The sequence below is a fragment of the Myotis daubentonii genome, chromosome 17 (genome assembly GCF_963259705.1).
Source record: "Myotis daubentonii chromosome 17, mMyoDau2.1, whole genome shotgun sequence".
Classification (NCBI taxonomy): domain Eukaryota; kingdom Metazoa; phylum Chordata; class Mammalia; order Chiroptera; family Vespertilionidae; genus Myotis; species Myotis daubentonii.
Window position 1 is genome coordinate 1,219,431 of NC_081856.1, and position 285,126 is coordinate 1,504,556.

Below are 285,126 nucleotides of genomic sequence, written 5' to 3' on the forward strand. Positions count from 1 at the left end.
CCGAGCTACAATAACCCCTCTGCTCCAAGTAAGAAGTGAGAATGCACTTATAAAGAAACCTATAATAGGCCCTGGCCAGTGTGGCTCAGTTGGTTGGAGTGTCTTCCTTACACTAAAAGGTGGCGGCTGGGTTCCTGGTCAGGGCACATGCCCAGGCTGTGGGCTCCATGCTGGGCTGGGGCATGTACAGGAGGCAACTGATTGATGTTTCTTTCTCTCCCTCCCTTCCTTTCTCTAAATATCAATTAAGAGTTAATTTTAAAAATATCAAGTAAGTGCTTTTAAAAAACTATTATAAATGCACAAAAGAAGACCATGGACATACTGGAAGTTGAAACTCCCTCAGAACTTGGTCGAGCAGTAACGAACTAGAAGGCTGTAACGAAGAGCAGGTGTGAGCCAATGGGTGACATGGGTGAGAACACGGTCAGAGACCTACCTTTGCCATCTGGCATCCGACCAAGATACGTTCCCCAGCTCAATGAATAGATCACTCTACATCACTTAAATTGTTACAGAGAATGAAGAGGTTTTCACTCTTTTTTTTTTTTTATGAAGCCAGTGTAATTTACAATATAACCACACAAAAATCAGTATCTCCTAAATATTAGTACTAGTCACTAGCTGTTGGAATGGAGCAGCCTCATCACAGTCCTACTAAAATAAGACCTATTATTCATAGAAATAAACCCAAAAGCCCAGCCAGCATGGCTCAGTGGTTGAACATCAACCTAGGAACTAAGAGGTCAGGGTTCAATTCCCGGTCCGGGCACATGCCTAGGTTGTGTGCTCGATCCCCAGTGTGGGGCATGCAGGAGGCAGCCAATCAATAATTCTCTCTCATCATTGATGTGTCTATATCTCTCTCCCTCACCCTTCTTCTCTGAAATCAATGAAAATACATTAAAAAAAGAGAAAGAACCCTAAAAAGAACCATAAAAACCCCCTCTGAAGGAAACTATAACATTTACTGACAGGCATAAAAAAGCTTCTAAATAAAATTTCATAAAACTTTCTAAATACCAGGTGGGAGCACTCATTACTGTGAAGATGCTGGTTTTTCCCAGTATCACCATCAATTCACTGCACTTCCCATTGAATTCCCCTGGAACTAATGGGCTGGGATATAGTGATGGGATGGGATGTACCCACGTGATTGTCAGTTTCATGAAGAAGAAGAAGTTCATGAGGGGGATGACCAAGACATTTTGAAAGAGAAACGTAAGGTGGGTTTGCTCTACTGGGTTACGAGATTTGTTAAAGCTACAGTTATTTAACAAGATGCCATTGCTGGAGGAATAGGCAAAATAGGCACACACACACACACACACACACACACACACACGACAAAATAAGATCCAAATCTATAAGTATATAAGGGCTCTACTACAATCAGTGTGGCATGTCCAGCGTGGGGGAAGGGATGAGTAAGTATATGAATACTTTGGCGTAGCTAGGTAAACAATTGGAAAAATAGCCTCCGACTTGTACAAGTCCAGATATATTCTTTTTTTAATTTTAAATAAATTTATTATTCATTTTAAAGTTCTTTTTAACAGATTTATTACAATCGAACAAAGAAGTATATTATTTTTAATGTTGAAGAAAAAGACAAGAACATTTTTCTTGGGTGTAAGAAATAAAAAAAAAACTATAAAGTTATATAACTATATATTATTTTAAGCTTTTTAAGGCAAAAACACTATGAACAAAATTAGAAGGTAATTAAACAGAAACACATCACAATGTATACAAATGACAACTAATGTTCATAGTAGAAACCCTCCAGTATTATATTTCCTAGTGTTATGTTATATTGCATTTTCATAATATATACTACTCTAATAGAAAAGGAGGCAGAAATAAAACACATGCAACTTACAAAATAAGAAAACCTAATAATGAGCCAAGATACTCAACGTGGAAAGGGTAGGCGGGTTGATACATGAGTTGAGAAAACTGGATCACTACAGGCAGGAAAATGAGATTGGAACCTCACGCACTCACACACGTTAGCCCAGAGTGATTGAAGATTAAAGACTTCCACAGGCCTGAAACCTTAAGCTCCTGGAAGAAAATAAGGAAAAGGCTCTTTGCCATTGGTCTCCACGTTGCTATTATGGACCAAAAACACAAGCTACAGAATCAAAATCAACACATCAAACTACAAGCTTCCCGAGCTGCTCAGCGTCACGACCCACCCGGGAGCACAAATCAAACCACAGTGAGAGGCCGCCTCACGTGTCAGAGCACCTGTAGCAATGCATCAGCAAACCACAAGTGCGGTGAGGATGTGGGGAAGGGCACCGTCTGCCCTGGGGGTGGGCTGTCCATGGGTGCAACCACTCTTGGAGACAGTATGAGGCTCCTCGGGAAACTGAAAATACGAATGACCATGTGGCCCGGCCATTCCACTCCCGGGTGCCTTTCCAAAGGAGATGAAAGCAGGATCTCTAAGAGATGTGCGCACCTCTCTGTTCATTGCAGCGTGATTTATAAAAGCCACGATATAGAGACCCCACGCGCGAAGGCATGGAGATGGGGCGTGCACATGAAGTGCAATCTTATTCAGCCATGAAAAGGAAGGAGCCCCTCCATTTGCGACACAGATGGCTTGAGGCATCATGCTAAGTGAACTAGCCAGACAGGGCCTGACAAACACTGAATAACATCATTGACATGTAGCACCTGGAAGAACTGACCTCACAGGTGGGGTACAATGGGGGCCTCCCTGGAGGGGGTTGGGGAATTGGGCAGCTGCTACTGAAGGGCACAGGCTTCCCACTAGTCGAGGACTAAGTCCTGGAGGTTAACACACAGCACGGTGAGCAGTCGGCAGTGCTCTATCATGCTCTTTGGCGTTGCTAAGAGACAGACCTAAGCATCTTCCAGAGAAGCAATGGCAACCACTGGAGCAACAGAGACCTGACCTAACAGGTCGGAGCCACTGCAACGTGCACATGTATCCAATCACACCTGGGATGCAACTTACACAGCGCCATGTGTCAATCATGTCTTAACAAGAAAAGTTATTTTAAAGGATGGAAGGAAGTACACTAAAACATTAACAGTAAATAGCTTCATAAGGTGAGATTTAAATATTTCTGTTTCATATTTACCATGATTTGCATTACCAGAAAAATATTTTCCATTTTGAAACAAAAATGAATAAGAAATACCAAATTTTACTAGAAGAGTCATTCTGATTCACATTTTTTTTCCTAATTGTCTTTCCAATGAAATTACTGTTCTCGCAAGTATTTATGTCAGCCATGAGCAGCGGTGAATAAGGGAGTTAATTTTTAGAGCATATGAATAAAGTTGTGATTTAAAGAGAAGCACATTTTTGGTGCTGGATCCACAATAAAGGTGAGTTTTGATGGTTTTGAGAAAAAACTTATACTAAGAAAGCTCCATCTATAGCAACAAAGTATTTGAAATTTCTGCCAAAGAGATCAACATAAATAGAAAAAAGGAGTGGCTACATTTTCCTTCACCTATGACGGTTAATGTGGAAGAACAATCACCATAAGGCAGGCTGATTGGAATGGCAGGCTTTGCAACCAGCTTAGGCAGTGCCACCCCTTTGGCCTGCTCTCCAGGGGGCGTTCGGAAGCACCGGGAGGGACTCTCCTTCCAGCCACCAAAAGGAGCTGGTGCGCTATGCTATTTCATCCAAAGTCATCCATTAGCTTTCAGGAAAGAGTACATTTGTGCCAGGAGAATCTATTTCCTTTGTGTGTCTGCTCAGACAAACTAACAAGAAAATGCTGTAACATTTTCATTTATAGTAAAACTAGAGGCCCAGTGCACAAAAATTTGTGCACTCGGGGGGGGAGGGGTCCCTCAGCCTGGCCTGTGCCCTCTCACAGTCTGGGACCCCTCGGGAGATAATGACCTGGTGGCAGAGGGCAGGCCCAATCCCTAGGTGCAGCCCCTGGTCGGGCTCAGAGCAGGGCCGATTGGGGAGCTGGGGCGCCACCCCCTGTCATGCAGAGCAGGGCGGATCGGGAGATTGTGATGCCACCCTCAGTCACACTCAGGGCAGGCCGATTGGGGGGTTGGGGCGCTGCCCCCTGTCACGCACAGAGCAGGGCCCATCAGGGGGGTTGTGGCTCCATACCCTGTCATGCACAGAGCAGGGTCAATCAGGGGGTTGGGGAGCTCCCCCCTGTCACGCACAGAGCAGTGCCGATCAGGGGGTTGAGGAGCTCCCCACTGTCACTCACAGAGTAGGGCCGATAGAGGAGTTGGGGCACTGCCCCCTGTCACACACAGAGCAGGGCGGATCAGTGGGTTGGGGCGCTGCACCCTGTCACACTCAGGGCAGGGCCGATGGGGAGGTTATGGCTCTACCCCGTCACACACAGAGCAGGGCCCATGGGGGGCAGTTGTGGCACCGCCATCTATCACCCACAGAGGAGGGCCGATCAGGGGGTTGGGGCGCTGCCACTGTCACACTCAGGGCAGGGCCAATGGGGAGGTTATGGCTCTACCCCGTCACACACAGAGCAGGGCCCGTGAGGCGGGGGGGTTGGGGGGGGCGCTGCACCCTGTCACACACAGAGCCGCAGGGCGATCAGGGGGTTGGGGAGCTCCCCCCTATCAGGCACAGAGTAGGGCTGATCAGGGGGTTGGGGTGCCTTCCCCTGTCACGAACAGAGCAGGGTGGATAGGGAGGTTGTTGCCCCGCCCCCTGTCACACACAGAGCCACAGGGCAATCAGGGGGTTTGGGCACTGCCCCCTGTCACGCTTATCCCGGTGCCAGGAGGCCTCTCAGCTCCGCTGATCCTGGTGCTGGGAGGCATATTACCCTTTTACTTTATAGGATAGAGGCCTGGTGCACGGGTGGGGGCCTGCGGGTTTGTCCTGAAGGGTGTCCTGAATCGGGTGGGGGTCCCCACTGGGGTGCCTGGCCAGCCTGGGTGATAGGTTGATGGCTGTTTGCAGCTGGTCACACACCCTTCGGGGTGGGGCTCCCCACTGGGGTGCCTGGCCAGTCTGGGTGAGGGGCTGAGGGCTGTTTTCAGGCTGGCGGGTGACTGAAGCTCCAAACCGCTCCTTTTTTTCTTTCTCTTTTTTTATTCTGGGCCAGCTTTAGCTCTGAGGCTTGGCTCCAGCTCTTAGGTCTCTGCTGCTGAAAGCAGGTATCTGGTTTGTTTGGGTTCTATAATCGAAACACTGTTTCAACTCCAGCTCTGAGATCCCGGCTGGCTGAAAGCAGGTTTCTGGGGTTTTGTTTAGCTTCTATATTTTTAACCATGTTTCAAACTGCAAGCTCAGAGGCTAGCAGCAGCAGGCAGGGAACGTTGGAGTCCTCCGTCACTGAAGCAAGCAAGCCTCATGTTTGCTTCAAGCTGCCTGGCTGCTGGCCACCATATTGGCTGGCAGTTAATTTGCATATTGCCCTGATTAGCCAATGGGAAGGGTAGCAGAGGTACGGCTAATTACCATGTTTCTCTTTTATTAGATCGGATCTTACTACCACCACAAAAACACAGGTACATTTTTCATAAACAAAGGCTCGCATATAACACGTTAGTCTGTATAGAAGGTAAGTTCATATATAAGGTAAGTTAGTCTGTGTATGAGGTAAGTTTACATATAAGGTAAGTTAGTCTGTGTATGAGGTAAGTTCATATATAAGGTAAGTTAATCTGTGTATGAGGTAAGTTACATATAAGGTAAGTTAATCTGTGTATGAGGTAAGTTTACATATAAGGTAAGTTAATCTGTGTATGAGGTAAGTTCATATATAAGGTAAGTTAGTCTGTGTATGGGGTAAGTTACATATAAGTTAGTCTGTGTATGGGGTAAGTTTACATATAAGGTAAGTCAGTCTGTGTATGGGGTAAGTTTACATATAAGGTAAGTCAGTCTGGGTATAAGGTAAGTTACATATAAAGTAAGTCAGTCTGTGTATGAGGTAAGTTTACATATAAGGTAAGTTAGTCTGTGTATGGGGTAAGTTTACATATAAGGTAAGTCAGTCTGTGTATGGGGTAAGTTTACATATAAGGTAAGTCAGTCTGGGTATAAGGTAAGTTACATATAAAGTAAGTCAGTCTGTGTATGAGGTAAGTTCATATATAAGGTAAGTTAGTCTGTGTATGGGGTAAGTTACATATAAGTTAGTCTGTGTATGGGGTAAGTTTACATATAAGGTAAGTCAGTCTGTGTATGGGGTAAGTTTACATATAAGGTAAGTTAGTCTGTGTATGGGGTAAGTTTACATATAAGGTAAGTCAGTCTGTGTATGGGGTAAGTTTACATATAAGGTAAGTTAGTCTGTGTATGGGGTAAGTTTACATATAAGGTAAGTCAGTCTGTGTATGGGGTAAGTTTACATATAAGGTAAGTTAGTCTGTGTATGGGGTAAGTTTACATATAAGGTAAGTCAGTCTGGGTATAAGGTAAGTTACATATAAAGTAAGTCAGTCTGTGTATGAGGTAAGTTACATATAAGGTAAGTTAATCTGTGTATGAGGTAAGTTTACATATAAGGTAAGTTAATCTGTGTATGGGGTAAGTTTACATATAAGGTAAGTCAGTCTGTGTATAAGGTAAGTTACATATAAAGTAAGTCAGTCTGTGTATGAGGTAAGTTACATATAAGGTAAGTTAATCTGTGTATAAGGTAAGTTACATATAAGGTAAGTTAATCTGTGTACGAGGTAAGTTTACATATAAGGTAGGTCAGTCTGTGTATGAGGTAAGTCCGTGAAATCAAATGAACCAGCCAACCAGTGACTGTTGGATGGTCACGCCCGCAGTGTAAGCGCTTTCTCCGCTGCAAACACGGTCGCCCCGGGCAGCACGGTCCGCAGCAGGAGTAACACGCACAGGGCGGGCACTTCACAGCTGAGGAGGAACAAGGCACCTTTTCTGTCGGAGAACAGTGTGGGCAGCCGCCATGTGGGCCGCGGGCCTGCGGCTCCCCTGGGGCCCCCGATCTGAAACAGCAAAGGCCCACCCCTCCCTTGAATTAGCCAATCGGGAGAGACTGTGCGCCTGAGCTCCAATCAAGAGCAAGGGACAGGTCACGTGTGTCAGGGGTTATAAAGGGCCCCCCCTCCCCCTGTTCCCAGACCAGGTGCACACCCTTCTGCTGGAAGCAAAGATGCTGGCCTGCCGCCTGGCTCCCGAGGATTTTTCTAAGAAAATTAAGATAGCTGTTGTTTTACCCCAAAGTCACCATCACTTGGAGGGGAAGGAGGAGAGAAGGTAAGCGGCTGGCTTGCCTTGCCAGGTTGTCCCTGGGGTTGGTGAGCACCCCAGGAGTAAGGGGGGCCCTCCTCACCCTCATTCCTCCGGGTCCGGGTTGCACCCCTCGCGCCCTCGCGTCCCACTGGCTCCACAGGCAATGGAACCTGAGCGGGTGCCCCAGCAGGAAGTCCGAGGCTGGAGAAGTGACTGCTAAGCGGCCTCCATGGGGAGGGCCCACGCCTGTAGGAGAGAAGGCACACAGGCAAACACGGTGCAAGAGCCTGTCCCACCAAGTCGTTTCTCTCGGCAGCTGGTGACTGAGTTACGGACATGAGCAGCCTCGGCTCATGAGGGGGAGCTGCACAAGGACTGGGAGCACTTCCAACCGTCGCCTCTTTCCTAAGCAGTCGGGGGAGACACTCCAGTTGTAACGTCTGTGCGTTCCTTTCTCCTGCAGAGCACGAACAGGGGGAGGAGACCTGAATTCTCCTTACAAGCCAGAGCTCGTGTTACTGAAGGTCACTGAGTGCTGGAATAGGGCGGAGAAAGGTCGAAACAGACAGACGCGAGCTTCCAGGGAACCGAACGCATGTCTCCTGGGAGGGTCAGTGAGGGCCCGCGGGCCGCCATCCCCATAAACCTGAGAGGCCCTGGTTCACGTCACACATTAAAAGATGGACCTTTCTTACCCCTTCAATTTATAGGCAAGGAAGTACACAAGCTTTTAAAGTAAAATCCACAGCAATGAAACTGGGAAAATATATGGAAAACTGCAAAATATACTTATTTAATGGCAAAATCCTGTAAGGAGAAACATAAAGGTATTTTAATATGTCAGACAAATAACAAGAAAACAGTGCTTTCACTACAAAAATGAAAAACTAAGAAAATAAGGAAGGAGCTTTGAATCAAAGTTCTATATACACATAAAGTTCATGCTGTTACAACAAGACAACAGGCTCAAATGGAGTGGCTTATGCTAAGCTCCATGTCACCAAACCAAAAATAATTAAGGTTCATTTTCCCCGGACACACCGGGCCAGCATCCTGAGGCCGCTGCCAGGGACCCGCCGCCCCTGGCCCGAAGCCACTTGCCACAACCACGGCTCTTTCCCCTGTGTGACCTCCATCCCGTCCGTGCGGCCTCTTGCCTGTGAAAATCTTCCACTGTGCACAGAGCCTCCCGTCTGCCCTGTGCAAATGGACTTTTGCTCAAATAAACTCTTAAAATATGTAATATGCCTCAGTTCTCTTCTAATAGTTCTGGTATCAGAAGAGGAACCGGAGATCCGAAGCCTGTGGGTGGGGACCTATGGCCGGTCCCTCTCAGACCCGGCCTCGCTGCTTTCCTGTCCTGAGCTTTCGGACTATCTGATCAGTTCTTTTCCCAGATGAGCCCCAAACCAGCAGTCAAACTGAGGCCAGAAACCAGAACCGACTGGGGTGCAGGTGTGTTGACGTAAGAAACGTCCATGCCTGTAGAGAATTTTTATGAGTTTGCTTGAGCCAAACCGACTGCATTGCCAGGAGCAAGATCTCAGATGCTCCAGAGAACCGCGGTTTGCATGTGAGACTGGAGGGAGCCGGCCAGGCCTGTGCTCGGGCCCTAGCAGGGGCCTGAGGGGCCTGTCCAAGGCGTATTAACCTGTGAGCCACGCCAGGCATGGCTGCAGGAGGAGATGAGCCTCTTAGGAGAGAAGTGTGTGCCTGGCCTGCCTGCCCACCTTGACCTGTCCAAGTAGGAATCGGATCAGATTGCCCTGGGAGGGGCGTTTCCACAGGACCCCTTTCTCACCCACAGCTGGGTCTGACTTAGAAACCGGATCCAACCTAGAAGCAGGACCAGGCTGGGTCAGGCAGATCCTACCTAGAAACCCGACTGGGTGTGGGGTGGGAATGGGTTCAGCGTGAGGCCTCGGGTGAGTAACATTTTGTTTGAAGGCTGAATAAGCAGATTCGCCTCCTCAAGGATAATCCTGAAACACAGCCCCCAATCCAGGAACCCTGGACATATGAGACCCTGGAAATCTATGGGGGGAACAGTGACGTCTTAGGAGTTAGGAAGGAGACAGGCATCCCTGCGCCTGCCTTTGAAGGCCCTGATCTGGCCTCGCCAGTCGCCTCAGGAAGGAAAATCCAGAGGCTCCAGGCCTCTCCCAGCACCTAAGACGGGACTCGAATCCCATGCTGAGTCCAGTACTGGGACAAAACATTCATGATGGGGAGCAACCCATTATTAAACCCCAGACAAGGACAGACGGTAGGAAAACCCTGAGCAGAGGGGGAGCTTGACCAATGGGCTGCAAAGGGCTGGCCCACACTTAGAATGTTCAACATGCCACTACTCCTATACATGTATGCACACATGTGGGTCTGTGTACATGCGGATTCAGGTGGATATATGAACATTTGCATTCACAATACCCGTGTGGGGGACGGGGGCCTTTCAGAGTACGCTGGATGTTCAGGGCCACTCTGAGCGAGGACACAGCGATTGTACTGTGCACATGCACAGGCTGCCTTTCTACAACCCGAAGACTGAGGTCACTACTCGGCAAGAAGCCTCTTTAGTCTGAGTTGGTATAAAGTGTGTTACTGACCAGCCGGTGCGAGGCTGCTTGGTGTGGCTCCCATGTTTGCTACTGTATTATCAATGGCTACTATGTTTGTACAGCTTCTTTATAAGGCTACTTTGAAGAACTGTCTTGTCTAATAGCTCCTTAGTAGCAATGGCTACTTGGGCGGCAATAAAATCTCCCGTATATGCCTATGACTGCTCATATCTTCTTCGTCCAGTACCAGGTGTCCATGAAGGCCTCGTGCCTGGCATAGAAGGGCCTGAGCTCCCAGTGTGTGCATGCACTTTAAACAGTAGATAAACCCCCTTCCCTCTAAATCCACCACAGACAATCCCCCCGAGTCCCGCCTTTCACGTGATTGGGACACTTTATTAACCAGCCTGGACTTCCGTCACCTCACCTCGGCCTGCGTAACACATCACTAACAATTATACAAGGCTTGCAGTGCGATTACAAAGGGATGTGGAAGAAATCAAGTCTCTTAACCATTGGCAAATAAACAAAGAGACTTCCAGGGAGAGTCTGCAAATGCAGAGAGGAACATTCCCCTTGTTCTGCTGTGTCTCTCAGTTTGCAATGTTTGATAGCTGCAAAGAGCAATGCTTTCTCCTTCACTATTTACACTTCACGCCACTCCTGTTAATGAAAGTGACACTTGGGAAACAGCCGCATGGCTGGCTGGCATGAGTCCACTCGGCTGGGCGCCTCCACGCTGGGGGACAGGCCTGCAGCGGCAGCGCAGATTCTGCTCTGCTACCAGCTTCCTGGCTGAGCACTGGGGCCAATGACGGGCTGGTGAACCTCTTTGGTGAGTGAGATGCCAGTCATACCACGTGTTTGCTTTTGAATCGCTTTCAATCGACTTCCCTCCATAGCAGAAGCATTTGGAAGGACGCAATTCAGAACCACATTTATTTCGGGGCTGCTGGGACTTGCTCCCTGGCTCCACCGGTTCCTGAAGTGAGTATTTTCTCAGGGGTGATCAGGACCACAGGGATTCGACAAGTACCAGTGGAATCAGAGTAAACACATGTGGGCAAACATTCGCTTCCCTAGCTGAGATCCAAATGCTCTCAAACAGCGCCAAGCGCTTCTGCTTTAAGTTAAAAGCACATTTATTTCACATGAAGGCCACTGCCCTCTTTTTTCCTGAGAATCACTCAGAATCCACAGCAATTGTATCAGGCTAAATATTAGGGCCATTTGTATGAATGGCTGGTCATGGAGTTCTCAGTATGCTGAGCACATGTGAACATGCCAAGGACACAGCCATCCGGGCTCCTGGAGCCCCTGGACAGGCCCTGCCCGCTGTCCCTGCAGGGACTGGGGTCGCTGAGGGCCTCAGGCCACTGGAGGGGCTGTCCTGGGCAGGGCGTCCTGTCCTCCTCCACAGCCACCCAAGACCGCATTTCTGGTTGGTTTCACTTCCACTCTTTTTCTCAACTTTTGGAATCAAATTTTCTATCCATTGGTTTTCTCAGGTAACTTGTTAATAAATGGCAGGAGGACAGGAGGTGCAGAGGGCGTGTTCAGCGCCCAGGAACCCACACCTAGAGGCGTCCATGGCAGCAGAGAAGTCCCAGAAAGCCAGCTCTCCCCCAGAGGCTCCACACAAGGGCTGCCCGCCACACAGGACTTCCAGACAGTCATCACCAACTGCCCTCCCCGTGCCAGCAGAGGGGGGCCTGCTTCCCACCTGTCCTGGGGCAGTGCCCACTGGGGGTGTTGGGGGCACTGGGAAGGCAGGCCTTCCTCCCTCCTGGGAGCCGCCACACAGCCCAGTGTCAGGGCAGGACTCAGTCGCACCACCTGGTACCCAGGACCCAGGGCGCCTGTGGCACAGCGGCCTCTATTCCCTGGCGGCCCCGCCCCTCCGGGCCTCACCCCCACGCCCACCTCTCTCCAGGTAAATCTCAGGAGGCACGTGCAGGCCACCCCGCGCCAGCCCTGCCGCCTCTGCCTAGGAGACCCCCTGCCGACACCCCCATCCCTAACCCCTTCACCCCCCACCATCACCAGCCCCAAACCCACCTTCTCCCCACTTTGCCCAGGTAACTCCTCCCGCCTGCCTGCCCCCTAGACAGGACCCTCCCAGGCCCCCACTGCAGTGGCAGAATCCCTAGCTTCTGTGTCTCTTACTAAAGGATAAATCGCTTGCATGAGAGAGCTTGCGGTTTAGCATTAAATCCCCACTAACTGTTGGAAAATTGTTGTCAAATAAAAACGTTATTAACAAATACCAGACCGCTATTTGCCTCTCAGCTTCGTTATCTTCCACGGAAAACCGTTTCCAGCTGCACGAGCGGCCCAGGCTGCAACAGGATTTGCTTGATGGGAAATCGCTTTAAGTGCGACTTCGTCAGCACAAGGATATTTTATAAAGTGAAAATGGCTTAGGTCTATATGTGCTTGCCCATATACTCAGTGCCTATTTACAGCAAATCTCTGTTCACTTCATTTTCAGACAACGCTCACCTTTGCTAAGATGGGCGCTGTGGCTCGCCAGGGAATCGCATCCCCACGGCACCAGCTCCAGCCCCTGAGCACAGCCTCGCACTCTCCCCTGCGCTCAGCACACTGCTCGCTGCTCCTCACGTCGTCTCTGGGCACATACATGACGTTTTCAGGGAAAAACAATTAAAATAGCATTTTCCTAGATGAAATAAGAGTCTGGTGTTAAATCTCTCCGTCTGCTTTAGCCTGGACTAAAGCTCTAATATTCCAAAAAACAACAGACCCCGACCTTCAAATCCCCGATTCTGGAGCCGCTCTCACGGCTCTGCTTCCAGAAGAGGCGCTGAGCCGTTTGTCCTGTGACGGGAGCTACTCTGTGTTTGCTGTTGCTTTATTTCTTACTATCTGCTCTCACCCTCACTTTCGTGGGGGCCTTAAAATAGTCCCTCCTTCCTCTTCCATGAAAGCATTTGCCCAGGAGGGGCCTTGATCCTGTGTCATGGCTGATCGGAAGGGGCATCGAATCACGGAGGCCGTGCTCAGCTGTCAAGCACCCCAGACCCTCTCGTCACCCACAGGCCTCACCCTCGCAGGCGGTTCGTGCTGGCGATGCTGGGATGCAGGAGTCTCGGTCCAGCTAACAAATCATGGCCCAGGAGTGGAAATTAGCCACGGCCACCAGGACTGGCGCACCAATAAATTCATGGAATTTGGAGCCACCCGCGGCTTGGGGCAGTTCCCTGTCAGTGATAACAGGTCAGGGTTCGGTGCATCTCAGGGTACAGAGGTTGGTTCTGACTGACCATCGGCTCTGCTCGCCTGAAGAGATGCTTGATATAAGGGCACTGAGCACTAGCATGGACCTCGCTAGCTCCCTCCCAGGCACTTGTCCTGTGACTCCCTTTTGATTTCACAGCCCCGTGAGGTGGGTGTTACCACTGTACACGTTTTTAGGGCTGCTCTTGACCAAGGTCACAACGTTAACCAACAGCAACCGTGGGCTTGAACAGGTCTCGCTTGCTGCAAAGCCTGTGCGTCCGTGGCTCCTGTCGGAGGCCCTGTTCTCGCTGAGTGACTCACAGAAGGGCAGTAACATGAGTTAATTTTTGGTCAATAAACTCCTCAGACACTCAAAAAACTGACATGTATGTATGCCACTCAGCAACAGAGGGGAAGTGCATATGGACCTGTTACCGCATGGCTGACCCTCGAGAAACTGAGCTTCGCACGGACAGAAGCAGAGGGTGGCTGTCCTGGAGGCGGAGTGTGAGGAGCGGTTTACAACCGGCAGCTTGTGATAAAATCGGCGCTGAGGGGAAGGTTCTACAACTGTATTCTGGCAGCACATACGTTTATAAAAGTCACTGAATCGTGCACTAACAATGCGTAAACTTCTTGCCATGTTTTAACAAAGCTGTTACAAAGCACGAAACACACAGGGTTCCTCAACCGTGGCTGCATATTTGAGCCCCCTGGGGACTTCTAAGAAATGCTCATGTCTGGGGCACACGATCCAATATTCGGGTTTAATACTCTCGGGATCTGGACATCAGGAGTTTTTTAAAGTTTCCCAGGTGACTCAGATGTGTGAGCATGGTTGAGAACTACTGCAACGGACATTTGTGCTGCCTTGGCCGTGGTGTGCTGACCTCACTGCTCCCACCCCCTGCTAACGGAGTCAGCAAGCCCCTGGCCACTCACTGTCCCCAGCACGGTGCGGGCCACTGGAGCACAAACAAGGAGGACACCAAATCCACCGCCATGGAGGATGGACCAGGCACAGAGACAACCCAATGGCCACAGTCCTGGGAGCAGTTCCCTAACAGCAAGTGCCAGGCTGGTGGAAGCACAAATACAAACGAATGGCCAGTTCAGAGCAACAAAAGAAAAGGTCAAGAAAGGCTTAAGAGAGTGAATCTTAATCCTGGGAGATTAGAAGGAGAGGACATAGCAGAGAAAATACACAACGCAAACCATATGGGAGGAAAAGCAAGTGATTCAGAACAAATGAAAAATGGGGACAGAAAAGAGAACGTTGAGAGACAGACCTATGAGGAGGGGAGTGAAGCTCAGGGTCTCGGAGGCCACGTGGACGGCGACATGGTCAGTGTGTCCCACGTGGACGGCGACAGGGTCCGTGTGTCCGTGAGCGGGACCCATGCAGCACCGACTGCGGATGTTCCTGCCGGCCAAGAGGGGACAACAAGAACCAAGTTCGCTCACACACCTGTCAGAATGGCTGTCGACAAATCAGCAAATGACAAGGGCAGGTAAAGGCCTGGGGCGGGGTGTATTCTGGAGAGGTCAGTGGGGGAATGGGGAGAACATCGGTAATACTTTCCACAATAAAGATAAAAAACAGGAAAACTTATGAAAGATAAGAAACCATAGTTTGCAGACACCAGAGATCAGGCAACAAAACGCGGGAATCCCAAGATGGAGACTAGGGGGTGGGGTGACTAGGAGGTGGGGTGACTAGGGGGTGGGGTGACTAGGAGGTGGGGTGACTAGGGGGTGGGGTGACTCAGAGGTGGGGTGACTAGGAGGTGGGGTGACTAGGAGGTGAGGTGACTAGAAGGTGGGGTGACTAGGAGGTGGGGTTACTAGGGGGTGGGGTGACTAGGAGGTGGGGTGACTAGGAGGTGAAGTGACTAGGAGGAGGGGTGACTAGGGGGTGGGGTGACTGCTGGAGAGGCCCTGTGAGGTGAGGGGCAGAGAGACCCATGGAACACAGCAGGGCCTGAGCACAGCCGCACCCAACAGCTGCACCACACAGCTACACGCCACAGCTACACCCCACAGCTGCATCCCACAGCCACACCCGAAAGCCGCACCCCACAGCTACACCCCACAGCTGCACCCCACAGCTGCACCACACAGTCACACGCCACAGCTGCACCCCACAGCCGCACCCCACAGCTGCACCACACAGCCACATGCCACAGCCGCACCCCACAGCCACACCCCACAGCTGCACCACACAGTCACACGCCACAACTGCACCACACAGCCGCACCCCACAGCTGCACCACACAGTCACACGCCACAGCTGCACCCCACAGCCGCACCCCAAAGCAACACCGCACAGCCACACCCCGCAGCCGCATCCCACAGCCGCACCCCACAGCCAGTAACTGGCAGGTCCGAGAACCGGCCAATGAGGATGCTGAAGCTATGGATCTACATGTTAAGTGGAGACCCTGAAGGTATAAAAAGACTCCCACTGAGTGGTTAGGCACAAAAACTGCAGCAAATGAGATGAAGACACATGGATGCGATAGCACTAGATTGGAGGTGGCAGGGGAGGCAATGGCAAACTTGCACACAGCAATAAACTACACACAAGGAAACCGTTTTAAAATAGACAGAATGTCAGTGGGCGGTGGGACAACTCCCAGTGATGAATACACATGTCGAGTTTCCAAGGGGGTTGGGGGGATGAAGAAATAATAATAAAAATTTCAAAAAAAAACCGCCCTGCAAATCCAAGGAGGAAAATAAAATCTAAGCACAAGAAACAAAGCAAATCATACCGAGGCACATCACAATCAAACGATGAGAAAACATAAAAGAGCCTGGGGGGCGTTGGGGGGACTGACAGGTAGAGAAACAAAGATGCAGCGTATCCCTCATCAGAACAAGGCGAGCGAAGGACAGTGGCGCCACGTGTCTGTGAGCACCGGAGCAGGTGCACGGCCGGAAGAGCTAGGCAGAGAAGAGTATTTTCAACATCTAGGTCTTCCTACGCTACAAAATAAGGTTTATACATAAAAATTAACTCCAACAGGATCATAGACCCAAGTATGAAATCTAAAACTATAAAACTTCTAGAAGAAGGCATAACAGAAAATATTTATGACCTCACATTAGGCAAAGGTTTCTGAGCAACACCACCAACATCTATCAATATAAAAGGCTTGTTGACTCGCACATGCGTGATACATACACTAGTAAAGCTCTCGCTGGCACCAATCATACACATGTGTTTCCATCCATCATTGTTGACCATGAATTTGGTTGACACTTCTGTTATAGAGAAAGGGGGGAATAGCAATATTAAAATATTTCTTCTCATTAATTTCCTTTCAATGTGCACAAATCCATGCACCCAGGCACCAGTAACCTATAAAAGAAAATAATGCTGTTGTGATCTTCAAAAGACAGTATTAAGGGAGACTGGGAGGGCCGGTGCGGGGAAGGGGGTATCTCTAATACCTTCAACAGAAAGATAAGTCTAAAAACAGAGAAAACTCCTGCCGAACCAGTATGGCTCAGTGGATAGAGCGTCAGCCTGCTTACTGAAGGGTCCCAGGTTCGATTCCGGTCAAGGGCATGTACCTTGGCTGCGGGCACATCCAGGTAGGGGGCGTGCAAGAGACAACTGATCGATCTCTCTCATCGATGTTTCTGGCTCTCTATCCCTCTCCCTTCTTCTCTGTAAAAAATCAAAAAAACATTTGAAAAAAAATAAAATAAGAGAAAACTCCTGATGACTGCTGAGCTGGGCCATGAGTCCATTCCAGCCTCAAACTTGACTGAAACATCAGCTTGTGTTGAGCCAGCTGGGTGTGGACGGGCTGGGTGTGGTCTGACTGGGTGTGGACTGGCTGGGTGTGGACGGGCTGGGTGTGGTCTGGCTGGGTGTGGATGGGCTGGGTGTGGTCTGGCTGGGTGTGGTCTGGCTGGGTGTGGACGGGCTGGGTGTGGACGGGCTGGGTGTGGACGGGCTGGGTGTGGTCTGGCTGGGTGTGGACGGGCTGGGTGTGGTCTGGCTGGGTGTGGTCTGGCTGGGTGTGGAAGGGCTGGGTGTGGACGGGCTGGGTGTGGTCTGGCTGGGTGTGGACGGGCTGGGTGTGGTCTGGCTGAGTGTGGACTGGCTGGGTGTGGACGGGCTGGGTGTGGTCTGGCTGGGTGTGGTCTGGCTGGGTGTGGACGAGCTGGGTGTGGATGGGCTGGGTGTGGTCTGGCTGGGTGTGGACGGGCTGGGTGTGGTCTGGCTGGGTGTGGTCTGGCTGAGTGTGGACTGGCTGGGTGTGTCTGGCTGGGTGTGGTCTCGCTGTGTGTGGACGGGCTGGGTGTGGACGGGCTGGGTGTGGTCTGGCTGGGTTAGGTCTGGCTGGGTGTGGACGGGCTGGATGTGGACTGGCTGGGTGTGTCTGGCTGGGTGTGGACGGGCTGGATGTGGACTGGCTGGGTGTGGACGGGCTGGGTGTGGACGGGCTGGGTGTGTCTGGCTGGGTGTGGACGGGCTGGATGTGGACTGGCTGGGTGTGGACGGGCTGGGTGTGGACGGGCTGGGTGTGGTCTGGCTGGGTGTGGACGGGCTGGGTGTGTCTGGCTGGGTGTGGATGTGCTGGGTGTGGTCTGGCTGGGTGTGGATGGGCTGGATGTGGACTGGCTGGGTGTGGACGGGCTGGGTGTGTCTGGCTGGGTGTGTCTGGCTGGGTGTGGATGTGCTGGGTGTGGTCTGGCTGGGTGTGGATGGGCTGGGTGTGGACGGGCTGGGTGTGGACGGGCTGGGTGTGTCTGGCTGGGTGTGGATGTGCTGGGTGTGTCTGGCTGGGTGTGTCTGGCTGGGTGTGGATGTGCTGGGTGTGGTCTGGCTGGGTGTGGATGGGCTGGGTGTGGATGGGCTGGGTGTGTCTGGCTGGGTGTGGTCTGGCTGGTTGTGGTCTGGCTGGGTGTGGACGGGCTGGGTGTGAACGGCCTGGTGGACCGTCCTCTCTCTGGGTCCTCAGCCTTTGGTCTTGGGCTTCTATTCCATGGGCTCTGCTGGCACTTCAGCCTCCCCGTCGACCTCGGGACTCTCCTCCTCACAGTCTCAGGACCAGTTCTTTGCTGCTGATCTCTCTCTACAGAGGAACAGCTTGTTGGTCTGTTTCTGATTAATTCAAGAGGTTTAAGTCTAAAAATATATATAGTAGTGCAAAACGTGTGTGTGTGTGTGTGTGTGTGTGTGTGTGTGTGTTTAATGACAGTAGTAAGAGAGTAAGTAGACACGCCACAAACTAAGGAAATTATTTGCAAATCCATGGCTTGGAGCACTGAATAGCCATTAACCAAAGTGTGAATAAAGGGTTGAGGGGAGGTGGCTTAACTGAGGGTTGAATTCGGTGGACTTAATGTCCCAGAGCATTTGCAACCACACTCCACAGCCAGTCCCTTTAGGCGTACATTTGCTGGGACTGATCGATTATGCTTTCCCTCATGAGCTTCTCCCCCCGCCCCTCCGCTTGTCCTTTCTCCCTTCCTATGGTAAGTTACAAATGCAGAGCATCATTTTGAGACGAGGCAATGCACTGACAGTTCAGATCGGTAATTAAAAATCCATACGTCTTTGTGTTTAACAGCTCATTTTTTAAAATGTGTGCTGACCATGCACTGTGCCCGGCGCTCATGGAGCAATGAAGGGCAGACAAACTGGCTCCGTCCTCGGGGAACGTAGAATCTGGGGGGAAGAGATGCTCCCAGCTGGACTGGAGGGTGTCCGGACGGGTTGCACAGGGATCGCTTAGGAAGGGCTCCTGGAAAAGTGATGTTTCATTGTATTCCCATGGGATGGTCTGGAGTCCGTCTGGCTACAAGAGGGTATGGAGAAGCTTCCAGAAGATGGAGAAGGTGTGCAAACGCTGGAGAAAAGGGGTCAGTAGAGATCGGGCACAGAATACAACAGGCCACAGGCAGGAAAGAGGGCTCAGAGCACAGTCAGACACCAGACCTGTGACTTTGACCCTTGAACTGTACATACTCATTTCACTGATTAATTAGCTTTCCATTTTCAATTTCCCATTACTTTTTTAAAGGCTAATTTTTAAATTCATTGCATGTATTGATGAGAAATTTCCACCTTGCATAGTTTTAAATTTTACAAAAGTCTATTGGGGGGGGGGGGGAAGTACAATTAGAAAGTCAGAGATATTAACATATAATGGCTCTCGTCTAGTAAGGTATTAATTCTAATTAAAATCAAGCTGTGACAAATTTCCTGCCAGTTATGAGGCAAATTTAGTGCCTGAATATAGTCCCTGTTTTCTGGGCCTTTAAAAGCACTTTATAGTCCCAGCCAGTGTTCCCAGTGGTTAGAACAGTGATGGCAAACCTATGACATGCGTGTCAGAGGTGACACGCAAACTCATTTTTTTGGTTAATTTTTCTTTGTTAAATGGCATTTAAATATCCTATCTAATAAAAGAGAAACAGGGTAATTAGCTGTACATCCGCTACCCTTCCCATTGGCTAATCAGGGTGATATGCAAATTAACTGCCAGCCAAGATGGCGGATGGCGGCCAGGCAGCTTGAAGCTAACATGAGGCTTGCTTGCTTCAGTGATGGAGGAAACCAACGTTCCCTGCCTGCCTTGCTGGCCTCTGAGCTTGCAGTTTGAAACTTTGTTACAAATATAGAAGCTAAACAAAACCCCAGAAACCTGCTTTCAGCCAGCCAGGATCTCAGAGTTGGAGTTGATACAGTGTTTTTTTATTATAGAACCCAAACAAACCAGATACCTGCTTTCAGCAGCAGAGGTCTCAGAGCTGGAGCCAGAGCTAAAGCTGGCCCAGAATAAAAAAGAAAAAGAAAAAAAGGAGCAGTTGGGAGCTTCAGTCACCCACCAGCCTGAAAACAGCCCTCAGCCCCTCACCCAGACTGGCCAGACACCCCAATGGGGACCCCCACCCTGAAGGGTGTGTGACCAGCTGCAAACAGCCATCATCCCCTCACCCAGGCTGGCCAGGCACCCCAGTGTCGACCCCCACCCTGATCCAGGACACCCTTCATGCCGGGAGCCGGTCCATCCTTGCTGTTTCAAGGGCCTGGCATATATGGAATACTGTTCTTAATATGTTTGCTCACCTTCTTGGCGCTGTGTTTTAACCAAGGTCACCTCTCCGAGAAAGGTTGTTTCCCCAGGTAGGGATTTTCCCCTGAAGTTAGGGAGGGAATAAAACCTTTTAACTAAGTGCCAGGCGGGTAGTTAATCAATTTAACTACAAACAATCATGCTTAAGCTACATAATCTTTACTCCCTGGAATGGAGATAAGAAACGCCCTAACCTTTGTAATAGAGATTGACAGGATTAAAATGAACTGGTATAAATACAGATGTAACAAGACAGCAAGACAGAGGGCTTGGAAGACAGGACCAAGAGAGACAGAGCCTAGGCACAGAGCCTACACAGAACGTTCTCTAGGGACAGAAGAACTTCGCTGGCGAGAGCATGCCGGAGGATCCTGGACAGGGACTGGCCTCGGAGCCTGGAGGCGGAGCCTGGCGAGAGAGCATGGCAGGGGATCCTGGACTGAACCTGACTGCGGAGATTGGCAGGAGAGCCTGACTAGAACCTGGTGACCGAACCTGGCTGGAGATCTCAGACAGAACCTGGCTGGAGAACCTAGCGAGGGAACATGGCTACTGAACCTGACTGGAGAACCTGAACAGAACCTCTCTGGAGATCGAGACCAGAACTTGGCTGGAGATCCTGGCTAGGCTGCTGATCAACTGAACGCTGTCTCCGTGTCATTCCTTCTTCGCCGACTCCGTCCACACCTTTGGGGACCCCTGGACCCGCTGGGGCTCGACCCCGGCACCTTCAGGGCAAACCAGCCGGCCCCCACCCGTGCACCAGGCCTCTATTCTATATAGTAAAAGGGTAATATGCCTCCCAGCACCGGGATCAGCAGAGCCGCGAGGTCTCCCGGCACCGGGATAAGCGTGACAGGGTGCAGTGCCCAAACCCCCTGATCGCCCTGTGGCTCTGTGTGTGACAGGGGGCGAGGCCACAACCTCCCTATCCGCCCTGCTCTTTTCGTGACGGGGAAGGTACCCCAACCCCCTGATCAGCCCTGCTCTGTGCCTGATAGGGGTGAGCTCCCTAACCCCCTGATCGCCCTGCGACTCTGTGTGTAACAGGCTGCGGCACCCCAACCCCCTGATCGGCCCTGCTCTGTGTGTGACAGGGTGCGGCGCCCCCAACACCCCCCCCCCCACAGGCCCTGCTCTGTGTGTGACAGAGTAGAGCCATAACCTCCCCATCGGCCCTGCCCTGAGTGTGAGAGTGGCAGCGCCCCAACCCCCTGGTCAGCCCTGCTCTGTGGGTCATAGAGGGCAGTGCCCCAACCCTCCCCCCCCATGGGCCCTGCTCTGTGTATGACGGGGTAGAGCCATAACCTCCCCATCGGCCCTGCTCTGTGTGTGACAGGGGGCGGTGCCCCAACTCCCCTATCGGCCCTACTCTGTGAGTGACAGGGGGGAGCTCCCCAACCTCCTGATGGGCCCTGCTCTGTGCGTGACAGGGTCCAGAGCCCCAACCCCCCGATGGGCCCTGCTCTGTGCGTGACAGGAGGTGGAGCCACAACCTCCCCATCGACCCTGCCTTGAGTGTGACGGGGGCGGTGCCCCAACCCCCCAATTGGCCCTACCCTGAGCGTGACTGAGGGTGGCATCGCAACCTCCCAATCCGCACTGCTCTGTGCATGACAGGGGGCGGCGCCCCAACTCCCCAATCAGCCCTGCTCTGAGCCCGACCAGGGGCTGCACCTAGGGATTGGGCCTGCCCTCTGCCACCCGGGAGCAGGCCTAAGCCAGCAGGTCGTTATCTCCTGAGGGGTCCCAGACTGCGAGAGGGCACAGGCCAGGCTGAGGGACCCCCCATCTCCCCCGAGTGCACAAATTTTTGTGCACCGGGCCTCTAGTATAAAATATCAAAAATAAGTCTTTGTTTTACTATGGTTGCAAATATCAAAAAATTTCTATATATGACACGGCACCAGAGTTAAGTTAGGGTTTTTCAAAATGCTGACATGCCGAGCTCAAAAGGTTCGCCATCACTGGCTTAGAACATCATACTGTGCACGAAAGGGTCTCGGGTTTGATTCCCAGTTCGGCCATGTTCCCAGGTTTCAGGTTCAATCCCCAGTCAGGGCTCATACAGTAGGCAACCAATCAGTGTCTCTCTCTCTCTCTCTCTCTCTCTCTCTCTCTCTCTCTCTCCCTCTTCCTTTCTCTCTCTCTAGAATCAATGGGAAAAAAAATCCTAGGGTAAGGATTGAAAAATAGTAAAAATAGCCCTAGCTGGTTTGACTCAGTGACTAGAGCGTCGGCCCATGGACTGAAGGGTTGAGGGTTCAATTCCTGGTCAAGGGCACGTACCTCGGTTGCAGGCTTCATCCCTGGCCACTGTCTGGTACAAATGGGAGGCAACCAATCTCTGTTTCTCTCTCTGTCTCCTCCCTCCCTTCCACTCTCTCTAAAAATCAATGGAAAAAAGATCCTCAGGTGAGGGAAAATTTTAAAAAGTAAAAATAAATAAAACGACTTTATAAATAACTGCATAATCCAGTTGCGAGGCCGGACAGAGAAGCTCGGGCTGCGGGAGTTCCTGCACAGACAGGGCTGTGTCTCCTGAGGGGGGCCCGGCGGCCGCCTGGTGGGCAGCCCTCCAACAGGGAACCTGGAGGCAGGAGCAGGCGCACTTCCCCACAAAGAGAACACGCACCTCTGAGTGAGAGCTGGTGCTGTGGGGACGGTGTTGGAGATGGGGACGGATACATCCTGCAAATCTTTCGGTTCCAGGCCGAGAGGTTTAAATCCTAATCTTCATGGGAACGCTACTTGCTGACATTTTTTGAAGGGAAACAGCCATTTCCATTGGGTAAAAATGCCGTTGATTTAAGATCCATGACTGCAGGACACGTGTTGTAAGATGCGGCATCCCCGGATCAGAGACAGTAACAGGAGAAAGCCACGGATCGGGTAAGAATGAGGGAGCGTTATGGAAGCAGGAGCCTGATGCCTTTTACTATCTGCTCTAAATAAAAAGGCTCATTTTTATATCCTTTTCTCTCCACAAATCAGAGGCCTCTATGTCTTTAAAAAAGTGAAAGCACAGTTAGTGTAAATGGAAATATCTGTAGCTGTGTTTCCTAGCGTCTGTAACTAGGAGGTGAACGCATGGGTTTAATGAGGCCAAGGACGTGAGAATCGGCCTGGCGGGTGGTCGGTCACCAAGAACACCAGTTCTGCTCAAACACAGTCTGGATGGCTGTTCTGCAGATGCAGACAAACACTTCGAACAAAACCACCAGACCACCGAAGACGTGGGAAGGCTCCCAGAAGTTACCGTGAGATGCCCCCTCGTCACAGCTGGGCAAGGCGTCCACTCGGCGTCCTCTGCTGCTGAGCCTCGTCCCCAGGTGGCCCGATGACACCCTGTGCTCAGCCAGTGCTTGTGAGCCAGTGAACGAGGGTTCGGGGGACAATCGTGCCACCCAGGCAGCCTCTGTGTGGGAGAGCTGGGGTCTGTGAAATCACTCACGGTGCACTGGGGCCTTCCACATGAGGGCCTTGCAAATACTTGAGGCAGCTTCTCAAGTCAATTGTCTCTATTTCATTCCATGATTTGGCACATATCTTTATTTCCAAAACTCCCTACTGTCCCGTGTCCGGGCTGCATTTGGTCAGCCCTAAGACCTATGGCACCCAGGATGAAACAGAATTATTCCCCACTGTTGCCTACCCAGCCAGAGTGGACTCTGTGACTACATCTTTCCAAGCCCTTCCCAGCTCTTGAAAATTACATCAAATGGCAAGAGGATGCTGACAAGGCCACACAGGGGGGTACCACACACCCCTCCCCGAGGCTTAATTCGTCTGTGAAGGAACCTCTGTGAGCGGCTAGATGTGGAGAGATTCGTGACATTTCCCACTCCCTCCCTCGGACCCGGACCGCAGGAGACGATTCCTGGGAGCGGCCCTTTCTGAACGGAGGCTCAGTGAGCACTCGGGAACCTGGGAAGGTCGTCTCCCACTTTGCGTGGTGCATTGAACCGCAGTGGCCCGGGTGTGAGTGTGAATGCAGACATGGTAACTCAGTACCTGAAATGGAAAATGCAGTTTCATTGCCCCAGAGATTTCTTTTTTTTAATCCTCACCTGAGGATATTTTTTCATTGATTTTTAGGGAGAGTGGAAGAGAGAGGGAAAGACAGAGAGAAACACTAATGTGAGAGAAACACATGAGCCCTGACCAAGACCCAAGCTAGAGAGGATTCTGCAACTGAGGTATGTGCCCTTGACTGGAATCACACCTGGAACTCACTGGTCTTCAGGCCGATGCTCTACCCACTGAGCAAACTGGCTAGAGCAGATTTTTTTTTTTTTCAGATAAGTTGCTTCTACTTTTATTACAATATTGGATCATTAACTCATTCACCTTAATGTTGGGTAATGAGGCCCTCAAAGCAAGTGATACGAATGCTTTGCTTGCAATGCTTTATTTAGAAACTCCAATTTTATGGAAAAATCTTTCTCACTATTAAAAGTATTTGCAGTTCTTTGAGAAACTTTCTAGAACGCTTAGACTCCCATGCAATTAAGACCCCACTGTGATTCAGAACCAAAGGATTGGAGGACAGTGGTGAAGTGTTTCTCAAGTTATTTAAAATGTGTCGTTATAAATTAGAATTTATTCTAGAAATGGCTGAAAATAGTCTGAAAAGAGATAGTTTTCAGATAACAGTCTGGGACACAGAATAATAATAGTTTCAAGAAAAAATTTTTTGCCTGGCCAGCATGGCTCAGTGGTTGAGCCCTCGACCTATGAACCAGGAGGTCATGGTTTGATTCCCATTTGGGGCACATGCCCAGGTTGCAGGCTCGATTCTCCAGTGGGGGGCGTGCAGGAGGCAGCCGATCAATGATTCTCTCTCATCATTGATGTTTCTATCTCTCTCTTCCTCTCCCTTCCTCTCTGAAATCAATAAAACATATTTTTTAAAAAGAAAGAAAATCTACACTAATAAAAGAGAAAAATGGTAATTGGCGTACGACGATACCCTTTTCATTGGCTAATCAGGGCTATATGCAAATTAACTGCCAACTAAGATTGGCAGTTAACTGCCAACAAGATGGAGGTTAATTTGCATATGTAGGCACGATGCAGGGAGGCGAAAGGGAAAGCAGGAAGAAGCCCCCTGCCACTGAAGCCGCCTTTGCCCTGCCCCCCAGCCATGATCGGAGAATCAGGTGCCTTTTCCGCCCTGGCCAGTGATAGCAGGAAGTAGGGGTGGAGCCAGCGATGGGAGCTGGGCACGGTCGAAGCTGGCAGTCCAAGGACCTAGGGGCCCCTTGCCTGGGCCTAAAGCGAAGCCCACGATTGCGGGACCGCTGCAGCTGTGGGTCCCCGCTGCCCGGGCCGAACGCCTCAGCCAGAGGCATCCTGCAGGGGCAGGGGCAGAGCCCGCGCGATCGCGGCGCCCCCCCGCTGCCACTGCAGGTCCCCGCTGCCCGGGCCGGATGCCTAGGCCAGAGGCGTCAGGCTTAGGCAAGGGGCCGATCCTGTGATTGGAGGGTGATGGGGGTCAACGCCTGAGGGCTCCCAGTATGTGAGAGGGGGCAGGCTAGGCTGAGGGACACGCCCCCCGGCCCCCCCCCACACTCAGTGCACGAATTTCGTGCACCAGGCCCCTAGTAATTCTATAAAATGATATTTCTTTTATTAAAAATATATGATAAAAATTCTATCTTAAACTAAAAAGTAAACTTGAAGAATTAATAGTGAATGTAAATTAAGGGGAAAATAATGATCTATTGTTTTACCCATTAGCTTATAGAAAGTTTGAAAGGCAATAGCGTCCATAGCTGATGAGAATAAGTCATCGTCAGACTTGGTCATTTGAGACAGATTAGAGATAATCACCTGGAAATGTGTATTAAATGTAAAATATTCATAGATCTGAATAACAATACTGCTTTTGTATCTAAGGTACATGCATCAAGCTGTCTGTTGCAGCATTATTCATCACAGTAAAAACTATAGAGAACTTAAATGTCTGTAATATGGTTAAACGATGAAAAGTATTATTTGACTGTAGAAAGAAGCATAAAATAGATGTTAATGTTAGTACTGGAGCGGTGACCTGGGATTAAAAATAAAAAGTTACAAAGTAATATAAAGACTATAGTATTTTTTCTGCAAAACCAAATAACAACATGTGTCACACACATATGTCATGGTGTGTCTGCAGGAGCATGAAGCCTTTGACACTGATTCCCGACGTGAAGGCACCATGTGACTAACAGCAGCTGTCCCTCCCTCCCCAGGAGCCGCTCCAGGTGGACATGAAGAGAAGGGAAGAGAGCTTGCTGCTTGCACACATCTCCCCAACGCCCCCGTGTCACCGCCTGGACAGGCAACATGGAAGCTCTGAAGCAGCCTCAGAGACTTGGTATGGAAAAGTGATGAGTTTTCATATGCGTCTTTTTCTGATTTTAAAAAGCTACCACATAATATTTTTGGATCTTAATACGAAACTCTAAAAAAAGTCATGGTGGATCTGCTTAGGAGCCACTGTGTGTGAGGTGGGGGTGAGGGCAGGAAGGAATTGGTGTAATTGCCAAGAAGAATAGGGTGTCGTTCCCTTCCCAGCGGTTTGCCATGGTCCCTCTCTGGCCCTTCTGGCTCCACTACACCCGAGTCCAGGCACAGCTCGCTGTGAGCACGGGGAGGGCCAGCTGCTCCGCCAGGGGTCCCCTGTCCGCACGTCCTCAGCCTGGTTCCAAGGGTGACCTTAGCATTGGCTTCCAAGTCCACATGCGCCATTTCCCACCCAAAGGCCCTGCCGTGAGTGAGTGCAGCACAGGCCTTCAGAGAGTTCTTTTCCAGGAGCTGCGTGAACACTTCTCCTCAAAGCCAACAGCCACCAGGGAGAGCGCTTGCTCTCAGAGCCAGTCAGTGGTTCCAGCCTCAGCACCCTGCACGCAGACCGAGCAGGAGGTGTGTGTCAGCTCCCATCCTGTCCGATGTCCTGCTGGGTGGTCTGGCCGTCATCCTCATGGGTCTAAGCATTTAGCAAGCACGGGCCAGGCCTCTGCTTCATTGTTTTCAGTGTCTAGCAGACTGCTTGGCATAATCAGTACTAATAAATGTTCATTGCATGACTGAAAACGTAAATAATGGAGCATTTGATGACTACCTATTTAGTACAAGAACACAGTTTATCTACTTCTTGAGTAAAACAAGAATAAAAGTATTGCTCTGCATCACAGCTTGGAGACTAAACGTGAGCCTCAGAAGGTAACTGAAGTGCGAGTGATCTGTGTGTGTAGTGCGAGTCTCATGGAGAGAGAAGGCTGTTGCGAGGTTGGTGAGAGACCAGCTGTGAACTGACAGGTCTCTGAGAGAAGTACCGCCCGCCCACGGCTGGGAGAGGCCCGTCTCAGGAGCGCAGGGCTGAGGGTGCTCAGACTCAGTCACCAGGACAAAAGCAGAGCTGGGTGAGTGCACTTTATGGCTGTGCTCACTACATTTGGGTTTTCTCTTGTGCCTCCACTTTGATTTTGTTCCACTGTAATCATAAGGCACATCCTCAGTGGACCTCAAAAGATTAAAAACCAAATACTACTTTAGAAGTAGTTATGTAAAGAAGAAATCATCTGAATATATCATTTGTTACATTAAAATACACAACATGTATTTCCCAACTCTGATGGTAACTTCCAGTTAGTTTCTCGAAAGCTCTTTAACAGGGATGCTCAGCTCTGGGAGGGGGGCGGTGCCTGTGCTCAGCTCTGATGGGCCTCGGCTGGTCACTGGCCCGCAGGCATGGTGCTTGGACCAGATGCTTGCTCTTTGCTTTCCTTTCTTTTTCCAAACTCAAGGAGGTAGGCCGGAGTCTCTCCAAGATCACTCCCTTCTCTAACATGTTAAGATTTTGTCATTTAATTCTATTTCTTTCCAATTATAATTCTACTTCGAGCATAAAATAAAACCACCATAATCCTGCTATCGGGTCAGCACAGCTTGCTCATGTAAACCAGCTTAAGAGAGTCGTAGGACGGCCTCGCGGTCACAGCATAGAGTGGGCGCCATATCAACAACTCCATTGTGCTCGCTAATCACATCAATCTAATGGCTGCCAAGCTCTCACCTGAATGCTCACATGAACACTCAGATGTCCACGCGCCCATTCGCCGAGGGCGTCAGCTTTCCTCCTCCACCGGAACGTGGAAACCTGTGCGCGTCCGTGATTTTACTGTAATTCTCAGGAATGAGATGCTTTCCGCACCAGGCGAATGTGGGGGATGAGTGCGAACCCCCTGGCCTGCTGCTTCCCGGGTGGGCTGATGGACCGCCCGCCACCCGGCGAGGCTGTGGGATGATGGGCGGGGCGGCGCGGGGCTGCTGTGGGCTGGGCTATGGGGCGGACGGTGTGGCTGTGGGCGGGGCCGGGGCGGGGCCGGGGCGGGGGCGGGGGGCGGGGGATAAAGGCTGGAGCCCGCGCGGACCGAGCGCGAGCTGAGCGGACTGAGCAGCACCGCGGACAGCGCCCGGCCCGCGGCTCCGTGCGCACAGATCACTGGTCCGGACACTCACTCCGCTGCGCGATGGCAGAGTCCCACCTGCAGTCGCCCCTCATCTCGGCCTCGCAGTTTTTCGAGATCTGGCTTCACTTCGACGCTGACGGTGACTATCTCCTCTCCTACCTCTATCGCCCCCGTCCGTCCCTCCCCCCAGCCTCCTATCCCATCCCCCCCCCCAGCTTCCTTTCTTTACTTCTCCCTCCTCCCGCTCCCCAAGCTTACCTCCAGCCTGGCGTAACTGCGAACTTGGAAGTTTAGATACTGCGTCTACGTTATTCTGAACCGTAAACGTATTTCTCTCCAAGAAAGTGGGGCGCGGGGGTTGGGGAACACTGCTCCTCAAAGGTCCCGTGGCCATGCTCAGCACCCCCACACGGGCAACCCGGGTCCTGGTGGGAGGGAACCTCTGGGGTGGCCAGAAAGACACTTGCCCGGGACACTGTCTGAGCCTGGCGTCTCTGTCTTGCAGGGAGCGGGTACCTGGAAGGCAAGGAGCTGCAGAGCCTGGTCCGGGAGCTCCAGCAGGCGCGGAAGAAGGCGGGGCTGGTAGGTGGAGTTCAAAGGAGGAAAATACAGATGTTCCACATTCGCATCCAGGGCCAGCGGGGCCCAGGTTTCTAGGGCGTGTGAATTCTAGTGACTGAGGAAGGGGAGAAGAGGGCCTTTCCGAATTGTGCCGGGTGAAGAGGAGAGACAGACAGACAGAGGGAGAGAGAGGGAGAGACAGAGAAACATAGATAGAGATAGGGAGAGATACTGAGAGGCACGGAGAGAGAGAGAGACAGAATCGGAGAGAGAAAGAGAGTCCCTAACGGGAAAATCCGTGCAGACTGAAACCGGAGGGTTGAAGTCCAGCTTCTATGCTTGCACCGCCTTCTGGTGCCTAAGAGGCAAGTGTGCGTGCGAGCCCTGCGGTCTGCGCCCGGGACTGGGTTGGGTTAGGTAACTCCCGACTCCCCTCCAACTGCGTGAGCAGCGGGTGCACAGCCAGGCTGCCCCGCCGCGGCCAGGGGCAGACCTGCAGATAAGGTTCTTTTTCTATTGCCAGTTACGGTTGAGATGGGGCTGTGGTTGGAGAGATCGCAAAATGACCGCCCTCCCCGGGGAAAGTGGAACAAGTTGCAACATGATAATGAGCAAAAATTTAGCAAGAAAGGTGTTCATTTCTGCCCAAAGGGAGAAACCCAAAAGTCAGAAATGTAAAAAGTAAAGAAATTTTAACAATTCAATGTTTTTAAAGTGATGCTCTGATGGTAAGCAATTAATGGCATTTTGAAAATAGCTGTAATTGTAATTTAATCCACTAGTTAATTGAACAGTTCTTACGAATTCTGAATGCCCTCCTTTGGTCATGCTGTTAAGAATATATGTTGTCAGCATGAAAACAAAGTGCCCACCTTTAAATCGCAGACGAGATGACTGTATAAAGGAAAATAGGTTAAGAATTTTACTCATCTATTGGGATTTATGGAAGACTGCATTTCAGAAGCAGTGCTGGGTGGGCTGTTAGCTATACTCTGGCTATTTGACTACCACTAGAAAGAGATTATGTATGCAAGGTGGGGCAAAAGTAGGCTTACAGTTGTTTGTATGAAAAATAACACAATAATTAATATGTAATATAAGAATAAACTCTGTGTTCTGTGTACTCATGGCTATAAACCTACTTTTGCCTCACCCTGTATATATATTTGGAGGAAAATATAGGTGTGTGTGACTCTTAGCAGATCACCACCTCTAGCATTGAGTTATATATAATTTAAAAATTACATATGTATGTATAACTTACTAATACAGTTACATTTTGTTCTATGTGTGATACACATCTATGTTCAACATGTTCAAAAAGAATCCCAGAGGACTCTAAAATGCAATGCATTGACAGAATCAACTTAAAGCCAGACAACATGCTGGGGATTGTCTCACCCTGATTTAGACTATATAACCTGTATAACTGAATGGGATTAAGTAAAATAGAAACTGTTTTACATTCTTTCTCTCCCCCTCCTTACACATTACCATGAAAATAAATTTATGCAATACTATCATTACAGCTCTATGTATCTTTTACTAATAAAGCAAAAACAAGTCTCTTCATCATTCAAAATATATATTTAAAATATTTGCTTAGAAAAAATCTTACTTGTTAAAAAATTTCAAATTGAAACCTTGTAAGATGCTTCCAGCAAATAAATGAATATATTTTAATTTTTCTAGAAGTAATTTTAAAATTGAGATTTATTTTCATCTTAGAAATTCAAATATTTAGAAACCATACATTTCTTCAGATTTTTTTTCCTCTTCCCATTTTAATATTTGTACTTTTTTATAAATACTGACTTTATGTTAGAGGTTTGGAGGTTTTAGAGCATAATTTTCTTTTTCTATTGCCTAGGCTCCAATTTTAGAATCCTGGAAACTTTATTGTTAGATTATAACCCAACAACACCAAGTCTGAACAGACACAGGGTGATAGCAAGGTGCTTGGTCCCTTGATCATTGACTCTTTTTTCTAAGATGATTTTAAGATTTAAGAGCAAATGCTTTGTTCTCTGTGTACTCTAAGAATGTACATTCGAATGGATAGTCCCACCACGGTCACTCTCACTTTTTTAAAAATATATTTTTATTGATTTCAGAAAGGAAGGGGGAGAGAGAGGGAGAGAGAGAGAGAGAGAGAGAGAGAGAGAGAGAGAGAGAGAAACATCAATGATGAGAGCGAATCATTGATCGGCTGCCTCCTGCACACCCCACACTGGGGATTGAGCAGGCCAGCCAGGCATGTGCCCTGACCGGGATCAACCCCTGACCTCCTGGGTTCATAGGTCGACCCTCAATGAGCCATGCTGACCGGGCCACTCTCATTTTCTTACAGTTGTTGCTATAGTAAATTTAATAAATACAAGTTTAAATTAATCCGTACAGGAGTTTTTGTTTTAAATATGCTTTTATTTATTTTTAGAGAGAGAGGAAGGGAGAGGGATAGAAAGATAGAAACATGGATGAGAGAATCAAGCACAGCCCGGGCATGTGCCCTGCCAGGAATCCATCCAGTGACCTCCTGGTTCATGGGTCACTGCTCAGCCACTGAGCCACATGACTGGGCTAGAAGAGTTGTTTGTTTGTTTGCTTGCTTTTTTGTTGTTGTTTTTTAATATATTTTATTGGGTTTTTCTTACAGAGAGGAAGGGAGAGGGATAGAGAGTTAGAAACATCGATGAGAAAGACACATCGATCAGCTGCTTCCTGCACGCCCCCCACTGGGGATGTGCCTGCAACCAAGGTACATGCCCTTGACCGGAATCGAACCTGGGACCCTTCAGTCCGCAGGCCGATGCTCTATCCACTGAGCCAAACCGGTCAGGGCATGTTTGTTTGTTTTTAAGACTACATTATAATTAAATTGCTTAATTACTATCTGCTTCTTCAGTTCTACCAACAATATTTACTTTGGTTCAGAAAGGATTTTGTAAACTTGTAGTCATGATATTCAGCCTCAAAATAGCCCTTAGACTATACTAACTGGTCCATCCCTAGAGCAAACGGCTGCCTCTTTCTAGTTATGACAAAAACTGAGACCTTAATTTGTTTTGCAAGAACATAGAATGTGCAACAGGCCGTGGCGACTTCAGCAGGGCTGTTTCCAAAGGCTACATTCAACTTCCTGAATACTAGCCAGGCATCATAGTGCCTGGATCTCCCTCCTGTCAACAGGGAAGAGACTGTAAGCAATAGGACAGATTGGGGGAAGCCACGCAATGGGTGCATTCAGCACGTCACGCACACATGTCTTATTGAACTGAAGCTCATTTAGTTCAGAAAAAATGGAGACAAGGAAGCACTGGGAGGCGGGACCCAGGACCAGTGGCTTAAAATCAGATCATCAGCATCTGTCTCTAGTGAAAGTACAAGTCAGTTCTTATCTGACACATATTTTTCTGATGTTTAATTTTTTTACTTATTTAATCAATGGATGCCACATTCCTGCTTTGCTTAACTGAAAACATGTAGAATACCTCCCAGGGGCAAGCTGGTGCCGCACTAGGAGAGACTCTCCTCTGAAGCACGTGTAAAGAGATCATTATCTTTAATTCAGGAAAGCTCATCAACTCAACAATGCTGATGACATTTTAAAGGATAGTATATTCCCAAAACTAATAATAGAAGAAAAATCATAGCAATCGATTCAGAAATGATCATGATAATTATAACTCCTTCATTGAAAACCAGCATATACTGTTTATCCATTGTCTTTAATTTTCATGAGAATAGTTAATCAGTATGAGTAGTTCTAAATGGTTCCAATCCCAGTTTTCCTTTGCAATAAGTTATTAACACCATCACAAGCATGACTGGGTTTGGGTTTTATTCTCACAAACTTTTTACTTGCTTTTATATAATTTCAGGAGCTATCATCTGAGATGAAAGCTTTTGTGGAGCAGTACGGGCAGAAGGATGATGGAAAAATAGGAATTGTAGAGGTAAGAGCCGTGATTTCCAGATACAGTTTGAATAAATGGCCTTCATGTTGTAGCCATATCCAACTCAGATATGATATGGCAAGACCCTTTAGGGAGGCTTATGTTGCCTAAGTATCAGGTTATCTTCTGTTCAGAAATATAAAATAAAAAATTGGAGTCCTCAGCCTACATTTAGATGAGACACTGGGACCAGGGCCAGGGAAGGGATCTGCCCACACAGGCCAAGTCCCCGACGTCCGGGCTCACTCCCAACCAGTGAGTGTACCTGCCTCACTCGGTGTGACACCTGCCATGTGCATGGCCGCGGGCGTTTCTTACCATTCAGCACTGTTAAATATAAAGTCCCTGCAATGGTGTCAAAGCCACAGCCTGGTTTCTGAGGTTCTATTTTGAGCTGGCAGCGGGCGTGTTAAGCTCTGTTAGAGGTCCCTGGAAGTTCAAAACATGGTGCCAGATCTTAACTTTTGATGATGACTTCTGTCTCTGAACCAAGGAGGCAAAACCGTCCCACATCAGTGCTCTGTGCCCCTCACTCAGTCTCCCAGAGGCTGGTGCCTCAGCGGCTCCGTAAACCTCCTCACCTGTTTCTGTCTCTATTTCCATGAGAGAAAGCGCATGCACAGCCTTCAGAAAGCTCATAAGCTCCTTTTTTAAAAGACGCTACATCACAAGGGTCCTTCTGTTCTTTATGTCATGTCCTTAGTCGACTGGACTGTGACATCCTGAATGTTACAACGTTTAGTCATAATTTACCTTTGATTCTGAGAACTAACCTGGTTTTCAAGTAATTGATCTCACAGGACAGCTACGTGTCAGTGTGGAATACATTTCCTTTTAAACCGCTAGTACAGATCGAGTTACAGAGGACGTACTATTATTATCTTTGTAATTAAAGCATTTCCCTGGAGTCTGCACTCCCCTCTGCCACATGTAACGCATTGCCATCTGAAGAGATGGGTGTATAGCAGCAGGGCTTGCGACTGAGAACGAGGACAGCGGTGCAGGGGGCGTGGTGCCCACGCAGAGGCCTGCTGGTCAGCGAGGCCGAGGCAGAGGGAGGGAGGGAGGCTCCTGCGATGCTTTAGGAGGCTCAGGGGGTCCCACACGTGGGATTTTTGCGAGATGAGACCCTTGGGGAAAAACTAGCCAAAATCCTCATTTTCATGATGAGGAGACTGAAGCCAAAAAGGTTGAATGATGCATGCAAGTGCCCACAGGAGTGATACACCCTGGATCTGGCTCTGAGTTCCAGCCCCGGCTCAGGAGTGGGGGTGCTGACAGGTGGGGAGGGAGGAGCCGCCGGGAGGTTCCTGTGAATGTGAGTTCTGCCCAGGGTGTCCGTCGGTGCAGAGGGAAAGGAGAGGTTCTGATCATCACTGGGAAAGAGACTGGGAAGCGGCCGGAGGAGTGAGGAGCCGGCAGGACAAGGTGCCCTCTCCTGTCACAGGAAAGGGGCAGTAAATCAAGTCCATCCCTACTGGTTCCCACCCTGACACAAGTGGCACCTGCTAAGAAACCCGACATATAACATGGGGCACAACACAGACCTCCCAGCCGTGAGGGAAGGAACCCGCATGGGCCCGAAGTAGCATGCACCCGCCCACGCGCCACCTGCCGCCCGGTGGTCACAGGGAAAGGCTGGCTTTGCCTAAATGCTATGCCCACTTCAGAGGTGACTAAGCCTAATCCGAGTAAACCAAACGCCATCAGGCCCCGTCCGCTCTCAGACTGTGGGGCTGTAACTGGAACGTGGGTGGGAAAGATCTGAGACACATCTTCCATCCCCACGAAGGTGACCCCCCCCCCCCAACAGCGTGGCTTTGACACCTGGACACACAGACGCAGTTCCATGATCGAGAGATTGTTAACATGAAGTCAGAACAGGGGAATTGGATTCCCAGGTAATTTAACACACACCATGGCAGTCAAGGGTGCTCTAAGTTGGACTGAGAGGGAGGACTGGATTGCAGAGAAGGCTGGTTCGAATAAAGAGGGAGACAATGACTCAGGAGACGATGGAAATTCTCCTCGGAGCTCCCCTGGCGGGAGAGGCGGTCCCCGAGCTTGCGCCTGACCCTGGTCATGAGCGGAACCGCCCGCTCTGCCCCTCGCTGCGTCTGTCTGTCCAGGTCACTGCGTCCACTGCAGAGATAGATCTAAAAGCTATTTTAGTCTCATAACTGCAGCAGCCTCTGAGGGAAGCCGGCCTCTCTAGCCGTCCCCTCCCTCCACAGCGGGGAGCGGGCTCAGGCCCGGGATGCGATGTTCCGGCAGCTGCTCTTTCATCGAGACCTTGGGGGAGTGACGGACAGTGAACTATGATCTGAAACTGCACTCTGGATCGAATTTTTAAATGGTTTATTAGGAGAACTTTTTGACTGAGGTTTTAATTAAGGGTGATGATGGTAAGGGACCAGGGTCTTAAAATCGAGAAAGTCAGGCTGTCCAACTTCTGATCTGGCTCAAGCTAAAAGCTGCGTCCACGCAGCCCATCTGTCCAGAGCCCCTTCTCCTTGGCTGTGAACAGGGGTGACGTCTCAGTAGCAACATCAAATGTGACACATGTGCCAAGCACAGAGGTAAACTCTGGCGCACTGCGAGCCTCATAAATACAGCAGCCACTGTTATTCCCAACAGAAAGGACTCGCTGGGCACCCAGCAACCCCGCTGAGGGCCCCCCTCCCCCACTTCCTACACAGCTCGTCATGTTCAAATTCAACCAGACCTCAGTGCAGGGTGATGGTTTGCCTCCCATTTCCTGGACGCACCCTCGCTGCCTAGGAGTCATCCCTCTGGTTCCCAAATGAAATCAAAGGCTCCAGGATTGCCGAGGGGTCAGCACAGGGCTGTCTTTGGCGTTGGGCTGCCAGTCGCTGGCAGTCTCCCTCGGTGCTGCCCCTGGGAGCGCCCTCCTCCTGGTACCGCTCTCTCGCCCTGTTCACCTCCTGCTTTGACTCGCCCGCCCCCTGGAGGCTTCCTAGGGGACTGAGTCCCCAGCCCCAGCTCATGCTCACAGCATAGCCCGGGGTCACAGCAAGAATCTGGGCAACTGCAACCACACAGCAAAGGCTGGGCTGGGCGGGCCCGCGGGCTCCCTGGGAAGCAGGCCTGCCCGGAGCGGCGAGGAGGTTTGTTGCAGAGCTCTCGGGGTCCGTTCCTATCAAAGGGGAGGACAGAGCAGGACTGGGCAGAGGGACCTGGGCTGTGACAGCCCCGAGACGCAGCAGGCCCACCGTCACTCGGGCTGGGAAGACCCTGCCCAGGTGTCCCCCGTGTTGAGTGAGAGGACTGAGCTTTGCAGGTCCACATCCTTGGGGACACAGCTCCTTCAGCCCAGGTCGCCTCCCGGACCTGCCAGCTGAGGCCACAGCAGCCCCGGCTCCTGAAAGCAGGTCTGAGGGTGCCTCAGCGCCCCACCCCTCGGGAGGGTCTGCCCAGGAGCAGGCTTCACTCTTCGGGTCAGGTTGGCTGCAGGCGCTGGGCCAGGAAACTGTGAGGCCCAGCCCACGTGCCCCAGGGGTGTGCACACCAGTGGGCAGTGGGGCAGGTGTGAGAGGTTCCTCCGCTCAGCAACAGGCCCTCCTCACAGGTAAATCTGTGTGGCCACAGCTACCCCCTCCCTCTCCCTCCCTCCACGTGTCCACCTCTTCTCCGGCACACGGAGTGTTTTGGAGCTAGAGGACGAGGAAATGACCAGTCATCTTGGGACAGGCAGCAGGACACTTCCCTGGTCAGCAGGGACCTAGTGGACCTACCCTGCAGTGTGGCCGGCACTCGGGAGCCGTGAGACTCAGGGCCACACACAAGGCGGCACCTGGGGGAGGTGCTGCATCCCAGGCACAGTGCCCATGCTACCCACACAGTGCCTCTCTCTCTCTCTCTCTCTCTCTCTCTCTCTCTCTCTCTCTCTCTCTTTCTCTCTCTCTCTCTTTGTTAATCCTCACCTGAAGGTATTTTTCCATTGATTTTTAGAGAGAGTGGCAGGGAGGGAGGGAGAGAGAAAAACATCAATGTGGGAGAGACACATCCATTATCCATTGGCTGTCTCCTGGTTTGAGCCTGCAACCAAAGTACATGCCCGTGATCAGAATCGAACCCAGGACCTGTTACCAGGAAACCCCCGGGTGGGCTCGGGCTGCCTGTGGCAGTAACGAAGGCCGGGTTGAATCACGTAAGGCGTTTACTGAGCAGGCCAGCCAGCCAAGAAGACAGGGCGCTTACAAGCATCAAATCCTGCCTCCCAGCAGGTGCCAGGGGCAGGGTTATAAAGGGGAAGGGACTGGGGTGAGGCTGGGAACAGAGTGCAGCTACGCGCAGCCCTGGGGGTCCACAGACATCAGCTATAGTCCTTGTCGTCAGGCGATGAGATGATGTGGATGAGATGATGTTTTCACTCCTGGTGGGTCAGCCTGACCATGCTTATCGGGTCTGCTTCTGGATTCACAGCTGAGTCACCTCCTCCATTGCTTTGCACAGGCCTTGGAAAGGAAACTTAAGAAAAACGTAACCCCTCTTCACATATAAGAAACTTAACCCCTGTTCACATAGGTGTATGTGATCTAAGATTTAAAATGATATGATTATTTTCCAGATGAATTCGGGTGCTCTATCAGATTATAGGTCCCCTATCAGACCCTTCGGTCCGCAGGCCGACACTTTATCCACTGAGCCAAACTGGCCAGAGCCCTTCTTCTCTCTTAATGGCTGGTGTATCTCATTACCTTCTACATGTTTACAATGTCTGACGGCTGTAAAATAGGATGGTGCTGTTTTCAGTTTAACATAACAGTTCAGTGAAATTAAAAGATGGAATATGTTGCACGTAGACATTTTTAAAAATTAATTAAAACGAGTAGGACGAAATGGAATGGGCAAAGAAATTTACACTAAAATGAGTGATTTTGCCATCTCTGTGTTTGACTTTCCAGAGATCTCTGAACTTCATGCGAGATATATGAATTTTAATTTTTGAAGCAAAGATTGTTAAAATTTTCCTAACTTTACCCTTGGTCATTGCTTACTAGCTTTTTCTTTTCTTTTATTTTTTTTTTGTTTAATGTTTTTATGTACTTAGTGGATTTTGATAAGTAGAATTTAAGAAAAATTATGCTTTTCTGTTCAAAACAACACACAATAATTATGAAAATCTAAGCAATATAGAAAACAATGGTGAAGATAGTAAAAACAAATTATTCACTATAAATCACATTAAGTGGATATTTTTATGAAGTAAAATTATCAGCCAGTGCACAGTCTACGTCAGGCACATAGGGGCTGAGCGTCTGGGGGACAGAGGCCAATAATAATATCTGCCCTCAGGGCGGACAGGCTCTGGGCGTCCACCCACACCTCGCAGCGTCTCTGACAAGCCCAGCCAGCGGGCGCAGGGAGGGCCCTGGCTGTCCCTGACTCCTAAGTGAACGCCATGTTAATGCGCAGCCACCTCGTGACCGTCGTTCAGGGTCAATAAGCAGCTGTTTCCTGGCTGAGCCACACTAACATCCTTAGGGACTTCGGTCCGTCCCCGGTTTCAATCCTGGTGCCCGGCCTCTAAACCATGTTCCAATTTGAGACAGGATTTCAAAGGCCTGAACCCGGCGAGTTAGAGGGCATGTTATGCGGCATAGAGAAGCTGAGGTTACTTGCTTGCCAGGTAGAATGATACCAATTATGTTAAATTTTAAAATTTCAGTGGATCTAAAAGGATGAAATTTGTTAAAAGTGTGAGAGTCTTTTCAATAGTTTGGTAGAACCTTGGACCACATGCTGACCTGAAGGTTCCTCCGGAGCCCGGTTCCTGGTGATTTTGGACGGGGCTTCCCACATGGTGGGAAGGAGGTGAGGTGCATTCCTGTGCGCAATGCAGCCTCCTCCCCACCACCCCCGCCCCCCACCCCAGGCCCGGCACCCACTGCACGCAGGCACCCAGCTCTATTTCGGCGCCTCTCAGTGGTAAGGATGGAAGTGGCCGGAGGCCCTGGGACCACAGCTAATTAGCAACCGAGCAGGAATAGAACCGGCTGTGCTCGGCCATCAATCCACCTCCCTCCTGGCCCCAGAGATGGATCATGTTCACCCTGGAATGGGAGCTGAAGCCCCCTTTAATTTTTTCCAAAAGAAAAAGCATTTAAGTTTTGAAATGAGATCTAAGGAAAAATGTCACAGCGTCATGAAAGGGAAATTACAAAATAAGTCCAAGAGCCGTCTTCCAGCAGAGGATATCCACGGCAGTCCTTGGTGACCACCACTAAGAGGGGCTGTCTTCTCACCTCATTCCAGAGCCTTCCAATTGTGGTGGGCTCATCTTCCTTCTCTGCCTTGAGGACCAGCTTCTTCCAAGCCTCCATTCCTCACATCACTCTCCTGCCTCTTCCCTGCAGTGCACGCTCTCGCCCTGCCTCTTCCCTGCAGTGCACGCTCTCGCCCTGCCTCTTCCCTGCAGTGCACGACCTCGCCCTGCCTCTTCCCTGCAGTGCACACCTCGCCCTGCCTCTTCCCTGCAGTGCACGCCCTCGCCCTGCTTCTTCCCTGCAGTGCACGCTCTCGCCCTGCCTCTTCCCTGCAGTGCACGCCCTCGCCCTGCCTCTTCCCTGCAGTGCACGCCCTCGCCCTGCCTCTTCCCTGCAGTGCACGCTCTCGCCCTGCCTCTTCCCTGCAGTGCACGCTCTCGCCCTGCCTCTTCCCTGCAGTGCACGCTCTCGCCCTGCCTCTTCCCTGCAGTGCACGCTCTCGCCCTGCCTCTTCCCTGCAGTGCACGCTCTCAGCCTGCCTCTTCACTACAGTGCACGCCCTCGCCCTGCCTCTTCCCTGCAGTGCACGCCCTCGCCATGCCTCTTCCCTGCAGTGCACGCCCTCGCCCTGCCTCTTCCTTGCAGTGCACGCCCTCGCCCTGCCTCTTCCCTGCAGTGCACACCCTCGCCATGCCTCTTCCCTGCTGTGTACGCCCTCGCCCTGCCTCTTCCTTGCAGTGCACGCCCTCACCCTGCCTCTTCCTTGCAGTGCACACTCTCGCCCCGCCTCTTCCCTGCAGTGCACGCTCTCGCCCTGCCTCTTCCCTGCAGTGCACGCGCTCGCCCTGACTCTTCCCCGCAGTGCACGCCCTCGCCCTGCCTCTTCCCTGCAGTGCACAACCTCGCTCCGCCTCTTCCCAGCAGTGCACGCCCTCGTCCCGCCTCTTCCCTGCAGTGCACGCCTTCCCCATGCCTCTTCCCTGCAGTGCATGCCCTCTCCCTGCCTCTTCCCTATAGTGCATGCCCACGCCCGTGTCCTGTGCCAGAGAGGAGCTATGAGGCAGATGGAGATCAGGCGCAGTCTCCAGCTGAGGGGTGATTCCCTGGTCAGAGGACAGTCCAGGGGATAACAGTGGCTCTCCAGGAACCAAATAGCAGGAAGGGAAAGGCGGTTCCAGGTGATGGTTCTCCTGGTTTTCTAGGCAGTGAAACTGCCCCAGTTAGCGTGTTCAAGGAAAGTGGAGAGGCAGCAAGTGCTAGCTTGCTGTTGGCTCCTCACCCTCTGCATCTCTTGCAGCTGGCGCACGTGCTGCCCACAGAAGAGAACTTCCTGCTTCTGTTCAGGTGCCAGCAGCTGAAGTCCTGTGAGGAGTTCATGAAGGTGAGAGCAGCTGCCGGGCAGTCCCCATGCGCTTGGAGCGGGAGGAGCTGTCTAACCTGTGGTTTCCTTCTCCTCACAGACATGGAGAAAGTACGACACTGACCACAGTGGCTTCATAGAGACCGAGGAGCTGAAGGTAAGCAAGGACTCACCTGAGTTTTTTCCTTTCAAATGCAGTTATGAACTATGTAGCTTTTTTAAAACCTCCCACAAAAGAAGCTAACATTGAGCAAGGGCACATTATCACCTGCATTTCCACACTGTTGATGAAGAACCAGCTCAAAGAAGAGACCTAAAGCATTTCCGTTCAGCAAAGCCAGGAACTAGCATTTTCTGTGTGGACACGAATTATGCTATGACATAGATAAATATAATGAGCTAGAGGCCTGATGCATGAAGATTCATGCAAGAATGGCCTTCCTTCCCCTGGCTGCCAGCACCTCCTTCGCTCCGGCCTGGAGCCGCCTTTCCGCCTTCCCACGCTGGCCAGAGCCCAGAGCTAGTGTGGAACACCTGGGATGATGCAAGCGTCCTGCCCTGCCCCTGGCCACTAGGCACCTGCATATGCAAATTAACCCACCATCTTTGTTGGGTTAATTTGCATACTCACTCCTGATTGGCTGGTGGCCATAGCAAAGGTACGGTCAATTTGCATCTTTCTCTTTTATTAGTGTAGATACTCGGCCTTTTCACTGAAATGTGATAGTTTATACATTAAACATCTATATAAATAGATTTCTCTTTCAAGAGAAAGATGTTAACAATTATTGGACACAGACTATCTGCCAGGTACGTTACCTACTACCATGTCCAGTGTCTGGGTGAGCTCGGGGGTCTTTTTATCCCCGTGAGGAGAAGGTGGGAGGTAGAGTGAGGTCCTCAGGGCCTCACAGAAATCAGATGCAGGGCCTGGGGGTGGACCCAGCTCATCGGCCTCTGGCTAGGACCTTCCACACACCCATTCCTCTTGACAGCAAAGCCCTCAGCTGTACCCCATGTCTAGCTGGTCAGGCTGCTCAGAAATGAGCCATGAAGTGAGCATGTCTGCCCCTCGCACAGGCTGTGGGGGGCTGGTGAGGCACAGGGGCAGGAGGGATGGCCAGGAGCCCCAAACTGCCCTCCTCTGGACAGACTTTCCATCACTCTGCTGGTGCCCACGTCCACATGAGGACAGGAACAGCGCCTTCCTCTCAGGTCATTGTGAGCGCAGGCGAGATGTTGCACACGGAAGACTGGAATGCAAGGCGCAGCAGCTCTGTCCTTCATAGCCCCCCAGCTGACTGGCCTTTCAGAACACGGACCACCTTTCCTTCGACCCCAAGCCTCCCAGCAGGAGGCCGCTTCCAGGATCTGCAGCGTGTGGCTCAGGGAAGCACACGTGTTTACGAGCCTGCGCGGTGGTGGGCACGGGAGGAGGTGTTTGCACATGGAATCCCCCGGAGCTTTTCCGAGCAGATGCTATTGTGCCCATTCTTCAGAGAAACTGACGTTCAGGGATGTTGGAAAATTTCACATTTTCACAGCTGCCAGGGGAAAGAGCCAGGTGTGTGTGGTGATGCCGCGACGTTGTCCCGGAACTGCGAGCAGGACGTGCTCCCGGTCATGCTGGACATGGAGGGAGTCGCACCGTCTTATTTAATGTCATCTTTTAAAAGGTTTTAAAATTAAGTTGATTGGTCAACATGATCCTGTAGGTCCAGGTGCGGGCTCGATGATGCCCAATCTGTATATTGCACTATGCGCCCGTCACCCAATCTAATCTTCTCCTGTCGCCATATGTGAGGACCCTGGAGAGGGGTCTGGCTGCTGCCAAGTCACTAAGACATATCCGACCAGTGCCTCTGGGAAATGTGAACATTTTTAAGTGAAATCACAAGAAACAATGTCGTGGTTCAGCAATGTAGAGGCCGCAAGGTGACAGCTAAGCTATTGTGTTTTTATCCCATTGAACGAAAAAAATTCTTTTGAAAATTACTTCAGGTTCATTTCCAACCTCAAAATACCCTAAAGGCCTCCTTCTTTGCTCTAAATCTTCTTCTCAGGAAGAGACGCTGAGTAGAGCTGTCCTCTCGGGGCACCTCGGAGATCAGCTGGCATCCTTCTATCGGCTCTTTCCAGAAGCTAATTTAAGACTGTAATCGAGTGAAGCGCACTTGCTCTAGGGGCGCGGAGCCTGTCCCGCGCTGGCTCCGGGCTATTTTTGTGACCATCATTTTTGTCTCTGGTGAGGACTTTTAACCCAATTAATCTCTGACAAAAGCCTTCTAAGGCTCAAAATAAAATTCACCCCTACCAGATAACTTTGAAGTTTCCATCTTCGCTCGGATTGGAGTGGAATGTTGGAAGTGGAAATACTTCATCAGCCCCCAGTCTCCTGTGAAAGAAGAGAGCACGGGACACAAGCGGGCGCGCGGCAGAGCCAGACCCCCTCCCACTCCACGCGCAGACCCCCGTCCCGGCAGCCCCGCCTTTCCCAAGGAGATGGGGGGAGCCAGCAGCACTAGCCCAGCACCAAAGGCTGGGATTTGCTCACCCAGCGCCGCTGTCGTTTCTATGGGAACTCCTGTAAAGTTTTACCTGTTTAAAGGCATTGACGCTACTCCTCACCTCTGCCTGTGACACGGACAGTCACCTCTACCGCCCTCCCTGCACCCCTCTGTGTCCATGCGATCACGTGTCCTCGGGGATGAGACGCATCGGGGTGCCCCCCTGCAGTAGGAAGTCGGCCCGCGAGCCGCCCCCCCTGACGCTCACGGCCAGCCCTGGGAAGGAGCTTCGTGCTGGCCATCAGGGCGCCCTGACCTCACCCATAGGCTCTCCCCCGAGGCGAGGCCCGGAGCGGCCGTGTTCCCGCTGAGTGGCGTGAGCGTGGGTGCGGGCGCCTAGAAACGCGTCCACTGAGCTGGCTGGCTCACGAGGCTTGGCTCAGATCCCTGCGCATACACAGTCCAGGTACTCCTTTCCCTGAAACCCTAAAAGCGAGCGCCCGCCGCGCAGCCCGGAGAGGGGTGCGGGCGGGTTCCAGGGCCTGCGGCTCCCCTCGCTCCCCCCACAGCCCCCTCGGGGGCACGCTTCCTCCGCCGCTTACTGACGCAGGTGTCTGTCTGTCCTCACAGAACTTCCTGAAGGACTTGCTGGAGAAGGCGAACAAGGCGGTGGACGACGCCAAGCTGGCCGAGTACACAGACCTAATGGTGAGCCGCCCAGGGCTGAGCCGGGCCGTCCCGGCTGCGGTGCGAGCAGTGACGTGGCCTCGCTCACTGCCCCCCTGGCCCGGCCTCGCGGCTGTGCCACAGGCTCCAACAGGCGAATCTCTTCTCGTGCAGTTGCCAATTTTGTCTCAAAAGATCACTTGTTTTTCTTAAAAGGCAGTGTATTGCATCGCTAAATTCTGTAACTCAGATATACGTAAGTCACTTTATAGATATAAACATTATGTCACTAACTGTCATTCATTATAGAAGTTCTGACTCAATGTTCGTCCTGACTCAGGAAAGCATAGCTTTTGTTGGTTCAGAGATAGCTTATAGCCGCCTTACTCATTAGAGACTACGGTAAAAGTGGTATTTCTGCCTCTGCCTTTTGATTTTTCTTATTCTGGAGCCTCATCTTGGGTGAGGAAATCCAAACACACCTTTATTCTAATGTAGTGGGGAACAGTATCAGCGAGACCTACGGTCAAATGCTGAAAATGGAGCTAAGAACACTGCTTGACACACAGGCACTTGGTGTTTAGGAATGAGTGCCAAATACATTTATGAAGCCCAGAGAGAAGCATCCCTCCTGCGAGGCTGCCTAGCTTCAGGTGGGTGAGTGGGCTCACGCTGACTCCTCAGGACCCCGGCACTTTTCCTAAACTGCTTCAGCTGTGGGCAGCACTGTTCTAATCGTTTACTTCTGAGAGTTTAAAGTTTTATTATTCAGTCAGCATGAGTTTGTGAGGTCGCGGTGAACGCTTACCGCGTGGATGTAAGTAAATAACCCATGCAACATAAGTGCGTGTTATAAACTCGTGTTATGGTAGACGGGTTAGGAAGTTAGCCTCTTCAGGTACCCTGCGAACCTTGTAAAGGGTCTGATTATGTTTGACGTCACTGAGGTCGGCGCTCAGCCTGCCAGCCTACTTTCACGAGGGGAAATACCTCCAGAACGTAGCTGTCGCCGTATTCACTGCACAGTGTATTTATTACAAAGGGGGACTAATATCTAGTTTCAAAACAAACCATTCTCACGGTGTCCTCCTTGCACCGCACCTGTCGAAGCTCAGCACGTAACTGTGTCACGGAGGGCCGCCCGGCACCCACCTCCGGGAAAGGGCAGCAGCCTACGTTCACCAGCTGTCCCGTGTGCCGACCTTACGGGATCTCTATTTAGGGTAAAGGCTCCTCTCCAGGTAGAGCTGTGAGCGGCCTTTTACAGCCACTCAAATGGGAGTCTGCCCATCTGATTAAATGTCATAAACCAGTTCTAGTCGGAGAAGCAAATTAATCAAGAACTAATTAACATTTAAATGTATTTGTGGGAAATATTTCCCTGTGGGCACTAATCCATGTGACCTGGTGTCCAGGGCTTGGTGCTGATTTTAGTGCGACAATATCAGATCTTATGGCCAATGAATTATAAAGTGTGTCAGCATCAGACCCCGGACACATCTGCCTCCCCCCAGACACACCTTCCTTCTGTCCTCTGTCACATTCCTTTATGAACAAAAATAATGCACTTCTCCACATATGTAGCGTACGTGTTTGACCTACTTCATACACAGCTCTTCCATCTGCTGTTGCACAGCAGCGTTCCTACCTGCCCCGTGCGGTGCGCAGGGCTTCCAGGTGTGTCTGCGGTGTGGGGTGTGTGCATGCCGTGGGCAGGCTGGGCTTTACAGCGTACCCAGCACGCAAAGGAAATGAAAACAGTTCCAATTACTCAAAACTTCTGTCCTCCAAGGGTTATAGCGTCTGCCTGTTGCCGCTGGGTGTCCCCCGTTATGCTCCTGAGAGAAAAGCAAGCATTTCTTCTCACACCACGGCGTGGAGTCCGGGTGTGCCCCTCTGCAGACAGCCCTCGCACGTCCGAGACACCTGTGCACCTCTGTGCGAGGGAATCATGGCGGCTTCCAGGAGTGTAGGGAGCCCGCTGCGGCTTGACTGCTCTCAGTTGTTCTGAGGAGACACTTTGGCAATTGTACAAGTTACAGAACTGAAACCCTGCACCAATAGTTTAATAAATGCTACTTTCTACACCTTTGCTGTCTGTATAAGCAATTCCTAACTCAAACTACTTTAAGTTGAATTTCCTTGTCCTTCACACAATAAACCATTATTCAACGGCTACAATAATGACTTTTTGTCTTTCAGCTGAAATTATTTGATTCAAATAATGACGGGAAGCTGGAGTTAACCGAGATGGCCCGGTGAGTTAGGGGCTACGCAAATACTAACAGAAGCTGATCCTTACCCAAAATGCTAATCCAGTAACGTCATGTTTTTCTCTCACAAGGCTACTACCAGTGCAGGAGAATTTTCTTCTTAAATTTCAGGTATTTCTCTTTTTCTCTACCATAGATGGTATTTTCCTTGAACAGTTACAATGTGGGAGATCGCTGAGGGGAACTCCGTAAAGCTTACCAGCAGCATTCTGACCTTCGCTCCTTCTCTACCCTCCAGGGCGTCAAAATGTGTGGGAAAGAGTTCAATAAAGCTTTCGAGTTGTATGACCAGGTAAAGTCCGTTCTTATCGACGGTTCTTCAGAATTTGGAAAATGCTGAGGGGAAACCCCCAGGCTCCAGGCTCCAGGCTCCTGTGAAAAGCAACATGAACTATTAGAGTCACCCAGCTGTCTCCTCACCCAGGAAATGTATCGTGGTGTGTCCCAAATTCGGCAAATCTTGACACAAATCCCACACTCTAACTGAACTGCTATGAGGCTTTGACTAAGATACCAGAGTCCTCTGAGCCTCAGTTTCCTCACGTGTAAACAAAAACAGTCCCGCCTGTTCTGCAGGCGGGGAGGGGAGGGGCGGGACGGGGACTGATCTGGATGAAAATTCCAGCAGTTTCCTCCACCCAGTGAAAGGCTCTGCCGTGTGTGAGTGTGTGTGTGTGTGTGTGTGTGTCTGTGTGTGTGTCTGTGTGTGAAAGGCTGTTTGCAAGGTCACTGGTTAACCTCCTTTATTTGCTCTAAAGTCTCTACCCCTGGACCAAACCAGTGTGACACCAGGCGGTCACATGGCTTCCTCAGGCCTCCATGTCCCACTCCTATGAGCACGTCGGTGACCAGTTACCTCCACAGGAGGTGATGTGACATGAAGTGAAGTGTTAGATGTGAGGCTCTTTGAAACGTGCGTGTTACAAATGTAAGGTGTGGAATGAGAGGCGACTCTGGAGCAGTCAGACATGGCGGGGCCCGAGGGGGTCAGGGTGCTCCCGGGACGGGGGCCTGAGCAGGTCCTCCGTGTGTGTTGCCGCATTGCCTTGTGTCGGAGACCTGCTCTGCTTCTCCTCCCTCAGGACGGCAATGGCTACATCGATGAACACGAGCTCGACGCTCTGCTGCGGGACCTGTGCGAGAAGAACAAGCAGGTAACTCCTTCCCCGCTCTGGCTTCCCAGGCGGGTGCACGGGGCCATCCGGAGCAGCCACACCCATGTCTGAACTCCAAACATTTAGGGAGGGCAGGAGTAGCTTTCAGTTCTTAACCTGACTTGGCAACTGGGATCAATGTATTTTTATTTATTTTGTTGTTTATTAATCCTCACCTGAGGAGATTTTTCCATTGATTTTTAGAGAGAGTGGAAGGGAGGGGGACAGGGAGGAGAGAGAGACATTGATGTGACAGAGACACATCGACTGGTAGCCTCCCACTCGTACCCTGCCGGGGGCTGGGCATCAAACAGGCAACCTTGACTGGGAATCAAACCCATGACCCTTCAGTCTGCAGGCCAACATTCTAACCACCGAGCACACCAGCCAGGGCTGGGATCAATAGATGTTACAATCACCTGTGATTACCCAGCTCCTCTCTGGGACCTATGTAAGGACCACCCCTACACACCCTCTCCCCTGGCCACGCTGACTCCCTCCCACATTAACCAGGCGCATGCCCTCTGTGCTCTGTGTAGGACCTGGACATTAACAACATCCCCAACTACAAGAAGAGCATCATGGCCTTGTCTGATGGGGGGAAGCTGTACCGGACGGACCTCGCCCTCATTCTCTCTGCTGGGGACAACTAGAGCGTAGCCCGGCCACTCATAGCGGTACACCTTACCTAAAAACTCCTGCGCGCGCTCTAAGGGCGTGTCTGCGTTCCTGTCATAGCTGTACATCTAACTGCCTACGACCACTGTCCCGGTGTGTGCACAATCCTTCCGCTTGTTTCTATCTGCTTGTAATGTACAGTTTTTGTAACCACAGGACTGAAAAGGGGATTGTCTATGCTTAAGCCGGTCAACACCCATTAAACATAACCTGACACATTCCTGCTTTTGTACATGGAGTTGGACAGCATTTCCCTAAAAAATTCACCAGGATTAATCTCTACAACTTTAGTCTCTGATGTGTTAATGCAAGTTTTTCACTGAAGCATTCTTAATTCAGACAATCACAGGTCAATCCCACAAAATCGTTCGAAGCTGTATCTGCAGTTGCTAGAAGGACTGTGCGTTCGCATCTAGAATACTCACGTGTCCATCTGTAGTCAGTTAACGGGCCGGGAGCAGGATGTAGTCCGTGAGCCGCACGTCTCCTGCTTGACCTCACCACGTGCTGGTCAGGAGATTTGGTGACAAGACCGTGCCCGGCGGATGCCACACTGTGTCCGATCCATGTGCGTCTCCCACACGCGCGTGTCGGAGGACGGCCTCAGCCCACTTTCTAAACGGTTTGCACGTGTTGGGGATGACAGTTATTCTAGAAAATGCTGTTTAATGTCGTGTCCTGTCCCCTCCGATTAAATCCCACATGCCGAGCAGCCTGGTGTCTAGTTTGCGTCCTTCCTGGACCTTCTTCCCATGCAGAACTTCTCACTCGGGTGGAGTCTCTGCTGCCTCCCAGCGGCCCCTGTTCTCTCTCTCCTTTCCCGACACCATGAGTCCCAGCTCAGCCCTGGCCGGCGGCAGAGGCACAGGGCGCGTGTATCCCGTGACTTCGTCTTCCATGCTGAGATGAGCATTCGAAATAATTGTCTTTCTGTCTGCAAATAGTTTCAAGTGAGTTGAAATAACCCATGAAGAGAAATGCTGTGGGACCCGTCTGGTCATAGGGAGAGGCGAGCACAGCCTGGCCGCACAGGCCGCTCTTGCCGCGGGCGCCGCTGCACCCCCGGGCCCACTTCGGGGTCTGTCCTGAACTCAGCGCCAACTTTCTCAGTGAACAGAAATCACAGCAGAGAGTGTCCCTTCCCCGCACGAATGGAGTGAGGACCTGTGCCCAGGAATGGAATTTCTGGGCCAGGCGGGCGGGCTGCATGCTGAGGGTGGTGCTGAGGGTGGTGCTGAGGGTGGACAGAGGAGAGGGAGTGAGGCCCCTGCATCTGTGTGGAAACCTCATCCCGGGTCAGCAGGTGGGGACGCAGGCGCTCAGACAGCAAATGTCACCTGCGACCCGGAGCTGCCCAACTCACAGAAGGAATACACACTTAGGAGTACACATTTAAGGGGTACACACTTAGCGGTACACAGTTAGGAATACACACTTAGGAATACGAACCTTAGGAATACGAACCTTAGGAATACGCACTTTAGGAATAACAATTTGGAAATGTACAGCAAGAGTCCTTAAAAGCTTTATAACCTTTGATTAATAATATTACTTCAGGAATCCATCGTGAGGAAACAATTCCAAATTTTAAAAATGTTTTATACCCAAGGAGTTCTTCATTGGTGTATATATTACACCAAAAAATAAAATAACCTAATTCCAAAAATAAAGTATGATAAATACAAGCAATGAAAGCCCTGGCTGGGTGCTTAGTGTATTGGAGCGTCATCCCACACACCAAAAGCTGTGGGTTCAACTCCGGGTCAGGCACATACCTAGGTCGCATGCAGGTTTGATTCCTGTTGGGCAGGTACAGGAAGCAACCAATGTTTCTCTCACATGGATGTTTCTCTAAAATCCAATAAAAAATGCAACCTCGAGTGAGGCTTAAAATATATATATATATATATATACTAGGGGCCCGGTGCACGAAATTCGTGCACTGGGTGTGTGTGTGGGGGGGGGAGTGTCCCTCAGCCCAGCCTGCCCCCTCTCACATACTGGGAGCCCTCAGGCATTGACCCCCATCACCCTCCAATCGCAGGATTGGCCCCTTGCCCAGGCCTGACGCCTCTGGCCTAGGCAACCGGCCCAGGCAGCGGGGACCCACAGCTGCAGTGGCCCCGCGATCGTGGGCTTCACTTTAGGCCCAGGCAAGGGGCCCCTAGCTCCTGGGACTGCCAGCTTCAACCGTGCCCAGCTCCCATCGCTGGCTCCACCCCTACTTCCTGCTATCACTGGCCAGGGCGGAAAAGGCACCTGATTCTCCGATCATGGCTGGGGGGCAGGGCAAAGGCGGCCCCAGGGCCGCCTTTGCCCTGCCCCCCAGCTCTTAGCTCCTCCCTGGGTTTCCGATCACTGTCAGTGGCAGGGGGCTTCTTCCTGCTTTCCCTTTCGCCTCCCTGCATTGTGCCTACATATGCAAATTAACCGCCATCTTGTTGACAGTTAACTGCCAATCTTGGCAGTTAATTTGCATATAGCCCTGATTAGCCAATGAAAAGGGTATCGTCGTACGCCAATTACCATTTTTCTCTTTTATTAGTGTTGATATATATATATATATATATATATATATATATATATATATAAAACAGTGAAATATGAAAAAACAGTATTTATGAAAAAAACAGGATGTTTTATCATGCAATCTCAATTTTTTTTAAAAGGGAGCGATTATGAAAACATTGGGGGAAAGCAGTATTTATAAAGTTATAAAGCTGTGAACACAGTATTAATTTAACAAAAATATGGATATAGTTGCACTGGTAGAAGTAGTGGGAGGAGGCACAGAAGGAGGCACAGCTCCGAGCTGAGATGGTTTCCGCCAGGAGACCTGCAGAGCGGGCACCCAGGAGGCCTTGCCTGTCAGTTAGACAAATGATAACTTTCATATCAGTAAGAATTCAATGAAAAGGCCGAGGCTGAAAGCGTGTCTGAAAGGACTGACAGAGCCCTCTTTGGGAGTGAGTTCTCGCCCTGCCTATGGTTGTGTATTCTCACCTTGTCCATGCTAACCAGTCTCAGGAGGTCAGAACGTGCGCCGTGGAGGCGGCACCTCGATGGTGAGAGGAGGGAAGGGGCGCCCAGGGCCAGAGCTGGTGCAGGGATGGCGAGCCCCTTCTCCTCAGGAGAGCACACCGGGCTGCGGACATGCCTCACCTGCAGGCAGCATGCCCACAGGCTCGGTGACACCCTCCCCTCAGAGGAACTGCAGCGGGAAGCGGGGCCTCCCGGGAGCTGGGCCAAGGGGACAGGCAGCTGCTGAGCGTGACTGAGCCATTCCTAGGAAAGCAAAACAGTCCTTTTAAAACATAAGCTCGAAATTATAGCAGTAGAGACTTGAGGCTGTGGCTTTCTTATTATTTGATTCTCAGGATGACAAATCCATCAAGGCAAATACGAACTTAAATAAAATGATACACAAGGACGCTTCTAAGCGCTGAGTGTCTTCCTACAGAGAATCTGGTTTCTTCGGAGGCGGGGCGGAGAGCGGCCTCCCGGGTCCCCATCTCTGAACTCTGGAGGAGATGAGTCGCCTCCCCGCACAGCGCCCCTGGGGGTGTGTTCATCGTCCACCAGAACTTACTCTTCAGGGGCGTCTATCCTGGCGGCCAGTGAGTTCTCAGGGCAAAGGCTGCAGATTAGTCACACCGAACAGAAAGCCGGTGGCAAAGGGATGTGTTCGAATGAATACTGAGTGACCCAAAGAAGACTCACAGGCCCCATGGAAAGGCAACAAGCAGAAGGCAGAGTCCATTAGGTCCCCCCGACCTCGACTGTCTTCCTCTCAGGCCCCATCCCTACAGGCGCGATTTACCACGCCAGCCCCGGCCTCTCCCCGTGCCTCTGCCACTGCCTCGCACTTTCACCTCTGTCAAAGCCTTCACTCACTCCCCCCTTTTTCATGTTTAAAATAATTTTGAAGGAACCAGACCCCATCTCATGAATCTTGAATATACAATGCCTACCTACCACTGGCCCGGTACACGGCACACACTCAGTGAATGTTTGTTAATTAACAATTTATTAGACTGGAAAATATTCAAAAGAGTATCAGCAGTTTGTGTCATTTCCACGGTAACCCAGAGGAAGGCCAGGGTGTCTCAGGAGCCTTTTGTCTTCCTGATCAGCTCTTCCATGGTGTCCCACTGCTCCTTGGTGACCTGACACAGAAAAGAAAGGGCGGTTTAACGTGGTCCTCGCATGTGAGAGCTCAGCATCCCAGCTGCTAATAGCATATTATATTCACAAAATGGCATTACCTTCTGCAGGCTGTTGAATTCTCCGGAGATAAATACTTCCTCCCCACCATCAAATCTAATGACCTGAAAATAAAAAATAAAAACTCTGAAACCAACTCCTTTCTCAAGTTTCTGAATCATTAGCCACTTTCTCATCCTTAGGTCTCTCAATCAAATGCCAAATTTTAAAGACAGACTTGATTAAACCTAAATTGATTTATTTTCTTTAGAATCTTCTTTCCACCATCTCTACAATTTCAAATTGTACCCAATATTAAAGGCACGTCTACCAGAGTCATTTTTATTTAATAAAATGAATTTATCAATAAATTGATTCCATAGGCTAAGCAATGTATATTAATACTTGATATTATTTAAAGCTAAGTAACGATTCCAGCCACATTCGTGTTCAGGATCATTAGGATCGGTTCCACAGTGTGCCTCCCTCCGCCTGCCCTTCCCAACATGAGGAGGCCTCCGTGCTTACAGCCCCATTGATCCAGGAAGCGTAGTCGCTGCACAGGAAGGCGGCAAGGTTGGCCAGCTCCTCCACAGTCCCCAGCCGGCCACAGGGAATCCTGTTCACCATCTCCTTCTCAAACGCTCCGGTCGGGTCCAGGCGGCTGAAGGCACCCTTGGCGATAAAGGAAATCATCAGGGTGCATTTTTTAATTGCCACGCCTCTCCCACTGAAGGAACAAATTGGCATGAAGTGGCATGTTACTAGGGCTACCTGTTCGTGCCTTAGGCTTTGTAACAACAGATAATTTTGCCAAATTCTTCCACAATAACTTTAGTTCAAAAGAGATCATTTTGTCTCATATTGACCTAAAAAAAATCACCTGAGAGCGTAACCTTTTTAACCTGTTTCCTCAGCTGTAAAATCAGGACGCGAGCCCAGGTGGGGCCGGGGCCCCTGGCGCATGGCTTGGCAAACACAGAAAACGCCTCAAATAGCACATATTTAAGAGGACACTCCTTTTCTTCTCCTTCCTTCTCAGTAAGAGGAAAGAAGAAAACAAGTGTGCAGGGATATGAACCAGTAGACCCAGAGAGAGGTCCATCGCCACAGCCCCTGCCCGGGATGCCGAGGAGCAGACGGGCGATTGCTGCCCCGGAGCCTGGAGGGGATCCGTCCTCGGTGACAGGCTGCTCCCGGGAGCCGCCACCACCCGGGCAGGGGTGACGCACCCGGGACACAGAGGGCGCCGGCCCAGCCCCGCTCCACCGCACTCACTCGGGAGTTTCTGTTCTGTGGTTTCCTCTTTAAAAGCACATGCTTGTGATTCGCACCTCACTACAAACACTGGCAGATGCTTCTGGATCTTTCTCAGCTTCCTCGGCACCTTTGCACAAAGCAGGCGCTCAATCAATGCTGAGTAAATAGTAAAATGCAGAGGTCCTTCCTGGGTGGAGACCCTGGTGGAAGCTCCGTGAGGAGAGGACTGAGCACAGGGCCACCTGGGCACGTGCTTGGAGATAAGCTTTCGAGTTTCCAAACGAGCTATTCAATGACACTGCGCGCACTCGGGCGGTTGGTCTGCGCGTTTTCCATCCTTGAAACTGCCAAGTACCCAACACAGCCATTTATTTCCGTGTTAACATTTAACACCCGAACCACCTACAACCCAAAGACTCAGCATCATCTCCTGGAACAAGGTACCGAGCTTCACCTCAGTCTCCAAGCTACATCCAGACCGTGCTGAAGTCCCTGCTTTCCGCGGGAGCCGGTGTGAGGGCGCCGCACCGGGTCGTGAGGGAGCGTGTTAGCCAGAGGGGCGCACCGGCGGCGCGCAGTGAGTTTGGGGAGTAAACAGGCCCAGACGAGGGTCAGAGCAGCGCTCCCCAGAGCGCGCCAGGCCTCCAGGTAATCCCCACAGCACCTCGCAATCCCCTTATTCTTTTAAACAGCAGTCAAAGTCAGACTCTTTAAAACAAAGTAAAAATTAAGAACTATAAGATGGAGCAGAGCATCGAAGCAAATCAGACAAAATGCCACAACTGATGGCATGAAAGCTCCCAGCATATGAGACACTGAGTCGCGGGCGGCCTGCCTCCTGCCGTCTCTCCGCCTGGAGAGTGCGAACCCCTCCCCGACCAGCTCGGGACGCAGGCCTCCCCGAAGGGCCCCCACGCCGTCAGCACAGACCCCGGTGTCACCCTCACACTCACAGGTGACAAGCAGACCCACCTTGGTCTTTATGGGCCCTGGTTGAATCACGTTGAATCGCATCCCATATCTACCCCACTCCGCTGCAAGAGACCTGAAAATTACAACAAACAACACAACATTTAGACGCCATGTTGAAAATAACAATACCCACGCTCAGGGCCTGCAGAGACTGCCCTGTGCGGAGGCCGAGGGAAAGGCCCGCCCCGCTGCAGAGCTCCCACCTCCCCCGCCCAGCGCCACGCCCAGCGCCCAGCGCTCAGCGCCACGCCCAGCGCCCAGCGCCATGCCCAGCGCCACGCCCCGAGCCCAGCGCCACGCCCAGCGCCCAGCGCCACGCCCAGCGCCACGCCCCGAGCCCAGCGCCACACCCAGCGCCCAGCGCCACACCCAGCGCCACGCCCAGCGCCCAGCGCCCAGCGCCACGCCCAGTGCCACGCCCCGAGCCCAGCGCCACACCCAGCGCCCAGCGCCACGCCCAGCGCCCAGCGCCCAGCGCCACGCCCAGCGCTCAGCGCCACACCCAGCGCCCAGCGCCCAGCGCCACGCCCCGAGCCCAGCGCCGGCAGAAGCCTTGGGCGGAGGGGCCTCGCTCTGGGCTCAGTCCTGCGTGGACAGGGTAGTGCATGCTCCACGGGAGGAGGGAGAGGTTCGAGGACTTGGCCTAGCGGCCGAGCGGCGCAGGTGACTCACTTGTTCAGGGCTTCCACCCCGGCCTTGGCGGAAGCGCTGGGCACCACGAAGCCCGACCCGCTCTCCGCGTAGATGGTGGTGATGGCGAGAAATGCGGCTCCTGGAATGGAGAGGACAGTTAGCAGCTACATCCGCAGGCTCTCACCGCGTCTCTCTGGGCGTGTCTCCTCGGCAAGGGCATCAAAAGCAAAACTAACCATGGGGGACTGCATCGAACTGCACCGTCGGCACAGCAAAGGAAACCGTGAGCAAGACGAAAAGACAGCCGCTGAGCGGAGCAGATATTCATTCCCAGAGGACATGTCGAATGGGGGGTTAATATCCAAAACATATAGAGAACTCATATAACTTAACCCCCAAACCAGCGACCCAATTAACAAATAGGCAGAGACCTTTGTCCAAGGAGGACACAGATAGCCAACAGACACATGAACAATGCTCAGTGTCAGGACCATCCAGGAAATGCAAATTGAAGGCACAAGGAGGCACCGCCTCACACCTGCGGAATGGCGATTACCAACAACCAGGCAAGCGCTGGCGGGCGCGGGGAAAGGGGGACCTCGTGCACGTTCCGTTGGTGGGAATGCAGACTGGTGCAGCCACTTTGGAAAACAGTATGGAGGCGCCTCAAAAAATTAAAAATAGAACTCCCATGTGACCCAGTGACTCCCATTCTAGGAATATATCTGAAGAAAATGAACACACTAATTCGAAAAGACAAACACCCCTGTGTTCATGCAGTGCTATTGATCACAGCCGATGTGGAAGCCATCTAAGTGGACAGACACCTGGCTAAGGAAGCCGTGGCACATAGAGACAATGGAGTATTAATCAGAATAAAAAGAATAAAATCTTACCATCTGCAACACTATGGATGGCCTAGAGCAGCAGTTTTCAACCTTTTTCATCTCATGGCACACAAACTAATTACTAAAATTCTACAACACAGCAAAAAATATATTACATTTTTGCTGGTCTGACAAAAAAAGGTATGATTTTGATTAATTCACACAGGATGGCTACTGCTGTGCTGGCTGTTGTCACTGTTTTATCGGACATCCTAAGCCTTAGGGGAAAGAAGCCAGTGCTGACCACAGTCAGGCAGTCACGTTGGAAAGCCCTCGCGGCACACGGGCTGGACGTCCTGGCCTAGTCACTGGTCGTATGCGGAGTGAAATAAGTCAGACAGAGAGATGAATGCCATGTGTTTCCCTGTGCCTGCGGCGGCTACGAGCAAAACAACAAACCAACAGAACCGGGACAGACTCACAGACACACGGCCAGACTGCGGGCGGAGGCTGGGGGCCGGGTGGGAAGGAGCGGGTTGGAAGAACAGCTCGGCAGGCCAGGGCAGGCATAGGCGTGTGTGTGCTGCGCAGGGCACACGTCGGCGACACCGCGATAACCATGGACAGTGCCGGCAGGTAGCAGACTTATGGAGGTGAGATTGTAAGGTTTAGCTCCTTTCTTTTGATCTAGGGATCAAACATTCAGTATTTATCCTGCCCATGTCCTTTGCGACTAATTCTTAAATAACACCCCATATTAGTCTGTCAGTCTCCCTCATTGCACGTTCTCTCAGCTCTTTAATAAAATGAGGTATTCTTTTTCTCACTGCTGACTGCTATTCACACTTGACCAGGATAGCCTAGCGATGGTACTTTCTATGTCCCTCCCCAAAGAAGCCGTGCCCTCGCTGGCCGTGCCGGGCGTCTTCAGGAGCTTCCTGTCTCTTGCTTGTTGAGTATTGTTAATTTTGCTTAGAAACCTACTTTTGCCACATCCCCAATGCTGCCCGGCCCCGCTCAGGCCATAGTCCTTGGCCCTCAGGCATGCCTCCCCAAGTCCCGCCTGCCAGCTGTGCCCTCCAGCTGCCAGCGCCCTCGCCTCCCGCCCTCCTCGGCCCAACCACCTCGATGCTTCTGCTCACGGGTCACCAGCCTGCTGCTCTCGCGGGACCCCGGGGTCCCACACTTTGACATGTTCAGGCGCCACCGCACCCGCGTTCCTGACCCCGTGCGCTGAGCTCCACAGGCCGTGGAGACAGGCCGTGAACCCCGCGGCCACAGAAGCTATGACCGACAGGAATCTTGGAAGAGTAAAAACGGGCTTCCATCCTTTGAAAAGTCTTAGCGAATATATTTTTAATGAAGCCCATAGAATTTTAATCCAATGTGAGGAATAAAAATAGATCCGAGTCTGTTTTTAAATGAGACATTAATGAGAGAAGAAAGGAGAGTCAGAGAGAAGGCAGGCTCACCGGGTGGCTGAATTGTAAGAGAGACAGTGAGACAAGAAACACAGTGATGAGAGACGGAGACGGGGAGAAACCGAGAACAGAGAAGAGGGCCGCGGGGGGGGGGGGGGGGGGTGAGTGAGATGTGGAGAAGGTCCGATGGAGGGAGAAGAGGCCCAGAGACCAAGGTTCTGGGGCAGAAGGGACAGCGAGGGCTCAGCCAGGTGCTGTCTCCCATCCCCATCACCCATCCTTTCTGAAAAATAAAGTAAAACATAAAAATCACTCCAACTCCAACCTAGATCACATCCCCTTTGTGTGGGGGAATGGGTGGCCTGGGTTTGAATTTCAGTGACGGCTGGAGAACATGCAGGAGTTCTCAGCGTGTACATACACACACTCACACACACACACATGCACACACACAGACTTGTGCACACACACAGGCAGCTGAGGCCTCTCCAGCACCTGCTGTCTGTCCCCACACCCCTCCCCAAACTAAACGCAAATGTCTTCCTAGTAGCCCCTGTAAACCGACAGCCCTCAGCCTTCCATGGCTGTCCTCACCCGCCCACTCACCACGCAGAACCCTCATCTGCCCAGTATGGCCTGATCTTCTAATGTCCTGAATTATCCCGCATCCATCCGTCCACGTGCAAGAAGAAACCAGCCTCCAGTGGTCCCCTCCTCTTGGCCACCCCCATTCCCCTGCCGGGTTGCGATAACCTTCCCAACCATCCCTCCCTCATGAGGCACTTTCGAGAGAGCCTAAGGAAATAACCGTCCGAATCAACACCAATTCCCCTGGCAACGTGCCAGTTACACCCAGCGTGCCTCCCCCGCTCCCCCGCTCTCCCTCCCGGCTCCGACCACCTCTGAAAACCCAGCTCAGCCAGACCGTCATGGGGGAGAGCTGGCCACTCCCATGGACCAGTGCTCCTGGCAGGGACCCAGCTCACCCCCACACAGGGAGGACCCTCCGTGAGACAGCCTGTCCCGGGGTGGGCTCTGCCCTGACTTCTGTCCACCCCGGCTGCCCACCAGCCCACGCACGGCGGCTGGGGACGGAAAGGCGCACAGTCCCACCTCGCTGAGCCTTAATGAGCTGCTTCCCCACTTCCAGGGTGACAAAGGCCGTGCCGTTCAGGACTATGTCCGTGATGGTCCTCCAGGCGTTGGGGGACAGTCTCTCCGTGGGAGAAATGAAGTTGCCCGCTGCATTGTTTATCACAACCTAGCAGAGGAGCAAGGCAGTCAGATGAGGAGGGTCATCACCCCTGAAGCGTGTTAACCCGACGAACACAGTAAGACCACAGTCTGCTAGGAACACCGAGACTTGAGCCTGTGAAAACCTCCTGTCATTTTCCAAATTTCTGAATCCTACTTCTCCCCTCAAAACCAGGGTGCAGCCTGTTATTGAGGACATAAATAGAGGTGAACACCTACCATGTGACTACTTTATTTCAAGGGATCTCAGTTACAATATCTTTAATTTCAGCTTCACTCACCCAGAGGCACTCCTGCTGCTGACCTGTGTCTCCTCTGCCTGTGCAGGCCCTGCCTCGCTCCCGGGCAGTCGGCACCATTGCTGTCTCTAACCTAAGAGCCTCCTCGGGAGCGGGGGGCGCCCACCCCTTACCTTCACCCCCACCCCCCGCAGCCTGAGAGCCCGCCCACGTGAACCGAGACGCCTGGGCCCGTGGGCTCCTTGTTTGTATTATTCTCCACGACAGACACGACAAGGTCATGAGGCAGCCAAGAGCCCTGTAAGCTACACTGAGCTCCGGCCCTGGGCTCTGGGCGGCCATCCGACGAATAGCATAGCGGGGGGTGCGGTTTGCTCTGCGGACCGCCCGAAGGCCTGCAGCGGCGGTTCTGATCCGGCCTGTTTAAGCGGCGCCGGCCACTCGGAGGCACCGCGGCGCTGCGCACCTCATCGCAGGGGTCGGCGGGCGCACCCGCACCCACGGGGACCCCCGCACCCACGGGCGCATCGCCACGCTCACGTCAGGGAGGCCCGCCACGCTGATCAGCTCCGACACGGCGCTGCGGACCATGTCAGGGTCCCGCACATCACACTGCACCGCCCGAACCTGCGAAGTAACAGACAAAGGAAGCCGCGTTGCTCTGATGCCTGAAGCCAGACCGCGCGCAGGTTAGTTACGGAGACTCCTGAGTCGCGCTGAACAACCCGCTCCCATGTACCTCATTTCCAGTTTGAGAAGAAATGTGCTCTGCAGTGGCTCTCAAAACATCAATCTTCCTAAAAACAAGCACACGGTATCCTTTGCATGAGTTCTAAAATGATGTCACATATTTTTTCTTTTTAATTCCACAAATTAGAACACAAAGACAGTCTATAGCTTAAGGGATGCATTTTTGAGAATATACAAAAGCTACAAATAAATCAGTTTGAATGAATGCATTTTTCTAAAAGTCTGACTCAAACAAATTTACATACTAATGTATTGAATTACATTTAAACCAGTTATTTTACATCTGCTCATAGGTTTAAGATTTTTTCCTTAATTACAATCATTTATATCGGTTCCCAAGGCTGCTTTAGAAAGAAAACACATCCATGTAAATGTGAGCCTACACCACCCTCTAGACTAGATTCTGTGAGAGTAGATTTCAGACCAAACGGATGCACATAGTGCACTGTGTGCATTCAGGACCTCATACTCTTGAAAGCAAGATAAAAAGTAACCGTGAGTGTCGATTATTGTGGGGAAGCACGGGGTTTGGAATGTCTGTAAGGAGGATTCTCCAAAAGGTCAGGGCCTCCGGGGGGAGTTGGCTGAAGGCGGCTGCCCGGCCTTGACTTTTCCAAACAAGTCTGGCCCCGGGTGTTTGCTGGAATCGGTGTGCTTAGTCTTCAGACGTCCTCGCTTAAAGGACACGGCAGACGCGTGTCTTCTCAAGGATGCTCACCCGGCTGATCGTATCTAACAGTTCATTTTAGTTCAAGCTGTTGCTACAAGAAAAGCCTAAGGAGGCAGGCAAATGGAGCTGTCTGGTTCCTTTAGCCAGGCAGTCCCGTAGCCCTCCCTTTCACAGAAATGTGTGTCAGAATAATAAACATCCATCGCTCAGGGTCTGCTGGTCAGCCCCGGCAGGTTATGGAGTGTTACAAAAAAGGGTTTGCCACACTTAAAAATATTACAGCATAAACAAAAACAAAAACGGTCTGGCCAATTTGCATTCATCAAAGGCAATTCCTTTGGCCCTTGTAAATTGCACAGCAGCTGTAATCACACTGTGACTACCTCCTCCCAATGTCTGCACTGTTCAAAACAGAAGAGGGGAGGTTTTGCCCATCTCTCAAGCTCTAGACTTACAGTTGGAGCAACCAGGGCAGACCTCTGAGAAACTCCTTCCACGTGGCCTCACCCTTCCCACAACCACGGGTGTATGAAATATCATCCCTCTGATAGGACACGAAGGACTATACCCATCATCCCCGCACACAGCTGCCCTCTGAAGCAGTAACTACAATCACTCCCACGAGAGCAAAGCAGCCTCGACGTGGTACTTTTCAGCTTCACCTCCATGTCCAAAAAAGTTCCCTCCCTGTGGCTGGGAAATGCACTAATCAGCTGCTCCAGGATCCATCATTACTTCAAGCTATAACAGGCTTCCCAAGGAGACGGACTTAATAACAGAGCGGACGTGTCACAGCAGGTAAGATGCAAAACAAACAACTCTGGCAGACTGTTGCCATCCTGAGGCTCAGGAGCGGCTGCCTCAGGCACCTCCCGGCGACTCACCTGCTGGCTATCACACAGCGGGCCCCCAGGCTGGAGAGGATCGTGGTCATCCCGCGGCCAAGGCCAGTGCCTCCCCCGGTGATAAAGGCCACTTTCCCCTGAAAACTGTTAGGTGGCAGCATCGCTTTTTGAAGGGGTGGAAAGAATTTAGACTGAAAAGTGTCACTGCTTTGATATAATATTTTCGTTCCATAACTGAAAAACTAAGAGAAAAAAATGAATTGATATTTGCATAAGAGGTGAACTTCAAAACACAAACTCTTTAATATTATGCAAATTCTTGGATTAACACAACTCCCTGCTAGCATGTTGGCATTGTATTTAATCAATTTTTACTCTTTCCTATCGGAATGTTTAGTGACATAGAGGCCTGGTTAAAAGCTCGGGCTCTGGAGCGAGACAACGTAGCACAGGCCTTTCTCCCCAGCAGAACGGCCGTCAGCAAGCGATGGAACTTCTCTGCGCCTCAGCTTCTTCTACAAACGGAGACAATAACAGAACCTTCCCCACAGCATGCTTCTGTGGGTTTCATGAGTTGATGTAAGTAAAATGCCTACAACACTGTTTAGCACACACTAAGCACTCTATAAATGCTAGCTTTATTATTGGTGGGTGTTTTACTTAAATTTATCTTTAAAAAGCTAACATAAAGCATATATGTCTTTTAACAAAAATATTTTGGATAAAGATCACATACTGCCTTTGAATCACTGAAGACAATCATAAAAAGTTCTTTATAAGGTTTATTAAGTCAAATGCCTCTTCCGATGTAGCCTTCTGGATGATAAATTTAGATAAAGTATTTCTGTTATATTTATTTTATCTTTTTTTAAATATGCTTTTATTGATTTTAGAGAGAGAGGAAGAGAGAAATGGAAAAATCAATGATTGGCTGCCTCCTGCGCACCCCCCACTAGTGATCAAGCCTGCAACCTGGGCATGTGTTCTGACTGGGAATTGAAATGGGTACATTTTGGTGCATGAGACGATACTCCAACCAAGTCACACTGGCCAGGGCTCTGCTATATTTAAAATGGGAGGGTGGGGAGGACCAAAACATTTTGAACTAAAAAATATTTACATTGCCCTCTCTTATAGTTTACAGCTCACACTCTCACATTACTTGGGGAAACCACTGCCATCTGCTCACATCTATATCTATAAAAGCCTAAACAACCGTTAACAGCTGAATGACCAGAACAACCAGTTGACCAGTCGCTATGACAGCACACTGACCACCAGGGGGCAGACACTCAACACAGTCTATTCCTTCCGTGCCAGGCCCGGCGACCATCATCTTTGGGGTCTGGGCTGGGACGGGGAACCAGAGGTGGGTGGTGGCAGACACGGCCCCTTTCCCGGGGGGCCGAGGGCTGGCTCCCTCCTAGGGGCTGGTGGCAGCCAACCTCCTGTACCCTGGCCCTCCCCCTGGCTGGCAAACCCCAATCAGCCCGGCCCTGATCGGCCCTGATTGCCGGCCAAACCTAGGGACCACACCTGTGCACGAATTCGTGCACTGGCCTCTCGTTTAATTATAAAGACAAACTTTAATTGTTGAGCAAATAACAAACAATAAAGAGGCAACACTCTTAGGTGCTTCCCATGTGTCAGAATTAGATATCAAACTGACCAACCTTCCCCACCCATGAAGCCGGCAGTGCTTTTACCCCATTGCACAGGAGGGGCCCGGATGCAGAAGGAAGATTCCAACATGGTGGATGCAATCGCCTGTGAGCCACCTCTCTCCACTCATTGAGCTCCTACTGAGCTCAGTAATCACGCCAAAGGCATGTGATAGTCCCCATAAGTATAATTTGATTTTATTGTCAGGGAAAAAAATTATTAAAAGACAAAATTTGAAGAGTATAAAATAATTGGTGAAGATACATTTGCAACTCTGGTTTCTTTCCTTTGGCTTCATGTATTGTTTTTTTGTTTGTTTGTTTGTTTTTTGTCAGAGCATGAAATCCATGCAGCCCACAGTAATCCTTCTCCACCTAAGTGGCAGGGGGACTGAGGCTGCCACGGCCTCAGCGCTATTCCATTAGGATGATGAATTGGGAAATTTCCACGAGTAGGCTGATGAGTTTGTCATTACCAAGTGATAATGAAAAAATGGGTTCTCATTTCCCACAGGCTCTACTTATTTAGTGTTGATTTGTATGGGTAATTTGATGTGGTACTATATGAAAGATAAATTAAACAAAATATTAGCATACAAACTTGCTTTTTTATTTATTTTAAAAGATTTCTCAATTTCCTAATGTGCAGGTTAAAGGTTATTAAGATAAAAATAATCACATTTGATAAAAATAATTCCTGCCCAGCTGGCGTAGTTCAGTGGTTGACCTATGAACCAGCAGGTCACGGTTCGATTCCCAGTCAGGGCTACTGGCCCTGACTCCCTTTCCCCACCGGGAAAAGTGAAGAAACTGACATGCTACTTTAATCCACATGACCTGATCATTCTCAGCATATATGCTGCTGAGTATTAAATTCAAGCCATCTGTCTGCTTCAAAGCAAGTTGATTTCAACATTAAGATTCAAAGAAATGAACAGACCTCACTGGATCTTGTATCTAATCTCCTCTTCCTACAGAGAAGGATCCTGAATAAACTGAAACAGCATGTTGGCTATTTCACTTGAGTCTTAAAAAGTGAATACAAAGTAGTCTTTTATGGGTTTTCAAATTTCACTGTGGTTTTTCTGGATATAAGTTGTTTTTGAAAATGGAAAGACCACCTTTCCTATCAAGATTGATCTTTAAATCTCTAAAATTCTTAACCCAAGTCTTCCAATTTTGGCAATACAAATTTATATTTTAGTTAAAAGTTCTGAAATCTCTCCAAAACAAGGTTAGCCATCACCTGCCTCCCCACCCACACTCATCTCTCACCTACATCCTGTAAACCACACCCCCTTCCCCACCCTCCATCAGCGCCTGGGAGAGCAACCCTGCTTCTCACCCTCAGAGTGCGATCCTAAGAGTCTTGTCGGTCTCTTCCCTACAGGATGAAGGCTGAGACCAGTGAGATTTATTCCTAAGTTCCTTAAGTATTTTGGCTTGTATAGAATGCCTAGAATAAACACTATAATATAGGCACATTGATGACTCTAGACCACATGTCTTTTCTTAGGCCTGCCTGTGTTTTTAAAAATTTAAGCCAATATTTCAAAACTGGGAAAATTCAGATAAAACTCAGCTGTTCCAACAGTGAAGTCTACCTTAACCTGGCTGAGACCACCCGCCCACCCCACCTCCCACCCGGCAGAGAGACCTGGGCCCTAGGGGCCTCCACGGTACAGGGCCTCTGAGACCTGAGACAGGTGAGGTGACTCCTTGTCTAAGTAAAACCCAAGAGACCAATACAGGAAAGAAGAGGAGAATCATGGTGTAATTTTACACCATAGAAAAGTTTCTGAAGTTTCATATAAAAACATTTCTGTAAACATCAGTTTAATGTTTTAGGTACATTAAGAAAATCCAGTTTCAAGTCTGTAAAAACCACATGATCACAGACCCTCGTAAAGCTGTGGATCTAAGTCAATATTTAAATAATGCTTGGCTTAGCTATTTCCTCATTGTTATTTACTGCTCGAGGCCCAATGCATGAAATTCGTGCACTCAGGGGGATCCCTCAGCCTGGCCTGCACCCTCTCACAGTCCAGGAGCCCTCAGGGGATGTCTGACTGACATCCCATAGGGAGCAGGCCTAAGCCATCAATCAGACATCCTTAGCACTGCGGTGGAGGCAGGCTCCTGCCGCTGCTACGCTTGCCAGCCATGAGCTGGCTTCTGGCTGGGCAGCGCTCCCCCTGTGAGAGCACACTGACTACCAAGGGGCAGCTCCTGCATTGAGCATCTGCCCCCTGGTGGTCAGTGTACACCATAGCAATCAGTTGTTCCACTGTTCGGTCAATTTGCATATTAGCCTTTTATTATATACAACTAGAGGCCCAATGCATGAAATTCAAAGGTATTGAGCCTAAACCAGCAGTCAGACATCCCTCTCATAATCCGGGACCACTGGCTCTTAACCACTTGCCTGCCTGCCTGCCTGATTGCCCCTAACCGCTTCTGCCTGCCAGCCTGAGCACCCCCTAACCACTCCCCTGCCGACCCAATTGCCCCCAACTGCCCTCCCCTGCCGGCCCGATCGTCCATAACTGACCTCCCCTGCTGTGACCCACCACCTCTGCCGGGACCTGCCTCCTCCATGCTGCACGGAGCTGAAGGACCCCCAGGCCTCATGGCGTGGAGCGGCCACCAGGCCCTGCCTCTGCTGTGAGAGTGGCCATCTTGTGTCAGCCATCTTGTGACGATGTTGTGTGCGAGGGCCACCTAGGCTTTTGTTAGTATAGATTGCCTGGGCCTCCACATTAACATCCCTTTCCTCAAAAACATAAAAGTCCTCCAAAATTAAAAATACACAAATTAGCCCTGTCCTGTGTGGCTCAGTGGGATGGGCATTGTCCATGCATGAAAACGTGGCCAGTTGGATTCCTGGTCAGGCCACATGCCCGGGTTGTGGAGTATATCCCCAATAGGGGATGTGCAGGAGGCAGCCAATAGATGTTTCACTCTCACATCCATGTTTCTCTCTCCCTTCCTCTCTCTAAAAATCAATAAAAATATATTTTAAAAAATTTAACTCATTAGCATGACATTCGAGCTGTTGGACAACATGGCCTCAGTCCTCTCCACCAGGTCCCAGGTAGGGAAGTAATCTGTGCTCCCCACCCCCTCGGCACCCTGACCCTCGCCAAGCACGGTCACCTCCGGCCTTTGCTCCTCCTTTCTTTTCAGCCTCAACCTCTCACTTTCTTTCTCAACCAGCAAGTCAGCCTTCAAAGCCAAGCAAAGTGTCAGGAGCTCTGTTGATTCTTTAAAACTGGTGCCTCTTTGAAAATGGGTCACATGGCCCCCTCCCTGCACCAGGGTGAAGGCTCTGCCCTGGACTCTGCCAAGGAAGGCGGACGGGTCTCATTCCCTCTGGGCTGGGTCTCTGGCACCAAAGATCGGGCCTCTTTCAGCACATGCTTGTTTGTTCACTTGTGACACGGATGGCCAGGCTCCAACGCCAGCGGAGCTGGGGGAGAGCAGAGAAGCCAGTCTTACGCAGCCATGCAGTCCAAACTAGCTCTGTCCCCTGGTTTCAACACGTTAAAGTAGTTCTTTCCATTGATTTTAAATAACGGCATCTTGAAATTAGTTTACATCTAAGGGAAAAAATCCAATCTATTGATATGAGTATTAAGAAGTCATTTGCATATAGAAAAACTAGGCTAAGAGCTTTAAAAGATAGTCGACACAAAGAAAATACATACAAGCACACTTATAGCTAAATACTCACATTTAAGCACAAGAAGACTCACATTTAAGCACAAGAAGATACCTTTTTCTCTTACGATTATTGAGGTTCAAGATTTTATAATACATGATACAATAAACAGCTTATTAAAGTCACTCTTATAACCTGTTAATATAAATTGGGACAATTTCTTCAGCGGCCAATTGACAACATTTATCAAAATGTTAATTATAAATACCCTTCGAGCCAGCAGCTCCAGGACTGGGGATTTTTCTTACAGATATACTCACTCATTTGGGGGAGAAAGAAGCAATGTTCAAAGTGACAGGCCAGGGAGGACATTGGCTCAGGCGGACTAGAAAGTCCCGAACGAGGCAGTGGCCCAGCCTCATTGCATGGAACAGCCTGCGGTCACCCTATTTGACTCAACAGGAGGCAGCCGCACGGAGGGCGAGACAGCAGGCCACCGATCACAAGGGCGCCTGCATCCCTCAGCCTCCGCCCCTTGTGGCTTTGGCGCATAAAATTCCACCCCAAGGACAGCAGAGGCTGATCCCAGCCTTCCCTGGTTGTGGCTCCATCCCCCCCCCCTCTCCCCCCCCACCCTTCCCTCTAACAAACTCTCTCTTGCTCACTGCGTCCGCCTAATTCCTTGAGTGACTCCAATCTTACACAGATATCCATTAAGATAAAAATAAAATTAAAATAGCTATTCTATTTATAATCACATCAAAAAGAACAAAATACTAATATATTTAATAAAAGCAGTGTAAGACTTGTAAAGATACCTGTGTTCATGGATTGAAAATGATCTACAGATTCCATTTCTATCGAAATCCCAGTGGGCTTTTGCAAAAGTTGACACTCTTATCCTAAAATTCATTACTGTTATTATTTTTTAGGGACTCCGATATACAGGGGGCTCAAAGTAGCCCAACATATTCATTAAAGCATCGCTTATAACAGGAAAGGCTAAAAAACAAATCTGCATTTCCATAGGGAATATAATTAATCCGGGCTCAGCCATATAACCAAATCCGGTGCATCTATTAAAAGCTAGGACTCACATTAATGTAAACATTGTTACATATATATTGTTTACACAATCACTCAACAATTACTTGTTGAGGAAATTCTGTTAAGGAACATGTTCCATTTGTGTGATTTTTAACGAGGGTCTCTTCATACACATGTTGATTTATGCACAGAAGTTGCTGGAAGGACCATAAGAAACCAGCCCTCGGCACCCTGACCCTCGCCAAGCACGGTCACATCCCGCCTTTACTCCTCCTTTCTTTTCAGCCTCAACCTCTCCCTTTCTTTCTCAACCGGCGGAGTCAGCCTTCAAAAGGAAGCAAAGTGTCAGAAGCTCTGTTGACACTTTAAAACTGGTGCCTCTTTAAAAATGGGTTGAAAATAAAATAAAATAAAAATGGGTCACATGACGCCCTCCCTACACCAGGGTGAAGGCTCCGCCCTGGACTCCAGGAAGACAGACCCACTGGGGCTCGTGGCAGGGTCTCCCAGGGGCGGGCTTACAGGATGGCCACTGCTGATGCTTGTGTGCTGATGAGTGCTGGATATGCTCATTCACTTTTCGTTTAAAAGTTAACAAGCCCTGGCCGGGGGTGTGGCTCGGTTGGTTGGGCATCATGCCTGCACGGAAAGGTCGCTGGTTCCACTTCAGGTCGGGCACAGGCAGGGGTTGTGGGCTCCATCCCCAGGAGGGGGCGTGCAGGAGGCAGCCGATTGTTTCACTCTCGCATTGTTGTTTCTCTCTCTCTAAAAATCAATAAAACTATTTTTTTTATGTTAAAAAAAAATCTGCCCTATCTGGTTTGGCTTAGTGGATAGAACATCGGCCTCCAGACTGAAGGATCTCAGGTTCGATTCTGGTCAAGGGCACTTACCTTGGTTGCAGGCCCTGGTCAGGGTGAGTGCAGGAGGCAACCAATTAATGTGTTTCTCTCACATAGATGTTTCACTCTGTGTCTCCCTCCCCTTCCCACTCTCTCTAAAAATCAATGGAACAATATCCTTGGGTGAGGATTAACAAAACAAAACAAAAAGCTTTAAAAAATCAAATCACATATGCAAGTTCACAATAGAGGAAGGGTAGGGGAAAACTGGCCTAGAGGCAGTGTGATGGTAAGGACCAGGACCTGTTTGAAGTGTAAGTACTCTCTATTCCACAACTAAGTGTGAGCTATGTTTATAAGACAATGGAATATTACCATATCCATTTTTAACGTTTCTAACTACCTGTTGGTTTAGGTCAAAATAAATATTTTTCAGATCAAATTTACCCCGACTGATATTCCCATAAGTGAACTTGGCCTTAAATGTCACATAAAAATGGCAGCTTGGTAAAGACTGGACAACCTTATTTCTCAAAGGATGACTCTGGGAAAATGCATATCTTTGCATTCTCAAAGCAACTCATACAATCCACACACAGTGAGCCTCCAGTCACCACCTCCCGATGAACTCTGTCCAGCTGCTAGAAGGCAGTCTGTGCCATGCGTGCATTCTGTTCACTGCCCAGACCACTGTGGACGGGTCACAGGTGGAAGGGGCCGCTAGAGGAGACCTGCTGATGCTCCACTGCACCGAGGCAGAGGACAGCCCTGCCGAAGGAGGGACACCCCCCACTAATGCCGACAGTGTGTAAACATTACAAAATGAAGGAGCCCAAACTCCCCCGCTCCGGCTCCCCACCAGCCACGTAGGCTCCAGGTCTGTGCTGAGGTCTGCGCTCCTCCACTGGCTCCGTAACTTAGGGGCTGCCCAGATGTGCTAAGCGTCTGCAGGACACAGACCTCTTGCCACAGCAACACAAAGGCCCAGCCGAGCAAATCTAAAAGGCAGTGAACTGGCCCCTGGCCCCAGTGCGGAGGCTGGGCTATGCAGCTGCTGCCAGTAGCAAGGCTGGACTTACATTGCTGAGTAATAACACATCTTACAGCAACGAACGGGAGGCCTGGGGACAGTAGTCGCCCTGTGTGCAGGGGATACTGGCCGTTTTTGTGAGTTATCTGTCTGCAGTTAGATGTGCACCGAGAAGATACTTGGCCGATCCTCCACAATCCAGGGAGATGGGGTCAGAGAGGAATTTGCAGGCAGTTTGAAATTTTCAGCTGGAGTCTCACTCCTTCCGACCTTTCATTCAGATCATCTCTTATTTATCCCTGTCCCATGAGCCAAAACTAACATGACTCTTTTTCGTTAGTCATGTTAGTTAGAAACAGAACTCCTGCTCTGGAAGGGGTTTATTTTGACTTGGGAATGGGCTTATTCAAAAACGCAGCAGCGAACAAACCAGGTGAGATCCTTGCCTCCGGGCGGCTTTTATTCTGGAATTTTTAACTGTATAAAGAAAGACTTCTTAGGCTTTCCAGAGAGAAGAGAAGCACAGATAAGGGGGCAAATCCAGCCGGCCTTACACTTCTCCCAACAACATTCAGTATCAGAAGACAATGAACCGATGTTTCGTTCTAAGAGGAAAATAAATGTGCTACATCCAAGCCGAGTGACGCCCGGACACCCTGCAGTCGGGTATCTGGGATGACAGTCACCCAAGGTCACCATAACACCTTATTGTTGTTGTTTTTTAAAATTTCTTTAACTGTAACACCTGAATTCATATTGACCAGGTATCATTTTCATAAAAATAGTAAAGTTATTACTTTTACGAAAGCAAAAGAAAAAGATGCATCACAGATACCAAAGAGTGAACTGACAAAGGAAGAATGGCAAATTAAAAAGAAAAGTGAACTTGAGCTTACTGCACGAGATGGAGGCTGGCACTTCCTACTCAACTCCAGTTTATTTTTCTGACTGATCTTCCTCTTACACAAATTGATTTTAAGGTGCACTCATGGGTCAGCATCCCTAGTTTAAAACAATAGACGGGGCTCAATGACAGGAGGTACCTTTTTCAACACCAAAGAATGCTCAACACTTAGTAGGCACTTAATTAGCATTTCCTGATACACAAGTGGATAAATGAATGTTTTCGTCAATACAACTGAGAGCAGGATTTTAATTCAATTTTTTAAAATCTTTGTCCCCAGGGCCAGGCACAGAGCCAGTTCTGAAAGTTTGTTTTGTAGCTAACCACACAATTTAACACAGCACCTCTTTTTCTTTTTTTAAAAATCCTCACCCAAGGATATTTTTCCATTGATTTTTAGAGAGAATGGAAAGACAGAGAGAAATATTGATGTGAGAGAAACACATCAATTGCTCGCCTCCTGCAGGCACTCTGACCAGGGACTGGGCCTGGGCTGGGAGGAGCCTGTGACCCGGAACACGCCCTCGTCCAGAATCGAACCCAGGACCCTTTAGTCCACAGGCCGACACTCTATCCACTGAGCAAAACCGGCTAGGGCAGCACAGTACTTCTTAAATAGGATGTGTAACAAAAGAAACATTTCTCTTGGTTCTTGGTAACAAAAGTATTCAAATGAGGGGTTTCAAGCTGTATTTGCACACACATACAATTCCAGCTTCACTGATGTGGACTTGTCTTCTCCCAGGAATTCAAACGGAGGGACCCACCACCCATCGCAACAGGGTTTCTTGCCTCCAGACCCCCATTCTCAACATTTTTCTTAAGTAAAGGAATTTCAGAATTGTCAGACTGCAGTTAGTTTTTAAAGGGCTTCATTTTCTCCCTCAGCCTGCACTGCCTAATGGTGTCAGAGAGCTGGGGTGCAGCGTGTGGGAGCTATTACCACACACACCCCCACCACCCCCACCCCCCGTGGTGTTGGAGACTTTCCACCAGAGGGCTGCTGGAGGACTGACATGAGAAGGAATCAGAAACCATTAATTAGCGTCTCTGATAACGACCTATAACCTAAATCTTCACAGGAAGAGGAACCGGTATCAGCAAAGCCACAGCCCTGAGCAGATCTTTTACAAAGAAAGCTGTGTCACTTGGGAGACTCATCAGACCGTTTCGTGTGTTCTCCTTACTTGGGATTTGTCCTTTTCCAAGAAAGAACACCAGGGTGCCCCGTTCTATCCAACTGTCAGAAGTGCTCCCACTGGCAGGTTATTTTTTGTGCCTCTTGGGTTGGTTGAGTCAGAGTTTTGTTTAGTTGGGGGAGGGGCTATCGGACATTCTCCTTTCTCGGTTCCATCCCTCCGCCCCTCCGCCCCTGCCGCCCTTCCGGCGCGCTGTCTGCAGGCCGAGGTCCTGGGTGCACCGTGCGCGCTGCCCAGCACCGCGTCCGACAGCGGGGTGCTGATCTTTTTCCCCTCTTTTTATGTGAATTTGTTTGTATTAATGTTTTTTAATTATTGATTTCAGAGAGGAAGGGAGAGGGAAAGAGAAATAGAAACATCAATGATGAGAGAGAATCATTGATTGGCTGCCTCCTGCACGTCCCCCACTGGGGACCAAGCCCGAAACCCAGGCATGTGCCCTTGACCGGAATCGAACCTGGATCCCTTCAGTCCACAGTCCACTGGGCCAAACCAGCGAGGGCTGCACTAATGTTCAGTCGCACAGAAACACAAGATGGAGTTTCCCTCTTAAGAAAGGGCCTGCTCCGGCCAGTGACCCGCCGCGTGCGCTCGGTCCCCTTGTCCCAGTTGGCACACGCCTGGGAACGGGACGACCCTGAGAACCGCGGCGGGCCCATACTCCTCGCGCCAGGACCCCCGTCCCCGCCCCGGGCCCCGGACGCCGCCCCAAGGCAGGCACAAGCAGGGTGCTCGCGGGGACCCCCCGAGCCGCCCCCTCCAGCGCCGCCTTACCCGCCGAGGACCGCGACCTCGAGCAAAGGAAACCCGACCCAGCAGCGCCATGGCAGGAGCAGGACGCTTAGGGAAACGCGGCCGGGAGCTGGGCAGTGAACGTGGGCGTGGCCTGAGTCGGGGGCGTGGCTGGGACCGGGGTCGGGGTCGAGGTCGGGGCGTCGCGGAGACCCGGGCGGGGGCTAAGTGGCTTGTCTGAGACCGGGGGCGGGGCCAGGGGGCGTGTCTGAGACCGGGGGCGGGGCAAGGAGCGTGTCTGAGACAGGGGGCGGGGCAAGGAGCGTGTCTGAGACCGGGGGCGGGGCCAGGGGCGTGTCTGAGGCAGGGGCTGGGCCAGGGGCGTGTCTGAGACCGGGGGCGGGGGCGTGTCTGAGACCGGGACGGGGTCAGGGGCGTGTCTGAGGCCGGGGGCGGAGTCGGGGGCGTGTCTGAGGGCGGGGCAGGGCTTGCGCGGTGGAGGAGGCGGGGCGGGGCTGAGCCGGAAGGTGCTGGCCGAGCTGGGGCCTGGTGGACTAGGCTGCGGATGCCCGGCGCCTCCCCGCTCGCCTGAGCAGGTGCTGCGGGGCTGGGCGCTCCGCGGTCCTTCGCTCTCTGTAGTTGTCCTGGGTGCGGTGCGGGCGGCCTGGCGGTGTCCTCCTAGGGTGCTGTGACGACGTCACCCTTAGGCTCGGGGGCATGGCCGGAACCCCAATCAGGTTGGATCCACAGTGTATTGGAGGCTGTGGTGAGCATGTATATCCTCCAGAAAAGTAACAAGAAAACCCCTACAAATTGTTCTGGTCCACAAAATCAGTGAAATTTAGGGATTCTGAAGCCTGGGGCACACTTTTTTGTTTTCTATTTTTAAAAGATTTGCTAATTCTTGCTCATATTTTCTTTAAAAATATTCACTGTCATATTTAGATCTACTATCCATACGGAGTTTTTTTTTTGTATGTTTGTGAAATATAGGGCCTGTCTTCATATCTTCTGTACTGTTAACCAATACCCCCTAATCATTATTGAAAAACAAAACCACACAACACAAGGCCTTCGCACCATTGCTCTGTATTGTTACTTTTGAAAATTAAATTACTTTATACATGTGGATGTTTTTTGGGTCTTTCTATAGTAACCCATTTGCCTATTGTCTATCCTTGTGCCAATAGAACACAGAGTTAACTATAACTTTCCAATACATTTTGTTACATTACAGAATACTTTTGAAAGCCAGAACTTCTATGATCACAAGTGTGCTTTAGGGCAGTGGTCCCCAACCGGTGGTCCACGGATCACAGGTGGTCTGTGAGGTCCTAAAGGTTGGCGACCGCTACTCTAGGGTGCAGGATGTGGGGTGCAGGATGTGGAATGGATGGGCACAGGAGGGTGGTGAAGGATTAGGGACTCCTGGATTGGGAGCAGAGCCTACAACAGTTAGGTCCAAGTGGAAGTGGAAAGAATTCAGCTCCTGATTAGATGAAAGTGTAACATTATGAAACAGAGGTTGGGAGAGGTTGATTTGAACTTGGAGAAGAATAAAAATAATAAGTTAACGGGTGAAATCCTTATCTTTACCATAATCATCATTACCATCATTAGGATCCATACAAAGGAATGACTGCAATTTAAGAAACTGCATACCCATGGAATATGTAAGTGGTGTTAGGGTTTGGGGGCCGGTAATGTGGACTATGAAAGAATTCACAACTGCAATAAGAGACAGATGCAGAGAGGAAGTTTATTTTTACTTTCCCCAAGGAAAAGGGCCCGCGCATTGCTAATCATAAAAGGGCAAAGAACAAAAGCAGCTCCCCTTTTAACGCCTTGGCTGCTGTTGCCAGGTGACAAGGAAGCGGGTGGGGCCGAAGTTGGACATCAGGGCGCTGGTAGTTTGTTCTTCAGGAGACAACCAAGGCAGATGTCCTAGGGAGATGTCTTTATCAGTATCTCCACCCAAGCCTGTAAAAGATGCTTAGAGTAAAAGTTAGGAAGAGTTCAAAAGAGGCTTGTTTGAAGAGGAGGGGGAAGGAAACTTTCTACTAATTAGAAACTTGTTGGTGTGAATTACCCGAGTTGTAAAAAACAAAACAAAACACACACACACCCAAAAAAACAGCAGAGAGGAGGTGTATGCAAGAATGTAGTCTTGAGCGTAACTTTTCTTGTCTTCCAATTAGAACAGAGGGGCTGTTTGAGTCAGAGGAGCTAACATGTTGGGGTTTAATTACCAGGAGCTTCCCATAAATTGTGGAAGGCCTTTTTTCTATTCTACTCAGTGATTAGTATGTTAGTGTCTTTAAGTATGAAGTTTCCTTATGTTGCTTTGTAGTTAATTATAAAGCTATTTCCCTTTACAACCAGAAAAATGCAGATAACCTAATATTGGCGAACACACGTCCCTAGAGACTGCGCCACCCCCTCCCGGCCACCAGGTGGCGATCGGGCGCCGCCGCCTCCTCCTGCGCAGGCGCAGTCCGCGAGCAGGCACGTCTCGGAGCCCGCCAGTTCGCAGGCGCCGGGGCCGCGCCTGTCTGGCAGCTGAGGCTGCGCAGCCGCACGTCGCCCGACACTGAGGCCGGATTCATGTGGAAGCTGCTCCCCGACGCGGGCTCGGCCCGAGGTGAGGCGGCAGGGAGGTGACCGAGGGCCGACTTCCCAGGGCCGGGCCGGGGGCAGAGGGTCTGAGGGGCGCTTCCGGCTTGACCCCGCCCCTGTCGTCACCTTCCAGCGACGGCGGGAGGCTGTGCTTTTCGGACGCGGGGCGGGGCGTCTTGGGGGGCGGGGCGCCTTGGGGGCGGGGCGTCGGGCGCTGGGCGGGGCGTCGGGCGCTGGGCGGGGCGTCTTGAGGGGGGCGGGGAGCGGGCTGGTCGCTTGTCTCGGACCCAGGTCCTCGCAGCCCTCGGTGCGGCGCAGCCCGCAGGTTCCCAGTTGGCCCGGCCGCCCCGGGGACAGCGGGCTCAGCGGGGTGGCGGCGGGTCCGGCGTTTAGGGACCGCAGGCGCTCGCTGTGGGAAGCGGAGGTGACGGGACGCTGTCTGTTCGGAACACCCAGGACGCGGTTGTGCTGTGCGCGCCGGGCGGTGGGGAGGGGCACCTGGCGGGACCGGGCACCTGCGGGGACTGGCACCTGCGGGGACGGGCACCTGCGGGACCGGGCACCTGGCGGGATGGGCACCTGCGGGGACTGGCACCTGCGGGGACGGGCACCTGCGGGACCGGGCACCTGGCGGGACCGGGCACCTGCGGGGACTGGCACCTGCGGGGACGGGCACCTGCGGGACCGGGCACCTGGCGGGATGGGCACCTGGGGGAGGGGCACTTGGAGGGGCGGGCACCTGCGGGACCGGGCACCTGGCGGGACGGGCACCTGGGGGAGGGGCACTTGGAGGGGCGGGCACCTGGGGGGACAGGGAACCAGGGGAAGGGCACCTGAGGGGCGGGCACAGGGAACTGGGGGACGGGCACCTGCGGGGGCGGGCACGGGGGGGGGGGGGCGGCTGTGCTCCCTGTGCGCTGCTCCTGCTCGCTCCTGTGTCACCTGCGTTTCATCGGCTGCCTCCGAGTTCCCGCGGACCTCAGGTTTCTCGCAGCCGTGTTTCCCCTTTTCCCAGGGGCTGTGGGGCCCGTCCATCCATCGCGGTCTCAGCGGAGCACATTGGCCGCGAACCGCGTGGTCGGCGGGGGAACCGCGTGTTGGAGCCGCTGCGGGACGATTGTCGCGTTACATTTCGTCGGGAACGTGGTCGAGCGTTGGCGCGGCTCAGTGTGGTTTCCCGGCTAGTCAGCCTTCTGCGCCCTTCAGCGGGACTTTACAGGAAAAATACGTTTCCTTTAGGAGCCATTGTTACCATTTAAATAGCAAAATGGAGCTCTGTCATCGAAATAGCGCCTTCCCCTGTACTTGGCGCGCGTGCCTCAGTGTCCGCTGTCTCCTAGGCCCGCGCCGCCTGCTGACCGGCGTGGACTACGTGGTGGGCAGGAAGGGCTGCGACATCCTCCTGGAGAAGGACCCGTCCGTCAGCCGCAGCCACGCCGTGCTCGCCGCCCGCTTCCCCGCGACCAGCCCGGTGCGTTCCAGGCCCCGCTGCTCGGGCTCCGGGGGGTCGGGTCCCAGTGCCTCGCCGGGTGTGGAGGGTCAGCACCTTCTCCTTCCTCAGCTGTTAGTGTTGTTCTTTCATGTTTTATTCATTTTACAGAGAGGAAGGGAGAAGGGGGGAGAGAGAAACCCCGGTGAGCGAGGAGCGTGGCCCACTGCCGCCGACGCCGTGACGCCGGCCGCCCCGGGCCTGGGGAATAGAACCGGGACCTCTTGGTGCAGGGAGGCCCAACCAACCGGGCCACGCCCGCCGGGGGTAGATTTTTTGATTTTAAATTAAATCCATTCTGGCGGCAGTACCAGTGGTATTTGTTTATTTTGATGTTTGAGTTAGTTATTTAGAAACTCAGGAAATAGAACATCTTTATATTTATCTACTTCAGCATTCATTGAGTCTCACTGTGCCTGGCCCGGGGTGGAGCAGTGGCTGCCCTGAGCTGGAGGGTGGTGCAGCCCTGTGAACACGGGCGTTTCCCGGCAAGGAGGGTTCGCGGGGTCCTGTTATTCGGGAAAATAGCCGCTGCTCATGCCCCGCAGCTCCTTTGAATGGCTTTGAGTTGGGCTGGTGGGTTGTTTCAGTTACAACCTTGGGTGATAAAAGTGCTAAGCATATATATAAACAGTTGTGCTTATGCTGGTGGTTCAGAAAGAAAAACCATTATTTTTAGCAAACACTGCATATCAGCAAGTACTGCATCTATTCAGTGATATTTAGGTTTTATGTGTCTATTCTTTTTTGTTATCCTCACCGGAGGATATTTTTTCCATTGATTTTTAGAGAGAGTGGAAGGGAAGGAGGGAGGTAAAGGAGGGAGAGGTGGCAGGGAGAGGTCAGTGTGAGAGAGACACTTCCATTGGTTGCCTCCCACATGCCCCTGATGGGGCCAGGGCCGGCCGGGCCGGGGCTCGAACCTGCAACCCTTCAATTCCAGGCCTGATGCTCTGTCCACTGAGCCACACCAGCCAGGGCTGTCTGTATTCTTATAGGTATAGAAAAACGTTATTGTTCAATAGTGACTGAGTTGTAAAACACTAACTTATTTGATTCTTTTTTCAGAGTCAACCACATGAAACCCCTGTATTGACAATAAAAGACAATTCTAAGTACGGTACCTTTGTTAATGAGGAAAAAATGCAGAATGGCCTTTCTCAGACTTTGCAGACAGGGGACAGAATTACTTTTGGGGTGTTTGAAAGTAAATTCAGGTAAGAATTTTTTAAGTTGATATGAAGTGGAGTGCTTTATTTTGCATGAATCAGATTCTAAAGGACACAGCAGTTTTTTCTTGATTGCAACTTCAGATATAGGTAACAGTGATTTTATTAGTTAGAAATCTTAGTAATACAAAAAAATTAAAAAAGCACTTGTTTAAAGCTCTGTACCTATCACAATTTGTGACTCGTTTTCACTTACAGAGTGGAGTACGAGCCTCTGGTCGCGTGCTCTTCTTGTTTAGATGTCGCTGGGAAAAATGCTTTGAATCAAGCTGTCCTGCAGCTGGGAGGACTCACTGTGAACAACTGGACCGAAGAGTGCACCCACCTGGTCATGATGTCAGTGAAGGTCACCATTAAGGTAGGTCGAATGCCTTGTTGTTATGCTGAAGTGCGTTTTGTGAATTTAAGCTTACCCACTCTACACAGTTGTTTTTAAAGTCATTTACTTTAAACCCATCGGAATTGTTAGTTGTAGATTTATATATGCCAACCCCATGCCTTTGTATAACATTTATGTCAGATTGGCCTTTTGGTAATTTATTTATTATATGGGACAACAGAAGCACCTAAAATTGTATTTCACTTTTGGATTTGGATTTTAAACAACTATTTATGTCATCTGTTCACCAAGAAGTTTGTACAGTGTAAGGCTAGTGTTTTCAGCCTGAGAGCGACCGCCAGTCTTCACAATTAGCATCTCCCACCTCCTCATCCAGTTGTCTTCCTCCAGGTCTCTCGTCTCAGGCTCTTTTATTTGGTTTAGGGTCCTAATCACAAATACTTGTTAAGTCCTTGTAGTTTAATATTGCCCTAATGGATCTCACAATGAAGATATGTTTGGTATGTACTTTTAGAAGATGCTGAAAGTATTCATGAAAACAGTGATGTATTTTGATATGTTTTCAGGTTTTGCATCTTCATCAGATTTGGTTATGTCCAAACTAACTGAAGAAAGACATTGGGAGGGGACTCATCTCCCTTCATTTATTTATTGTTTTTACTGATTTTTAGAGAGAAAAGGAGAGAGAGAGAGAAGCATCTATGCGAGAGTGAAACTGCTTTCCGTACCCCCCACTGGGGATGGAGCCCACAGCCTGGGCATGTGCCCTGACCAGGAATCATACCAGCAACCTTTTGGGGCACAGGACAGCACCCAGTCAGCTGAGCCCCACCGGCCAGGGTGCTCATGTCCTTGTAAACGGGCTGGTCGTGGATGTGCAGGATTGCTTTAGGTTAATATCCTTAGTGAAAACCAACAAATATTTAGATTCCTTCTTTAGATGATAGAAAAATCTTTTTTCTTTTTTTTTTTTTGGTGTCTGTAACCAAATTTATCCCCCAGCAGAGGGGACCAGGGCCCATGAGTCACAGTGTTTCTATGGCAGCCTTTTGGGCCAGTGTGAAAAACCTTTTAATATATAATTAATTAAGCTGGAATGTGTGCCTTATAGCCACCCAGGGTCCTAGAGAAGGGCTCGCTGCTCAGATTGAACCTCAGGTCAGACTTGTATCTTGGGATTATCTCTGACCAAGGATCACGTCATCTTTGCAAGTTTATGACATTGATTTATAAATTAAGCCGAGTACTAACTTACGTTAGTACACCCACAGATACGAGATTCATAAATCAGAATGTCCACTGTTAGTTTACAGTAGGGATGCACCCTCACAACGATCAGAATATGTCTGTGTGGACTCTTCGGATATCAAGGTATCTGAGAAACAAGAGGGAACCATGCCCTTGCTTGCTGGGTATGAAGTGGGAGCTGAGGCTGTGACAGTCCTGGGAACTGTCACCATTCACCAGAGCACATGCCAGTCCAGTGATGCATCCGACACCGTGGGTAGCTCTTGACACTAGCGTCCTGGATCGCCACCAACAGAGGCTAGTAGAGCCCACCTTCTCAATATCTCTGATCAGTCATGTGCCAAAAAAGAAAACCTTGGCCTTACTTTTTTTTGGTAACATTTCCAGAAGTACAGACAGGTAGCTTATGTTTTTAAAATCATTGAGTGTTAGAACAAAATAAATCTTAAAGAACATTCAGTTCAGTTTTTATAGGGATTTGTAAATTAAGCAATGACTGAACTGACTTCTACTTTATAGATTATGGTTTCTTTATAGAGCAATGAGGGGAAAAGGATAGAATAGCCACTTTGTAGTCTGTAACTTAAAACTCTCATTTGAAATGAGCTAGCGGGGTGTGTGCTCACATGTGCTTTCTTCTTAGACAATATGTGCCCTCATTTGTGGACGTCCAATCGTAAAGCCGGAGTATTTTACTGAATTTCTTAAAGCAGTCCAGTCTGAGACACAGCTTCCCCAGGCTGAAAGGTATTTGTGCCTTTAAATAAAATGAAGCATGGCATATGAAATATGATAGCACTATTTTTACTTAAGTTAATCTCTCTTTATTGACTGTTTCAGGATGTAAGGTTATAGTTCAGTTTTATTAGTGAAGATTTTTTGTTCGTATGTAAAGAAAGGATCCCTGAATTCTTTTTTGGTTGTTGTTTATCTTGGTGAAACAAACGTTATGTGTGTGCTAATCTTTAAAGAAAAGCACTGAAGGCCAGTGAACAGCGAGGGGCCATGCGCAGAGCGCGTGTGCCGGTGCCAGGTGTCCTCGCTCGACGCTCCCTGGACGGTGTGGTGCAGTCACAGCCCTGGCCTGGAGCGCCTTTCTCCTGGGACTAGCACCTGTCCTGCTGAGGATTTGGGTGTTTAACTGTTGGGTACTTTAAGTAATAGTATATACAGAGTCTGAGCACATAGCCTGGCATCGTGATAGGGGCTTGCTGAAGGAAATGTTGCTCATCACAGTATCTGCGGAGACTGCTTTATTTATTTATTTAGATACTTTGCAGAATTTGTGAACCCCCAGGCTAAATGGTTTGGTATTACAGTGTTTGAAGTGATGTAAACTGGTTGAAGAGGAAGTTGGGGTTTTTAGATTGCGTGATGAAAATGCTGTGCTAAAATGGTGGGTGTGTAGTCGTCTTAGCACAAGGGCAGCTGCTTAAAATATGTGTCAGGAGATTATAGTCTAAATCAGTGGTTCTCAACCTTCTGGCCTTTAAATACAGTTCCTCATGTTGTGACCCAGCCATAAAATGATTTTCGTTGCTGCTTCATAACTGTAATGTTGCTACTGTTATGAATCGTAATATAAATATCTGATATGCAGGACGGTCTTAGGCGACCCCTGTGAAAGGGTCGTTCGACCGCCAAAGGGGTCGCAACCCACAGGTTGAGAACCGCTGGTCTAAATGAAATAATAGATTGACTGCCTTGATAAACTCATCTCATAAGACAACTTTGAAGGGTTAAAAAATCTAAAATATGACTCAAGTTTATTATCTTATTACTAATTTTTAAATATTACTCGCTAGTTATAAGGTATTTTGCCCAGTTCAGGGTTTTTAGGGACTGTTTATACCTGATAATATATATCTGCTTTTAAAAGTAACTGAAAATTTTTCCTTTTTGTTTTTAATTTTCATTTGGAAGGTTTCTTGTATTTTACAATCTGGTTTAGCAGATAATGTAATGTTTCAGGACCCTGAAAAGAGGTTCTCATATTTTCAAACAGACGATTCTTCACCTGTTTTGAGTGCTAGACCCTGTGAAGACATGCAACTTCACTTACCCTCAACTAGCACAGCGTTCAACAGAATCACCTTGTCCTCCAAGCCTATCTGTGAACCTCCTTAGGGGAGTTGATAAATCCTATAAATCTTCACTAATGAAACTGAGCTATAACCTTACACCCCGTAGGTTCGCACAGATTAAACTGTTGTGGAGTCTAGATCCCTTGGGAGTGGAGGTGCCTGTGAGGCCTCTGCCACTGAGAATGCGTCCGAAGTCAGAGATCCTAGAGTTGGTCATTGATTCCTACGATTCTTGGGTATTTTTGACTTTAGGTTCGACATAATTTTTTTTCTGACTTCAGTTTATGACTTTATTAACTTAGATGCCTAAAATAAAACATTTCTGCTGTAACTCCTGATTCATTGTTAACCAGAAAAGACTATTGCATTAGCCCTTGTTTGATGATGACAATCAGTAATCAAATTGTTAATGTTATTTTAAAATGCATATTTTTCCCTTAATCGGTTCCCACACCTACTGGCATCCATTTGATGTTGTTAAAGACTTATCTGACTCTGTACTCAACTATTAAACAGAAAAAGGGTGACATTGGGAAGTAGGATGGGTTTCCAAAGGGATATGAAATATATTGTTGTGGCTTTTTATTACACAACTATCTTCTCTCTTAGCTCTGGGAAAAGATCCTCACTAGTCCCGGGTTTGAATTCGGAAGGTGCACGGCAGTGCTCTTACCTCACAAAGGACCGTCCTTTTTGGTGCAGCTGTGCCTGCCTCTCTGCACTGCTATCAGAGACGGGAAGACAGAGTCTAAGTTTCCTGCACCCAACCTGGTGATGCCAGCTTTTTCATCAGTGCCACACCCTTGATTATGGTGGCTTTACAGTGAGCCTTGGATTCAGGGAGTGTCAGTGCTCTTAATGTTTCCTCAGCATTGTTGGCTATGCTGGATCTTTTGCCTCTTTACATAAACTTTAGAGTCGTCAGTATCCACAAAAGAACTTGCTGGTAGTTTTATTGGGGTTGCATTGATTTATAGATCAAGTTGCGATGCACTAACAGCTTGACAATGTTGAGCCCTCATTATCCATGGACATTAGTCATTTTTGCTAGAAGGTAGAGGTAAGCTGAAAGGCTGGTCACTTATGATTAGCTGCAGCAAAATATCTGAGTATGTAGAAAGTTGAAACTGGACTGATGAGAGGCTGAAGGATTATGTGTTGATTTTTCCTCTCTTTTCTTCTTTTCCCCCATGCCCATGGACGATTAGATGTGTTTATAGCATTTAGAAATTTTATTTATTTTTTTTCCTTTTTCTCTTAAATTAAATTTTTATTGTTCAGATTATTACATTTGTTCCTCTTCCCCTCACCCCCGCAACTCCCCTCCACCCAGTTCCCACCCCACCCTCTGCCCTTACTCCCTACCCACTGTCCTCATCCATAGGTGCACGATTTTTGTCCAGTCTCTTCCCGCATCCCCCCCACCCCTTCCCCCCCCCCAAGAATAGTCAGTCCATTCCCTTTCTATGCCCCTGATTCTATTATAATCACCAGTTCATTCTGTTCATCAGATTATGTATTCCCTTGATTTTTAGATTCACTTGTTGATAGATGTGTATTTGTTGTTCATAATTTGTATCTTTACCTTTTTCTTCTTCTTCCTCTTCTTAAAGGATACCTTTCAGCATTTCATATTATACTGGTTTGGTGGTGATGAACTCCTTTAGCTTTTTCTTATCTGTGAAGCTCTTTATCTGACCTTCAATTCTGAATGATACTTTGCTGGGTAAAGTAATCTTGGTTGTAGGTTCTTGTTCTTCATCACTTTGACTATTTCTTGCTGCTCCCTTCTGGCCTGCATAATTCCTGTTGAGAAATCAGCTGACAGTCGTATGGGTATTCCCTTGTAGGTAACTGACTGTCTTTCTCTTGCTGCTTTTAAGATTCTCTCTTTGTCCTTTGCTCTTGGCATTTTAATGATGATGTGTCTTGGTGTGGTCCTCTTTGGATTCCTTTTGTTTGGGGTTCTCTGCACATCCTGAACTTGTAAGTCTATTTCTTTCACCAGGTAGGGGAAGTTTTCTGTCATTATTTCTTCAACTAGATTTTCAATATCTTGCTCTCTTTCTTCTTCTGGCACCCCTATAATTCGGATGTTGGTACGCTTGAAGCTGTCCCAGAGGCTCCTTACACCATCTTCATATTTTTGGATTCTTTTTTCATTTTGCTTTTCCAGTTGGGTGTTTTTTGCTTCTTCATATTTCAAATCTTTGACTTGATTCTTGCGATCCTCTGGTCTGCTGTTGGGAGTCTGTATAATATTCTTTATTGCAGTCAGTGCATGCTTAATTTCTAGTTGGTCCTTTACCACAACATTGAGGGTCTCACTAGATTTCTTGAGGGTCTCACTACATTTATTGGCGGTCTCACCAGTCTTTTCGAGGGCCTTACTAAATTTATCGGCGGCTTCTAGACAGTTCTTGAGAGACCTTAAAAGTGTGGTTTTAAGGTCTCTATATCCAGCAGTTTGCTTTCCTCCATTTCTGTCATTTGTGTCCTGTTTCTTTGTCTCCGCATTTTTTATGCTTTCTTGGTGCACCCCCTTGTGGTTTTTGTGCACAGTTGTGTTGTAGTTAAGCCTTGATTGTTGTAGGTAACACTGCGGGGGATATTTGACCTCCAGGCCAATTGGTTGTGAGAATCAGCTGTGTCTGCAGTGGGAGAACTTCTGTCCTGATCTCTAGGGAGGTGCTAATCTAGCCTCAGCCTGAGGCTATCCAGCAAATGTCTGCGTGCAAGGCTTGGGCAGGGTGGGTTCCAGGGGATCAACAGGGCGGGCGGAGCGAGCAGTTATGGCTGCTCTCAGTCCTGCCTTCAGAAGCAGTCTCAGTGTCCCAGCAATTGCTGCAAGTACCTCGGAGAGAGAGCTGCCCTTGAGTTCAGACCGATGCCAGACAGTCCTGCTTCTCCTGTTTGAGTCTGGGTCCCCAGAGACTCGCCCAGAACTGGAGCTCAGAGCCTGAGACTCCCTCCCGATTGAAAAAGACAACCACGCCCTCAGCCGCCAGCCCATTCCCATGCACCTCCGCACCTTAGTATTTTACTTCCGCACCGCACCTCCTCTGAGTCTCGGTGTGCTTTTCTTTCCTTCTAGTTGTAGAATTTCCCCTCAGCCAGCCTTCCTGTGGTTCTGGGTGATGTCTGTTCCATCTTTTAGTTGTATTTTTGAAGTGGTTGTGCGAGGCAGCAATCTCCGGTGTTTACCTATGCCGCCATCTTGGTTTCTCACAGAAATTTTATTTAACCTGAACAGTAATATAAGTCTTAATTTCCTGTGCTTCTCCAAAGGGATCCATAACAAAACATTTATAGAAGTTCACAGAATGGAGTCCAGACACCGTCCCCAAGCAAGCACATGGCAGTGGGATTTGATGGTCGCACCATTTGTAATTTGTGTAACTTAGGTTCTATATACATTTAATTGTATCTTGTTATGATTTTCTACCCTTAGATTATTTTTAGAGAAATCATTTAGATACCTTTAATCATTTTGTCCCAGATAAAAACTTTTTAAAAATCCTATCTAATAAAAAACAAAAAGCGTAATTGACCGTACCTTCGCTATGCTTCCCATTGGCTAATCAGGGTGATATGCAAATTAACCGCCAACCAAGATGGCGGCCAGCAGCCATGCAGCTGAAGCAAGCAGGAGGCTTGCTTCCTCCAGTGATGGAGGAAGCCAAGGTTCTCCGCCTGGCGCAGCCGGGCTCTGAGCTCCAGTCTAAGCAACCAAGTTTCAATTATAGAAGCTAAACAAACCTGATACCTGCTTTCAGCCGGCTGTGGCCTCAGAGCTGGAGCCAGCTTTCAGCTCCAGTGACGGCAACAAAGTTTCAGTTATAGAAGGTAAATAAATCCCAGAATAAAAGAAAAAGAAAAAAAGGAGAGGTTGGGAGCTTCAGTCACCGGCGAGCCTGAAAACGGCCCTCAGCCCCTCACCCAGGCTGGCCAGGCACCCAAGCAGGACCCCCACCCTGATCCGGGACACCCTTCAGGGCAAACCAGCTGGCCCCCACCCATGCATCAGACCTCTATCCTATATAGTAAAAGGGTAATATGCAAACTGGCCCTAATAGCAGAAAGACTGGGAATGACTGGTCACTATGACACACACTGACCACCAGGGGGCAGATGCACAATGCAGGAGCTGCCCTCTGGTGGTCAGTGTGCTCCCACATGGGGGAGCTCTGCTCAGCCACAAGCCAGGCTGATGGCTGCCAGTACAGCGGTGGTGGTGGGAGCCTCTCCCGCCTCCTCAGCAGCGCTAAGGATGTCTGACTGCAGCTTAGGTCTGCTCCCCGCTTTCAAGTGGACATCTCCCGAGGGCTGCTGGGCTGCCAGAGGGATGTCTGATTTCCAGCTTAGGCCCAATCCCCCGGGGAGCAGGCCTAAGCCAGCAGGTGGTCATCCCCCAACGGGTCCCAGACTGCGAGAAGGCGCAGGCCAGGCTGAGGGACCCCCCCCTCCCTGAGTGCACAAATTTTTGTGCACCGGGCCTCTAGTAATATAATAATATAATAGTATTATGGAAACCAAACCTTTCTAGTGTCTAGAGAGCTATTCCATTTACAAATTTAGTGGCATGATACAGAGTAGTTTATAATTAGAATATGCTTTAATTTTATTTTATTTTTTTACAGTTTTTACCCACCAATTGATGAGCCAGCCATTGGAAGTAAAAATATTGATCTGTCAGGACGGCAAGAAAGAAAACAGATCTTCAAAGGGAAAACATTTGTATTTCTGAATGCCAAGCAGGTAATGTTTTAAGCTAAATGTTCCTAAAGAAAACATTATACGCGAGGACAGATTAGTAGTGTTCCCAGTGCATTTTCTTTTGAGATTATGTGCAGAAGTGTGACATCGAGTACAAAACTGCCCAGGCACCAGCCCATGTTCATGTATGTGATTATAATGTTCCTTAATATCTGTCAGTTGGCCTATTAATTAAGTTTATACAAATATGTAAGTTGGGGGTAAGGGGAACTGGTTTAAGTTCTAACTTGTGGGTTTTTAAACAGGTGTTGAATGTCTTCCATGTGTTGAAGTGGGGTCCAGGGTTTCTGTCACAGGGGAACCCCGCCCATCGGCTGCAGGCAGTAAGGGGTCCAGGGTTTCTGTCGCACGGGGAACCCCGCCCGTGGGCTGCAGGCAGCGTGGGGTCCAGGGTTTCTGTCGCAGGGGGAACCCACCCGTGGGCTGCAGGCAGCGTGCTGTGCCAGGGCCGAGGTGCCTGTGGACCAGGGGTTTCTCAGAATGGAGGTGCAGATGGTCCTCTCAGGAAGCAGGACCAATTGTACATCAATTCTGTCCTTTCGCTTCCAAATCAAGTTCTTACAAGGTCTAGAACACACTCAGAATTCATTGTGGCTATTGTATTACTTTTTATTTTTTCCATTTTTAGCATAAGAAATTAAGTTCAGCAGTTGTTTTTGGAGGAGGGGATGCTAGGTTGATAGCAGAAGAAAATGAAGAAGAAGAGAGTTTCTTTTCGGCTCCAGGAACTTGTGTTGTTGATGTAGGAATGACAAATTCGCAGCCCTTAATTTCTGACTCTCAGAAAAAATGGATTCACTCAATTATGGATATGCTCCAAAGGTACTTTGTTATTTGTTAGTAAAAATATATGCAAGCAGGCAGTTTTATATGTGTGAGTTTTGGTGCACTCTACATAAAAACGGAAAAGTATATACAATAATTATCGCAAAGATTTTATTATAGACTAGAGGCCCGGTGCACGAATTTGTGCACGGGTGGGAGTCCCTCGGCCTGGCTGGCGATTGGGGCCATCTCGCTCAGTCCAGGGGCAGGGACTGTGGGAGGTTGGCAGGCCATGGGAGGTTGGCTGTGGGAGTGTACTGACCACCAGGGGACAGCTCCTTCATTGAATGTCTGCCCCCTGGTGGTCAGTGCACATCATAGCAACCCGTCATAACAGTCGCTTAGGCTTTTATATATATAGATGGTACTTGTATTTGGTTTAAGAAATATTTTTCTATTCATAGATCAGATTACTTACCTATATTTTTTATTAGTATTTTGATATTTTGTTTGGAAATTTGTTTTTAATCTACCCGGAATGGATTCTGTTTATACCTAAGCTCCACACGCAGGGGAGCAGTTTGTCCTTACCTTCCTCCGCGCATCAACACACCCTCATGTCCAGCACCGCCTACACCTCGTGTCCACCAGGCCAGGCTCTTGCTCTGCTCTGCCTCAGAAGCACCCTGGCTGTTCTTGGCTCTTCACTGTTCCACGGACATTTTAGAATCAGCTTTTCACAGATCTTGTTGGGCATTTGATTAGGAATTTTATTGAAACCACAAATCAATTTGGGGAGAATTAACAGTATTTATAATTTCTCTGTAGAGATCTTAAATACCATTTATTAGGTCTTCCTAGATATTACATATATTCTGGTAGATATTATACCTGTGGTAGGTGAAATACAAGTATATGATATTTCTTTAATTATATTTTCTAATTGTTTACTGTTGATGGATAGAAATTCAACTCAAAATTTAGACACTGTTCTATCCCAGCACCTTGCTGGACTCCCGTTGTATTTCTAATCATCTATAGTCATTTTTTGTATAAACCATATCTGTAAATAATGACATTTCTATCTTTTTTTTTAATCCTTATGTCTCTGATACCTTCCTCTCCCTGTCTCTCTCTGTGTACCTTCTGGGGCCTCCAAGTGTGTGTACAGGAGGGCTGCTGCATATCTCACCATTGGCTTGAATGGGTGTTGCCATATATCTCACCATTGGCTTGAATGGAAGCTGCCACTGTTTCCCTCCTAGGATGATATAATGTCTGTATAGCACTGTTAATTATATGTGCGTTAAAAATGTTTTTATTTTATATGGTCAATTGTTATAACTAATTCTTATAGTATATTTATAGTTTCAAAATCAGTAGGGTAATAAAATGTTAATTTTGGATTGCCACTTGTATACAATACTTTATAAAACCTTTTTTTTAGTATATACTATTATAATACTATTATAATCGCACTTACAGTAAAACTCTACGTTAATCCAGTCAGTACATTTAAAAAACAAATGTTAAAGCATCCAAAAAAGGCCTTTTAAACTACTGCAGCCACTTAAAATATCTTGCAATGAGTATTAAAAGTTTTGTAGTTCTTAAAATTTGAGGTACAGTTTCTATAACATATTAAATTGTTTTTGTTTTATAAACTCAGTATTATCCACATTACATAATAACAGAAGATAGGTTCACCCTAAGATTCTTTAACATGTAAATTTGATAAGATGATTTGACTTACTGAACTTTAAATCATAGCACACATCAGCCTATCCATAGTTCTTTGTACTTCTCTCCTTCCTTCCCATTCTCCTTACTGCTTTCTCTCTTTTCTGTTTTCTCTTAGGATTTCAGTAATCATAGGTTTGCTTATAAAAGTCTTTTTTATTGCTTCATCTGGGTGTTACTGTTTTCTTCTTATTCTGAAAGTTATAGAATTTAGAACTGAAGGATCTGTATTCTTTACTCTAGACCAGTGGTCAGCAAACTGTGGCTCTTTGGCCCCTTGAGTGTGGCTCTTCCACAAAATACCATGTGCGGTGCGCATGTACAGTGCGATTGAAACTTCATGGCCCATGCGCAGAAGTCGGTATTTTGTGGAAGAGCCTGAACATTCAAGGGGCCAAAGAGCCGCATGTGGCTCGCGAGCCGCAGTTTCCGACCACTGCTCTAGACCTTTACAATGGAAATACCTGAGTTAGTAAACATGGTGGACTTGCCCGGGGTGGCCAGCTCAGTGCGGGAGCCAGCCTCTTGTATGTAGTTCTCTCCAAGCTGGGCCTCTTGGGGGAGGGAGAGTTTCAGTTTGACATCATCTTAATAAATTTGTTAGTTGGAATATATTATCATACTTAAATCATTTTATTCTAATAGGCAGGGTCTTAGACCTATTCCTGAAGCAGAAATTGGATTGGCAGTAATCTTCATGACGACAGAGAATTACTGTGACCCTCAGGGCCAGCCCAGTCCAGGTAATTCAAGCATCGTTTTTATTGACTCTTCAGCAAGTTTGTTTATTATGTAATTGATGGTAGGCTGTATACACATTCCTAGGTACTTACCCGGAGTGACCACTTCCAATGTCTTTTAAAACTCACCTTCCCCATTTAATCACTTATCCATTTAAAAAATATATATGTCAGCTGCATACTGAGCACTATTCTAAGTGCTGAAGACACAGGATGAATAAAGTGAACAAGTTCCCTGTTATTGTGACATTATATTCTGAAGGTCGGGATTCAGGCTCTTCTGATAAGTCCTGTGCAGACCAAGCACAAGGACAAGCTGACCCTGGGGAGTGGCAGTGCCTGGGAGGGCTGTGGGTGGCGGTCAGGGTCTCGCTGAGGATGCAGCACTGGGGTGCCAGGCGTCTGTGTGGTGAGGGGAGGCCACACGGGCAGATCTGGGGGCGGAATGCCAGGGAAGAGGACCTGAGCACCATCGCTCTGTGCAGAGTATGGATTTCGAGGTCCAGGGTGGGTGGGGATCCGAGGGGTAGCCCTGTGGCAGCAGGTGGGAGCCGGGCCAGGGGCTGTGTGGCAGCTGGAGAAGCGGAAGACCAGTCAGGGTACATTGTGGGAACAGCCTGTAGTTCTTGGCGTGAGTCCCTGGTGGCTTGTGCCATTTCTGGGGCGAAGGGGGCATGCGTAGCTCAGTGCTGACTGTCCGAGGCAGCAGCCCTGCCCCATTGTGAGTTACCACACAGTCCCTACTTTTCTTAAAAATAAGCTGTTGCCATTACGATGATACATTCATTCTTTTCTGCTTGCTTTGGACCCTCCATGTGTTTGTGTGTATTCCCGAGGAGCTCTCTTTTCTTTGTAATTAGAAGCATTACTTCTTGTATGTACTTATAGTCTGACTGACAGTTTCAGAAGACAGCCTTTGGGGGGGTGGGGCGCAAGGGAGAATGCATGTCTTCTTCCCTCTCCTTTCTCTCCTCCTTCTATAGTCACTCATTTACTTATTCAAAAAGTGTTTATTGAACAGGTGCTAACCACCTGTAATTGTTGTAAACACGTGGAGTAAAGTGGCAAGCACATCCCTGCCCTTCTCCTGTCTTTGCAAGGAGCACATTGTAAATAACCTTATTGTTGACAAACATGTTATTCTGGGCATTCGGTTCCATCTATAAATGTTTCTTTTAGTGATTATATAAGCATCCGTAATTATTCTTTTTTGCAAACTTCTGTGCTAGGAAAATGAGGTTTGGGGACGGGCGTGTTGGAGGACGTGCCTGTGAGCGTCCGCGGCGGCCACGTGCAGAGGGGCGGGGTGTTCGCACGCGGGGCTGGGGGTCAGTGCCACCCTATCAGACACGGGGTCGCGAGGAGCTGGCAGTGGTCATCTAGCTTACAGCTTAGTAAATGCCACTGAAGAGCCTTTTCAGTTGGCACTTCCATCCCGTCACCTATTTCTGTTCACTGCGTCCCACGCTGCTCAGGGCTGGGGGCAGAGGAGCCAGCAGACCCTCCCTGCCCCAGGTCTAACGGGAAAGCGCAGGGAGCGTGCAGGGCGCGGAGGCAGCAGACACGCCGCCTGCAGGACAGCGCTGGCTGTGCTCCATGCGCTTCCTCAGTGCTGTCCAGGTATCAGTTCCTTTTGCCCTCAGAACGGCTCTTGAGGAAAGTGATAATTCCCCATTTCATAGATGAGGAACGTCTGGCACAGGTCACTGCTGCAGGGCCCACCGCTGGGGCGAGTGCGTTACAGTTAACAGACGCTGGGCGGAGGGCCCCCCTCAGTGCGGGGGTTCCGGGGATCAGGTGAGCAGCCCGAGAGTTACCCTGCTGTCCTAGCAACTGAGATAATGGTCATCGTGGTAGTCAAAAAAAATGTCTAAAACTGTGTTCTTTTCAAATAGTATATATCTTCTAAAAATAAAACTTACGTGGACTTTGATTTGTGTAGATAGTAGGGTGGATACACTTTCTGTGGGGAAGAAATGTAATTTTTTGTTGTTGACTTAAAGCATTATTTGAATTAGAATTTAAGTTGGCCCTAACCAGTTTGGCTCAGTGGATAGAGCATCGGCCTGCAGACTGAGGGGTCCCAGGTTCGATTCCGGTCAAGGGCATGTACCTTGGTTGCGGACACGTCCCCAGTAGGGGGTGTGCAGGAGGCAGCTGATCGATGTTTCTCTCTCATCGATGTTTATAACTCTCTATCCCTCTCCCTTCCTCTCTGTAAAAAGTCAATAAAATATATTTTAAAAAAGAATTTAAGTTGATTATTTTTATTTAGGTTGCTAATTTATCATGAAGGATGTGATGTAGCACTACGATGATTTAGTGTAGACAAGCTCCTCACAGATTCCGACAGGCTGTTGATGGGCCATTTCATCAAGTATCTGTTGTCGCCACTGACTGGAGACAGTGTGCTGTCAACCTGCCTGCTTCCCTCAGCACGACCAGGGGAACGTGGTGAGCGGCCAGCAGCTGTGTTCCTTCTTTCACGTGTGTGATTACAGGATCCAGGACAGCGACCTCAGGGCCGAGCCAAGGCTTGTCCGTCAAAGAGGAGATCATGCCCAGTGCCCCCGGGAACACTGTGACCTGCATGGCCGACACAGCCTCAGAGCAAGCAGACACGTGGTAATGCTTCCCTGTCTCATCTGAGTAGTAAACACACGGTTTCATTCTAAATAATCCATAGGAGCTGTTCATACTGAAAGATACCACGTTTCAGTACTCAGACCAGGTGCAACTTTTTAAAGAGAAACTGTGTTTTGAAAATCATTTGAATGACAGCTTACTTGTTTTTCTGTGAAATAAGAACGACAAAGGCCATATATATTCATTCATCCATGCAGTGTGTGTGTGTGTGTGTGTGTGTGTGTGTGTGTGATGTATATATTTTTCTGGCATCAAGAGCTGAGTTCTGTTGTAGAGATTCCACCACATCAGTTCCTCTCAAGTGCTCTGAACGCCCTATTATGATACCAGAGTAATAGGAGATTTGTCTTTTTGTGGTTTTCCATTTTTTATTAATTTTTTTGCATGGAAGTAATTTTAAAATTTTAAACCAAGCAAAAATTACGTAGGCTTCTCCCCACATTTAGTTCATAGGAGGACACGGCGGGGAGGGGGTGTGCGCTGCAGGGTGAGAGAGGGGCCGGCCATCCTGGGGTGTCAATGGCACAGGAGAGTAGAGCAGGCTGACCGGCTGGGTGTGAAGCTAGTGCTACCTGAAGGCCTTTGTTTCTGGTGAACATGGCTGTAAGTTGATTGCCTGGCATGCTTTTCTTTTGCTACAGCATGGATCTGAGTGAAAGGCCAAAAGAAATCAAAGTCTCCAGAATGGAACAGAAACTCAGAGTGCCTTCACCAGAGACATTCCCTGGGAAGGAACCCCCCAAAAGGAGCTCTGAGCGCACTTCTGTGGGACCAAGTGCTCCCGTCAGGGCGGAGACGCCCAGCTATCGGCTCTCCCCAGTGAAGCTCCCCGGTGTCAGCAGAGGTGGAGGTGGGGCTTCCCAGCAGCTGCAGACCGACTCCATCCAAAACCACGTCCAGCCTGACCCCAGGAAGAGGTCCGCTCCCCTCACCCCGTCTGAGAAACTGCTGTGGGTCCGGAGTGGGCTCCCATCTGTGCCAGCTCGTCCTGGACTGCCCCTCCCTGTGCTCTGGCCGACTCACCTCGCCTTTTCCTTCTGCTCCCAGCCATCTCTGCTCTTGGCTGCACTTGCCCTCCCGCCTGCGGTCCCTGCTGACTCCCTCCCAGCAGTGCTCTCTGCTTCTACCGCCTTGCCTGTCTTCCAGGTCCTCTGTATTCAAGAGCCCCATCCCTTCCTTCAATCTTCCCTCTACGCGGTTCTTCCTCTCGCTGCGAAGAAACCTCTCAGAAAAGGAGATGGTGTCCTTGCTCCCGTTTCTGTCTGAGGCACAGTTCATCCTGATGTGATGTCCTTCAAAGTGGCCACGGACACATCGCAGTCATGGCTGTTGCTGGCATGCAGCCGCTGAGCCCTCTGCTCACGCCTTTCTCCCTTGTGGCCGCGGTCTGTCCGGCTCTTTCCCTCTCTCACTGGCAGCCTTTGCCTCCTCTTGGTGGCGTTTTTCTTCCTTTCACTGCTTTTTATCCTCTGTGTAATCTACCTGCAGGTTCCATGATGCTCTTACAGATGCTCAGTGCATTTGGCCCTACCCATCCTTTAAGCTTCACTTTTCCACAGGCATTTCCTGCTGTTTTCCCAAATGATAGTCCTGAAAACTCTCTCCCCTGTGACTGAATTTGTCCTTTTTTTGGTAGTTCAAACTTTGTCAAAATCTTTGACGCTTTCTTCTCTGCCCCCCTCCCCCAAACCAGTCCTTTGGTTCTTATTTTCAGTCTGGGTGTGTTGCTAGCTCTCCGGCTCAAACTCTGTTATTATAGAAACCTCTTGGTCCAGCATGCGGAGGTGAGATTAGAGTGACTGAAAGGTCACCTGGCCGTTCAGTCCAAGGGGGTGCCCCCCCACTCCTGGAGCGCAGGGACTGAGCTCACGTGGCACTTGTCGGGTTGTCTGTAAAAGTTCTAGATAAGCTCCTCGACTCCTCATTAGCCCGTCAGGGTCTATTCCCGCGGTGCGGTCTCCCTGCCCACAGGCTCCCTAGGTTGCAAGGTAAGCTGTTGCTTCCTGGCAACAAGGCCCTTGTATTTTTCTGTTCTTTTCTCCACATGGATTTGTGAATTGCGGCTACTTCAGCAAAGCTAGAGCTCGCCTCATCATTTTAGCCACAGGGTGGGTCAGTCCTCTCAAAGCAGTAGAGTATATATGGATTATGTACTGTTTTCTGATGTCTCTTCTTATTTCCAGTGATATTGTTATTAATAAAACCCAAAATATTGTGGATTAAATGTGAAAGGGGTGAAAATTGCCACAGACTATTAAATTACTTAGCTGTGCTCATTGTCTGTTTTTATTTTTTTCTCTTCTTTTTTTAAATCTAAGGGAAAGGGATGAAGAAAATCAAGAAATGTCTTCATTGAAGTCAGCAAGAATGGAAATGTCTTGTTCTCTCATGGAACAAACCGAGCCTGCCTCCCCCTCGCTGTGGGCAAGCAGCGGGCAGCCTGCTCCCCAGAGGGGGCCCGCGCAGGAGCCAGGCGGCCTCTTCACAGGCACAGAGTCCAAGGCCACTTCGAAAACTCCTGCCAGTAAATCTCTTCCTACAGAAAAACTAAGATCAGAAAAAAGGAAAATTGATGATTTAGCCATAGAAAATGAAGTACTAGAAGAGTTACTCCGGGACACACAGCACGAGATGGACATGGAGGTGAAGGTGCTGGAACAAGAGGGAGCCGTCCGAAGGAGAAAGGTGCCAAGGCTGGACGTAGAAGCAGACGGCTCTTTTCACGATGGGACAGCGCCAGAGAGTGACGACATATCTGTAAGTAACACTTTTTAATGAAAAATATTGCAAATGGAAGCTTAGAATGTTAAAAAGTGTTCACTTTTGATATGTGTATTGACAGTATGAGCATCCGTTATGTTTCCTTGAAAACAATTACTATCTTCAGCACCTGTATTAAGTATAAGAATTTGTGGTTGTAAGGTAGATGTTAAAAATACAGTGGCTCTGCCGGTATATAATAAATGACAGCAAATAAAACTGTTATTCATGATTATTTAATAGATTTCTAGGAAGTACTTTTATATCAGACATTTGGCCATGAATATAAGTATAGGAGATGCCTTAATAGAGGAAATGAAGACAGGAAGATAAAGAAAGTTAGTGAAAAGAGTATCTACTAAATACATTTTTTCTTTTACTTTTATTTAATTGTTTATTTATTTTTAAAATTTATCTTTATTGTTGAAAGTATTACAGATGTCCCTTTTTTCCCCCAATTGACCCCCTCCACCCTGTGCCCACCCCTCCCATGCCCTCACCACACTATTGTCTGTGTCCATGGGCTGTGAATCTATAATAATAATCTATAATAATAAAAGCATAATATGCTAATTAGACCAGATGTCCTTCCAGATGACCTTCTGGACAAAGCCGCGGTGGCGGGGGGGCCAAGCCCTTTGCACGAATTTCTTGCATCAGGCCTCTAGTATATGCGTAAATTCCCCAGTTAATCTCTCCCACCCCCACCCCCACCTGCCTTTCTTCTGAGATTTGTCTGTGTGTTCCCTGCTTCTATGTCTCTAGGTCTGTTTTGTTCATCAATTTATTTTCTTCATTACATTCCACATGAGTGAGATCATGTGATACTTATTTTTCTCTGACTCAGTTATTTCTCTCAGCAAAATACTCTCCAGGTCCATTCATGCTGTATCAGAGGGTAAGAGATCTTTTTTTTTATTTACTGCTGCATAGTATTCCATGGTGCAAATGTACCACAGCTTTTTTATCCAGTTGTCTACTGATGGGCACTTGGGCTGTTTCCAGACATTAGCTATTGTAAATCGTGCTACTTAACATATTCTATCTGTTTGGTGTTTGGGGTCTCTTAGGATATAGTCCTAGAAGTGGGGTCATTGGGTCAAATGGGAATTCCATTTTAAATTTTTTTAAAAAATATATATTTTATTGATTTTTTACAGAGAGGAAGGGAGAGAGATAGAGAGTTAGAAACATCGATGAGAGAGAAACATCGATCAGCTGCCTCCTGCACATTTCCTGCTGGGGATGTGCTCGCAACCCTGGTACATGCCCTTGACCGGAATCGAACCTGGGACCCTTCAGTCCGCAAGCTGATGCTCTATCCACTGAGCCAAACCGGTTTCGGCCATTTTTAATTTTTTAAGGAAACTCCATACTGTTCTCCACAGTGGCTGCACCAGTCTGCATTCCCACCAGCAGTGCACTAGGGTTCCCTCTTCTCCACATCCTCACCAGCACTTCTCATTTGTTAATTGGTGATGATAGCCATTCTGACAGGTGTGAGGTGATACCTTATTGTCATTTTAATTTGCATCTCTCGGATGATCAGTGACTTTGAGCATGTTTTCATATGTCTCTTGGCCTTCTGTATGTCCACTTTGGAGAAGTGTCTCTTTAGGTCCTTTGCCCATTTTTTAATTGGATTGTTTGTCTTCCTTTTGTTAAGTTGTCTGAGTTCCTTATATATTTTGGAGATTAACCCTTTATCAGGTGTATCATTGCCAAATATGTTCTCCCATACAGTGGGCTCCTTTTTCATTTTGCTGATGGTTTCTTTTGCTGTGCAGAAGCTTTTTATTTTGATGTAGTCCCATTTGATTATTTTCTCCTTAGTTTCCTTTGCCCTGGGAGATGTATTTGCAAACATTGCTACATGAGATGTCTGAGATTTGACTGCCTATGGTTTCTCCTAAGGTTTTTATGGTTCCCCGACTTAGATTTAAGTCTTTTATCGATTTTGAGTTTATTTTTGTCTATGGTATAAGTTGGTGGTCTAGTTTCATATTTTTATAATGTATCTGTCCAGTTTTCCCAACACCATTTATTGAAGAGACTATCTACACTCCATTGTTGCTCTTGCCTCCTCTGTCAAATATTAATTGAGGGTTATTGGTTGGGTCGATTTCTGGGGTCTCTGTTCTGTTCCATTGCTCTATATACCTGTTCTTGTGCCAGTAACAGGCTGTGTTGAGTACAGTAGCTTTGTAGTATAGCTTGAAATCTGGTAATGTGATTTCTCCTATTTTGTTCTTTTTCATGATTGCTGTGGCTATTCAGGTTTTATTTTGTTGTTGTTCCATATACATTTTTGGAGTGTTCTAGATCTGTGAAGTATGCTGTTGGTATTTAATGGGATTGCATTGAATCTGTTGATTGCTTGGGTATTATGGACATTTTAATGATGGTAATCCTACCAATCTACATCCAGCTTCTCCAGCTTGTTAAAATATAGTTGTTCATAGTATTTTTTTAAATTAAATCCTTATTCTTCAGATTATTACAGTTGTTCCTCTTTTTTCCCCCCATAGCTCCCCTCCACCCAGTTCCCACCCCACCTTTTGCCCTTACCCCTGCCACTGTCCTCATCCATAGGTGTATGATTTTTGTCCAGTCTCTTCCCGCACCCCCCACATCCCTTCCCCACTGAGAATTTTCCATTCCCTTTCTATGTCCCTGATTCTATTATATTCACCAGTTTATTCTGTTCACCAAATTATTTATCTTCTTAAAGGATACCTTTCAGCATTTCATATAATACTGGTTTGGTGGTGATGAACTTCTTTAGCTTTTCCTTATCTGTGAAGCTCTTTATTTGACCTTCAATTCTGAATGATAGCTTTGCTGGATAAAGTAATCTTCATTGTAGGTTCTTGCTATTCATCATTTTGAATATTTCTTGCCACTCCCTTCTGGCCTGCATAGTTTCTGTTGAGAAATCAGCTGACAGTCATATGGGTACTCCCTTGTAGGTAACTAACTGTTTTTCTCTTGCTGCTTTTAAGATTCTCTCTTTGTCTTTTGCTCTTGGCATTTTAATGATGATGTGTCTTGGTGTGGTCCTCTTTGGATTCCTTTTGTTTGGGGTTCTCTGCACATCCTGGACTTGTAAGTCTATTTCTTTCACCAGGTAGGGGAAGTTTTCTGTCATTATTTCTTCAACTAGGTTTTCAATATCTTGCTCTCTTTCTTCCTCTGGCACTCCTATAATTCGTATGTTGGTACGCTTGAAGCTGTCCCAGAGGCTTCTTACACTATCTTCATATTTTTGGATTCTTTTTTCTTTTTGTTTTTCCGGTTGGGCTTTTTTTGCTTTTTCATATTTCAAATCTTTGACTGGATTCTTGGGATCCTCTAGTCTGCTGTTGGGTCTCTGTATAATATTTTTATTTCAGTCAGTGTATGCTTAATTCCTAGTTGGTCCTTTTTCAAATCCTCAAGGGTCTCACTAAATTTATCGGCGGTTTCTAGAAAATTCTTGAAAAACCTTATAACCGTGGTTTTGAACTCTATATCCAATAGTTTGCTTTCCTCCATTTCTGCCATTTGTGACCTCTTTCTTTGGCTCCACATTTTGGCTGCTTCCCTGTGTTGATAGAGTGGCTTTGTGTGCTAGGTGTCCTATAGGGCCCAGTGGCTCAGCCTCCCCAATTACCTGAGGTGGACACTCTTGGTGCACCCCTTTGTGGGCTTTGTGCACAGTCTTGTTGTAGTTAAGCCTTGATTGTTGTAGATATCACTGAGAGGAATTGACCTCCAGGCCAGTTGGCTGTGAGAATCAGCTGTGGTTATAGTGGGAGAACTTCTGTGCTGGAGACACCCTTCTGGGGCAAGACTTGATTCAGTGGGGCTTTAGTGCTCACTGAGTCTGCCCCCTGAGTGTGTCCCTTATGGATCTGAGGAGTTGTAATCTGGATGGTCCACTCTGACCACTGGGTACAGTGGCTCTTGGATCTAAGGAGGTATTAATTTAGCCTCTGCCTGAGGCTACCCAGTAGGAGCTATGGAGAGATCTGCAGATTCCTCTTTGTTTGGGGTTTGGAGGTGCCCAGATGAGGCCCAGCTGTGAAGCAATGCAAGCTGCTGTGGGGCCTTGGGCCTTCTTTTGGATGTTCTGGATCTCTCTGACCCAGCTGCAGTTTATTAGGTAATTTTAGATTGCAAAGGGCCAGGGCATTCATATGCAAAAGCCTCCGTGCACAGCAGGGTCTCAGGGAATCAACAGGGCGGAGCAAACAGCTATAGCTGATCCTCAGCCCTGCCCTAAGAGGACCCAGGTCTCACTGTTCTGTGATAATCGCTGCAAGCACCTCTGAGAGAACGCCGCCCTCGAGTTCCGCTCACTGCCAGACAGTCCAGTTTCTCCCCGTATGAGTCTGGGTCCCCAGAGACTCTCCCAGAACTGGAGTTCAGAGCAGTCGGGGGCTTGAGTCTCCCTCCCGATTGAAAAAGACAACCGCTTCCTCAGTTCCAGCCCTTTCCACGTGCGCCTCCGTACCTCTGCACTTTACTTCCGCACCTCCTCTGAGTCTCAGTGTGCTTTTCTCTTTCCTTCTAGTTGTAGAATTTCCACTCGGCCAGCCTTCCTGTCGTTCTGGATGATGTCCGTTTTGTCTTTTAGTTGTTTTTTTGAAGTGGTTAGGTGAGGCAGCAATTTCTAGTGTTTACCTATGCCGCCATCTTGGTTTTCTGTCCGTTCATGGTATTTTTTACAATCCTTTGTATTTCTGTGGGGACAGTGGTTACCTCTTGCCTTCGTTTCTGATTTTGTTTATTTGGGTCCTCTCTGTTTCTTGATGAGTCTGGCTAATGGTTCATCAGTATTATTTATCTTTTCAAAGAATCAGCTCTTGGTTTCATTGATCTTTTGTATTGTTATTTTGTTTATTTATTTAGTCTCTATGTCATTTATTTCCACTCTGATTATTTCCAGGTCTATATTCCCTACTTTAGTTTTATTTCTAGTCTGGCCCTAGGAGGAGGTGCATAAAGGTCTGCCTATTTGGTTGCCATTTTCTCAACTCTAAATACATATTTGGGATAAAACATGTATAACATCACTAGGAATTATTTTTCATTTTGATCTTTAAAGTCCTATCCTATTTTCATGCATGTTGATAATTGTCTTCCTACTTTGGTCTAAGAAAAGTCTTCATATTCCTCCCTATTTTATGCATCAGTAAGTAGACAAGTTAGCACATTAGGTGAGATCACAGACCTCATGAAATCAAAATTTAATATTCTCCTCCCCCACCGAGGTCTGTTAGCTCCAGCCTCATTCATGGCCATGTGTGGTCATCCCCTCCTATAAATGGCTACAGGGTGAGGACACAACTTAGTAAAAGGATAAGGCATAAGAGATTTGGAGGTACAGTGGTTGTTGAGAATCTGGTGTGTATCCAGCACTATATAAATGAATGACTACTATTGAAGGAAAAAAGTATGTCTTATTTAACCTATATATTGGCATCTTCACGTGAGGGAAAGAACCCTTATTATGTACTTCTTAGGAGTAAACTGCAGATGCCCTGTGTGGAGTAGACTGCAGCTACAAGAAGCACCTGGTGAGCTTTTTATTTTTATTTTTATTTTTAAAATATATTTTTATTGACAGGAAGGGAAAGGGGGAGAGAGATGGAAACACCAATGATGAGGGAGAATCACTGATTGGCTGTCTCCTACATGCCGCTGGGGATCAAGCCCGCAACCCAGTCATATGCCCTTGATCAGAATCGAACCTGGGATCCTTCAGTCTGCAGGCTGAGGCTCTGTCCACTGAGCCAAACCGGCCAGGGCCTGTGAGCTTTTTAACTGGCTCCCAGACCAGAGCCTCAGGGGCCCTGATGCAGGACGGCCAGTTTCTCCCAGAAAAAGTCCCCTCACTGTATGAGGTAGGATTCCTCTGTGGTCTTTAAATATTCTAAAATAGTGGCTTAAGTAAGACGTGGTTGTTCTTTTTTGTGCCGCGCCAGCACAGCCAAGGGTGACCCTGAGTGTGGGCGGTGAAGGATTGAGAAAAGACAGACAAGAGAATGAAAGCTGGGTCTTGGTGGGATGCTGCTTCTTTGATGGAGAGACAGCGCCACGGACTACAAGCCGTGTCTTTATTTTATAGCCAGATGCCACGAGGCAAAGTAAGGGCGTGGTCAAGATGTTGACAACATTCTCGTGGGTTTCGATCCTACTCAATTACATGCACCTGAACTCTATCAAGCCCACATCACTCAGACACATGGGGCCACGTGTTCGGACCCTGAGTTCAAGCTCACAACCATAGCTGTTGTCTATAATTGTGCTGGGAGGGCTCTGCCCTCCAAGCTGGGACTTGCATGTGGCCATGAGAGGACTGTGCCCTCTCCTCAGTCCGAGGCTTGAACCCGTCCAAACGCTGTAGCCGCTCCCCACACTTTTCCTATAGAAGAAGCCCCGAGAAGGTAAGCAAAGCTGCTTGGCAGTTCCCAGGACTCTGCCTTCCTGCTCTGCGGGGTGGCCCCTGCAGCCCTCATGCGGCTTCTGTCCTCTGCGGCTACAGACCCTCCTGTGGCCAGGAGCTCCTTTCCATGGAGAAAGCACGGGGAGAGATGGCCCGAGGCCTTTCCATTGGAGTTCTCTCACTTCCCAAGGAGCTTCCTCAGAAACTGACTTGGAGCTTGGATTATTGGCAGATTTAGGCATGGCCTGTACACTCCCCACCATCCTTCACTCCCCGGCTCCGGGAGAGTCTGGGAGATGCTTTAAACTTGTCACATGGCCGTCCCCAACAAACTCATCCTTGTGAGGAAGGAGGAGAATGGACGCTGAGATACCCTTTCGCCGGATTGAGAACTTCAGACAGAGGGGTCCCTTATTGTCAAAGATTGAAGATTAGCTGTTACTTTACTAAGGGATTAATTGAGCCAAGTGGTCACCGGTGGCGCCGTTGCCACTGCGGTGGAGAGCTAAACTCGCTAATGTGGCCGGCGTTGCCTTCCAGGGATGATGTCCCCCTCCACGCAGGCACGTGGCTTCTGCTTGCACTGAATTTCCATCGTCATGTTCGCTTGGCCTGTTCCAGAGCTCTGTCCAGGCCTCTAATGTCACGAGTGTTTAGTCTTTAGAACGGGTGGGCAAACTTTTTGACTCGAGGGCCACAATGGGTTCTTAAACTGGACCGGAGGGCCGGAACAAAAGCATGGATGGAGTGTTTGTGTGAACTAATATAAATTCAAAGTAAACATCATTACATAAAAGGGTACGGTCTTTTTTTCCAATAGTTTTATTCATTTCAAACGAGCCGCGGGCCGTAGTTTGCCCACGGCTGCTTTAGAAAGTTAGGTCCCAGTTCTGTTACTGTTGCCACACCTTTGGAAAGGCATTTGCTTTAAACCCTTTCCTCCTGTATTTATTTCTAATTTTTTATGATATGTTTTTATTTTCTTTCTCTCCTCTTGTCCAATTACATGTTAATCTTTTTTATTAACAGCCTTTTTTTTTTAGTTCTCTCCCAGATTGATCCACTGCTCACAGTGGTCGCAGCCGTGTCTGGCAGTGGTTGTGGTTTTAGTCAGAGAACTTTGGTCCATCCGTGTGGCTGCTAATCACTCTTCCTAAATATCTACTTGGACTGTGCGTTCTCCCTGGGCTCCTGTCACCAAGGAAGTGGCACTGGAGCCCAGGCTGAGAGAGACAGGAAGTGGCACAGACCCCATGACGCCGGGACCATTAGACAAGGCTTTTGTGCACCTGAAAAGATCTTTCATTTAAATGCCAAGGGTTAGCCCGGCCGGTGTTGCTCAGTGGTTGAGCATCAACACATGAACCAGGAGGTCATGGTTCAATTCCCAGCCAGGGCACATGCCTGGGTTTTGGGCTCAATCCCCAGTAGGGGGTGTGCAGGAGGCAGTTGATTGATGAGTCTCATCATTGATGTTTCTATATCTCTCCCTCTCCCTTCTTCTCTCTGAAATCTAAAAACATATTTAAATGCCAAAGTTTACATGCTGTCACATTGTCAGGGGATATTAATTTTGCTCTATAATTCTACAGCATAATTTTCTTGTCTTTATTTTACTACTTGAGAATTCATGACATTCTGAATAAAAATACAGTACAAAAATATGTGTAAAGACTTTTGGAGAGTGAATGGCAATTTGTGGCATACCTTTGGGTATTTTAAAAGTTAAATCACTGTATTCTAGCACTGAAAGGACAGAGCAGGACTGATGGCTGTGTCCTTAACCCCTCTTCCAAGAAAAAGCCGCAGGGTATATAAGTTGCACTATAATTTTTTAGTGAAAATCTTGTCACAAAAGTATTTTTACTTTCAATGTAAGATAATTTTTAAACCTTTTTTGTTTTGAGAGAAATGCTGATTCACGTGCTGCTGTAAGGAATTGTATGGAGAGAGCTCATACCCCTCTCACCCTGTCTCCCTGAGGGTGATGTCTTGCATGACTGCAGTCCATCAGTCTTAGACAGTGTGTGGTCATTTTTAAATCTTTAGTTTTGTCATTTTTAAGAATTTAAAATGTCGGAAAATACTTGAGGATGCTCATGGATTAAAGGAATTGCACTTAATATTTCTAGCTACAGAAGTAATTATCAGAAAAAATATTCCTTAATCCTTTCATTTAAAAGCTTTTTGCAGTTTTAAGAAGGCAATGAATGTGATACTTCTCGTTGACATTGGATTCTTTAGTTATATTTCAGAAAGGCAATTTCTAAACTATGTTGAGGGTAGAACTGCCATTTTCCTATTTGGGGATTGAGATGTGGACTCTAGCCTGTCTGTGGGGTTTTGCGTAAGCTGAAGTGGGAAGCTGCTGGCTAGATCCTCCTGCTGGCGGCTTATTCTGACGTAAATGGCCGCTCTGCCCAAGTCTAGGCCTTACTCTCAGTCTCCCAGCCTCCTTAGGATGCAAACAGGACTTGGCACCCACTGTGTGCACACGTCTCCTTCCCCTCTTTCCGCCTTGCCGGGAGCCGGTCCATCCTTGCTGTTTCAAGGGACCTGGCATATATGGCATACTGTTCTTAATATGTTTGCTCACCTTCTTGGCGCTGTGTTTCAACCAAGGTCACCTCTGAGAAAGGTTGAATCCCCAGGTAGGGATTTTCCCCTGAAGTTAGGGAGGGAATAAAACCCCTCAACTAAGTGCCAGGCGGGTAATTAATCCCTTTAACTACGAACAATCATGCTTAAACTACATAATCTTTTCTCCCTGGAATGGAGATAAGAAACGCCCTAACCTTTGTAATAGAGATTGATAGGATTGAATCAACTGGTATAAATACAGTTGTAACAAGACAGAAACACTCAGAACTTAGAACAGAATCAAGAAGACAGAACCTACATGGAGCCTAGAGACAGAAGAACTTTGCTGGAGAGAGCATGCCAGAGGATCCTGGAGAGGGACTGGCCTCGGAGCCTAGAGACAGAGCCTAGCGGGAGAACATGGCAAGGGATCCTGGACTGAACCTGACTACAGAGATTGGCAGGAGAACCTGACTGGAACCTGGCTACTGAACCTGACTGGAGAGCCTGGACAAAACCTGGCTGGAGAACCTAGCGAGGGAACATGGCCACAGAACTTCCCTGGAGATCCAAAGCAGAACCTCTCTGGAGATCGAGACCAGAACTTGGCTAGAGATCCTGGCTAGGCTGCTGATCAACTGAACGCTGTCTCCGTGTCATTCCTTCTTCGCCGACTCCGTCCACACCTTTGGGGACCCCTGGACCCGCTGGGGCTGGACCCCGGCACCGCCTCCCAAAGCCCAGTGTGAGAGCCGCCTCCCTGGACACCCCAGGTTTCTGGCAGCCCTGCCTGGGCCTCCTTTGTGGTGCGCCCAGTGAGGACACTGACGGGAGGGGGTGTTCAGTAACTAGGCAAGGCCCCTTAGCCAGGTTTTGACAAATGGGACAAAAACACAGGTCTAGCCGCTGGGATAAGTCCGATGTCTGGGTGGGTTGTAGTTTGATTCTCTGCGATAGGAAATGAAACCTTGTTTGAGAGGATGAGCCAGTTTGAAGGAGCGAGCACCACGGGAGAAGGCGTGGGGGGAAATGCTCTCCTTGTGGGAAGCTTCCTGGGTGCTGTGTGCCAGCGCGGGCGCGCACGTGGTGGGCTGGGAAGGTAAAACCCTAATCTCGCTGTGGGTAAATACATTCACATGCTTTGCCGCTAAGCAAGCATAGAGTACGTTTGTTTTTCTGTCCTTTCCAACTTTCTTACTAAAATTTTCCCAAATTTGATTACTGAATCATGGAAAATTTCATGTAAAACAGTGTGCCCTCCATTGTCTCAGAGGGACTGCAGTTTCACTGCAGCCTTAGAAGCCATCTGTGTAAGACGCTTTTCTCTAGAACAGGGTCTGGATACATGAATGTGAAGGAGAGTGTGATTATGTACAAGGCAGACTCCAGTTTATTACAGATAAACATTTCAAATAATTAAAGTAACTTTCTTCTGGGATTAAGGATGATTTAAAATTTAAATCTAAACATAAATTTAGATAGACTCCCTTCAAAGTGTTTTTATTTTTAACTCAAAGTAATACGTAATGTAGAAATATGGAAAATAAAGAAACATAATGACAATTAGTTGACAAACCCTACTGTCTGCAGAAAACTGTAGTTAATATTTTGGTGTTTCCTTTTTTAAAACATATGTTGCAAACTTGGAATCTATTGTTAATCATCTACTGCTGATATAGAATATTATGCACTTATATTATGACCATTTCTCATATAAATATATAATTTTGTTAATCCTCATCTGAGGATATTTTTTCCATTGATTTTTAGAGAGAGTGGGAGGGAGGGGGAGAGACACAGAGAGAGAAACATCAATGTGAGAGAGCCACATCAATTGGTTGCCTCCCACAGCGCTCCAACAGTCCTCAGACCAACACTCCAACCACTGAGCAAAACCGGCTGGGGCCCACTTCTCATATTTTTAAATGTCCCTTACATGTATAGGTTCAATCCCTGAACTAGATTGCTTCCAGCTCTTTGCTCTTATGACTAACTCATACTGCAGTATATTTTCTACATATATGTGTATTCCTATTCCCATCCCATAGTTTCTCTGGGAAAGATGCTTAAAAGTCAGATAACTGGACAGGAGCATGAATATTGCTGAGGTTCTCAGCAAGGTACCCTTTTATAACTTCTTTGAACAATATATATATACTTTCATTTTTAGAAAGAAAATGAAATTGGGAAGAAATGTGAGATCAAGAAAGAATCACTGCCATCAACTAAAGAAGAGCCATCTGTGAGGAAACTTTTTATTTACTTTTTCTAAAGATTTGACTTCTATGGGACTATCATCTTGTCATTTTTCTGTCAGTGTATATTCTCAGAATTGATTCTCTTCCTGCATTTTGGTCTCATAATTGTGCCTCCTCCTCTAGAAATGGGTGGATCATGTTGTAACCATCCTACAGCGAACAGTGTGGAGATTCCCTGCCCTCTACCCTCATTGTCACATCTGTGAACCTCAGGTCTTTCGTTTATAAAATCACGTTAGCACTTAAACAGGGCTGTTGTTTCTATCAAGTAGAGTAATGGATGTGAAAATTTTCTGAACGCTGAAACACACCAGCAAAGTATGAGGCCGTTGCTTTATTCGGCTCCTGATTGCAATCTGTCGCTCTCCAATGAACCTTTGCTTGTTTCCCATTTTCCTTCTCTCCCTGTCTTTATCTTAGTCCTGTTAGCAACTTCCTTGTGAAAATATATGAAGCAGTTTAAAAGCTGAGACATAGCCCTGGCTTGTGGGTAGTGTTATGCCCAGATTTCAAGATTCCCGACAGACCAATAGGGAGCCAGCCAAGTCCAATGCAAAAGCAGAGAGGCTTTATTATTATTACAGACCGGGTCTGGCTCCCAGCCTCTACCGACGCAACGGCGAGATGAGAGTGCCAGCCCCGTGGGAAAAAAAGGGGTTTTAATAGGGGGGTGGAGTGAGGGGAGGAGAGATGACTGTGGGCCCTGGCGATTGGCCAGGTGCAAGTCGGGTCTTGTTACACAGGATGTGGTCATATCTGTGGCGCACACGTCCCTTGATTGTCATTGGTTAGTTTAAAGAAGTCCAGAGTGTGGCTAGCAGGGGCTTGGGCTTCCGGGAAGAAGCCTTGCCGAGCACATGGCCAAGGTAAGATGGAGGGGGTAGCCCTTACCCTGGGGCAAGATGGAGGGCGTGGCCCTCGCCCTTTCAGGTAGAGTGTCGGCCTGTGGACCAAATGGTCCCGGGGTCCATTCTGGTCAAGGGCACGTGCCTTGGTGGCAGGCTCCTCCCGGCCCGGACCCTGTCAGGGGCCTGCTGGAGGCAGCCAGTTGATGTGCTTCTCTCACACTAGTGTTCTCTCCGTCTTTTCCTCTCTTTTCCACTCTCTCTAAAAATCAGGGGAAAATATCCCCGGGTGAGGATTAACAACAACAAAAATAATTAAAATGGAGACGTGGCCTGGGCAGCTGTGCAGCGTGGGTGTGGCTGTTAGTTAATAACAGACGATGCGGAGACGCTCAGTTGGCCAGTGGCCAGGAGGGAGGCTCCAGGCTGGTTTAGTAACTGTTAATCCCAAACGAAAAAGGGTCTTTCATTTCAGAAGGTAGTGTGTCTAGAATTAATGATTTTTCTGAGGTGCCAAAAATAATAAAAATTATTGAAAAACCAAGAAAACTTAAATATAGTAGATAAGAACTTGTGGAGTGGAGTGTATACTAATCTTGGAATATGGTTTTATTTGTTGTTGTTTTTTTTAATATATTTTTATTGATTTCAGAGAGGGAGAGAGACAGAGAAACTTCAGTGATAAGAAAGAATCATTGCTTGACTGCCTCCTGCATGTCCCACACTGAGAACTGAACCTGCAACCCAGGCATGTGCCTTGATGGTTAATCGAATTGTGACCCCCTGGTTCATAGGTCGACACTCAAGCACTGAGCCATGCTGGCTAGGCTAGAGTATGGTTTTAATGAGAAGCAAACAGTACTAAGATTTCTTGCCAAGAAAATATGTATAAGAAGATAAATTGTTTATTGAGATGATATTTATTAAAATAGGCTACTAAATTTGAAATACTAAGCTTTTAAAATGCCACATGCCCTCTCTGTCATAGATTAGCGTGTTATGTTTTCAAAGTTAGAGAGTGCTTGAGTAAATACTTTCCTGGTTTTGAAATAGATATGATTTGATTCCAAATACAAAGTTCCGATGCAGAAATAAACCTTTTTAACTGTTCATTCAGCTATTTGGACTTTTTAAATTTAGATTCCTCAATGACAAATAATTTTCCTTTTCTTATCTCTTATCCACCCACTTACCGGGATAAGAACAAGGACAGGCCCCAGGGTGATGGTGAGATGCCGCTGAGAAAGGTGTTGCTGACAGAGTTCAGGTCCCTGGTGGTGAGTGGCTCTGCCTCCAGAAATGCCCCCAGGGTCAGGGGTGATCAGGGTCCACTGAAGAATTTCAAGAAGTTCAGAAAGGTACGTGTTCCTTCATAAAACATCCCTAGAGGGCAGTGTGAAGTGGTTTTAGAACTACTGCTGCTACTCACCAGTGGTCAAAGCAGTGCCAGTTGAAAACTGGTGCTATTTCTCCTGCTTAAGACAGTTAAGGCCTGAACTGACAGTCAGTGCGTGGAACACCTAAACCAGAACCAGCCCCACTGAGACTGGACTCCTCACAGTGTGTCCCTGTCCCCCTCGCCCCTCCAGCCCCAGCGGGCGTCTGGCTGCTACCAGGTACTCTCAGTTCTCATGCTAATCTGTGACTACCCGAAGGGGTTCTGTAACCCAGGACGTTATGAAGATAGCAGGTTTGTGGAAAATAACAGCACATTCAGTAAGAAAACGAGGCTCTGCTGGGTGGGGAGGTGAAGCCTCAGGTCCCCTGTCAAGCCCCGCCAGGCAGCGGGGAGTGGCCTCATGTCCCCCGGCCCCTACGCAAGGGCACAGCAACCATTTGCATGTTAGCTCTTTATTATATAGGATGCATATGTAAAGTAAAATTATAAATACACTAGAGGCCCGGTGCACAAATTCGTGCACCAGTGGGGTCCCTCAGCCTGGCCTGTGGGATCAGGCTGAAACAGGCTCTCTGACATCCCCCGAGGGATCACGGATTGCAAGAGGGTGCAGGCCAGGCTGAGGGACCCCACCGGTGCATGATCGGGGCCATGAAGGGATGCAGAAGGTTGGCCAGCCAGGGAGGGACCACGGGAGGGCTCCAGGCGTGTCCAGCCCATCTCGCTCAGTCCCAATCGGCCGGACCCCAGCAGTAAGCTAACCTACAGGTTGGTGTATCTTCCACCGGTGGTCAGTGCGTGTCATAGCGAGCGGCTGAGTGACCTTAGCATATCATTAGCATATTACACTTTGATTGGTTGAACACTTAGCATATTAGGCTTTTATTACATAGGACTAGAGGCCCGGTGTACAAAAATTTGTGCACTCAAGTGGGGGGGAGGTTCCTCAGCCCGGCCTGTGCCCTCTCGCAGTCTGTGACCCCTCGGGGGATGACCACCTGCTGGCTTAGGCCTGCTCCCCGGGGGGATTGGGCCTAAGCTGGCAATCAGACATCCCTCTGGCAGCCCGGCAGCCCTCGGGGGATGTCCACTTGCCAGCAGGGAGCAGACCTAAGCTGCAGTCGGACATCCTTAGCGCTGCTGAGGAGGCAGGAGAGGCTCCCACCACCACCGCTGTACTGGCAGCCATCAGCCTGGCTTGTGGCTGAGCAGAGCTCCCCCATGTGGGAGCACACTGACCACCAGAGGGCAGCTCCTGCATTTAGCGTCTGCCCCCTGGTGGTCAGTGTGTGTCATAGTGACCAGTCATTCCCAGTCTTTTTTTTTTTTTTAATATATTTTTATTGATTTTAGAGAGGAAGGGAGAGGGATAGAGAGATAGAAACATCAGTGATGAGAGAGAATCATTGATAGGCTGCCTCCTGCATGCTCCCTACTGAGGATCAAGCCTGCAACCCAGGCATGTGCCCTTGGCCGGAATCGAACATGGGACCCTTCAGTCTGCAGGCCAACGCTCTATCCACTGAGCCAAACAGGCTAGAGCTCATTCCCAGTCTTTCTGCTGTTAGGGTCAATTTGCATATTACCCTTTTACTATATAGGATAGAGGCCTGGTGCACAGGTGGGGGCCAGCTGGTTTGCCCTGAAGGGTGTCCTGGATCAGGGTGGGGGTCCCGCTTGGGTGCCTACCCAGCCTGGGTGAGGGGCTGGTGGCTGTTTTCAAGCTGGCCTGCGACTGAAGCTCCCAGCCTCTCCTTTTTTTCTTTTTGTTTTAATTCTGGGATTTATTTACTTTCTATAATTGAAACTCTGTTGCCTTCATTGGTGCTCCCAGCTCTGAGGCCGTAGCTGGCTAAAAGCAGGTATCTGGGATTTGTTTAGCTTCTATAATTGAAACTTTGTTGCTTTTGGAGCTGTTGCTTTCAGGCTCAGAGCTGGGCCGCGGCAGGCGGGGAACCTTGGCTTCCTCCATCATTGGAGCAAGCAAGCCTCCTTCTGGCTTCAGCTGCATGGCTGCCGGCCGCCATCTTGGTTGGCAGTTAATTTGCATATCTCACTGATTAGCCAATGGGAAGCGTAGTGGAGGTACGGTTAATTACCCTTTTGTCTTTTATTAGATAGGATACCCTCATTGTTACCATCAGACCTGAGTGCCTCCTATTTTAGGAACGATTAGATCGTTATTTTGTCCATGTGGTTGTCTGTTCTTTGCTGTCTGCTCTGGGCTCCTGGCTCCACTGTGAACCTGCTGTGACAGCTCTTGCTCGTGCGGTTGGTGAGATGCTGGAGGATCTTTTCAAAGGCGGTTTCTGTGGAAACGGTTTCTCTGGAACGGGATCTGTGTGATGCTTGCTGTGACCATGAGGTATTGGAGCTTTGTCTCTCCAATGGCAGCTGCTAATAACATTTCCCAATTAAATGAGTGGTCTGCCCACTCTGACCGCTCCACAGGGTCTGACCGCCATTGGAGAGGAAGAACTCTTCTGCTTCAAGTGGAAGAGGGGGTCTCCATCCAGAGCTCCCTTACCTTCCCACCCACAGCCGGGAGAGCACAGGGGCATCCTTTATCTCTCCTCACCCAACGATATGTCTTTATTGATTTTAGAGAGACAGCAAAGGGGGAAGAGAGAGGGAGAGAATGAGAGAGAAATTCTCTCCTTCTCGCCTTGACCGGAGTTACACCAGCAGCCCAGGTGTGTGCCCTGACTGGGAATCAAACACACAACCTTTTGGTGCACGGACGACACTTCAAGCACCTGAGCCACCCAGCCAGGGCACAGGGCATTCGTGTTCCATACTCCATGTTGAGTGCCCAGTTACAAACCTCATTGTCAAAATCCAAAAGAGTTATTATTTTTTTGTATTAATGAAGTTACCAAAGGAAAAGCAATAATAATATTCACTGTTGGCACAGGAATGATGAAGAGATATAAAGCAGTACATATTTCTGGAAAGTAATTTGGAAAAATTTAAAACCCTTAAAAGTATTAATATCCTTAACAAGGAATTTTTTGAGAGTATAAAAAAAATTCAACCCAAAATTTATAGGAAAATATGTTTAATATGATTACCTCTAATGAAAGAACTTGTCTGTTTTTCTTTATATATCCAAATCAATGACATAGTTGTACTTGTGCTCTTAAAATACTGCTTAAGGATGACATTGAATTTAACTTTCCCTTTCCAGTTCTTGTATTGAAATTTTAAAAGTATGTCCCGTAAATATTAAGAATGTATTGCTTACTCCCTAAATGCGTTATTACCGGTGCACTTGTTATGGGTTTTCACATGTTTTTAAGCACTTCTTTATTTGTAAGCAATTAAAATTTCAATTAAAAGTATAAACTGTTGCCATCTCCAACATCTCTTGCTAGGGATGTATAAATCAGAAAGTTTAAATACTTGAATATTTGCAAGTATCAGCAGTACTTAAGCTCTGAAATCTGTAGATCACAGTATTAGACTTTAAATTATAGTGTGTGTGCTCACCTGGAGTTGCTCTAATTGGTGGATGATGTGCTAACGTGATTTTTGAGCAAAACCTCCAAATTAAAAATCTTAAATTCTCTTAATACATAAATCTAGTTATGTCGCTACATCTTGGTATAATGGCCAAACATAGGGCAGAACATGGCTCTAACACAGTTACCACTGTCTCACACGTTGTCATCCGTAGGTCATATACATCTTGGCACTTACATTACACATGATTTATAACCCTTGCTTTGTTTAAGCTCTTAAAAATGATTGTCTTAATCTGTTAATGCATTTAACCTTACTGCTTGACAGGTCGCATTTTCAGGAGCAGGAAAACTCCCACAGATCATTGGAGGATCAGATCTCATAGCCCATCATGCTCGGAAGAATACAGAATTAGAAGAGTGGTTAAGGCAGGAAATGGAGGTTAGTAGAAGTGAGGCCTGGTAACTTGTTTGCTTTGCATTTTGATCCCTTGTGGTTTCCTTAAACTCTTATCTATCTATCTATTTTTGTACACTTTATTTTTATTATTGACACTATTACAGATGTCATTTCCTCCTGTTTGCTCCCCTCCACCCAACCCCTGCCCCTGCCTTCCTTCTGTCCATCACACTGTTGTCTGTGTCCATGGGTTATGGATGTATGTTCTTTGGCTGATCCATTCACCTTCCATCCAGTCCCCTCTGACAGCTGTCGGTCTGTCCCATGGATCTTCGCCTCTGTTTCTATTTTGTTCGTCAGTTTATTTTGTTCATTAGGTTCCACATATGAGTGAGATCATGTGGTATTTGTCTTTCTCTGACTGGCTTATTTCACTTAGCACAATGCTCTCCAAGTCCCTCCATGCTGTTGCAAGAGTAAATTCTTAAGAGCAAACTTAAGTGACCTGAGGTTGGTTGTTCAGGAAAATGCCTGAGTTACAGTGCTGTTCATCCATTTATTTCCCTGGGATTCAGCACTGCACTTTGATCTGCAAATGCAGTCTGTTTTATTTCAAGAAAATTTTCTGTTATATCTTTCTAATTCTTTTTTTATTGATTTCAGAGAGGAAGGAAGAGAGACATAGAAACATCAGTGATGAAAGAATCATTGATTGGCTGCCTCCTGCATGTTCCACTCTGGGGATCAAGCCCAAAACCCAGGCATGTGCCCTTGACCAAAAATTGAACCATGACCTCCTGGTTCATAGGTTGGCGCTCAGCGCTGCACCATGCCGGCCAGGCTTCTGTTACATCTTTCAAAACATTTTTGTATTTTCTGGGTTCTGTACATTCAACTACCTTTTATAGCTCACCTTGACCCTCCACATTCCTTTCTTTTGCATTCATTGTGGTTTTTAAGCTCTTTCACTCTATCAGAAATTCAGATTTCAGTGGTGTCTCTTCTGTTTCTTGCCAGCTCTGTGACCTTGTGACCTTGGGCAAATTGCTTAACTTATGGCGGCCTCCGTTTTATAGTACCTCTGCTTCATAGACTGTGTGTGAGGACTAAATAAGGTTCCACATGTAAAGTATCTGTAACAGTGGAACAGTCAGTCTTAGCTATTTCTAATTTATTTAATTCTGAAATGGTGTTATTGTAGTTCTCGGTTTGTTGGCATAGCATTCGTTTCCTTTTAGTGTGTTTTCTTATCATTTAACTTTCTTATTGCTTTTACTTCCTTGTTAATTTGTGTATTTTTTAATCTTAAGTTGTTGTTTTTTGCAGATTAGGTTCTTCATCTTCTTTGGCAGGTTCTGTTCTGTCTCCCTTTCCCCTCTAGTATGTGGAGTGGCGTTGCTGTTTTCATTTGTCAGCAGCTGTTTAAAGTGACCTGTCCAGATACGCTCTTTGCTGTGTGAAGTGTCCTGGGCCATCTTACGTAGGGATTACATTCTAAAGCCAGTTTGTGAGCCAGAAGTTGAATGTAGTTGAAGTTACCCCCACGCCTTAGCTTGCTCCTAGAGAACAGGATGATCTGGTGGGTCCACATGTCCGTCCCCATGGCAGGTGCTTGGCAGAGACCCAGGGGAGACCCATCTAGTCCTGTAGCCTGAAGACCTGGAGTCGAGGAGAGGGAGGGCTCAGCTGGAGCCTGGGCACTGGTCCTGGGGTTGGAATGAAGTGGGTGCCAGCACAGTGCGTCCTGTCCCAGAGGAGAATTTCCTGGCTCTTCCGTGTTTGCTGACATGTCCGGGATGTTGGTCAGTGTCGGTCCCACTGACTCCCCTCCTTCTCCCATCCCTCCCACAGCCCACCGCAGTCCTCTCTTTCCCGAATGTAGGGCATCAGTGAGAAGCCTCAGGTCCGGTCAGTCTGTAGCACCTTTGAATGGAGTGGTTAGTGTCAGGGGTCTGTCCCCTCAGCCTCTGGTTCTCTGTGTGGCCACCTTGTGAAGCCCAGGCGTGGACCCTGCTCCCCTGACTGGGAGAAGGATGGTGCAGCGCCTGACTTTTTCCTATTTTTTGTTTATTTCGTTAGAATTGGGAGAGGGAGACCTTGTGTTCTAGATTTGTTCCACCGTATCTCTCCTCTTTTTGCTCAAGCAATTTTGGGTGCCCTGGGGAGGATTTGGGGTCTAAGATACTCGAGGTGACTTTCTTCCTCTACGTGGCTGCAGCTCTATCTGTCTCAGCTCCCTGGGCTGTCCACTGCTCAGCTACATCCCCCACCCCTGGTTCTCCCAGCCCTTCTCCCTCTGCTTCTGCTGCCGCCCGTGGCAGTTACCCTGATTGGGAGTCAGCTCCTGAGGTTTTCTTGAATTTAGTATATTGTCACTGTGCACTAAACATAATAATTCTTTGAACTCTATTCAACCTGATTTGAATATGGAAAGATTGTGAGATGTATTTTTCCCAAACCCTTAAAAAATATCAGTACTACGAAGATTTCTATTTCTTAATACTATTTTATTTAGTGGTTGTACTAAAGTATATAAAATAAAGCTGATTTTCCTTTACTATAGTACTTTATTTTATTTTTTTTAACATTTATTGTTGAAAGTATTACATATGCCCTCCTTTCTCCCCCATTTACCCACTCCAGTTTGCCCTCACCCCCCACCCCAGGCCTTAAGCTCCCTATTGTCTGTGTCCATAGGTTATGCGTATATGCATACAAGTTCTTTGGTTGATTACCTCCTGATCACCCACCTCCCCCACCTTCCCTCTGAGATTCCATACTCTGTTCCAGGCTTCCATGTCTCTGGATTCATGCAGTTCATCAGTTTATTTTGTTAATTATATTCCACATATGAGTGAGATCAGTTGATACTTGTCTTTCTCTGACTGGCTTATTTTACTTAGCATAATACTCTCCAGGTCTCTCCATGCTGTCTCAAAGGGTAAGAGATCCTCCTTTTTACTGCTGCATAGTATTCCATGGTGTAAATGTACCACAGCTTTTTTATCCACTCATCTACTGATGGGCACTTGGGCAGTTTCCAGATCTTAGCTACTGTAAATTGTACTGCTATGAACACAGGGGTGCATACATTCTTTCTGATTGGTGTTTGGGGTCTCTTAGGATATATTCATAGAAGTGGGATCATTGGGTCAAATGGGAATTCCATTTTTAATTTTTTGAGGAAACTCCATACTGTTTTCCATAGTGGCTGCACCAGTCTACATTCCCACCAGCAGTGTACTAGGGTTCCCTTTTCTCCACATCCTCACCAGTACTTCTCATTTATTGATTTGTTGATGGTAGCCATTCTGACAGGTGTGAGGTGATACCTCATTGTCATTTTAATTTGCATCTCTCTGATGATCAGTGACTTTGAGCATGTTTACATATGTCCCTTGGCTGTCTGTATGTCCACTTTAGAGAAGTGTCTATTTAGGTCCTTTGCCCATTTTTTAATTGGATTGTTGGTCTTCCTTTTGTTAAGTTGTATGAGTTCCTTATATATTTTGGATATTAACCCTTTATCAGGTGTATCATTGCCAGATATGTTCTCCCATACAGTGGGCTCCTTTTTTATTTTGCTGATGGTTTCTTTTTCTGTGTAGAAGCTTTTTATTTTGATGTCGTCCCATTTGATTATTTTCTCCTTAGTTTCCTTTACCCTAGGGGATGTATCTGCAAACATATTGCTATGAGAGATGTCTGCTATTTTGCTGCCTATGGATTCTTCTAGGATGTTTATGGTTCCCCAACTTACATTAAAGTCTTTTATCGATTTTGAGTTTATTCTTGTGTATGGTGTAAAGTTGGTGGTCTAGTTTCATTTTTTTTGCATTATCTGTCTAATTTTCCCAACACCAAGACTGTCTTAACTCCATTGCTCTTGCCTCCTTTGTCAAATATTAATTGAGCATAATGGCTTGGGTTGATTTCTGGGGTCTTTGTTCTGTTCCATTGATCTATATACTGTTCTTGTGTCATTACCAGGCTGTTTTGAATATGGTGGCTTTGTAGTATAACTTGAAATTTGGTATTGTGATTCCTCCAACTTCGTTCTTCTTTCTCAAGATTGCTGTGGCTATTCGGGGTCTTTTGGGTTCCATATAAATTTTTGGAGTATTTGTTCTAGATCTGTGAAATATGCTGTTGGTATTTTAATAGGGATTGCAGTGAATCTATAGATTGCCTTGTGTAGTATAGACATTTTAATGATGTTGATTCTACCAGTCCATGAACACAATATATTCTTTCACTTGTTTATATCATCTTCTATCTCTTTTTTCAATGTCCTGTAGTTTTCCGAGTACAAGTCTTTTACCTCCTTGGTTGAGCTTATTCCTAAGTATCTTAATTTTTTGGTTGCAATGGTAAATGGGATTGTTTGTTTAGTTTCTCTTTCTGAGAATTCATTATCCTATATAACAAAACACTAATATGCAAATCGACCAAACAGCAGAACGACTGGTCACTATGATGTGCACTGACCACCAAAAGACAGACGCTGTCCCCTGGTGGTCAGTGCGCTCCTACAGGGGGAGCACCACTCAGCCAGAAGCCAGGCTCACAGCTGGTGAGCACAGCGACCGTGGCGGGAGCCTCTCCTGCCTCTGCAGCAGTGCTAAGGAGCAGCGAGCAGGCGGGCGGTAAGGAGCAAGGGGTCCCAGACTGCAAGAGGGCACAGGCCGGGCTGAGGGACTCCTCCCCCACCACCACCCAGTGATTGAATTTCATGCACTGGGCCTCTAGTTGGTGTATAAAAAGCCATTGATGTTTGGTTGTTGATTTTGTATCCTGCTACATTGCCAAATTCATTTATTAAATCTAGCAGTTTTTTGGTGGAGTCTTTAGGGATTTCTGTGTACAGTATCATGTCATCTGTGAATAATGAGAGTTCTTCCTTTCCAATTTGGATGTCTTTTCTCCTTGTTGTCTGTTCTCTGTGGCTAGGAGTTCCAGTGCTATGTTGAATAAGAGCGGCGAAAGCAGGCATCACTGTGTGGAGTCTGGTTTCTTTGGTTGGCAGAAGTCACTGCAAGGTTTTGGTCGGCATCCAGTAGGGTTGGACCTTGGGAAGTGCCCTCAGCACAGGGTTTCTCAGGTCCTAACTCTGCAAGGTGCTTTAGTTTGATGAGTCTGAGTTTAAAATTGCTTTGTGGGTGAGGTAACTCAGCAGCAGCTCCTGAGCCCTGATTTGGGACAGTGAGGAAGGGAGCCACTTACCTGGATAGGTGCTGTGGGTGAAGGTGAGGGGAGCATTGCCACTCAGTCCCTTCATCAGTGGTATGACTTCAAAACACTGAAGTTCAATTGAGTACAGTGGGGCCTTGACTTACGAATTTAATTAGTTCTGTGACGGAGCTCGTAACTCAAATTACTCGTCTGTCAAATCATAAAGTGAACGAGTGAGACACGTGACGCTGGGCTGATGTTGTGGCGTTACTGTGACGTTCGCTGTGCTAACTAGCGGTGGGGTATCAGAAGCTGGCTCGTAACCCGAATTTTAGCTCGCAACTCAAAGCAAAAAATCGGCCGAGAGACGGCTCGTATCTCGAAAAACTCCTTAGTCGGGACACTCGTAAGTCAAGGCCCCACTGTACAAGGATTGTGCTGGGGGAAAAGCTTTCAAAGCCCAGCAGGCTAGCAGTGTACATCGTGGTTGCCTTTTGAGACTGGCTGTGGAGGTTAATTAGAGGACTTTGCAGCAGCAAACAGAAAAGGTCTGTTGGCGGGGAGCGGTTAGAGCCAGCACTTGGCATTGGGTGCCCTCCTGGAGGTGGAAATCCAAGACTGGCCACCCAGCATAGCGACTCGTTACTGTACATGCATCATGGAGAAATGTTTCAAAGTATGTTCATTTTCACAGGTGCAAAATCAGCATGCAAAAGAAGAGTCCCTTGCTGACGATCTCTTTAGGTAGGTTGAATTTAAACTTTCTCATGAATCTTAGAGAGATCTATATAAAATTCAGTTTTGTTCATATAGATTAAGTATTTTCCTTCTGTCCTTAGAAATAGAGGCTTCACCTAAAGAATGTTTTGTTTTTAACATGTATTTCTTTTTACGACATGAGCACCTTAGTTTGGTTACTGGATATAGCTTCGAAGTTTGGGGTTCACTCAGTCGTACTGTACCCCTGGATATTTAAAATATGTGGTGGGGGGGGGAGCACTCAGGTCACAGAAGGCTCCTGAGCTGGGCTTGTAAATTTGTGAGATTCTCAACTGGGTAGAGTTATGAATAAATAGGTTTTGAATCAAGATAAGTAAAATACCAGACCATTAGTTGAATTTTAATTGGCACAAGTATAAAAACAAGAGGCTGGATTAGAATTTCAAAGTAGGTTCTTGTGAGAGATTTAGCAGAGTTATAAGGGACGATTATAATTTAATTCTGATTTAACATATATTCAGCATCTTACAGGCCCAACAAACCTTATAATTCACTTTCAAATACTCATAAAATACTATATTGTATGTAGATACTTGTTAGTGGAGAATAACATTTTCCCAAACTTATTTAAAGGTAAATGAAGAAAGTAATCTATTTTTGAGTCTGTTTTACAGCTGATTTTTTAAATTTCATTATTGACAGTCTGAGTCATTCATCAACATGGTGACAGTGTTCATTTCTCATAAGTAGTCAAAGAAGCCAGCCTGCTGCCCAGCTCCCCCTAATTACTAGGGTAGAAAATGCTGTGAAGTAATTTTACTTTAGGCTCACTATTGCTCTTTTGTGCAAATAGTATATTTTAATTGGGGGTGGGGAGGAACTGTTTGAAGCTATGCTAGAAGAAGTATAAACACATTTATTTTTAAACTGTTGTTTCTGTTAATTATTTAAATACTTTTATAGATTATTTTTTGTTGCTGATGCTTTATTTACCAAACATTAATGAAAGCAACATCAAAGTGATCAATGAAAGCAAAAATGTCAGTGCTTAATATATGATGCTAAGGATAAAACTGGCATTCTCATTCTGTTTGGTAACGTGTGATTATATTTTGAAAACCCTTTAAAAGTGAAAGAAATGTCATCATTTATCTAAATATTATTTAACCCATTTCTCTTTGCAGATACAATCCTAACGTAAAAAGGAGAAGATAGATAACTGAGGTTGTTATAAAGAAGCCATGGGAAAACATTTCCTGCCCACATACTCCCTGTTTCCTCTGGATTCAGGGGTTTAAGTTACAAATGCTCTGCGACCTGAATTTGTTAAATAAAATGCACAAAACTCCATTTCTCTTGTGTGACAAGGAGTCTGGTTTGTTTACTGAGCTGGGTGTCCCTCTGCGTTAAGTCAGTTTTTGTAAAGTACAAATGGTAAGAGATGAGTATCTCACCTCTTACAGGAATTTTTTCCATTTTTCAATTTAGTTTTTATTTATTATTGAGTTTGTAGTCACAGTTCATAATTCTAAAAAGATAAAAAGGGTAAGGAACACAACGACTCCCTTCCACGGAACCCTGTCCCAGCTACTGGTTCCTCAGACAAAAATCTACAACACTCACTTCTTAGGTCTTCCCAGGGATTTTGATGCCTATTCAAATTTCTGTGCCTATTATCTTTCAATACTTTCCTACAAAACAATAGCGTAGCAAGTCCAGTGTCCTGCACCTTACTGTTCCCCACTGCACAGACTGGAAGGCCGTGGGTATATCGGAACGATGGTTTTCTTTTCCATTATGCAGGAGTCGCTCCTGAGCCGACGCCGGAGAGATGACCGCAGGTGAGGATGTCACCACATAGTCTAGTCCGGGAGACTGGAGACTGCCTCAGGCTCGTGGATTAATCTCACAGGAGGGAGAGACCCGTTTGTGGTCTTACCGAACTGGGTGTCCCTCTGCTTTGAGACCTAGTTTTTGTTAAGTACAAATGTTAAGACTGTCTTCTTTCTACTTTAAAGGGACATGGTAAGAAAAAAAAAATGGATGTCTTTGCTTTCAAGTTTTGTAATGTAAGAACTTAGCCACACACTAGAATTACGGTACAGTCCTTCCATCCATCTGAGGGTCAGTGCGCATGTCCCAGGAAGCAGAACAGGGTCTTGATGCTCACTGAAAGCTTCCTGGGTCACATCCGTTCTGACACCTCACAAGCCTCCCATCGCAGGTGTTAGAGCACAGCCTGGAAAACAACCCAGAAATTAATTTGTGCCATTGCTGGTTCTTCATGGAAGATGGGTAAGAGCAAACTTTTGAGTCAAGGGGATGTTAACAGTTCTTAGCCTTGCCTAGAAACCATCTTTATAACTAAGTCATTTCAATTTAGCGGTGACATTAAGAAAAACATCCAATTCATTCAGTGCTCAAAAGAACAGGCCAGCAAGAGTGCTCAACCCAGTGTTCTCAGGATAGTGCACACTTTCCAGTAGAGGTAACTTTCATATGAAAAGTTACCATTATAATGAACTAAAGCTGCATCTCACCATTTCTAAAATCATTAAACTTAAATCAGACATGATAGTTATCAAAAGTATAAGAATTCACCAGTTTATCTGAAACAGCTAATTGTAGAGGCAAGTATGTTCTAAATAGATTTTAAGGTGAATTATGATCCTGTGAGCATACAACATTGCAAAAAGATGGACAGAAAAATACTAACACTTTAGTCCATTTTCTACTATTAAGAAAAAACAGAATTAGGTATTCAGTAAACACATCTACCAAAAAAGAGAGAAAGACTAGAGAAAGACTGAGAAATTGTTTGCTATGGAGAATGTCAGAGGCCTTTTTCGTCTAACACTAAAATTCTGGGGATTTGTATGGGAATACAGACATTAAGCACATCTAAATACATAAATAAGTGAAGATAAAGCATTCAGTTCAGTAAGTAACCTTAGAAATTTGTCATCTGTAAACAAATTTCAAAGTGATCTTGGGAATGGAAGACAAGTTTTAACCTTATTTTCAACTTTAGTCTTTAATAATTATGGCAGTACCCAAATGGTATAACAATATTAGAACTTAAACAGAAATTAAGCCAGCGTTCACACAGGAATAAGTTTCATTCAAAATTTACTGAATTGCAAATTATTATATTAAGTAGAGAAATCTCCAAAAAATATCTTGGCAAATTCCTGGATGTCTAAGTGTATGCCAACATTATTGAACTGTTTAAAGTATTAGCAGCTAAGAATGTGAAGTATGTCAAGTTTTCAATAATAAAAATATTTTTAAAAGATCAGCATATTTGATAATAAATTAGATCTATACAATTGTTAATTTCAAAGTAAAGAAAACCTGAGTTGTAAATGCCGCCTATCCCCACCCTACTTCATACCCCATGTTGTTTTAGACTCTGTGTCTCAACCTTTAACAAGCAAACACATTCCTTGAGGGTATCGCTGAGACGCAGTTTCTGATGCACTAAGTCTGTGGTGGGGTCCAAGCGTCTACGCTTCTAACAAGCTACAGACAGAGCTGAGGCTGGGCTTTGGACCACCTCTGAGTAGCAAGATGACCCAATATACAGTGAGGACAATTTCTAGCCTAATGGCAGTTTGGTTTTATAGATTCAGGCTATGTTTTGGAATCAATCATAACCAAAAATGATCACAAAAAGTACTTCGTGGAAGAAAAGAGTGTTTTAGTTAAGTGAGAGCTTAATGTATAACAAATTGGCATGTCTGTCTGACAGTGGCACCTCTGGTACATTACAGCAGTGATTTTTCAACCAGTGTGCTGTCAGAATTTTTAAAATATGCATTACCTATTTAGTCAGGGGCACTGGCCTCTTTTCCTTTAGACTGTCAAATTTAAAAAATGTTAACAGTCAACACAGTAGCTGTTCAGTGTGAATGTCCTGTCTTGAACCATAAATATATAGGTCAGATAATAGAGTTGCATCTTATCAGTCATGTTGCATAATAAGGTTGAGTCTGATTGGTTAATTCTTGGTACCAGAAATCCTTACATGCAAGTATAGGTGCCTGATTTTTAAAGCCACTGTGGAGCCGTGGCCAGTGCTGCTCAGTTGTTTAGTGTGTCCAGTGCACCAGAAGGTTGCAGGTTTGATCCTTGGTCAGGGCGCATGCAGGAGGCCGCCTGTCTGTTTCTCTCTCTCCCCTCCTCCATTTCTCAAAAAAAAAGCCACTAGAGCAAAAAACATAGGTAATTACTATTTGGTTTTATAAATCAAAATTATACTTATTTCTCCCCTGCTGGCATGGCTCAGTGGTTGAGTGTGGACCTATGAACCAGGAGGTCACAGTTCAATTCCCATTCAGGACACATGCCCAGGTTGTGGGCTCAATCCCTGGTGTGAGGCATGAAGGAGACAGCTGGTCGATTCTCATCATTGATGTTTCTATCTCTCCTGCTCCCTTCCTCTCTGAAATCAATTTTTTAAAAAGATATTAAAAAATATATCTACCTATGTTTTTGTCAGATCAGCAAAAAATCCATTTTTTGGTGTGCTACAGAATTTTAGTAATTAGTTTATGTGTGCCATGAAATAAAGTTACACCAAGTTCTTGTAACTTTAAAAAATAGTTACTATTGCCTCAGACTCTCCAGTGAATTCAAGCCAGAAATTCAAGCCAGTACACGGCAAAAAGTTAAAAATCTTTAATGGTGAACTATTCATATAAATTACTTGTAAACCTGCTTCAAGCTACCCCATCTCCTCCTCCTCTTTCAACAAATAAGTGCTTTTTCTTCTGTCTTGTTGCTAAACAGTGTGTAACACCCAGTGCCCCTCCCTTTAAAAATCGAACAAAATTATCTCCAACTAAAGGACCCAATGCAAAAAGGTGGGCTTCTTGAACACACTCGTAGGTGTATGCATCTATGGCCACAGGATTACCCTTACAAGTGATCGGGTGGCCTGAGTCATGGCCCAGGTAACAGCCGTGCTCTTTCAGAAAAGACAGATTGGGATGAGAACCTATCAGCACCACTGCTGCAGAAAGTTTAAATATTTTCTTCAATCCAGAGACACTCTGAAGGATGCACTTCATGTCCGACTTAAAGGAAAGCACATGGTGCTCAGGAAAGCTGGTGTAATCAGATAAAAGATCCGAGTCTGCAGAATATGACTGCGTACACATCATGTGATAGACCTTATGGTATTCCGGATACAGCTTTTTAGGAAGCTGCTTGAAAATTAAACTTGGATCAGTTACTCGTCTGCGAAATACATGAATCACAGGGATGTTGTTGTTGTAAGCACACAGCACTGCATCAGCTGCAGTGAGCCCAGAGCCTACAATTAACACTGGGTCCACTTGGCCACGCAACTTTCCCTTGCTTACAGCCGCTCCAAATTCAGGCAGTGAATGAAACACAAAAGGAAAATCTTCCCCTTCAACCTCCAGACGGGCAGGAGAGTCCAACGTTCCCGTTGCCAGAACTACATTCTCGGCAAAGAGGCCGAAGGGAACATGGGAGCCATCTGCTACGCGCTGATAGCCCCGGATCTCCCAGTTCCTCTTGATAAACTTGGGCTTCTCCATCTGCGGACGCTGCGCCGGGATAGCTGCATCCTGACCGCCGTCCTCCTCCCGGTCTCTGTAGAGTCTGGACACAGAGGTAATGTAAGTGTTCTCTCTGAAGTTCTTCTGAAGACCCATGACTTTCACATAGTGTTTATAGTAGCGAGCTACTTCCTCTGGCATCACGCGATCCCCTTTCGGGTTCCTGGAGAAGGAGAAGGAGAACATCCTATGAGAACAGGACTCTGGTTCTGTGGTTACGTTTTCATCAGGAAGCTGTGACTGTTTCAGCTACACAGGACCCTAACCCAGGGGTGGGCAAACTTTTTGACTCGAGGGCCACAATGGGTTCTTAAACTGGACCGGAGGCCGGAACAAAAGCATGGATGGAGTGTTTGTGTGAACTAATATAAATTCAAAGTAAACATCATTACATAAAAGGGTACGGTCTTTTTTTTTTTTTAGTTTTATTCAATTCAAACGGGCCGGATCCGGCGGGCCGTAGTTTGCCCACGGCTGCCCTAACCCCTTACAAAGAAAGCAAGCTTTTAGTTAAAAAGAGGAAGCCTCCTGAGGGTAGAGACTAGGTAATGCATCCTGCTCCTCCATTGTATCTTTTCAGATTAGCTGCCTAAAATGTGGATATGTGATCACTAGACTCCTTTACAGTCTGTGTTACAATTGTAATCTAAATTCAGTTTATAGCTCTACTATTTAGTCTTTGTTCTAAGTCAGCAATTTTCAACTGGTGTGACCCCCAAATTTTTAAAATATGCAGTTCCTGACTATTTGATCAGGGCACTAACCTCTTACCTTAGCTTGTCAAATAAAAAATAAAATAAAATAAAATAAAATAAAATAATAAAATAAAATAAAATAAAATAAAATAAATAAAATAAAATAAAAAAATAAATAAAATAAAATAAATAAAATAAAATAAAATAAAATAAAATAAAATAAAATAAAAGGCCAAAACCGGTTTGGCTCAGGGGATAGAGCGTCAGCCTGCGGACTGAGAGGTCCCGGGTTCGATTCTGGTCAAGGGCATGTACCTGGGTTGCAGGCACATCCCCGGTAGGGGATGTGCAAGAGGCAGCTGATGGATGTTTCTCTCTCATCGATGTTTCTAACTCTCTCTATGTCTCTCCCTTCCTCTCTGTGAAAAATCAATAAAATATATTTAAAAAAATAAGTAAATAAAAATAAATAAAAAAATGACAGCACCCAACACCACAATAGCCAGTTGATGTGAATGAATCAAAATTATACCCTTTTTTCAGATCAGCAAAACATATTTTTGGTGTGCCATAGAATTTTGGTAATTAGTTTATGTGTGTCATGAGATAAAAAGGGTTGAAAGTCACTGCTGTAAGTACAGACTAACTTATTTAATTACAATTGTTGAGATAGTACAGGTCTAACTGTAATACATAGATATACTTGTTAAAGATAATATATACCACTCTGACACAATTTTTAGTAAGGTGCTTTCTATTTTCCTAATGACCAAAAATAAGATCAGTCTTCTATAAATAAAATTAGCTTACATCTAAGTAAATAATAGGACATTTCTGTGGTTTTTTACTCAGAAAGATATATAAATAAAATATTTTAATGAAAAAGTACATTAGTACATCTTTCATTTTCCACTTGAAATCTAAAGCAATGGGAATTAGCACCCCTAAAAACTGTGCCCCAATTAGAGATAAATAGCAGGAAAAACGAACCAAATCACTTCACATAATTCATTATAACTTGTTTTTGGAAAAAGTTAATAGAAAGTTTTCTTCTTAAAGTTTAATGATTATAATATTTAAGATTTAAAGTGTATTAACCTTTGATATTTACAGAAACCCTATGTAGTAGTAGTTACTATTATCTCCATTTTACAAGCCAGGAAATTGGCAGCTAATTTGTGTGACCAGGGTTACATCAGAAGTTAGAAAGTCAATCTAGAGAGACAATCTCTAGAGATTTAAGAGTCTTCCTTCTTTTAACACGATGCAAAGGCAGGAACTAAAGGTGATAGTAATTCTGTACTCAATAATCCCCACTTCAGGACAAGCACTCTGGTATAGAGTCATAAAGCTCCTTTCTTACCCACATCACAAAGCGAAGAATGTTGAGCAGTTTTATTTACTGACCTATGAAAATCAGGAACTTGTACAACTTGCCTGATTTTGCAACTTTACATGTCAAATCCATATACAATTCTTTTTTAAAAACCCAAAAGGAATATCTGATAAGTTTAATTTCAATTACACATGCTGGTCTAAATTTGCTCTCCTTACATCTTGTCAAAAGGAGGATAATTTCTGTGGATTAACATGGATTCTATGAAGCAGGAAGTCAAGCATTCAAATGGTACAGCCCTGTTCTAACAAAAGTTCAGTAACTTCCTGCTTTCATTTACAGGAATGAAATGTTTTTGTGAGCAATCAAACTATATAGATTCTCTGCATTAGTAATTCCTATTTAATATTACTATCCTTGAAAACAATAGGGCTTTTCAATTTTTCTTTTTAAATTTTAGGTTCTTTCCCCCAAAATACACTTGTATTCTTCCAAGTTGAGATTTCTTCTCAGTTACTCAGTTAATATTTCCTACTAAAAATTTACCTCTATATCTAAGTAGCCAATCACACCATCGATTCTAGTTTATTCCATCACTCTAAACGATTAATCATATGCACTCCTCTAGTTTGAACGTCAAACACTTTAGGTATGTACACATGAACTGTGTACATGAATTTATATATCCACTCATAAAATAAGTGACTGAGTGTGGAAAGGATATGTGGGAAGATGAGAAAGGAAACCGTGGTTTAACAGGATAGGATAAACCCATGCTCAGCAGAGCAGTCGGAACCCAGCCTATAGACAAGCCCCTCCTGACCTCCAGGGAGGGGAACAGCTCAGAATCCCTGCTACAGAGACTTCTGACGAGAGACACAGACATCTGTATGATTCATCTAAGACAGGTCACAGGTGCCCTGAAATTTGCCGACACTCTTCCCATTGCAACCAAAGAATGGTAATAGTTTGATCTTTACCTTCGTTTGCTAGTTACCCAGTCTTTAAATTTAAGTCCAGGGAGCTCCATCCAATTTCCAAAGCTGATTGTCAACATGGAGCCTTCCATATTCTATTTGGATAAAAAATGTGCAATCAAAAAACACGTTTAGGTAACATGGGGTTTTTGTGTGTGTGTTTTTTTAACCAAACCCATCTATAAACTTTAGAACTCAAAGGAGTCCTAAATGGTTATATAAATTACCTCTCAAAGTTTATTCCAATAAACTTTCAAATAATACTTTCATCATTTGGTAGTATCTATCTATATACTTCTTTCATATAGTTATACATTTACAGAACAAATTTACAATATTAGCTGGTACCTACACAATATTAATAGTTTTGGCCTATAATCAACATGATAATTCAGATGTAGATATTTTAGTGAAACAAATGGATATTTTCACCTTTTAAACAAAAGGAAAAGAGTTAATTTCCAACTATTATTTTTTAAAATGTTTTTATTAATTTCAGAGAGAGGAAGGGAGAGGGAGAGAGACAGAAGATGGAAACATCAATGATGAGAGAATCTTTGATTGGCTACCTCCTACATGCCCCCTTACTGGGGATCGAACCTGCAACCTGGGCATGTGTCCACTGGGAGTTGGACCGTGACTTCTGGTTCATGGGTTGACACTCAACCACTAAGCTATGCCAGCCTGGCAATTTCCACACTTTAGAGGTCTTTTTATTTTAATATTATTAATAATTTTTTTAATGGGCAGCACAACGGCCTCCCCCCATCAATTGTAATTATGAAGTCTAAGCTGGTTCGGCTACAGCAGCATCTCTTTCTAGAACGAGGAAACGCAGCAGTGGTGGCCTGATTAAGAACAAACTCACTGCTAATGCTGATGCCCCCTTTCGGGAAGTGAGCCCTCCCAGCTCCCGGGCCCATCTCAGTGTCCTCAATGACCTCTTTTACTAACTCTCTGAGACTATAGCTTTTTTTCCCCTTAACTCTCTCACCCGTGTCTATAGCCTGTATTGGCAATGGCCAACATTTACAGACGCTTGTTAAGTGCTAGGCCTTATGAAGCTAATTTGTGACACATCACCAAGGGAGAGAATGCAGCAAGCTGCCACTGCTTTGAGGCAGGTTGGGCCTGGGACTTGGATCAGAACCAAGATGGAAAACTAGGACCATCAGAAGGGGAGCTGTTAAGAATTTATTGTATGTCAGAAGTTATCTGCAGCTACATAATCATCTCATCTTGAACTGAAAAACCTAAAGCACTGTATTCTACTTTCTGTCAACAATCACTTCACTTTATTCCCACTGCACCAGTTCTTCCAGTTGGTTGCAAGACCTAGTCCCTTGATCTGTTCATTTTTCTCCCAATCAGCTTTTCTTTTTTTCCCTATGCAACCTGTATGCCATGACGCCTGCAGTCATGGAGACAGTATATCAAGGGGTGCAAACCTGACAGAAGCCCTGTAGGAGCATACAGAAAGAGGCTATTTCTTCAAGGACACAAGCAGAATTTACGGGACGCACTGTTAGAAAGGGAGACTATTCTAGGCAGAAGAAGCAAGCTATGTGACTGTTTAATAAAAAACTCACCAGGGTGCAGAAAAGAATTAACAGGCTCGGACTGCATTAGCCCTGCACATTACTAAGGAAGATCTGTTCAGAACTGGCCCTTGGTTGCCTCCTGAGAGACATCCTCTGACCCTTGGAATATTCCACCTGATGAGTGTTTTCTGCGTGCCAGAGCCTGGGCCATGCCGCACCAGTGGGCCATGCACATTTACCCTAACATGGGATTATGGTGAACCCCACTGTTGGCTCTGGGAGGCAGGGACCAGTCAGAGGCCAATCACATGGGAGCTGCTAGCTTGCATGGCTGAGCCCCCAAAAATTCCCTGGACACAAAGGCATGGATGAGCATCCTTAACTGGCTCCCACTTGATAAATTAAATGTAAACAACTTTTAGACATAACATTACACTAATATAGGAATACCAGAGACCCAGTGAACGAATTCGTGCACCAGTGGGGTCCCCAGGACTGGCCTGCATGATCAGGCCGAAACCAGCTCTCTGACATCCCCTGAGAGGTCCCGGATTGTGAGAAGGCGCAGGCCAGGCCAAGGGACCCCACCAGTGCACGATCAGGACTGGGGAGGGATGTGGGAGGTTGTCCAGCAGGGGAGGGACTGTGGGAAGGCTCCAGGGCGTGTCCGGCCTGTCTCGCTCAGTCCCGATCAGCCAGACCTCAGCAGCAAGCTAACCTACCAGTCAGAGTGTCTGCCCCCTGGTGGTCAGTTCACGTTATAGCGACTGGTCGACCGGTCAACTGTCTGCCCCCCTGGTGGTCAGTACACATCATAGTGAGTGGTTGAGCAGCCTTAGCATATCATTAGCATATTATGCTTTGATTGGTTGAACAGACGACCAGATACTTAGCATATTGGGTTTTTATTATATAGGAGGATCCAACTGAAGTCTGTACTTAAAATTTGATATGTTAAAATTTTCATGAAGTCTGTACTTCATAACATAGCAAATTTATTTAATATTTATACAACAAATGAGCATTCTCTACACACTAGATACTATACTGGCTGCTAAGGACAGAGTAAACCATAATTATTAGTTGCTGCCCCTAATGAAATGCACTGACCTTTAATGTTATCAGTTCTCTGGCTAAGCTTCTGCTATGGACTAAACTGTGCCACCTCCAAATTCCATGGGAAGCTCTAGCACCCAATGTGAAGATATTTGCAGGTGGGGAGGTGGGGCCTTTCAGAGGTCATTGGGCCTAAGATGAGATCACGGGGAGTGGAGGGGGGGCTCATGTCAGGATTAATGGCTTTATAGGAGGAAGACACATCATGCTGTCACCACCATGTGAGGACACAGCAAGAAAGCAGCTGTCTGCAAACCAGGAAACTGAGTACACTGGCACCTTGATCCTGGTCATCGCAGCTTCCAAACTGTGAGAAATAGTGTCTGTTTTTTAAGCCACCTGGTCTATGGTAGTTTGTTATAGCAGCACAAGCAAGCTAATACAAGTTTATTCTTTTACATTTTTCACTTAAGATCCTGAAGATATAAAGAATAATGGATATTGGTTATGAAATAGTGTGTGAAATTTTGTAAATTCTAAAATAAATAAGTAAAAGTACTTTGACTATGAAATGTCAAAATATTTTCTATATAAATCTTATAAAATGACTAGAGGTCCAGTGCATGAAATTCATGCACTGGGGTGGGGGGGGGGCTGTTACTCAGGCCGGCCTGCGACCTCTCGAGTCCAGGAGCCCTCGAGGGATGTCCGACTGCTGCAGAGGCGGGAGAGGCTCCTGCCACCACTACTTTGCTTGCCAGTCGTGAGCCCGGCTTCTAGCTCAGTGGCGCTTCCCCTGTGGGAGCGCACTGACCACCAGGGGGCAGCTCCTGCCTTGAGTGTCTGCCCCCTGGTGGTCAGTGCACATCATAATGACCGTTCAATTTGCATATTAGCTTTTTATAATACAGGATATAGAAAAAGTGCTTATTCTAAGTCTATAAGTAATAAAATTTGGCTTAACTTCTAGTAATTACCCACATCAAATTAAATAGGATTAAAACTCCAAATAAAAATTCAGTTAATATATATAACATTATATCATAATGTTTAAGAATCAAAATTGTCTTATTGATAAGATCTATATAATAGCTCATACTGAAATACTAAGAAAATTGTATACTCACATGCCAAGCTCCACCAGGTGGGCCTTTACCAAGAACTAAGTGAGGGATATAATGATGTTGTTCTAATTTCCAATGCAAAACAGATGGATAGTCATACCCAAAGTCAGCATCTGGATGAAGGAGTGTGTCAAACAGTACTGCAACTGGATTGGATGATCGGCCCTCAAGGCCCTCGGACAAGTATTCTAAGTCCTGAATGAATTTAAAAAAAAAGGGGGGGGGGGAGGGAGCAGATAGAGTTTGAAAAAAGAAAAACACAAACCACTGCTATCATAACAGAAGTGAAGGCCATCACTCTAACCCAGCATTTCCCAGAGAGTGGGCTGCACAACCCTGGTGTCCTTTGAGATCTTAACAGATTCTTTGGTCAAATATGGGAAAGGTTGGGTCTCAACATATCTAATCTGATCCTTTTACTGCAAAACTTGAAGATGACTTTAACATGCTAATATGCCTTAGTATGTCTACAGTGACACTGCAGTCATAAAAGGCAGCCCTTTCCAAACTCATTTGAGCATACAACACCTATTAAAACTTTATCAGGAAATCATTTGGGAAATTCTGTTCTTATCAAATCAGGAAAATAAATAAAAGCAAGCAGAATGTATTTACAAATCTAAGATTAAAATGATAGAAAGTGTTATTAGAAGAAAGGATTTTCAATTAAACACAATGCTTATATAAGCTGAACTAATCTTCTTTCAGTATAAAAAAATTAAAAGGATTGAAATAATACCTGATCAACAAGGGAAAGATGTCTTGCCTCTTGTAATTTACTCTGTAAGATTGTATTTGGATGTATTGCTTCTGATGATAAATATGGTCGGTAGCCTGATAACATGTAAGAAAGGCAGATCCCTGAGGGTCCATTTCCTATTTTTAAAAAAAGAGAAGGTGGAGAGGGTATGCCACACACCACACGCCTCTTCCTTGGCTTTCCTCCGCCTCCACACGTGGCTTCTTCCTCACCAATTCTGCCTTCTCTAAACCCTGAAAGCCAAGGAGTCGCAACACTCTGACTTTCGCCTTCACTCCTGGTTTTTGTGGGGAGTCTCCTCTACTCAAAGCTTCAACTCTCTATGCTACCGATTCCCAAAATTAGGTCTCTAGGCTGACCCCTTGCCCAAAAATACACTTCACATTTCCATATGCTGCTGCTTTACACCACCTGACAGGCCCACTAACAACTTAATCAAAATGCATTCAAAGCAAATCCATGGGTCCCTTCATTTAGGTGCCCTCTCCTCCTCCTCCACATATGGCACGCGCAAAACCCTAAGCCACTCAGCTTCTGGTTCTACACCCATTTTGTCATCTATATCCATTCGGTGGTCTTTGCTTTTCTCCCGTACTTTCAATCAGAAGGCAAGTCTCCCCCTGCTTCTCCTCCTCAAGTTCACCTGCTCCAAAACCATTCCACACTCAGGTGATTTTGGTAACACATGGTCTTCAGCATGTTGCTTCCTCCATTTTAAAGGCCTTAACTGCCTGTTGCTGACTACCCAGTATTCTCTACGTTCTAGTCTCAACCATCCTTCTAGTCCCATCACCTAATGCTGCCTTCCATATTTTTTTATATGCTTTAACTGAAACCAAACTGCATTTGTCCTTGAAATATTTCCATTTCCATAGTTCCCTTAGTCTGGGTTTGCTACCTCTCTATTATCTACATCCATCAAAAATTGAATCCCACTGGGACAGCTGCTAGCCATAGGGGAAAAAAAAACAAAAACCTATTCTTCACCTAATATTTTGTCCCAAATAAGCTCAAAGATGTAAATATGAAAAGTAAAATCATAAGAATATTAGTAAAGTGGGTGATACTTCTATTTATAATGCTGGAGTGGGAAGCCTTTAAGCGTGACATAGAACTCAAAAGACAGAGTAAAGTAAAGCTTTTGTCCTCATACAAATGATTAACAACTGACGAGTGGTGGGAATGAAGACCTGAGGAAAAGAGCTTATTTCCTTGAATCAAAAAGAGATGAAACTGAAGAAGAGAAGTCATGATAACATCAACAGCTATAGAAAAAGCATTTGACAAAACCCAACACCTATTCATGATAAAAAAAAACTCACAGCAAACTATAGAGAGGGGAATTTCCTCCAGTTGAAAAGGAATATCTACAAAAAGCCTACAGCTAACGCCATACTCAGTGGTGAGAAATTACGTGCTTTCCCTCTAAGATCAACAACAGGACAAGGATGTCTCTTTATACCATTCCTACTCAACACACATCTTGATGGAAGTCCTAGATAATGCTGTAAAGACAAGAAAAGGAAACTCTGTGGCCCAAGTCAAGTACCCGCCGAGTCCCACAGAATAACTGCTCTGTGCCTTGGGGATCAGGAGGAAAGAAAGAAGTTCCCTGTGTTCTGGAAGCTTTCAGGACGCTCCTGATACGGAAAAGGCCTGTGACATGCCCAGCAAGAACACAAGAGAGTGAAATGGAACAATTCCTAAACCTGGGTCACATCTCCTTCCTTGAGTAGCTTGTTAAAATACAGATGGCCAGCCCAGCTGGCATGGCTCATGGTTGAGTGTCGACCTAGGAACCAGGAGGTCACAGTTGATTCCCAGTCAGGGCACATACTGGGGTTGTGGCTCGAGCCCCAGTGTGGGGCATGCGGGATGCAGCCAATCAATGATTCTCTCTCATCACTGATGTTTCTATCTCTCTCTCCCTCTCCATTCCTCTCTGAAATCAATAAAAAATACAGATGGCCAAGCCGTGACCCCAGTGGTCCAGCTTCAGTGAGCTGGGGTGAGAGCCCAGACATCTGTGTGGTTAACCAGCTAAGGGGGGGGGGGGGGGGGCGGGGAGGACAAGAAAAGGAAATAAAAGGTATACAGATTGGGGAGGAAGAAATAAAACTCTCTTTGTTCACAACGCCATGATTATCTATATAGAAAATCCCAAAGAATTGAAAAAACCTCCTGGAACTAACAGGCAATTACAGCAAGGTTGCAAGATACAAAAAGAAGGCAGCTACTTTCCTATATATCAGCAATGACAAGCGGAATTTGAAATGCAATGCACAACACTGCTTATATTTGCACAGAGAAGAAAAATACTTGGATATAAGTATTCACTTAGAATAACACATTTAAGATCTATGTGAGCAAAACCACAGAACTGATGAAATTAAAGCATATCTAAACAGATGGAAGATAGTACATGCTTGTGAACAGTAAGACTAATCTTGTTAAGATGTCAGTTCTTCCCAACTTGAACTACAGATTTAATGAATCCAAATCAAAATCCCCAGCAAGTTACTCCGTGGATATGGCAAACTGATTCTAAAGTTGAAGTGTAAATGTGGAAAATCCAGAAGAGCCAGCACAATATTGAACAAAGTAAAGACTGAAACCATCCAACTTCAACTCTTACTGTAAAACTCGTCGACAACACAGTGTGGAAAAAAATAAAAGGACAAAATCAATGGAACACAATAGAGAACCCAGAGATCTTCACAAGGATAGTCAACTGATTTTTGACAAGAAAGCAAAGGCAATCCAATGGTGGTAAGTCTTTTCAATAAGTGGTACAAGAACAGGTGTACATCCACACATAAAGATATAAATCTGGCTATATTAACCTTACTAGAGGCCCAGTGCAGGAAATTCGTGCACAGGTAGGGTCCCTAGGCCTGGCTGGCGATCAGAGCCGATTGGGGCCTTCCGGCTGCTGGCCGGGTCCTCCCTTCCCTGGCTGCTGGTAGAGGGGCCTCAATGCTCTCAAAACAGATCACAGATGTAAACATAAGATGCAAAATAATAAAGCTTCTAGAAGATAACATAGGAGAAAATTTAGGTGACCTTTGGTTTTGGTGATGAATTTTAATGAATTTTTAAAAACTAAGCACAGTCTTACCAGGTGATCCAGCAATTACATTCCTTGTTTTTTACCCAAATGAGTTGAAAACTTAATGGCCATGCAAAAATCTGTATGTTTATAGCAGCTTTACTCATAATTGTCAAAAATTGGAAGCAATCAAGATGTCATTCAATTAGTGAATGGATAAGCAAATTGTGAAACATCCATACAACAGAAAACCCATACATACATTAAGGGAATTCGCTCTTTACTAGTATCTAGGCTCAGGTTGGTGGTGCTACTGCCAAGAGTAATGCATTAGGTTAAGCTACACTCATTGGCTAGCTGAGGCCAAACAGAAATAGATTGTTTGGGGGGAGTGAGGTGGGCAGGTACAGAGGAAGGTGGCTTTTCCTGACTCTCCTGTAGCCAAGCTAGAACAAGAAGCCAAGGTTCCTTGACTCCCAAGATATCAAGGATGGAAAGCAGGGTGGATGTAAGTTGGAAAATGGTACACAAGGTAAGATGCTCAAACCTCAGAGGGAAGGTAAGGGAAAGGTGGGGTAAGGGGGAGAGATCAACCAAGAGACTTGTATGCATGCCTATAAGCATAACCAATGGATGCAGACAACAGAGGGTGAGGGTGAGGGCAGGATTGCGGGGGTGGGGAGGCAATGGGGGGATAACCACACATTTGTAATACCTTAATCAATAAAAAGTAACAAAAACAAATTTTTAAAAAATGCTGGATGAGAAACAGTGCAGAAACGCCTTTATCCTCTGCCCGAGAGGGGAATCTGTATAGAACTATAGCGCTCCCTTCCTTCCTTCCTTCCTTCCTCCCCCGAGTTTCCCACATGCTGGACAGAGGAGAGGGCTTTTCTCCCTTTCCCACTGACTTTGAAACAAAATATAGGTTGTCTTCATTACCAGGACACTGTCATAAAATCACCACAACTGATAGTATCTAATGTAATAGAGGAATATGCAAATTAGCTAGGACACCGTAACAGCACGACCAATCTACAAGCGGCGGAGAACTACAGGAGGGCGGGGCAGGGGCGGAGAGCTACCAGCTGTAGTGGGCGGGGTGGCCAGCTGAGGCTGGCAGCAGCGAGCTACTCCCACACGGATTCTTACTAGTTTTAAAATAATAGAGTAATATCAATCCTTAATGAATGGATGCTGTGCTGCATTCTAACACAGGACCTCAATCAGGTAAACCATTTACTCTCTCCAAAGATTTGGTTATTGGTTGTTTTAAGATATTAAACCTAATAATACTTTTCAATAAAATCCTAAGAACTTGTAACTACGTAACTGTAAATGTATAAAAGTAGTAAGGATCATAACTAATTTTAAGAGATATAGTGCAATAACTTACCTATTACTACCACAGGCAAAGTCACTGATGAATCCTCAAGAAAAGAAGTTTCTTCAACTAAGGGCATCGCTTTCACTTTTCGCCCCAAATTATCACCAAAATACTGAACTAAGGAATTATAAATCTCTCCTTCGGTTTCAGTGTCACCATAGTTTCTTTTTAAAAACAAACATGGAACAAAAACAAGAGATACATAATTAATATAGCCTTTATTAAAATCTCTCTCTATTCAGATTTTACTTAGGCACCCAAAAAAATTCCAGTTCCATAAAAGGAGAAAATCCTTCTGATTAATGCTTTCAAATCAGTAGCTTTAGCTACATGTCAACCTACACCAATTTGAATGTCAGAAATCCTCAATAGCTGCCAATGTCTCTTTATAGGCCAGGCCTATAAGACAAGTCCCAAATAAGAAGCTGTCTTTAGGATGACCAACGACACAGGTTATATGGAGATTTTTAATTTTCTGAGATCCTGTAGGAGTGGGTAGTTTCTTTTTTTTACTTTTCTTTCATTAATAGAAAGTACATTAGAGGCAGTATATTTAAAACAAAAGTCACAACTAATATTTTAAGGAAAAGTTACTGTACCTATATTGTGCATTTTGATTAAAAAAAATAGGTTTATACATTTTTTTCTCAAAGACATACTGAAATATGGAAAGATCCTAATGCTGATTTCCAATCTACCTTCTTTCCCAATTGCCTTCCTAGAAACTATTTTTAGATTCTGACATACTCATGCAATAAACGGACTAATGTTAAACATCGTTTCATGTGCTTATTAGCCATTTATACATCTTCTTTGGAGAAAGTCAAATTCTTTGCCCACTTTCAAATTGGGTTCTCTTTTTATTGTTGAGCTTTAAAAATCCTTTATATAAGTCCCTTTTCAGATATATGATTTACAGATATTTTCTTCCATTCTGTGTATTGCCTATTCACTTCATGTTGTCTTTTTAATCACAAAAGTTTAACATTTTGATCAAGTCCAATTTATTTTTTCTTTTGTTGCTATGCATTTGGTGTCATATTTGAGAAACCAATACTTAATCCAAAGTCACAAAAATTTACTCCAATGCTCTCTTCTACAAGTTTTATAATTCTAGTTCTTACATTTAGGTTTTTCACTCATTTTGAGTTAGTTTCTGGATATGGTGTGAGGTAGGAGTCCAGCTTCATTATTTTGCTTGTGGATATCTGTCCTAGCACCATTTGTAGAAGACTCTTCTCCTTTGACTCACGATCCATGGAAAACCAAGTGGCCATAAGCATAAGGATTTACTTCTGGACTCTCAATTTTTGGCTGAGTTCTGTGCAATTCCATATACTTTTCTGGGGGGGAAAAGGGAGCTAGAATTTTGATAGGATTGCACTGACTTTGTAATCAATTGAGAAATACAGCCATCCTAAGCACAGCGTGGGGCAAAAATAGGTTTGCAGTTGTTTATATGGTAAATAACATAGTAAATAATACGCTTTGAGTGCTCCGACTGTACGCCTATTCTTGCCCCACCCGCCAGGAAGGCTCCCAATCCCCACCCGGAGTCCTCCTCGCTCAGCGGCTGCCCGGGTGGGGTGGGGTCCTCGGGACGGTCTGTGCTGGTTCCCTTCCTCTCGGTAAAGCGCCTCCCGCCCACTCCGGCGGGGGCAGGAGGGAAGCACCGGGGCTGCCGGGAGTCCGCCGGAGCCTGCGGGGCTGCGCCGGGGCGGCCGGGGGCAGTCTCGGGGATGGCTGTGGTTCTTGCTTTCATTCATCACCGGGGACGAGATTTCGGATTTAAAACCCTGTGGTAGCCCTCTTCATCCGAGCTCCGGCACCTCCACTGGTGCGCACCGTCCAGCGGTGGGACCCCGGACCGTTTCCCGTGGCCATCCCGGGCTTCGGTCCGGCAGGCGCGGCGCCGGCCCGGGGGGCACCCCGGGGGAGACGCGGGCCCCGCTCGCTCCGCGTCGGCCGCCCTGTCCCCCGAGTCCCGGCCTTCAGGACCCACGGCCTCGAGAGCGTCGGGGCCGCGGAGCCAGATCGCACCCCGAAAACTTAGTTCCTGCCGCCCTCGCTCAGGAACTGGGTTTATTCGGTGCTTTATGAGGAAATAAAACCATCCTGAGGGGGCGGGTCGCCACCCTCCCCTGAAACTTCGCAGCTGAGCGGCGCCGGCAGCCGGCCCGCGGGTGGCGCGCGTGACCGTGGCCCGGGCTGCGGGGCTGCGGGCAGAGGGAGGCCGCGGGGAGGCGCCGCCCGCCCGCCCGGCTCCCCGCCCGCCCCCACCCGCGTCCTCCCGCTCCCCGCGGGGAGTCACCTGAAATGCCCGGCCAGGGAGCAGCGACAGCACCACACGGGCATGGAGCGCGGGCCCCGCCGCCGCCGCCTCCCCGGCGGGGCCGCCCGGCGGGGTCGGGGGTCGAGGGTCGGGGGTCGGGGGTCGCGGTGCCCGGAAGCCACGGCGGAACGGCCGGCGAGGCTGGGCGCCGGGGGTCGGACGCAGCTTCCGCTCCCGCGCGGACCCGACGCCGAGGGGACGCTCCCGACGCCGCGGAGGGCGGAGCGGCGCCTCCTCGCAGGTGCGGGGCCCGCGATTGGCGCGGCCGGGCCGGGGGCGGAGCCTCGGGCGCTGAGGGGAGACAGGCCCCGCCCCCGCCCTCGCCTCCCCGACTCGCCCCTGGGCGCCGCCTTCCTGCCGAGCGACCGGGACGCTGGGGCCGTGGGCCCGCCCGCCGCTGCTCCGACCCGGCGGCCGCGGGGAGGCTGGGGGCGGGGCCGCGGGGTGACGGGCGGCGCGGGCCGAGGGCGCCCTTTGGTGGGGAGGGGCCCCGGGTGTGCGAGGGCGCAGGCCGGGATGACGCGACCCCAGGTGCTCGCAAGGGCTCCTTCCCCCCGCCCCGCGGGCGCCTCGCCCTCAGAGTGCGGACGCGAAGGGTGCCCTCCCGTCGCCCCTCCAGGGCCCCGCCTTGCCGCCCGACGGGAGAGACGTGCGCAGCCCACGGTCCGCCCTGCGCCGCCGGGAGGGCCGCCTTCGGTGCGGGCGCGGGTGCAGGCGGACAGGTGAGGCCCGCGCGCCGGTCCGAGGCCGGTGTGCACGGTCGGTGAGCCTGCGGGGCCGCCTGCAGGGAGCCGGCGGGGGCTGGCGAGGCTGCGTGATGTCAAGACCAGCCCACCTGGGAGACAGCGCGGGAGCAGGGACCCCTGAAAGCACGCGTCGCCCGGCAGGGGGCGCAGCCGGTGGCTGGCTGGTTGGTGGGAGCACCCAAAGGTGGCGGGTTCGCCCTGGCCCCTGTGGGTGGGTGGTTGGAGCGTCCTCCCAGCAGGAAGGTCCCGGGCTCATTCCTGGTCAAGGGCAGGAACCTGGGTTGCAGGTTAGCTCCTTGCCCAGGTTGTGGTGCCGTTGGGAGGCAGCGGGTGATGTTCCTCCTGTTGTGCCCAGATTTCAAGGTTCCCAAAAAGCCCACCAGGGAGCCAGCGAGTCCGATGCAAAAGCAAAGAGTCCATCATTTCGAACTAGTTGGGCTCCCCGACCACACTCACCGATGCAATGGTAAGCCCAGTGGCAGAGAGAGCAAGGCCTGATGGGATTGTGGGTTTTATAGTCAGGGCAGGGGAGGGGATTGCGGCCCCGCCGATTGGCCAGGCGTGAGTCGGGTCTTGTTACACAGGATGTGGTCATATTGATGGCGCGCACGTCCCTTGATTGTCATTGGTTAGTCCAGAGAAATCCCGGGCGTGGCCAGCAGAGGCCTGGGCCTCGGGGAAGAAGCCCCCGCGAAGCACATGGCTCTGCCCAAAAATGGAGGACCCAGGGCAAGATGGAGGGCGCAGTCCTCGCCCCCCCCCCCCAGGGCGAGCTGAGCCCGGGCTCCAGGGGCCAGTCCGGTCGCCGGGGGTCCAGCAGATCGACCAGTTCCAGCCCAGACAGGAAGTCCACGTCCTCCGTCTCGTCCCCGGGGGCACCTGCGATCGCCTCCTCCTCCATCTCCTCGGGCGAGGGCACGCGCCCGCCCCACCGCCGCCGCTGCCGCGTGGGTCCGGTCCTCCCGTCCGGGGGCAGCGGGCGGGTGGCCTGCGCCGGGCTCCCGCCGTGGGCTGGGGAGTCGGTGCCTGAGGCCGCCAGCAGCGTGGTCAGGCTGTGCCTCATGGGGCCCTGCGGCCGGCCCATGTAGGCCCCACGACGACTCGCCCTTTCACCTCCCTCCCTCCCTTCCACTCTCTGAAAAGCAGTGGAAAAAATATCCTCAGGTGAGAATTTAAGAGTTGTGGTTCCGGCTGGTGTGGCTCAGTGGTTGAGTGTTGACCTATGAACCTGCAGGTCGCCCTTTGATTCCTGGCCAGGGCACATGCCTGGGTTCCAGGCTTCATCCCCAGTAGGGGGCGTGCAGGAGGCAGCCGATCAATGTTTCTCTCCTATTGTTTCTATATCCCTCTCCCTTCCTCTCTAAAAGGTAAATAAATAAAAGTGCATTTTTTTTTAATTTAAATTTAAAAAAAAAAAAAAGGTTGCTGGTTTCACCCCAGGTTGAGCTCCTAGGAGAGGCAGCAGGTGGATGTTTCTCAAATCAATCAAAACATAGCCTCAGGTGAAGATTGAAGAATAAATAAATATCCCTGGCTGCTGTGACTCCTGTGCACAGAAAGGTTGCCAGTTTGAGTCCCGGTGGGGGCACACGGAGCACATGTGGAAAGCCGTGATGTTCTGCTCTCACATCGATGTTTTTGTCTCTGCCCTTCTCCCTTCCTCTCCCTCTAATTTAATTAATTAAAATTAGAAAAGCACATGTGCTTCTTCAAGGGCTCGAGTCCCCGCCTGCCCTCTGTCAGTGGAGAAGCAGGAACTTCATCCCTAGCCACCTTACCTGTTCACTGTGCTTTTCCTGGTAGCCCCACACCTGACTCCACCCCAGCTTCTTCTGTCCTTAGTTGAAGGTGGTATTTAGGGTGATGACTTCCACCGTTTGGTGACTTCCTCAGTTTTCCCGGTCTCTCCATGCATACAGGAGGTGCACATGTTATGAAACGTTGATTTATCTGCTTGCTAATCTGTCTCATGCCAGTTTGTTAGCCCGGCCACAGCAGCTTAGGATAGAGGAAGACTTCCTTCCCAACAGTTGCCGCTCATTTCTCTGTCTCCTTGCCTGCAAAGTCCACTTGGAAGCTCTAGGTGCATTAGTACAAGAGAAAAGGAGAGAATAATAGTCAAGAGACAAAATAAATATATATGACAGGGTCAGTCCTACAGAATCGATGGAGGTTTTAACATAGAAAAGAAGTGCCAGAAAGTGAAAATAGAGAAAATGGTTGGATGAAACTTACAAGAAAAAAAATTTCAGAATAATGGGAGACACAAGCATCTATAATAATAAAAGCGTAATATGCTAATTAGACCAGACAGCCGAACAACCTTCCGGACAAAGCCAGGGCTGCAAGGGCTGAGCCCCTTGCATGAATTTTGTGCATCGGGCCTCTAGTCCTATATAATAAAAACCTAATATGCAAATTGACCCAATGGCAGAACGACCGGTCGCTATGACGCTCACTGACCACCAGGGGGCAGAGGCTCAACACAGGAGCTGCCCCCAGCTCGCAGGCCCCAGGCCAGCCTGGCCCTGATCACCGGCCAGGCCTAGGGACCTACCTGTGCACAAATTTCATGCACCAGGCCTCTAGTAATTGTATAAGACCTAAGTTCTGAGCAGGAAAAAGGAAAAAGTCTACTAGTAGGCATATCATGAACTTTAAGGATGGCAAGAATAAAGAGAAGATTCTGAAAGCTTCCAGAGAGCAAATAGAGATCCTCCACCAAGGAATAGGAATCAGCTGGCAATTGGCTTCTCCTCACCAGGACTGGATATTCGGAGATAAGCAATGCCCAGAGAGTTCCACGGGGAAATCAATAACTTGAAATTCTATACCAAGCAAAACTATTGATAAAATATAGGGCAGAATGAAAAAGGAAATTAAATATAAACTGAGAAAGCTTTGTCTCCCAAATACTCTTTTTTAGGATGTTACTTGAGAAAACAAGGAAGTTATTCAAGAAATTGGAACAGGTTAGCTCTATGAACTGTGGAACTAACTCAGAAAAGCAATGAAGGTAAGTCCCAGGATGCCAACTGTGTCGCAGGCCTGAGAACCACCCATCCAAATTGAAAAGTGACCACAGGGTCATAAGAGAACTTCCTGTAGAAAAAAGAGCCTGTCGATGTGGTCAGATCCCAGAAATGTGGGAAGAACCTATTCTTAGGATGTTATAAAATTCAAGGCAAAAGTAAAACGGCTGTTGGGAGTCCAGTAAGGGAAGGGGCATAAGACAAAAGTATATAAAAACCGAGTAGTATAGCCATAGACTACAGGTGCCTGGGCCGGGAGCTATGTTCATGTAGATACTGATTTTCACGTTTCTAGTACAACTGTGGACAAAGCAAGAATCCAATATTTATGGTTACAAACAGTTTGTAAATGTTGACCATGATAATGCAAACAAGAACAAGAGAGATGATACAATACTTTTTATTTGACAAAGTGAAGAGACACTGCTTGTAGAAAAACATGAAATAGGAGTTTAAGTATATACAGGGTGACAGGGTGGAATAAAAGGAGGTTTACAGTTTGTATGGAAAATGACACAATAATCTATACTAATAAAAGGGTAATATGCAAATTAACCATCACTCTGTGACAAAGATGGCAGCGCCCATAGCCACGAAGATGGCGGCACCGGCTGGAGCCATGGAGCCAGCCGGCCTCTGGGTGGCAGCCACGGAGCTGGCCAGAGTGGGTGGGAGGCCTGGCTTCCTTCGGGCGGGACACTTGGCTTCCTTCATTGCCCCAGCGACGAAGGAAGCCAAGCCTCCTGCATGCCCCAGCCAGCTGCCAAGGCGCAGAGCAGCTGGGGCAGGATGCTCTGGGCCAGTGGGCAGCGTGCTCAGCCGTGGAGCAGCCGGGGCGGGGTGGGATGCCTGGCTTCGTCGCCAAGGTGACAAAGGCAGGCATCCCGCCCCACCCCAGCCGCTCCGGGCCAGGCCTGTGGGCGGGGGAGGCGGCTGGCAGAGGGCAGCCTGTACTCCCCACGTGGCGGCGGCTGTAGCCTGCGGCAGAGCTGAAGTAGTGCCTGCAGGCCATCAGCGCCAAGGAGTGGCTGCACACGTCCTGCCTTCTGGCCCAGAAGGTGCACGATCACAGGGACAGCCACTGTGGTGGGCCAGATTGAAATCCTCCTGGCCGCACCATGGGGGTTTGTGGATCTGCGCAGCCGCAGGCCTCCGGTGCGTGCATCCTCTCCTCCCCCCTGGTGTGTGAACGTCCCCCAGTGTGCTGTCACCCACATGCACCTGCAACAGTCCCGGACCATGGCACGCACAAGTTCCCCCCCCCCCCAGCCCCTCCACCACACTTTCATCAACCCCAGCATGCCTGTGTCCCCCACAGGACGTGTGCACGTCCCCTCCAGCACGCTCATGTCCTTTGGAGAGTGTCTGGGTGCTGGGGGTGGGTGCCTGTGAGATGACAGTGAGAGGGCGGAGTGGTGATGCCCTGCTCCCGCAGAGGCCAGTGCAGTGAGGAGATCACCTCTGTGGGGCTAATGCAGGTGCTGAGGTGGGCACAGGTGCAGACAGACACACCTGGTGGGCGCAGGCAGCCCACCCTTGCTGAGGTGCCTTTGGTCAGCGTTCAAGATCAGGAACCCAGAGGAGGCGAGAAGTTCTGTCCTCTCAATGAAATGGTGGAATAGTCGGGGCGACTGCAGAGGAGGAATGTGCACTTTGGGTGCCAGCACCCATGAGCGAAGGCTGCCCTGACTGAGCCTTGCTCGTGTGGGGCCTAGCGCACTCCTGCCGGGCAGTGGGTGACAGGACGTGCTTTTACGAGTTAATGAGAGAAAATGTTGATTCTCCTGATGCCCACGAAGGTGGAAAGTGAAGTGGGGAGACGTGGGGAGTGAGCGAGGTTCCCTGTCTGGGGGTTCCAAATCTGCTGTTGGTTTCTTTCACTGCTGACTAGAGATATACAGGATGTCCCCCCAAAATGTATACACACTTTGAATACCTACTAATTCCAATGGGTTTAAGCATGAAAAGAAACAACAATGGAGCTGTCATCTGTTAAAAGTGCAGGCACAGACCGGCAGTCGGACATTCCCCGAGGGGTCCCGGATTGGAGAGGGTGCAGGCTGGACTGAGGGTTCCCCCTCTCCCGTTCATGAATTTTGTGCACCGGGCCTCTAGTTAAATAATAAAAGAATAAACTGGGGTACTCACAGCTATAAACGTACTTTTACCCCACCCTGTATGTAATCAATGAAAAAGGTAACAACAGTGATATTCCTGATTAGGTGTGGCAGGAAGAGACCATTTAGGGTCCCAGGTTGCAGGCTTGATCCCCAGTAGGGGGTGTGCAGGAGGCAGCCGATCAATGATATTTCACTCTCACTGAGGTTTCTATCTATCCCTCGCCCTCTCTCTCTAAAAATCAATAAAGGGGGGGGGGGAATTAAAACAAACCTTAGTGCCCAGGGTCAGCCCCCTCCCTTCCCACACTCACTGATTAAATTAAGTCTGTGAAGGGACCTCAGGCACATGATTCAAATCATTAACATACAATTGTGCCATTTTTACACAATTGAATTGATGAACCAAATTAGAGCTTCAAGCCACTTTTCAATCTAACCTAACATTATGACAGTGAAAGTCGGAGAAAGAACTACAGTAGTTCTCTGTTATCCCTGTGGGGTGTGTTCCAAAACCCCCAGTGGGTGCCTGAAACCTTGTATACCCTGTTCTTTCCTGTACATACTTACCTACGCTAAAGTTTAATGCCTTTTCCATCTTAACTAAGCACTTACACACACTGTGGCTGAAACTTTTATAGTTTGGAAGTTTCATTATGCTACACAGAACAGCACACAATTTAAAACATGAATTGTTTGTTTCTGGAATTTCCACTTAATGCTTTCAGACCATGGTTGATCATGAATAACTGAACCTGTGAAAAGTGAAACCATAATACATAGTTATAGTGAATAGGAAATGTGCAGCTTATATTTCATTGATAAAGTTAATTCAGTTGTCAAAAGCCCCTACACATAAACCAGTTTACAGTCTCACCTTGTATTCCCAATGTCCCCATGCTGCTGTCAGTCTCTCCAAAGGAGTTTCATTGTCAAGTCCTTCTGCCTGTAACACTCTTCCCACTACAGCCACATGGCAACTCCCTCGCCGCCTCAGGACCTGCGCAGGTGTGGCCTTCCCAGGGAGGCTGACGCTGGTCACCGTTTAAAACTTCAGTCTGCCCCCCAGTCTGCCCCGGCTCCACAGTGCGCTTTGCCGAATTAAAGGTGCCCTTCTCCTTAACGTGGAACTTGGTCGCAAAGATTTAATGCCTGCTGAATACGTCAGCATGATTTCTTTCATTTCTAACATTTAATACTTACTTTTAGACTCCTTTAGATTTGAAATTTTATAATTCTAGTGCATACATAAAAAAAGAAAATGTGAGCAAACTTTTTTATATTCAGAGCCCAACTCCTTCGTGTCACCCTTTCACTGGGCGTTATGTCCATGCCTTTCTACATTAAGTTTGTCCTCTGTGCCATCCGAGGTAAAATGTTATATCCTTCCTTCAGTGTGGGCTCCAAGTGGCTAAAACCCATTTTGTAATTTTAAGACCCTTGTTTTCTTTAAAATACGAGGAAGTGTCTGTGGGAAGTTTTTAGAGAATAACCAGGACTCTCCATCATTCTTCAGATGGTCCCTAACAGGCTTGCTGACTGAACTGGAGAGGGTCCCTATTGCCATAGGTGCAACCATCAAGTCCCCACAGATAGAAGTGAGAGCAGGTCAGTGGCTGATGCCCGACAGACAGTGGTATTTGATCCTGTGGGGTATATGTGGCCTTCCAATTTCACAGGTAGCAAAGTGGGGAAAAGTGTGTACCATAGAACCAGTGAGATGCTGTTTGTAACGGTAACAGAATTTTAACTGGTTCTATCTTTTGATCCTCTTGCTAGGAAAAATCTGTTGCTAGGCATCTACCTTATTTTTGTTGTTGTTAATCCTCTCTCCATTGCTTTTTCAGAGTGGAAGGGAGAATGGGGGAGAGAAACATCAATGTGAGAGAGACACCTCAACTGGTTGCCTCCTGCACGCACCCTAATCTGGGTTGGGGGGTGAACCCACAACCCAGGTATATGCTCTTTACTGGGAATCAAACCCATGACCCTCTGGCCAACACTGTAACCACTGAGCAACACCAGCCAGGGCTCTACAAATCTATCTTGAATAAATAATGATAAAGGTAGAAAATTGTATATATATATTTATACACATAGCTATTTAGAACAAATGTTATTTGTATTTATTTCTGGCAACAGAGGAATAGTTAAATACAATATGGTAAATTTACTCAGAAGGCAAAACAAATATACAAGAGGACTTTAATTCTCTCTATAAAAAAATGCCCAGACTGTGGAGACCTTGTCCACCCACCAGCACAGGCCCCTCGCCTTCACTGCTGCTCCGTCTTTGCAGGTCTGCACTGCTTCCCGTTCACTGCGATGGCGATATTGCTGTGCTCCTGGTTGACAATGGCTCCAGCACATGCAAGCCAGGCTTGGGGAGGGCAAGGATGATGCCCTCAGGCCATCTTCCCCTCCATCCTGGGATGCCCTTGACACCAGGACATAATGGGGGCTTAGGCCAGAAGGACTCCTACATGGACAGTGAAGTCCAGAGCAAGAGGGCCATCCTGACCCTGAAGTACCTCATTGAGCACGGCATCACCACCAACTGGGATGACATGGAGAAGGCCTGGCACCACAACTTTTACAGTGAGCTGCGTGTAGCCCCCAAGCAGCACCCCATCCTGCTCACCAAGTTCCCCCTGAGCCTTGAGAAGATGATCCAGATGGTGTTTTGAGACCTTCAACATCCCAGCCATGTATGTGGCTGTCCCTGTTCACTTCTGGCGGCACCACTGACAGTGATGGACTCTGGTGATCAGGCCACCCACACTGAGCCCATCTCAGGGGTACGCCCTTCCCCATGCCATCCTGCATTGGGCCTGGCTGTCCAGGACATGATGACTACCTCATGAAGGTCCTCACGAGGCAGGCTACAGCCTCATGTGGCACCACAGCTGAGCAGGAAATTGTGTGTGACATCAAGAAGAAGCTGTGTTACAATGTCCTCAACTTCAGGCAGCTGGCACCACAGCCTCCAGCTCCTCACTGGAGAAGAGCTGTGAGCTGCCCACTGGTCAGGCCATCACCACTGGCACACTGGCAACAAGCGGTCCCACTGCCTCGAGGCCCTCTTCCAGTCCTTCCTGGGCATGGAATCCTGGCATCCACGAAACCACCTTCAACTCTATCATGAGGTGTGATGTCGATACCCCTAAGGACCTCTACGCCAAAACGGTGCTGTTTGGTGGGACCTCCATGTACCCAGGCATCGCCAACAGGATGCAGATCACCGTCCTGGCTCCCAGCACAATGAAGATCAAGATCATTTTGCCACCTGAGTGCAAAGACTCCGTGTGGATCCAGGGCCCCATCCTGGACTCCCTATCCACCTTCCAGCAGACAGGGTCAGCAAGTAGGGGTGTGAGAAGGCTGGTCCCTCCGTCACCCAGTGCACATGCTTCTTGGTGGACTGTGACTTGTTATACCCTTTCTTGACAAAACCTAACATGCAGAAAATAAGATGAGATTGGCATGGCTTTATTTGTTTTTGTTTATTTGTTATTTTGATTTTTTTGGCACTTGACACAGGATTTAAAAACTGGAAGAGTGAAGGTGACAGCAGTCTGTTGGAGCGAGCATCCTCACAGTGCTAGCATGCGGCCAAGGACTTTGTACAGCGTTATTTAAAAATATATATATATATATAATAATTGATTTTTTAAAAAATATATTTTATTGATTTTTTACAGAGAGGAAGGGAGAGGGATAGAGAGTTAGAAACATCGATGAGAGAGAAACTTCATCGATCAGCTGCCTCCTGCACACCTTCTACTGGGGATGTGCCCACAACCAAGGTACATGACCGGAATTGAACCTGGGAGCTTTCATTCTGCAGCCGAAGCTCTATCCACTGGGTCAAACCAGTTAGGGCAACGTTCTTTTCTTTAACAGCCATTCAGGATATCATGAGATGCCCTGTCACAGGACGTCCCTTGCCTGCCCCAAAGCCACCCACTTCTCACTAAGAAGGACCGGTCTGCACCTGAGCCCACACAGGAGGGTGAGTGCATTGCTTTTGTGTAAAGTATGTAATCCGTATTTTTACATTTTTGTCTCAGTACTTTTTAAAAAAATATGTATATTTTTAATTTCAGAAAGGAAGGGAGAGGGAGAGGTAGAGACATCAATGATGGGAGAGAATCATTGATCTGCCTCCTGCACACCCCCAACTGGGGATTGAGCCCACAACCTGGGCATGTGCCCTGACCAGAAATTGAACAGAGACCTCCTGGTTTATAGGTTGATGCTCACCACTGAGCCACACATGCTGGGCTCAGTACTTCTTCTTTTTTTTTTGGTTTGTTTTATTTTGAATGGTCAGCAATCATAGCCCCCTTTTTGGTCCCAACTTAAGATGCATGAAGACTTCTGGTTCCCCTGGAGTGGGTTGGGGTGTGGAGGCAGCCAGGTCTTACCTGCACATTGACTTGAGACCAGGTCAATAGAGTGCACACTTTAAAGGGAAAAAATGCTGAAAACTTAATGTTTGAAAAAAAGAAGGAAATATATAAAAATTCAAAATGTTATGAAAATAAAACATGTAAAAGTTATCAGTATTAAAATTAGATATCAACTACAATAAAAACAATCAAATACATGAAGGCTAAATAGCATGCTATTAAACAATGAATGGGTTACCAAAGAGATCAAAGAAGAAATAAAACATTCTGGAAACAAGTGAAAATGAAAACACAACAATTCAAATCTATGGGATGCAATGAAAACAGTCCTGAGAGAGAAGTTCATTGCACTACAGGCCTACCTCAAAAAACCTCCAGAAAAACTGGTAATATGTTATCTAACCTGACAACTTAAAAAACTAGGAAAAGAGCAACAAGAAAAGCCCAGAGTATGGAGAAGAAAGGAAATAATAAAGATCATAGTGGAAATGAATGACATAGAGACCAAAAAAAAAAAAAAATCAACAGAACCAAGAGCGGTTCTTTGAAAGGATAAACAAGTTTGATGAATTTCTAGCCAGGCTCACTAAGAAACAAAGAGAGGACCCAAATAATCAAAATCAGAAATGAAAGAGGGTAAGTAATAACCAACGCCACAGAAATACAAAGGATTGTAAAAAAAAAAAAGAAAACTACAAATAATTCTATTCCAACAAATTGGACAACCTAGATGAAATGGACATATTCGTAGAAAAATACAATCTTCTGAGACTCAATCAGGAAAAATCAGAAAACCTGAATAAGCCAATAACTACTGATGAAATTGAAGCAGTAATCAACTTTCAGCAAACAAAGGCCCTGATCCAGACAGCTTCACTGGGGAGTTTATCAAACATTCAAAGAAGAACTAACACCAGTCCTCCTCAGACTATTTCAAAAAAATCCAAGAAGAAGGCACACTTCCAAGCTCTTTCTATGAAGCCAGCATTGCCCTAATCCCAAAACCAGATAAAGACATTACAAAGAAAGAGGACTACAGGCCAATATCCCTGATGAACATAGATGCTAAAATCCTCAACAATATATTAGCAAATCAAATCCAGCAATACATTAAAAAGATCATACACCATGACCAAGTTGGATTTATTCCTGACTTGCAAGGCTGGTATAATATCTGCAAATTGATAAATGTGATACATCACATAAACAAATTGAAAGACAAAAACCACATGATCATATCAACTGATGCAGAAAAAGCATTTGACAAAATCCAACACCCTTTTTTGATAAAAACTCTCAGCAAAGTGGGAATAAAGGAATCATACTTTAACATAATAAAAGCCTTATATGACAAACCTATAGCCAACATCATACTCTATGGGCAAAAACTAAAATCATTTCCCCTAAGAACAGGAACAAGACAGGGATGCCCACTTTCACCACTCCTGTTCGACATAGTATTGGAAGTGCTAGCCATAGCAATCAGAGAAGAAAAAGAAATAAAAGGTATCCAAATTGGAAAAGAAGTAAAACTGTCATTATTCACAGATGACATGATATTATACATAGAAAACCCTAAAGACTCCACCAAAAAGCTACTAGATTTAATAACTGAATTTGGCAATGTAGCAGGATACAAAATTAACACCCAGAAATCTATGGCGTTTTTATACACCAATAATGAACTCACAGAAAGAGAAACTGAAAAAATCCATTGCAACAAAAACATTAAGATACCTAGAAATAAACTTAACTAAGGAGGTAAAAGACCTGTACACGGAAAACTACAGGATGTTGAAAAAAGGGATAGAGGAAGATATAAACAAGTGGAAGAATATACCATGTTCATGAATTGGTAGAATCAACATAAAAAAGTCATCACTATTTGTGTTAGGATGGTTTGGACTTTGTTTTTGGTGTTCAGTATATTGAATCTTTACATTTCCTTTTCAAAATTACCCATAAATTTTCTAAAAGTACATACTCTTATTTTTTTAGTTAATATTAATTGTTGTTTTATTTTTATTTAATGAAAATTATAACTCCATGTTGTATAGGAGAATTTTAACTGCTGGATTTTCCTTGCTATTACACACTGCAGGCAGTTTACTGATTCACATACCCTGTAAGTAGGAAAATATTTGTCAGAGTGTTTAATATGTCTCTTCCTTTCCAATCTTCAGTTGACCACAAAGAGCAATTCTTGCAGAAACTCAGAATATAACATTTCAGCTCTGAAGCACCCTTGCAAATTGATTCGTTCAGCTGCTGTTTTAGTTCCAAGCACTTGTCCGCAGTGACAGAGGACTAGCAAAGTGAGTTCTCCCTGAAGCATCACCTGCCTGGTCTTGAGAACCCACGAATGACACAGACTCATCCCATGTACTCTTGCCTTTCACTTTTCTATGACATTTGCATTACCACCTTCCCTGTCCCCCCCCCCCCCCGCCGCAAGTTACAAAAACAGCAACCAGATATTTCAGACAATCCTGATTTCAAATCTGTTCTTTTATCCTCATAAGTGCATTCATCTCATTTCGTGGCCTAGAAATTCCAAATCCATACGTCATGGAAAGGGAAAGGGGCGTGAGGTTCGCTCCAGAATCTGGGTGCTCATTACCTATCCTGGGTTGGGGAATAAGAATGATCAGAATGTTAGCAACATTCATCTCCAAATAAAGGGATAGAAACACATTCCAAAGTTTAAGAAAACTTTTCTTTTATTCACACTCCATATTATTCACACTGATGTTGCTTCCCATAGTATGTGAATTAGCTAAACAACAGTTACATGCATTTGGTTAAGGAAAGTGTTGGTGTCAGTGTGGTGTCCGATTTTGAATCACATGGCAGTTTGTTTTCTCACCTCTGGTTAGGTGACATCAAGGAGGTCATTTACATTCTCCAAAGCTTGGTTCCCCCAGTTATAAAGTGGATAAAAAGATAATATTTACCAGAGGCAATCGCAGGCATTTGGGTGGGTGGATCACTACTTTGCATCAACAAAAGCTTGATAAAACATTAGTTGATATTCCACCTCTGATCTAGAAGTTCCACAGGGTGTAGTCCTTCCTGGCTTTGCAAGATTCTTACAAAAGAGACACCTGCCTTATGAGTAAGATAAAAAAGTTTCCAAACTGGTTTTGCCACTACAGTGCTTGGGCTACTGTGTGTGTGTCATAGCTGCAGACAGTGTCAGTCGGAAACTTCTGGAAGTGGTCAGGGCACAGTCTGGACTGCAGATGTAGGAAGGCAGAGGCTCTGCCTTCCATAATCCAACATGCATTGTTGCCTTTAGATCTGTGAGAATATAGCCCCTTCATAGTTAACCTTTTAGACATTGAGCTTCCAGTGTGAAATTTGATAGCTGTCAGTAGAAATAAAATTATTTTGTGCAGTTTTCTTTGTAATAAGTACTGTCATTATACAAATTTCCAGGTTAATTTTCTTTCCATCTTAACTTGTGTTTACCTTTGGTGGGAATACAAGCTCTTCCCAGATGTCCCAGCAGCAGAACAAAAAGAACAGCCTTGAACATGCTACTACTGAGTAAACTATGTATTTGGGTCATAACTAGCATCAAAAATCTCTCAGTTCATTAGTTAAGTCACTTGAAGCCAGACCTTACCCAAGTCAAATCATTCCCAGTAGAAAATATTTGATAAGGGGAAAACAAACTATTTGTTTTGCAAAATAGTTTTAGAATCTTATTAGGTGTCCATTGACACTGACTCTGGGTTCCCATGAATCCCCTTCAATTTCAAAGGGTTTTATAACTGCCCCTCCCAGCAAAAAAATAAAAAGATTAAGAAAAGGTCCCATCTGAATAGGGGCCCTGTCTGACTTGGGAGTGGACTTTCCCAGTCAGCAGAACCAAGGCCAGTTATCTGGAATGATAACGGCAGTGTGGGCAGCCTGAATGGAGGTCTGGCCGCACTTCAGAGTCTGAGTGTAACACAGACAAAGCAACAAGTGGGCATCCCCTTCCCAGGTGGAACCAGGTGACCTCGTGGTCCATCCCAACTGTGAGAAAGTTACTCTCAGCTCAACTGTTAGGAAGCAAGAAAGATTTCTACTTCGTGAAAACTAGCCTGAGGGTTGTTGTTGTTTTTCAGCACTTTTGTTGATTGAGAAAAACTAAAATTTTTCAAAGTGCTTTTTAAAAATATTAGATATTTCTGTATATTCAAAAATTAGGTTTTTTGTTGAGGTGCTTTGTTAAGTACCAGAAGTATGAAAAGGAGTAAAACTTTCCTAAAGGAATGTACGGTTCAGTTGATGTACAGAAACAGGGTGGACAAAAGTAGGGTTACAGTTGTGAGTACATGAAACAATTTATTCGTGTGTTATTTATTACTAGAGGCCTGGTGCACAAAAATTTGTGCACTCGGGGGGGGGGGTCCCTCAGCCCCACCTGTACCCTTTTGCAGTCTGGGACCCCTCAGGGGATGTCCACCTGCTGGCTTGGGCCCATTCCCTGGGGGATTGGGCCTCAGCTGGAGTCAAACATACCTCTGGCAGCCCGGGATCCCTCAGGGGATGTCCACTTGCCAGTGGGGAGCAGGCCTAAGCTGCAGTTGGACATCCTTAGCACTGCTGAGGAGGCAGGAGAGGCTCCCACCACCACCGCTTCACTGGCAGCCATCAGCCTGGCTTGTGGCTGAGCAGAGCCCCCCCTGTGGGAGTGCACTGACCACCAGGGGCAGCTCCTGCATTGAGCGTCTGCCCCCTGGTGGTCAGTGTGTGTCATAGTGACCAGTCATTCCCAGTCGTTCTGCTGTTAGGGTCAATTTGCATATTACCCTTTTATTATATAGGACTAGGGGCCCGGTGCACGAAATTTGTGCACTGGGTGTGTGTGTGTGTGGGGGGGGAGTGTCCCTCAGCCCAGCCTGCCCCCTCTCACATACTGGGAGCCCGCAGGCGTTGACCCCCATCACCCTCCGATCGCCTGATCGGCCCCTTGCCCAGGCCTGATGCCTCCGCCAGAGGTGTTAGGCTTGGACAGGGGACCCCCAGCTCCCCCCGATCACTGGCTCTGGCCCCCGCCCAGGCCTGAGGCCTCTGGCCCAGAAATCATGCCTGGGCAGGGGACCCCCATCTCCCTGTGATCGCTTGCTCCACCCCCCGCCCAAGCCTGACGCCTCTGACCCAGGCTTCAGGCCTGGGCAAGGGCACCATCATATCCCCCCAATCCCCAGCTCAGCCTCCTGCCCAGGCCTGATGCCTCGGCCAGAGGAGTTGACCCAGATCACCCTGTGATCACCAATCACCGGATTGGCCCCTTGACCAGGCCTGAGGCCTCCGGCAGAGGTGTCAGGCCTGGGCAGGGGACCCCCAGCTCCCCGCGATTGCAGGCTCCGCCCCTGCCCAGGCCTAACGCCTCTGGCTGAGACGTCCGGCCCGGGCAGCGGGGACCCGCAGCTGCAGCGGCCCCGTGATCGTGGGCTTCGCTTTAGGCCCAGGCAAGGGACCCCTAGCTCCCGGGACTGCCAGCTTCGACCATGCCCAGCTCCCATCACTGGCTCCACCCCTACTTCCTGCTATCACTGGCCAGGGCGGAAAAGGCGCCTGATTCTCCGATCTCGGCTGGGGGGCAGGGCAAAGGCGGCCCCAGGGCCGCCTTTGCCCTGCCCCCCAGCTCTTAGCTCCCCCCTGGGTTTCCGATCACTGTCAGTGGCAGGGGGCTTCTTCCTGCTTTCCCTTTCGCCTCCCTGCATTGTGCCTACATATGCAAATTAACCGCCATCTTGTTGGCAGTTAACCGCCATCTTGTTGGCAGTTAACTGCCAATCTTAGTTGGCAGTTAACTGCCAATCTTAGTTGGCAGTTAACTGCCAATCTTAGTTGGCAGTTAATTTGCATATAGCCCTGATTAGCCAATGAAAAGGGTATCGTCGTACGCCAATTACCATTTTTCTCTTTTATTAGTGTAGATAGAGGCCTGGTGCATGGGTGGGGGCTGGCTGATTTGCCTTAAAGGGTGTCCCGGATCAGGGTGGGGGTCCTGCTGGAGTGCCTGGCCAGCCTGGGTGAGGGGCTGATGGCTGTTTGCAGGCTGGCCAAGCCCTTCAGTGGGGACCCTCACCCCATGAGGGTGTGGCCAGCCTGGGTGAGTGGTTGATGGATGGCTGCAGGCTGGCCACAGCCCCTTCAGGGTAGGGGTCCCCACTGGAGTGCCTGGCCAGCCTGGGTGAGGGGCTGATGGCTGTTTGCAGGCTAGCCACAGCTCCTTCAGGGTGGAGGTCACCACTGGGGTGCCTGGCCAGCCTGGGTGAGGGGCTGAGGGCCATTTTCAGGCTGGCCACACCCCCTTCAGGACGGGGAGTCCTGCTGGGGTGCCTGGCCAGTCTGGGTGAGGGGCTGATGGCTGTTTGCAGGCTGGCCACAGCCCCCAGCCACCCAAGCTCCCAGTGGAGGCTGGCTGGAAGCAGGTATCTGGGATTTATTTATTGTCTATAATTGAAACTTTGTTGCCTTGAGCGGAGCTCAGAGCTGGCAGGGCAGGAGGGAAGCTTGGCTTCCTCCATTGCCAGGGCAACCAAGCCTCCTGCTTGCTCCAGCTCCGTGGCTGACGGCCGCCATCTTGGTTGGGTTAATTTGCATATAGTCGCTCTGATTGGCTGGTGGGCATGGGCTGGGGTGTAGTGGAGATGGGGTCAATTTGCATGCTTCTCTTTTATTAGATTAGACTAGGGGCCCAGTGCACGAAATTCGTGCACTGGGTGGGGGGGGGGGGAGAGTGTCCCTCAGCCCAGCCTGCCCCCTCTCACATACTGGGAGCCCTTAGGCATTGACCCCCATCACCCTCCGATTGCCTGATTGGCCCCTTGCCCAGGCCTGACGCCTCTGCCAGAGGTGTCAGGCTTGGACAGGGGACCCCCATCTTCCCCCATCACTGGCTCTGACCCCACCCAGGCCTGATGCCTCTGGCCCAGGAATCATGCCTGGGCAGGGGACCCCCATCTCCCTCTGATCGCTTGCTCCACCCCCCCACCCAAGCCTGATGCCTCTGACCCAGGCTTCAGGCCTGGGCAAGGGGACCATCATATCCTCCCAATCCCCGGCTCCGCCCCCCACCCAGGCCTGATGCCTCTGGCCCAGGCATCAGGCCTGGGCAGGGGACCCCCAGCCCCCTCTGATTGCTGGCTCCGCCCCCCGCCCAGGCCTGATGCCTCGGCCAGAGGAGTTGACCCTCATCACCCTCCGATCGCCGATTACCGAACTGGCCCCTTGCCCAGGCCTGAGGCCTCTGGCAGAGGTGTCAGGCCTGGGCAGGGGACCCCCGGCTCCCCGCGGTTGCAGGCTCTGCCCCTGCCCAGGCCTAACACCTCTGGCCAAGGCATTAGGCCTGGGCAGGGGACCCTCAGCTCCCCGCGATCTCCCACTCTGCCCCAGCCCCAGCTCCCCGCAGTTGCAGGCTCCACCCCTGCCCAGGCCTAATGCCTCTAGCCAAGGCATTAGGCCTGGGCAGGGGACTCCCAGCTCCCCGCGATCTCCCGCTCTGCCCCTGCCCAGGCCTAACGCCTCTGGCTGAGGTGTCCGGCCCGGGCAGCGGGGACCCGCAGCGGCAGCAGCGCCGTGATCTCGCGGGCTCCACCCCTGTCCCCGCAGGACGCCTCTGGCTGAGGCGTCCGACCCTGGCAGCGGGTACCCGCAGCTGCAGCGGCCCCGTGATCGCGGGCTCCGCTTTAGGCCCAGGCAAGGAACCCCTAGCTCCCGGGACTGCCAGCTTTGACCGTGCCCAGCTCCCATCGCTGGCTCCACCCCTACTACCTGCTATCACTGGCAAGGGCGGCAAAGGCGCCTGATTCTCCGATCATGGCTGGGGGGCAGGGCAAAGGCGGCCCCCAGGGCCTCCTTTGCCCTGCCCCCCGGCTCTTAGCTCCCCCCTGGGTTTCCGATCACTGTCAGTGGCAGGGGGCTTCTTCCTGCTTTCCCTTTCGCCTCCCTGCATTGTGCCTACATATGCAAATTAACCGCCATCTTTGTTGGCAGTTAATTTGCATATCGCCCTGATTAGCCAATGAAAAGGGTAGCGGTCGTATGCCAATTACCATGTTTCTCTTTTATTAGTGTAGATTGTATTTTTCATACAAACAACTCTAAAACTACTTTGCCCCACCCTGTATTTCACGCTGCACACGGGCTACAATGAAACCTGGCCACAGGGGTGGCAGCAGGTCTACGAGGCTGACTGCAGGCCCCCTGAACCCTCGTCTCCATCTTCTTACTCACCATGCGTGGTGATCTGTGCATGGCTACATGCTTCCTTATGTTAAATCATGGGAGACAGTGGCTGCTGCGCAAGGCCACATGCACACAGAGTGGCTGGAAGGCCAAGTGTTTAGATCTATGCAGAATGGAAGACCCAGGGCAAAGTTCACTTTACCAATCAGATCACCACATCATCAAACCAATATAAAAGGCCAATTGGAAACCATCAAGATTTAAAATAATTAAAATTCTGGAATATGTATACAGAAAGGGGAAAACCTTCAAAAGAAGATGCTTTTTTTCTCAATTTATTTCTTAAATTGAATCTTTATCCTCGCACTTTAAAAATGATCGGCGTAATAACAGACAACTCACACACTGCTTCCGTCACTCACGTTAATTTCCATTTTCTTGAGGCACCACCGGTGAATGTCAAGCTCCAACATGGAGATGGAAATACACATTCTTATAATTTTAATAAAATACTTCGTTGCCTCAACGCCATCAGTCATTTCTGCTTTTCCTCATTTTTTCACACTGCGGGTGTGGTGCTTTCAAATTTGTCCTGTTCACACTGTTTGCTGACATTGCTGATAAACATTTTCAGAAAAGGGCATTATTCCTTGTACATTTTCACTTAGTGACATAACCCAATTAACCAAAAAAGAACTCACACTATATCTTAACAAAAAAGAAAAAAGCCGCCCAGTCAGTGTGGCTCAGTGGTTGAGCATCAACCCAGGAACCAAGAGGTCAGGGCACATGCGGGGGTTGTAGGCTCGATCCCCAGTAGGGGGCGTGCAGGAGGCAGCCAATCGATGGTTCTCTCTCATCAATGTTACTATTTCTCTATCTCTCTCCCTTCCGCTCTCTCTAAAAATCTATAAAACACATTAAAAAAAGGGAAAAGAAAAAAGGCTCCCTGGTGGTATTACGCAGCAGTTAAGGAGGATGGGCGAGGAGGTTGCTCCGGGAGGAGGCAAGGACCAGCACCTGTCCATGCCCAGGTTGTTGGCTGAGGTCAGAAATGGAGGTAGAAACATATGTTGAAAGATTAATATTTTTCTTTATATACTTTGTATTGTTTTACCTGTGAAACAAGTTTTAAAAGAAGAATCCAATAAATAACATTTAAAAACGTAATCTGGCCCGGCCGGCGTGGCTCAATGGTTGAGTGTCGACCTATGAACCAGCAGGTCACGGTTTGATTCCTGGTCAGGGCACATGCCTGGGTTGCAGGCTCGGTCCCCAGTGTGGGTTGTGCAGGAGGCACCCGATCAATGGTTTTCTCTCATCATTGATATTTCTGCCTCTCCCTCTCCCTTTCTCCGAAATCAATAAAAATATATTAAAAACAAAAACGTATTCTGGACAAGAATCTAATGCACAGCCTGTGGGAGAGGACATGAGCTGGACGACCGGTCAGAAGGCCGTGTGCTCTGGTGAGTGTAGAGGGCGCAGTGCAGACGCCAGACACAGCTCAGACAAGCCATGCAGACCCCAGAGCGAACGTGAGGTGCCTCCATGGACACGCCTGATGCCAACAATCACCGTGTACAGGAAGTGCACAATATTACACTGGAAAACAGCTTCAACCGCCCAGCCGGGTGGTGGCTCGGCTGGTGGGAGCACTGGTCCATGCACCAAAAACAGGCTGCAGGTTTGATTCCCAGGCAGGGCACATACCTAGGTTTCAGATTCGATCCCCAGTCAGGGTGAGAATGGGAGGCAACCAATCGATGTTTCTCCCTCCCTCCCGCTCTCCTCTCCCCCTCTCTCTAAAATCAATAAAAATAAATAAAACCAAAAAAAGCTTCAATTAACCAGAGACAAAAATTGAACTATGTAGCAAAATGCATACTTTCTACTATTTTAATTTTAAAAAGACTGTAACGTCATGGAGAAGACTAATATTTACATGAAGGAGAAACTTCATTGAAGCTACTAAGACTCACATGGATTTCATAAAAACAATCTGATCAGGGCAAGAGAAATATAAAATACCTTTTAATAAGCTGACTGTTCTTGAAAAAGAGTCCCCTATAAGCTTCTATTCTGAAATAAGAGTGACGACGGCGACCGAGAAGCGGGCGGTGTTTCCGGGTAGGGCTGGAGGCCCATCTGCTTGTTGTCTTTCAGCTTCTGCACTATGACTCTGGCAGATTCCTCTCCCTGGATGCCAGTGGTGTCCAGCAACTGCCTGACTTTGGCAGTCCTCGTGGGTTTGGTGCTGATGAGTTCGTAGTCCTCCTTCATGATCAGGTCCCGGGACAGCAGGGCGTCCAGCGCCTGGTTGAGGCAGGCCTCGGTCATCTGGCTCACGACATCCTCCCTTTTGCTCTGGATCCACTGCTGGGCCACCCCCGGCTGCGATCGCTCTGCACAGAGCCGGGGGACAGGTAAAAGGTGAGGACAGACACGTGCAATGAAGAAAACAAGGTGAAAAAGAAATGAGGAGGCATAAAACCTGTCTTTACTGTGACTGTGCTAATAGGAAACCAGTACTTTAGGGAGATGCTGTTAATTTTCAGGAAACAGATATTTGACTTATTTCTTCTCATCCCTCCTGAAAAAGCACTCCTTTTTATCTGCTATAAATCATGGGGCAAAACCTTTTTCTAAGTTTTAAAAAAATGTGTAAAAGATACCTGCATGTTTGTTAGACAAACAAAAGCAACTTTGCCTTTAGTAATGTATTCGGTCACACCTGGGCCCAGCCATTTTCCCCTCCCCAGACCTTGAGGGATTGGCCCCTGAGCTGTGACCGCACGAGCCTGAGCTGTGACCACAGGCCGGCCCCTGAGCTGTGACCTCACAGCCCCTGGTGCTGGGGCTGGAAGTGCTTCCCGACTTCAGAATGTCCGTGTCCCCACATTGGGAGAGTGAAGACAGTAGCCCTGACGTGGCAGACCTACTGGGCAGAGTGGAGAGGTGTCTCGCAGCAGGAATTACCTGAGTTCCCCTCGGCAGAGAGGGGGTGTACTGCCAAAGAGCGCGGGGCGGTCTCGTGGTCACAGATCAGGGCCGTCTGAGCCGCAGACACGTCATCCCAGCTGTGATTGGCCGGGCGGGGAAGCAGGGTGGAAAGGTCCGGGGTTTTTCCTGAAAGACAATGTTGCTACTGGGGGAGGATATCCTTAGTTCCCCCTGCAGCTCAGCTGTCAGCATGGGCCGCACAGGGGAGGGCACGCAGTGTCCACTGCACTGCTGCTTGTGCTGCGTGTCCACCTGATTCTGCAAGTAACTGCTCAGACCAGGAGTGTCACACCGAATGTCCTGCCACACTCTCGCTGTCTGTCTGTCCCATGTAAGTGACACATCATGGGATTTTACTTCTCCATGTCGCCCCTCCCTCCTCTGCGTCTCCGCACTTTGAACTGTCCTCTGACTCCGTGTGTGATGTGTTTCCTATGCTCTCCTTGGTTACTCTCGCCACCGCAGGCCTCAGCGGTCACCTCTTCCCAAGTCCGTGTAATTACCTTTTCTGACTTCATGGAACCTCGGTCTCACATTTTAAGCAGCCAACTGGACAGCGCCCTCATGCATGCTGCTGAACACCTCGTTAAAAAACATTAAAAACTGAACTGCTCACCTTAACTCAAGAACCCGTTTTAGTGACTAGCACCAATGCTCTGCCAGTCCTGGCTTCTCCGTCCCTCCTGCCAGTGAGGAGGGGCCTCACCCTATCGGAGACAACACCCCCACCCCCGTCCTGTGCTCTGGTCAGGCCTCCTAGCCCCCCGCTGTGGCTGTGCTGCAGCAACAGACCAAGTCTCCCAGCTGTTCCCCCACCTCGTCTCCTTGCTCTCCCCAAGTAGCCTAGAGTCCGGCCAGAAGGACTCTTCCTAAAGCGAAGGATTTCATCCCGTCACTCCCTTGCTCAGAAGCGTGCAGTGATGGCTCCCTACCCTGGTCGACCTTGCCACACCTGGCCTCCCCGTCCACGAGCCCTGCCCTGCGAATCCAAGCCCCGACGCTGTGGCTCAGCCTGGAATGCCCACCCATTACCCACCCTTCGTAAGGACAGCTTCAGCCTCCGCCAGCAAGTTCTTCATGATGGCAGAGCCGAGCAGAGCAACAGGAAAACACTGATCAAAACACCTGCTTCCAGCCGCGGCCGTGCAGCTCCTGACAGTGGATCCAGAGTCCCTCAGGCTGCTGTGAAGACGCCCTCCCCCAACCCACAGCTCTGTCACCTCCCCTGCACCCGCTGCGGCCACACTGTGCGCATGCAGACACACTGCTCCTCTCTCTCCCCCGAGGCTGTCCGTATTTTCCTGTGCTGCCCCGCAGCATGCCTTTCACACGGGAGGGGTCTCCTGAGCATCCCAGGACGCTGTACGGTCTGTCCCTTTGTGAACACGCGCCATGGATGCCAATGGGAGACACGTGCCACACACACTGTGGTTGTTTGCAAGAATATCAGCTTGAAAGAAAGTGGAAACTTGTAAGCCAAACCGACGACAAACCATACGTACCGGACACAAGGCCATCGTGCTGAGCAGCGCACAGGGATCTGGCGGCTCCGGGAGAACCGCTACTTTTATGACACTGAGAAGATCCACAGGATTCCTGAGGTGAACAGGGACACACGATTTAGGCTAAAGAAAAATCATTCAAAAGTTATACAGCTTTAATTTCTAAACAGTTCTTGCTTGTGGCTTATTATAAACAAAGAATCAAAACAACAGTTACACCTTACAAAGTAAAAAGCCACATATATCAAATAAACAAAAAACCTGATTTTTAAAATCAACTTAAATTGGGGGTGAATGATAACATATTAGAAATGATAACTTTTCCAGTATTTGCTATATGATCTTAGAGGCTCTGTACAGTTGATGAAAAATTTGAAATCTGCAACTCTGGTTCCCTGCTGACGTAGAGCAGGCGCCTCCTCTTTCTGCCCACGCCCCACCCCCACGGGGCCCACAGAAGTGGCAGAGCATGGCCGCGCCTCCACCAGGCTTCCGCCCTTGGGCGCCTGGCTTGCCGGTGCTATAGGTCCTCTCTGTCTACAGTGTGCACGGGGCTCTGGGCGGAGATGGTGTTAACAGCAGATGGAAAGCCCAGCGCTGTGCTGTAGCGTTCATGCTGAAGGCCTTTTCTGAGTCTGTGAAGCGGACATACGTTTTCTGAAGAGAAACGACCGAGATGCAGTGAGCCCGAGGGGATGCCCTCAGGAGCCCTTTCCTCCTGCACAGCCACGCGATGCCACTCCCCTTCCCTCCTCCCCGGAGAGGGAAGGACAGGCAGATGGGCTGTGCAGAGCTCGGTCAGGGTGGGCCCAGCACCACCAGAGCAATGTCCCCCCTGCTGATCCATGGGGACACAGTGCGCCACACAGGCCACAGGGCTGGCTGGGCGAGGAGCAGGGGCTGGATGAGGGATTTCTAGCCGGGCACGGCCCTGGGCCATGGGCAGATCCCAGCACCTCCCCAGGAGTTAGACTGGATGACTTTGCCAGATTCTCAGATTTTGAGTTTATCAACAGACGTTCTGTTTACCTCCAGTGGACCGTGATTTAGAGAGAGGTTCAGAGATGCCTCCGATTTCTTGTCACATATGTGGACAGCACTCAGAGCGCTCTGCACCTGGAGCGGACACATACATCTGTTTTAACTGGAGTAACAAATCACATGAGTAAAATTCTTGAACAAATCAGCTTATCCTAAATGGTGATCTTTGTTTTTACCAATTTCTTTATGAAACGTCTTATTAAATTTATATTCTATTCCTGGCCCCGCCGTGGGCTGGCTGTGTGGGTGCTGTGTCACTGACATCCACGCACCTCCATGATCTTACCAGTGCGATGGCAACAAGATCCTGCCCTACGAGTTTCACAGTACTGATATAAGGATTAAAATATATATATTATTTATATCAGAGAGGAAGGGAGAGGGAGAGAGAGAAACATCAATGATTGAGAATCACTGATTGGCTTCTTCCTACACACCCCCTACTGGGGATTGAGCCTGGAACCAGGGCATGTGCCATGACCAGGAACTGAACCATGACCTCCTGGTTCATAGGTTGATGCTCAACCACTGAGACACACAGGCCACACAATATAAAAATTTTTTTAAAAAATCAAAGAATAACTATAACAACCCTAAGTGAAAACAATACAGTAAGTTAAAAACAATGATGAAAGTGATGCTATTATTAAATGACTAGAGGCCTGGTGCACAAAATTCGTGTACTGGGGAGGGGGTCCCCTCAGCCCAGCCTGTGCCCTCTTACAGTCCAGAAGCCCTTGGGGGATGTCTGACTGATGGCTTAGGCCCGCTCAGTCAGACATTCTTAGTGATGCCATGGAGGCGGGAGAGGCTCCCACCGCCACCGCTGCGCTAGCCAGCCATGAGCCTGGCGGCTGGTTGAGAGGCGCTCCCCCTGTTGGAGCGCACTGACTACCAGGGGGCAGCTCCTTCATTGAGCATCTGCCCCCTGGTGATCAGTGTGTGTCATAGTGACCGGTCATTCCTACCGTTCGGTCAATGTGCATATTAGCCTTTTATTATATAGGATATTCAAGTATTTATAATTATGTAACTTACTTTATTTAAAAAGCCAGACTTCTAAAAATTAACAGTTTTAAATATAGATCCTAATATAAGTTGTTTGTGGACAAAGGAACTGGAATGGTTCTTTTCTACTTAAAACCAAGAAAGCAGATCCTTCGGTACACCTTGGTTAGAAGAAGAGAAAGTTATGAGGAGAGAAAAGAGAACTGAAAAGATAAAGCAAAAAGAAATGTTATTGAAGTTTGTATCTACTAAGAAGTGGATAAGATGGAATGTCCTGGAAAACACTGTACCTACTCAGAAGTGGATAAGTCAGTAAAAAGTTATCAAAAGGATTAACACAGTTTCTCTTAGTTATTTCTCTAAAGTCTTCAGAGTAATAGATATCTGGGTTCTTACACTTATCTTTGTCCAGTGTTCTCGGGCTTTTCTGTGATTTATAGTAAGTTAAGCTGTTAGTGCCTTAAAACACTCAGGCACTAACTAGTATTGTCCCCATCAATTCTTAGTTTGGTTAAGGGAAGCCGTTTCCTTTATGCGTGTCCCTTCTACATCAGAGGCTGTGTCAATTGATCCTACAAACTGGATATTTCAAAGGCAACATAAGGAAACCCACCAAGTGCTAAACTATGCTTACTCTGCCCCTGAAAGGACCACAGTGGCTTTTAAACAACTTTAATGTTGAGAAAACCCTGCAGTGTTGGGTCCCTTCAGTTTTTCTGATCTGCAAGAGCCAGGAAGACAACTGTCCTAGATCCACATCGACAGAGACTGGTCTATGCAACGAGTTAGTAGGATAACAAAATCAAAAAGCAATTTAAAAAATAAACATTTTGTGTATCAATCCTCAAATAATACACAAAATAAAATACACTTAATAAAAATCCTACAGCTTAACTTACCATAAATCATAGAAAAGCCCGAGAACACTGGACAAAGAGAAGTGTAAGAACCCAGATATCTATTACTCTGAAGACTTTAGGAAATAACATGTGGATTAAAAAGTTGATTTATGGAATTCGTTGTACACACTGGCATTCATGACACTTTTTTTCCTTCTGTCTTATTTCTTTTCTTTCCTTTCTTTTTTTTCTTTATTGTTGGAAGTATTACAGATGCCCACTTTGTTGGTTTTAAAAATATATATATCTTTATTGATTTCAGAAAGGGAGGGAGAGGGAGGGATAGAAACATCAATGATGAGAGGGCATCATTGATCGGCTGCCTCCTGCACACCTCACACTGGGGATCCAGTCCGCAACCCAGGCATGTGCCCTGACTGGGAATCAAACCGTTACTTCCTGGTTCATAGGTGGATGCTCAACCCGAGTCACCCGGCTGGGCATGTTTCTTTGTTTTTTTCATTGAACCCCTCCACCCTGCACCTGCCCCTCCCAGGCCTTCACCACTCTATTGTCTGTGTCCGTATTTGCATATAAGTTCCCTGGCTAATCACTCCCCACCTACTCACCCACCCCACCTTCTCTCTGGAATTCACCAGTCTGTTCCATGCTTCTATGTCTCTGGATCTATTTTTTTCATCAGTTTATTTTGTTCATAAGATTCCACAAATGAGTGAGATCATGTGATACTTATCTTTCTCTAACTGGCTCATTTCACTTAGTACAATACTCTCTAGGCCCATCCTTAAAAGATAAGAGTTCTTTCTTTTTGACAGCTGCATAGTATTCCATGGTGTAAATTACCACTGCTTTTTTATCCATTCATCTGCTGATGGGCGCTTGGGCTGTTTCCAAATCTTAGCTATTGTAGTTGCACTGCTATTAACATAGTGGTGCATACATTCTTTCTGACTGGTGTTTCTGGTTTTTTAGGATATATTCCTAGAAGTGGGATCATTGGCTCAAATGGCAGTTTCATTTTTAAGTTTTTGAGGAGACTCCATAGTGTTTTCCACAGTGGCTGCACCAGTCTGCATTCCCACCAGCAGTGCATGAGGGTTCCCTTTTCTTTACATCCTCGCCAGCACTTGTCATCTGTTGATGGTAGCCATTCTGACAGGTGTGAGGTGGTATCTCATTGTTGTTTAAATTTGCATCTCTCTGATAATTAGTGACTTTGAGCATTTTTTTCATAGGTCTCTTGGCCATTTGTATGTCCACTTTGGAGAAGTGTCATGACACATTTTATATTAAAATGTAATATATAGGAGTTCTGGAAATGGTCATCTGAATGGCATGGAAAAGCCTTTCAGTGACAGAAGGAGAGCATTTATAACCTCTCATAAATGCTCCGCCCCAATACTATAGCCCATACTTGTGAAAAGTACACAGGTAAGAATTACAAACTAAATCGAATGTCTCCGTGACTAACATATAGTTGTTTAAAGTCTGATTTCCAACATTTCATTTAGCAATTATTTACCTTTGTTTTCTTTAGTTGCAAAACAGCTTCAAGAAAACTTATCTCTTCATATGTTCTCAGGACTGGCTCAAGTTCTATTAAACATTCTAAATAAGAAAAAAATTAGAGTTCAGATTACATCTAGTCATTAAATTGAATAATATAAATGCTAATATTTAACTGATAAGGCCCTACGTCAATTTTTCCCACTAATGACAACCAACTGTCTTAACAGACTTTATTACAGGCATAAAGATATCATATATACACCATAAACATAAGTAAACTTAAGATGGATTAAACTTAAATATAAGACCTAGAACAATAAAACTCCTAGAAAAAAGGCAATAAACTCCTTGATATCAGTCTTAGCAATATCTTTTTAATATTCAGATTTTCCTAAAGAAGCAGCATCTAGCCTCAGCATGCCCCATACCTCTCTCTAAAAGGCCCCAGGCCAAGCATGTCTCCTCAGACAAGGCCAATAAAAACAAAAATAAACAAGTGGGGCTACATAAACAAAAAAGTTTTTGCACAGCAAAGGAAACCATCAACAAAATGAAAAGACAACCTACTCAATGGGAGAAGATTATTTGCAAATAATCTATCCAATAAGGGGTTAATATCCAAAATATATAAGGAACACATACAACTTAACACAATCCAACTGAAAAATGGGCAGAGACCCTGAACAGACATTTCTCCAAAGAGGACATACAGATGACAAATAGATACATGAAAAGATCCTTAGCATCACTAATCACCATGGAAATGCAAATGAACACCACAATGAGGCATCACCTCACACCTACCAATGTTGATCATCAATAATCAACAAATAGCAAAAAATAAAAAGAAAAAGATCAACATATAGGAAGTGTTGGTGAGGATGTGGAGAAAAGGGAACCCTCGTGCACTGTTGGTGGGACTGTAAATTGGTGCAGCCCTGTGGAAAGCAGTATGGAGGTTCCTCAAAAAATTAAAAATGGAACTTCCATATGACTCTGCAATCCCACTTCTAATATTTATCCAAAGAAAACAAAAACACAAATTTGAAAAGATATGTGCACTTCTGTGTTCATTGCAACATTATTTACAACAGCCAAGGCATGGAAGCAACCTAGGTGTCCACTGACAGACGAAGGGATCAGACTGCGGTTCAGTGCACAATGGAAAGCATATACTGAGCCATACAAAGTAATGCCATCTTGCCATCTGAGACAACATGGGTGGACTAGAGGGTCTTGTGCTGAGTGAATTAGGTAGGACAGAGAAAGACAAATGCCATATGATTTCACTTACATGGGGAATCCAGAAACAAAACACAAACAGACGCAGTTACAGAGAACAAACGGATGGTTGCGAAAGGGGAGGGGAGTAGGGAGATGGAAAAAATAAGACAGGCATCTAGATCAATGGAACAGAATCAGAACTGAGAGTCTAAAGTTAAATCCTTCCAATTATGGTCAACTGCTTTTTGACAAAATTGAAAAGGACATTTAACGGGGACAGGATCGTTATTCCAACCAGTGGCTCTGGGACAGTCGGAGAGCCACAGGGACACAGATAAACTTACTCTTACCCACAACAAATGTGGACTTAACCTGAAACGGACCTGCACCCAAGTGGAATATAGGAGAGAGTCTTCATGACCTTGGGCTGGGCACAGAATTCTTAGCTATGACCTAAAAACAGGGTCCACACAAAACTGGCAAATGAACTTCAAAATATTGAAAACTTTTATTCTTCAAGAGACGCTATTAAGAAAAATGAAATACTGGCCACAGACTGACAGACCACGTCTGCATGTCACGTGTCTGCTGGAGGACTTGTGTCTAGAATATACAAAGAACACTGGGCGGCTTAATCAGGCAAATGGCCCAATTTAAAATGGGCAAAAAATTAAATTTCACCGAAGGGGAGATACAAATGAGTAAAAAGCACATGAAAATAATTTTAACATCATCAGCCATTAGGAAATGCAAATTAAAACGACAATGCGATAGCACTCCATACCCACGGAAAGAACTGCAATTAAAGCGCAGACAGCAGCAAGTGCTGACAGCAATGCAGACACAACCTCAAGTCCTCCCGCTGCTGATGGGAACACAAATGATGCAGCCACTGTGAAAGTTTGGCAGTTTTTAAAAAAATGGCAGATAAATTTATCATAAACTGAGCAATTTCACTTATAGTTACTGAGAGAAATGGAAACACATTCACACAGATGGGCAGGTGAGCAGTCACAGCAGCAATGTTCCCGGGGGCCCACGCGTGGGAACACTCAGAATTACCATCACTAGGAGAAAATGAACCTGCTGCTCGAGGGAGAGGCCAGCACTCCAGGTAGAAAACTGAGCATCACACAGAGGTGGTGGAAAGGGCCACGGCGGGAAGTGTCACTCACACAGAGGTGGCGGACAGGGCCACGGTGGGAAGTGTCACTCACACTGAGGTGGCGGACAGGGCCACGGCGGGAAGTGTCACTCACACAGAGGTGGCGGACAGGGCCACGGCGGGAAGTGTCACTCACACTGAGGTGGCGGACAGGGCCACGGCGGGAAGTGTCACTCACACAGAGGTGGCGGACAGGGCCACGGCGGGAAGTGTCACTCACACAGAGGTGGCGGACAGGGCCACGGCGGGAAGTGTCACTCACACTGAGGTGGCGGACAGGGCCACGGCGGGAAGTGTCACTCACACAGAGGTGGCGGACAGGGCCACGGCGGGAAGTGTCACTCACACAGAGGTGGCGGACAGGGCCACGGCGGGAAGTGTCACTCACACAGAGGTGGCGGACAGGGCCACGGCGGGAAGTGTCACTCACACAGAGGTGGCGGACAGGGCCACGGCGGGAAGTGTCACTCACACAGAGGTGGTGGACAGGGCCACGGCAGGCCTGCCACACTGGGAAGAGTATGGAGCAAGGAGACGAGGACCTGGAGGGGCTGAGGCCCTGACAGTTAGAAGTTGAGGGAGGAAGAAAAACGATGGAGGAAGAGATGTATTCTTTTGTGTCTTGAAACCCCCAGAGGGAAAGTCTCAAGGAGAGCTTCACTTTGGAGAAGAGAAGACATCAGGATGATCATCTAAGATCGCAGCTCTCCAGCCCTTAGGGCTCAGGACCCTTCACAATGACCCAGCACCCCAAGAGCTTCTGCACATGTGGCCATGCCTCCTGATACTTAGTGTATGAGAAATTAAAACAGAAAAGCTTAAAACAAGAGTATATGAGAACACATTGCGTTATCTGTGAGAGCAATGATACCATCATGCCTGTTTAGCTTCTGCAAATCCACTCTTGAAGGATGAGTAAAAGGGCAGCGTGTCCCTGTATTTATTATTTTGAAAACAGTGTTGGTTCTGAGACCCGAGTCTCTGGGAGCAGCCCCCGGAGCCCCGCCCCTCAAGACAGCGGGTGCCTCAGAGGGAAAGTTCAGATCTTTCAGAAGCAGTTTTAGTGCCCAGTTTGGGCCATTGATTGAAAGAGAAACCAGGGCCCTGGCTGATTTGGCTCAGTGGATAGAGTAGCTGTGGGCAAACTACGGCCCGCGGGCCGGATCCGGCCCGTTTGAAATGAATAAAACTAAAAAAAAAAAAAAAAAAGACCGTACCCTTTTATGTAATGATGTTTACTTTGAATTTATATTAGTTCACACAAACACTCCATCCATGCTTTTGTTCCGGCCCTCCAGTCCAGTTTAAGAACCCATTGTGGCCCTCGAATCAAAAAGTTTGCCCACCCCTGGGATAGAATGTCAGCCTGCACACCGAAGGGTCCCGGGTTCGATCCTGGTTAAGGGCACATACCCCGGTTACAGGCTCCTCCCTGGTCTGGGCCCAGGTCAGGTGCATGCAGGAGGCAACCAATTGACGTGTTTCTCTCACATTGATATTTCTGTCTTTCTCTCTTCCGCTCTCTAAAAATGGGAAAATGTCCTTGGTAAGGATTAAAACAATAAAATAAAATAAATAAAGAGAAACCAGGGACTTCCACTTGGCCAAGATGGAGTAATAGGGACCGATTTACCCTCCTGCTTTTTTTTTTTTTTTAAAATATATTTTATTGATTTTTTACAGAGAGGAAGGGAGAGAGATAGAGAGTTAGAAACATCGATGAGAGAGAAACATCGATCAGCTGCCTCCTGCACATCTCCTACTGGGGATGTGCCCGCAACCCAGGTACATGCCCTTGACCGGAATCGAGCCTGGGACCTTTCAGTCCACAGGCCGACGCTCTATCCACTGAGCCAAACGGGTTTCGGCAACCCTCCTGCTTGAAAAAACCAAAAAGGCCAGACAAAATGTATGAAAGAGTGGGTTTTTAAAAAATACATATTTTTTTTGTTTGTTTCAGAGAGGAAGGAAAAGGGAGAGAGATAGAAACACCAATGATCAGAATCATTGGTTGGCTGCCTCCTCCACACCCTCTACCAGGGATCGAGCCCGCAACCTGGACATGTGCCCTGACTGGGAATCGAACCATGACTCCTGGCTCATGGCTTGACGCTCAACCACTGAGCCTCACCGGCCGGGTGAAAGAGTGGTTTTTAAGACAGCAGCTATCGGGCAACAAAGGACAATGATCGGAGACGAGAAACAGAGAAACAGACGAGGGAGACTTAGGACTGCAGGCTTACTGCCTTGAGAGAGGGACCTGAGTGAGGTGGAGCCTGGGGACCAGGCAGACAGTTCACAGGCAGAGAGGAAAAGCACACAGAAGGCCAGAGATGCTCAAGGGCTCCTCCAGGGGCCAGAGCCCTGACCCATGAGGGTGCGGGAGTCAGTTAGCCGTCGCCCCAGGCTTCAGGGAGCAACAGGAAACCCAGGAAGTGCGTAGGGAAGTGGGCGCTGCCTGGTGCATGATCTGTAGAAGAGCCAGGGTTTTCAGGAAACAGAGAAGTAACTACTTTGGAGAGGCACTGGGGACGAAGGAGGTATGTGTCCTCCCACACAGCTGTGGGAAATAAGAGATATAATGTCAGCCCATTATTTTAGCAGCTTTTGATGTTTTACTATAATGCTGATGAGCACTGGACATAAGTTTTGAATGGAAAATAGACTTCATTGCTTATTTGGAATGAATATGCCAAGTGCGTGGCTTGTCTTTTTACTTTTTATAAATCTTTAAAATGTAAAAATTTTCAATTTCTGGGAAGGTCAAGTCTCAGTTCTTCTGTGGATCTTGCCTGGGTCTCACCCTAGAGCTCCGCCCCGAGGTCATACAGGGGTCAGGCAGGCCTCCTCCTGTGTCTGCAATGCCTGAGGTCCGCTCTGCCTCCCAGGCAGATCTCAACTGGCCTCATTTCCTGTCTGGTCTCCTGGCTGGTCTCTGCCTCAGGCCACACAGCAGCAGGAGTGACTTCTAAACTCACAGTGGATCAGCTCCGTCCCATGAGACACACCTCCATGGCTCCCCACTTCCTGGGAATAACAGCCAACCCTTCATGACAGAGGCAGCCTCTCCTCCCTTTTCCATGCGCATCCCATTTACTCCCTTCCGCGCTCACGTCCCAGCGCCTGGCCTTCCTTTGTTCCTCCAGGACACAGACTTCCTCTCCAGTGGCTCAGCCTGGCTGTGTCCTCTGCCTGAGACACCCTGCCTTTGCCTCCTCTTCAAGCTCCAAATTTCACCTCTCACGCTTGTTCCCCAATAAAGGGCTTTCGTTCCCTCCCTCACCTACTGTCCCTGCTCACTGCCTCACAGGACTGGCACCACGTCCGGCTTGGTTATTTATTTGTTTATTTATTTACTTCTCTGCTTTCAACCGGATGTGAGCTCCAGGGACTGAGCGACTTCGTCATGGTCACTACTCCGTTCCCCGAGCGCCACCTCAGCGCGTGGCACCAGGCAGGCGCGCAGGAGCTACCTGAGGCTTCAGGAATGGACTATTACCCTTTCAGAGTTCTCTTTTCTATTAGGAGTCTCAGTTCTGCTCTAGAAGCAGTGACCCTTTTATAAATGCTGTGAATAACAAGAGGGGAGAAAATAAAAACAATAACTTTGAGCTTGCCATCTAACTTGTATAACTTTCCAAGGAACGTTTATTCACAGAATCTGAACTGCTTGTAACGCAGGGTGACTCACTGAGGAAGGACGGCCGTTCATCCGGGTTCTGTGCCCACCCGCCTTCGATGAGTGCGACCATCCGCGCTCGATGGGGGGTACCGGGTGGCAGGCTCTCTTCGCTGGTGTCCGGCCGGTGTCCTTGTGACACGCTGTACATAATTTGCAAAGGGTTGGTGACGTCTATCGAAACAAACATACGTCACTCATTAGAGACTTTTTATGATCCAGTGTGCTAAATGCATTCTAAAGCCAACCAAGTGAAAAGGAGGGACTCTTAAAGTCTTAGGACTAATTCACTGCCCTTTCTGCTAAAGCAACAGGTGCATCCCAGTCATTGCGGGCTTGCCTGGCTCCTCTGAGGAGTGTGAAGCATTGCTGCACTGCGCTGAGCGTGGGACTGATCTGGGCAATAGGCCGTGAGCAGCGCTGAGCTGAGCTCAACTTATTTAGACCCAGGAAGGCTACAGCAAGCATGTCAAACTCATGGCCTGCAGGCCACATGCGGCCCACAACGAATATTTTTGCAGCCCAGTCAACACAACAGTATGCAAGAAATGTTTTAATGACTTAATTTTTACAATATCCTGTTATACATAATCTATAATAATAAGAGTGTAATATGCAAATCGACTGAACAACTGAACAACAGAATGACCATTCTGACTACCTTCCGGGCGATCATACTATGACACGCACTGGTGCCAGGCCAGCCAAGGCAGGTGCGATGCAATTGGTTGGGGGCCCCACCATCACCCCACAATTGCCCCACAGGAGGAGGCCCAGGCCACCCTCTGCACAGTGATCAGTCCTGGAACCCTGGCCAGGTGGGCGGGGCCTCCTGGCTGGCAGCTCTGTGGCAGGTGAGCAGGGCCGGCCAGTGAGCACCCTGCAGAGGGAGGCCCGGGAGGACCAGGGCAGCCAAGGGATCGCACCTCATGCCTGTCGCCTGCAGAGGGAGGCAACCAGTGGCGGGGGTGGGGCAGCACCACAGTGGTGGGGGCGGGGCCAGCTGCCGGCAGCCAGGGAAAGGAAAGCCCCGAAAGGCCCTGTACACTGGCGAGGCCTAGGGACCCTACCTGAGGGGTCAGGGATTGCAAGAGGGCGCAGGCTGAGCTGAGGGACACCCCCCCACTCCTGTGCACGAATTTCGTGCAACGGGTCTCTACTTATTAATAACAAACTACAACGTTCGCTAGTTACTGATGGCTATAATCGTGTTGCATTCCTTTCCCTTATGCACCCAACGTGCAGGCGCACCATTTCCCTCCACTAATACCAGCAGCGAATATTTTAGCAGCCGATGGGCACGTCATTAGTCTTGGACTGACTTGTTTGGTGTGCGCAACAGGAAACATTTTGCTTTTGGAAAACAAGAAAAATAGGTTTATTTGTGTTACGCTTATTAATTTGTGTAGTTATTCAGTGTCTGGTAAGTTAATGTTCAAGAAAATATTCATTTTATTAAAATGTTCTATTATTTTATGTGAATGATGACTCATTTATTTCAGCCCTTTGTATTCGGCATGTCTCTATCGAAATAAACTCTATTTCTATGAAAACTGAAGCTTTTATTTTTTGTGGCCACAGAGACTTAACCCTTGTTCATTTGGCCCGTGTTCGCCTTTGAGTTTGACCTGCTTGGGCTACAGCAACTAGTATCCAATGTAACTGAGAAATACTGTTTAGTTTTGTAAGCTGCTGAGACCCTGAGGTTGTTTGCTGCACAGCAAGTGACGTATATAAACCTCGAAATAAGAAATGGCCCCAGCCAGCAGCTCAATGGTTAGAGCATCAGCTGTTTCACCAAGGGGTCGTGGGTTTTTAAAAATATATATTTTTTCATTTATTTCAGAGAGGAAGGGAGAGGGAGAGGGAGAGAGATGGAAACTTCAATGATTAGAGAAAATCATTGATCGGCTGCCTCCTGCACACGCCACACTGAGGATCAAGCCCACAACCCCGGCATGTGCTTTGACAAGGAAATGAACCATGACGTCCTGGTCATATCTCAACCACTGAACCACGCCAGCCAGGCGGGGTCACAGGTTTGATTCCAGGTCAAGGGCACGTGCCTGGGTTGTGGGTTTGCTCCCTGTCGCCAGTCGGGGCTCATATGGGCAACCAATCGATGAGTCTCTCTCACATTGATGTTTCTGGCTCTCTACCTCCCTCCCCCCTCCTTCCTTTCCTCTCTCTGAAAAAGCAATGTTAAAAATATGCTCCCATGAAGGTTAACAAAAAAAAAAAACATTAAGAAATAATATTTTCAGAAACTTTAAGAATTATTCTTTAGTGTTTTCTAGTCTTTATTATGGGATACTAATTAATTTTTCATATGAACAGTTTTATAGCTGGAATGAATCTTAGGAATAGGAATTAAAAATCCTCGTTTTATAGAGAACAAACTGAAGACTCAAGAAATTTAATAGCTTGATGGTAGAACTAATTACTGTCAGAGCAAGAATGAGAATCTAATTTTCCTGATCCTGAATCTAGTATGCTTCTCAGTGTACACTGGATTCACGGTGAGTTGTTATGCCTTTTTTAGTGTGTTTTCCACAAAATGATTGGTGGGCAGATTTAATGTAGATGAGTCGTAGACATTCTGCATGTGGCCCACCAGCAGGACATCACTGAGGAGGAGGTCAGGGCAACTCACCCTCAAATGGCTGTTTTCTGGATAAGACTTCCCACATGATGACTGCATAGCTGTTGAATGTAAAATGTACACAGCAGATTACAAACCAGCCCTGTGTGGTAAACTGTAACACCAAATCCAAAAGCTGACTGTGGAGATACTGTTTTTGAAAGTGATAAGGTAGTGAGCTGCTGTATTAAGAATCAGCATATACAACCAAGATGATGATTATTCAGCTTGTTTTGAAAGGAAATTAATCTTGCCCTGGCCGGTTTGGCTCAGTGGATAGAGGATTGGCCTGTGGACCAAAGGGTCCTGGGTTCGATTCCGGTCAAGGGCACGTACCTCGATTGCAGGCTCCTCCCCGGCAGGCCCTGGGTGGGGCTTGAACAGGAGGCAACCAATTGATTTATTTCTCTCACATCAATATTTCTCCCTGTCTTTCCCTCTCTCTTCCACTCTCCCTAAAAACCAATGGAAAAATATCCTTGGGTGTAGATTTAAAAAAAGAAAAAAAGAAAGGGAATTAATCTTAATTTGAAAAATTAGGAAATTACTGTTATAAAAACTTGAAGTTATATGTAAAAATAATTTAAGAATCATTTAATAATCATTCTTAAACACCTAGATAAGCTATACCCTCTAATTATAGGATTTTATTATTCACACAAAATAGCAATAAAAAAGGCTGTCCTTTTTTATGAACTTTGTTCTGCCTTCTTGGGTAGTCCCCTCCCCCACCTACACAGTCGCTATGATGCACACTGACCACCAGGGGGCAGACACTCAATGCAGGAGCTGCCCATTGGTAGTCAGTGTGCTCCCACAGGGGGAGTGCTGCTCAGCCAGAAGCTGGGCTCACAGCTGGCAAGCAGTGGTGGTAATCTCTCCTGCCTCCGTGGCAGCGCTAAGGAGCAGTGAGCTGAGCAGTAAGGAATAGCGAGTAGGCAGGTGGTAAGGAGCGAGGGGTCCTGGACTGCGAGAGGGATGTCTGCCTGCCGGCTTAGGCCCGGAGAGGGCCTAAGCTGGCATGCGGACATCCCCCGAGAGGTCCTGGGCTGCAAAAGGGTGCAGGCCAGGCTGAGGGACACCCCCTGCCCAGGCACGATTTCATGAACTGGTCCTCTAGTTACATTATAAATTGACAGGACAATAGATGTGCTTCAAAATGTTTTCAAGGATCTAAATGTGGCTTAAAGCAAGGCATCTTTTAATTCAGAAATACTAGTCACTGTGGGCTCTACTTTATTTTCCCACATGTAGGAAAGAATAAAAATCACACTTTAAAATGCAGCTTCAAAATGCTGACTGATTGTTCTGGCTCTCGGAGCGGTGAGCTCTGAGCAAGCAGCAGCCGCACCTGTATATGTCATGCTTGACGCTGGCCCTCGCCTTCTGCCCTGGCTCGTAGTTCTCGGGCGGCATGTAGATGATGGTCCCGCCTTCCGGGGCAGCCTTACTATTCCGCGACTGTGACAGGGACATCATGCGCCACTTCGATAAACCAAAATCTGCGATCTGTGAGGGAAAGGAATGAGTGATCGAATTTAAAAGTTTTCTCTTTAAACAATATTACATATATTGTTTTATTTCTACATACTCCACCAGGTTCTTGGATTCCATAGTGCTGAGCCCAATCACGCTAGAAGCAGTACACCTGAGTGAAGTTTAGCACAGTATCACAGATTTCCAAAGGGAGGCTTCTAGAAAAGGGGAGTATTTTACCTGTATTCTGAGTGTACACAGAGAACACTTCACTGTTTCTGACAAGCAGCTTCATACATGTGCTTTCAAATCCGCCTGCATCTCACAGAGCTAACCTACTCATCACATGGGAGTGTCACTCAAGTTGTTATCACTCAGACTTATATGTTCTTATTTATAATGTTCTAAAAATAGCATCCTTGCCAAAACCGGTTTGGCTCAGTGCATAGAGCATCAGCCTGCGGACTGGGGGGTCCCGGGTTCGATTCCGGTCAAGGGCATGTACCTGGGTTGCGGGCACATCCCTGGTGGGGGATGTGCAGGAGGCAGCTGATCGATGTTTCTCTCTCATCGATGTTTCTAATTCTCTCTATTTCTCTCCCTTCCTCTCTGTGAAAAATCAATAAAATATATTTAAAAAAAAATAAAAAATAAAAAATAAAAATAGCATCCTTGCATTTTGAAAAAAGCAGAATTCCTATAGTGTACAGTTCATTATTCTATGACTTATGCCTACTCTCAAATGAACCACGTCTGTGGGCAGCAGTACCGTTAGCACGTAAAACATTATGTCCACGCCAAGGAGCACCTCAAGAATCGCCACTGACAGAGCCCTTGCTTCTGACTGTCCTTCAGTTTTATGCTGCTTGTAAATCTCCTGCATGTGTTGCACTATATCTGACAACTAAGTATTTAAAAGGTACCTTATTTTTTAAAAATGGAAGACAAAGGATAAGAACAGAAACAAGTTCAGTGGGTGAGAAGCTGTGGCCTTGCAGCATCGCTGTGGGTCTTCAGACCTGACGCTGCGGAGCTCCCAGGAGCAGTGGGCAGCTCCAGCCAGGACTCCACTGCGCTTGCTGTTTAACGCCTATGTTTTCACCGGTTTTAACAGAAGAAATCATTTGTTCAGTGTGTAGATGAATTTGAGATAAAATATGGTCCCACTCCAAAGAGGGAGGGTTGGACAAGAGCAAGTGTTAAAATTTCTCTGAGCCTCAGATGACCCATCTGTAAACTGGGAGGAATAACTGTAGAGCAGTGGTTCTCAACCTTCTGGCCCTTTAAATACAGTTCCTCATGTTGTGGCCCAACCATAAAATTATTTTTGTTGCTATTTCATAACTGTAATGTTGCTACTGTTATGAATCGTCATGTAAATATCTGATATGTAGGATGGTCTTAGGCGACCCCTGTGAAAGGGTCGTTCGACCACCAGAGGGGTTGCGACCCACAGGTTGAGAACCGCTGCTGTAGAGCATGGGGTTGTACTGAGGAAACTGAACGGGCTGAATAGATGAGGCTGCTGTGCTCATCACAGGAATCCATCTCTGAAGGTTGCTCTTGTTCACACAGTACCACCAATCACAGAGCCAGGCTAAGGCTCTGAGTGTGAGGGCTCCGGGGAGTACACATCCACTCCATCCCACTTGGCACTGAAACTGTTCCTCCCTCCACCTCTGAAAGCAAAACACTACTCCCGGCGCACGTCTGCCAGGATAAGAGGCATTTCTATGACCAGTAAAGTTTAGCCTTGTGCACAGAAAAGTGCTTAAAAAAACTAGGGTGTAGCCTCATTTATACCTGAGCCCTAATTTGCAAACTGGTCTCCGCGTTGGCTTGGGTGGGATGGGAGGAGCACAGCCCGAGCTTGCTTCCCATTGCTCCTCCACTTCACACACGGCCTCATCTTTGTCTCCCCCCGCCCCCCCCCCCCCCCCCCCCCCCGCCTGGAGACGTGCTGGGATTCTTGCTCCTCGCTGATGAGATTGGCTTTCACACGGGACCAGGTGTCTCCCCATCCTGTCACACAGCGTCTCAGATGAAAGGCAAGGCTCGTAGGCTGGGTCTCCAGCAGAAGGAAAAGGGGGAGCATGTGTCGGGAGGAATGCAGCTCTGCCAGGCCTGATAACCCCTCTCTCAGCCATGCAGACAGAGCAGCAGGATCCCCCCTACACAGGATCTCCACATGCATTTCCAAGCTGAAGGTATTCTTCTCAAACTAGACAACGTTAAAATACACTACTCGTGACTATCAGCCACAACCCTGCCAGCCTACTGCATCAGCTCCCGCCATTCACACATTCTGTCCTTCTGCGCAAGGAAAACAAGCTGTGAGGAAGCTCCCGAGTGCTCTGGCTCCAGGGAGGGCAGAAAGAACCGCAGACACACACACTTTCTTTTCAAAGATGCCTGTCGCTGCTTCATTTGTATCTAAGACGCCCTAATGGACACCTGACCAACAGATAACCAAATGGAATGTATACTTTTTAAAGTAGAAAAGTCTCAATTGAGCTTAAATAGTAAATATTTTTGTTTTCTTTTAAAAAATATTTATTGTTGAGAGTATTACAGATGTCCCCTCCCCCCAGCTCCCACCCCGCCCCTTCACCACCTTAGTCTGTGTCCACAGGTAAGATCTTTGGTTAATCTCTTCCTGACCCCCCCCCCCGCCCCCCCCATTTCCTTCTGAGATTCGTCAGTCTGTTCCATGCTTCTGCTTCTATTTTATTCACTGGTTTATTTTGTGCATTAGATTTCCTATTCGTTTATTTTGATTTTTAGAGTTAATTGTTGATAGATATTTGTTGTCATTTTATTTTTCATATTTTTTGTCTCTTCTTTTTCTTAAAGAGTGTCCAACATTTCATGTAGTACTGGTTTGGTGGTAATGAATTCCTTTAGCGTTTTCTTGTTTGTGAAGCTCTTTATCTGACCCTCAATTCTAAATGAGAGCTTTCCTGGGTAATCTTGGTTGTAGGTTCTTACTATTCATCACTTTGACTATTTCTTACCACTCCCTTCTGGCCTGCAAAGTTTCTGGCTGACAGTCATATGGGCACTCCCTTATAGGCAACTAACTGCTTTTCTCTTGATGCTTTTAAGATTCTCTCTTTGTCTTTAGCCCTTGGCATTTTAATTATGATGTGTCTTGGTGTGGGCCTCTTTGGGTTCCTCTTGTTTGGGGTTCTCTGTGCTTCCTGGACTTGTAAGTCTATTTCTTTCACCAGGTAGGGGTAGTTTTCTATCATTATTTCTTCAAATAGGTTTTCAATATCTTGCTTTCTCTCTTGTCCTTCTGGCACTGCCATAATGCAAATGTTGGTACCCTTGAAGTTGTCCCAGAGGCTCCTTACACTATCTTCATATTTTTGGAATTTTTTTAAAGCTCTTCTGATTGGGTGTTTTATGCTTCCTCATATTCCACAAATCATTGACTTGATTCTCAGCATCCTCTACTCTACTGTTGGATCCCTGTAAATTATTCTTTATTTCGGTTAGTGTATGCTTAATTTCTGACTGGTCTTTTTCATGTCTGTGGTATTCTCACTAAGATCCTTGAGTAACCTTATAACTATGGTTTTGAACTCTGTATCCAGTAGTTTGCTTGCTTCCATTTCTTTCATTTGTGACATGTTTCTTTGTCTCCACGTTTTTGCTACTTCCTTGTTTTTGTTCTTTGTATGAGGTAGAGCTACCGTGTCTCCTGGAGTTGGTAGAGTGGCTTGTGTAGTAGGTGTCCTGTAGGGCCCAGTGGCTCAGGCTCCCCAGTCACCTGAGCTGAGCACTCTAGGTGTGGCCCTGTGTGGACTGTGTGCACAGTGTTGCTGTAGTTGAGCCTTGACTGCTGTTGGCATCAATGGGAGGGATTGACCTCCCAGCCCAATTGGCTATGAGGACCAGCTGCAACTACAGTGGGAGAGCTGCTGTGCAGGAGACACCCTTATGGGGCAGGACTTGCTTCAGTGGGGCTTTGGTGCTCACTGAGTCTGCCCCTTGAGAGTCTCACTTGTGGCTGTGTAGAGTTGTAATCTGCTATGGTCTGAAGCTGTCCATGGGTGCACTGGCTCTAGGGTCACCAGGGAGGTGCAAAGTCAGCCACTGCTTGGGGCCCCCTGACAGGAGCTACAGAGGGATCTGCAAATGGTGGCTATTTTGCAGTTTGTATTGGGTTTGGAGGCCCAGCTGTAAAGCAAGGCAGGCAGGTGCTAGTGGCAGGTCTTGGGCCTTTTATTGATAGGCTTGGGGTACACTGTCACCAGCTGCAGCTTGTTTAAGAAATTTTAGCAAAGTCTGAAGCCTGAGCCAGGACAGGCCATTCATATGGAAAAGCTGCTCCAAACAGCTTGGGTGGGGCTGTGAATTGGATGAGGTGGGGTCTCAAGGAATCCCAAGGGCAGAGCAAACAGTGTGCTCTAGGCTGATGGAGACTCCCATCTGGTTGCTGGTCAGCCCTGTGATAGGGGAGGTCCCAGCATAAGAACAATGACCCCTGCAAGAATACCTGTCTGGGAGAAGGCCTCCGTGTCCCTTAGCCACAATCCCTGCCGGTTTTTACAGCCTGAAGTTACAACGACATCTCTTCCCAGCTCTGGAACCCTGGGCTGGGGGTCTGGTGTGGGGCTAGGACCCCTTGCTCCTCAAGGGAGGCCTCCATTGAGATGATCTCCCTCCCAATTAAAGATATGGCACACACATGGTGCCAGACCAGCCCATTCCGCGCCTCTGCCCTCCTACCAGTCTCAACGTGCTTTCTTCTTTACTTCTCTAGTTGTAGAACTTCCATTCAGCCAGCTTTCAGGTGGGTCTGAATGATAGTTGTTCTGTATTTCAGTTGTAATTTTGATGGGTTGTGGGAGGCAGCGAGTATAGGCATTTATCTATGCCACCATCTTGGTTCTTCTCATACTTCAACATTTTTCTTTTAGATACTATGTTTCTGGTTAGCATTCCAGTAAGAAATTGTACTTAAAAAATCTGTAAAAAGGTGTAAATTTACATTTAACTTTGTTAAGTACTTTTACAGATGTTTTGCACTTCATTTAAAGGTCCTTCCAAAAGGTAAGTAGATTGATAATTCTTACATTTTTGTGAGTCATGATGAATTTTTATTTTTAAAAAATATATATACATACACACACACATATATATATGTATATTTAATCCTCACCTGAGACATTTTTTCCATTGATATTTTGAGAGAGTGGAAGGGAGGGAGGGAGAGACAGAAAGAGAGAAATGTTGATGTGAGAGGGACACATTGATTGATTGCCTTCTGCACGTGCCCCGACCCAGGCTGGGGATCAAATCTGTAACCCAGGTATGTGTCCTTGACTGGGAATCAAACCTGTGACTCTCTGGTCCTTGGGCTGATGCTCTATCCCAGTGATAGCGAACCTTTTGAGCTCAGCGTGTCAGCATTTTGAAAAACCCTAACTTAACTCTGGTGCCATGTCACATATAGAAATTTTTTTATATTTGCAACCATAGTAAAACAGATTTATATTTTTGATATTTCTTTTATATATTTAAATGCCATTTAACAAAGAAAAATCAACCCAAAAAAATGAGTTAACGTGTCACCTCTGACATGCGTGTCATAGGTTCGCCATCACTGCTCTAACCACTGAGCCTGGTTAGGGCAGAAATTTTTGCTTTTTTAAAAAAAAATATGGTTTTGTTGATTTCAGAGAAGAAGGGAGAGAGAGAGGGAGATAGAAACATCAATGATGAGAATCATTGACTGACTGCCTCTTGCACGCCCCCTACTGGGGATCGAGCCTGCAACTAGGCATGTGCCCTGACTGGAAATGGAACTATGACTTCAGGGTTCATGGGTCAACACTCAGCCACTGAGCCACGCTGGTCAGGCTGACTTTTTGCTTTTAAGGGACATGTATAAAATAACAAGTGAAGACACACAGTTACATACAAGAGAATGTTGCTAATTTGTAAGAACAGTATTAGAAAAGTCACAGTTCTATCTTTATGTGCTACAGTTAATTAAAAATCACAAAAATACATTAAGCCAAACTATTTAAACATTCTGTTCATATCAAAGAGAGACCAAGGGTGCTCTACTGATCAATGAAGAAAAGAAAGGTGATCACCTATTACTTTGCTTCTGTTTTCTCTGGACTGAGACGCAAAAAGCCAAGTCCAAGGAGGTTGAAAGGGTTATAAAATGCAAGTCTTAGGCATTTTATATATTTTTTATTGATTTTTTTACAGAAAGGAAGGGAGAAGGATAGAGAGCCAGAAACATCGATGAGAGAAACATCGATCAGCTACCTCCTGCACACCCCCTACCAGGAATGTGCCCGCAACCAAGGCACATGCCCTTCACTGGAATCGAACCTGGGACCCATCAGTCTGCAGGCCGACACTCTATCCACTGAGCCAAACCAGTTAGGGCAAGTCTTGGGCATTTTATATACATTTCAGGTTCTTGAGAATTTGCAAATACTTCCCAGTACTATCAGTGTTCTTTGTGGGATAGCATATGAGAAAAGTGAAAGTCATTCTCATTTTTAAAAGGGAAAAATAGAGAGAGAAACCAAGATGGTGGCATAAGCAAACACCTGAAATTGCTGCCTCGCACAACCACTTCAAAAATACAACTAAAAGACAAAATGGACATCATCCAGAACCACAGGAAGGCTGGCCGAGTGGAAATTCTACAACTAGAAGGAAAGAGAAAAGCACACTGAGACTCAGAGGAGGTGCGGAAGTAAAGTGCAGAGGTACAGAGGTGCACGTGGAAAGGGCTGGCAACTGAGGACATGGTTGTCTTTTTCAATTGGGAGGGAGTCATAAGCTCCCAACTGCTCTGAACTCCAGTTCTGGGGCAAGACTCTGGGGACCCAGACTCATATGGGGAGAAACTGGACTGTTTGGCAGCGGGCGGAACTCGAGGGCAGCTTTCTCTCAGAGGTGCTTGCAGTGATTACTGGGACACTGAGACTCGGGGCCTCTTAGGGTAGGACTGAGGAGCAGCCATAGCTGTTTGCTCTGCCCTGTTGACCCCTTGAGACCCCGCCCCACCCAAGCTGTGCGCAGAGGCTTTTGCATATGAAAGGCCTGGCCCTTTGCAATCTGAAAATTACCTAACAAACTGCAGCTGGGTCAGAGAGACCCAGAACATCCAAAAGAAGGCCCAAGGCCCCACAGCAGCTTGCACTGCTTCACAGCTGGGCCTCATCTGGGCACCTCCAAACCCCAAACAAGGAAGGGGAATCTGCAGATCTCTCCATAGCTCCTGCTGGGTAACCTCAAGCAGAGGCTAAATTAGCACCTTTTTAGAGATCCAAGTGCCAGTGTACCCAGTGGTCAGAGTGGGACCATCCAGATTACAACTCCTCAGATCCATAAGGGACACACTCAGAGGGCAGACACAGTGAGCACCAAAGCTCCACTGAAGCAAGTCTTGCCTCAGAAGGGTGTCTCCAGCACAGAAGTTCTCCTACCATAGACACAGCTGATTCTCACAGCCAATTGGCCTGGAGGTCAATTCATCCCAGTGATACCAACTACAATCAAGGCTTAACTACAACAAGGCTGTGCACACAGTCCACAAAGGGGTGCACCAAGAGTGTCCACCTCAGGTAATTGGGGAGGCTGAGCTACTGGGCCCTATAGGACACCTAGCACAGAAAGCCACACTATCAACACAGGGAAGTATAAAAAATGCGGAGACAGAGAAACAGGTCACAAATGACAGAAATAGAGGAAAGCAAACTACTGGATATAGAGTTCAAAACCACCGTTGTAAAGTTTCTCAAGCATTTTCTAGAAACCGCCGATACATTTAGTGAGACCCTCAATAAATCTAGTGAGACCCTTGAGGATATGAATATGGACCAAATAGAAATTAAGGATACACTGACTGAAATAAAGAATATCATACAGAGATCCAACAGCAGCCTAGAGGATTGCAAGAATCAAGTCAAAGATTTGAAATATGAAGAAGTAAAAAACACCCAACCGGAAAAGCAAAAAGCAAAAAGAATCCAAAAATATGAAGATAGTGTAAGGAGTCTCTGGGACAACTTCAAGCGAACCAATATCCGAATTATAGGGGTGCCAGAAGAAGAGAGAGAGCAAGATATTGAAAACCTAGTTGAAGAAATAATGACAGAAAACTTCCCCTACCTGGTGAAAGAAATAGACTTACAAGTCCAGGAAGCGCAGAGAACCCCAAACAAAAGGAATCCAAAGAGGACCACACCAACACACATCATAATTAAAATGCCAAGAGCAAAAGACAAAGAGAGAATCTTAAAAGCAGCAAGAGAAAAACAGTTAGTTACCTACAAGGGAGTACCCATAAGATTGTCAGCTGATTTCTCAATAGAAACTGTGCAGGCCAGAAGGGAGTGGCAAGAAATATTCAAAGTGATAAATGCCAAGAACCTACAACCAAGATTACTTTACCCAGCAAAGCTATCATTCAGAATTGAAGGTCAGATAAAGAGCTTCACAGATAAGAAAAAGCTAAAGGAGTTCATCACCACCAAACCAGTATTATATGAAATGCTGAAAGGTATTCTTTAAGAAGAGGAAGAAGAAAAAGGTAAAGATAAAAATTAGGAACAATAAGTACATACTATCAACAAGTGAATCTAAAAATCAAGTGAATAAAAAATCTGATGAACAGAATAAACTGGTGATTATAATAGAATCAGGGGCATAGAAAGGGAGTGGAATGACAATTCTCGGGGGGGAAGCGGTGTGGGGGTGCAGGAAGACACCAGACAAAAATTGTACACCTATGGATGAGGACAGTGGGGGGGATAAAGGCAGAGGGTGGGGTGAGAACTGGGTGGAGGGAGGGTATGGGGGAAAAAAAGAGAAACAACTGTAATAATCTGAACAATAAAGATTTAATTAAAAATTAAAAAATAGCCGAAACCGGTTTGGCTCAGTGGATAGAGTGTCAGCTTGTGGACTGAAAGGTCCCAGGTTCGATTCCGGTCAAGGGCATGTACCTGGGTTGCGGGCACATCCCCAGTGGGGAGTGTGCAGGAGGCAGCTGATCGATGTTTCTCTCTCATCGATGTTTCTAACTCTCTATCTCTCTCCCTTCCTCTCTGTAAAAAATCAATAAAATATATTTTAAAAAAAATTTAAAAATAAATAAAAAGGAAAAATATTATTGATTTCACAAATCTACACACTGGTGGGAGACTATCCTTAACCCCTGGCTTAAAAATTTTAGAAAATTTTATAAAAGGGATACTCTATGAGCAATTAATGAAAGAGCCAGCAAGAATTTATGAAAAACAAATGTCAACTTAAACCAGCAGTCAATTTCAGACCTAAGGTTACTGCTGTGCCACGTGCATGGACAGTCCCCGAAGCACAGCGCTCACAGGACTGACTCACTGAAGGAAAGAATGCGGACTCCAATCCTCTTTCCAAAGTGTTACTACTGACAAAGAGTTAATGTGAAAGCAATTTGTATATCACAAAACATTCCGGAGTGCTTTAATAACAGCATCCTTGACTGTAAGCTGGCAGGCCTATCTGGTGCAGAGATCTGGAAGTCATTCCTTTGGTCATTCAACAGACATTTACTGAATACTTCTATATGGCAGTTCACAAAAGAGACTAAATTTATGTCTTCATGGAGCTTACATGCCAAGTGAGGGAGATGGCCAGTAAAGATATTAATGAAAAATGTATGTCAGATTGTGAAAACCACTGTGGAGAAGCTGAAATGGAGGCACGAGGGGGAGGGGACCTGGCGGGAGTCCAAGGACAGACACCTGAAAATGAGGCTGCACCCAGGGAGCAGCCATGCAGATGTCTGGAAAACAGTCATAATATTCTTATGGAAAAAATGAGGACATATCAGTGCTTTTAGGGTTACTCCAAACAAACAAGGATTATTCTCCAGCAGTGCTGACTGACAGGGACCTGAGGGAGTTCTTAGCGCTGCGTAGTGCAGCTCTGATCCGAGCTCTGCACCGTTAACATTAGTCATGACTCGACACAAAAAACTGGCTAATTAAATTTTAGGATGACACAAAGCTGGGAAAGAAATTGCAACCCTTGGAATACAGAAACAGCTTTCAGAAAGGTCTTCAAGAGTAAAGTGACCGCTCAGGCTTAACAAGACAAAGCTCTGATGTCCAGAATGTACTCTGTAGAGCACACGATAAGGAGATGTGGCTCAAGCGATAATACGTGAAAGAAAGAACTTCTCCGGGCTTTCTGTTGACACTGACCCCAACCTGAGTGTGGTGATATGGCTGCTCCCCCAAAGCTAATAAATTATCAAGGAGCTGTTAAGTAACGTCTTTAGGACTAGGGTAAAGGGCACTTCCCTCCAATTCTACAATGGCCAGACCCCATGGAGAGTATTTTGTTCAGTTCTGAGAATCAAAATTTAAGAGTGATTGAAATACAGATTCATCTAGATAGCACCTGGGATTAAATCCAGGTCACAAGGAAACTGGTTGAAGACCTAGGGGTGGTAGCTGGGAGTCTGGGGGCAGGCGGTAGCCATCTTCAAATAGGGAAAGGGCTCCTGTGGAGGCAGAACTGGAGCGCGGGGGCAGAAGCAGCAGGGGAGGAGTTTTGGTTGATCACATAAGAAAATGTCAGTCATTCCAGGGTGGATGCTGAGACTCCCCTGTCACCGGATAACTGCCCTGGGGGCCAGGGATGGCTGCAGTGAGGCTGCAGGGGGCTGGCCTAGGGCTCCCTAACTGATGTCATCGACTAGTCTCTCTTTCTAGCAAGGCTGAGGAAGAGGAAGTGCTGTCAGTAAAGGTTTATTTTTTTCACTTACATTTTCTTAAATTTTTTGTACTAATTTTTCTATTGTTCCAATTTCCCTATTAGTTACTTGTTTGAACATTTTTTGATATTTGCAATAATCTTCAATTATATATATTATTGTAAGAAAAGTAGCAAAATCCTATCTAATAAAGAGTTACTATGCAAACTGACCATCACTTCAACACACAAGTGGCCACCCCACATGTGGACACAAGATGGCCAGCAGGGGAAGGCAGTTGTGGGCAATCAGACCAGCAGGGGAGGGCAGTTGCGGGCAACCGGGCCAGCAGAGGAGGGCAGTTGGGGGGGACCAGCCCTTCAGGGGAGGGCAGTTAGGGGTGACCAGGCCGGAAGAGGAGGGCAGGTGGATATCCCTCAAGGGGTCCCAGATTGGAGAGGGTGCAGGCTGGGCTGAGGGACAAACCCCCTGCATGAATTTCATGCACCGGGCCTCTATATTATACAAAAAAAGAGCCACATTTAGTATTAAGAAGGTAACTGAAATCACGACATCTACTGTCTTTAGATGCCTACATCTTTTCCTTTATACAAAATTAATTCAAAGTAAAAAAATTAACTCAAAAGCATAAAATGATACAACTTTTAGAAGATAACCTAGAAGAAAATCTCCAATACCTATGTTTACTGAAGAGCACTTAGTCATAACAGCGAAAGCATGATCCTAAAAGAAAAACATGGCAAGTTGAACTTCATCAAATGAAAGATTTTGCTTTGTGAAGGACCCTGTTTAAGGAATGAAAAGAATAAGCTATGAACCAGGAGAAAATATTTGCAAACTACATATCTGATGAAGGACTCATATCAAGAAAACAGATATAACTCTCAAAACTGACAGTAAAGAAAACCTCAAAAATCCCATTAGAAAATGGCTTCAGACATAGACATTTCCCTGAAAAGGTACATAGATGACACATAGCACATGAGAGGGTGTTCATCATTAGCTATTAAGAAGATGCAAATTAAGACCACAAAGAGCTATTACAATACATTTATCAGAACAGCCAAAATAAAAACCGGTGGTAACACCAAATGCTGGTGAGGATGTGGAAAGCTGGGTCTTAGGATGCATTGCTGGTGGAATATAAAATGGTGCAACCACTTTGGACAGAAAGTAGTTGGGTAAAATAGTTCTTAACAAGCTAAACGTACTCTTACCATGTGACCAAGCAGTTGGGCATCGATCCTAGAGGAATGAAAACTAATGTTCATTCAAAAAGTTGCACAGGATTGTTCGTGGGAACTTTCTAGTAATTGCTAAAGACTGGAATGGCCTATGTCTCTCAATTGGCGAATAAACATGGGGGTATTCCCATACTGTGGGTTACTATTCAGTAGTAAACAAAGAACAATTACTGACGCAAGTAACAACTTGGATGGATCTCAAAGGCATTATGCTAAGTAAACAAAGCCAATCTCAATACATCCCACACTGTATGATTCTATTTATAAAGCATCCTCCAAATGACGAAATGAGAGATAGAACACTGATGGTGGTTTCCAGGGCCCAGGGGACGGTGCAGAGCAGGGAGGGTGTGGCTGGAAGGAGCAGCATGAGTGTTCTCTGTGGCATGGGGCACTGCGCACAGGTGACCAAGTGACACAGAACTACATGTGTCCATCGTACCAATGCCAAATTCTTGCTCTTGAAATTGTACTATCATTATGTGTGATGCCACCACTGGCAGAAACTGCGTGAAGGACACATGGGACCTCTCTATTATCTTGGCAACTTTGTATGAACTTATAACAATTTCAAAATGAAATTAAAAAAAGGTGTGCTCCACAATTTCAATCAAGAATGTAATTTTTTTCGTATTTTGTGCTGTAATAGGTCTATCTCTGTACTGTAATAGGGCCATGGAAAAGGGAGAGAGATTCATTTGGCCAGGTGAAAAAATAACTAATGTCTTTTCAAAGCTACTAATCACAAAGATACACATAACTTTTTTAAAAAGTAATGACCTTAACATGAAATTCATTATCCAGTAAGATATTCTGCGTCTTCAGGTCATGATGCAGTAGAGGAGGATTCATATTATGTAGGTAGTTCACGCCCAGTGCGATTTCATGCAGGATGCGGAATCTCAGCGGCCAGGCGACTTCCGGATATTCCGTTTTCTTCATATATGCAAGAAGACACAAAACCAAAATCAGTGGCCAAATTCCCATACATTCACACTTAGGAATTAAATATTCCATGAGCAATACAGCATAAACTAAGGTCAAAACATATGCTCATTTTTTTAACATAGTAACAAATTTGACATCAACATCCCTGTATCCTATTTCCCTTACTTTTTAGAGAAAATAACTTTATAGTGTTGATATTTATTCCCTTCTAGTCTATATTGGTAATGTAACTACATGATATCGACTCTTCTTTTTTCAGTTGACACAGTTTCAATTACTTTTTAATCTATGTAACACTCACACAGGTACACACATACCCACACCCATCTCCCCCATTTTATGGCTTATAGCAAGTAGACTGTGCGCACACATGAGCACACACACATAATTGTTTCTAGTATATACCAAACCATTTGTTCAAATTAATGTTTTAATTTTCTGATTAATATAAAACTAATCATTATACCCATTAAAAAGTATGACCGCCCTAGCCGGTTTGGCTCACTGGATAGAGCATCGGCCTGAGGACTGAAGAGTCCCAGGTTCGATTCCGGTCAAGGGCATGTACCTTGGTTGCAAGCACATCCCCAGTTGGGGGTGTGCAGGAGGCAGCTGATCGATGTTTCTCTCTCATCGATGTTTCTAACTCTCTATCCTTCTCCCTTCCTCTCTGTAAAAAATCAATAAAATATATTTTAAAAGAAAGTATGACCATATTATATTTATTAACTAAGCATTAATATCTCATACTTTTATTCATATAATTAATTTATTTGCATTTCAACTTGAAAAATTAGCCTTGAATTTTGTTTTTAAGAAGGAGACAACGTTCATCTTTATTTATAAAGCATATGTAATACAGACATTTAAAGCAATGTTTTATATTTCTTGGTACTTACAAGTGATATCCATTTGAACTTTCATTAAATAAATTCCGAACATAAAAATTACTGCAGAACCTCAGGAAAATGAGTACACTCAGAAAAATTAGATACTTGGGGAAGATTCTGCAGTGACTCTCGGGCACCATGACACTGGGCATATTTTTCTCCATGACAGGAAGCAGTATGCTTCTACTGAAAGCTCCAAACTGTCCTTGAGATTTTTTTTCTGCAAATGGATCAGCTTATAGTTCAGTGATCACCTGGCATGAAAGTGGGTCAAACTTTTGTGCTCACACTGTATTTTGACTTATTTCAGCAATCGTTCATGAGGGTGGGGAAGGGTGCTTCAAGACAAACCCACCCTAATAATGCGATACAGGAAACCAAAAGAAACACAAATACTCATGTCACACATTAGTTCCTCTGATATATACAGTGACTGAATGTACAACACTTACCCTATGTAGGAGTTCATTTAATGATCCATTTGGCATGTATTCAGTAACTATTCCCAAAAATTCAGGCTCATTGCAAATTCCCAAAATTGGAAGAATGTAACTAAATCTAGCTTTGTGTAAAATTTCAGCTTCTCTTAGGACATCATTTCTTTCACTAAAGAAAAAAAAAAGCATAATTATTTTAAAGTAATGGAAAATACACAATTATCATGCCCATGATATTAAGTTAGCCTGAACTTTTTCAGTAACCAGCTTTTGACTTCTTGTAAATTATGCAACTCTCTGTCCTTTAGTTTCATCACATTTAAAGTAGGGAAAACACCTACCCTGTATAGTCTATAGGTTTGTTTACAGACCAAAATAACTTCTATAAGCCACTGACAGAAAAAAGTGCTACGCCTAGGCTATCATTATGATACTTTTCTAGTAAAAGGAAAGAACACTCTGGGTAAGTTTATAAAGTCTATAGTAGTCAAACGATTGGTGTGTGAACTAATTAAACTATTAAATTTATGTTGTATTAAAACAATCAGATCTGATTCAATTATATTAAAGTTATAGTTGCATACCATGTAAAATTTCCCCAAATATCCTGAGTATTGAGACATCTCAATGTAGATTTAAATAATGAGGTACTAGCTGCATGAGGGCCAATGTTCCTGAGGAATTATCCTCTGGGACCCAGGAAGAGAACACTGAGAGCAGGTGAGTGCTTCTAACAGGTGCCTGGATGGGGGGGTTGGGGGGGGACGTGGGGGGAGGAAATCAGGGTCCAGGTCCATTTGCTTATTCCTACATAAAACAAATAAATAAGGAACCTTCATTAAGAATAAAAAGTGCTCAGCATTATGGAGAATATAAAGATGAGAAAGAACACAGTCTGTGCTCTCAAGCTGCCTGGAAAGCTTTTGAAAGAAAAATAAATACTCATTGTGGTTTTGATTTGCATTTTCCTGGTGGTAAGTGATGTTGAACACCTTTTCAAATACCTGGTGGTCAGAGTATGCCTTTGGATGTGTTAATTATCTCAATTTGGTAACGTTTCCACAATACATGTGTATCAAATCATCATGCAGTATACTTTAAATACCAGTCATATATATATGCAGTCCATGGACCATACAGGATGGTGGTCCTGTAGATTGTAACGGACCTGAAAAATTCCTATGGCTTAGTGACACGGCAGCCATCCTGAGGTTTAACCCTCTGCTGCTTTATACAGTAGCATGCTGCACAGCTTGTAGCCCAGGGGCAATGGGCTCTGCCATGCAGCCCAGGTGAACAGCACGCTGCCCCACCAGGTCTGTGTAAGTGTCTTTCTGATGTTCGTACGACAACAGAATCGTCTAAGGATGCATTTCTTATACTGTATCCCTGTCATTAAGTGGCACACGATTGTATACAATTATATTTGTACTAGATGCCCGGTGCATAAAAATTTGTGCACTCAGGGGCAGGGGTCCCTCAGCCTGGCCTATGCCCTCTTGCAGTCTGGGACCCCTCGGAGGATGTCCACCTGCTGGCTTAGGCCCGCTCCCTGGGGGATCGGGCCCAAGCTGGCAGTCAGACATCCCTCTGGCAGCCCGGCAGTCCTCGGGGGATGTCCACTTACCAGCAGGGAGCAGACCTAAGCTGCAGTCGGACATCCTTAGTGCTGCTGAGGAGGCGGGAGAGGCTCCCGCCACCACCACTGTGCTGGCAGCCATCAGCCTGGCTTGTGGCTGAGCAGAGCTCCCCATGTGGGAGCGCACTGACCACCAGGGGACAGCTCCTGCATTGAGCGTCTGCCCCCTGGTGGTCAGTGTGTGTCATAGTAACCAGTCATTCCCAGTCTTTCTGCTGTTAGGGTCAGTTTGCATATTACCCTTTTATTATATAGGATAGAGGCCTGGTACACGGGTGGGGGCCGGCTGGTTTGCCCTGAAGGGTGTCCTGGATCAGGGTGGAGGTCCTGCTGGGGTGCCTGGCCAGCCTGGGTGAGGGGTGATGGCTGTTTTCAGGCTGGCCACACCCCCTTTAGGGTGGGGGTTCCCCAATGGGGTGTCTTGCCAGTCTGGGTGAGGAGCTGAGGGTTGTTTTCAGGCTGGCCAAGCTTCATGGTGAAGGAAGCTCCCAGCCTCTCCTTTTTTTCTTCTTTTTTTTTTATTCTGAGATTTATTTATCTTCTATAATTGAAACTTTGTAGCCTTGAGTGGAGCTCAGAGCCAGCCAGGGTGGGTGAGAAGCTTCGCTTTCTCCATCGCCAGGGGCAAACCAAGCCTCCTGCTCACTCCAGCTCTGTGGCCACGCCCGCTGAAAGCAGGTATCTGGGGTTTATTTATCTTTTATAATTAAAACTTTGTTGCCTTGAGTGGAGCTCAGAGCTGGCCGCGGCAGGCGGGAAGCTTGGCTTCCTCCATCACTGGGGCAACCAAGCCTCCTGCTCACTCCAGCTCCATGGCTGCCGGCCGCCATGTTGGTTGGGTTAATTTGCATATAGTCGCTCTGATTGGCTGGTGGGTGTGGCTTAAGGCGTAGCAAAGGTACGGTCAATTTGCATGTTTGTCTTTTATTAGTGTAGATATAATTAATTATTCATTAATAAAGTTAAGAATAAGGAAAGAAATTTAAAAAGAAAAATAAACACAAAATATAAGGCAATTATTCATTAATAAAATTAAAATAAGGAATTTAAAAAAATTAAAACTTAAAATATAAGGCAGATGTGATTAGTGCCACACATATACAAACACAAACACATAACTAAATGAATAAATAGAGGACTGAGGGAACCCAGAGAAAAGACAGGAAACACTGGGTTCGGGAGTCACCAGTCTTCAGAGAGGTGGATTTCAACTACACTTTATGAATGGAGAGAATCTCGGCCTTTGGAGAAAGGGCATCTAAGGCTCATGTGGCCTCCCAGACGAGAGGGACCTTTCCTTTTTCATCTGTGAATCCCCAGGACTGGACCAGTGCCTGGCACTTAGTAGAGGTTTAATAGATAAGCACCAAATGTATTCAAGGAAGTTAGAGCGAGGACTCAGTTTCCTGTGAATCAGGCCGTGTAGCAGTGGTGAAAAGGGTGGAGGTGACCAGGGCAGCAGGGCCATGTCTCAGAGTCTTAAAGCCGGATGCGGGCGTTGACACTTTATTTGCTAGTCTCTCAGTTGTGAATGCAGGTTTTTAAGCAGATAAATGACATAAGCAGAACCAACTTTTAGGATTCATTGGCAGCAGGATGTAGGATCAGCAGAAAGAGGTAGAGTTTGAGTCAGGCATTAGCTATAATACTAGTTAAGATGCGAAGCAATGAAAGCCTGAAACTATAAAGGCCACCGTGGAAATGGAAAGGAAAACATCAGCTGACTAGGATGTCCATGCTGCTGTGGTGGTGACTGGCTCCGAGAGAAGAAAAGAAAGAAAGTTAGTTGAAGATGCCATCATTGTTCACCCGGGATGAATGGGTTGGTAGCAGCACTAACAAGAGAACCATGGCAAGAAGCCTGGTAGGTAAGTGATGGTGATGAGTCTGTCACCAGGCTCTGCATGAATGGCTGTTGCAATAAGAAAAGCAGCAGACGTTCCAGACCAGAGAATGAGTCCTGCTTTAAAAATAAACAAAGAGAAGAACAAGCCAAAAACCTTAGTCATTTATGTTTTGAATAAATGATTATATATACATATATATTTACATGTTTAAAATTGAAGACTTGGAAGAGGGCACACCCTTTTCTTCAGCCACTTTATATCCCAACTGTGAAGCAACCAATTAAATCAGTTTGTGAGACCAGTTTTAATTAAACCCACATTCCCTAAGTTAAAACCGTTCTGTACTCGCAACAAAAGTTACTGGGCAGCACACAGGCAGGGAGATGGGAGATGGGATGGACCTGAGACTCCTGGACACTCTGACAAAGAACCACAGACGGACGCAGCACCTGCGGGAGTCTCAGTCATGCGGGGGAGTCTCGGTGGCACTGCCCTCCTCCCAGGGTGGGTATGCGGTATTCTTCCTTCTACTCTGCCCTACTGTGTGTCAGCCGCTTCACAGGCACTATCATAGTAGATCACCCCGAAAGGTGGGCTCATTATCCCACTGTACTCTGAGGGCTCTGAGGCTTCAGTAGACTCATACTTTCCTAGAGGTTACACCAAGAGCATGTGGCAGGGTGGAGTCAGATGTGAATTGCCCTCGTGGGACTCTAAAGCCTGTGTTCTTTCCATTCCAGTGTGTGATCAGAGAAGAGGGAGATTCTTAAAATCAGGTTTTGGGAATTTTGAGTGAGTGGGAAAACAGAAAAAGCCTAAACAGTTTAAAATAGGGTTTTATATTTTTAAACCTAAGACTGTGAAATACAGCTTCTATAGACATACCACCCAAATTACCAGCCAAAAAACTACGGCGTCTACAGGGTGTTTGAAGAACCAACGGGACCCATCTACTCATCAGGCGTTGGGAGAGTGTTGGGGACAGAAATCAGGTGATGGAGAAGGACTGGCCAATCCCTAAACGCAAACTGGTTTCCTGTCCAGTGATCCCAAAGCACATGCAGACATCACCCAGGCCCGGCCCGGCAGGTCCACGCTGCACTGTCCCCGCTCTAAGCGAGGCAGAGCCCGCGACCGCCTCCACAGCCCGGCCGGCTCAGACCCTGCAACTCCTCCGCTGATGTCCCGTCCGAGGAGGCAAGTGGGAGGGAAGCTCGTGATGCCTGCGTCGCACAGTCTCATGGCGGCTTTGACCACAGTTAGTTTCCTACCCACTGAGTGGAGAGTTTTACACGATGAAAAGTGAGTGAGTAGGGAAGGGGAACTCCCTCTTCATTCCTCGGCCTCACGTGGCACAGACTTTCATTAAAACCCCGCGGGAGGCTGCCTGCGGTAGAATAACTGTAACGGGGCCTCGGCGCTGGGCCCCACGCATCGGCCGAGTCCACTGCACAGCACACCCACCCTCCACCCGCACGCGCAGGCCGCGGGTGCCTCCGCGCGCTCGCCCTCGGCTGGCAGAAGCCCAGGCCACACCCGGTGTTGACGAGGCCGGGATCCGCGTGAGCCGGGAGGGAACCGCCTTCGGTGTCGCAGGCCTCCCGTGAGCGAGACCTGGGCCTGATACCAGGGCAGCCGGTACCGGCCGCCCGCGGGGCCGTGGGCTCGGCCGTGAGCTCAGCAGGGACCGGACCGCTGAGCAACGCGGGGTCGCGGCTGCGCGTGGCTGCAGCGCTTTCTGGAAACAGAAACTAGTCCCGCTTCCCCAAACCCTGCTCGCCCGCCGCCCTGCGCGCGGGACGTGCGGGCGGCCCGCGCTTCCGGTCGCGTGGGAGTCGGGTCCAGGCCGCTGTGGCCGCCTCACAGCCCTGCCTCGGGGCGGCTCTCCCGCGACAGCAGCCGGCGCCGCGCTTCGGCCGCACGCGGCCCAGCCCGGACGCCCGACCCCGGGACACCCGGCGCTCCGCGCGGACTGCCGGGCGGCCACGCTCGCGGCTCCACGCCGAGGGGAGCGCAGCCCGGAGCGCGAGCCGCACGGGACGCGGAGCCAGGCGCCCGCGCAGCCGCAGCCGCGGTCCGGAGGGGGCGGGACGGCGGGGCGCCTACCTGTCGAGCAGCGGCGTGTGGATGTGCAGGTGCTTCACGGCCACCTGCACGCGCCAGTCGGCGTGGCGCGCGGACGACACGGTGCCGGACGCGCCGCGGCTGAGGAAGCGCAGGTCGGCGAGCTTCTGGGAGGGCACGGCGGGCAGCGCGCTGCAGATGGGCTCGGCGCTCATGGCTCCGGCCGGCAGCCGCTCCCGCTGCCCCCGCCCCCGCTGCCCACGCCCCCGCTCGGCTCCCGCTCCGCCCTGCGGGCGGCCAGACCTCCTGCTGCAGGTGGGCACTAGGTCGCCAGGGCGGCCATGCCCGCGCGGCTGCCCGCCACCACCTTCCTGGAGCCGCACCGACCGCAGTCCGGACTGAGACTGCCGGCTCAGTGGCCGCAGCGATGACGCGCCTCCCGCCCGCCCCGCCCTGCTCTCCCCTCCGGCCCCTCGCAGGCCCCTCCCCTCCGGCCCCTGGCAGGCCCCTCCCCTCCGGCCCCTCGCAGGCCCCTCCCCTCCGGCCCCTCGCAGGCCGCTCCCCTCCGCGGGCTCCTCCTCAGCCCCGCCCACCCGCCGCCGGCTCCGCCCCCACGCGCCTGGCTGCTCCCCGCGCCTTTTCTCCGCGCCCCTCGGGCTTCTCACCCGCTGGCTGGCGGGCGACGCTGCTGGCCGTGCGGGAGCCGGGCGCCACTCGTCCCCTGCACTGACCCGGCCTCGCCCCTGCGGGAGCGCGAGCCCAGGTATGGCCGGGTCTGCGGGTCTGCGGTGGGGGCGGGGGCGGGGAGAGGACGGCGGCGCCTCACGCGCTCCTGAGCCCGTGGCCTGCGGCCCTGTCGCCCGGGCCGCCCGCCTCAGCGACGACGCGCTACGGGGCGCAGCCCGGCGGCCCCGCGCTCGCGGGACGGAGATGCGGGCAGCGCGGCCTCCAGCCCTAGTTCCAGGGGCGCCCGTGTCCATCCCGGCGTGCCTGGCGGGTGCGCAGTCAGCCGGCTGCGCTGCTCCATCACTCCCTCCTTCCCTCCCTCCCTCCCTCCTTCCCTCCCTCCTTCCCTCCTTCCCTCCCTCCCTCCCTCCCTCCCTCCGTCCCTCCCTCCCTCCCTCCCTCCTTCCCTCCCTCCCTCCCTCCTTCCCTCCTTCCCTCCCTCCCTCCCTCCTTCCCTCCTTCCCTCCCTCCCTCCCTCCCTCCCTCCTTCCCTCCCTCCCTCCCTCCTTCCCTCCTTCCCTCCCTCCCTCCCTCCCTCCCTCCATCCCTCCTTCCCTCCTTCCCTCCTTCCCTCCCTCCCTCCCTCCTTCCCTCCTTCCCTCCCTCCCTCCCTCCCTCCCTCCTTCCCTCCCTCCCTCCCTCCTTCCCTCCTTCCCTCCCTCCCTCCCTCCCTCCCTCCATCCCTCCTTCCCTCCTTCCCTCCTTCCCTCACTCCCTCCCTCCCTCCCTCCGTCCCTCCCTCCCTCCCTCCCTCCCTCCTTCCCTCCTTCCCTCCCTCCTTCCCTCCTTCCCTCCCTCCCTCCGTCCCTCCCTCCCTCCCTCCCTCCCTCCTTCCCTCCCTCCTTCCCTCCCTCCTTCCCTCCTTCCCTCCCTCCCTCCCTCCCTCCCTCCGTCCCTCCCTCCCTCCCTCCCTCCTTCCCTCCCTCCTTCCCTCCTTCCTTCCCTCCCTCCCTCCCTCCCTCCTTCCCTCCCTCCCTCCCTCCTTCCCTCCTTCCCTCCCTCCCTCCCTCCCTCCCTCCATCCCTCCTTCCCTCCTTCCCTCCTTCCCTCACTCCCTCCCTCCCTCCCTCCTTCCCTCCCTCCCTCCCTCCTTCACTCGCCCCTTTCGTCACGCCTTTCCTCACTCATTTGTTCACTTGTTCACTCATTTCATTCCTTCTCTCATGCACTCTTCCCTCAGTCAGTCACACATTCACTCATTCCCTACCCCCTCACTTGTGCACTCACTCACTCACTCACTCATTCACTCACTCATTCGCTCACTCATTCGCTCTTTCACTCATTCACTCACTTATTCATTCATCCATTCACTCACTCATCCATTCATTCACTCATCCATTCATTCACTCACTCATTCATTCACTCACTCATTCACTCACTCATTCACTCACTCACTCACTCACTCACTCACTCATTCACTCATTCCCTACCCCCTCACTTGTGCACTCACTCACTCACTCATTCATTCACTCATTCACTCACTCATTCACTCATTCACACTCATTCATTCACTCATTCACTCATTCACTCATTCATTCCCTTATTCATTCCCTGCCTCCCCGCAGTCAGTCACTCAGCACTCATATCCTCTCCTCACAGCACTCACTCATTCACTCATTCAGGTAACGAAGACTATCAGAAAAGAAGAGCAGAAAACCCGGGGAAAGAAATGACCCAGAAATAGTGGAACCGCTTAGCGGGGCCAGGAGCACTGGGTCTGCACACTGAGGGCAGAGCTGGAGCTGGTTCCGCAGGCAGAAGGACTCCAGCCGAGACCGAGACCCAGACCGGGCTCTGCACGGGGCTCTGCACGTCAGTCACCACCTGCTGCTGGAGCAGCCAGGCAGTTCCCCCACCTGCTGGCCCTTTATTTACCACCTCACCTTTGATATGTATATCTGCTTTGCTGAGGCTAAATGTGTGAATAACAAGCCGTGGGAGCCCACTCCACTAGAGAGTGGAGCCTCCCCTGGCTCCCCCATGCCTCCCAAATTCATATTTCTTCTCTAGTCTCTTCATTAATTTATACGCAGCTCTTCTCCAGATTCCCGAACCCTTAATGCGGAAAGACCCCAGCAGCCAAAGCCTGCATTAGGCAGCTCAGGACCAGGATCAGGAGGACTCCGAGAGTTTCAGACAGACTGGAGTGGCCAGATCCCCGATCTCTTATGCGAAAGAAAGCGCAGCTGTGAGTGAAATGTCTCCAAGTCCCAAAGGGCAGTAACTTCAACTTCGATTCTGTAGTCCGTCAAACTGCCCATCAAGTACAAGGGCAGAATGAAAACACACATACGGGAAGCAAGGACTTTCCATCCATCCACCTTAAAACAACCACAAAAACTAATAGAGGATGTGCTCCGACAAACATGGGAGAAAGTCAACAAAGAGAAAGACAAAGGACTAGTGCAATGTGGGTGGGGGAACCCCAGGATGGAAGAACTACCTTCAGTTTATCTACCGTAACCTCAAACCTTTACCTTTCATGATGGTTTTCACCATTATACAGTTTTAAAAATATACATTATTAATTACATAGTTTAATTCCCATAATCAATTGGCTGAAGATAAAAAGCTTAAAGAATACTGAACAACATCAATTGACTGAGAAAAAATAATGAAAATAATTATACAAATTAGGATAACATGAATCCACCTGTTGAAAATCCTATAAAATCATTGATTTGTTTTTCCATGTGCTATTTCAGGAAATAGTAGCTTGAAATCTCTTATCTCTTCAATTTAGAAACAAGACCGAAAAGTTGAAAACGAAACCACCTAAAAAGTCCAAGAATTTAAAACATCTCATATTCTAATTTTTATAATTTTAGTTCAAAAACATCTAGTAAGTTTTAAAAACAAACACTGGTGAAGCCTCTATCCTATATAATAAAAGCCTAATATGCTAAGTCTCCAGTCATCCGGTTGTCCATTCAACCAATCAAAGCGTAATATGCTAACGATATGCTAAGGCCGCTCAACTGCTTGCTATGACATGCACTGACCACCAGGGGGCAGACGCTCCAACTGGTAGGTTAGCTTGCTGCTGGGGTCTGGCTGATCAGGACTGAGTGAGACAGGCCGGACACACCCTGGGGTCCTCCCATGGTCCCTCCCTGGCTGTCCAACTTCCCGTGTCCCTCCCCAGTCCTGATCATGCACCGGTGGGGCCCCTCGGCCTGGCCTGCGCCCTCTCGCAATCTGGATCCCTTGGGTGATGTTGGAGAGCTGGTTTTGGCCGGATAACACAGGCCAGGCCTAGGGACCCCACTGGCGCACAAATTTGTGCACTGGGCCTCTAGTAATTACATAATAATGAATGTTCTGCATGGGAAAACTAACATTCGGGGCACATTTGTTATCTTTTCCCCAAAAAACAACCTAAAAAATAATTTGATATATTTGATGACATGGAGTCTATTGTTATGAAGAGCCAGAGAAGTATACATTTTTACAGTTAATGAGCACAATAATGTTTCTCACTTAACCATTCTAATTATGTTCAGACCTGAGATTAAACATGATGCCATTTAAAAATTGATAATGTGATGCTTTTTCTGATAATTAAACTAAACAAATTCTTCAGATGTCAGTTGGAAAAGTATTTCTCACAATTGAATTACCAGTAAAGATAATATTAAAATCAAGATACAGAACACTCTCAAACATTTTTTTCTTTTCTTTCTTTCTTTCTTTCTTTCTTTCTTTCTTTCTTTCTTTCTTTCTTTTTTTTTTGTTAATCCTCACAAGAGGCTATTTTTTCCATTGAATTTTAGAGAGAGTGGAAGGGAGGGAGTGGGGGAGAGAAGAAGAAAGAGAGAGAGAAACAGCAGAAACTATTGATGTGAGAAAGACTCATCGATTGGTTGCCTCCACATAAATTAGTTACCTCCCACACGTGCCCCCAACCAGGATTGGGGATTAAACCCTCAACACAGGTATGTGCCTTTGACCAGGAATGGAACCCTCAACCCTTTGGTGGGCAGGGCCCATGCTCTAACCACTTACAAACACTGGCCAGGGCTCAAATATATTTCAATCTAAAATTGCATCTTTATCCTTTAGTATTTAGAAAACAGTGAAATTATTTTTTAAAAATTCCCAAGCCCTGGCCCTTGTGGCTCAGTTGGTTGGAACATTGTCCCGTGTAACAGAAGGTTCGAGTTCAATCCCTGGTCAGGACACATACCTAGCTTTTGGGCTTGATCACCATTTGGGGCCTGTACAGAAGGCAACCAATTGATGTTCTTTCTCACATAGATGTTTCTCTCTCTCCCCCTCCCCCTCCCCCTCCTCCTCCCCCAACCCCTTGTCCCTCTCTCTAAAATCAGTAAGCATATCCTCGGGTGAGGATTAAAAAAAATTCCCAAGGAGGTTAAACTAACATCTTTCTGTGAAAAGTACTGAAAAGGAAAACAAAAGGTGGAGACACTAAGCACTCTCCCACCTAGTGCTAGAACACCTGACAAAGGGGCGGTCAGGGACGCACCTCACTGAGCACGTCCTGGCAATAGGGGATTCACTGCATTTTGAGCTGGGCATTTGCCCTCTTCCTTCCTTCCTTCCTTCCTTCCTTCCTTCCTTCCTTCCTTCCTTCCTTCCTTCCTTCCTTCCTTCCTTCCTTCCTTTTAATTTTTGTTGATTTCAGAGAGGAAGGAAGAGGGAGGGAGAGAGAAACATCTATGATGAGAGAGAATCATGGATTGGCTGCCTCCTGCAAGTCTGCTACTGGGGGTCGAGCCCACAACCCGGGCATGTGCCCTTGACTGGAATTAAACCTGGGACCTTTCAGTTCGAAGTCCGATGCTCTATCTACTGAGCCAACCCGGCTAGGGCTTGAGCTGGGCATTTTCATTGGTTAGAGATTTCTATTTTGAATTTCTCTAAGTTTTAGGAAGTCCTTTTATCTTTAATATTACCTGCTTGTGTTACATTGAATAAGTCTAAATCTATCGACAATTTAAGCTTTGTTGTTCTTTCAACAAACAAAAGGAGATACCACTTTAAGGTGGTATCAGGGATTTGAAAGATGAGTACTCTGAAGACAGATTGTCATTTTTAGTCTTCAGTATCTTCAGTTACTTCCATTTGGTCTTCAGACTCCACAGTCCTCCTGTAAATCCACTTTTACTTTCTCAGTATTCCCCTACATCCAAACAGATTAGAAAATTTCATGTGAGATTGGATAGGTGGGAGGAAGAGTGACTGTGCCTGCCTCTGATCTGAATCTATTAGTGCTCTAGAAGACAGTATTCATTTTTTTAAAGCAGTCTTGTTAAACTATTAATTTAGGTTGAGCCTGTGGTCAACTAAAACTAGATATTTTTGTTCGTTAACTATTTCCTTTCTTTTTCCTTTTTTTAAAAAAATATAAGCTGCCTTTATTTCTAAAAAATATATATTTTATTGATTTTTTACAGAGAGGAAGGGAGAGGGATAGAGAGTTAGAAACATCGATGAGAGAGAAACATCTGTCAGCTGCCTCCTGCACACCCCCTACTGGGGATGTGCCTGCAACCAAGGTACATGCCCTTGACTGGGATCGAACTCGGGGGCCCTTCATCCGAGGGCCAACGCTCTATCTACTGAGCCAAACCAGTTAGGGCTATAAACTGCCTTTAAATGAGGTTTTCTCTCCTGTACTTGTGCAGTTGACTTTTTTAGTCTGAGTATTATGGGTTGAATTGTGTGCTCCCAAGCGGAAGTCCCTAACCCTCAGTATATGTGAAAGGGACTGGATTTGGAAACAGGGTCTTTGCTACTGATTAAGTTAAGATGAGGTCATTAGGATGGGCCCAATTCAAATGCCTGGTTTCCTTTTAAGAAGGGGACAAGATACACATGTGGATAAAGGGAAGATACTGTGAAGACACAGGGAGAAAGCCATCTACAAGCCAAGAAATATGTAAGGCTACCAGGAACTTGGGGAGAGGAATGGAACAGGTTCTTTCTCACCACTCTCTGAAAGAACCAACACTTTTAACATCTTGATTTTGAACTTGGAGCCTCCTAAAGTGGGAGATAATACAGATCTGTGGTTTGAGCTACCAAGCTTGTGGCTCTTTTTTATGGCAGGCCCAGGAAACTAAAACACCCAAGGTACATTTTTTTTAATTAAATCTTTATTGTTCAGATTATTACATTTGTTCCTCTTTTTTTTTCCACCCATAACTCCCCTCCTCCCAGTTCCCGCCCCACCCTCCGCCCTCACTCCCCACCCACTGTCCTCATCCATAGGTGCACAATTTTTGTCCAGTCTCTTCCCACATCTCCCACATCCCTTTCCCCCCCAAGAATAGTCAGTCCATTCCCTTTCTATGTCCCTGATTCTATTATAATCAACAGTTCATTCTGTTCATCAGATTATTTATTCACTTGATTCTTAGATTCACTTGTTGATAGATGCATATTTGTTGTTCATAATGTGTATCTTTACCTTTTTCTTCCTCTTCCTCTTCTTAAAGGATACCTTTCAGCATTTCATATAATCCTGGTTTGGTGGTGATGAACTCCTTTAGCTTTTCCTTATCTGTGAAGCTCTTTATCTGACCTTCAATTCTGAATGATAGCTTTGCTGGATAAAGTAATCTTGGTTGTAGGTTCTTGGTATTCATCACTTTGAATATTTCTTGCCATTCCCTTCTGGCCTGCAAAGTTTCTGTTGAGAAATCAGCTGACAGTCGTATGGGTATTCCCTTGTAGGTAACTGAGTTTCTTTCTCTTGCTGTTTTTAAGATTCTCTCTTTATCTTTTGCTCTTGGCATTTTAATTATGATGTGTCTTGGTGTGGTCCTCTTTAAATTCCTTTTGTTTGAGGTTCTCCGCGCTTCTTGGACCTGTAAGTCTATTTCTTTCACCAGGTGGGGGAAGTTTTCTGTCATTATTTCTTCAAATAGGTTTTCAATATCTTGCTCTCTCTCATCTTCTGGCACCCCTCTAATTCTGATGTTGGTACGCTTGAAGCTGTCCCGGAGGCTCCTTACATTATCCTCGCATTTTTGGATTCTTTTTTCATTTTGCTTTTCCGGTTGGATGTTTTTTGCTTCCTCGCATTTCAAATCATTGACTTGATTCTTGCGCTCCTCTGGTCTGCTGTCGGGCGTCTGTATAATATTCGTTATTTCAGTCCGTGTATGCTTAATTTCTAGTTGGTTCCCCAATATAAGATCGAGGGTCTTATTAGTTTTCGTGTAGATCTCATTAAGTTTATCGGCAGCTTCTAAACAGTTCTTGAGAGACCTTAAAAGTGTGGTTCTGAACTCTATATCTTCCATTGACAATTTTGTCCTGTTTCTTTGTCTCCGCATTTTGTTATGCTTCCTTGGTGCACCCCCTAGTGGTCTTTGTTCGCAGTCTTATAGATAAATCTTGATTGTTGTAGCTAATTCCAGGGAGGGTTTGACCTCCAGGCCAAGTGGCTATGAGAATCAGCTGTGTCAGCAGTGAGAGAATTTCTGTCCTCTAGGGAGGTGTTAATCTAGCCTTTGCCTGAGGCTATCCGGCAAATGCCTGTGTGCAGGGCTTGGATGGGGCGGGTCGCACAGGATCAACAGGGTGGGCCGGAGAGAGCAGTTATGGCGGCTCTCAGTCCTGTCCCCAGGGGCTCTGCCTCTCTGAGTCCCAGCACCCGCTGCAAAGCTCGGAGAGAAAGCTGCACTCGCTCTGACCGAAGCCAGACAGTCCCGCTTCTCCTGTTTGAGTCTGGGTCCCTACAGACTCGCCCAGATCTGGAGCTCAGAGTCTGTGACTCCCTCCCGATTGAAAACAACAACCGCACCCTCCGCCGCCAGCCGGCTCCGCGCACTCCGCACCTCAGAATTTGACTTCAGCACTGCGCCTCCTCTGAGTGTCCGTGTGCGTTTCTCTTTCCTCCTAGTTGTAGGACTTCCACTCAGCCAGCGTTCCTGTGGTTCTGGGTGATGTCCCTTCCGTTTTTTGGTTTCACTTTTGAAGTAGTTGTTCAAAGCAGCAAACTCCGGCGTTAACCTATGCCGCCATCTTGGTTCTCATCAAGGTACATTTTTTAAAACACCTAAGGTATAATTTTTTTGTTCATTTGGAAATAATAGATAAAACAGGAATTTGAAAAGCTAATATCAAAATCAGCAATTTTGCATTCATCCAATGCATGTACATTGCACCATTCATTTTGTCATGATCATAGATTCTTGAACCTCAGTCAAGCTACAGAACTAGTCTCTCACCACAGATATCTCCCTTATCCCAACCCTTAACAGTCATAACCCCCACCCCCATCCCTGACCCCTGATTTGTTTTCCATCTCTATAATTTTATCATTTCAAGAATGTTATGTTAGTGAAAGTATGTGATTTTTGGAGGTTGGCTGTGTTCACTCAGCATAATGTCCTTGTGGCGCACCAAAGTTGTATCTTGTATCAGTAATTGATTCTTTTTTTATTATTGCAGCATAGTATTTCAGGGTAGGGCACACCAAGGTTATTTAACCATTCACCTATTGAAGGACATTTTAGTTGTTTGCAGGTTTTAGCTGTCTATACTAATACAAGGGTAATATGCTAATTAGACTGGGCATCCTCTGTACGTCCTTCCAGACAAGCGGTTCTCAACCTGTGGTTCGAGACCCCTTTGGCGGTCGAAGGCCTTTTCACAGGGGTCACCTAAGACCATCCTGCATATCAGATATTTATATTACGATTCATAACAATAGCAACATTACAGTTATGAAGTAGCAACGAAAATAATTTTATGGTTGGGTCACAACATGAGAAACTGTATTTAAAGGGCCAGAAGGTTGAGAACCACTGTTCCAGACAAAGTCATGGTGGTAGGGCTGAGGCAGAGGTGGTTAGGGGTGATCAGGCCGGCAGGGGAGAGCAGTTAGGGGGATCAGGCTGGCAGGCAGGTGAGTGGTTAGGAGCCAGTGGTCCCGGATTGTGAGAGGGATATCTGACTGCTGGCTTAGGCCCCATCCTGCAGGGATCGGGCCTAAACCAGCAGTCGGACATCCCCGAGGGGTCCTGGACTGGAGAGGGTGCAGGCCAGGCTGAGGGACTCTCCCCGCCACCCCCCCCCATGCACGAATTTTGTGCACTGGGCCTCTAGTTACTAATAAAGCTGTTAGAACAATTGTGTGCAGGTTTTCATGCAGACATACATTTTCATTTATAAGACAGATGCCCAGGAGTGTAATTGCTGGCTTGAATAGTAAGGGCATGTTTAGTGTTTTGAAGAGACTGCCATACCATTTTCCAGAGTGACTGTGTTATTTTACATTAAAGCCAGCAATATCTGAGAGGCTCTATCTCTCTGCATCCTATCAGCATTTAGTATTGCTACTATTTAGCTATCTAGTAAGTGTGTAGTAATATCTCACCTGTAGACCTAGTTCAATTTTGAACTTAATCATGTCAACTTTTTTCATTTCTATGTAGCTTCATTCTTCTAGTCTTTCATGAATCTCTTAAGTCTGCATTTTGCTATATTGGCTGTCTTTTCCAGGAAGTACGATGTTTGGAAGAACATAGACCTGACTTTAATTCTCTGCTTTCTGAATTATGAACTGTGTATCTTGGGCAGCTGCTTCACATGTTTGAGCCTTATTTTCTCCTTCTGTGAAAGTATTGCTCTAACTAACTTTTGTAACTATGAAATAAGGTAATGTATGTGTGGTGTTTAGTAGATGGCATACCCTCAGTAGATGTTGCTTGCTTTCCCTTCTGTGTTTTCAACTCAACAAAAATGTAGACCAGAATAAGTTCAGAACTAGAGACTTCTCTTCATTAATTAACCAGGTGAATTAGAATCTAGAAATTATTTTTCACTTAGATTATAAAATCTCAGGAAATTTTCCCTTCACCTGTTAGATTGTAGCCTAGTCAAATTCTCATTTTATTTTCCCACTAGAGGCCCGGTGCACAAAATTTTGTGCACTGGGGTGGGGGGTGGGGGTGTCCCTCAGCCTGGCCTGTGCCCTCTCACAGTCTGGGACCCCTCGGGAGATAACGACCTGCTGGCTTAGGCCTGCTCCCGGGTGGCAGAGGGCAGGCCCAATCCCTAGGTGCAGCCACTGGTCGGGCTCAGAGCAGGGCCGATTGGGGAGTTGGGGCGCTGCCCCCTGTTATGCTCAGAGCAGGGCAGATTGGGAGGTTGCAATGCCACCCTCAGTCACGCTCAGGGTAGGGCCGATTGGGGGGTTGGGGCATCGTCCCCTGTCACACTCAAGGCAGGATCGATGGGGAGGTTGCAGCGCTACCCCGTCATGCACAGAGCAGGGCCAATCAGGGAGGTTGGGGCTCCGTACCCTGTCATGCACAGAGCAGGGTCGATCAGGGGGTTGGGGAGCTCCCCCCTGTCACACACAGAGCAGGGCCCATCAGGGGGTTGGGGAGCTCCCCCCTGTCACTCACAAGTAGGGCTGATAGGGGAGTTGGGGCACCACCCCCTGTCACACACAGAGCAGGGCGGATCAGGGGGTTGGGGCGCCGCACTCTGTGACACTCAGGGCAGGGCCGATGGGGAGGTTATGGCTCTACCCTGTCACACACAGAGCAGGGCCCGTGGGGGGTGGTTGGGGCACCGCCCTCTATCACCCACAGAGCAGGGCCGATCAGGGGGTTGGGGCGCCGCCACTGTCACACTCAGGGCAGGGCCGTTGGGAAGGTTATAGCTCTACCCCATCACACACAGAGCAGGGCCCGTGGGGGAGGGGGGTTGGGGCACCTCACCCTGTCACACACAGAGCCGCAGGGCGATCAGGGGGTTGGGGAGCTCCCCCGTATCAGGCACAGAGTAGGGCTGATCAGGGGGTTGGGGCGCCTTCCCCTGTCACGAACAGAGCAGGGCGGATAGGGAGGTTGTGGCCCCGCCCCCTGTCACACACAGAGCCACAGGGCGATCAGGGGGTTTGGGCGCTGCCCCCTGTCACGCTGATCCCGGTGCCGGGAGGCCTCACGGCTATTCTGATCCCGGTGCTGGGAGGCATATTACCCTTTTACTATATAGCATAGAGGCCTGGTACACGGGTGGGGGCTGGCTGGTTTGCCCTGAAGGGTGTCCTGGATCAGGGTGGGGGTCCCCACTGGGGTGCCTGGCCAGTTTGGGTAAGGGGCTGAGGGCTGTTTTCAGCTGGCTGGTGACTGAAGCTCCCAACTGCTCCTTTTTTTCTTTTTTATTCTGGGCCAGCTTTAGCTCTGAGGCTTGAATCCAGCTCTTAGGCCTCAGCTGCTGAAAGCAGGTATCTGGTTTGTTTGGGTTCTATAATCGAAACACTGTTTCAACTCCAGCTCTGAGATCCCGGCTGGCTGAAAGCAGGTTTCTGGGGTTTTGTTTAGCTTCTATATTTGTAACAATGTTTCAAACTGCAAGCTCAGAGGCCGGCAGCTGCAGGCGGGGAACGTTGGAGTCCTCCATCACTGAAGCAAGCAAGCCTCATGTTCACTTCAAGCTGCCTGGCTGCCGGCCGCCATCTTGGCTGGCAGTTAATTTGCATATCGCCCTGATTAGCCAATGGGAAGGGTAGCAGAGGTATGGCTAATTACCATGTTTCTCTTTTATTAGATAGGATTAAAACCGATCATATTGATAAGCCTTTAAAATGGGAAATATAGAGCATAAACTGGTAGAAAACATTCAATTGGTACATAAATTCTGACTCAGATCTTTTCACTTCTGCATGATCTGCATTGGTGGTATTTGATGGCATTAGGCCAAGGGACTCAGGGTTAGTTACATCATGCCGCAACCCACAGTCCTCCTGTTCCAGGAAGTAGGTACACAGAGAAGAAGATAAAGGGTAGTTTATTTTCAAAGCTCTGATGAGCTGACTAGAGCGAGAAACAAAAGGCCCAAGGAATCTTCCCCATTTGCTGCCTTCCTCCACCTAACCTCACACTGGGATGTTCTGAATCTAAGATACACCTGGCTGACTATCCTTTTTTCATAAGAAAAGAAAAATTACATTCAAATGAAGTTACATTTTAGTCCTCAAATTATACATATGGTTTATTATGTAGAAGAAGATGGAGAAAACAATTTGCCTTAAAATCAACTATTTTGATCCCATGCTTAAAAAAAAAAAAGGAAGCTGGATAGATCAGGAGCCTATTATTAGCTTATTTATTAGCTTATTTATGCATAAGAAACATTTTCTTCCTTTTGTATAAATATGATTTTTAATTTAAAAGAAGCACATGTACTAAATTGGCATGGTAGAACATTCAAGAATTATAAAAACATATAAAATGAAAAGAAAGCAGTCCAGATTCTCCAGATCTCCAGTCCACCTCCCCTAAGGCAACAAATAAAGAACAAATGTTTTATGTGCCATAACTCTAGGTGCTAGAAATACAAGCCTAACAAATTGCACATGGTCCATGCTGTTAGTGTTCAAGGGAGAGAGACCTGAAATGCAATTACAGACGCATGTGCTCTGGCAGGGGAGTGCAGGGCGCTCAGATGCTAGAGGAGAGAAGCATGCATGGTAATGTAATGAGAGAGGTGGAGTAAATTGCCCAGTCACAGTTAGTGAATTACAGAGACTGGGTTCCTGAACCAATATGTTTGAATCAAAGCCCATATTCTTTCTGGGAACTGCTTGCAATTATCAGTGGGGTATTCCGCTTTCAGTTTCACTTTATATAATGCCTCAGGAGAGAAGTTTACTAGCCAGAGGGAATTTCCCAGCTACAAAAAGATGGTGCTGGGCAAAAATTTATTATTATTAGGTATTTCATGGGAAATTCCACTTTCCTTTGACATTTTATTTGGCAGGTTTTCAAGAGTGTGGAAAGCTATGCTACTAGTCGCTCATCTGCATTTAACTTTCAGCCCCTGAATTTAGCAGAATATTTTGAGCAAAATATACTAAGGTATATTAACTTTTTAAACCAAAACACACATACTTTTTTTTGCTTTGAAGTGACTGTGTGAAAGAGGTTGTAAGTTCAGCACTCTCTGTAGTGTCCTGTTTTGGGCAAACACAGACAAAGCCGTGGAAGAGGCAGCGCTGCCCAGGCTGTCCAGGTCATGAGGTCAAATGGTGTGGAAACTATGACTGAACCAGGGCTCCCACGTCAGCAGCTGAACAGGGGCCAGAGCGCACTTGAAGGTTTGTTGGGAAACCAGGAACCCTCAGGAAGTGAAATGGCAATGTCTGCCCTGCCGCCGCAGCCTTGTTGAACAACTCCAGGGATCACTGTCACACTGGCAGTGACTTATGAGTGAGGCCCTGCTTACCTCCTGGGATTGTTCTGAGTGGCTCAAGATATACAATGACTGTAAAAGGTGTTCATAAGTAAATAATAACAATTCTTATCTACTTTACTAAGAAGGAAGAACACAGCCTCTCTCAGCTGGGAACATGCCTATCACTGCGAATCTGTGAAGTCCTGTTGAATATAAACGTGGTCAGAGAACACCAGCCTCAGACAAGACTGCTTTGTGATGGCAGTGGAGCAAGATAAAATAAGGCCACTTCATGATCGTATCTGAAAAGATAAATAAGAAATAGTCCAAAACCCCAAATGAGCACACATCACCCTTGCCTGGCTAACAGTGAGAACCTACTGCTTCTTTACCAACTGCAGCGTTAGCTTGATTCCACTCCTCTCATAGCCCAGATAAGAATTAAGATACCCAAATCAGAGAATTTCTCCTTCCAGACAGCATCCAGTGCAGGGAAGATCCCCAATTTCCTTGAACGCTCCCAAATGACCTAAGACAGGCCCTATCCTGTAGTAAGTTCTTCCCAATAGCCTCTTACTGAGATACCCCATGCTCCCCCAGGGTGTACCTTTCTCGCAGTGAGACAGGGAAGCAGCTTTCTAGAGCGGCAGATGTGCCCCTGGTGGTCTTTGGTTAGAGGACACTGACAAGCTCATGGAGCAGTTATTGCCCAGCCAAGAGCCCTCATATCTGCATCTCGGTCATTTAATACCAAAATACTAGGCACTAGATCAGTGACGGTGAACCTATGACACGCGTGTCAGAGGTGACATGCGAACTCATTTTTTTGGTTGATTTTTCTTTGTTAAATGGCATTTAAATATATAAAATAAATATAAAAAATATGTCTTTGTTTTACTATGGTTGCAAATATCAAAAAGTTTCTATATGTGACACGGCACCAGAGTTAAGTTAGGGTTTTTCAAAATGCTGACACGCCGAGCTCAAAAGGTTCGCCATCACTGCACTAGATGCTACTCATCGTGTGCAGATGCAGAAACAGGCACAGCGATGTTAATTACTTGTGTAAGGTCCCACAGCTATTCTGTGGCAGAGCCAGGATCTGAACCAAGGAAATTCCATTGCTGCATCTTGAATCTGTTCAACTGCACTCAGGCAGTGAGACTTAGGAGAGATGGCGTGTGAATTATGTTACAGGTCAACACTGTGATATGGAAAGTTGTTGTACATGTGAGCAAGGATATGTTTAAAGGAGTTCAGTCTAGCAATCAAAGTATTGATGTGTCTCTAGTAATACTTTACTAGTTTACTAAAGTTGTTATGTACATCATTTTTATTCTTTAAAAGTCTTTCTCATAACAATTTTGACTTGGGATATATATTGATATGAACTGAACCATTCCAGCATAAAACTATGGGGCTTTGGAATCAGATCACATGAGTTAGAAGTCTCCTCTTTCAGTAACCGCAGTGCCTGACTTCGTTGGTATTATGTAATTTTGACAAGCCTTACTCACTTCCTTCATCTATTAAATAGTGAAAAAGTATCTTTCTTAAAGCTATTATGAGAATTAAACAGGACTGTGTATAAGGCTATACACAATATTAATTTCCTTTCTCAAAGTATTTGGGGCCTTGCCAATTTTAGTTTAGTGAGAATTATCAACGCTGGCTTACGAAATATTGAAAAGTGATTTGCAAATCAAAACTATGTGGCCATACTTTACTTTCTAATGCCATCTCCATGAATACAAGGGCCATCTCTGTTTTACCAGTGCCCAGGGCAATGAGTGAGCTTGATGACAGTGCACCCATTTTCACTGGAGGCCATGGGAGGATGCTGTGTGGCCAGCTGAAGACTGCCGTTCTTAGGTTAAAAGCATGCAGAATTATTAGGTGTGTTCATTTCAAGTTTTAGTTTTTTCAAAGTTACAAGTTTATAAATATTTCTCTCTTTTCCGCATCCAGCACGGCTAGAGAGCGGTCCGGTTCCTGAGTAGGGGCGACAGGGGATTGAGAAAATGAAAGAGACAGACACAAATACAGTAGGGAAAGCTGGGACTGGGTGGGGCCACTGTCCTCTGATGGAGAGACAGGGACCCAGAGCCAATATAGCAAGTTTACTTTATGCAGCAAAAACCAGGAGGTTTTACTAAAGGTCAAGACAGAGGAGATCATGTGCATTCTTGGGTGGCCCGAGTCCTATTCATTCCTGGTGCTTGGCTGGATTTAGGTAATGAAACCCACCACCTGGCACCTGGGCTGAAGGTCAGGCTGACAACACTCCTGCCTCTGTCAAGGCCTGTTTCCAGGATGTGGCTCTGCCAACGCCACTGGATTCAGCTGACAATAATTAAAGAAATGCCTATGTGCCTTCCCAGGCGGTCTACACAAGTTCATGTTTAAAAGGTGTTATAGTTCACAGAGGTAAAGTTATGAAAAAGTACCAGATTTTAAAAAATTCTTTGCAGCCAATATTCCAATAATTTTCTAAACTCTAGACTGTATCCAGTGCAGTAATATTTTCTGTCACCTACTTACAAAATTAAAATTGTATTAAATATTTAAAAATAAACCATGTACAACTGACAACGTTGGATGGAAGATGTTTTATTTCAAGCATAATTTGGTATTACCTTAAGTTTATCCCTCTTAGTAGAATTAGTCAAAACTGTCACCTGATTGAATGACTAAATCCTTAAAAACTGGCTATGAAATTGAAATACTAACTCCTTATAGATACAAATGTTTTATATTCTTCCAAATATAATATTATTAAGACAACCTTGTGGTATAACTGTTATCCCTGTTGAGATATGATAGGGCTAAAAAGTAATATTCTTTATCCAAAATTCAGAACCAACTGAGAAGTGAGCAAAAGAGCAGTGGAGATGGAGACCACAATGTCAACTTCCTCCTGAAATGTGAAGATTGTGACTTAGAGCTATTGGCAAGTGGGTTTCCTAATCCTGACCTACCTAACAGGCAGAAGAGACCCAGCCTGCCCCGAGGAGGCTGCCCATCAGGGTGCTACGTGGAGGAGCAGCACACATTCTCTCGGAGGCAGGAAGAATCCAAAGAGAAAGAAAAGAGAAAGGGGTCAGCCACTAGGTCCCCAAGCTCACAAGTCAGGTAAGACGCTTCTTTTCCCCTAGGGTGGGGTGCAGGCAGGTGCGGAGGGAGACTGGTGTGCAGTGAGGGCTGGCTGCGTTATTCCAATGAAAGGACTGTCCTCCTAGGATGAAATATTTGGAATGGCGGGTGGTGGTAAAGGCTTTTTCTCCACAAAAACTCTTGTTTTAACAGTGGGGAAGCTGAGCCTAAAAGCAAAGTACTAGCTGCAAGTGCTCCAGGGAGAGGTGCTAGGCCTGGGAGGAAACCAGAGGCCTTGTCCATGAATCCATGGTGCGGTCTCCCAGAGTTACAGTGAAAATGGGTCCCAGGCATCTAACAGGACAGCCACGGAGCTTCCTTCATATTTGCTTTGTGATAAGGTGATGCACTCGAGTGGTGCGTAAACCACGTGGTCATTAAGAAGCTTGTATGTATGTGTAGGACACCAGTATTGAAACACGGAGGAGATTCCGTGACGTTCATGCTGAAGAGGGGAGGTGATTAGAGAGGCAGGGACTGCAGAATGGACTCACAGTTGTTCTGTGGAGTGGAAATGCCTAGGAAACATGGGGAGAGGTGATATGAAGGTGGAGGACCGCTGTTGGGGTGACAGCTGGGGCCAAGCTGCTCGCAGAGACTTCGGGCACATTTTACAGAGGGCGACAGAGTTCCAGCACCAGAAGGTGTCTTTCAGGACCGCTGGTGGCTACCCCCAGGGGTGAATGTTTCAAGAGTAGGCGCCATACTATGCGTTTGCAATATCTTCTCTGTAACTGGTGGGTAGCTGGGCACAGGCTCTGGGAGTCTCCGCAGTGCTTGGCCTCAGTCACTCAGATAAACATGTCAGCAGGGTCGTGCTGGGTTGCAGTCTCCACTTCAGGGCCCACGGCACCTATCCGCTTTCCTCGTTCCTGGGGGTTACAGTGGGAACAAATGAGATGACACGCCTGGAAGTGCCCCATCAATGTGACACATGAACTAATTTCAATTCTGAATCATGGCTCTACCCTAAGGTTTTCTTTAACCTGGTTTCCAGTCATTGGAGGGTGAACGCTGTGCGACACATGCAGCAAGAGGCAACATATTTCCTGCCTCCCGGGTGTTCCAAGAGGAGAGAACAGGTTTTAGAGGCTTAGCAATGGTTCCATCCTTGGATAGTTTCTAAAATTACTCTTCTATGAGAAGTGCAAGGAATATTTCTGTACTGACTGACATAAGTAAGGCAGGCAGACCAGGTAATTGGCTATAACACTTTCATTCACACAATGTAGCATGTGATCTTACACATGAACATTGGCAAAATGCGTGAAGAGTAACCATATTATGTAAATGTATCTATGCATTACATAATATATTATGTGTATGTATCTATGCTACATGCATGTATCTATATATTACAGGCACATAAAACACATTACAGACATGCATCTATATGTTGCATATAATATATAACAGGTATATACATACATGTGTTATATGTGCATGCATGCATGATACAGTACATATATGTATCTATATTTTACACACACCTATATATTGTAGATATTTAATATGTTATATATCTGTATTTTACTTGTATGGATAACACATTACATGTGTATCTATATATTACATGCATATATCTATATATCACAGGCATATATATATTACATGCATACATTACATGGCTGTATCTATATGTTACACATAATTTATATATCATACATTACATGCATGTATCTATGTCTTACATTCTCTCATACATGTGCATTGTATAAAATTTAGAAAAATTGAAAGGGGATATAGTGAGTTAGTCTCCAGGCAGGTTTCCCTCCCAGAGGTGAGGTACAGGCTCCTTTCCCACGCCTCCCGTCCGTGTTCTAGCTGATGCGCCTCCCCAAGCCGAGCAGCACCCTTCCTGACTGAGCGATTTAACCTGTGGGGCTGTGTTTCCAGGCCTCGGTGCAGGTATCTGTACAAAGTCGCTGTTTCCTGTTCTCCCTAGCAGGTGCCTGTGTCGTGAACCTGGTCCCAATCCCTACGTGTCATTCATGTTCTTCATTCTTTGGTCTGTCCCAAATCTCTGTTTCTTTGAGACTGAGTCAGACCCATTTCTCCTGACTGCCTCGCTCATTGATTCCCTTCTGCTCTGGATTCCTAGGCATCTGTGAACAGGGTTATGTGAGCTCCTGTTTTCATTTTTCCAAAATGATGCCAAAATACATTAAATAAAATATTAAGTTGCATCATTGTGGCTAAAGCTATATAAACCTCAAAAGAGACAAAGAGGTTAGCTCAAAGTTCTCAGACATTACTAGAAATTTGCTTTCATTAATGAGAAAAATTCACATACAAAATCTTTCAAATTAAGGTTCCTGGGGAAGAGAGTAAAGTGAGTCTGTGATGGGGAGAAGCTGCAACCACTGAATTCACACATTTGTGCTTGAGGGCATGACCTTGAGGACAGGCAGCCCTGGTGCTAACTGTGGGTGTGACCTTGGGCAGTCGGCATTGTCTTCCAGAGCCTCGGCTTCCCAGCAAGAAACAGTCCACGTAAGCAGAACACTCGGCACAGTGCGCACGCAGCAAGTGCTGGGTGACGTTAGGTGCTGTCCTTATGCTCTGGGCACTGTTGTGTGGCTTGTCTTCTGGCCTAGGCAGAACAGCTGCCCCTTTCCCCTCCAAAGGTCCGAGTTCTAATCCCTGGCACCTCTGAGTGTGACCTTACAGGGAAAATGGGACTTTGCAGGCGTGATTAAATCCAGGATCTGAAAACAGACTATCTGGGTTATGCAGGTGGACCCCAGGTCCTGACAGGGTCCTTAGCAGATGGAAGAGGCAGTCAGGCCAGGTGACGGAGTCAGTGTCCCAATCAGAGCGATTGGTGTGAGAAGGCTTCAACCAGCTGCTGCAAGGCTTGGGAGGAGGAGGGAGGGGCTTGGAGACAGAAGCTGGAAAAGGGGAGGAAATGGATCCTCCTCAAGCCTCCAGAAAGGAATGCAGTCCTGCCAGCACCTTGCTTTTACCCAGTGAGACCCAGTTCAGACTTCTGACCTCTAGAAGACAGTGCATTTGTGCCGGGGTTCTTGTCCCAGCATCAAGAAGGGTTCAGGAATCTGGAAAAAGCTGTGCGTAGATGTTAAATAGGAATCCAGAGACTAATAAAGAATCCGGAGACGAAATATAATTTTGAAAGGCATTGGGGGTCAGAGGAGCTTAGCTAAAGAAGCTAAGTTCTAAGGTAGCGGTTCTCAACCTGTGGGTCGCAACCCATTTGGAGGTCGAACGACCCTTGCACAGGGGTCGCCTAAGACCATCAAAAAACACATATATAATTACATATTGTTTTTGTGATTAATCACTATGCTTTCATTATGTTCAATGTATAACAATGAAATTGGGGGTCACTACAACATGAGGAACTGTATTAAAAGGTCACGGCATTAGGAAGGTTGAGAACCGCTGTTCTAAGGTCTTAAGTCTAAGGTCTTAGGTGCTCCCCGTCCCCAGGACCCCAAGCTTTTTATTAACACAACTTGTCCTGAGGCGAGGCAGAGATATACACTTCAAAGGGTACACACAAGCATTGTCAGAATGGGGGAATTAGCCTACGCCTGTTCAGGTGTTTGGCCAGTAGGAGGCAATAACATGTAGATTAAGATGCCCTTTAGCTGTCTGGCAGCCAAGAAATCAATTTAATGTATCCTATTCAGGTTTGGGGAAATGCCTTTAACCATTCCCAGATGTGCCCTGCTGTCATGCTGGAATTGGTCTCTGGCACATTTGCAAGATAATAAAGGTGTGTTGTCTGAAGTCACTGAACTAGCAGTAATTTACAAAGCATCAATAGGAAATAAGTGCGTCTCCCAGCTGGACTCCTCTATGAAGACCAAACTTGAATAGGGATAGTGTCCAGTGTTAGACGTAAACAGAGATCAATAAACTGCTTCCCTAGGGTCTCAGCCGAGAGGCTAGCAGCCTGTAAACTACCCCTTCCAGTGTAGAAGGGGAAACAGATGGAGTGGCAGCCAGCTCTCTTCCTGAAGTGATTTCCATGATAATACAAGTTAAAAATACTGGGGAATTCCCAGTCTCACTGCTAACTGGCAAGAATTCAACTCTGGCCCAGTTCGGGTTTCCCCCTCCGTGTCCCTGCCTCCCATAACTACAGCCTGTTTACAAGGTCAACAATAATCCCCACTCTGTAGGGAGCACAGTGTGCGCCAGGCACTCTGCTCAGCGTTTGGCACCCAGCACCCTATTTTATCCTCACAAAATCCCCCTGGCTGCAGGAGGAAACGTGGGCCTGTTCTTCAAACTTCTGCTCACAAATCTCAGTGGACCCTGACGTCAGTTTGGTGGGGAGTGACCAGCAGTTTCAAACTATAAAATACAATAGGAAATATTAGTGGTTTCAATGATATATATGGTGCTGGGTTGTGTTATAGAACATACGTCTTAATCTGGGTCACAGTAAAAGGCAGTTCTTATAGAGGCTTAGACTTAAAATCTGAAACTCACCAGCAAAGTGATGAAGAGCACAGGATCCAGCTACTTGGCCCCAATTCTGCATCTGACCAGCTGTGTTGCACAATGTTAGGTTTGATGGAGCAATTGAGTTGATACCCTTCCCCTGGGAACTGGCTTTTCAGGTCATTTCACTATGGACATTCCTTTTGCTGAAGACCACATTTTACTTGCAGTGACCACATTCCATTCTCTCTCCTCCGGGTCTGCAGAAAGAAGTTCCCACCCAGGAAAAAGCCCGCCAAAAGTCCTTTAGAAGCCGCTGACTGCCCTCACTGGGTGCTGGAGCCATCCAGGCTCAGCCACCTGGTGTGTGGATGATCGAATAAATCTGTAATCCCTCACCACTCTGGCCTTGTGCATTCCTCCTTCAGCGACTTAACATTTGGTGCCAAATCCCCGGAGGGTTCCATGGGGATGGGGAGCCATCGTCCTGGCTTCAGTCACCCCGAGTTTGCTACTCAGAGAGCAGTAGGCAGCAGCAGCTCGTCCTGGGCTTATCTCTGAATCCTACTCAGGGAACTCGATTGCTGGTCTCGATTCAGCCTCTCTCCCTGTGGGCCCTCCCAAACTGGGGTAGAGGAGCCAATGGAGGAGCCTATGGAGGAGCAGTAGGCAGCGGCAGCTCGTCCTGGGCTTACCTCCAAATCCTTCTGGTGTGACTCGATTGCCAGCCTCGACCAGGCCTCCCTCCCTTACGGGGTCTTCCCCAGCCAGCTGAGGAGGACGCGGACTGGGAATCTCTCCTTCTCCATTGCTGAGCCTCCATCCCACACCGGCCAATCTCCTCTAGGTGAGTGACCTTCCACAATTCCCCTCGTCTCAGGTCTTCTGCTCACTCTCTCTCACTGACTTCTCGAAAGTCTCTCATCTCAAAAGTCCTAGCGCTGGGCCAGCCGTTTGGCTTTGGGTCATTCTGGATTGGGGATGCCCAGTCCAGAGGGTCACCTCTCATTTCTAATGGAGATTTGTTTAGCAGCAGGGACACCTGCCCTAAACAGTCACCTTCGGATTTGTGGTCTCTCACTCACCCTTCCTCTCTCGTGGGCCATGTGACGCTCCCTCTGCACACTCATGGGGGAGATCATGCCTAACCACCTCACTTTATTCTGTAACACTGTTTGGCAGCAACATAAACTAGATAATAAATCTCAATGGCTTGAAAACAACACTTTCAATTTTAATACACTGAGCAATTTACATAATTGCTGCCCCTGCAATGGAAAATGGTCAGAGATTCCCTACGTCCAGGCCTTTTCACCCTCCAGTCCCAATCCTCTCTCTCAGTCCTGCTCTACCCATTTTACCCCTAACAATCCTGATTCTGAATCTACTCTAGACCCAGCAGACCACCAACCTCCACCCCCTTACACATCCCCTCCCTCACCTGCAGTAGATTCCCAAAACCCAGACCCCTTAACCAGCAACCACCTTCTCCCCAGTCCCTGAAAGCCCAAATCCTGAGAACATGAGCTCTAATACAGCCTTTCCCATCTAACACTCATTCTCAGGCCACCCAAAGACTGTCTTCCTCAACAGCCTCTTCTATTACCACCTCCATTCTACCCCTGAGGGAGGCAGCAGGAACCGAGGGCATGCCTGAGTCCACATCCCATTCTCTATGTCCAGCCTCACAGATTGAGAGGCATCTCAGGTCTTTCTCCACTGACCCGACCACCTTTACTAAGGAGCCTGACCCAGTCCTATGTCCTGACTTGCTTGGCATGCCATCTATGTCGCCCTGTCCTCCTCTACAGAAATTTACCACCTTAGACCCCACCTCCCCAGAGAGAGCCCTTCTTCTAAACACCCATTTTGTAGCCCAATCAGCCTCCGACATACGCTACAAACTTCAAAAATAGATACAGGTCCACAAACCCCTCAAAAAGACCTCGTTAACCTGACCTTTAAGGTCTCTAATAATAGAGACAAGGAGACCCAAATCCAAAAACAAAAGTGAGATCAGGCCAAGGCTGAGGCCCAGAAGGAGGCCTTTCAGCTCCCAGCCACCGCTCTCATGAGCCCCAAACGAAGTGCCGGTCCTCCAACCGAGAGTAAGCCAGGGGCTAAGCCCTCTATGGGCCCATGCTTCAAATGCAACAAGGAAGGACACTGAGCCAAGCCCTGCCCAAACCCGAGACCCCCGCCTGGCCCCTGCCCAAGGTATAGAAGGAAAGGCCACTGGAAATCAGACTGCAATCTGGCCCCTCCGGGTCAGGCCTCAGCCAGTCCAGCATGGCCGCCCTCTGGATCCGGGTTGGAGCTCCCAGACCTCCTGGGACTGGCCACCGAAGAAGCTGCCCAGGCCCCAACAGGGCCCCACAGACTTACATCACCAGGACGGAGCCTCCGGTAACAACTGTGGTGGCAGGTAAGCCGATCTCCTTTTAATGGACACTGGGGCCACTTATTCTGCCCTCCCCATATTCGCTGGAACCCTTGTCCACTCCTCAGTCTCTATTTTGGGGGTTGACGGATCAGTCTCACAGCCATTAGCCACCTCACCTCCACACTGCATCTTACTAAATTCCCCCATTCACTTTTCTCATTCTACCTGGATGCCTGGCCAGGGCTACTACATATCCCCTCATAGAGTCCACTTGTCCCAAAGCCACAGTCACCTACGTCAGTTTCACTCTCTTACACCATAAGGCCGAGCCATTCCTTGGACTGTAAACGCCATATCTCCTTATCTCCTCCATGACTGTCCCCTCCTCTGAACAAGAAATTTTCTCCTTTCTCAGGCTCACTGGGTACTCTTGCCTCCAGGTTCACAACTTTAGTTTTCTTGCACAGCTCCTCTGTGACATGACATGGTGAAGGGACTCCTTCACGGAGCCTTTAGATCCCAAGGCCAACACTCTCACCCCTTTCATGCTCTGAAAAATGTTAGTCTAAGAAATGTTGGCTGTTTACTTTTCGGTTATAATTGAAAAGTTAAAGTTTCTAAGAGTGAAGAATTCTAATACCTTTTAAAGAAAAAAGAAAGAATATTAGAGTAGAAATACTTAATGGAAGGTCTGAGACATGGTATGCATTTTTGAAGGACATGGAAGGAAGGTTTGAAGGCTAATTTGAAAGTGTGAAATTTGTGAAGTTTGCCTATGTGATGAGAAGGAAAGGAGAAATGTTGAAAGAAAGAGGTTCTAAAGTTAACTATTTACAAGAATTGTAAAGGGGCCATTTTACTCTGAGCAAGAAAGTGAGGTTTCAGTCTCCAAGCCTGGATACTTCTTAAGCTAAACCAGAATATTCAGAAAAACAAGCAAGGATTAAGGTTCAGTAAAAATAAGAAGTTAAGCCAGCGAGTGGCAGATTATAACCTCAGGAAATTTCAAGTACTAAATTTGGCTGGTCTGAGTGCAGTGTCTGACTTCTTATCCAACCATCCTGGCCGCTGGCCTCAACTGCTCCTTTCCTTCCCTTTCTCTTTTCCCTTGGATAACAGCCCATCCTAGCGTTCCCTCCCACTTTCACTGCAATACAATCTCAACCACTCATCTGTCACCCCTTATTGGTAGCGCCATGGCGACTACTCTCTCAGCTTGGAGTGCGGAAATAGAAAAAGGAAACTCATATCCTTTAGTCCACCTCTTCTCCTTACGACTATTAGCTCGTCTCCGTGATCAGGGATCTTTCTTCCTCTGTGGGGAAAACACATACATCTGTCTCCCCATCAGCTGGACAGGAACTTGTACTCTCGTCTCTCACCCAATGTAGATGTAGCCCCCAATAATCAGTCTTTACTTGTCCCTGTAACCCAACATAGCTGACACAAAAGAGGAGTCCAGATAATCCCTCTCCTCATAACCCTGGGCACACCAGCAGGGGCTGGAACTGCCATTGGGAGCTTAACCACTGCTCTACAAGAAACATATGGGTGCCCAGCAAGGGGCAAAACTGGGAAAACAAGAACCTCATCCCCAGGGTAACCTGTTCTCCCCTTTCATATCACTAGTGGGGCAACTGAGACCCCTACTCTTTTCCCTCAGTTGTATTTCAGCTCCAGGCCCAGAAAAGCAGCAAAACCGGACAAGTGACGCTGTGGCAGCCTCAGGACCAGCTTTTACCTCCCAGTCACTCCACAGCGTCACTCTGAGCCTTCACCAGCCCGTCTCGGGGAGACCATGCTGCTGAACCCCTCACTCCAATCAGAAGGAACCTGTACAACCTTCCAGCTGACTACAGTCAAAGGCCAGCCAGCCCCCTGTGATCTTGACATCCAGACTCAGCAGCAAGTAACTACAGAAGATATGACCTTTGTCCCTATTCCAGAAAACAAAAAGGCTGGAATGTTAGGTTTGATGGAGCAATTGAGTTGATACTCTTCCCCGAGGAACTGGCTTTTCAGGTCATTTCACAATGGACATTCCCTTTGACCACATTCCATTCTCTCTCCTCCGGGTCTGCAGAAAGAAGTGTCCGCCCAGAAAAAGTCCCACAAAAGTCCTTTAAAAGCCGCTGACTGCCCTCACTGGGTGCTGGAGCCATCCAGGCTCAGCCACCTGGTGTGTGGATGATCGAATAAATCCGTAATCCCTCACCACTCTGGCCTCGTGCGTTCCTCCTTCAGTGACCTAGCAAGCATGATGCTTATTCTCTCTGTTCCTTGGTCCCATCTTACATGGTCTCTTTGAGAACTAAGTGGTTAATCCAAGTGAAGTGCTCTGAGCAGCGCCTTGGTAAGGAGCACTCAGCTAACGTTTCATGGTTAGCAAGCGGCAGAACTGCAGGTTCCTGCTTCATCTCATCTGGAGTTTGAAATCTAAGGCAATTTCATGCTAATTTAGGTGTCCCCTAAAAACAGGCAAAATACAAGTCTCCCCGTTACCGTAAGTTATGAGCAAGTTATAAATATGGGGCCCTCATCTTCTAGGGTAGTCGCCTATCTTGGCAAAGTCCTGTTTGAGAGGATACAGGCTTAGTTGCTTGTTCTGCTCTTGATACCACCGTAATTAAGCTGGTTATTGGTGACGGGAAAGGAGCAAAGGGGAGGACAGATCTTATGGGCAAGGCCATCTGTGTAGCATTGCCAGGAAGCTGCAGTTTAGCACTCCCCAGGGAACCACTGGTCTAGTACCCACAGTTCGCTGGGGGAAGGGGCTGGCAGAGAGAAATAGACGCATGCTCAGTACAGTCTGGGTGAACTGGGGAAGGTGCTTTCCTGTCAGTCACACCTGGGAACAGGCCATTGGCCAGAGCAGGCGTGGCCACTGCAAGCAGGGGAAGATTGAGATATTTAATCCCCGAAACAAAGGAGTTCCCTCTCCTACTCTTGCCCTCTGGGCTCCTGGTTCTCTAGTTGCAGGGGATGCGCTATCTTGCTCTCCTGCATTCGCCCACATGACTCACTGCTCTGTGGATCCCACACAATGGACTAATGGACTGCAGTAGCCTGATGCTGTACTGGACTCAGTTCCAACCTGGAAAGGAAACTGGATGCTGGCTTTGCTTATACATCTTCTGAGACTGGATTAAGGGCAATGGGACTTTACAAACCCAAGATGTAATTCCACGCAAATAAAGCTTTCTACCACATCTTATTCTACCAGGGGGCCTCGGAAATGCTCATCCCAGTGATACCTCAAGCACCCCACTCCCACTAGCAATGGGGAAAGACCATCCACATGACAGAACCTGGAAGGCACTGGCGGTTTGAAAAGAGAACAAGCCGATGACCTGCTGGACCTTCACTGTGGGGTGACATCTGCATTCTTTATCTGCAGGAAAGCCAGTCAAGGGAGGACTCCTGCAAGAATCTGGGAGGAGGGTGCTTCCTGTCTAAAAGGCTTTGGGCGACTGGGGCTGTGGTGGTGTTGTTTGTTTTGCCCTCTCGTTTCCTGCTCTGCTTTCTCCCTCTGCGCCAGCAGTGCATCTCAGGTGCTTTGTCAGTGTCTTAGGAAAGGCTTTGACTGTACTTGGTGTCAAGTTCTCTGAGTGAACTTGAAGTACATAAATAGGCTCCATTGCTTTCAGCGGTTCTGAGATTTAAGAATTTAAAGAAGCTAAGGTTCTCTTAAGGTTTAGGTCTTAATTGGTAAAACTATTTAGACTATTGATCTTACTATTCAGCTGATATCCAGTTTAGATGAATTCCACACCACCTCCAGTGTGCTCGGCTGTAGAGTGATTTTGTTGCTTATTGAGGCTCTCGGGTTCAGGGAGGGTGTGAACCAGCCTCCCGAAAGGCATCTTGCAAGGTGTCTGCACCAACAGGGGAAGGAGGGCCAGCATGCAGCACCTGCCCGCCCACACGCATCTCCTTATCGCAGCAGTGGCAGCCTTTCATTTGCTAGTTTGCTTTGACTGTTGTTTGTGGCATGTGGCCCTGCGACCTTAGAGCTCTCAGTAGAAGGGAAAATAAACAGTTCCCATAATTCCCTGAGAGACAGGCACCTTCCTCTCTCTTTTTCTTGAAGAATATGGTTTCTCTTTCACTATTTATTTACTTATTTATTTATACTTGATTTTTTTAGAGCGGCTTGAGTATCACATTCAAAATTAAGCCAAAGGTACAGTGACTTCTGATACATCCCCTATCCCCTTCCCAACCTCCCCCATTATCAGCGTCCCCGACCGGACAGTACATTTGTGACAATCAGTGAACCCACATGGACACCATTATCACCCAGAGTCCACAGTTTATTAGTTTACATTATGTTATAGGTCACTCTTGTACATCCTATTGGTTTAGGCAAATGTACGACATGGGTCCATCATTATAGCATCATACAGTGATTTCTCTGTCCTAAAAATCCTCCATGTTCCTTCTACCCCCAGACCTCCGAACCCAGACAAGCACCAACCCCTTACTGTCTCCATAGTTTTATCTTTTCCAGAATGTCACAGAGTTGGGATCATACTGTGCACAGACCTTTCAGACTGGCTTCTTTCACTTAGCAATGTGCATTTCCACTTCCTTCATGTCTTCCCGTGGCTCGACAGCTCACTTCTTTTTAGTGCTGAATAATATTCCATCGTCTGGATGGGCCACAGCTTATTTGTCCAGTCAGCTACTGGAGGACATCTTGGTTGCTTCCAAGTTTTGGAAATTATGAGTAAAGCTGCTTTATATATCTGTGCTGGGTTTGCTGTGGACGTAAGTTTTCAGCTCCGTTGGGTAAACACCAATGGGTGTGATTGCTGGATGGTGAGGTCAGAGCATATTTAGTTTAGTAAGCAGTTGAGAAACCCTCTTTCAAAGTGACAGCTTTCTCTCTCTCTCTCTCTCTCTCTCTCTCTCTCTCTCTCTCTCTCTCTCATCAGCAGTGGCCTACATGAATCCGTACATGCATATAGTCACTTAGTGGGGTGGTTCTATGGGGCCCCTGTGGACTGGCATTAATCTCTAGGCACACAATTCCAGAAGATGCCCCACGCTCTGTACCCCCACCTCTGAAGTACCTGTGCAAGGCCTGGGGGAGCTGATGTGAGTCTCCTGGTTTCCAGTGGCAGGCGTGTGGACTCCACAGCAAGGATGGGAAGTGGCCTCACCAGGGTGCATGTGGAGGACCCTGTCCTCTGAAATATGCAGATGACTGCTGGCTTTGTGAGGACAAAGACAAACCAGGAGTGTGTTAGCCTTTTAGGGGGAGCTCAGTGTTCCTTTCTGCCAAACGCATACATACTCTTGCAGACCCACCTTCTCAAGGCAGGGACATTTAATTGGACCTCATACTCTGAGAGGAGAGGAGGGAAAAGTCAGGGCCTGTGTTGGGTGGTCCTTGGGGATAGCTCTCCTGGACAGGTGAGTGGGAAGCAGCAGGGCCTTCCTTCTGGGTGTCCAGAGCGTCCTGCAGCAGGTACTCGTGGCGATCACTGGGGGGTGATTCTACCTGGACCACAGTCTCTCGTGCGACTCCTCAGAGCTTCTCTCCGGTGACCCTGACACAGGTGCGTGCGCAGCAGCACAGACGGGGCCTCAGGTGTCCAGCCTCAGGCCCTGCCCATTGTTTCTGGAGCGGAAGCTCCCAGGTGACTGGTGCGCACAGGAAAGCTTGAGAGGCAGTGTTAGAGGACACAGAACACACGCCTTCTCTGCTGAGGACAGCAGTGGCCAGAATTTCATAACTGAGCACTGTGGTTAGTAAGTCGGAGAGCAGACCTGCAGGCCCCCTTGGTGGCTTCAGAGCTGACGTCCTGTAGTACAAAGCGCCATCCACACTGTGACTTAGACACCGAGGAGAGAAGGAGGTGTCCCTAGTGCGTCACGAGCACCTCCATGCTCTCCGCAGGTGCCTGCTGTGCCCGCGGCTGCGGGACAAGTGTTCCCTTTGTCCGCATTAGCACGTCTGACTTGTCGGAGAGGCCACACATGTATAACCAGTTCAGCCTTCACCATCAAGTTCAGAATAGACTATGTGGATGGCGCCCAGTTCCTCCAGTCTGGCCTCCTGTGATGCGAGACTCGGCCTGGCAGGCGTCCCACATTCCCAGTGCTGTGTGCGTCATCTCCTGAGTCACCGTGAGCCGTCACCTGCTGGTGCTACCAATGAGCATATTTGGAGACAAAAAGAGGAGCGTACCTGAGCCCGTCAGGTGCAGGGCCGTCTCACGAGGACCCGCTTTCCCGGTACAGTGCGTTGTCACCACGGTCTGTCGTAGGAGTTTGGCTTTGATCTCGCCCTCTGCCCACGCAGGCGAGCAGCAGTGGCGGCGCTCCTTCTTCAGCCCTGCCCTGCATCAGCAGTGCGCGCACTGTCCTCCACGCCCCTCCTCCCCAGTGACCGGTGGGCTTCAGGCCAAACAAGGGCCCTCGCGCATCCTTGTTCACTCCCCTTTGACCCTTTGTGGTCGGCATGGTGAGGAGCTGCCGGGCTCCCAGGCTCCTGTCCTCCCTAGCCCCAGGGAACACGTCCACATGCCACCCTGTGGTTAGCACCCAGCCTAGCTGAGGGCAGCAGCCACCCTGACCTGGGCACAGCACAGGCTCTGGGGTCACAGCCGAGACATCACCAGGCTGAGTGAGAGCCGCTCGCTGGACGAGCTGCTGTGCAGGGAGACAGCACCCTCCCCCTCCCAGGATGTGGGAGCAGGAGCAGTGGGGCAGGCTGCTTCCTCCCAGTCCTCCGCCGCTGCCCCCTGGCCAGCTGTGCCTGGTGAGTGGGAGAGCCTGGGCCCAGGAGGCTTGTCTGCTGCAGGAGGGAGCCTCAGGAACACTGCTGTGTGAGCTGGCGGAATACAGTGCCCTGAGTGCCTGGCCCCCCAGCACCATCATTTTAGAGGGAGAACTTAGGAGGCTACAGATATTTAAAAAGCAAGTAAACAACCAAATATCGAAAGAGACAGAGAGAGAGAGAGAGAGAGAGAGAGAGAGAGAGAGAGAGAGAGAGAGAAAGGGAATTCCAGACTGCTGTGTAAGCCAATGCTTTCAGTCCTAGGATTTTATACCGAGAAAGGTTTCTCAGCGGTGTTATCCCATGAGGTGCTTGTGGTCGGGTTGGTGATGAGGGTGTGTCTCTGAGCCTTTCTCCTGTTTTCTCAAATCTTCATGTCTTTGGTGCTGTCTCCCTCCCCTGAGAAGAATGGAACTCCTGAGTTCCTGTGCTGGCAGGCGGGTTACGCTGCCACCTTCTGGCCATTGTTAGAAGGCACCTAAAACAGAGCTGGAAAACAGAAGAGAGGACTGGGCGTGGAGTGACCACATACCTTCTTTCACGGTCTTTTAAGTTTACTTTCTATAGACTTCCTTCAAGACACAGGACACAGCCTTCTTCCAGCTCAATATGCATCTCTCCCGCCCACACATAGGAGAATGTGTGATAAAGTAAAAGGAAATTTCAATTCTATAACACATTGAATGATCACATATGTTAAATTACATGCCATCCAGTGTGTATGGATGCATCTATTTGACCTCCTACGAATGCCCAAACGCCCTAACATGCGCTCTTTTAAAGGTTCCTATTTGTACAAGTTAAATCCTCAGTCAGCCCGGAGACACCCTTCCTCACTAAGTGAAGCTCCATAAGGGTTCGCAGGCTCCCCTGGGCTCCTGAGCTTCCCCGTCAGGACAGATGCAGACTGGGGGCAGATGTCCTCGCTGGCGATGAGAGAAGGTATTGCTAGTGCTGGGCTCCTGTTTGTGCGGCTTGTTGTTAATGCGCCTGCAGGAGTTACTGAGTGCCTGTTGTGTACAAGGCACTGTTTCAGGGGGTGCAGAAACGAGTAACACGTACAAAAATCACCTACCCACCCTTGGAGCTCGCACTTTCGTGGGAGGAGACAGACACAATGAAGTGCAGTAAGTGCTGTGGGTACAGGTAATGCAGAGAAGACGGTGGGCCTGGAGGGTGTGGCGTGATAAACGGGCTCCCTGGGCAGATGCACGAAGAGGCTGAGTGGGAATAAGAGCCGAGAGGGGTGTGTTCGGGCGGAAGGCCTGGCAGGAGCCAAGGCCCGAGGAGGGCGAGCCAGGAGGCCTGTTACTGGGCTGAGAGAAGTGGGGGCCACAGCGGGGAGTGACGCTGCGGGAGGAGCAGGGGCTGCGTGGGTCCGGGAGGGCAGGCATCCCAGGGCGCTGAGCACCATTTAGCTGTTGATGTCCTCCTGTGTTTCAGAAGGATCGCTGTGAATGCTCACGCCCCATCTCACTGCCGCTCCTGGGATCAGCTCTTCAATAGCTGCAGCCAAACACGCGTTTCAGGCTCTGACTTAGGAAAATCAAATCAAGGTACTGAGAAGCCAGGCTATTCAAAGTATCATTCACGCGGATGTTTAAAAGATGATAGTAATGTTGGAGCCAACCGAGTGATCCCGGGATTACAGCTGACAGGACGGCCATCGCTGAGCCTGTGCCTGGCTTGGGAAAGACTCGGAGCTTCTCGCTGAATGGAGAGCCAATGGGCACGCGGCCCCTTCCCAGCCCGTGGCATGGAGCCAGCTTCCTACCTGAGGGACCCCGGAGCAGTCACTGCGAGGCCCGCTGACTGGCCCAGGAGGAGGCCGACCGGCTGCCAGGGCAAGAGGAGGCAGACCCTGCTGCTAGGCACCAGCGTCAGTGGCTGCTCTGAGCTTCCTGTGGGAGGAAGGGTCAGGGAGCTGGTGGAAACTGGAACGGGAACCACTCTGTGCGGCCGGGGCCCTGCAGGAGCGGCCCAGGCCCAGGGGGGGTCCTCCGTCCCCCTCAGGTGTGCCGGAGCCTCCTCCCGGGCAGGTCTGTCCACAGGTGCTTTCGTGGAACGTCGGTCTGCGTCACTGCACTTCTTTTGTATAAAAGGGCTTTATATTAATGAGCTGCCCCTACAACGCACTGAGGAATACACTCACGGCTTTAACACTGGTGTTGTGATGCATGCCTGAATGGGTCTGGAAAATGAAACGGCGCAGGAGGTGACTGACTACACGTTACGTCTAAATGAGATGCACCGTATTTATAGGGAAGGAGTTGCTTAACGCTGAGCAGGAAAACGAGAGGAACTGGTGGGCGTATTCACTAAGGAGTCCCAGGCGAGAGCGGAGTTTCTAATGCGGCGGCTTCTCTTCCCTCCTAAAGGGAAAGGCAGGAAGCGGCGTCAGCAGGCGGTGCCGCGGGGAACCGCAGGCTGGAGGCGCTGGAGAACGCACGCATGACACTGCTTTTACTGGAGGAAGGAAAGACCTCATTCATGCTTTAGAGGCATTTGATGCACAGGTTGAAGACGCCAGGCCCCGTATTTCGTACTAATACTTCATGTTAGCATATAGAGGGCATGGGTCGTTTGTTTTTAAATGGCTGGAAGTTAAAAATTGGATTTTATAGTTTTATAACTAAAAGAATGGCATAGACCTCCAAATACCTCATTTGGTATATCTTTTTTATTTTAGCAAAAGAGTTGCTCATATTGACAAATGGCTTAAGTTTTTATCATTTATCTCTTGTCTTACTCAATAATAGCAATGAAAAGGTTAATCAGCATTCACATCCAAATTCAGAGAGAGAGCCGGTTGTTAAACTTTACTGCACACCACTGTCGCGCCCCCCGCCGCACCCCGCCCCCAACACCTGGGCTCGCTGGTGCCCATCCTGACTGTTCTGAGGTGTCTGATTTCTGTGCAGATCCGAGCCTGTTTTCCAGAATAGGGGGGCCTTTTTCCTCCTCTCCAGAGCATGCTTCGGCTTCTTCTGCTGAAGAGGGAACGGTAACTTCTGGGGAACAGCCCATGGTGTCCAGGTGCTTGCAACGCCCCATTGCAAGTTGTAGGGAGAACCTTTGGTGCCATAGTTACTCAGAGCAAGAGCCACCTGGGTGTGAGCAGCCGGAGCTCAGGGCAGCTCAGGACATGGTCGGGAGGGAGGGACAGATGAACGCAGGCTGCGTTGCTGAGATGAGAGACTGTCGTGGATGCATCATTGGGGGCGGAGCCGGAGCAGGCCTGGAAGGGGCGCCTGCTTCCGAGTGGCTTGTCTAAGCTGGAGGGGGCGTGGAGAAGCGTGGTGGGAGGAAGGGGAGAGGGATAAAGCTTTCTTCACCTATGTGGCGCGGGGGACAGCTTTTAAACAAAAAGGGTGACCCCAGAGGCCAGAGAGCGCAGGCACAGTTGACACGGGTTAAATGCATCCATCCGAGACGCTCCTTTTTCAGGCTGTCCCTTCCCTCACCCACCCTCACCACAGGCGCGGCCTCAGTTCTGGAGGATGCTGACTTAACTGGAGTTGGGAAGGCGCCGTCAGGGAGAGATCACGAGACACCCTTTCCTGGACCCCCTGTCTCACTGAGTGTCGCTGTCACAGGGTGGCTGCAGGGAGGGGGGGGACAGTGACACGGCCTCCCACACATCGCACCATACCCCCGCTCTCAGGGGCCGATGCGTTCACTTGGTTCGTGTGAATCTTAGCTCTTTGCACTCAGCACAATGCTCGTGGGAGGTGAGTGTGCCCGGCGCAGGGAGCAGGGGCGGCTCTTGCAGAGCGCCGTGTCCTGGGTACACGCAGCCCCCGCAGCGGGCACTGGCTCCTCCTCACTGCAGCCCTGCCATCCATGTTTGCCTCTGAGGAGAGCCGCGCAGATGCGCTTAAGCGTGGGGATCACGTGAGTTGTTCGGGAGCCCAAGGCTTCCACTCAGATGGAGAGACTCAGCGACTGCCACCGGGTCTGGCTTTGTTTCACGCTGGCTTCCTGTCATGACTCAGCGTGAACAGCAGGACGCGACTGGAGCAGGTCGAGGAGCAGCTCTTTTCGTCCCCCTTTGCAGCCTCTTATGACGTGTGCACTAGCGAGGACGTTTGAAGAGGAGAGTGCACAAACTTTTGCGCAGGTGGTTGGTCTTGCAATGTTTTTCCCCTGAAAATGCACTTTAGCAACCTAGCCACTGGGTGTCACAGTTGTGATATGGATGGAAGCACATAGGTTTGAGTCTTAGATCAACTGTATCAGTAATGATTGTAAACACGTCTTTTGGTAAATATTTAAAATAATTCCCTGCCGAAACCGGTTTGGCTCAGTGGATAGAGCGTCGGCCTGCGGACTGAAAGGTCCCGGGTTCGATTCCGGTCAAGGGCATGTATGTTGGCTGCGGGCACATCCCCAGTGGGAGATGTGCAGGAGGCAGCTGATCGATGTTTCTCTCTCATCGATGTTTCTAACTCTCTATCTCTCTCCCTTCCTCTCTGTAAAAAAATCAATAAAAATATTTTTAAAAAATAAAACAATTCCCATAATTTCTTTTATCGAGAAGCTTGCTTTTTAAAGCTATGCTGGATTTGGTCTTCAAAGGGTAAACATATGCAGTCCATGAGTGGGGGGGTCTTTCTGTAGGTGAAGCATTTTGACAAATACGAAGGGAAGATGGTTGACACTTCTAGAAACACATTTATACAAGTTATCTTGTCACCTGGGTCATTAGTAGATGCAATTAAAGTGATAAATGTAGGAGAAGAGAGCCCCACAGGCAGCCTGGGCCATGGTGCCTCACGGGTGTGGGGTTCCTCTACACTGAGGGCCACACATCACAGGCCGCCTGAGGAGACTTTTAAAACCCTAAGCGGGACCATATTCTCCCCACCTTCTCTCCTTCTGACGCCCTCCGCCTCCCCTGCTTAATACCCGTCTGTGACATCACAGAACCCTAACTCCTCAGGGCCCTGGGGCCGGATGCCCGGGCCCGCCCGCCTCCCCGCACAGGCCGCTCAGCTGCCAGATGGGTCTCACCCTTGGCGCTGCTTTGCCCGGCCTTCCACGCCCTCCCTGTCCCGAGCCACTCCCTGCAGCCGTCACACAGGCCCCTCTCCCTTTCCTCGAGCCGGAACATTCCTCCTCTGCAGCCGTCACCCTTGCTGCTGCTTTTTAGACCCTTTCGTGGCGCTTTCTCTTTTCTCCTTGGGCTCTGCAGTTTCTAGTTATATGCTGTGTTTATTTGCTTATTGTCTGTATTCCCCTTCAGATTTTAACTACTTTTGAGCAGAAATTCTGCCAGCACTGCACACTCGGGCGCCAGGACAGCGATTTCCACAGGTGGGTGCTCCATCAGCTCTGAGTTCGGGGGGACGCAGGCCTCTCCCTCGAGCTGGTGCTCTGGAAGTTCCAGGCAGCGCCTCACTCAGGTGTGGAAGGTCACGGTCGGTGTTCACACACGGAGAGCCAGAGAGGAGCAAGTAGGCTTGTTTGGGGCAGAGAGTCACAGGATATACTTGTTCTATTGGGGGTTATATCTGTGCTAAAATTAGGAAATGTTGTGTAAAAACACAGATTGTACCTGGCAGGCAGTCCTGTGCATTCACTGAGAGCTCAGCTGTTAGCTCAGGGAGGTGGTTAGCTTGGGTTGTCCCAGAAACAGAAGCCCAGGAGACACGACAGATACGAGAGATGCATGCGGAGCAATCGCTGCGATGGAGCTGGGAGGCAGCTGGACGAAGCCCTTCGCCTGGAACCCAGGCTCTGGGGACGGTGTTCCTGCCCGGGCAGCTGTTCACAGTGGTGTTTCTGGAAGGCGATGGGAGCTAGGAGTCCCACACACCACATTGTTGACAGTGCTTTTTCTTCTAATTAAACATTTTATTCCCCAATAACATACAAAGGGGCGTGAGTAGATGTCACACAGCTTGATGCTGTGTTAGAATGAGTGTCCGTATGTCCACCTGGTTAGAAAAGGCACCTGCCTGTGCCTGGGCCCGGGAGCCCCTCTGCCCTCGTCTGAGCTTCTCTCTGCCCCCGTGTTTGTGAATCGTCACTGCTCTTTACTCTTTCATGAAGGAGATGTATGTCTTTAAACTAAGTATTGTTTATTTTGCCTCTTCTTGCATTTTATAAATGATGGGATTCTCTTCTTTCCGTCAATATTAGGAACTTCCTGTTCTGAAAACCCCTTTGTGGCTAGGTCACTTTCTCTGCTCTCCAGTACGCACTGCTCAGATAGATTGCTGAGGTGTCCACTCTCGTGTTGGTGGAGCTGTGAGTGTCTCCACGTTGGTAGCTGTGAGCGGCGGTCTGGGAGCTTCCTTGTCAGGGTTCCTGGTGTGACATGGGTGAGTTTCCCTACCACTTCGTGGGGAAGTCTGGGTCCCCGGAGCATGCATGTCTGCTCCTGCAGGGCGTGGCTGTCATACAGGGGTCTCAGCACCCCAAGGAGCCTGTGGGAGTCATCAAGGGGTGATGACTGCAATTAGCCACTGAAGATGGAATGCCTTAGAGCTAAACACTGGCAGCTTCCGTAACCCTTTCTGGCTGGGGGTAAACTGAACATGAATGTATTTTAAGATGATAGACCTTGAGAGAGTTTAGTTAAAGTGTAGAGGAGATGACAGCAGATGTCTAGGAACAAGAGTCCTTGCATGTCCCACACCCATGAGCCACCCTACCCATCCACCTCTGGTGCATGGGGAGTGCAGCCACAGCTCTGCTCGGCGCTTATGTAAAACCCGGGATAAACTGGCCCAGGGTGAAGGTCAAAGTGGGAAGCCCAGTCACGCTTCACGTTAACCAGTGGGATTTCTGAGCCCACAGTGAGCACTTGGGAGGTTGGGTGTTGCCAGAGGATTGGGTTGGTGGAATTCCTCCTTTGCTAGTGGGAGTGGGGTTATTGCGATATCTTCAGAGAAGGGACTTTCTAAGACTCACACGGGAGAATGAATGATTTTTATTTGTGTAGAGTTGCATCCCTCAGTTTGCAAAGTGCCATTGTCCTTAAACCAGTCCTGGAAAAGGTGCCGCTGGGGGTTCAGCAGGGCCAGAGGTGAAGCCAGTGTCCAGAGTTTCCGTTGCATGGTGGAGCGGGGGCTGGTGTGGCATCAGCTCATTATAGTCCACTAGTCCATCTTGTGGGGCCCGCACAGCTGCGAGCCACCTCGTGAACAGGGGAGCACGCCCCCTGCGCAGGAGCCCAAGAGCGCAGGAGGCAAGAGAGACAACTCCCTTGCTCAGGAATTGAGTGTCTCAGATCTCACGCTCGGCAGTGGCCACGCCTGTTCTGGCCACAGACTTGTTCCCAGGTGTGACTGACAGGTAAGCATCTTCCCAGACCTCGCTGGGCAAGCGTCTAAACCAGTGATGGCGAACCTTTTGAGCTCGGCGTGTCAGCATTTTGAAAAACCCTAACTTAACTCTGGTGCCGTGTCACATATAGAAACTTTTTGATATTTGCAACCATAGTAAAACAAAGACTTATATTTTTGATATTTATTTTATATATTTAAATGCCATTTAACAAAGAAAAATCAACCAAAAAAATGAGTTCGCGTGTCACCTCTGACACGCGTGTCATAGGTTCGCCATCACTGGTCTAAACTGCCTTTGTCCAGTCCCTCCCGACACTGATCTATGGGAAGAGACTTGGAGAATGTTAACTGCAGTTCCTGGCAGAGCTGCACAAATGACAGGCCTGTGTTATCTAGTCTCCCCTTTGCTCCTTTCCTGCTAAATGATAACCCGGCTGTTACAACGGTATCATGGGGAGTGGGAGTTTCTGGGAAAAGAATCATCCAGAATAAAAAATAGGTACATGTATATCTAAGAAGAAAGCCATGGCTATTTTCATAGCTTCTTCACAAGAGCACTTTGTGTTTCAAATTGAGTGTCAAATTTATGGTGGGGATGACCCATACTTAGAACAATTTGGGGGCATTTTTCTCAGTGTTGTACTCTCCACACCTTTGAGGCTCCTGGGAATACTGACATGAATTGTGTTGGAAATCACCTGGAATTTATACTTTTAAATTTTCTTTATTAGTTATCTCTGAAAATATTTTTATTTCATCTATTATATAGTCAAGTCACATGCATTGGTTAAATTTAAAAAGTTTCCTCCTGTCACCTCTTATCTGACTGTATTGAGATATTTTATTGGGTTGGCAGAGAAAGGAGAGGCACATGAGAGGGAGAGAGCGAGAACATAAAAAGGAGGGAGAGAGGGGGATAGATAGACAGACAGACAGGCAGACAGACAGATAGAGCAATGTGGAACCCAGGATGGAGGGAGGGAAAGAGAACAAGAGAGAGGGAGATGGTGGACAGGGCAGCGTGGTCAGTGCTAATGAGGAATGGCTGACCCTACCAGCCGAGAGTCTAGTCCAGCCGTGGGCAAACTACGGCCCGCGGGCCGGATACGGCCCGTTTGAAATGAATAAAACTAAAAAAAAAGAGACCGTACCCTTTTATGTAATGATGTTTACTTTGAATTTATATTAGTTCACACAAACACTCCATCCACGCTTTTGTTCTGGCCCTGCGGTTCGGTTTAAGAACCCATGGTGGCCCTCGAGTCAAAAAGTTTGCCCGCCCCTGGTCTAGTCACAAGCTAAAGAGCAGCAGGTCCCAGTCTGTGTGTGTGACTTGCTCTTCGCTGGAGGAACGGAGGAGGCAGAATTATTCATTGCTTTATGTCCTACTCCAAGTTCCCTGGAAGAATAGGAGGCAGGATTTTCATCTTGTGCTTTATCTCTGCTGAGGCTGAGCACACGGTGGAGAAGAGGGAGGGGGAGGGAGGGCATCCCGTGGGGTGTCAGTCTTCGGTTCGATCACAAATGCTCACACTGTGCAATGCTGCCCACAGCATTCAGGACAGGACCTGCTGAGCGGCTGTGGAGCCAGAGGAGCAGGCACCCCAGGTGGCCCAGGGGCAGCCGGCTGCCTCCCAGGCCTGTGCAGGCGCGAGCCCTGCGATTGCACAGCCACAGACCCGCCTCGCGGAGAGTTCTCAGGGTGCATCCGCAGTTACGGGACTTCATGGCTGTCTATCAATTACACTGGACACTTTAAATGTGTTACAGTTTTATTTGCAAATTTTATTTATCTAAGGCTGAAAAAAGGAGTGTTTACACGACAAACACTGTTCGTTGAAATGCATGGTTGACAGTCTTGATGCTTTCAGGTCATCATTTCCTTCTGACTAAAGTGGAACAAATTGCCTGTTTAAGAGGATGATCGGAGCCGAAGTTGTGAAATGGATTTGCAGATTTGTGTCCAATTCCCCTGCTTGTCGACTTTCCCGGTCCCCAGGCCCACTCCCCGCGTCTGCTCTGGGGAGCGCTGCGCCCTGATGCATCTGTCTCGCGGCTGCTGCCTTCTCCATCCCCGTGTCCTCCTCCTCATCTCCATCGCAGCCAGTCACACAGAATGACAAACAGCGCAGCTGTCCGGGGACCGGAGCGTGAGTTCGGGAGGTGAAGGGGAAACGCAGACAGACAGATGACGCCCCTCTGCAGGTAGGAGCATCTCACCCAGAACTATTTACATGGCCACTCATTCTTGAGATTGTTAACTCCATCCAGCCGTGGGCTCTGCCTCTGATGTTCTCTCCTCGCGTGCCTCATAGACGCACGCAGGCCCTTTAATCCCTGATGTCCTGCAGCGCTTGCCTTCCATGCCATTGGCTTGGCCCTGGGAGAGCCGCAACCTCATTTCCTCTCTTTTCTCCTGTGCACACGCGGAGCGACTGCCTTTACTTGCTGGCATTCCAGCCAGACCCCCGCGGCATAACCCAATCACTCTACTCCGGGCTTGCTGCTGGGTAGTCAAGGCCGCTAGTCATCTGCGCCCCTTTGTGAGTTCCTTTTGTCCGTAGATTTGCATTCGTAGGAGGCACTGGTGTCGCTGCAGGTGATCCCGTGGTCACTGGGTGCTGTTGGCGATGAGTGGAGGGCGCCGGGTCCCTTCTGGTCGGTTACAGACGCTGGACCAGAGCCTCGGGGAGGAGCGCCCAGCTGGCTGGCAGAGCAGGCCTGCAAGGCCGTGCCCCTCGCTCTGCAAGACTACCCTTGATCGTTTTCAAAGACGCTTTGGTCTTCCATCTGCAATTTATTGCTTTCTGGTGCGTTATACAAATAAATGTGCATTTATGTAATACTTCAGGTGATAAAATCATCCTCTTTAGGCCATTACATTGTTAAACTTCAGTTGGCCCATTAACTTTAGGTGATAACTGACAGATTTCTAATGACAGCATTGAAACACCGATGCTGTGCTTTCTCTCCCGGTTGCTGAGCGAGGAACAGCAGAGACAGAGCACATCTGGCTTTTACTCGTTCTTGGTTTAATGCCGTTTACAAGTATCGGTATTTTGCTGTGAGGTAACAGTGGGCTAGGTTCTGCTCAGACAATGACAACTGTCTCCTGTGCGAGAGGCCCGGTCGGGTGGGCTGAGACAGACTCGCACCCGCAGCATGGCGCACATGAGCCCAGGGCACAGCGAGGGGGAGGCTAGCCGCCAGCTCCACTGAGAGGTGACCTTGAACTGCTCCTTGAAGGAGCAGGTGTTTGCCAGGTAGATAAAGAGGTTGGTAGGCATGGAGGCCCAGGGTAGGGGGTCTCCAGGCAACAGGTTTTGAGAAAGAATAAAATGCTAAACGCTGAAGTGAGCAGCCTGGGAGGTGAGCACAAGAGGGAGGAGACGAGGATGGAAGGCAGCAGTGGCTGAGCAGGGTGGTCACCCAGGATCCCAGGGAGCTCCGCCCTTGCTTCGTCACTCCGTCCCCAGAGCTCGGGGTCCTTGACAGGCTCACACAGGGGTGCCTCTTAAGGGAAAGGGACTGTAGGTTGTCTGATTAGAGGTGAGGAGGATTAGCTAAGAAGCACACACACATGCCCATGTAGGGGAGTGTCAATCCATACATTTTAGTTGAATGAAAGAATAGACCAAGTGCTGTCTATCTTAGAAAGAGAAACTACTAAAATTTATCCAAAAATGTGAAAAAGTGATACTGTAAGGAAATTTAAGGGCAGGTGAGATGAGGAGGCATGCTCCCTGACTCAGTGTAAAATGTGTGTGTGTGTGTGTGTGTGTGTGTGTCTGTAGCAACAGAGACAGAAATAGGCAGGGGAAAAAGAAGGGGACAAGGGAAACTTAAAACAAGATTGAAAAAAACCTTTGTGATTTGCTCAAGGTGGCAGGAGATAAGCAGTAGATGTGGGACATGAATTTGGATGTGACATTGGGGTCAGGAGTCCGACCTGTGGGATCTTGTTGTCACCATTTGCGTCCCGTTCCACGTGAATGCGCAGTCGCGTGGCTGTGTGGCGAGCCTCTGGAGGCATGTTCCGAGTGGTCAGCCTAGGCCAGTGGCCGGCAAACTGTGGCTTGCGAGCCACATGTGGCTCTTTGGCCCCTTGAGTGTGGCTCTTCCACAAAATACTGACTTCTACGCATGGGCCACGAAGTTTCAATCGCATTGTACGTGCATGCCCGCACATGGTATTTTGTGGAAGAGCCACACTCAAGGGGCCAAAGAGCCGCAGTTTGCTGACCACTGGCCTAAGCCATTAATTGGACATCCCCCGAGGGTTCCCGGGCTGCCAGAGGGATGTCTGACTGCCAGTTTAGGCCCTATTTCCCGGGGAGTGGGCCTAAGCTGGCAGGTGGACATCCCCTGAGGGCTCCAGGACTGCAAGAGGGTGCAGGCCAGGCTGAGGGACCTCCCCCCGCCAAGTGCATGAATTTTCATGCACCGGGCCTCTAGTAATAATATAAGAACAGGAGACCCATGTGCATTTTGTAAGCACAGATATTTCCATTGGGCAATGACAGGGCATAGGAAACTTTTCCCATTGAGTCGCACTGAGAACTTCAACCATCTTGCAAAAACGTTTCTCTGAGTACAAACAGCCTTATAGAGGGTGCATGAGGGTGGGGGACTCTGACCTCTTTCTTTCAGGAAGGAAGGTGAAGGGCAGTGAGATACAGAATCAAACCCGTGCTGTGATCAGACAGCCAGGGCGGGGCACAGTGCTAGCGCGCATCCGCGGCTCTGCCTCCAGCTCTCCTTCCAGGGAGAGGGGGAGATCGCGCTGGTCACTTCGCAGAGGGCGTGTCACTGGCCAGGGCTGAGTCAGGACCACAGCTTCCCTTCGCAGTGGCTTTTCATTACAAGGTGTCATTTTGAGGAATGACTCAGGCGTCCATCTCCAGCCCTCGGGTCCCGAATCGGGGAGTGAGACCCTGGAAAGGACAGAACGCGCCCCAGGGCTGCCTCTGGGAGCAGCTCACTAGATAGAACAGGCGGGAGGCCCGTCAGGGGAGTAGCAACCAGGCAGGTAATCAGGTGGACGGACGGCTGCACAAGAGAAAGGCCGCAGCCGTGTCGGAGGCGGAAGAGAGGGCGCCCATGGTGCAGTGGTGATCGGTGAAGCCACAGACGGGCGGAAGGCGCAGGAGCAGAGGCAGCTGGGCGGCTGAGTCTGAACCCTGCTGCCTCTGTCCCTGGGGGCGGTGGGGGCAGGAGAGGGGGCTTTGTGCCCACAGGCACTGCGTGGAGGGGACCCTGCCGTCCAGCTGGGCAGGGAGGAGGCAGATTCTCGCTGCAGAGCCAGCGCAGAGGGAGAGGAGGCCCTGGCTCCCCCTGCCTGTGGAGGCCGCTGGAAGCTTGTTGGAGGGACAGCCAATGGGATGGGCCGCCTCATCTTGTGTTATTTCTGGTGTAAACATTGGTCTTGCTGGAACCTCATCTTGTTTTCACCTGACTGGGTTAAACAAGCATGTCCGTGCGGGTGACAGTCCTGATTTAGGAGCAGGTGCGGGGACGGTGGGGCCAGGGCAGAGGACCCCGGAGGTCCCAGGGCCCGAGGTGCCCACCGCACTGCTCCCAGGGGTGCAGCGAGGAGCCCCTGAACACGTCATGGCAACGTGAGAACAGGAGTTTCCCACAGGAAAGTCGGTCTGATGGCGTCGAACTTGCATGCACTTTTGCCTTCTTTTGTTTTTAGTGACATTTTCTCATTTCTGTACTTTGTTAGCAGCGTGGAACCGGCCATTGGAGTGAAATGGAGCTGTCAGACCTAATACAGGATTCCATGAAACTCAGAAAATGGACTCAGCCACCACACGGGGCCCATTTCAGGTGCATGGCCTGCTCCGTCGAATCAGGTGAGGCCGCTTCAGACCTGGGTCCACGTGTCACTCAGCTGGTGGGCGTGGTGTTTGTTCTTTTTCCTGCTTTTCCATTGGGTGGGGATGAGACGCCATGGCCCGGTCCTGCCACAGGCTCCCGGGGAGCCACAGCTCCAAGCACACCAGTCGGACTTCTGCTCGGACCCTCAGAGTAGTAAAGGTCAGGACAGAGTCCAGCCCTGTGAGGGGCCCTCAGAACCCAGGTATAGGGGGTGCAGTCCTGTGAGGGGCCCTCAGGACTCAGGTGTAGACGGGGTGCAGTCCTGTGAGGGGCCCTCAGGACTCAGGTGTAGACAGGGTACAGTCCTGTGAGGGACCCTCAGGACTCAGGTGTAGACGGGGTGCAGTCCTGTGAGGGGCCCTCAGGACTCAGGTGTAGATGTGGGACTTGCAACAACTTCGTACCTCGGTGTGGATGCAGACAGCGAGTCTAAGACCTTTAACAGCTGCCCCTTCTCAGTGGCGACTGAACACGGGGTGCCCTGCCCTTTACCTGGGGAAAAGAATCAATCTTAAAACCAGAGGAACCTGTGTTTCTAATTATTGAGTGAAAATGCACTTATGGGACGTGTGTGTCAGGAACCGGGTCTGAGCGGTCGGTGGGGTCTGAGGCTCACAGCGCCTCGGTGCCGCGGGAGGGGGCTGGGTGCTCCCCCAGGAGGTCAGGCACTTCTCTGCCTTTTCTGACTCCTCCTGGGAGGTCTCCTCACCTGGGCGTGTCGCACAGGCACAGTGCCTCCTCCCCCTGCCCACTGTCCGGGGGCGGCCCCTCCAGGAGACCAGCCGGAGGTGTTTCTTGTTTCTCCCCCGCGCAGGGCCAGCGTCCCTGTGCCTGGCACTGCCACCCAGTGCTAGGTCATCACTCTTTACCGGGTCAGAAGCCAGACACTGCTCGCTCACCTGAGGGCGCTAATCGTGTGCAGGAGGAGCCCTGTCATTTCAGCACAGGGACCGGGAGGGTTCACGAAGACTTGGTGAGGCCCGGGCCTACTTGTCGCCATATGATGGGCAGTCACAACCACGGTGTCAGCTACGTGGACTGCACGCTGCTCGCCGTGGCCGTGGTGGATGGAGGCGGCCATGTCACCGTTGTCCTCGCACAGAGGGGGAGCTGTTGGGAGAGAGGAGAGGCGTTCGGGTCCCACACCTCCAGGTGGCGGCTCAGGAGCTGGCCTGTGGCCCCGGAGCCGGGGCCTTGACCACTTGGGTCCCGTAGCAGCCGCTCCGCAGCGACTCCGCTCACACTTCCTCCTCAGTTTCCCTCGACCTCTGACGCTGAGCAGGATTCCGGGTTTAAGCAGTTTCACAGAAATTCCCCCCTAGTGCTGTCCAGAGCGTGCACGCTTGTGTTATTTCTGCAGGTGAATCTACTTTCCTAGACTCCAATCAACAGCATCTCATATTTGAAAACCACTGGCCCACTCGTTGAATCGCTGGGGTAACATGGGGAGCAGGGCCTGCTGAAACCATGGCCAGAGGCGGCCCCACGTCCTCAGGGCAAGCCCACCACCCCAGAGCCTCGCTGTCCTCAGCCGCCTCCCAGCGCCGAGACTAACCAACCAGGGGAGAAGGTGATGGAACCTACCAAGGGCTTTCCATGCGCCAAGAGTTAGTTTGCTTGAGGCAACAGGCAGAAGGTGCGTTTGGAAGCCCCTACATGACGGTGTTTTCTGAGCGATGAGAAATTTCAAGATTAACAAGAGCTAGAACAATGGATTCACTTTTATTCCTTTAAACCCAGGGCTAACTCCATCTCTGGCAGCTGTCAGGACAAACCTCTGCAATGTAAACATTAGAGGCAGAGTAAACCTTTGCAGTAGGCTTGTTACCCAGCACCACCCCACCGCTCACCCTCACCCAGCATCACCCCACCCTCACCCTCACCCAGCATCACCCTACCGCTAACCCTCACCCAGCACCACCCCACCGCTAACCCTCACCCAGCACCATCCCACCACTCACCCTCACCCAGCATCACCCCCACCTCTCACCCTCACCCAGCACCACCCCACCGCTCACCCTCACCCAGAATCACCCCACCCTCACCCTCACCCAGAATCACCCCACCCTCACCCTCACCCAGCATCACCCCACTGCTCACCCTCACCCAGGATCATCCCACCGCTCACCCTCACCCAGCATCACCCCACCGCTCACCCTCACCCAGCATCACCCCACCGCTCACCCTCACTCAGCATCACCCCACCACTCACCCTCACCCAGCATCACCCCCACCACTCACCATCATCCAGCATCACCCCACCACTCACCATCACCCAGCATCACCCCACCACTCACCATCACCCAACATCACCCTACCACTCACAATCACCCAGCATCACCCCACTGCTCACCCTCACCCAGCATCACCCCCACCACTCACCCTCACCCAGCATCACCCCCACCACTCATCATCACCCAGCATCACCCCACCGCTAACCCTCACCCAGCACCACCCCACCGCTAACCCTCACCGAGCACCACGCAACCGCTCACCCTCACCCAGCATCACGCCACCGCTCACCCTCATCCAGCACCACCCACCTGCTCACCCTCACCCAGCACCACCCCACTGCTCACCCTCACCCAGCACCACCCCACCGCTAACCCTCACCGAGCACCACGCAACCGCTCACCCTCACCCAGCATCACGCCACCGCTCACCCTCATCCAGCACCACCCACCTGCTCACCCTCACCCAGCACCACCCCACCACTCACCCTCACCCAGCACCACCCCACCACTCGCCCTCACCCAGCATCACGCCACCGCTCACCCTCATCCAGCATCACCTCACCACTCACCCTCACCCAGCCTCACCCTACTGCTCACCCTCACCCAGCATCACCCCCACCACTCACCATCACCCAGCATCACCCCACCACTCACCCTCACCCAGCCTCACCCCACTGCTCACCCTCACCCAGCATCACCCCCAACACTCACCATCACCCAGCATCACCCCACCACTCACCATCACCCAGCATCACCCCACCACTCACCATCACCCAGCATCGCCCCCACCTCTCACCCTCACCCAGCAGCACCCCACCGCTCACCCTCACCCAGAATCACCCCACCCCTCACCCTCACCCAGAATCACCCCACCCTCACCCTCACCCAGCATCACCCCACTGCTCACCCTCACCCAGGATCATCCCACCGCTCACCCTCACCCAGCATCACCCCACCGCTCACCCTCACCCAGCATCACCCCACCGCTCACCCTCACTCAGCATCACTCCACCACTCACCCTCACCCAGCATCACCCCCACCACTCACCATCATCCAGCATCACCCCACCACTCACCATCACCCAGCATCACCCCACCACTCACCATCACCCAACATCACCCTACCACTCACAATCACCCAGCATCACCCCACTGCTCACCCTCACCCAGCATCACCCCCACCACTCACCCTCACCCAGCATCACCCCCACCACTCATCATCACCCAGCATCACCCCACCGCTAACCCTCACCCAGCACCACCCCACCGCTAACCCTCACCGAGCACCACGCAACCGCTCACCCTCACCCAGCATCACGCCACCGCTCACCCTCATCCAGCACCACCCACCTGCTCACCCTCACCCAGCACCACCCCACTGCTCACCCTCACCCAGCACCACCCCACCGCTAACCCTCACCGAGCACCACGCAACCGCTCACCCTCACCCAGCATCACGCCACCGCTCACCCTCATCCAGCACCACCCACCTGCTCACCCTCACCCAGCACCACCCCACCACTCACCCTCACCCAGCACCACCCCACCACTCGCCCTCACCCAGCATCACGCCACCGCTCACCCTCATCCAGCATCACCTCACCACTCACCCTCACCCAGCCTCACCCTACTGCTCACCCTCACCCAGCATCACCCCCACCACTCACCATCACCCAGCATCACCCCACCACTCACCCTCACCCAGCCTCACCCCACTGCTCACCCTCACCCAGCATCACCCCCAACACTCACCATCACCCAGCATCACCCCACCACTCACCATCACCCAGCATCACCCCACCACTCACCATCACCCAGCATCACCCCACCACTCACCCTCACCCAGCACCACGCCACCGCTCACCCTCACCCAGTATCACCCCACCCTCACCCTCACCCAGCATCACCCCCACCTCTCACCCTCACCCAGCACCACCCCACCGCTCACCCTCACCCAGAATCACCCCACCCCTCACCCTCACCCAGAATCACCCCACCCTCACCCTCACCCAGCATCACCCCACTGCTCACCCTCACCCAGGATCATCCCACCGCTCACCCTCACCCAGCATCACCCCACCGCTCACCCTCACCCAGCACCACGCCACCGCTCACCCTCACCCAGTATCACCCCACCCTCACCCTCACCCAGCATCACCCCACCACTCACCATCACCCAGCATCACCCCACCACTCACCCTCACCCAGCACCACGCCACCGCTCACCCTCACCCAGTATCACCCCACCCTCACCCTCACCCAGCATCACCCCCACCTCTCACCCTCACCCAGCACCACCCCACCGCTCACCCTCACCCAGAATCACCCCACCCCTCACCCTCACCCAGAATCACCCCACCCTCACCCTCACCCAGCACCACCCCCACCGCTCACCCTCACCCAGCACCACCCCACTGCTCACCCTCACCCAGCATCACCCCCACCACTCACCATCACCCAGCATCACCCCACCACTCACCCTCACCCAGCAAGACTCCAGCACTCACCCTCACCCAGCACCACCCCACCACTCACCATCACCCAGCATCACCCCACCGCTAACCCTCACCCAGCACCACCCCACCGCTAACCCTCACCAAGCACCACGCAACCGCTCACCCTCACCCAGCATCACCCCACCACTCACCCTCACCCAGCAAGACCCCAGTACTCACCCTCACCCAGCATCACCCCACCACTCACCATCACCCAGCATCACCCCACTGCTCACCCTCACCCAGCATCACCCCACCACTCACCCTCACCCAGCAAGACCCCACCGCTCACCCTCACCCCTCACCCTCACCCAGCATCACCCCCACCGCTCACCCTCACCACTCACACTCACCACTCACCCTCACCCAGCATCATCCCTACCGCTCCCCCTCACCCAGGATCACCCCCACCACTCACCATCACCCAGCATCACCCTACTGCTCACCCCCTATGCACATAAGTATACGTGTTCTAAGATTTAAAATAATATGATTACTTTTCAGATGAATTCAGGTGCTCTATCTACCAGGCTGTAGGTATCCCCCTTCACTAACACCATCACATTGGATTTCTATGTATGAATTTTAGGAGGACACAATAATTCAGTCCATAGCATGAGGGGAATGTCACAGATGTGAGAAGAGTCATGAGAAAGAAAAAAAAATATTGGGCCACATTACCGAGGCTCACATTCGGAGCCTGGCTGAGTTCTGTGAACGTTCTCAGAGATTCTGTCCTATTTTTGCTATTCCCTGGCACATTCTGCCAAAACAACAAAACAAAATCCAAGAAAGAACTTTTATTCCTTTATTCTCATACACAGCCTCTTGTTAGTTTTCTACGTTCTGTCATGCAGGTGGCACAAAGTGGATCTTAAGCACAATATCCAGGGCATGACAACAGAGCTGCTACTGAAGTAAACGTGATTGCAGGGAAGATGATATGAGGACGGGAAGGACTAAGCTGAAGACACGGGATTTTTGGCAACTATGCAATACCAAATATTTTCTATCTATTTAAAATGTGGTTTTAAAAAACTATGTTTATTTTTTACGAGAGAGAGAGAGAGAGAGAGAGAGAGAGAGAGAGATCTATCGGATGCCTCCTGCACATCCCCTGCAGGGGATGGAGCCCAGAACCTGGGCATGTGCCCTGCCTAGAATCCAACTGGTGACCTTGTGATGCAGGGGATGGCGCTCGCCCTGCGGAGCCACAGAGGCCAGGGCTGAAAGGCTTTTTTTGAGTGTGAGTTCCCTTATGATATTTCCCACTACAGTGGTCTGTTGGAGATAAAATTGGAAATTTGACAATCTCAGCACCAAATGGCAGAAAGAGTATTAGGGGTTGGTGTTCTGACTTGGGGTTTGTACAGACAACTCGGGCACAGAGTTCTTGATTTTGGCAAAGTCACTGGAATTCCTAGAGCTTTGGTGACATTATTCCTAATTTATCTTTATACCCTGTGAATGAGGCCAAGGTCCCTGCTGCCAACCTCCTGGGTCCATGACCAGGTGGACATGGACTTCATCTCATTGCCCTTGTTCTCCTAGGGCCACATGCTCCCGAGTTACCTATCCTAGCGTCTAGTCCCTGATCTAACGTCTTTCAGTTGGCATGGCTTCCTTGCAAATATTCCACTTAAATACTGAAGACTGAGAAGTTCGGAGGAAGAAAATTGTAGTAATGAAATCGCAGGCTCCTTCACAAGACAAGTCACCTCCCGCTGGCTGCTGTCTCTCCACCTGTCGGTTAAAGGGTTGCATATTGATTGCACAGCAGAGCCACTGGATGAGCTTTCAAAACTATAAATTCCTGGGCCCCATCCCAGACCTTCCTCATCGGAATCAGAATCGCAGGAAGTGACCGTGGAGGAAGGAGCACTTAAGGAGTACTGAAAGGCTGCAGTCCCGTCAGAGTTGGAGACAGCGATTCTGCCACGAAGCAGATTACTGTGCCGAGCTCTCTAGGTTCTTTGGATGCACAGCTCCAAATTCTTTTTTTCTGATTTTCACTTAAGGCCTAGTGTCTATCTTCAGCCTAGTACACACCACAGTCTCCATGGGGTATCTTTATTTAAAAGAATAATAATGATATTCATAGCAATAGTAATAAAAAGTTCACTGTGGCTACCTTTGGATAATAGATGTGATATTAATACCATTGTAATAACCTGGTTATCTATAATAATAAAAGCCTAATATGCTAATTAGACCAAACATCCTTCCTGATGTCCTTCTGGATGACCTTCTGGACAAAGCCGGGGCTGCAAGGGAAGCCCGGGTCCCGGGTGCCAGAGGGGAACGGGTGTCAGCAGCTGGGGGAAGGAAGGCCTACTCTTGCACGAGTTTTGTGCATCAGGCCTCTAGTTAATTAATAACTGGAAAGAAGCAAAGGGAAGCTGCAATTTAGACGCTGGCCCAGTAAGGTGCGGGTGACATGGGAAGATGCTTACCTGTCAGTCACACCTGGGGACAAGTCCGTGGCCAGGACAGGCATGGGAAGATTTGATATAAACTCCTGAACAAAGGGCCTTCTCTCTCTGGCCCTCTTGGCCACGCCTGTTGCAGGGGGCACACTCCCTGCACTTGCTCACCTGGCTACAGCCACGGGACCACACAGTGGACTGATGGACTAGATCCAGCCGGGTGCTGGACTGGGCTCAATCCCCGCCTGGAGCACAGTCGCTGGACACGGGTCACTTCCTGCGCCACTGCACCCCCGGCTGCTGCACGCTTTGCAGGACTGGTTTAACGACGATGGGACTTTGGAAACTGAGTAACTATGCAAATAAAAGCCACTCATTCTCCTCGGTGAGTTTTGGAAAATTCATCTTCTCAAGGTATCATAAGAACCCCACTCCCACTAGTGATGGAGAAATTCCACCCGCTCAATCCTTCTGCCACAACATGACATCAATCAGGGGCATGATAACCCTCCCTGACTGAGCAGACAGGTGATGAGCACATCAGACATGATTCCTCGAAGTGCACTTCTGAGATTGGGGTGATCTCCACTAGTAATTTGGGGCTTTTAGCTGACCTACGCCTTGATTTTTATGTCTAGTCCACATGACTCTGATAGAGTAAGAAATGCACTGTGGTCTGCCACCGAGCTCTCCGCAATCTCCTTACTGATGAGGTGAGAGGGACGCCTTGTCTTCTTAAATTTATAATAAGCCCCGCCTCCCAACACCCCTGAGTTTATGCTAATGAGTGACCCTTGGGGCCCCTGGGGAGCTTCAGGGTGGGGGTTGGCTGCCTGAGAAACCAGCCACATGAGAAGAAGGTTAGAACTTTCAGCCTCACTCCCCTGACCTCCAGGGAGGGGACAGAGGGTGGAGGTCACCAGTGGTCAATGACTCAGTCCTGGTTGTGCCAGAGAACCTCCCTAAAAACCTGAAATGCAGGGTTGGAGAGCTGCTGGGCTGCTGGGCCTGGGTGAGCTGGGAGCCCCTCCACAGCCAGGCCCCACACATCTCCCTCATTGGGCCGCTCGTGAGTTGTACCCTTGGTAATAGTAAGAGAAACATTTTCCTGACCCTCTGAGCCACTGTAGCAATTTAGGGAACCTGAAGAGGGGTCCCAGGAACCCCTGGTTTATAGACAGTCAGAAGCACAGGAGGTTCGAGATCTGTGGCTGGATCGGAAGTGGGGCCCTGGGTGAGCTGAGCCCTGACCTGTGGGCTCCGGCTCAGGGCTCAGGAGCCTGGAGAGATGGAGAGCCGCTGGTGGGGGACACTCCTCTTTTGGTGTCAGAAGTGCTGTGAGTAGGAACAGACCTTAAGGATACAAGTAAAAAGCTTGAGACCATGGGAAACACAGAGGCCAACTCCTTCCTAATGTGCTGGGCTGCATATCTGGCGCTTCGGCCAGACGGGTCATGCTGTGCTGTCTGTTCCTAGAACACACAGATAGGAAGGTACTGACATCAGGCCAGGCCTTGAGATACGGTCTCATGGCCCCTTCCCAGCACGCAGGCCTTCTTTCTCAGAAGGCCCGGAAGTCTCATTCCAAATTTGGGAGACAAAGGACTGGAAAAAGTATAAATAAAGAGAGTTTCCTCCATATTGGGGGGCCCAGAATTTGAAAGACACATTTTTCTCTGGGCCTCCACAGAATTTAATAATAAAATGTAACTCTGGCAGTCAGCGCTGCAGTTCAGCCTCTGCTTCGGCAGGGTGCTGTAACTGTACTCAGCAGGCCAGCTTAATAAAGCCTCTTAAATCTAAATTCTGAGTCGGTGGTCTATCTCGCTGAGTGAACCCATAACACTTGGTGCCATGAACGCATTTCTGGCTTCGGAGAAGTCAGATGATTAGGAAGCAGTTGGCCTTAGTGGACGCTGCAGACATAGCCAAACTGTGCAGACATTAGTCTGACACTAGCAAAATGCAGCTCATTTTTGTCCTTATTCCCAGCTTTACTTAACATTTTCAGAAAGAGTGAAACATGAGGGTAGCAGGGCCGTTCAGCTCTCGCTGAGGCACTGGCGGAGTAGCAGAGGACAGCAAAGGGTTCATGTTTTCACTGATTTTACTCCTTTTGGATTAAAAACCACACGTTGGTTTGGTGAAAGCACGTTACTGGGTATTTGTTAGTGGTGAGTTTGTGCCGAAATGAGTCTTCCAAAGCCCGGGAGAATGTTGTAGTTTTGAAACCCAGAGGGTTCCGCCAGCGCTGCAGGCACCTTGGGTCCAAGTGTGGCATCACGGAGCTGTCCCCCAGCTGTTCCCCAGCTGTCCCCCAGCTATTCAGGGCTGTCACCCAGCTGTTCCCAGCTGCCCCCCAGCTGTTCAGGGCTTTCCCCCAGCTGTTCAGAGCTGCCCCCCAGCTATTCAGAGCTGTCCCCCAGCTGTTCCCGGAACTGTTCCTGGAGCTGTTTCCGAGCACACTGATGTGGAATAAAACCCTTTTGCTTGTAAAATGAACGAAGTGCAGGTGGCTGTCATTAATGACGAGGAGAGGGGACAGTAACCACGAAAGCTCTGAAGCTTCAAACAGTGGTCCCACAGAGGGGACCACACAGACCAGACCCCATGGCGTTTTGAGCACATCATACCGGTTGGATCGCTGGCTATGGGTCATTTTCCTGACAATTCCCAACCAGGGAGTTCACTGAAGAACACCTACCATCACTCCATCATTCACCTGTAAGAAAATCTACTAAGCTCATGTCTCACAAAGACGAGGCTGGGTGGGATCCTTAAGAGGAAATTAACGTAAAAACACAAAGCTTCTGAGTCGGTGATTTCGGTGGAAGTTTCAGGAAAAGAAGTGGAGGCGAAGGACCCACATTTCCTTGGCCACAGACCTTTACTAAGCCTCCAGGCGAACTCACTGAAATGACAGGAACAAAGGGCAGCAGCAAAGACCGTCTGCAGGATGTTTGCCGTGAGGTGAACGCACTGTTTGCCATGTTATTGCTGTGAGAGTCACATTGCCGGCTCACAGGATGATGCTCCCGCCGCGTCGTCTGGACCAGGCAGCCCCATTCCTGCTGCTTTGCTGCGCCTCTGCCTGGTGGGCTGGTGCCCTGCAGCACACAGAGTTGCACATGAGGCCCTAAAAATATCCACGTGGGAAGCAATAAAAATGTGGGAACATGGGAAGCTTTTATTCTAAACTAGTGGCCCGGTGCACGAAATTCATGCACGGGGGTGTCCCTCAGCCCAATCTGCACCCTCTCCAATCTCGGACTCTTCGGGGGATGTCCAGCTGCCGGTTTAAGTTGATTTGTCCTAAACCAGCAGTCAGACATCCAGCTGTTCAGAGCTGTCCCCCAGCTGTTCAGGCTGATTTGTCCTAAACCGCTGGCTCCTAACAGTTCACCTGCCTGCCAGCCTCATCGCCCCTAACCACTCCCCTGCTGGCCTGATTGATGCCTAACTGCTCTCCTGCTGGCCTGGTTGCCCCCAACTGTCCTCCCCTGCAGGCCTGGTTGCCCCCAACTGCCCTCCCCTGCAGGCCTGGTTGCCCCTAACTGCCCTCCCCTGACAGGCTGTTCACCCCCAAGCCTTTTATTAGTATAGATATGACCCTTCACAGAAAATTTCACTAACCCTGCTTTACAATGACTGAATCATTGGGGCCAGACACCAATATTTCCTTTCTTTGAATAGTGGAGGGAATAATTATCTTGTCTTTTAAGTTGCCCTAAACATCAAATGAGATAATGACTTAGAAAAGTATAAAAGCACCATATAGAGATAACTGTGTTTTTCATGTACTGAAAAGACAATAAAGTGATAAAATTAAAAACACTATTTTTATTCTCCCCTGCCTTCCTTTACAGCTTTTATTTAAACTTCAAAATTTATAAAAATTTCACTCCTATTTTCATTTCTTTACATTCAATATTATTTTTTACTAGAGGCCCGGTGCACAAAAATTTGTGCACTCTGGGGGGATGGGGGCCCCTCAGCCCAGCCTGTGCCCTCTCGCAGTCTGGGACCCCTCGGAGATAACGACCTGCTGGCTTAGGCCTGCTCCCAGGTGGCAGAGGGCAGGCCCAATCCCTAGGTGCAGCCCCTGGTCGGGCTCAGAGCAGGGCCGATTGGGGAGTTGGGGCGCCACCCCCTGTCATACACAGAGCAGGGCGATTGGGAGGTTGTGATTCCACCCTCAGTCACGCTCAGGGTAGGGCCGACTGGGGGGTTGGGGCACCATCCCCTGTCATGCACAGAGCAGGGCCAATCAGGGGGTTGGGGCATTTCCCTCTGTCACTCACAGAGCAGGGCCCATCAGAGGGGTTGGGGCTCTGTACCCTGTCATGCACAGAGCACGGCCAATCAGGAGATTAGGGCGCAGCCCCCTGTCACGCACAGAGCAGGGCCCATCAGGGGGTTGAGGCGCCGCCCTCTATCACCCACAGAGCAGGGCCGATCAGGGGGTTGGGGTGCCACCACTCTCACATTCAGGGCAGGGCTGATGGGGAGGTTATGGCTCTACCCCGTCACACACAGAGCAGGGCCTGTGTGTGGGGGGGAGTTGGGACGCCGCACCCTGTCACACTCAGAGCAGGGCTGATCAGGGGGTTGGGGCGCCACACCCTGTCACACACAGAGCCGCAGGGCAATCAGGGGGTTTGGGCGCTGCCCCCTGTCACGCTGATCCCAGTGCCAGGATGCTTCGTGGCTCCGCTGATCCCGGTGCTGGGAGGCATATTACCCTTTTACTATATAGGGTAGATGCCTGGTGCATGGGTGGGTGCCGGCTAGTTTGCCCTGAAGGGTGTCCTGGATCAGGGTGGGGGTCCCCACTGGGGTGCCTGGGTGAGGGGATGATGGCTGTTTGCAGCTGGTCACACATCCTTCAGGGTGTGGGTCCCCACTGGGGTGCCTGGCCAGTCTGGGTGAGGAGCTGAGGGCTGTTTTCAGGCTGGGGGTGACTGAAGCTCCCAACTGCTCCTTTTTTTCTTTCGCTCCTTTTTTTCTTTTTCTTTTTTTTTATTCTGGGCCAGCTTTAGCTTTGAGGCTTGGCTCCAGCTCTTAGGCCTCCGCTGCTGAAAGTAGGTTTCTGGCCTTTGCTTACAATGTTGCGATCCTGCTGGCTGAAGCCCGGCAGTTTTCTGGGGTTTTGTTTAGCTTCTATGTTTGTTACATAGTTGCTTGCAGCTCAGAGGCCTGCAGTGGCAGGCGGGGAACGTTGGAGTCCTCTGTCACTGAAGCAAGCAAGCCTCTTGGCTGACAGTTAATTTGCATATTGCCCTGATTAGCCAATGGGAAGGGTAGCGGTCATATGCCAATTACCATGTTTCTCTTTTATTAGATAGGATTAGTTTCAGGTTTATTAGTTACAGAGTAGTGGTTAGACAATCATATACTTTACAAAGTGTCCCCGATATTTCCAGTACCCACCTGGCATCATACTGTCATTGCAACACTGTTGACTATATCCCCTATTTAAGTGACAATAGGTTTACAGGTTCCTTCCAGTCTTTCTTTTGTGTTGCTCGCCCTTTTCCTTCTCACTTCTTCCCTCATTTTCTTTATATAGTATCTCAATTGGCCCTCAAAGCTCAGCGAAGGCACCGGACATGCTTAACCCATTTTACAGACCAGGAAACTGAGGCCAATTCCAGTTGCTGCGGAACCAGACTCACCACGCAGGGAGGCCTCACAGCCGCGCTCCCCGCCCTTCCTGGGGGGCAGCTGCGGGCCAACAGAACAAACTCCCCCCGCCCCCCCTCAGGCTTCCGAGCCTCGTTCTCCAGCACCTCTCCATTGCGGGTGCTCCACATTCTTTCCTCTCCTGCCCTGCCCCATTCTTTCCCGCCCCCCTTCTCGGGAGCAGGTGGTAACCCCGCAGGCGCTGGCCAGGGCGGGGCGGGCGCAGGGGGCGGGGCGGGCGCAGGGGGCGGGGCGGGCGCAGGGGGCGGGGCGGGCGCAGGGGGCGGGGCGGGCGCAGGGGGCGGGGCGGGCGCAGGGGGCGGGGCAGGCGCTGGCCAGGGCGGGGCGGGCGCAGGGGGCGGGGCGGGCGTGGTCTTGCTTTGGGGCCAAGGCGGGAGCAGGAGTCCCGGGAGGCCTGGTTAGCCAGCCCCTCCGCGGCCCCCTACAGTCCCCGCCCCACTCGGTGGGGGTGGGGGTGGGGGTGGGGGTGGGGGTGTGGGTGGGGGTGTGGGTGTGGGTGGGTTTGTGGGAGCAGCTCTGGGAAAGTCAGTCAACCCAGGTGGGCGCTGGGATCCGCGCGGCCCGGGGTCTGCCTGGGCAGAGAAATGGCGCTGAGACCCGGAGTGCCCGCCTGCAGCCCCGCCCACCCCGTGAACGGCCTGGTGTGACATCGTCCCGGACAATTTTGCATATCCCTCCATTATATGTATAGATTATATATACAGATGTAATTAGAACAAGCTGACGGCCCTCAAAGGTACAAAGGACATAAAAACAGAATTTAAAACAACAAGTGAAGAAGGGAATTCATCCTTTTGATCCCTGAAAATGGAATATTCTACAGCGCCCAGCCAGTGTGGCTCAGTGGTTGAGCATTGATCTGTGAACCAGGAGGTCAGGGTTCCATTTCGATGACCACGTGCCTGGGTTGCAGGCTCCTCCCCAGTGTGGGGCGTGCAGGAACCAGCGAATCAATAATCTTTGTCATCATTGATGTTTTACTCTTTCTCACTCTCCCTTCCTCTCTGAAATCAATAAAAAATATTTTAAAAAATGTTTAAAAATGATTGTACATCAGATCGCAATAGAAGCACAGGCGTGCCTGTTAGGGGCGTTATAGGTGGAGACTGGCCACCACTCGTATGAAATAGAGCCTGTGCCCGCTGGGCCACGCCATTGGCCATGCCCATAGTGAGGTGGCGGTTCGGTCCCCAGTCAGGGCACAGACAAGAATCGACCACATTGAAATGTCTCTCTCTGCCTTCCTTTCGTTCTAAAATCAATGAAAACTTTTTAAAAATTGAGAGCTTTACACTGAAAATCAAGACAATAAGAAACTCAGAACCTGATGTGACGTCTCCCTTTTGAAACCAGGATTCTTTACGAGGAAGGCAGAGCCCAGCAGGAGAGCCGCCGCGCCGCCATGACTGCTCTGCACGCCTCCCTGGACTGGAGCCTCCACGCCGGAATCCCTGCCAGAAACAGGGTAGGAATTCCAGGCTGTTGGCTCTCACCCTGAACAAGGCTCGGTCCGACCCGCCCTCCGGAACACCCCGGTCCCCGGTGCTGCCAGCCTCAGGGTCCTCCCGGGGAATGGCCCCGCCAGCAGCGTCAGCACAGTCAGCACCATCAGCACCATCAGCACCATCAGCACCCGGTCTGCCCAGACCCCGCGTCAGCACGTCTGGGGGCCCCGCCTTCGGAGGCCTGAGGCCTGCGGGCTGGGTGATGTCCGGCTGGGTGATGTCTGGCTGGGTGATGTCCGGCTGGGTGATGTCCGGCTGGGTGATGTCCGGCTGGAGAGCAGCCGCCGGCCGCACAGGCAGCAGGCGGCCGAGCGAGGACAGGGCTGAGGCGGGCGGGCGAGGACACCCCATTGATATCTGGTTGTTTCCACGTCTGATCGGCCCCGCCCCCCCAGACGGTCACCTGGCCGGCCTCACAAAGACCCTGTGAGCTTGTTTAGCCAGCGCCCTCCCCACGCGGATGTTTCCTCCTAGTAATTTTCCATCCCATGACCCTCCGCCCTCCCGGGCCGTGAACTCCAGCGTCCCTGCCGCACCGGACACTGGGCCGGGCCCTGCAGGTGTCTCCTTGCTGGCGAAAGCGCTGCCAGGACCTGCCTGTGCCGCTCCCCGTCACCCTGGCTTCTCTTCGAGCTGCGCCCCGTGGATTCCCCAGGAAGCCGCGGACCAGCACCGGGCCCCAATGCACCGCGAAGGCTGTGCTTTCACTGCTGACGGACCGGAACCCAGCCGGGAACCCGCCTCCTAACCCGGGCTCCGGACACAGGTCCACCGCCGCTGGCAGGGGCGGGTTTAGAGGTTCTGAGCCCAGGCTGGAGCCTGGTTAGGTCGGGCAACAGGCTGGCTCCTCGCAGGAGCAGAGCGGACGGAGCCAGAGCACAGGCTGCCGTGGCAGCAGCACCCTGGGCTGGGCCCGCGGACTGCGCACCGTGCCGCCGCCTCTCTCTGGGCGGTTGTCCTCAGGGTACACGGAGCTCCGGGACTGTGGGGAGCTAGAGATCTCCACACACTGGCTCCTCTGACCCCGCCCGTCCCCCGACCTGGGCTCCCGCCTGCCTCCTGCCAGTCCCTGGCCCTTTGTGCTGTCTTCCTGCACACCTTCTCCTCCTCCCCTCCTAACCCAGCCTCTGTCACTTGAACTGTAGGTGCCTGCACACCACTGGGGGCTCTTATGGGACTCAGGACCCCAAAATGGGAGAAGCTAATTGGAAATGGAGTATTTACCCAGGCAGAGGCCACCTCACCCGAGGGGCGTCCCCACAGACTACAGGCAGGTCCCTCTGCAAGCACCGGTGTAAGCCGTGTCTCACACTGAGTCGGTGCTCAGCTTTCACATTTTTGCCAGAAACACAATTGGGTTTTTATATTACTATGTTTTACTGACCATGGCAAAGTTTTATAATGAAAGCTGTAAGATCTCAGTTTGCATCTGTGTGTATATGCATGTTTGTTATGTACGCATCTGTGTTATGCATGCATGTGTGTATACGTGCACATGTGTATTATGTACGCATGTGTGAAGTACATTTATGTGCATCGTGTATGCACATGTCATGTATGCATGCGTGTATATCATGCATGTATGCGTACTATTATATATGTGCTATATATGCATGCATGTTGTGTATACATGACCTTTTCTAGCTTCGGATGGAATTGCAAAATCAATTTTATAAACTTCTTAAAGGATTTCTATTCAAATTGGCTCAGAAATAATTGACCACCTATATAAATTAAATATTCTTAAAACCTGTAGAAATATAGAAACCAGCACAACTGTTTTTGTCCTTATTCCTGCTCACAAGTGACTTGGGTGAATCTTTGACAAATAAGATTAGTCTAATATTCTTCATTTAATAAAAATGGATATGTCTCCTGAGCTATCAACATTAAGATAATACGAGTATCGCTTTATTTTACTTGGGTTTACTCGTCAAATAAGGTAGTATTATCTCTACTAGAGGTTTAAGATAACGAACTCTAAATCCAACCTAAGAACAAACTCTACGACGAAATGATTTGCTAAACGCACATGAAGCCCAGCAAGAAAAAGAAAAGAAGTCACATGGCTAACTTTTCTTGGCTTCTGTGAGCTTCAGTACTCACCGCACTTCCAAGAGCAGCTCATGAAAGAAGTCTTGTTTAATGTGTCATAAACATTCACGATCATTCCATCCCAGCTGTAAAGAACAAGTGAGTTAAATAGATGTAAGCGGGATCAAAGTTTATAAATGAACTTTTCTTCTTTGTTGAGGTGTAATTAACATACAACGTTATAGTAGTTTCAGGTGTATAACATAATGATTCAATCTGTGCACATATCGTGAAATGATCACCACAATAAGTCTATATTTTGGATATTAACCCCTTAGTAGATAAATGATTTTCTTTCTTTTTAAAAAATATATTTTATTGATTGTTCAGAGAGAAAGGGATAGAGATAGAGAATTAGAAACATCGATGAGAGAGAAACATCGATCAGCTGCCTCCTGCACACCCTCCGCTGGGGATTGATCCTGCAAACCGAGGTACATGCCCTGGACCAGAATCGAACCTGGGACCCTCCAGTCCAAGGGCCGACGCTCTAGCCACTGAGCCAAATAGGACAGATATGTGATTTTCAAATGTTTTCTCCTATTCAGTAAGGCTGCCTTTTAACTTTGTCAAATATTCACTTTGCTGTGCAGAAGCTCTTTAGTTTATAGTCCCACTTGTTTATTTTGCTTTTGCTGCCCTTGCATTCAGTGAAAATCATTACCAAGACTATGTTTTATTCTAGGAGTTTTATGGTTTCGGGTACTATGTTTAAGTCTTTTATTCCTTTTGAGTTAGCTTTTGTGTGTGGTGTAAGGTAGTGATCCAGTTTCATTCTTTTGCATGTAGTTCAGTTTTTCCAGCACCAGTTATTGAGGAGGCTGTTTTAATGGCAGTGCCATAATGTTTTGATTACTATAGCTTTGTAATGTTGTTTGATATCAGGAAGTATGATGCCTCCAACTTTACTCTTCTTTCTCAACAGTGCTTCAGCCATTCAGAGTCTTTTATTGTTCCATATAAAATTTAGTTTTTTTTTTTTCTATTTCTGTGTAAAATGCCATTGGAATTTTGACATGGATTGCATTGAATCTGCAGATTGCTTTGGGCAGTATGAACATTTTTTTTTAAACTTTATTTCCTTGATGATTTTTTTACTTTTTCAAAAACAATGTTATAGCTGCTAATCTATACTAATAAAAGGGTAATATGCTAATTAGAACGGGTCGACCAGCCATCTTCCGGATGTCTGACTTCCTTCTGGACAAAGCCATGGTGGTGGGGGCCAAGGCAGAGGCAGTTAGGGCCAATCAGGCTGGCAGGGGAGGGCAGTTGGGAGCAAGATTAGGCAGGCAGGGGAGGGGCATTGGGGGTGAGATCATGCTGGCAGAGGAGGGTAGTTAGGGGCAATCAAGCAGGCAGGCAGAGAGGTTAGGGGCATTCAGGCAGGCAGGCAGAGGGGTTAGGGGCGATCAGGCAGGCAGGCAGATGAGCGGTTAGGAGCCAGTGGTTCCAGATTGTGAGAGGGATGTCCAACTGCCAGTTTAGGCCCGATCCCATAGGGCAGTCGGACGTCCCCCAAGGAGTCCCCGATTGGAGAGGGTTTAGGCTTGGCTGAGGGAAACCCCCTCCCCTATGCATGAATTTCATGCACCAGGCCACTAGTTTATAATAAAATACAGCAATTTTAAGCATACAATGACAGGTTTTGACAAAAGTAGAAGCCTAAGTAATGAACACCACAACCAAGACATCCAGTATCTCCAATAGTTCTCTCATGCCCCATTGTCTTCTTCCTCCCTCTAAGTGTGGCCTTTGTAGCCACTGGTTGGCTGATCATCACTCATGGCTTTTCCCTTTTCTTGAGTCTTATATAAATGGAATCATACAGCTTGCTATCTTTATCTTTTTTTGCTCACCATGTTTTTGAGAGTCATCCAAGTTGTTACATTTATCAGAAATTCATTTCTTTTTAGTATTGAGTGATATCACAATGAATTACCCACTGATCTGTTGAGAGATATTTGGGTTGTTTCCACCTTTTCTTTATTACGAAATAAAGTGTCTTTGTGAACATGTATTTTCCCTTATCTTGGATAAGTGCCTGCTAATAATACTGGTAATATTGTCAGATGGTTAGTGTATGATTAATATTGTAAGAAATTGGCAAACTTTTCCAAAATGATTATACCATCTTCCATTTCTACAAGCAGTGTACAGGAATTCCAGTTGTTACAATAGCTAAGGTCTGGAAACTGCCCAAGAGCCCATCAGTAGATGAGTGGATAAAAAAGCTATGGTACATTTACACCATGGAATACTATGCAGCTGTAAAAAAGAAGGATCTCTTACCCTTTGAGACAGTGTGGAGGGACCTGGAGAGTATCATGCTAAGTGAAATAAGCCAGTCAGAGAAAGACAAGTATAATGTGATCTCACTCATATGTGGAATCTATGTAACAAAATAAACTGATGAATGGAGTGGGTCCAGAGACTTAGAAGCATGGAACAGAGTGTGGAATCTCAGAGGGAAGGTGGGGGAGGGAGGTAGTCAACCAAAGACCCTGTATGCACATATACATGGCCCACGGACACAGACAATAGGGAGGTGAGGGCTTGGGTAGTAGGAACATTTTAACAACATTAGTTATTTCAATACATGAGCACAGAATATATTTTCATTTATTGGTGTCTTCTCTAATTTCTTTCAGCAATGTCTTTTTTCACTAATGTCGTACGGTTTTTAATGTATAGCTCTTTTATCTCCTCAGTTAAATTTATCCCTAAGTATTTTATTCTTTTCGCTGCAGTTGTAAATGGGATTGTTTTCTTAATTTATCTTTGATAGTTAGTTATTAGTGTGTCTCCAACAACTTTACTGAATGTGTTTATTAGTTCGTGTGTGTGTGTGTGTGTGTGTGTGTGTGTGTGTGTGATCTTCAGGATTTTCTACATCATGTCATCTGCAAATAATGACAATTGTACTTCTTCCTTTCTAATTTTAGATGCATGTATTTCTTTTTCTTGTATAATAGTTCTGGCTAGGACTTCCAAAACTATGCTGAATAAAAATGGTGATAGTGGGCATCTTTGTCTTATTCCTGATCTTGAAGGCAAAGATTTCAGCTTCCCACTATTGAGTAAGATGTTAGCTATGGGCTTGTCACATATGGTCTATGTTATATGCAGTACATTCTCTTCAGACCCACTTTGTGGAGTGTTTTTATAGTAAGTGGATATTGAATTTTGACAAATGCTTTTTCTGTGTCTATGGAGAGGCTCATATGGCTTTGCCCTTCGTTTTGGCGATGTGGTGGGTCACGTTGGTTGACTTGCTAACGTGGAAGCCTCTTTGCATCCAGGAACAGTCCCACGTGGCCATTGTTGTGTTATTAACGGAATGTGTTCTGAGGAGGGAGATATACTAGTATTTTCTTCCAAACTGAGGAAACAATTTTCCTTATCATGGATGATCCTTTAATCAAAGGATGTGGGACCCCCACACTCCATCTTTAAGATGATCCTTATAATTTTAAGGAAACCTGGAATAAGCAAGAAAAGATCACACCTGCAGGCTCTCTGACTGGAGCCTCCCACGGCCTTGGAGCTAGTTCCCAAGGCAGACTGCAGAGTGAGAGCAGAACAACCCCTGTCCTTGACTTGCAAACGCATCACCCAGAAAATCCCTCTTCTAAACCCAGGGACTGAGGTTTAAACTCAGGGCAGAGAAGAAATGCCGGCTTCACATACATCACAGCAAGCGCCCGAAATGACCCCCCTCCCCTGCTCTCTCTTTCTCCGCTGGCCTGCTCCTCTTTGGGAGTGTGTCTTCAATAAACCCCACTTTGCTTTGCTTTCATTTTTGTTGGCCTTAAAATCATTTCCGCATCGAGGAGAAGAACTGAGGCCCCAGCAGTAGGTAACCCACCGGTGACATGTCCCAATAGAAGTGCAGGTGCTGGTGTTCGGGGCCCACTTCGATGGGGGAGGGCAGGCAGGGAGAATGGGACCGGGTGTTGGCTAGTCCCTGGCTAACTGTAGGGGAGAGGTTTCCCACAGGCCCCGGGGGACTGGAGGACCTGCTGCAAGGAGAACAGGCTGTGAAAGGAAGAGACGCCTTGGGCCAGATGGGTCCATAGCTCAGAAAAAAATATGCATTTGAGACCAAACCCAGGACAGGACCCGCATTGATCTGGCTGCCCTGCCTGGCCCTGCCCCCCTGGAGTTTGCCTGGGGAACACTGACCATTCTCCGGCCCCCCAGCCCAGAGGAGCTGGGCGTTCACACCGTTGACAATCAACTGCCTTGTTATGGGACCTCAAGGTCCTGGAAGGAGACACCGGGCCCTGCAGCCCGTGTCCTGCCTCCCCCTGCACGCAGCTCTCTTTCTTTCCCAGTATAACCAGCAGCTAGCAGGGGAGGGGAGCAGAGTTTCCAGGGTGACCCACTGCTCCCCGTGCACTGGCATTGCTGGAATAAGCGCTCACATATGATTCACCCTGTCTCTGCTTAAATTGGCTCAAGTAGTGACAAGCGGCCAGACCCGTTTTGTGTCCTATTTCAACTTGAGAAATCTTATAGCTGATAGCCTGGGAAGAGAAGTGGGGGTAGAAACTCAGAGAGGGGTAATTCAGACACACGCTGTGATTGATGTATGTGAAGCTGGCATTTATTCTCTGTCCCTGAGTCTAAACCTAAATTGCTTCATTAATAAAATGCTGGGTGAGACTCTTTTGCTTTTATGGCCTGAGTGCATACACCTGACAAGTGCCCACAGCCTTTCATAGCAATTCTGAATGATTGGCACCATTTCCCTGACTTGCATGGGGCAGAATAAACACTCTGTTCGGTAGAAACATGTTGTGCTATCTTTCACATAATCACAGCGGTTCTTGGAGCCGGTGTTTCACCTGTGCAGCCTGAGCGCTCACTTACTTTGTTTATCCTGATTTTGGGAACATCAAGGTGGCTTTTGCATTTGCATTGCTAATAGATGGCTTGCAAATTGCATTGGTAGTTCCCTGGGCTTAGATTGGCAACTTGTATTTGAACAGGGCCCTCTGCTCTTTGCTGTTAGGATCCATAGCTTTAGAGTGCCCTGTTTCACACCAGGGATATGCACACATGACCCACCTTGTATCCATCATATGATTTTCTTCTTCACTCCAAGTCCTATGGGCCCAGGTCCACTGGCTATGCCATTGGCCTTTCTCATTGTTGGGTCAGTCATTCTGCTCATGTTCCCGATTCTGACGTCTGACATGCTGATTGGTGTTATCTTCTAACCCAGCCGTGGGCAAACTATGGCCCGCGGGGCCGAATCCGGCCTGTTTGACATGAATAAAACTAAAAAAAAAAAAAAAAAAAAAGACCGTACCCTTTTATGTAATGATGTTTACTTTGAATTTATATTAGTTCACACAAACACTCCATCCATGCTTTTGTTCTGGCCCTCCGGTCCAGTTTAAGAACCCATTGTGGCCCTCAAGTCAAAAAGTTTGCCCACCCCTGGTCTAACCCGTGACCCAAACAGGACACCCAGCAAACTATTTTATTTAATCTATTCTCCCTCTTCTCTTTACACACAGCTAACTCACATATATTTTCCAACATTATTCTCCATTTCTCTCCTATAAGAATGCATTGACACGGTTATCTTGGCTTCCTCTTATTTTCCACAAAATCTTCAGAATTTCTTCTCTGTTATGTGCTCCTTACCTTACTTTTTGCTTTCTGCAAGTGCTTCACTGGAGCGTTCTTTCACCTTGCAATTGTAGTCCCCCTGTATTCAGGCCCCATGTTGGGTGCCACATGTGCTGTGTCCAGCACGGGCAGGTTCGGTGAGCCTGAGGAGGGGTGGTGAAGGATTAAAGAAGACAGATAAAAGAATATGCTTGGACTCAGTGGGATGCTGCTTCTCTGATGGAGAGACAGAGCCACGGCCTGCAAGCTGAGTCTTTATTTATTTATTTATTTTTTAATTAAATCTTTATTGTTCAGATTATTACATTTGTTCTTCTTTTTTTCCCCCCCATAACTCCCCTCCTCCCAGTTCCCGCCCCACCCTCCGCCCTCACTCCCCACCCACTGTCCTCATCCATAGGTGCACGATTTTTGTCCAGTCTCTTCCCACATCTCCCACACCCCTTTCCCCCCCAAGAATAGTCAGTCCATTCCCTTTCTATGTCCCTGATTCTATTATAATCAACAGTTCATTCTGTTCATCAGATTATTTATTCACTTGATTCTTAGATTCACTTGTTGATAGATGCATATTTATTGTTCATAATTTGTATCTTTACCTTTTTCTTCCTCTTCCTCTTCTTAAAGGATACCTTTCAGCATTTCATATAATCCTGGTTTGGTGGTGATGAACTCCTTTAGCTTTTCCTTATCTGTGAAGCTCTTTATCTGACCTTCAATTCTGGATAAAGTAATCTTGGTTGTAGGTTCTTGGTATTCATCACTTTGAATATTTCTTGCCACTCCCTTCTGGCCTGCAAAGTTTCTGTTGAGAAATCAGCTGACAGTCGTATGGGTACTCCCTTGTAGGTAACTGACTTTCTTTCTCTTGCTGTTTTTAAGATTCTTTCTTTATCTTTTGCTCTTGGCATTTTAATTATGATGTGTCTTGGTGTGGTCCTCTTTGGATTCCTTTTGTTTGGGGTTCTCCGCGCTTCTTGGACCTGTAAGTCCATTTCTTTCACCAGGTGGGGGAAGTTTTCTGTCATTATTTCTTCAAATAGGTTTTCAATATCTTGCTCTCTCTCATCTTCTGGCACCCCTATAATTCTGATGTTGGTACGCTTGAAGCTGTCCCAGAGGCTCCTTACACTATCCTCGCATTTTTGGATTCTTTTTTCATTTTGCTTTTCCGGTTGGATGTTTTTTGCTTCCTCGCATTTCAAATCATTGACTTGATTCTTGTGCTCCTCTGGTCTGCTGTCGGGCATCTGTATAATATTCGTTATTTCAGTCCGTGTATGCTTAATTTCTAGTTGGTTCCCCAATATAAGATCGAGGGTCTTATTAGTTTTCGTGTAGATCTCATTAAGTTTATCGGCAGCTTCTAAACAGTTCTTGAGAGACCTTAAAAGTGTGGTTCTGAACTCTATATCTTCCTTTGACAATTTTGTCCTGTTTCTTTGTCTCCGCATTTTGTTATGCTTCCTTGGTGCACCCCCTAGTGGTCTTTGTTCGCAGTCTTATAGTTAAATCTTGATTGTTGTAGCTAATTCCAGGGAGGGTTTGACCTCCAGGGCAAGTGGCTATGAGAATCAGCTGTGTCAGCAGTGAGAGAACTTCTGTCCTCTAGGGAGGTGCTAATCTAGCCTTTGCCTGAGGCTATCCGGCAAATGCCTCTGTGCAGGGCTTGGGCAGGGCGGGTCGCACAGGATCAACAGGGTGGGCCGGAGAGAGCAGTTATGGCGGCTCTCAGTCCTGTCCCCAGGGGCTCTGCCTCTCTGAGTCCCAGCACCCGCTGCAAAGCTGGGAGAGAAAGCTGCACTCGCTCTGACCGAAGCCAGACAGTCCCACTTCTCCCGTTTGAGTCTGGGTCCCTAAAGACTCGCCCGGATCTGGTGCTCAGAGTCTGCGACTCCCTCCCGATTGAAAACAACAACCGCACCCTCCGCTGCCAGCCTGCTCCGCGCACTCCGCACCTCAGAATTTGACTTCAGCACTGCGCCTCCTCTGAGTGTCCGTGTGCGTTTCTCTTTCCTCCTAGTTGTAGGACTTCCACTCAGCCAGCGTTCCTGTGGTTCTGGGTGATGTCCCTTCCGTTTTTTGGTTTCACTTTTGAAGTAGTTGTTCAAAGCAGCAAACTCCGGCATTAACCTATGCCACCATCTTGGTTCTCCCCTGAGTCTTTATTTTATAGTCAGAGTACACAAAGCAAAACAAGGGAATTGGTCAACATGTTTACAATGTTCTTGTGAGTTTCACCTTGTTTTGGCAGCACTTGCGGCACCTCCCCCAGCCCATTAGCTACGTAGGAAGGAGCAAGAGAGGACTATAAGGTCAAGCTTAATTATGCTAAGAGGGCTCTGCCCTCCAAGCTGGGATTTGTTTGTGTCCCTGCCACAGGTCAGTCCAAGGCTTAACCCTATAGCCGCTCCCTAGAAGGCATCCAATGAATGCATAAGTAAGTGGAACAACAAATGGGTGTCTCTCTTTCTCTTTCTCACTCAAATCAATCTAATTTTTTTTTTAAAGGAATGAATCACTTACACTAGAATTCAGTTTAAAACTCTGCCTCTGTAATAAAAAAGAATCCTATATAATAAAACCCTAATATGCAAATTGACTGAACGGTGGAATGACTGGTGGAACAACCGGTAGCTATGACATGCGCTGACCACCGAGAGGGAGGCAACTGGCAGCAGTGATTGGGGGGCAGGGCTGGCCAGCGGGCAGCACCAGGCCGCCAGCCAAGGCAGGCGCTAGCAGGGGGGCCCCGATCACCCCACCCACCGGTCACCTCACAGATGACCCTGATCGCCAGCCAGGCCTTGGGACCCTACCCTATATATTGGGAACAGTCTCTTAGATTTAAAAATTAAAACCTGGCAAGGCTACTCTAACTCTGAAAGAAACAGGATGATGCAGCAATGATATGCATGGACTCTGGCTTGCATTTTGTGGTCAGCCCTGATTCTGGCACTTATAACTGTGTGACAAAGCCAATTACTTACCTTCTCTGTGCTTCAGTTTTTCTACCCATAAGATGGGGAAAATGGTGCTACTGCCTCAGAAGGACCATGTTATGTACTACTTTTTATAACCAGGGCAAACAAAATGTAGCTGCCCATACAGCAGCAAGATGTCTTTCACCTGTATGAAAAGTACGGTCACTGGTGCATGCAGCATCTGGATTGTGAGAGGGATGTCCGACTGCAGGTTTAGGCTCAACATCCCCTGAGGGTTCCTGGATTGTGAGAGGATGCAGGCCAGACTGAGGGCTCCCTCCCCCCCACATGCACAAATTTCATGCACTGGGCCTCTAGTTTAAAAATAAGAACAGAAAAGGCAGTATTTAACATATATTTTTGGGCTGAATACATGCCAGTAATTCTGCTAGACACTATATTAAAATTTTTACATAATAATCGTCATAACATGAACACACATTGGTTAGAATGGGCTAAAAATAAAAGTTGATTTTCCATTAAAACATAAAAGTTCAAAAGCAGTTGAAATATATTGAAAAGAATATTATATTGTTTCACACTCTAATAACATCAAAGGTTGTGGTGTATCTGAGTCACACACTTATTCCAAGAATTCAGTCCTATTTTGAAAAACATCACCTCTCATGTGTTTTGAATGTATTAGTAAATGTATTCAGAACAGTATGATTTCCTATTTATTGATTAATAGGAATAACGATACATCGATTTTAACTTAGAACCAGACGTGCTAATTCATGGTGTGCATGCTGGTCCCATGTCCCACGTGCTCGTTTCAGGGCATGATGGACGTGGGCCTGGCCGCTCCGTGCGCAGGCCGGCCGGCGGGCCGTGGGCGCAGTGCGGGGCCTGGGGACATGCTTCGTCTCCCCATGAGACATGCTGCGGCATTGACCCTGGGCCTGTGATGTGAGCTTGTTTGGAGTAGGGTCTTTGCTCAGGTGGTCTCCTCAAGGGGGCCATGGATGGTGTCCTGCTGAGGAAAGACCCTGAAGGGGCAGGTCTGGGAGGCCCCGACCCTGGGCACGCTCGCAGCCACTTCCATTCCCACCGCAGACCTTTGCTGCCCATGGACAATGGGCACCTGTAAGCAGCACACACACTCTGTGGGCTCATCTCGTCGTACCCAGAGTGCTAACTCCTTCCTCTGCCAGCGCGGAGGCCACGGCCCCTCCTGTTTCCGGCTCACCCACCACCAGGCCACTTTCTCCCCAACGACCAGCTGAGGAACGCCTGCCCCGTGGGCTCCCGCTCGGACCGGTGCCCTCCCTGCCTGGGCTTTGTCAGCCGTGGGGCGTGGTCCCAAGATGTGCACATTACACCGCTGTCCCATGAGCAGGCCATGGGCATAGCAGCCATCAAACAGGCTTTTACAAGACAGACCTGTGTCTGAATCCCAGAGTCACTGTCAAGCAGTTCCTCTCTAGTTTTTCTTTTCTTAGCAGAACTGGTGTAAAAAATGCCACTACATAAGCCTGCTTTGAGGGTGATGTGAAATCGCCCATTTAAATATCTGCGATCTGGAGCTGGTAGGGAGGAGAAAAGGGCTGTCCTCAGGGGCTGAGAGTGCGCTTTTAAAGTGACTGCGGGCTCCTGGGGCAGATCTGCTGGAGCCGAGCCGCCCCTCCGAGCTCCGCAGGCTCCGCTTTGCAAAGGCTGCCCATGATGGGCCGACTCAGCTGAAGGGACGAAGGGCCAGCTTGGAAGGGGCCAGCGGCCCGATCCGACTGAGGAGCATCACCTGGAACCCTCCCTCTGGAACCCGAGGCGAGTGGGCGGAGCGGCCTCGGGCAGGGGCAGCCCTCAGGGGTCTTCCCTTCCTGTCCCAACTCCCACCCGCAGCTGAGGGTGGGGTTACACAACAGGACAGGAATGTCTGTCCGCCTCCTGCCAGAGCTCCTGGTGGTACTTTTCCTGGTGAGTGAGGAAAACTGGGTCGTGTATTGGTCTAAACTGGTGACTGAGCACAGGCACAAACAGAGCCCTGGGCAGTTCAAGGCTGATGGAGGCAGGGCTGCCAGGGCTGCGTCTGTGCCACTCAGTAGCCTTGGCCCAGGGCCAACGCTGTCTCACCCTCCCACAGCCTCACACCCTCCAACATCCACACCTCCCACAGCCCCACACACTCCAACATCCACACACCCTCCCACAGCCCCACACCCTCCCACAGCCCCACACCCTCCCACAGCCCCACACCCTCCAACATCCACACCCTCCCACAGCCCCACACCCTCCCACAGCCCCACACACTCCAACATCCACACCCTCCCACAGCCCCACACCCTCCCACATCCACACCCTCCCACAGCCCCACACCCTCCCACAGCCCCACACCCTCCCACATCCACACCCTCCCATAGCCCCACACCCTCCCACATCCTCACACCCTCCCATAGCCCCACACCCTCCCACAGCCCCACACCCTCCCATAGCCCCACACCCTCCCACAGCCCCACACCCTCCCACAGCCTCACACCCTCCCATAGCCCCACACCCTCCCACAGCCCCACACCCTCCCACAGCCTCACACCCTCCCATAGCCCCACACCCTCCCACAGCCCCACACCCTCCCACAGCCCCACACCCTCCCATAGCCCCACACCCTCCCACAGCCCCACACCCTCCCACAGCCCCACACCCTCCCACAGCCTCACACCCTCCAACATCCACACCTCCCACAGCCCCACACCCTCCCACATCCACACACCCTCCCACAGCCCCACACCCTCCCACATCCACACACCCTCCCACAGCCCCACACCCTCCCATAGCCCCACACCCTCCCACAGCCCCACACCCTCCCACAGCCCCACACCCTCCCACAGCCTCACACCCTCCCATAGCCCCACACCCTCCCACAGCCCCACACCCTCCCACAGCCCCACACCCTCCCATAGCCCCACACCCTCCCACAGCCCCACACCCTCCCACAGCCCCACACCCTCCCACAGCCTCACACCCTCCAACATCCACACCTCCCACAGCCCCACACCCTCCCACATCCACACACCCTCCCACAGCCCCACACCCTCCCACATCCACACACCCTCCCACAGCCCCACACCCTCCCACATCCACACACCCTCCCACAGCCCCACACCCTCCCACATCCACACACCCTCCCACAGCCCCACACCCTCCCACATCCACACACCCTCCCACAGCCCCACACCCTCCCACAGCCCCACACCGTCCCACAGCCCCACACCCTCCAACATCCACACCCTCCCACAGCCCCACACCCTCCCACAGCCCCACACCCTCCCACAGCCCCACACCCTCCCACAGCCCCACACCCTCCCATAGCCCCACACCCTCCCACATCCACACACCCTCCCACAGCCCCACACCCTCCCATAGCCCCACACCCTCCCATAGCCCCACACCCTCCCACAGCCCCACACCCTCCCACATCCACACACCCTCCCACAGCCCCACACCCTCCAACATCCACACCCTCCCACAGCCCCACACCCTCCAACATCCACACCCTCCCACAGCCCCACACCCTCCCACAGCCCCACACCCTCCAACATCCACACCCTCCCACAGCCCCACACCCTCCCACAGCCCCACACCCTCCAACATCCACACCCTCCCACAGCCCCACACCCTCCCACAGCCCCACACCCTCCCACAGCCCCACACCCTCCCACAGCCCCACACCCTCCAACATCCACACCCTCCCACAGCCCCACACCCTCCCACAGCCACACCCTCCCACAGCCCCACACCCTCCAACATCCACACCCTCCCACAGCCCCACACCCTCCAACATCCACACCTCCCACAGCCCCACACCCTCCCACAGCCACACTCCCTCCAACATCCACACCCTCCCACAGCCCCACACCCTCCAACATCCACACTCCCTCCAACATCCACACGCCCTCAGAGAAACTGCCCCACAGCTGACGTCTCCAAGAAGAAGCACCGCAGACGCTGTGCTGCCTCCCGCCTCCCGCCTCCAGGCCTGGCAGCCGCTCCAAGGAAGTTCCTGTTACATGGCAGACCCTGCAGCAGATTGGAAACCCTTCCACCCTAGAGTTACGTTTGACCAGCTGCCATGTCAAGGGATGGGCTGCTTTAGCTTTTCATCTAAATGTCCTTGCTTGAAAGAAAGAGTTTTACCTGCCATTTGGTATTAGCTAGCAAAAATGTCTACATTTCTCACCGGGGGATTGTTTGATAAGACGACTTCTGCTGAACGGTTAGGCCTGCTTTTGAGATGCCAGTTGGATTCAGAAGTTTCCAAATAAATGTGAGAAGGTGCCTTTCCAAAAGACAAGCATCATCATCCCTTTGAGAAAAGAATTACAAAGCCTGGGTCCTTGTCACTGGGATGCGTTTCAAATGGAAAATCACTGACGTCTGGAATTTTGTTCCGGTGTAACCAAAGCTCTATGGTGCACACCGTTTCCGGGTCAGTCCTTTGAGACTGGCCTGTGGGCATAATCAGGCCCCTCTCCGACTGCTCCTCCTCCGTCCCTTTTGTGTCTGCCTGTTGGAGAAATGCCCCGTGGTGAAGCTGGAAGTCAGAGGACAGAGTCATACTGGAAGTAGATGTCGCCTCACGCTAGGCCCTGGGTTTTCCAAGAGAGCAATGGCTCCCTGTGAGTACACTTTAATGACAATCCCAATGTGTTACATGTGCATCAAAATGCACATTGATATTCATACCTTGTAAAAGTTAGTGTAAGTTCACAGACTTTTTATGTTTTAAAATAGGGCATTCTATGTTTGTAGGACAAGTAGGAGAAGGAGGTGGACAAGGAGAAGGACATTTAAAAGAAGAGAGTGACTGAGTTCCATCGCGGATCTTTCCCCCACTCAGGACAGACTTTGCGACGGCCACGCCTTGCTCACCAGCCTGGGCCGTGCCCGAGGTTGCAGAGTCTCTGGGTCACCCTGAGTCAGATCTTGTGTCTTCGATGTTGATTTTGAAATGTAGAAGCCAATCGTTTTCCTGAGAAGTGTGGTCTGAGATAAATGTCTATCTAAGTAAAGGAAGGCAAGACTCCGTCGTGTGGAAAGTGCTGCTTTCTCTGCATCAACCCTGAATGCAGGAGTTCACGGCCACATGTCCGCGTCCGTCCGTGTGACACAAACTTCCCCAGCAGGAGGAGTCAGCGCTGGGGGTGCTCAGCTAAGATTCTGGCTTCTGATGGCCAGAGTCCCGGATCTTGGGGCCACTGATGGGATTTGGACGTGGTGGCCCCTGGAGAGCCTTGTGGCCTCTTGGCTCCCCCACAGCTGAGGATGTTAGCGTAAGCGTGGCATGCACGGAAAATGCCTTCCTCTCCACTCGTCTCTTATTCCACCCCTCCCCCCCCCCCCCCCCCCGCATCATGAGAAAAACACCTGCTTTCAGTGACAATGCTGTGTGTTTCAGAAAGGTATTTAGTAAAATGTGAACATCCCCGCCCCCCCCACCCTCCTGCCTGTTCTACTCTTGAACACAGGACCTGATTCCACGTACGGCTCATGTGTGGGAGATACTCTCCCAGCTCAGCCTTTGTGTTCTGACTTCGTTGTGACATGAAATTTTGTTTGTTTATAGTGAAACACATCGTTCTTTTCCTTTGAGCTTCTAGGTTGGTATTGTATCAGGCCAATCTTCCATACTTTGATTATAAAGTAACTAGAGGCCCAATGCATGAAATTCGTGAACAGGGTCGGGTGGGGAGTTCCTCAGCCCGGCCTGCACCCTCTCGCAATCTGGGACCACTGGCTCTTAACGGATCACCTGCCTGCCTGCCTGATGGCCCCTAAACACTCGCCTGCCTGCCTGATGGCCCCTAAACACTCGCCTGCCTGCCTGATGGCCCCTAAACACTCGCCTGCCTGCCTGATCGCCCCTAACCACTCGCCTGCCTGCCTGATCGCCCCTAAACACTCGCCTGCCTGCCTGATCGCCCCTAAACACTCGCCTGCCTGCCTGATGGCCCCTAAACACTCGCCTGCCTGCCTGATGGCCCCTAAACACTCGCCTGCCTGCCTGATCGCCCCTAAACACTCACCTGCCTGCCTGATGGCCCCTAAACACTCGCCTGCCTGCCTGATCGCCCCTAAACACTCACCTGCCTGCCTGATGGCCCCTAACCACTCGCCTGCCTGCCTGATCGCCCCTAAACACTCGCCTGCCTGCCTGATCGCCCCTAAACACTCGCCTGCCTGCCTGATGGCCCCTAAACACTCGCCTGCCTGCCTGATGGCCCCTAAACACTCACCTGCCTGCCTGATGGCCCCTAAACACTCACCTGCCTGCCTGATGGCCCCTAAACACTCGCCTGCCTGCCTGATCGCCCCTAAACACTCGCCTGCCTGCCTGATCGCCCCTAACCACTCGCCTGCCTGCCTGATGGCCCCTAAACACTCGCCTGCCTGCCTGATGGCCCCTAAACACTCGCCCGCCTGCCTGATGGCCCCTAAACACTCGCCTGCCTGCCTGATCGCCCCTAAACACTCGCCTGCCTGCCTGATCGCCCCTAAACACTCGCCTGCCTGCCTGATCGCCCCTAAACACTCGCCTGCCTGCCTGATGGCCCCTAAACACTCGCCTGCCTGCCTGATCGCCCCTAACCACTCGCCTGCCTGCCTGATCGCCCCTAACTGCCTCTGCCTCGGCCCACCATGGCGGCTTTGTCCAGAATGACGTCCGGAAGGTCATCAGGCTGTCCGGTCTAATTAGCATATTATGCTTTTATTATTATAGATGTGTCCATGTTTCTTATGTTATTATTTTTTGAATTTGCATCTTTACTTCAGCCAGAGTTTTAGTTGATTGTTTTTCTTTTCTTCTTTTTAGCTTTGGAAGCCTGAGGAAGGGGCTTGGCTTATTATCTTTTCTTCAATTGGTGACCAGCCAGTGTTGAGCTCCTTTATTTTATTTTTTAAGTATCACAACGTTCTCTCCAAGTTCAGTCGAAGAGAACAAAGCTGGTTATAGACACTGCGTCAAGCCTTCTGTTTTGACCTACAGCGGAAGTTTGCAGCATCTCATTGGTTTTGATGAACACCTGCGGGGAAGTGGCCATGGAGCAGGAATTTGTAGCTTCTCCAACCTGCTTTTCCTCGGAAGGGGATGCTGTTCTGATTTATGTAAAAGGGCAAGAGACGGCGCAGGAGGCTTTGGTGGGGACCTGTTGACAGTGGGTGTCTATAAAGCCATAATGAAGCATAGAGACCTCCATCTTGTGTAAAACTGCTGCTTGAATTCTCTGCTATTGTTAGATAGTCCTAGTCCTGTAAACTCTGTCACTTTAAGACAGTCTCTTATTCTATAAAATGACTTTGTTTTTAGTTCAAATAATAGAAAAAGATAAACTTAATTGTCTCACCTTGCAAGCTAGCCATCCAATGTAATAGACTATAATAGACTAATACTGATAATAATTCCCATATTCTTATGCAAGTATAAACTCATTATGTATTCAAGGTTACAACTGTCTGTAACAATAACCTACACAGAGCCCTTTGTAATATCTGCAAACAAAGAGGCTCGAAAAGTATAAATACGGGAGACTTCCTGTATGTGGTGCTCAGAGATTTGGAAGAGACACCTCCCTCTGGGCCGCGCGCAATAAATGACTCCTAATTAATTGGCTCATTAAGGTGTCTTATCTCTCGTTTGCTGATTTACGATACAACAATAAAATGACAGATTCTTGGTTGTAGGAACATCTTTTCGTCCAGTTGGCAGACAGATTCCAGCATACAGTTTCAGAATTCAATAATTTCAAGCCAACTGTAATATTGAAGCTAAACGAGGAATATGCATTTCATAAACACTTTAACCCCCTCCCGAGTCCAAGGCTCCACCGCAGCCCGGCGTGAGGGCCGAGCAGCCGGCCTGGCGCAGCACCATCTGGGCCTGCAAACTCAGGGGAAGAATCGACAAGTGCAGCCACCGCAAACTATCTGGTGAAACGAGATGCCCTTTCCTGTCCCCCTTCTGCCCCCCTCGCCCCCTGCCTGAGACTTCTGATGGCAATGACATGGCTAAGAGGATGGGCTCAGGGACCAGGGCAGCTGATCTGATGAATCTAGTCACAGAGGAATAAGTAGCTCAAAAATAAACCACTGCCCACTGCCACCAACAGGTTCCGTCCAAATTCAGGCCTAGTAGCTGGAAACTCCCAGTGGCACGAAGCTGCTAGAGTCCTGGCGACAAGCATGGCCTCAAGTCTGACATCTGGGTTCCATTGGTCTCAGCTGCCGGGCAGCGGGTGCCAGCCTCGCGCTGTTGTTCAGTCTCCGAGGCCCTCAGTTCCCGTCTGTAGGCACGGGGCACATTAATACAGGTCAAGCATTTTTGTCCTGCAGGGAGGACACAGTTTTTCAGAATCCATAACTTCAAGCTTCAAAACCATAAGGTAGTGCTCAGAAACTAAAGGCACTGGAATGTTCTCAGGGAGGCAGCTAAAGGGTCCTGAGCCTGTGATTCCCCAGCTCTGTGCGAGGTGGGCAGAAACACTGAGTCCCGTCAGAGGTCTTGCGGCTGAGCGAGAGATCATGTGCCCCTCCAGCTGCGGGCAGGACCGCGGAGGCCTGTCCAGCTCTCCGGTTAGACTTTTGGGACCTTCCGGTCTCAGGTCTCAGGAATTAGGAGGGAGAGTGTGCAGCACAGCACAGTTGACAAGATTAGAGGCTTTAGACAAATTCAGAGATGAGGACGCCACATCTCCCTCCAGCTTTCCTTCTGGTGGCTTCAGGGGCTCTCCTCTCCTGCGCTCACCGCTGTCCCTCCCGCTGCAGTGGATGCCAGCGCCTGAGATTTGCTTAGTCCAATGGGACCTCTCACAGTCCAGGGTGACTTCTTATAGCTCAGCGTGACCTTTTACTGTCCAGGGTGACCTCTCACAGTCCAGTGGGACCTCTTACAGTCCAGGGTGGCCTCTTACAGCCCAGGGTGACCTCTCACAGTCCAGGGTGACTTCTTATAGCTCAGCGTGGCCTCTTACTGTCCAGGGTGACCTCTCACTGTCCAGGGTGACCTCTCACAGTCCAGGGTGACTTCTTATAGCTCAGCGTGGCCTCTTACTGTCCAGGGTGACCTCTTACTGTCCAGGGTGACCTCTCACAGTCCAGTGGGACCTCTTACAGTCCAGCGTGGCCTCTTACAGCCCAGGGTGACCTCTCACAGTCCAGGGTGACTTCTTATAGCTCAGCGTGACCTCATACAGTCCAGGGTGACCTCTTACAGTCCAGGGTGACCTCTTATAGTCCTAAATGACCTCTCAGAGTACAGGGTGGCCTCTAACACGCCAGTGTGGGCTCTTATAGTCCAGTGTGGCCTCTTACAATCCAGGGTGACCTCTTACAGTCCAGCATGGCCTCATAAGGTTCAGGGTGACCTCTTGCAGTCCAGCGTGGCCTCTCATAGTCCAGCGGGACCTCTTAGAGTTCAGTATGGCCTCTTACAGTTCAGCGTGATCTCTTACAGTCCAGGGTGACCTCTTACAGTCCTGTGCGGCCTCTTAGAGTCCACATAAAATCTGTGGTCTCAGTGACTAGGCATTAGCCATAAAATAACCACACGTGGCTGTAAAATTTATCAGCTTATGATCATCCAAGAAACCTCTGGTTCTAAAAAAACCATGATTTTGCAGGATTTGAAGGCATTCACGTGGTTTTCTTAGAGTGGGAGAAAACCATCATGCTGCATCTATAATTTTCTGCAATTTTACCACTTAACCTAGATATATTTGCCTGTGGGTTCTATAGTCAAACAGCTATGAAATCAAGGGCCTTTTCTGGGTAGTAATGTGGGGTAATGAAGAGGTCATTCGTGTGCTGTAAGTAACTGTGCTATTTTTTCACTTCATGAAACACACATGAGGCGAAGGGGAGTTTAAGACATGACTTACGTGGCAGGTGGAAACCAGTGTGTGCCCTGTCACCACAGGCCTCTAACCAAAGCCCTTCCTGCAGGCTTCTCCCAAGCCCAGCGGCTCCTCGGAGCATCTGCAGTTACTGAATCTGGGCTTGAGCTCAGTGTTAGTGGAATGAGCAAGTCCCCACAGACAGTCACATGGCTGTTCCCAAACTGCAGATGCTCCGGTCAGACGACCTTCCCGTGACCTGGGTGCCCTTCCCCTTCCCTGTGAGCTGACTCTGGTGGCAGGGATGGAGCGTCATGGTGAGCAGTGTCCCACCGGCCTGGCTGGGCTGTGACCACGTCCCTGAGAGGATCCGCATGTGAAGTGAGGACAAGCCATGGACACAGTAAAGACACCAGGGCCGGAGCCAGGGCCCAGCTCTCAGTCCCCCTTCCAGAAAGCCTCTCCTTTTAACTTGTAGAGCAAGTGTTTATTAGTCGGCCCAGCCCTCAGCTCTTGGAGGGAGCAGGCGAGATGCTCTGTGGGGACATGGACCCGGGAGATGGGACACGGCTCCTGGCCGCCAGGACTGGCGACCTCACCAGGGAGGCAGGCAGGCCCATCCGAACGGCAGCGCCAGGGGCCTGGAGGAAGCAAGACTCCTGCTTGTCCACAGAAAGGAGGGTGCCTGTCAGGGCAAGTGGCCTGGCCGCCTGGGAGCACCTCGGCGGGTGGAGGTGTCCAGGGGGACAGGAGAGCCCCTGGAGCCCCTGAAGATGCTGAGCTGCTGATTCCCTGACTTGAGGGCATGTGCACTTGCTGACTCACGTGGAGGTACTTCCCGCTTCTGAGCAGAGTGCTGCTGGGCTGGGGGGAAGGGGTGCGGGGCTGTGGGGGAATGTGGGGAGTGCGGGTGTGCAGGGGGTGCAGGGCTGGAGGTGCCCGGGGTGCGGCAGTGCACAAAGCAGGCTGGCGGTGCCTTTATGGAGCAGAGACCAGGAGGAGAGCTAGCTCAGCCCTGAGGGGGGATGGAGGCCGAGAAGGAGAGGACAGGAGAGGCTGGGAGAGCTCCAGGCAGGCAGCCGCTGGAAGGCCAGGGACTCTGAGACAGGGGTGAGGAGGGGGAGGCAGGAGGCGCGGGGGCCAGGCCGCGAGAAGCGCGGTGGGAAGTCGCGGGGAATCTCACGGCGAAGCAGCACATGGCTCGGCTCTCCGGACGCCCGTGCACACTGCACGCGGAGCTGAAGGGCAGAACGAGGGAGCTCAGTTTTCCTAAAGTGCAATCAGCGCTCCTCCCTTGAGAGGGAGGCGACGCCAGGGACCGCGAGGCTCAGACGCCAGGGGCGGGTGGGCTGCCAGCGAGTGGCCGGCGTGGGGGCCATCGGGGTGGGAATGGTGTTTACAGAAGTTTGTGGAGTCAAGACCTGTTCCCCAGGACCGGCTGGGGCCGCGGGACGGCTGTGGGCAGGTGGGGACGGCCGGGCGGGGCCTCTGTGACCTGTGCTGGGCGGCCCGTCCCTGGGGCAGGAGCATCCGCTCACTTCACGTGGCATCACCTGCCCACGCGGCTGCTCCCCCGCACCTGGAGGCGCAGGCCCCGCGCACACTGCCACCTCTCCCCCACGGACCCCAGATAAGAAGTTTCTGAAGGAATGAGTTTAGGTTAAATTTGGCAATATTTGGTTTTCTGAGAAGATAATATTAGAGGGGAAAACCCAGTGGAGTGAGCAGATTCAAGCAATAAGGGTTTCAGGAACTATTTAAGACCAAACCAGTACATTAATCTGTATATTAACCCACAAACTGGATAAAATTGCTTGAGTTTGTCATTTTCAGCCACTGAATGTGCCAAAGAAAACCACTTATTTTGAGATGTATTTCAGGGTGTTAGAATCAAGCAATACGTTCCTAAAATCGCTTAACCTCGAATCTAAGGATGTTATATGAGTTGACGGCAGCCTACCAGCTTGCAGTTTTGCTCAGGTCAGTTTTTCAGGGGGAATTTGGGGGAGGGAGGCCAGGGCGGGCTGGGTCACGCTCCTGCCTGGTGAGGCCTGGCCGCGCGGGTCCCTCACACTCTCTCCCGCGGGTCGCGGGGTCTGTGGGGAGGTTTCGGGACGGAGAGGAGCGGCCTGGTCCCTCCCGCCCCGGGCCTGGGCCTCAGACACGCAGAGCTGCAGCGGAGGGTCCCTCTCGCGGGGAGGCCGGCTCCGGGAGGAGCGCTCGTGCCGCAGGAGGCAGCCGCGGAGTGAGGGGAAGAGGCTGCGGGGAGCCAGCCGCTCGGTTTCGGGAATGTATGAAGGTCCAGGCGGAAAAGGTGTTGGCTTCCCACGCTAACGAATATCTTACAAGACAGCCGCGCGCCTGGGCTGGGCCGGCCGACCGCCCGCCTGCCCGCGAGGACGCTGCGCCCAGCTGTTCCGGGGGTGACACCGTCTCCTCGTCTCCGCCCTCGGTCCCGGGGCCGGGGAGGCGGCAGCTGCGCAGGGCGCTGGCGCCGCCCCCTCTGCACCGCCTTACACCCCGGCCCTCCTCCGAGGGGGCTGGCGGGTCTCCAGGCCTTGCCTCCCAAGAGCAAGACTGAAAATAGGGCCGGGCCGCTCCGCGCGAGAGCGGAGACCCCGTGGGGAGGAGGGTCACCGAGCTGCTTCCAGGCAGGGCCGGTCCGCTCTGCGCGAGAGCGGAGACCCCGTGGGGAGGAGGGTCACCGAGCTGCTTCCAGGCAGGGCCGGTCCGCTCTGCGCGAGAGCGGAGACCCCGTGGGGAGGAGGGACACGGAGCTGCTTCCAGGCAGGGCCGGTCCGCTCCACGCGAGAGCGGAGACCCCGTGGGGAGGAGGGTCACCGAGCTGCTTCCAGGCAGGGCCGGTCCGCTCTGCGCGAGAGCGGAGACCCCGTGGGGAGAGGGACACGGAGCTGCTTCCAGGCAGGGCCCGGCCGCTCTGACTCGGTGCCATTTTCCTTCCGGTCCATCTCCCAGGCTGGCGCTTCCCGCGCTCCCTGCCGCTGCGGACGCCGGGCGGCGCCCCGTGCTCAGCCCAGGGCTGCAGGGCCGGTCCTCCGGGCGGGGCCCCGACGCACAGGTGCCACACAGGCCCTCGGCCCAGCAGTGTGACTTCGAGGTGCACTCTGGTCTTGAGATGCCGGCTTCTCTGTTAACATCGCTGTCAACGGCCCGCTGTTCCCTGCTCTGAATTAAAAACAAAGAAAGATGGACTCGTCTTTCCTCATCTGTTGGCAGCAACCCGATGGCACCGAATCTTCCACGCTGGCCGCCCTGCTCTGCTTCCTGCGGAAGGAGGCACGCGGCCTCCTTTGGAAACTTCACTGAAGCTGCAGGGACAGGTGGCCTCCAGGACCCCGGGAGCTCCCTCCAGGGAAAGGCAGCCCTCGCCAAGCCTTCTCCCCGACCCACTCCCCCAGCTCCCCCACCTGCATTCTTCAGCGTCACCCTAACCCCCCAGCTCCCCCACCTGCATTCTTCAGCGTCACCCTAACCCCCCAGCTCCCCCACCCGCCCCTCAGCTCCCCCACCCTCTCCCCTAGCTCCCCCACCTGCCCCCCAGCTCCCCCACCCCCCCCCCCCCAGCTCCCCCACCTGCATTCTTCAGCGTCACCTAACCCCCCAGGCTTTCCCTTCCTCTCACCAGAGTCTGACCCGGGCCTGTTTGCTCCTGAATTCCCTGTGCACACGTGGCTCTACCCCAGCTTCTCAGCACGTCAGCACCAGCCCCTGCGCTGTCTTGTTACGTTCCTGTGGTGTCACGGATTTCCAGCCAGGTCCTGGCGGACAGTAGGAGGCTTGAGTCTTCACAGTGATCATAGCAGATGACTCAATGCACGACATAATTAATTAGTAATGGAAAGACCAAGAGATAATGCAATGCCTAGGAGTGCTGCCTTTGTACAGGGGTTCCACGGTACTCAATATGTTACCGGGAAACCCCCGGGTGGGCTCGGACTGCCTGTCACTGTGTCCAGAAACGAAGGCCGGTTGAATCACAAAAGGTGTTTATTGAGAAGGCCAGCCAGCCAGGAAGACAGGGCCCTTACTAAAAATAGGGAGAGATGTGGAGGGCTGCTGGCAAGCACTTTGGGCATTTTTAAATATCGTCAACTGAACTCAGGGAGCAGGCAGAGCCATGTCCTGGGGGCGGTCCTAGTCAAGAGGCTGACTTTCCCGCCCAGGTGCTAAGAGGGGTGGATCCTATTATGTCGCCAGGAACTCAAGGCCCACCCAGATGTGATGTAACTTCCTGTTACTTCTATTAAATTTACTTCCGGTGTTGGGGGCTCTGTTCATCTACCAGAGGGCGGACGCCACACCCAGGCCCAGCTTTCCCTGTATTTCTGTCTCAGTCTTGTAGTATTCATTTTTCCTTAAACGCTCATCATGTTCTAGTCAAGATTTCATCAACTCCCGAGTTCTCTCTTTTGGCGCTGGCGGCAGGAAGAGAGAAAGCCCCCCCCGCACCCCCCGCACCCCCCCCCCCCATACCTTAGGAGCATCAAATCCTGCCTCCCAGCAGGTGCTGGGGACAGGGTTATAAAGGGGAAGGGGCTGGGGTGAGGCTGGGAACGGAGTGCAGCTACGCGCAGCCCTGGGGGTCCACAGACATCAGCTATAGTCCTTGTCGTCAGGAGATGAGATGATGTGGATGAGATGATGTTTTCACTCCTGGTGGGTCGGCCTGACCACGCTTATCGGGTCTGCTTGCTGGATTCACAGCTGAGTCACCTCCTCCATTGCTTCGCACAGGCCTTGGAAAGGAAACTTAAGAAAAACGTAACCCCTCTTCACATGTAAGAAACTTAACCCCTGTTCACATAGGGGTATGTGATCTAAGATTTAAAATAATATGATTATTTTTCAGATGAACTCGGGTGCTCTATCAGATTATAGGTCCCCTTATCAAATAGAACACTGTTGAGAACAAGTGCTGCAGAGCATGCAGGAAGTTACACAGAGGTTGACAACTTTAAGTCGCTTTGAAAATTTCAAGGAAAGGGTACTATCTGAACGGTATCTTGAAGGTGCCGCTTTGCACCCCTTTGACAGGGATGGGCCTGAGAGATGTGCCCTCAGGTGGGTGGGGCCTGCGGCAGACAGCAGACAGCGGAGGGCAGTCTGCACAGGAGGAAAGGCCACAGGAGACAGGCTGCTGCCAGACACGCACACTGTTCACAGCGAGCACCTTCACAGCAACACGCAAGGAGAAAACACACCGCAGGGCTGGGGCTGCTTACCAAGGACTGTGCTGTGCGCAGCTGCCCTCAAGGCACAACTTGTCCACGGGGCCCCGTGTTACGGGTTGGCTCAGCAAAATAGACCACCGACTCAGAATTTAAATTTAAGGGCCTTTATTAAGCTGGCCAGCTGACCACAGCACCTATCTCCCCCTCTGGGAGCTTCGGAGCATGTGGCAGAGACCAAGGGTGCAGTATGATCCTTTATAGCAAAACCGTGTTAGAAAAAAAATACAAAGCATTTCATTCGCTGTTCCTTAGAAGTTCACAAAAAGTTCATAAGTACAAAGGGGGGGGGGCGGTAAACAGAGTCACACCTGGCTGGAGCGTATCATAACACATTGTTTTTCTAAGACAATCTAGCAATTTTTCTTCCATGGTTCCTAACCCTGACACAATCCCTCTCCATACGTCAGTCCCCCCTCCCAGCACATTCAATTTCTCATGTTTCATTTCCTCCCCTTAGCACATTCTGTAACATTCTGTAACCCTTCCATGGCTCAGTCCCACACCCTGTAACACCCATGGTTGCGGGGTTCCCGGGGGACAGGAGGGAAATTTCCGTTCCATGTAATCTTACAGGACCCGTCACATAGCGCCCCGAGCTGCCTGGCGGGCCTGGCGGGGGTACAGTGACCTCAGGAGGCGGCTGTCTGCAGCGCCCCGTGTGCTCAGCACGGAGTGCCCTGACCGTGCGGTGCTTCGGCTCCTCTTTTCATTTGCTCTCACGGACTGCGAGGTGGCGGCCGAGGGCACCAAGGCGCAGAGCTTTTCCTAAATGTACTGAGTTCGCGCGCTGTCACATGGGAAGACCGTCCAATCCGGTTCTGCCCACTCTGCAGAGCGGCTTCGCCATGTGGGCTGCTGGCAGGAGGGGACCTGGGAGAGGGGTCAGGAGAGGGGACCTGATGGGACCCGCAGGCGCCACAGGCCGCAGAGGAGCTCGTGCTGCCTCGTGCCTGATGCCCCCTCCCCGTTGTGGGAGCCTCTCGCCCCCCCTCCCCGCTGTGGGAGCCTCTTGCCCCCCCTCCCCGCTGTGGGATCCTCTTGCTCCCCGCTTCCGCTGTGGGAGCCTCTCGCCCCCCCTCCCCGCTGTGGGAGCCTCTCGCCCCCCTCCCCGCTGTGGGAGCCTCTTGCCCCCCCTCCCTGCTGTGGGATCCTCTTGCTCCCCGCTTCCGCTGTGGGAGCCTCTCGCCCCCCTCCCCGCTGTGGGAGCCTCTTGCCCCCCCTCCCCGCTGTGGGATCCTCTTGCTCCCCGCTTCCGCTGTGGGAGCCTCTCGCCCCCCCTCCCCGCTGTGGGAGCCTCTCGCCCCCCTCCCCGCTGTGGGAGCCTCTTGCTCCCCTCCCCGCTGTGGGTTTGGTGGAACTGGAGAGGCAGAATCACAATCAAGGGTTTTGCAAAAGCCATCAGCCAGTTGGCCCTCTGACGCTCTCCCGCATGGTGTGGCATGTTGTGGGTGATATGCTATTTTATTGGGGCACAGAGGCCCCCCAAACCCTCGCTGTGGATATTTGTCAGAAGTTGTTGGTGGAGCCATAACCCTTCTTTCTTCTGAGCATCACTACACGGTCCCTAGGGGGGTGCCCTCGCCACAGAGCACCCGGGACGGTGAAGGTGGCCAACGAGGGCGCATGGGGAGGCTCCTGGGGCGGCGGGCGCTTCTGCCATGCCTCATGGTCTCATTAGGACAGGCCGTGAGCCTGGGACCTAGCGTGGCTAGAAAAAGATTCTTTCCAAAGAGTTAGCATCGTGAGCAGAGATTATAAAAGCGAAAATAAAAAAATACAAAAAAACCCTGTGCTTTCCTTTCAGAGGCGAGGCCGTGAGACAGGAGAGCCGCCTGCTGAGTTCTAAGCACCGCCCGCCCCTTCCCACCAGGTCAGTGCGTTTGGTCACAGGATCCAGTGGGCAGCATGCCCGCCCGCCGGCCAGTCCTGCCTGTGGCTCACAGCCCAGCGCTCACAGTCAGTGCGCTCCTCTTCCGCCCAGGGGGCCCGCGATTTAGCACCAATGACCCGACTTAACTCTCAGAGGACTTAGTTGTGGAGACTGTGCGGTGGCGCTTTCACACTGTGTGCCCTTGGCTGAGCTGGAACTCTCCCAGAATTCCTTCCCATCTGGGCCCCAGGGAGAGCTGGTCAGAGGGAGCCGCGTGGGCACCGGGCGGGGGAAGCCAGGCAGGAGCCGTGGGCTGCAGGCCGTGGTCTCCATCTGCCCCTTCCGCAGCCTCAGGCCCTGCCCTCACCCGCAGCGTCCCTGTGGCCGGCTCTTCCTCCGCCTTCGACACCTGTCCACGGCGTGTCCCTGCAGCACGTCTCTTATTCGGAACAGCCATGCGGTTCCTCCACGATTGGACCCCGAGTGCTGTAGTTGTGGTGCCAGAACTGCCCCCCGGAGAACGCAGCGCTAAGGGTGGCCATGCTCACTGCCCTCTGGTCTGATTAGATGGAGACAGCAACGTGCTGGCTGCGGGAGCGAAGGAGACCCCGGCATCGAGGGGACGCGGTGGCAAACCGCTTGTTACAGCGCCACCTGCGGCCGGTGAGCTGCTGAGAGCATCGTGCGTGTGAGCAGGCGGGGCCAGTACTTCCGGGCGCGCGGGAAGCGTGGGCAGCGGAGCGCTCAGGGCTTTGAGTTCCCAGGTCAGGTCAAGGCCTGGCAGTGGACTGGAAGCTTCTATGGCTGCCGGAGAGGAACCCCCACTCACTGCAGTCTCAGCCCCACCACAGTCTAGCCTCAGGGAGGCACCCCAGCGGCAGCGCCGGGCGGTGTTTCCTGGGTTAGCGCAAAGGCCCTGACCGAGAGGAGGAGAGCCATGGGAGGGGGGTGGGGGGAGGGGGTGGGTAGAGTCAGGGCTGATTGTGATGATCAGGAGGAACCTGAACCTTTTGATTTGATGGAGCCTCACTGGCCAATGGAAGCACCGCCCCCACGTCTGAGGACTAAGTGTCCAGGGATGGGGAGCTGAGTTACAGGGCGTCACACCCCACCCCTTGCCTCGGGGCTGGGGTAGCCGCAGGTCCTCCTGGTCTCAGGGTCTGATCGCAAGGAAGATGTGAGAAGGGCTGTGCCCACCCGCAGAGCTCATGTGTGTAATGGGTGCTGTGTTAACAGACCTGGCGACGGTGCCATGGAAAAGGGTGCCAGGACACTGGTGGGGGAATGCGTGCCGGGAGAGTTGGACTGCATTACAATTGGTTCATGAAGCAGACTCTGTCCAGGCGTGTCCCGAGCCTCGCAAGTGTTTCTAACTTCGGGGTTGGTTAGTTGGCTGAAACAAAGTTGAGTTTCCAGAAGTCCCTTGATGTGCAAGGACAGTATCACCTGGGGTTGGTGTGGGGAACTGGGGTTGGTGTGGGGAACTGGGGTTGGTGTGTGGGGAACTGGGGTTGGTGTGTGGGGAACTGGGGTTGGGTGTGGGGAACTGGGGTTGGGTGTGGGGAACTGGGGTTGGTGTGTGGGGAACTGGGGTTGGGTGTGGGGAACTGGGGTTGGGTGTGGGGAACTGGGGTTGGGTGTGGGGAACTGGAGTTGGTGTGTGGGGAACTGGGGGTTGGCGTGTGGGGAACTGGGGTTGGTGTGTGGGGAACTGGGGGTTGGCATGTGGGGAACTGGGGGTTGGCGTGTGGGGAACTGGGGGTTGGTGTGTGGGGAACTGGAGTTGGCGTGTGGGGAACTGGAGTTGGCGTGTGGAGAACTGGAGTTGGCGTGTGGGGAACTGGGGGTTGGCGTGTGGGGAACTGGGGGTTGGCGTGTGGGGAACTGGGGGTTGGTGTGTGGGGAACTGGAGTTGGCGTGTGGGGAACTGGGGTTGGCGTGTGGGGAAGACTCATGGTGAGGCCCGCCCACCAGCCGACCCCTCCAGGGTCCAAGAACCCATGTGCTGGGCTTGCTCCCTCTGTGGCTCTGTGCACGGCTGCTCCCTGCAGGCCTGGAGGAGAGCGGGGTGTGGCCCTAAAGTGAAACCCTGCGAAGGAGGGAAATGGGGTCCCAGGTGCAGGGCCGAGGGCGGCCCCTGCTGAGTGCGGTGTCGTGGACAGAATTCCTGGTGAGCCTGTCTGAGCAGTGACCGCAGTGACCACAGTGTTGTCGCCACAGAGAGCCTCTCCTTTAGTTACTTGATCACGTGTCCCAAGGGCACTCTGTGGCCTCCGGGGAGGATCCTGTGGGCCGATGCGCCGAGGAAGGACATGTCTGGCCAGGTGACAGGTGGCTCTACTCGCAGGGTTTGCTGGGAAGGACCAGGCTGGGACAACGGCGGTGGGGAGGCCTGCGCAGGTGCTGGGGGAAGGGGTGCGGCAGCAGAGGCAGCGACGTCGGCCCAGTCAGTGCTCAGTAAGGATGACTTGGCAGAGGCGTCACCCCTGGCTCTGTGGGCGGCACTCACCCCGTCACCAGCAGCTCCGTTCCTGTCGTGGGTGCCTGGGTAAGAGGGCCAAGGGGTCAGCACACCGGGTCGCACTCACTACGGCCGACCTGGGGGCGCCATGGCTGCGGGCCAACATGGGGCTCTGTCCTGGCGCCATCCTGGGCTGGAGTGCGCTGGGTCAGGTCCACGGGCACCGGGCAAGGGTCTGGACATGCACGTGCTCACCCTGCCCACATGCCTCCTCAGGGCCTCCGGAGAGCTCGGACCCTGGCTGTGGGCAGTTGACACGGTGATGCTTTAGACACGGGGACTAACCGCAGGGAGTGGGGCACGAGACTGGAATTCCCCGGGCAGCGGCCAGTGGGAGGGTACAGGGTTTGGACAGTCAGGGCTCAGTGCGGCCACAGCGCTGCCTTTCCTGGAGGAGGGGCCCTGAGCACGCCTCGGTGGGAATAGCTTTCTCCCTGCTGTTTGCTGCCCTGCGTGCTGGGTGTTGGCCCTCCCACGGGGCCCTCAGTTCTGTTTGCACCCACTTGGCATAAAGTTTAAGGGATGCACCCGAGGAGAGGGCCCTGTCCTGGAGGTTCCTTCTTCCTTCCGGCCACCTCTTGGTGTGGCTAAGAAACCGGGTTACAGTTTGTCACTGGCCAGGACAAGCTCTGTGTCAGCGCTGCCGTCACTCAGGCCCAGGGCTCCCCGCCCCGCCTCCCCCGACCAGGCAGACCCTCAGGCCTGGGGTCTGAGACACACGGGGGCCCTTGGAGTGTGCACGTGCGTCTGGTCTCCCCTTCCCAGGTCAGGACAGCAAAACACCTGCTTCTCTTCCTTTTCTTAAGTTTCCAAGACAGACAGCGGGCAGTGCTCTCACCCGGCAGAGCGCACTCCTAACTCCCGGGAGAGGGCAGCCGCGCAGGTGTCCTGTGAGCATATGGCCGCGCCCAGCTCTGGCTCCAGGAATGGGGCTCCCAGCCCCAGCGGCTCCCCTGTTGCCCTCACTGCCCGCACTTCAGGGTATTTTCCTGAAAGGGATTTATTTATGAAAGAAGAAGTGTAATGCAGTGCTCCGAATGTATGATGCATCTTGCTATTTAAAGGGATCTTTTTGCTTTGAGGAATATTTGGTGCAGCTTTCTTTAAAATCCGATGTGTATCATCTCGAGTGTTTTTGCTCTAATTGCCATTCTCCCTCTATTCCCATGACAATCTCACAAAGTCAGAGGCATTGAGTACCATTTCATTCAAGGAGGGTTTTTCATTTAATTGTGAAAACTGAAACATGGAGCCTGTAAGTGAAGTGAGATGTTATTTTCCACAGAGCACAATGCGAATTCCCGGCTCCAGCTGGGGTGCAGCGCCCGGAGGGCTGCCTCTGGCCCCAACCCCGAGCCCTGCCTGTGTGTCACCATCAGGGGCAGTTCTTCCCGCACTGTCAGGGCTTCTTCTCAGAATGCCCCCTTCATGTATCTGAAGGCCCTGGGATCTCTGGTTAACGAGGCAAATCCACTCCCAGGAGGGTGCCCCTCATCTTGCCCAAGAAATAAATCTAACATGTTGCCAGATTCCACCTATTATGCCAGTTTTTATTTAAAAAAAAGTTGCCACTAGCTCAAGCAGACCAGCGAGGCTGAGCCCGGACACAGCCCCTAGCCAGCAGCTGGGAGATGCTCCGGGTTGAGGAGGTTGTCACAGGCCACTCATCTGAACGTACTTTATGTAAAGCAGTTAATCTGAGTACAAAAACGGCGTT

The 285,126-nt window shown here is 49.0% G+C and overlaps 5 protein-coding genes, 2 long non-coding RNA genes and 2 pseudogenes across 23 annotated transcripts; 5 read left to right on the plus strand and 4 right to left on the minus strand.

Annotated features, from left to right (window-relative positions):
- The first annotated feature begins 28,523 nt into the window (after nucleotides 1–28,523).
- CALB1 (calbindin 1) lies at nucleotides 28,524–48,658 on the plus strand. The gene is made up of 11 exons (XM_059671868.1): nucleotides 28,524–28,700; nucleotides 29,067–29,143; nucleotides 33,004–33,078; nucleotides 40,606–40,689; nucleotides 40,769–40,825; nucleotides 43,806–43,883; nucleotides 46,044–46,099; nucleotides 46,186–46,225; nucleotides 46,353–46,406; nucleotides 47,197–47,268; nucleotides 47,808–48,658. Exons 1-11 carry the CDS (start codon nucleotides 28,622–28,624, stop codon nucleotides 47,919–47,921), a joined length of 786 nt encoding a protein of 261 aa, XP_059527851.1. The 5' UTR covers nucleotides 28,524–28,621; the 3' UTR covers nucleotides 47,922–48,658.
- Nucleotides 48,659–51,954: 3,296 nt separating this feature from the next.
- DECR1 (2,4-dienoyl-CoA reductase 1) lies at nucleotides 51,955–72,328 on the minus strand. Of its 3 annotated transcripts, none has more exons than XM_059673107.1 (10): nucleotides 72,139–72,321; nucleotides 61,060–61,262; nucleotides 59,495–59,552; nucleotides 59,296–59,382; nucleotides 58,376–58,523; nucleotides 55,054–55,153; nucleotides 54,382–54,454; nucleotides 52,678–52,824; nucleotides 52,212–52,274; nucleotides 51,955–52,112 (listed from the first exon to the last, which is right to left on the minus strand). In XM_059673107.1, the coding sequence occupies exons 1-10, from the start codon at nucleotides 72,187–72,189 to the stop codon at nucleotides 52,053–52,055; spliced, it is 990 nt and encodes a 329-aa protein (XP_059529090.1). In that variant the 5' UTR covers nucleotides 72,190–72,321; the 3' UTR covers nucleotides 51,955–52,052. The 3 variants fall into 3 exon arrangements, with proteins under 3 accessions (XP_059529090.1, XP_059529092.1, XP_059529091.1); XM_059673109.1 differs by lacking the exon at nucleotides 72,139–72,321 and adding an exon at nucleotides 70,158–70,256; XM_059673108.1 differs by lacking the exons at nucleotides 51,955–52,112; nucleotides 52,212–52,274 and adding an exon at nucleotides 56,324–56,528 and having other exon boundaries at nucleotides 52,688–52,824; nucleotides 72,139–72,328.
- Nucleotides 72,329–74,573: 2,245 nt separating this feature from the next.
- On the plus strand, nucleotides 74,574–119,144 carry NBN (nibrin). Of its 8 annotated transcripts, XM_059672952.1 has the most exons (16): nucleotides 74,577–74,737; nucleotides 76,053–76,183; nucleotides 77,270–77,418; nucleotides 77,629–77,788; nucleotides 79,662–79,765; nucleotides 85,743–85,860; nucleotides 86,507–86,700; nucleotides 89,029–89,126; nucleotides 91,625–91,748; nucleotides 92,411–92,686; nucleotides 94,088–94,526; nucleotides 105,710–105,781; nucleotides 107,845–108,000; nucleotides 111,831–111,944; nucleotides 117,769–117,818; nucleotides 118,979–119,144. In XM_059672952.1, the coding sequence occupies exons 1-16, from the start codon at nucleotides 74,701–74,703 to the stop codon at nucleotides 119,007–119,009; spliced, it is 2,253 nt and encodes a 750-aa protein (XP_059528935.1). In that variant the 5' UTR covers nucleotides 74,577–74,700; the 3' UTR covers nucleotides 119,010–119,144. The 8 variants fall into 8 exon arrangements, with proteins under 8 accessions (XP_059528936.1, XP_059528937.1, XP_059528938.1 ...); XM_059672954.1 differs by lacking the exon at nucleotides 111,831–111,944 and having other exon boundaries at nucleotides 74,576–74,737; XM_059672955.1 differs by lacking the exon at nucleotides 107,845–108,000 and having other exon boundaries at nucleotides 74,576–74,737.
- On the minus strand, nucleotides 78,744–78,866 carry LOC132220190 (small nucleolar RNA SNORA5; annotated as a pseudogene).
- Nucleotides 119,145–122,459: 3,315 nt separating the features above from the next.
- OSGIN2 (oxidative stress induced growth inhibitor family member 2) lies at nucleotides 122,460–137,856 on the minus strand. The gene is made up of 6 exons (XM_059672960.1): nucleotides 137,619–137,856; nucleotides 135,317–135,471; nucleotides 130,851–130,987; nucleotides 130,115–130,306; nucleotides 126,394–126,485; nucleotides 122,460–123,545 (listed from the first exon to the last, which is right to left on the minus strand). Exons 1-6 carry the CDS (start codon nucleotides 137,660–137,662, stop codon nucleotides 122,516–122,518), a joined length of 1,650 nt encoding a protein of 549 aa, XP_059528943.1. The 5' UTR covers nucleotides 137,663–137,856; the 3' UTR covers nucleotides 122,460–122,515.
- A 107-nt stretch (nucleotides 137,857–137,963) lies between these two features.
- Nucleotides 137,964–149,925, plus strand: LOC132220039 (actin-like; annotated as a pseudogene).
- A 6,160-nt stretch (nucleotides 149,926–156,085) lies between these two features.
- RIPK2 (receptor interacting serine/threonine kinase 2) lies at nucleotides 156,086–195,489 on the minus strand. 6 transcript variants are annotated; one of them, XM_059672963.1, is made up of 12 exons: nucleotides 195,100–195,489; nucleotides 189,523–189,676; nucleotides 188,013–188,168; nucleotides 175,120–175,277; nucleotides 173,781–173,830; nucleotides 171,140–171,301; nucleotides 165,073–165,158; nucleotides 161,671–161,757; nucleotides 160,642–160,735; nucleotides 159,116–159,265; nucleotides 158,168–158,541; nucleotides 156,086–156,299 (listed from the first exon to the last, which is right to left on the minus strand). In XM_059672963.1, the coding sequence occupies exons 1-11, from the start codon at nucleotides 195,270–195,272 to the stop codon at nucleotides 158,204–158,206; spliced, it is 1,608 nt and encodes a 535-aa protein (XP_059528946.1). In that variant the 5' UTR covers nucleotides 195,273–195,489; the 3' UTR covers nucleotides 156,086–156,299; nucleotides 158,168–158,203. The 6 variants fall into 6 exon arrangements, with proteins under 6 accessions (XP_059528946.1, XP_059528945.1, XP_059528944.1 ...); XM_059672962.1 differs by lacking the exon at nucleotides 156,086–156,299 and adding an exon at nucleotides 156,454–156,753; XM_059672961.1 differs by lacking the exon at nucleotides 156,086–156,299 and adding an exon at nucleotides 156,454–157,253.
- A 145-nt stretch (nucleotides 195,490–195,634) lies between these two features.
- LOC132219568 (uncharacterized) lies at nucleotides 195,635–217,454 on the plus strand. Of its 3 annotated transcripts, XR_009449519.1 has the most exons (4): nucleotides 195,635–195,820; nucleotides 209,088–210,840; nucleotides 211,930–212,076; nucleotides 215,751–217,454. It is a non-coding gene; the product is annotated as an uncharacterized LOC132219568 (long non-coding RNA). The 3 variants fall into 3 exon arrangements; XR_009449518.1 differs by having other exon boundaries at nucleotides 209,088–212,076; XR_009449520.1 differs by having other exon boundaries at nucleotides 209,088–212,076; nucleotides 216,690–217,454.
- Nucleotides 217,455–268,161: 50,707 nt separating this feature from the next.
- On the plus strand, nucleotides 268,162–268,966 carry LOC132219926 (uncharacterized). The gene is made up of 2 exons (XR_009449636.1): nucleotides 268,162–268,555; nucleotides 268,671–268,966. It is a non-coding gene; the product is annotated as an uncharacterized LOC132219926 (long non-coding RNA).
- Nucleotides 268,967–285,126: the final 16,160 nt, after the last annotated feature.

What these genes read in the sequence shown, in the direction of transcription:
- NBN (XM_059672951.1), top strand. Translation starts at nt 74,701, where the DNA reads ATGTGGAAGCTGCTCCCCGACGCGGGCTCGGCCCGAG. An exon ending in CAACTAAAGAAGAGCCATCT is followed by an intron (nt 105,782 to 107,844) that starts GTGAGGAAACTT and finishes TACCGGGATAAG; the next exon opens with AACAAGGACAGGCCCCAGGG. An exon ending in GGTTAAGGCAGGAAATGGAG is followed by an intron (nt 111,945 to 116,399) that starts GTTAGTAGAAGT and finishes GACCACCAAAAG; the next exon opens with ACAGACGCTGTCCCCTGGTG.
- RIPK2 (XM_059672963.1), bottom strand. Translation starts at nt 195,272, where the DNA reads ATGAGCGCCGAGCCCATCTGCAGCGCGCTGCCCGCCGTGCCCTCCCAG. An exon ending in CACACGCCGCTGCTCGACAG is followed by an intron (nt 189,677 to 195,099) that starts GTAGGCGCCCCG and finishes TTTTTTCTTTAG; the next exon opens with TGAAAGAAATGATGTCCTAA. An exon ending in TAAATGAACTCCTACATAGG is followed by an intron (nt 188,169 to 189,522) that starts GTAAGTGTTGTA and finishes GCATATATGAAG; the next exon opens with AAAACGGAATATCCGGAAGT.
- OSGIN2 (XM_059672960.1), bottom strand. Translation starts at nt 137,662, where the DNA reads ATGCCCGTGTGGTGCTGTCGCTGCTCCCTGGCCGGGCATTTCAG. An exon ending in TTTGCCTGTGGTAGTAATAG is followed by an intron (nt 130,988 to 135,316) that starts GTAAGTTATTGC and finishes TTTTAAAAATAG; the next exon opens with GAAATGGACCCTCAGGGATC. An exon ending in CACCTGGTGGAGCTTGGCAT is followed by an intron (nt 126,486 to 130,114) that starts GTGAGTATACAA and finishes TTATCCAAATAG; the next exon opens with AATATGGAAGGCTCCATGTT.
- CALB1 (XM_059671868.1), top strand. Translation starts at nt 28,622, where the DNA reads ATGGCAGAGTCCCACCTGCAGTCGCCCCTCATCTCGGCCTCGCAGTTT. An exon ending in TAGAGACCGAGGAGCTGAAG is followed by an intron (nt 40,826 to 43,805) that starts GTAAGCAAGGAC and finishes CTGTCCTCACAG; the next exon opens with AACTTCCTGAAGGACTTGCT. An exon ending in GAGTTAACCGAGATGGCCCG is followed by an intron (nt 46,100 to 46,185) that starts GTGAGTTAGGGG and finishes TTCTCTCACAAG; the next exon opens with GCTACTACCAGTGCAGGAGA.
- DECR1 (XM_059673107.1), bottom strand. Translation starts at nt 72,189, where the DNA reads ATGGCGCTGCTGGGTCGGGTTTCCTTTGCTCGAGGTCGCGGTCCTCGG. An exon ending in GCGTGGCGGGCCTCCCTGAC is followed by an intron (nt 58,524 to 59,295) that starts GTGAGCGTGGCG and finishes CTCCTCTGCTAG; the next exon opens with GTTGTGATAAACAATGCAGC. An exon ending in GCTCATTAAGGCTCAGCGAG is followed by an intron (nt 55,154 to 58,375) that starts GTGGGACTGTGC and finishes TCTCCATTCCAG; the next exon opens with GAGCCGCATTTCTCGCCATC.